The sequence below is a fragment of the Eretmochelys imbricata genome, chromosome 14 (assembly GCF_965152235.1).
Source record: "Eretmochelys imbricata isolate rEreImb1 chromosome 14, rEreImb1.hap1, whole genome shotgun sequence".
Taxonomy (NCBI): domain Eukaryota; kingdom Metazoa; phylum Chordata; order Testudines; family Cheloniidae; genus Eretmochelys; species Eretmochelys imbricata.
The window spans coordinates 50277192-50550064 of record NC_135585.1 but is presented as its reverse complement, the minus strand read 5'-3'; the positions used below and the strand labels follow the sequence as shown (position 1 = coordinate 50550064).

At 50.2% G+C, this 272873-nt stretch overlaps 13 protein-coding genes and 2 non-coding genes across 26 annotated transcripts; 10 read left to right on the top strand and 5 right to left on the bottom strand.

Annotated features, from left to right (window-relative positions):
• Positions 1-3791: 3791 nt before the first annotated feature.
• LOC144275277 (uncharacterized) lies at positions 3792-9230 on the top strand. Its single transcript, XM_077834473.1, has 4 exons — positions 3792-3825; positions 5014-5127; positions 5416-5507; positions 5847-9230. The coding sequence occupies exons 1-4, from the start codon at positions 3792-3794 to the stop codon at positions 7953-7955; spliced, it is 2349 nt and encodes a 782-aa protein (XP_077690599.1). The 3' UTR covers positions 7956-9230.
• A 5982-nt stretch (positions 9231-15212) lies between these two features.
• On the top strand, positions 15213-21567 carry LOC144274448 (uncharacterized). Its single transcript, XM_077833282.1, has 4 exons — positions 15213-15236; positions 15756-15882; positions 17071-17184; positions 17473-21567. The coding sequence occupies exons 1-4, from the start codon at positions 15213-15215 to the stop codon at positions 20010-20012; spliced, it is 2805 nt and encodes a 934-aa protein (XP_077689408.1). The 3' UTR covers positions 20013-21567.
• A 10113-nt stretch (positions 21568-31680) lies between these two features.
• Positions 31681-49813, top strand: LOC144275279 (uncharacterized). Its single transcript, XM_077834475.1, has 4 exons — positions 31681-31811; positions 32436-32549; positions 32838-34401; positions 45120-49813. The coding sequence occupies exons 1-4, from the start codon at positions 31685-31687 to the stop codon at positions 46252-46254; spliced, it is 2940 nt and encodes a 979-aa protein (XP_077690601.1). The 5' UTR covers positions 31681-31684; the 3' UTR covers positions 46255-49813.
• Positions 49814-54490: 4677 nt separating this feature from the next.
• LOC144274828 (uncharacterized) lies at positions 54491-62171 on the top strand. The gene is made up of 4 exons (XM_077833923.1): positions 54491-54622; positions 55143-55269; positions 55897-56010; positions 56300-62171. The coding sequence occupies exons 1-4, from the start codon at positions 54599-54601 to the stop codon at positions 58492-58494; spliced, it is 2460 nt and encodes an 819-aa protein (XP_077690049.1). The 5' UTR covers positions 54491-54598; the 3' UTR covers positions 58495-62171.
• Positions 62172-66555: 4384 nt separating this feature from the next.
• Positions 66556-92241, top strand: LOC144274654 (uncharacterized). Its single transcript, XM_077833645.1, has 8 exons — positions 66556-66737; positions 67590-67677; positions 68197-68323; positions 76180-76293; positions 76585-78182; positions 87162-87329; positions 87498-87895; positions 88064-92241. The coding sequence occupies exons 2-8, from the start codon at positions 67654-67656 to the stop codon at positions 88161-88163; spliced, it is 2529 nt and encodes an 842-aa protein (XP_077689771.1). The 5' UTR covers positions 66556-66737; positions 67590-67653; the 3' UTR covers positions 88164-92241.
• Positions 83929-252083, top strand: LOC144274658 (uncharacterized). Of its 6 annotated transcripts, XM_077833654.1 has the most exons (7): positions 239256-239468; positions 242012-242172; positions 242449-242628; positions 248557-248644; positions 249145-249271; positions 249878-249991; positions 250319-252083. In XM_077833654.1, the coding sequence occupies exons 3-7, from the start codon at positions 242621-242623 to the stop codon at positions 251368-251370; spliced, it is 1389 nt and encodes a 462-aa protein (XP_077689780.1). In that variant the 5' UTR covers positions 239256-239468; positions 242012-242172; positions 242449-242620; the 3' UTR covers positions 251371-252083. The 6 variants fall into 6 exon arrangements, with proteins under 6 accessions (XP_077689785.1, XP_077689780.1, XP_077689782.1 ...); XM_077833656.1 differs by lacking the exon at positions 242449-242628 and having other exon boundaries at positions 239257-239468; XM_077833655.1 differs by lacking the exon at positions 239256-239468 and having other exon boundaries at positions 241997-242172.
• On the top strand, positions 100096-113196 carry LOC144274656 (uncharacterized). The gene is given in 6 exon segments (XM_077833652.1): positions 100096-103569; positions 107908-107995; positions 108473-108599; positions 109206-109319; positions 109649-110926; positions 110929-113196. Coding segments are annotated over 6 exon segments (1677 nt in total). The 5' UTR covers positions 100096-103567; the 3' UTR covers positions 110997-113196.
• On the bottom strand, positions 115995-254432 carry LOC144274657 (uncharacterized). The gene is given in 6 exon segments (XM_077833653.1): positions 115995-116986; positions 116988-117999; positions 118313-118426; positions 119015-119141; positions 119639-119726; positions 254415-254432. Coding segments are annotated over 5 exon segments (1581 nt in total). The 5' UTR covers positions 119663-119726; positions 254415-254432; the 3' UTR covers positions 115995-116682.
• Positions 124448-124519, top strand: TRNAD-GUC (transfer RNA aspartic acid (anticodon GUC)). Its single transcript has one exon. It is a non-coding gene; the product is annotated as a tRNA-Asp (tRNA).
• On the bottom strand, positions 139508-146625 carry LOC144274661 (uncharacterized). The gene is made up of 4 exons (XM_077833664.1): positions 146587-146625; positions 145979-146105; positions 145285-145398; positions 139508-144915 (listed from the first exon to the last, which is right to left on the bottom strand). The coding sequence occupies exons 1-4, from the start codon at positions 146608-146610 to the stop codon at positions 142532-142534; spliced, it is 2649 nt and encodes an 882-aa protein (XP_077689790.1). The 5' UTR covers positions 146611-146625; the 3' UTR covers positions 139508-142531.
• LOC144274660 (uncharacterized) lies at positions 154277-207032 on the bottom strand. The gene is given in 7 exon segments (XM_077833663.1): positions 154277-157208; positions 171442-171777; positions 202189-203598; positions 203911-204024; positions 204630-204756; positions 205290-205436; positions 206872-207032. Coding segments are annotated over 6 exon segments (3093 nt in total). The 5' UTR covers positions 205422-205436; positions 206872-207032; the 3' UTR covers positions 154277-156234.
• On the bottom strand, positions 164339-181306 carry LOC144274659 (zinc finger protein 621-like). Of its 3 annotated transcripts, XR_013347909.1 has the most exons (8): positions 172427-172439; positions 167167-167270; positions 166621-166730; positions 166267-166361; positions 165905-166038; positions 165419-165564; positions 164890-165137; positions 164339-164373 (listed from the first exon to the last, which is right to left on the bottom strand). XR_013347909.1 is itself a non-coding variant. In XM_077833661.1 (5 exons), exons 2-5 carry the CDS (start codon positions 177258-177260, stop codon positions 171879-171881), a joined length of 618 nt encoding a protein of 205 aa, XP_077689787.1. In that variant the 5' UTR covers positions 177261-177324; positions 181137-181306; the 3' UTR covers positions 171744-171878. The 3 variants fall into 3 exon arrangements, 2 of the variants coding, with proteins under 2 accessions (XP_077689787.1, XP_077689788.1); XM_077833661.1 differs by lacking the exons at positions 164339-164373; positions 164890-165137; positions 165419-165564; ... (2 more) ...; positions 166621-166730; positions 167167-167270 and adding exons at positions 171744-172114; positions 173934-174060; positions 177120-177324; positions 181137-181306 and having other exon boundaries at positions 172427-172540; XM_077833662.1 differs by lacking the exons at positions 164339-164373; positions 164890-165137; positions 165419-165564; ... (2 more) ...; positions 166621-166730; positions 167167-167270 and adding exons at positions 171744-172111; positions 173934-174060; positions 177120-177324; positions 181137-181306 and having other exon boundaries at positions 172427-172540.
• Positions 213729-224891, top strand: LOC144274826 (zinc finger protein with KRAB and SCAN domains 2-like). Its single transcript, XM_077833920.1, has 2 exons — positions 213729-214776; positions 224338-224891. Exons 1-2 carry the CDS (start codon positions 214251-214253, stop codon positions 224394-224396), a joined length of 585 nt encoding a protein of 194 aa, XP_077690046.1. The 5' UTR covers positions 213729-214250; the 3' UTR covers positions 224397-224891.
• Positions 254433-254812: 380 nt separating the features above from the next.
• On the top strand, positions 254813-254884 carry TRNAD-GUC (transfer RNA aspartic acid (anticodon GUC)). Its single transcript has one exon. It is a non-coding gene; the product is annotated as a tRNA-Asp (tRNA).
• Positions 254885-263763: 8879 nt separating this feature from the next.
• On the bottom strand, positions 263764-270129 carry LOC144274655 (uncharacterized). 5 transcript variants are annotated; one of them, XM_077833649.1, is made up of 5 exons: positions 270090-270129; positions 268082-268169; positions 267598-267724; positions 266884-267033; positions 263764-266554 (listed from the first exon to the last, which is right to left on the bottom strand). In XM_077833649.1, exons 2-5 carry the CDS (start codon positions 268103-268105, stop codon positions 264843-264845), a joined length of 2013 nt encoding a protein of 670 aa, XP_077689775.1. In that variant the 5' UTR covers positions 268106-268169; positions 270090-270129; the 3' UTR covers positions 263764-264842. The 5 variants fall into 5 exon arrangements, with proteins under 5 accessions (XP_077689775.1, XP_077689772.1, XP_077689774.1 ...); XM_077833646.1 differs by lacking the exon at positions 270090-270129 and having other exon boundaries at positions 268082-268307; XM_077833648.1 differs by lacking the exon at positions 270090-270129 and having other exon boundaries at positions 266920-267033; positions 268082-268306.
• Positions 270130-272873: the final 2744 nt, after the last annotated feature.

Genomic DNA, 272873 nt, shown 5'->3' with positions numbered 1-272873 from the left:
AGTGTCTGGCTAGTCACACTCAGTACAGTGCAGCCAGGAGTGAGTTTGAATGCTAATGGCTGTGTGTGACCAGAGCGTGGTTCACAGAGCGATGCAGTAGGGTGGATTTGATTTAAATCATGATTTAAATCACTAGTCTGGAAGACTCGATTTAATCATGGTATTCTACAGAAAAGTGCATTTTTGGTTTTTATAATCTCAATAGATATTCTACACAACTCAGAGATAGATGTAGGTTGCATTTTTAGAAGGTACACACTATACATTTTAAAACAGATTTATTTTTAAAACTTTTCAGGTTAGTTTTACAGCTATATCAGACAATGAATGATTGTTTGATTATTTCAGTCATGCCACCCTGTGGAGGAGAACATCACCAGAAAGACATTTAAATTGTTTATTTCACTAAAACAACAACGTTAAGTATTCTGGATTTTTTTCTTCAACAGCAAAGATATATTTTAACAGAAAAGCATATATCCATCGTTTCTTACATTTATCTCCAGACTTCTTCTCCTTGTCCAGATCTATTCCACCTCCAACATTCTTCTATTCATTCAACTTTTTGAAACTTTGCACTTTTGGAGAGAGGGAAGGGATTGACTCTGTGTACACAAATTTGCAGAGGGACAGTAGAGGTGAGGTCTGTTATTTCTCACCTCTCTATATTATTTTAAAACATTTTGGTTGTTAACAAGCATGTTACCTCTGGAGACACAAAGCCACAGTTTGAGAACTGGGAAACTAAGCATCTCTGATGGGATCTTCTAGACTGAGCACTGAGTCCCATGGGGTAGATGGAAAGATTAACCTAAATAATCTATACAGAAGCCTGTGGAATCCCATAAAATTGGGTCCCTAATCCATCAACTATTGGAACTCATGTACAAAACTTTTCTTAAACATTCCATGAATATATTGTCTCATACTAGAGAATTAGAATTTACAATCCCTATTCCATGATGAGATATCTTTGAGCTACAATGTATCTTAATTAAACGTATCTTTAGATAAGGTTTTTCCTCAAAAAGCATTTTATCAAAAAAAAAAATCCAATTTAATTAAAAACACTGATTTTTGTTTAACTCATTGATTTTTATCCAGCCTGGGAAGCAGTGTAAAAGATGCCCTGGGATGGAGAATTAAGCAGTTCAACAGTCCAGATTGTACCCTGGGGTACGTCTCACACCCGCTGTCTCCTGGGCCCCAGCATGGCACTGTTGGGCTTTCATCATCCTGATCTTGAAAGACATGCTCAGCAGGGCAAACCAGAGAAGGGGAGCCAGCAGACATCCTCAACTCCACTGACTTTGATTTTGGCTAAATCCTGAACTCCCCCTGGTAGGTGAGCAGCTGCTGGGAGCTTCGGGCCCTTGAAATCAGGGCAGGAGCAGTAGCTGCAGCGGCAGCCGGGACCCCCGGGGCTCCAGCGGCGATTTAAAGGGCCCAGGGCTCCGCTGTGGTACCGGTGGCCGGAGCCCTCCACATCACCGGCCTGGGGAAGCTGCCCCCTGCCGGTGCAGTCAGCGGTGTCCCGGCTCTTGCCCAGTCCGCCAGACTGGATCAGACCGGCTTACTTTCACCTCTGCCAGTGGTCTAAACAATTATGCCACCCCCACTTCTGCTCTCTCTCCTTTTGCCTTCCCTCGCTCCCCCCTGCAAATCTGGCCCAGTCAGCTCAAACAACCAGAGGTTTTGGGCCAGTAGCCGGTGACCAGAGAGGCGGTGAGAGCAAGGCCTCTGCCAGCCCAATATGGAGAGAAGTTTGCCGCAGACGGGCTGATGAGCCAGCGGCCGGTGCCCGGTCAGTCCTGCAGGGAGGCTGCGAGCGAGACTGAATGGTGACAGGGGAAGTTTCTAGGCGGGATGACCCCTTACTGCTGGGAGAAGCTCCCCGAGCCCAGGGGCGGTTGGGCCCCCAGGGGGCAGGGGCTGGGCAGGGGGCTGGATTACTGTGGGTTGATCGCTAGGACCCAGGACCGGCTGCGGGGCGGCTCTGCGGGGAGCGATCGCGGGGCTCAGCCCGGCCTAGGAAGTGACTCGCAGCCGGTGCGGGGACTCTGGCTCCCGGCGAGATCCCCGAGCCCCGGCGGCTGGTGCTGGGAGCCCGGAGCCCGGGCTGCAGCCGGGAGAGGGGAACCTCCAGCCGGGCCCTTCCCACTGCTCCCCGGGAGCCTCTCCCAGGGCAGAGCCCCCAGCCCGGCCAGGGCCCCTTCCCGGCCCGGCCCCTGCCCCGGGGGGCCCCGCTCGGGGGGAAGGTAAGAGAGACCCTCCCATCCCCCCCTTGCAGCGCCCCCCCCCCCCGCGTCACATCTGGGCTGCAGGGGGAGGAGGATAAAGAGGGGCCGGAGGCGGGTGCAGGGGATGCCGGGGGCAGGCTGGGATGGGGGCAGGGGTGCACGGAAGGGAAGATGGGGCAATGGAGGAGGATCGGGGGACTGTGGGGCTGAGGGGAGCGAGGTCGGGAATGGGGGAAGACGTGAGTGGGGGGCACAGCGAGGGAAAGGGGGGATGTGGGGAGGCGGGCGGAGAGAAGCTCTTCTCAGCTTTGGGAGCGATCAGGGGACTAACCCCTCAGGGTTATGAAGCTACACGGAAAAAAACCCAACCCCCCCTCAACTCCCCCCCCACGACACACACACCCGGCTCTGAGTGTGTTATTGTCAGACACCCCTGTGGTGGTGGGGTCTCTGTGCCCTGAGTGTTGGGGGCTGCCCAGGGCCCTGGTCTAGTTTCCCTGTAGAGTTTAGATCTCAGCCACACCAGAGTCAGACCGGAGTCACTGCTGTCTCAGGCAGGGGGGTGCGTGGATGGGCCAATTGGGTTAAGCCTCTTCCTGCCTGCCCCTGGGGGCTGCCGGGGGAGTCCAGGGCAGCTCAATCTTCAGGTGATGCCACCAGAGGGCTCCAGCTATTGGTAAGGGAGAGGGGTTTACACTGCAGCGGGGGGAAATCTCCCAAAGTGGCCCTTTTGATTCTTCCCTTTTCTTTAGCATTTGGCTCAGAGATGCTGGGAGGGTCTGAAGAGTCTGGGGGCAATCGGGGTGTGACAGGACAGAGGTCCCTTCTGTAACCTCCCTGTCGCCCTGACAGGCAGAGGAATCAGGTCCACGTTTCACTAAAGATCAGCCAGTCTTCCAGGGGAGAGAGAAGGGAAATGGCTCTGTTGGAGCCAGCTCAGATAGGGGATTTTCAGGGAGCTGCTGGGCGGGGGAGGGAGGAGTCAAAGTTTGATAAACCTACTGATTTACTAAGTAGGCCCATTGTGGCAGGGAAATGGGGAGGGGACATTCCCCCATTTCTCAGGGAGGATATAACCACCTCGGCAGGGCTGGGAACATTTTTAGGCTCCCAGTGCTGGAGCCTGACCCCACTTGCCCGGGGCTGCTGTGAAATACGAAGGGAAGCTGTCGGGATTCCTGTTCCTGTCCCCGGCTCAGAGCTCTGCTTCCTGTCCCAGTCTGTGGCTGGCAGGCGTGTTGGAAATGAGAAGATCCTGGCGTGCTCCATGTGCTGGGGCGGACAGGGAGCTCTCACCTTCTCCACCCCCTGAAGCCTCCTGGCTGCTCTGAGCAGGGTGGGGGTGGGATTTTGCTACTCTGGCCCTCCCACAGCTTTACGTTTTTTTTTCCATTCCCCTGAGCAGTGGGATGGTGGCTGGGGCAGCAGGTGCTGAGTGGGGGACTCTTGGTGTTTCAGATGCCGGTGACCTTCGAGGAGGTGGCTATTTATTTCACCCAGGGGCAGGGGGCTCTGCTGGACCCCGCTCAGAGAGCCCTCTACAGGGACGTCATGCAGGAGAACTACGAGACGGTGACCTCGCTGGGTAAGGGATTCCTGTCCCCTCAGTTATTAGAAGCTGTGGGGTCTGCGTGTCTTAATGTGGTCAGGTTCTTCCCTGGTCCGTTGGAGCAGAGGCGAATGGGTTCCATAATGCACAGCTGCCATGTGAAAAATACATGCATTTCGGTGCCCTCTCCACTGGGACATGGGAGTCAAAACCCAATGGACAAGCTAAACCATCCCCACCCCTCCAGCTTTCAAACGGGCATAAACCTGCATTGTCTTCTCTGTAAAAAGAAAAGGAGTACTTGTGGCACCTTAGAGACTAACCAATTTATTTGAGCATGAGCTTTCGTGAGCTACAGCTCACTTCATCGGATGCATACCGTGGAAACTGCAGCAGACTTTATATACACACAGAGACCATGAAACAATACCTCCTCCCACCCCACTGTCCTGCTGGTAACAGCTGATCTAAAGTGATCATCAAGTTGGGCCATTTCCAGCACAAATCCAGGTTTTCTCACCCTCCACCCCCCCACACACAAACTCACTCTCCTGCTGGTAATAGCCCATCCAAAGTGACAACTCTCTACACAATGTGCATGATAATCAAGGTGGGCCGTTTCCTGCACAAATTTGGACAGTGGTGTGGGAGGAGGTATTGTTTTATGATCTCTGTGTGTATATAAAGTCTGCTGCAGTTTCCACGGTATGCATCCGATGAAGTGAGCTGTAGCTCACGAAAGCTCATGCTCAAATAAATTGGTTAGTCTCTAAGGTGCCACAAGTACTCCTTTTCTTTTTGCGAATACAGACTAACACGGCTGTTACTCTGAAACCTGTCTTCTCTGTGTTGTTTCTTGCCTACACATACAATCTCTGTTCATCTCCCTCCTTGGGAATAGCTCCAGGCATGGGGAGAGCTCTGGGCTCTGCAGGTTTAGAAAGAGGCAGGGTCTTAAGTGCAGACCTGCGTGTGAGTCAGCAAGGCCCCCAGAGCGCACAGATCCTGGGAACGCCTAGTGAGGGTGTAGTAATAATTCAATTCACCTCCCCAGACAACGTCCTCTGTGCAAGGGGGCTCAGTGACCCTGTTCCCATCCTCTTGGATTCCACGTTCCTCCAGCAGAGCACAGGGACAGGTTCCACTCACGGACTGTCCTTTGTGACACATCTTCCACCAATGCTCCATGCACCCTGATCCGGACTCATTTCACCTTCTGCACAGGATTTCCCATTCCCAAACCTGAGCTTATCGCCCGGCTGGAACGAGGGGAAGAGCTGTGGGTGTCCGATCTCCAGGATTTCAAGGACAGAAGGCTTCTGAGATGCACCAGCACAGGTGAGGACTGACAGAGAAACCATCTAGGGAATGAAGGAAAAACTTGAGAATCCCAAAATATGATGTGAGTAATGCCCTCAGTTCTTCTTCATCTCACCGAGAGCAGGGCTATGGTCAGCAGATATTGCTCACGCCATTCCACCCTTCCCGTCTCTCCTTCCTTGTAAGTGTTAGGGTGGGATGTGGAGGCAGAATCCAATTGCTCAGTCTTTGTGTTGGCTTTTCCCTCAGTACTATTCCTCTTTCTCCCCTGCACAATGACTCCTCTTTGGATTGTGTCTCTCCCAGCAGGTGCTGAGCAAGGGAGTGAGAAGGAGGAGGGGAATCATCATGAGGCAGTTCCTGGGGAAGTGGAACCACAGGGGACCTTTTTGGGAAGAGCTGAAGGGAATTTTTCCCCTTGCTGGAATCAGGGAGAAGCCTGGGGAAATTGGCACAGGTCAGAGAGGCTTCTGATAAACCAACCCAGGAAGAAAGTGGATGAATCTCTTAACGGTGGGGGAGGAGACGAGAATCCCAGAGAGCAGCAGACAAATCCCAAGGAAGAGACGCCCTGGCACTGCCTTGAGTGTGGGAAAGGATTCATTGTGAGATGACAACTTGTTACACATCAGACAGTCCATACAGGAGAGAAACCATTTCAATGGTTGGACATTGGGGAAAGCTTCAATAAGCGCAAAGATCTTAATAACCATGGGAGAAGCCACACTGTAGACAAGCCCATTCAATGCGTTGAATGTGGGAAATGTTTCAGTTCAAAGTCAGCACTAAATTCACATGAGAAAAGCCACACAGGAGAGAGACCCCACAAGTGCTTGGACTGTGGGAAAAGTTTCATACGAAGGTCAACCTTTGTTCAACATCAGGCAGTCCACACAGGAAAGAGACGCCATAAGTGCTTGGAGTGTGGGAAAAGTTTCACATGGAGAGCAGGCCTTTTTTATCATCAGAGAATCCACAGAGGAAAGAGACCCCATAAGTGCTTGGACTGTGGGAAAAATTTCATATGGAGGTCAGACCTTGTTATTCATGAGGCAATCCACACAGGAGAGAGACCCCATAAATGCTTGGATTGTGGGAAAAGTTTCATACACAGGTCACACCTTGTTAAACATCAGGCAATCCAAACAGGAGAGAGACCCCATAAATGCTTGGATTGTGGGAAAAGTTTCATACACAGGTCAGACCTTGTTAGACATCAGGCAATCCACACAGGAGAGAGACCCCACAAGTGCTTGGACTGTGGCAAAAGTTTCATGCAGAGGTCATACCTTCTTAAACATAAAACAATTCACAAAGGAGAAAGATCCCATAAGTGCTTGGACTGTGGGAAAAGTTTCATGCAGAGGTCACACCTTGTTCGTCATCAAGAAATCCACACAGGAGAGAGACCCCACAAGTGCTTGGATTGTGGGAAAAGTTTCATAAGAAAGTCACACCTTGTTCGTCATCAGGCAATCCACACAGGAGAGAGACCCCATAAATGCTTGGATTGTGGGAAAAGTTTCATACACAGGTCAGACCTTGTTAGACATCAGGCAATCCACACAGGAGCAAGACCCCACAAGTGCTTCCACTGTGGGAAAAGTTTCAAGCAGAAATCAGACCTTGTTAGTCATCTGGCAATCCACACAGGAGAGAGACCCCACAAGTGTTTGGACTGTGGCAAAAGTTTCATGCAGAGGTCATACCTTCTTAAACATAAAACAATTCACAAAGGACAAAGACCCCACAAGTGCTTGGACTGTGAGAAAAGTTTCACTTTGAGATCAACCCTTGGTTATCATCAGAAAAGCCACACAGGAGAGAGACCCCACAAGTGCTTGGACTGTGGGAAAAGTTTCACTTGGAGATCAGCCCTTGGTTATCATCAGAAAAGCCACACAGGAGAGAGACCCCACAAGTGCTTGGACTGTGGGAAAAGTTTCACTTGGAGATCAGCCCTTGGTTATCATCAGAAAAGCCACACAGGAGAGAGACCCCACAAGTGCTTGGACTGTGGGAAAAGATTCATACGAAGGTCACACCTCGTTCAACATCAGGCAATCGACACAGGAGAGAGACCCCACAAGTGCTTGGAATGTGGGAAAAGTTACATTTGCAAGTCAGATCTTGCTGATCATCAGGTAATCCACACAGGAGAGAGACCCCACAAGTGCTTTGACTGTGGGAAAAGTTTCAAGCGGAAATCAGTCCTTGTTCGTCATCAGGCAATCCACAAAGGAGAGAGACCCCACAAGTGCTTTGACTGTGGGAAAAGTTTCATGCAGAGGTCACACCTTGTTCAACATCAGGCAATCCACAAAGGAGAGAGACCCCACAAGTGCTTTGACTGTGGGAAAAGTTTCAAGCAGAGGTCACACCTTGTTCAACATCAGGCAATCCACAAAGGAGAGAGACCCCACAAGTGCTTTGACTGTGGGAAAAGTTTCATGCAGAGGTCACACCTTGTTCGTCATCAGGCAATCCACACAGGAGAGAGACCCCACAAGTGCTTGGATTGTGGGAAAAGTTTCCTAAGAAAGTCACACCTTGTTCGTCATCAGGCAATCCACAGAGGAGAGAGACCCCACAAGTGCTTGGATTGTGGGGAAAGTTTCATATGCAAGTCAGATCTTGCTGATCATCAGGCAAACCACACAGGAGAGAGACCCCACAAGTGCTTGGAGTGTGGGAAAAGTTTCACTTGGAAATCAGCCCTTGGTTATCATCAGAAAATCCATACAGGAGAGAGACCCCACAAGTGCTTGGACTGTGGGAAAAGTTTCATACGGACGTCAGACCTCGTTAAACATGGAAGAATCCACACAAGATGTAAACTTCTGTGACTCATGGCAAGAAAGGGTTAAGCAACTTGTATGTAATTGACTGAGATTCAACTTTTAGAGAGAGATTTTAAAAATGTTTCCACCTTCATGAAGCTAGAGTTTGAAATGTAAACATGTTAAAGACTTGGAAGAGGGGTAACTGTCGTGGTCTATGTTTAGCTATATCTTTTTAGAGGTTTACAATTTATGCAAAGGGTTCCTGTATTCTGTTAATTCAGAGATTATACCCATCGCCCATGTCACCTGCCCAATTCCAGCTCCCTCTCCTTGAAATCACTGAGGTTAGGGGCTGAAGGATGGAGGGAATGTTTATAGCTGAAATCACTGAAATGTATTTTGCAAGGTTAATATCAGTGAGATCTGTTCCTCTCTCTTGTTCGGACATTTTCTCTGGGGATCCCGCAGACAGAAAGGAGCAGGTGTTACCATCTTGGGTTCCGATCCCAACGGTGACTGTCTACACTAGTAATTCTGAAACTGTGGGGCACGTCCTCCCAATGGAGGCACAGGAATATGTCAAGCGTGACCTCCGGCTGGGACTCTTGTAGAAGGACCTGGCCGATCTGGGAGGTGGGCATGAATGCTCAGGCTCTCAAAAGCCAGGTGGAGCAGCAGGGCAGAAGTCAGGGTGGCAATGGGGTGATAAGTCTGCTGTGAACAGTGATATTGAAGAATATCGCTTTTCACTCGGTCACCCTTACTTCTGTGCTGCTGCTGGAGGCCTTCAGAGCTGGGCGCATCGCCAGCAGCGACTCTGCCTTTAGAGCTGGGTGGCCATATATGTGTTTGTGAGCGCGGGGGCGTAAATGACCACACACACAAAGAAGGGGGGGCCAATGAAACACTTTTGAGAACCACGGTTCTACGCTCTTATGTTCACTATGATTACAAAAGGATAAATCTTCTCCAAAGTATGTCTTGTGAAGTATCCTAGGAAAAGCCATCGTCTGCAGAATATTATTGTCCTGTTAAAATGTGTCTATCAGCGCTGTCCATGGAGCTCTGAGAGTTTGCTGTATGTTTGTTACATGCTGGAAAGCTGGAAAACGCCCACAAACTAGCTCTTTAGAGACAATGGTACCTGCAGACCAGCTAGGTGCTAAGTGGCCATTAATTGCTTAGCTGGCCATTCACCAGCTGTGGAGCTGTGAACAACAGAGTTACAATTCCCCCCTGGAACCCCGACCTGGGATTTTCTATCTACTACCCAAGATCCATAAACCTGGAAATCCTGGGCGCCCCATCATCTCAGGCATTGGCACCCTGACAGCAGGATTGTCTGGCTATGTAGACTCCCTCCTCAGGCCCTACGCTACCAGCACTCCCAGCTACCTTCGAGACACCTCTGACTTCCTGAGGAAACTTCAATCCATCGGTGATCTTCCTGATAACACCATCCTGGCCACTATGGATGTAGAAGCCCTCTACACCAACATTCCACACAAAGATGGACTACAAGCCGTCAGGAACACTATCCCCGATAATGTCACGGCTAACCTGGTGGCTGAACTTTGTGACTTTGTCCTTACCCATAACTATTTCACATTTGGGGACAATGTATACCTTCAGATCAGTGGCACTGCTATGGGTACCCGCATGGTCCCACAGTATGCCAACATTTTTATGGCTGATTTAGAACAACGCTTCCTCAGCTCTCGTCCCCTAAAGCCCCTACTCTACTTGTGCTATATTGATGACATCTTCATCATCTGGACCCATGGAAAAGAAGCCCTTGAGGAATTCCACCATGATTTCAACAATTTCCATCCCACCACCAACCTCAGCCTGGTCCAGTCCACACAAGAGATCCACTTCCTGGACACTACAGTGCTAATAAACAATGGTCACATAAACACCACCCTATACCGGAAACCTACTGACCGCTATTCCTACCTGCATGCCTCCAGCTTTCACCCTGACCACACCACACGATCCATCGTCTACAGCCAAGCTCTGCGATACAACCGCATTTGCTCCAACCCCTCAGACAGAGACAGACACCTACAAGATCTCTGTCAAGCTTTCTTACAACTACAATACCCACCTGCAGAAGTAAAGAAACAGATTGATAGAGCCAGAAGAGTTCCCAGAAGTTACCTACTACAGGACAGGCCTAACAAAGAAAATAACAGAACGCCACTAGCCGTCACCTTCAGCCCCCAACTAAAACCCCTCCAACGCATTATTAAGGATCTACAACCTATCCTAAAGGATGACCCAACACTCTCACAAATCTTGGGAGACAGGCCAGTCCTTGCCTACAGACAGCCCCGCAACCTGAAGCAAATACTCACCAACAACCACATACCACACAACAGAACCACTAACCCAGGAACTTATCTTTGCAACAAAGCCCGTTGCCAATTGTGCCCACATATCTATTCAGGGGACACCATCACAGGGCCTAATAACATCAGCCACACTATCAGAGGCTCGTTCACCTACACATCCACCAATGTGATATATGCCATCATGTGCCAGCAATGCCCCTCTGCCATGTACATTGGTCAAACTGGACAGTCTCTACGTAAAAGAATAAATGGACACAAATCAGACGTCAAGAATTATAACATTCATAAACCAGTCGGAGAACACTTCAATCTCTCTGGTGACGCAATCACAGACATGAAGGTCACTATCTTAAAACAAAAAAACTTCAAATCCAGACTCCAGCGAGAAACTGCTGAATTGGAATTCATTTGCAAATTGGATACTATTAATTTAGGCTTAGATAGAGACTGGGAGTGGCTAAGTCATTATGCAAGGTAGCCTATTTCCTCTTGTTTTTTCCTACCCCCCCCCCCCCAGATATTCTGGTTTAACTTGGATTTAAACTTGGAGAGTGGTCAGTTTGGATGAGCTATTACCAGCAGGAGAGTGAGTTTGTGTGTGTATGGGGGTGGGGGGGATGTGAGAAAACCTGGATTTGTGCTGGAAATGGCCCACCTTAATTATCATGCACATTGTAGGGAGAATGGTCACTTTGGATGAGCTATTACCAGCAGGATAGTGAGTTTGTGTGTGTGGTTTTTGGGAGGGGGGTGAGGGGGTGAGAGAACCTGGATTTGTGCAGGAAATGGCCCAACTTGATTATCATGCACATTGTGTAAAGAGTTGTCACTTTGGATGGGCTATCACCAGCAGGAGAGTGAATTTGTGGGGGGGGGTGGAGGGTGAGAAAACCTGGATTTGTGCTGGAAATGGCCCAACCTGATGATCACTTTAGATAAGCTATTACAAGCAGGACAGTGGGGTGGGAGGAGGTATTGTTTCATATTCTCTGTGTATATATAAAGTCTGCTGCAGTTTCCACGGTATGCATCCGATGAAGTGAGCTGTAGCTCACGAAAGCTCATGCTCAAATAAATTGGTTAGTCTCTAAGGTGCCACAAGTACTCCTTTTCTTTTTGCGAATTCCCCAGAAGGATGGCTGGACGCTCACTTGGGCCACAGACGGATTGTTGCCTGCCCCCTGGCTGGAACTTGAATCTCAAAGAAGAGAATGGTATAAAAGCAGAAGGGAGAATTGCCTCCATTTTCACCTCTCCTCTCCCATCTTTACAGAAGTGAAGAATATGCCTTGAAAGGCCACAGAGGCCTTGGACTGGGGAACACACCAAGGCGGGAAGGAAATCCATCCTGGTTACGAAGAACTGTGAACCGCTTGCAATAGCGGGCGGGGTGCGAAAACCTGCTTGCTTCGCATTTTCCTTAGATTGGTAAAATTTCGGATTTAAAATGCATGTTTTAATTGTATAGATTTAACTAGTTCTGCCCTTTCACATCTTTCTCCCTTGTGATCCCTGAAAACCTCCTTGTTCCAGTTAATAAACTGATTTTAGTGTTTTGTCTGGACCTGTGTGTTTTCCTTGAAGTGTTTGGGGGATTTGACTTGAGTGAAAAAGGCTATGACCTAATCCGACCCCTTTGTGGGGGGGGGGGTGACCCACTAATTATTGAGTTTGTCCAGCACAGTGAACAGACTGAGCAGTCCAAGATGCAGATTCCCAGGGTGCAAGGCTGGGAGCAGAAAAGTGGCTGATGTTGCTGAGTCCTTTAGTTACTTCATGAGTGTCTGGCTAGTCACACTCAGTACCGTGCAGCCAGGAGTGAGTTTGAATGCCAGTGGCTGTGTGTGACCAGAGCGTGGTTCACACAGCGATGCAGCAGGATGGATTTGATTTAAATCATGATTTAAATCACTAGTCTGGAAGACTCGATTTAATCATGGTATTCTACAGAAAAGTGCATTCTTGGTTTTTATGATCTTAATAGATATTCTACACAACTCAGAGATAGATGTAGGTTGCATTTTTAGAAGGTACACATTATACATTTTAAAACAGATTTATTTTTAAAACTTTTCAGGTTAGTTTTACAGCTATATCAGACAATGAATGATTGTTTGGTTATTTCATTTCATTTATTTGCATTTGGTTATTTTATTGTTTGGTTATTTCAGTCATGCCACCCTGTGGTGGAGAACATCACCAGATAGACGTTTAAATTGTTTTATTTCACTAAAACAACAACGTTAAGTATTCTGGATTTTTTTCTTCAACAGCAAAGATATAATATTTTAACAGAAAAGCATATATCCATCGTTTCTCACATTTATCTCCAGACTTCTTCTCCTTGTCCAGATCTATTCCACCTCCAACATTCTTCTATTCATTCAACTTTTTGAAACTTTGCACTTTTGGAGAGAGGGAAGGGATTGACTCTGTGTACACAAATTTGCAGAGGGACAATAGAGGTGAGGTCTGTTATTTCTCACCTCTCTATATTATTTTAAAACATTTTGGCTGTTAACAAGCATGTTACCTCTGGAGACACAAAGGCATAGTTTGAGAACTGGGAAACTAAGCATCTCTGATGGGGTCTTCTAGACTGAGCACTGAGTCCCACTGGGTAGATGGAAAGATTAACCTAAGTAATCTATACAGAAGCCTGTGGAACCCCATAAAAGGTCCCTAATCCATCAACTATTGGAACTCATGTACAAAACTTTTCTTAAACATTCCATGAATATATTGTCTCATACTATAGAATTAGAATTTACAATCCCTATTCCATGATGAGATACCTTTGAGCTACAATGTATCTTAATTAAACGTATCTTTAGATAAGGTTTTTCCTCAAAAAGCATTTTATCAAAAAAAAAATCCAATTTAAATAAAAACACTGATTTTTGTTTAACTCATTGATTTTTATCCAGCCTGGGAAGCAGTGTAAAAGATGCCCTGGGATGGAGAATTAAGCAGTTCAACAGTCCAGATTGTACCCTGGGGTACGTCTCACACCCGCTGTCTCCTGGGCCCCAGCATGGCACTGTTGGGCTTTCATCTTCCTGATCTTGAAAGACACGCTAAGCAGGGCAAACCAGAGAAGGGGAGCCAGCAGACATCCTCAACTCCACTGACTTTGATTTTGGCTAAATCCTGAACTCCCCCTGGTAGGTGAGCAGCTGCTGGGAGCTTCGGGCCCTTGAAATCAGGGCAGGAGCAGTAGCTGCAGCGGCAGCCGGGACCCCCGGGGCTCCAGCGGCGATTTAAAGGGCCCAGGGCTCCGCTGTGGTACCGGTGGCCGGAGCCCTCCACATCACCGGCCTGGGGAAGCTGCCCCCTGCCGGTGCAGTCAGCGGTGTCCCGGCTCTTGCCCAGTCCGCCAGACTGGATCAGACCGGCTTACTTTCACCTCTGCCAGTGGTCTAAACAATTATGCCACCCCCACTTCTGCTCTCTCTCCTTTTGCCTTCCCTCGCTCCCCCCTGCAAATCTGGCCCAGTCAGCTCAAACAACCAGAGGTTTTGGGCCAGTAGCCGGTGACCAGAGAGGCGGTGAGAGCAAGGCCTCTGCCAGCCCAATATGGAGAGAAGTTTGCCGCAGACGGGCTGATCAGCCAGCGGCCGGTGCCCGGTCAGTCCTGCAGGGAGGCTGCGAGCGAGACTGAATGGTGACAGGGGAAGTTTCTAGGCGGGATGACCCCTTACTGCTGGGAGAAGCTCCCCGAGCCCAGGGGCGGTTGGGCCCCCCGGGGGCAGGGGCTGGGCAGGGGGCTGGATTACTGTGGTTGATCGCTAGGACCCAGGAGCGGCTGGGGGGCGGCTCTGGGGGGAGGATCGCGGGGCTCAGCCCGGCCTAGGAAGTGACTCGCAGCCGCTGCGGGGACTCTGGCTCCCGGCGAGATCCCCGAGCCCCGGCGGCTGGTGCTGGGAGCCCGGAGCCCGGGCTGCAGCCGGGAGAGGGGAACCTCCAGCCGGGCCCTTCCCACTGCTCCCCGGGAGCCTCTCCCAGGGCAGAGCCCCCAGCCCGGCCAGGGCCCCTTCCCGGCCCGGCCCCTGCCCCGGGGGGCCCCGCTCGGGGGGAAGGTAGGAGAGACCCACCCCACCCCCCAGTCACCCCCGGGCTGCAGGGGGAGGAGGATAAAGAGGGGCCGGAGGCGGGAGCAGGGGATGCCGGGGGCAGGCTGGGATGGGGGCAGGGGTGCACGGAAGGGAAGATGGGGCAATGCAGGAGGATCGGGGACTGTGGGGCTGAGGGGAGCGAGGTCGGGAATGGGGGAAGACGTGAGTGGGGGGCACAGCGAGGGAAAGGGGGGATGTGGGGAGGCGGGCGGAGAGAAGCTCTTCTCAGCTTTGGGAGTGATCAGGGGACTAACCCCTCAGGGTGCAGAAGCTACACGGAAAAAAACCCAACCCCCCTCAAACCGCCCCCCCCCCCCCACGACACACACACCCGGCTCTGAGTGTGTTATTGTCAGACACCCCTGTGGTGGTGGGGTCTGTGTGCCCTGAGTGTTGGGGGCTGCCCAGGGCCCTGATCTGATTTCCCTGTAGGGTTCAGATCTCAGCCACACCAGAGTCAGACCGGAGTCACTGCTGGCTCAGGCAGGGGGGTGCGCAGATGGACCAATGGGATCAGCCTCTTCCTGCCTGCCCCTGGGGGCTGCCGGGGGAGTCCAGGGCAGCTCAATCTTCAGGTGATGCCACCAGAGGTCTCCAGGTATTGTTAAGGCAGAGGGGTTTACACTACAATGGGTGGAAATCTCCCAAAGTGGCCCTTTTGGTTCTTCCCTTTTCTTTAGCATTTGGCTCAGAGATGCTATTACTGGGAGGATCTGAAGAGTCTGGGGAGAATCGGGGAGTGACATGGACAGAAGCCCCTTTTGTAACCTCCCTCTCGCCCTGACAGGCTGAGGAATCAGGTCCACGTTTCACTAAAGATCGGCCAGTCTTCCAGGGGAGAGAGAAGGAAAATGGCTGTGTTGGAGCCAGCTCAGGTAGGGGATTTTCAGGGAGCTGCTGGGCAGGGGAGGGAGGAGTCAGGGTTTGATAAACCTACTGATTTACTAAGTAGGCCCATTGTAGCAGGGAAAGGGGAAGGGGACATTCCCCCATTTCTCAGGGAGGATATAACCACCTCGGCAGGGCTGGGAACATTTTTCAGGCTCCCAGTGCTGGAGCCTGACCCCACTTGCCCAGGGCTGCTGTGAAATACGAAGGGAAGCTGTCGGGATTCCTGTTCCTGTCCCCGGCTCAGAGCTCTGCTTCCTGTCCCAGTCTGTGGCTGGCAGGCGCGTGGGAAATGAGAAGATCCTGGCGTGCTCCATGTGCTGGGGCGGACAGGGAGCTCTCACCTTCTCCACCCCCTGAAGCCTCCTGGCTGCTCTGAGCAGGGTGGGGGTGGGATTTTGCTACTCTGGCCCTCCCACAGCTTCACGTTTTTTTTTCCATTCCCCTGAGCAGTGGGATGGTGGCTGGGGCAGCAGGTGCTGAGTGGGGGACTCTTGGTGTTTCAGATGCCGGTGACCTTCGAGGAGGTGGCTATTTATTTCACCCAGGGGCAGGGGGCTCTGCTGGACCCCGCTCAGAGAGCCCTCTACAGGGACGTCATGCAGGAGAACTACGAGACGGTGACCTCGCTGGGTAAGGGATTCCTGTCCCCTCAGTTATTAGAAGCTGTGGGGTCTGTGTGTCTTAATGTGGTCAGGTTTTTCCCTGGTCAGTTCGAGCAGAGGCGAATGGGTTCCATAATGCACAGCTGCCATGTGAGAAAGACATGCATTTCGGTGCCCTCTCCACTGGGACATGGGAGTCAAAACCCAATGGATAAGCTAAACCATCCCCACCCCTCCAGCTTTCAAACGGGCATAAACCTGCATTGTCTTCTCTGTAAAAAGAAAAGGAGTACTTGTGGCACCTTAGAGACTAACCAATTTATTTGAGCATGAGCTTTCGTGAGCTACAGCTCACTTCATCGGATGCATACCGTGGAAACTGCAGCAGACTTTATATACACACAGAGACCATGAAACAATACCTCCTCCCACCCCACTGTCCTGCTGGTAACAGCTGATCTAAAGTGATCATCAAGTTGGGCCATTTCCAGCACAAATCCAGGTTTTCTCACCCTCCACCCCCCCACACACAAACTCATTCTCCTGCTGGTAATAGCCCATCCAAAGTGGCAACTCTCTACACAATGTGCATGATAATCAAGGTGGGCCATTTCCTGCACAAATTTGGACAGTGGGGTGGGAGGAGGTATTGTTTCATGATCTCTGTGTGTATATAAAGTCTGCTGCAGTTTTCACGGTATGCATCCAATGAAGTGAGCTGTAGCTCACGAAAGCTCATGCTCAAATAAATTGGTTAGTCTCTAAGGTGCCACAAGTACTCCTTTTCTTTTTGCGAATACAGACTAACACGGCTGTTACTCTGAAACCTGTCTTCTCTGTGTTGTTTCTTGCCTACACATACAATCTCTGTTCATCTCCCTCCTTGGGAATAGCTCCAGGCATGGGGAGAGCTCTGGGCTCTGCAGGTTTAGAAAGAGGCAGGGTCTTAAGTGCAGACCTGTGTGTGAGTCAGCAAGGGCCTCAGAGCGCACAGATCCTGGGAACGCCTAGTGAGGGTGTAGTAATAATTCAACTCACCTCCCCAGACAACGTGCTCTGCGCAAGGGGGCTCAGTGACCCTGTTCCCATCCTCTTGGATTCCACCTCCCTCCAGCAGAGCACAGGGACAGGTTCCACTCACGGAACGTCCTTTGTGACAGATCCTCCACCAATGCTCCATGCACCCTGATCTGGTCCAATTCCACCCTCTGCACAGGATTTCCCGTTCCCAAACCTGAGCTTATCGCCCGGCTGGAACGAGGGGAAGAGCTGTGGGTGTCCGATCTCCAGGATTTCAAGGACAAAAGGCTTCTGAGATGCACCAGCACAGGTGAGGACTGACAGAGAAACCATCTAGGAAATGAAGGAAAAAGTTGAGAATCCCAAAATAGGCTGTGAGTAACGCCCTCAGTTCTTCTTCATCTCACCGAGAGCAGGGCTATGGTCAGCAGATATTGCTCACGCCATTCCACCCTTCCTGTCTCTCCTTCCTTGTAAGTGTTTGGGTGGGATGTGGAGGCAGAATCCAATTGCTCAGTCTTTGTGTTGGCTTTTCCCTCAGTACCATTCCTCTTTCTCCCCCGCACAATGACTCCTCTCTGGATTGTGTCTCTCCCAGCAGGTGCTGAGCGAGGGAGTGAGAAGAAGGAGGGGAATCATCATGAGGCAGTTCCTGGGGAAGTGGAACCACAGGGGACCTTTTTGGGAAGAGCTGAAGGGAATTTTTCCCATTGCTGGAATCAGGGAGAAGCCTGGGGAAATTGGCACAGGTCAGAGAGGCTTCTGATAAACCAACCCAGGAAGAAAGTGGATGAATCCCTTAACGGTGGGGGAGGAGACGAGAATCCCAGAGAGCAGCAGACATATCCCAAAGAAGAGACGCCCTGGCACTGCCTTGAGTGTGGGAAAGGATTCATTGTGAGATCACAACTTGTTACACATCAGACAGTCCATACGGGAGAGAAATCATTTCAATGCTTGGACAGTGGGGAAAGCTTCAATAAGCGCAGAGATCTTAATAACCATGGGAGAAGCCACACTGGAGAGAAGCCCATTCAATGCGTTGAATGTGGGAAATGTTTCAGTTCAAAGTCAGCACTAAATTCACATGAGAAAAGCCACACAGGAGAGAGACCCCACAAGTGCTTGGACTGTGGGAAAAGTTTCATACGAAGGTCAACCCTTGTTCAACATCAGGCAGTCCACACAGGAAAGAGACGCCATAAGTGCTTGGAGTGTGGGAAAAGTTTCACATGGAGAGCAGGCCTTCTTTATCATCAGAGAATCCACAGAGGAGAGAGACCCCATAAGTGCTTGGACTGTGGGAAAAGTTTCATATGGAGGTCAGACCTTGTTATTCATGAGGCAATCCACACAGGAGAGAGACCCCATAAATGCTTGGATTGTGGGAAAAGTTTCATACACAGGTCACACCTTGTTAAACATCAGGCAATCCACACAGGAGAGAGACCCCATAAATGCTTGGATTGTGGGAAAAGTTTCATACACAGGTCAGACCTTGTTAGACATCAGGCAATCCACACAGGAGCAAGACCCCACAAGTGCTTCCACTGTGGGAAAAGTTTCAAGCGGAAATCAGACCTTGTTAGTCATCTGGCAATCCACACAGGAGAGAGACCCCATAAGTGCTTGGACTGTGGGAAAAGTTTCATGCAGAGGTCATACCTTCTTAAACATAAAACAATTCACAAAGGAGAAAGATCCCATAAGTGCTTGGACTGTGGGAAAAGTTTCACAATGAGGTCAAACCTTGTTAATCATCAGAGAATCCACAGCGGAGAAAGACCCCACAAGTGCCTGGACTGTGGGAAAAGTTTCACTTCGAGATCAACCCTTGGTTATCATCAGAAAAGCCACACAGGAGAGAGACCCCACAAGTGCTTGGACTGTGGGAAAAGTTTCACTTGGAGATCAGCCCTTGGTTATCATCAGAAAAGCCACACAGGAGAGAGACCCCACAAGTGCTTGGACTGTGGGAAAAGTTTCATATGCAAGTCAGATCTTGCTAATCATCAGGCAATCCACACAGGAGAGAGACCCCACAAGTGCTTGGACTGTGGGAAAAGATTCATACGAAGGTCACGCCTCGTTCAACATCAGGCAATCCACACAGGAGAGAGACCCCACAAGTGCTTGGAATGTGGGAAAAGTTACATTTGCAAGTCAGATCTTGCTGATCATCAGGTAATCCACACAGGAGAGAGACCCCACAAGTGCTTTGACTGTGGGAAAAGTTTCAAGCGGAAATCAGTCCTTGTTCGTCATCAGGCAATCCACACAGGGGAGAGACCCCACAAGTGCTTAGATTGTGGGAAAAGTTTCATAAGAAAGTCACAGCTTGTTCAACATCAGGCAGTCCACACAGAAGAGAGACCCCACAAGTGCTTGGAATGTGGGAAAAGTTTCAAGCAGAGGTCATACCTTGTAAAACATCGGGCAGTCCACACAGAAGAGAGACCCCAGAAGTGGTTTGACTCTGGGAAAAGTTTCATGCAGATGTCACACTTTGTTAAACATCAGGCAATCCACAAAGGAGAGAGACCCCACAAGTGCTTTGACTGTGGGAAAAGTTTCATGCAGAGGTCACACCTTGTTCAACATCAGGCAATCCACAAAGGAGAGAGACCCCACAAGTGCTTTGACTGTGGGAAAAGTTTCATGCAGAGGTCACACCTTGTTCGTCATCAGGCAATCCACACAGGAGAGAGACCCCACAAGTGCTTGGATTGTGGGAAAAGTTTCATAAGAAAGTCACACCTTGTTCAACATCAGGCAATCCACAGAGGAGAGAGACCCCACAAGTGCTTGGACTGTGGGAAAAGTTTCATAAGAAAGTCACACCTTGTTCAACATCAGGCAATCCACAGAGGAGAGAGACCCCACAAGTGCTTGGATTGTGGGGAAAGTTTCATATGCAAGTCAGATCTTGCTGATCATCAGGCAAACCACACAGGAGAGAGACCCCACAAGTGCTTGGAGTGTGGGAAATGTTTCACTTGGAAATCAGCCCTTGGTTATCATCAGAAAATCCATACAGGAGAGAGACCCCACAAGTGCTTGGACTGTGGGAAAAGTTTCATACGGACGTCAGACCTCGTTAAACATGGAAGAATCCACACAAGATGTAAACTTCTGTGACTCATGGCAAGAAAGGGTTAAGCAACTTGTATGTAATTGACTGAGATTCAACTTTTAGAGAGAGATTTTAAAAATGTTTCCACCTTCATGAAGCTAGAGTTTGAAATGTAAACATGTTAAAGACTTGGAAGAGGGGTAACTGTCGTGGTCTATGTTTAGCTATATCTTTTTAGAGGTTTACAATTTTATGCAAAGGGTTCCTGTATTCTGTTAATTCAGAGATTATACCCATTGCCCATGTCACCTGCCCAATTCCAGCTCCCTCTCCTTGAAATCACTGAGGTTAGGGGCTGAAGGATGGAGGGAATGTTTATAGCTGAAATCACTGAAATGTATTTTGCAAGGTTAATATCAGTGAGATCTGTTCCTCTCTCTTGTTCGGACATTTTCTCTGGGGATCCCGCAGACAGAAAGGAGCAGGTGTTACCATCTTGGGTTCCGATCCCAACGGTGACTGTCTACACTAGTAATTCTGAAACTGTGGGGCACGTCCTCCCAATGGAGGCACAGGAATATGTCAAGCGTGACCTCCGGCTGGGACTCTTGAAGAAGGACCTGGCCGATCTGGGAGGTGGGCATGAATGCTCAGGCTCTCAAAAGCCAGGTGGAGCAGCAGGGCAGAAGTCAGGGTGGCAATGGGGTGATAAGTCTGCTGTGAACAGTGATATTGAGGAATATCGCTTTTCACTCGGTCACCCTTACTTCTGTGCTGCTGCTGGAGGCCTTCAGAGCTGGGCGCATCGCCAGCAGCGACTCTGCCTTTAGAGCTGGGTGGCCATATATGTGCTTGTGAGGGTGGGGGCGTAAATGACCACACACACAAAGAAGGGGGGGCCAATGAAACACTTTTGAGAACCACGGTTCTACACTCTTATGGTCACCATGATTACAAAAGGATAAATCTTCTCCAAAGTATGTCTTGTGAAGTATCCTAGGAAAAGTTATCATCTCCTGAATATTATTGTCCTGTTAAAATGTGTCTATGAGCGCTGTCCATGGAGCTCTGAGAGTTTGCTGTATGTTTGTTACATGCTGGAAAGCTGGAAAACGCCCACAAACCTGCTCTTTAGAGACAATGGTACCTGCAGACCAGCTAGGTGCTAAGTGGCCATTAATTGCTTAGCTGGCCATTCACCAGCTGTGGAGCTGTGAACAAGAGAGTTACAATTCCCCAGAAGGATGGCTGGACGCTCACTTTGGCCACAGACAGATTGTTGCCTGCCCCCTGGCTGGAGCTTGAATCTCAAAGAAGAGAATGGTATAATAGCAGAAGGGAGAATTGCCTCCATTTTCACCTCTCCTCTCCCATCTTTACAGAAGTGAAGAATATGCCTTGAAAGGCCACAGAGGCCTTGGACTGGGGAACACACCAAGGCGGGAAGGAAATCCGTCCTGGTTACGAAGAACTGTGAACCGCTTGCAATAGCGGGCGGGGTGCGAAAACCTGCTTGCTTCGCATTTTCCTTAGATTGGTAAAATTTACGATTTAAAATGCATGTTTTAATTGTATAGATTTAACTAGTTCTGCCCTTTCACATCTTTCTCCCTTGTGATCCCTGAAAACCTCCTTGTTCCAGTTAATAAACTGATTTTAGTGTTTTGTCTGGACCTGTGTGTTTTCCTTGAAGTGTTTGGGGGATTTGACTTGAGTGAACAAGGCTATGACCTAATCCGACCCCTTTGTGGGGTGGTGGGGGGGTGACCCACTAATTATTGAGTTTGTCCAGCACAGTGAACAGACTGAGCAGTCCAAGATGCAGATTCCCAGGGTGCAAGGCTGGGAGCAGAAAAGTGGCTGATGTTGCTGAGTCCTTTAGTAACTTCATGAGTGTCTGGCTAGTCACACTCAGTACAGTGCAGCCAGGAGTGAGTTTGAATGCCAGTGGCTGTGTGTGACCAGAGCGTGGTTCACACAGCGATGCAGCAGGATGGATTTGATTTAAATCATGATTTAAATCACTAGTCTGGAAGACTCGATTTAATCATGGTATTCTACAGAAAAGTGCATTCTTGGTTTTTATGATCTTAATAGATATTCTACACAACTCAGAGATAGATGTAGGTTGCATTTTTAGAAGGTACACATTATACATTTTAAAACAGATTTATTTTTAAAACTTTTCAGGTTAGTTTTACAGCTATATCAGACAATGAATGATTGTTTGGTTATTTCATTTCATTTATTTGCATTTGGTTATTTTATTGTTTGGTTATTTCAGTCATGCCACCCTGTGGAGGATAACATCACCAGACAGACGTTTAAATTGTTTTATTTCACTAAAACAACAACGTTAAGTATTCTGGATTTTTTTCTTCAACAGCAAAGATATAATATTTTAACAGAAAAGCATATATCCATCGTTTCTCACATTTATCTCCAGACTTCTTCTCCTTGTCCAGATCTATTCCACCTCCAACATTCTTCTATTCATTCAACTTTTTGAAACTTTGCACTTTTGGAGAGAGGGAAGGGATTGACTCTGTGTACAGAAATTTGCAGAGGGACGATAGAGGTGAGGTCTGTTATTTCTCACCTCTCTATATTATTTTAAAACATTTTGGCTGTTAACAAGCATGTTACCTCTGGAGACACAAAGCCACAGTTTGAGAACTGGGAAACTAAGCATCTCTGAGGGGGTCTTCTACACTGAGCACTGAGTCCCACTGGGTAGATGGAAAGATTAACCTAAGTAATCTATACAGAAGCCTGTGGAACCCCATAAAATTGGGTCCCTAATCCATCAACTATTGGAACTCATGTACAAAACTTTTCTTAAACATTCCATGAATATATTGTCTCATACTATAGAATTAGAATTTACAATCCCTATTCCATGATGAGATATCTTTGAGCTACAATGTATCTTAATTAAACATATCTTTAGATAAGGTTTTTCCTCAAAAAGCATTTTATCAAAAAAAAAATCCAATTTAAATAAAAACACTGATTTTTGTTTAACTCATTGATTTTTATCCAGCCTGGGAAGCAGTGTAAAAGATGCCCTGGGATGGAGAATTAAGCAGTTCAACAGTCCAGATTGTACTCTGGGGTACGTCTCACACCCGCTGTCTCCTGGGCCCCAGCATGGCACTGTTGGGCTTTCATCTTTCTGGTCTTGAAAGACAAGCTCAGCAGGGCAAACCAGAGAAGGGGAGCCAGCTGACATCCTCAACTCCACTGACTTTGATTTTGGCTAAATCCTGAACTCCCCCTGGTAGGTGAGCAGCTGCTGGGAGCTTCGGGCCCTTGAAATCAGGGCAGGAGCAGTAGCTGCAGCGGCAGCCGGGACCCCCGGGGCTCCAGCGGCGATTTAAAGGGCCCAGGGCTCCGCTGTGGTACCGGTGGCCAGAGCCCTTCACATCACCGGCCTGGGGAAGCTGCCCCCTGCCGGTGCAGTCAGCGGTGTCCCGGCTCTTGCCCGGTCCGCCAGACTGGATCAGACCGGCTTACTTTCACCTCTGCCAGTGGTCTAAACAATTATGCCACCCCCACTTCTGCTCTCTCTCCTTTTGCCTTCCCTCGCTCCCCCCTGCAAATCTGGCCCAGTCAGCTCAAACAACCAGAGGTTTTGGGCCAGTAGCCGGTGACCAGAGAGGCGGTGAGAGCAAGGCCTCTGCCAGCCCAATATGGAGAGAAGTTTGCCGCAGACGGGCTGATCAGCCAGCGGCCGGTGCCCGGTCAGTCCTGCAGGGAGGCTGCGAGCGAGACTGAATGGTGACAGGGGAAGTTTCTAGGCGGGATGACCCCTTACTGCTGGGAGAAGGTCCCCGAGCCCAGGGGCGGTTGGGCCCCCAGGGGGCAGGGGCTGGGCAGGGGGCTGGATTTTTGTGGGTTGATCGCTAGGACCCAGGAGCGGCTGGGGGGCGGCTCTGGGGGGAGGATCGCGGGGCTCAGCCCGGCCCAGGAAGTGACTCGCAGCCGCTGCGGGGACTCTGGCTCCCGGCGAGATCCCCGAGCCCCGGAGGCTGGTGCTGGGAGCCCGGAGCCCGGGCTGCAGCCGCGAGAGGGGAACCTCCAGCCGGGCCCTGCCCGCTGCTCCCCGGGAGCCTCTCCCAGGGCAGAGCCCCCAGCCCGGCCAGGGCCCCTTCCCGGCCCGGCCCCTGCCCCGGGGGGCCCCGCTCGGAGGGAAGGTAAGAGAGACCCTCCCATCCCCCCCTTGCAGCGCCCCCCCCCCCGCGTCACATCTGGGCTGCAGGGGGAGGAGGATAAAGAGGGGCCGGAGGCGCGTGCAGGGGATGCCGGGGGCGGGCTGGGATGGGGGCAGGGGTGCACGGAAGGGAAGATGGGGCAATGGAGGAGGATCGGGGAACTGTGGGGTGAGGGGAGCGAGGTCGGGAATGGGGGAAGATGTGAGTGGGGGCCACAGCGAGGGAAAGGGGGGATGTGGTCAGGTGGGCGGGGGGAGATGCCCAGACAGCTTCTCTGCCCCGTGGGACACGAGGTGGGACGGTCGGAGAGAAGCTCTTCTCAGCTTTGGGAGTGATCAGGGGACTAAACCCTCAGGGTGCAGAAGCTACACGGAAAAAACCCAGCGTCGACCTCCCCCCGCCCCACACACACACCCACCCAGCTCTCAGTGTGTTATTGTCAGACACCCCTGTGGTGATGGGGTCGGTGTGCCCTGAGTGTTGGGGGCTGCCCAGGGCCCTGGTCTGATTTCCCTGTAGGGTTCAGATCTCAGCCACACCAGAGTCAGACCAGAGTCACTGCTGGCTCAGGCAGGGGGGTGTGCGGATGGACCAATGGGATCAGCCTCTTCCTGCCTGTCCCTGGGGGCTGCCGGGGGAGTCCAGGGCAGCTCAATCTTCAGGTGATGCCACCAGAGGGCTCCAGCTATTGGTAAGGGAGAGGGGTTTACACTGCAATGGGGGGAAATCTCCCAAAGTGGCCCTTTTGGTTCTTCCCTTTTTTTAGCATTTGGCTCAGAGATGCTGTTACTGGGAGGGTCTTGTTGCCTGCACCCAGTGCCAGAGGCAAGCAACAGCGGTAGGGGAGGGGTTCGCTACCTGGTGTGCTTCACCCAATAATCACAACGGGGTGGAGAAGCAGAAAAGTTTATTTGAAGCTTTAAAAAGGTACAGGGAGAATAGAATCTCAAATCCTGTACACAGAGCAGGAAGTTACACAGGCTTTTATACATCCTTTCTTCAGCATACTTATCCAATAGCAAGCTGCCCTAAGTATCCATTTAGCCAGCCAATCCAGTTCCCAGCTAGTTTCCTTGTTTTTTGTATCATTTGTTAAACTATACATAAAGCTGCTTTATTCAGCATTGTTCATCCATATCTGCCCTGTTTGGCCTTGTTTAGTGTCAGGCAGTCTGACTCTGCAACATACTGTTGCAGATCCTCAGCATAACTGCTGCGAGTGCCTCCTGGCCGGGGTGGGGGGGCAAGGACACTTGGGCCCTGACACATGAGACTGCACAGCATAACACTGGTAATACAAGCAATACAGGAAAAAGAAGTTTCAATAGCAGGCTAAATAAACCACCAAGCCAAAACGACAAACCCCAGCCTGAAAACAAGGTTTGCAACCAATCGCTCTCGGGGGCAGTATAGGCAACCTATGCTCCGGCTCGGGCATGGGCCTCAGCCTGTACCACCTTTTCATAGATCTCTTAACTGCTATCATTTATATATACACACCATCGGGGCGCGACGAGGGCACAAACCTCTCCTTGGGATGCCAAGAGATAGTCCAAAGCCAGCCTGTTTAGGAGGGAAAACGTCCTGAGCTGCTGTACCTCTTTATTTAATGTTTTTACTGCTGACCCTAAATCACTAACCGAGTCCTTTAACTCTAAGTCAACTTTCTCAAGTACCATTTGCAGCCTTACAGTATAGCGGCCTGTGCATGCCATGGCTGGCCCGGTAAACAGTGGCGCTATTCCCAGTACAGAGCACCCTACGAGCTTCTCGGTTGTGAGGGAATTTTTTTATATTGCCCTCCAATGCCATAGTCAGTCGCCGCAGGGTCTTTTCTCGTGACTCAACAGAGGTGTCTCGGGCATTTCCAATCTTTCCTTTAGGCAGTGTGGCAGTTATGGAAAGATGAGGAACTCCACGAGCTATATAACAGCTACCTGTCCAGTTGGCCAGCAGCACCTTGTAAGCCTTTCGGCCACATACAAAATAGTGACCCTGTAGGGCCCAGTAAGGACTGTTTCTTAAGGGGGTTCCTGGGATATTTAAGGATGCTTTTGGCTGTTTTTCCAAACAGTTCATATGGGGGCATCCCATCCTCCTGATTGGGTACAAGTGAGGGCGTTTCGAATTGTGCCGTTCAAATTACGCTCGCCATAGGGACCACTACAAACCCACCATTGGCTTGCTACATTGGAGATATTAACTGGACGGCAAGTTATATTTTCAAACCCTTTTTTTGTGGTAAGATTATGTGTAAGAGTTTCCCTAAAAGGGGAGGAACCATTATACCCACACTGCTGGCCTCTCCTTTTGGTCTTTATCCAATACGCATCAGCCCACTGTGTAACAACACAGGAGCTTTTTCCCACAGGACGCCCATAGTGATCAGATTGGTTTCGGGTAAAACATAACACTCCCTCAGTGAGTACTGCAACTGAATACTCCTGGTCCTGATAGGTGGCTTGCTGTAAAGAGGTCTTATTCCAGAACGGCGAGTCCGTTCTTTCCTGCTCTTTGGTGGCGGCTAATTCTGCTAGAGTCAAGGGCAGCATGTCAAGGGGCATTCCCGTTTTGGGGGACAGTGGAGTTGGAGCACATACCCAGCAATCAGTCTGGTTTGTTAAAGTAGCAATGTGGCGCGCAAGCAAAACAAAGGAGTTATGCTCCCAATATGCACAGTTTGAAAATACCAATACAGAGAATAACAATGTTACCCAATTAATTATCACCAGAGTCTTTTCAACCCAGGGTCTTTAGTACCTGGGTGGGCCCATTTTAGCGTTAAGGTGCCCACTATTTGTGTCTTTTAAACAGTAGCTTTAGCCCGAGCTTGTTACTAGATGAGGAGTCAGCAGGTTGGACGGTCCACTGTTCTGCTGACGAGGGGGCGGGTACTGCCTTCAGACGAGAGTGATGGCTCCAGTTCTTGTGTCCCTCGATCTTTGCTGCTGTATGGGAGACCAGCAGGACGGTCCTTTCCACTTTTCCTGGAGAGTCTCGCCTTTCCAGGTACGAACAAGCACGGAGTCACCGGGCTGTAAGGAGTCCAAGGGGAGAGGCTGGGAATCCTTGGTATACCTGTGAAGAGACAAGAGAACAGCAGACAGGGAACACATATACTGAGACAAAAAACCATTACCCAACTCCCATTCCCCTGACAGAACCGGGGTGCCATTCATAGGCCATGCCCTTCCAAACATAATTCAAAGGGACTAAGCCCTAATCTACCCTTTGGGAGAACGCAGATATGGAGTAGGATGAGGGGCAAAGCATCAGGCCATCGCAGTGAGGCTTCTTGGCACACTTTTGAGAGATGCCGTTTAAGGGTCTGATTGGTACGGTCCACGACACCACTGGCTTGCGGTCTCCAGGGCGTATGGAGTTTCCAGGGGATCTGTAAGGCATTTGAGATGCTTTGGATGATTTTTGACGTGAACTGTGTCCCGTTGTCAGATTCCATCCACAGGGGGAGTCCAAAGCGAGGAATGATCTCCTTAACAAACTTAAGGGCCACTGTTCTGGCAGTGCAATTAAAGCATGGGAAGGCTTCTGGCCATCCGCTGAACCGATCCACTATGACAAGGAGATATTTGAACCTCTGGGTCCGGGGAAACTCAGTAAAGTCTATTTGCCACACTTGTCCGGGGCCCGGAGTGGGTTCTAGGGCAGCTGGTGGCACAGGATGTCCCGGTCGGGGGTTATTCTTTTGGCAGACTAAGCAGTCCGCTTGTACCTGGGCAGCCAGGGGTCGGAGTCCGGAGGTGATAAAGTATTTTCCCATTAGCTGGATAAGTGCTTCCCTGCCAGCATGAGTGATTTGATGTAGTTTCTGTAGCACCAGCCGGATCAGGCCCTTTGGTAAGAGGACCTTCCCTTCTGGGGAATGGAGCCATCCCTCCTTTTCCCGGAGACCGAGTTTGTCAGTTAGCTGTCTCTCCTCCCCAGAGTACTGAGGGGTTGGAAGCTCCCCTACTGATGGGATAAGGGCATGCATATGGGCATTCTCAGTCTGAGGGGATGGCAGGGTGGCAGCATGCTTAGCCTCTCTATCCGCCCGGGCGTTACCTCTGGCCACATCTTGATCTTCCCTTTGATGGGCTTTACAGTGTATCACCGCCACTTCCGAGGGAGTTGTACGGCTTCTAGGAGCCGGAGGATTTGGGGCCCGTACTTGACTGGGGAGCCTTGGGCTGTCAGCATTCCCCTTTGCTTCCATAGGCCAGCATGAGCGTGGAGCACACCAAAAGCATACTTTGAATCAGTAAAAATGTTGACCCGCTTTCCTTTTGACGGTTCAAGTGCACGGGTCAGGGCTATTAGTTCGACAAGCTGGGCAGAGGTCCCAGCAGGCAAACCTTCAGCTTCCACAGTGTCGTGGAGGGTCACAACAGCATAACCCGCCCTCCTTTGCCCATCTATTACGGTACTGCTACCATCAGTGTACCACTCATAATCTGCATTTGGGAGGGGTACATCCTTTAAATCCGGACGGCTGGAGTAGTGGGCATCTATGATCTCTAAATAGTCATGTTTCTGTTCCTCTGTTTCTGGCAAGAGGGTGGCTGGGTTAAGGGAGGGGCAAGGCCGTAAGGTGACTTCAGAGTTTTCTAACAACTTATCCTGATACTGAGCAATCCGAGCCTGGGTGAGCCAAAGCCCTCCCTTTGCATCCAATAAGGCTGGGACCATATGGGCAGTATAGATTTGCATAACCCCTCCCAATGTTAGCGTCTCAGCTTCCTCAAGCACTAGGGCAGTAGCTGCGACCGCCCGGAAACATGCCGGCCAACCCTTTGCAACCTGATCCAGTTGCTTAGAGAAATAAGACACGGGACGTCTCCGTGCTCCTAACAGCTCTGTGAGCAATTCTAGGGCTACCCCCTTTCGTTTATGTACATACAACTGAAACGGCTTAGAGAGATCCAGCAGGCCCAGAGGCGGGGCTTTTATTAACTTTTTGTTCAGGATTTCAAATGCCCTGTCAGCCTCTGGGGTCCAATAGAAGGGGTCATGATCTGCTCCTTTTACACAGTCGTATAGGGGTTTAGCCCATAGTCCAAACTCTGGGATCCATATCCTGCAAAAGCCTGCCATACCCAGAAATGCGCTGAGCCGTTTACGAGGGCCTGGGGTAGGGACTTGACAGATAACTTCCTTTCTTTCGCTTGAAAGCTGACACTCCCCTTGCCTTAGATGTAACCTGATCCCTCTCCACCTCAGACAACAGGGTTCTCAGGAGGATATTACAGTTGTCCCAATCCGGCTTGTGACGACTGAGGCATCCCTCAGAGACTGAAATAAACCGGCTTGGGTTCGTGGAGAATTCCCCAGCCCGTGTTTTAAAAGCTGCTAGGTCTATTGGATTGAATGGCACATGGGTGTAAACTTGCATGGTGGTAGCCTGACATCCATCTGCCCCTGGGCAAGTCACAACAGTCTCGGTAAGCAAAGGATAGAGTCTCACAAAGGGGGCAGTCTCTGTAACCTGAGGCATCCTACCCTTATAAGGTGGGGGTGTGGGGGCCGAAGGGGACACCGGCTCTGCCATTACAGTGGGGGTGGGGGTCTGGGGACTAACATTAGCTACTAACGAACCAGTCGGAGTCAAATTAGAGTGCTGTAAAATATCTGGTCGAGTACATAAAGCCAGAAACAAATGCGCATACATATGTTCATTCCACTTTCTTGTTCTCTGACAGAACAGGAGTAACTGGAGGATCGTGTTGTAATTAATTGACCCTCCTGGTGGCCACCACTCCTGGTCCTCTAGTTGATATTGAAGCCAGCCAACTGTACAGAATCGTTTTAATTGGCTCTTAGTCATCGGATCCGCACCAAATACCTTCCAGTTTGCTAGAATGTATTCTAGGGGCGTACACTGTGCCCTAACCCCCGAGCTCTGTCCCTGTCCCATACCTACAGGGTAACTCTGGGCATCCCCAGGTTCCAACAGAGCATACAATGCGGATTTCAAAAGATTCCTACCTTATCCAAGGGACCGGTTCCTCGCCATCCCCCGCAGCTGCTCCTCTCCTATGTCCAAGGGACCGGTTCCTCACCGTCGCCCACAGCGGCTTCTCCACTATATGAGTGCGTTGCACCATTGTACACTCCAGGGTTGATCAAATCGCGTCTCCCCTGAGGCCCCCGATAAACTCACCAGTGCACGCTGGGCGTCGGATCTCGCTGCAATCCTCGACCTCCAGGAGGGGTCCGGGCAAGGCTAAATAGCAGCCTCGTCGCCCACCCAAGGACGCCAAAAGCTGTTGCCGGCACCGAGTGCCAGAGGCGAGCAACAGCGGTGGGGGGATTCGCTACCCGATGTGCTTCACCCAATAATCACAACGGGGTGGAGAAGCAGAAAAGTTTATTTGAAGCTTCAAAAAGATACAGGGAGATGAGAATCTCAAATCCTGTACACAGAGCAGGAAGTTACACAGGCTTTTATACATCCTTTCTTCAGCATACTTATCCAATAGCAAGCTGCCCTAAGTATCCATATAACCAGCCAATCCAGTTCCCAGCTAGTTTCCTTGTTTTTTGTATCATTTGTTAAACTATACATAAAGCTGCTTTATTCAGCATTGTTCTTCCATATCTGTCCTGTTTGGCCTTGTTTAGTTTCAGGCAGTCTGACATGTTATCCTCAGCATAACAGCTGCAAGTGCCTCCTGGTGGTGGGGGGCTAAGGACACTTGGGCCTAGTGCGCATAGCTGCTGCGAGTGCCTGCAGGCGGGGGGGCCAAGGACAGTTGGGCCTAGTGTGAGGGCGCTTCATCCACACTCATGGTCTTCCATTCCCTTGAGTTACCTAGTGGCTATGCCCCAGTGTCCCCAACAGTCTGAAGAGTCTGGGGGGAATCGGGGTGAGACACGGACAGAAGCCCCTTCTGTAACCTCCCTCTCGCCCCAACAGGCTGAGGAATCAGGTCCACGTTTCACTAAAGATCGGCCAGTCTTCCAGGGGACAGAGAAGGGAAATGGCTGTGATGGAGCCAGCTCAGGTAGGGGATTTTCAGGGAGCTGCTGGGCGGGGGAGGGAGGAGACAGGGTTTGATAAACCTACCGATTTACTAAGTAGGCCCATTGTGGCAGGGAAAGGGGGAGGGGACATTCCCCCATTTCTCAGGCAGGATATAACCACCTCGGCAGGGCTGGGAACATTTTCCAGGCTCCCAGTGCTGGAGCCTGACCCCATTTCCCTGGGGCTGCTGTGAAATACGAAGGGAAGCTGTCGGGATTCCTGTCCCTGTCCCCGGCTCAGAGCTCTGCTTCCTGTACCAGTCTATGGCTGGCAGGCGTGTGGGAAATGAGAAGATCCTGGCGTGCTCCGTGTGCTGGGGCGGACAGGGAGCTCTCACCTTCTCCACCCCCTGAAGCCTCCTGGCTGCTGTGAGCAGGGTGTGGGTGGGATTCTGCTACTCTGGCCCTCCCGCAGCTTCACATTTTTTTTTCCTTTCCCATGAGTAGTGGGATTGTGGCTGGGGCAGCAGGTGCTGAGTGGGGGACTCTTGGTGTTTCAGATGCCGGTGACCTTCGAGGAGGTGGCTATTTATTTCACCCAGGGGCAGGGGGCTCTGCTGGACCCCGCTCAGAGAGCCCTCTACAGGGACATCATGCAGGAGAACTATGAGACGGTGACCTCGCTGGGTAAGAGATTCCCGTCCCCTCAGTTATTAAAAACTGTGGGGTCTGTGTGTCTTAATGTGGTCAGGTTTTTCCCTGGTCAGTTAGAGCAGAGGCGAATGGGTTCCATAATGCACAGCTGCCATGTGAGAAAGACATGCATTTCGGTGCCCTCTCCACTGGGACACGGGAGTCAAAACCCAATGGACAAGCTAAACCATCCCCACCCCTCCAGCTTTCAAAGGGGCATAAATCTGCATTGTCTTCTCTGTCTTGTTTCTTACGTGCACTTAGAATCCCTGTTCATCTCCCGCCTTGGGAATAGCTCCAGGCATGGGGAGAGCTCTGGGCTCTGCAGGTTTAGAAAGAGGCAGGGGCTTAAGTGCAGACCTGTGTGTGAGTCAGCAAGGCCCCCAGAGCGCACAGATCCTGGGAACGCCTAGTGAGGGTGTAGTAATAATTCAACTCACCTCCGTAGACAACGTCCTCTGCGCAAGGGGGCTCAGTGACCCTGTTCCCATCCTCTTGGATTCCACGTTCCTCCAGCAGAGCACAGGGACAGGTTCCACTCACGGAACGTCCTTTGTGACAAATCCTCCACCAATGCTCCATGCACCCTGATCCGGAATCATTTCACCCTCTGCACAGGATTTCAATTTCCCAAACCTGAGCTTATCACCCGGCTGGAACGAGGGGAAGAGCTGTGGGTGTCCGATCTCCAGGATTTGAAGGACAGAAGGCTTCTGAGGTGCACCAGCACAGGTGAGGCCTGACAGAGAAACCGTCTAGGGAATGAAGGAAAAAGTTGAGAATCCCAAAATATGATGTGAGTAACACCTTCAGTTCTTCTTCATCTCACCGAGAGTAGGGCTGTGGTCAGCAGATATTGCTCACGCCATTCCACCCTTCCCATCTCTCCTTCCTTGTGAATGTTTGGGTGGGATGTGGAGGCAGAATCCAATTGCTCAGTCTTTGTGTTGGCTTTTCCCTCAGTGCTATTCCTCTTTCTCCCCAGCACAATGACTCCTCCCTGGATTGTGTCTTTCCCAGCAGGTGCTGAGCGAGGGAGTGAGAAGAAGGAGGGCAATCATCATGAGGCAGTTCCTGGGGAAGTGGAACCACAGGGGACCTTTTTGGGAAGAGCTGAAGGGAATTTTTCCTCTTGCTGGAATCAGGGAGAAGCCTGGAGAAATTGGCACAGGTCAGAGAGGCTTCTGATGAACCAACCCAGGAAGAAAGTGGATGAATCTCTTAACGGTGGGGGAGGAGACGAGAATCCCAGAGAGCAGCAGACAGATCCCAAGGAAGAGACACCCTGGCACTGCCTTGAGTGTGGGAAAGGATTCATTGTGAGATCACAACTTGTTACACATCAGACAGTCCATACGGGAGAGAAACCATTTCAATGCTTGGACAGTGGGGAAAGCGTCAATAAGCGCAGAGATCTTAATGACCATGGCAGAAGCCACACTGTAGACAAGCCCTTTCAGTGCGTTGAATGCAGGAAATGTTTCAGTTCAAAGTCAGCACTAAATTCACATGAGAAAAGCCACACGGGAGAGAGACCCTATAAATGTTTAGACTGTGGGAAAATTTTCACATGGAGGTCGGCGCTTGTTAATCATCAGGCAATCCACACAGGAGAGAGACCCCATAAGTGCTTCGACTGTGGGAAAAGTTTCATATGCAAGTCATATCTTGCTAATCATCAGGCAATCCACACAGGAGAGAGACCCCACAAGTGCTTTGACTGTGGGAAAAGTTTCGTACGAAGGTCAAACCTTGTTCAACATCAGGCAATCCACACAGGAGAGAGACCCCACAAGTGTTTGGACTGTGGGAAAAATTTCATACAGCGGTCAACCCTTGTTAAACATCAGGCAATCCACACAGGAGAGAGACCCCACAAGTGCTTTGACTGTGGGAAAAGTTTCAAGCAGAAATCAGTCCTTGTTCGTCATCAGGCAATCCACAGAGGAGAGAGACCCCACAAGTGCTTGGACTGTGGGAAAAGTTTCATACGAAGGTCACGCCTTGTTCGTCATCAGGCAGTCCACACAGAAGAGAGACCCCACAAGTGCTTTGACTGTGGGAAAAGTTTCAAGCAGAGGTCAGACCTTGTAAAACATTGGGCAGTCCACACAGAAGAGAGACCCTACAAGTGCTTTGACTGTGGGAAAAGTTTCAAGCAGAGGTCATACCTTGTAAAACATTGGGCAGTCCACACAGAAGAGAGACCCCACAAGTGCTTTGACTGTGGGAAAAGTTTCAAGCAGAGTTCACACCTTCGTAAACATCAGGCAACCCACAAACGAGAGAGACCCCACAAGTGCTTTGACTGTGGGAAAAGTTTCATGCAGAGGTCACACCTTGTTGAACATCAGGCATACCACACAGGACAGAGACCCCACAAATGCTTGGACTGTGGGAAAAGTTTCATTCAGAGGTCACACCTTGTTAATCATCAGGCAATCCACACAGGAGAGAGACCCCACAAATGCTTGGATTGTGGGAAAAGTTTCATAACAAAGTCACACCTTGTTGAACATCAGGCAATCCACACAGGAGAGAGACCCCACAAATGCTTGGATTGTGGGAAAAGTTTCATAACGAAGTCATACCTTGTTCGTCATCAGGCAGTCCACACAGAAGAGAGACCCCACAAGTGCTTTGACTGTGGGAAAAGTTTCAAGCAGAGATCAGCGCTGGTTAAACATCAGAGAATCCACACAGGAGAGTGACTGTTTAAGTGCTTGGACTGTGGGAAAAGTTTCACATGGAGATCAGATCTTGTTCAACATGGAAGAATCTATACAAGAGAGAGACCCCCACAAGCGCTTAGACTGTGGGAAAAGTTTCAGACAGAGATCATACCTCATTAAATATGGGAGAATCCACACAGGATGGACGTGGTCCACTCCCAATGACTGATGAGGAGGGGTCAATACCAACAAAGGGAAAATTGCTTTTGTAGTGAGCCAGCCACTCCTAGTCCCTATTTAGGCCCAAATTGATGGTGTTAAGTTTGCAAATGAATTGTAGCTTTGGAGTTTCTCTCTGAAGTCTGTTTTTGAAGTTTTTTGGTTGAAGGATGACTACTTTTATATCTGTTATTGAATGTCCAGGGAGAGTGAAATGTTCTGCTACTGGCTTTTGTATGTTACCATTCCTGATGTCATATTTGTGTCCATTTATTCTTTTACATAGAGACTGTCCGGTTTGGCCAATGTACGTGGCAGAGGGGAATTGCTGGCCCATGATGGCATATATCACATTGGTAGATGTGCACGTGAATGTGCCCCTGATGACATGGCTGATATGGTTAGGTCCTATGATGGTGTCGCTAGAGTGGATATGGGGACAGATTTGGCAATGGAATTTGTTGCAGGGATTGGTTCCTGGGTTAGTGTTTCTGTGGTGTGGTGCTGGTGAGTATTTGCTTCAGATTGGGAGCTGTCTGTAAGCGAGGACTGGCCTGCCTCCCACGGTCTGTGAGAATGAGGAATCGTTTTCCAGGATAGGTTGTAGATCGTTGATGATGTGCTGGAGAGGTTTTAGCTGGAGGCTGTACATGATGGCCAGTGGTGTTCTGTTATTTCCCTTGTTGGTCCAGTCCTGTAGAAGGTGACTTCTGGGTCTCCATCTTCCTTTGTCAGTCTGTTTCCTCACTTCCCCAGGGGAGTATTGTAGTTTTAAGAATGCTTGATAAAGATCTTGTAAGTGTTTGTCTCTGCTTGAGGGATTGGAGCAAATGCGGTTGTATCTTGGGGCATGGCTGTAGACAATGGATCGTGTGATGTGTCCTGGATGGAAGCTGGAGGCATGTAGGTAAGTATAGAGGTCAATAGGTTTCCAGTATAGGGTGGTATTTATGTGACCATCACTTATTTGCACTATAGTTTCCAGGATCTCTTGTGTGGACTGGTCCAGGCTGAGGTTGATGCTGGGGTGGAAATTGTTGAAATCCAGGTGGAATTCTTCAAGGGCCTCCTTCCCATGGGTCCATAGGATGAAGATGTCATCAATGTAGCGCAAATAGAGGAGGGGGCGCTAGGGGGCGAGAGCTGAGGAAGCATTGTTCTAAGTCAGCCATAAAGATGTTGGCATGCTGTGGGGCCATGCGGGTACTCCTAGCAGTCCCGCTGACTTGAAAGTATAAATTGTCCCCAGATCTGAAATGGTGAGGACAAAGTCACAAAGCTCAGCCACCAGGTGTGCCGTGGCCTCATCAGGGATAATGTTCCTGACAGCTTGTAGCCCATCGTCATGTGGAATATTGGTGTAAAGAGCTTCTACATCCGTGGTGGCCAGGATGGTGTTTTCAGGAAGCTCACCAATACGTTGTAGTTTCCTCAGGAAGTCGGTGGTGTCTCGAAGATAGCTGGGAGTGCTGGTAGCATAGGGTGTGAGGAGAGAGTCCACATCGCCAGATAATCCTGCTGTAAGAGTGCCGTTGCCCGAGATGATGGGGCATCCAGGATTTCCAGGTTTATGGATCTTGGGTAGCAGATAGAATACCCCTGGTCGGGGCTCTAGGGGTGTGTCTGTGTAGATTTGTTCCCATAATGTATCAGGGAGTTTCCTGAGCAGTTGGTATAGTTTCTTTTGGTACTCCTCAGTGGGATCGGAGGACAGTGGCCTTTAGAATGTAGTAGAATCCTAGAATATGAGGGTTGGAAGGGACCTCAGGAGGTCATCTAGTCCAACCCCCTGCTCAAAGCAGGACCGATCCCCAATTAAATCGTCCCAGCCAGGGCTTTGTCAAGCCTGACCTTAAAAACTTCTAAGGAAGGAGATTCCACTACCTCCCTAGGTAACGCATTCCAGTGTTTCACCACACTTCTAGTGAAAAAGTTTTTCCTAATATCCAACCTAAACCTCCCCCTCTGCAACCTGAGACCATTACTCCTTGTCCTGTCATCCACTACCACTGAGAATAGTCTAGATCCATCCTCTTTGGAACCACCTTTCAGGCAGTTGAAAGCAGCTATCAACTCTCCCCTCATTCTTCTCTTCTGTAAACTAAATAATCCCAGATCCCTCAGCCTCTCTTCGTAAGTCATGTGTTCCAGTCCCCTAATCATTTTTGTTGCCCTCCGCTGGACACTCTCCAATATTTCCACATCCTTCTTGTAGTGTGGGGCCCAAAACTGGACACAGTACTCCAGATGAGGCCTCACCAATGTCGAATAGAGGGGAACGATCACATCCCTCGATCTGCTGCCAATGCCTCTACTTATTCATCCCAAAATGCCATTGGCCTTCTTGGCTATAAGGGCACACTGTTGACTCATATCCAGCTTCTCATTCACTGTAACCCCTAGGTCCTTTTCTGCAGAACTGCTGCCTAGCCATTTGGTCCCTAGTCTGTAGCGGTGCATTGCATTGTTCCGTCCTAAGTGCAGGACTCTGCACTTGTCCTTGTTGAACCTCATCAGATTTCTTTTGGCCCAATCCTCCAATTTGTCTAGGTCCCTCTGTATCCTATCTCTACCCTCCAGCGTATCTACCTCTCCTCCCAGTTTAGTGTCGTCTGCAAACTTGCTGAGGGTGCAATCCACACCATCCTGCAGGTCATTCATGAAGATATTGAAGAAAAGCGGCCCCAGGACCGACCCTTGGGGCACTACGCTTGATACCGTCTGCCAACTAGACATGGAGCCATTGATCACTACCCGTTGAGCCCGACAATCTTCCAATTTTCTACCCACCTTCTAGTGCATTCGTCCAGCCCATACTTCTTTAACTTGCTGACAAGAATACTGTGGGAGACAGTGTCAAAAGTTTTACTAAAGCCAAGGAACACCACGTCCACTGCTTTCCCTTCATCCACAGAACCAGTTATCTCGTCACAGAAAAGTTGTAGGAAAGGTGCCTGGCAGCCTCCTGTTCATAATTGTTAGGGGAAATTAACCTAGTTAGCATATGTGACTCCATTTTGGATTTCCTCTCGGCCATTAACTAGAAGTGAGCACACCACGAAGCAAGAAGGAAGGAAGGATCCTTCAGGGTGGACAGCTGGACAGTTTCAAGAGAAGGGAAACAAAGGAGACAGGAACCAGCCGACATGCCTGAAATAGCTGCTAATTTAGCGTTTTTGCAGGGGGAAGGTGGCTGCAGGGGATTGGTGATAGATAAGGAGAAGGCCTGTTTGTTGGGTTATGCGCCCCGAGGCACACAGGCAGGATGTTTTGCCAACAGTATATAATCTTTGTGTAACCTGTAATCGGGGTCCCGTTCAGCTTAAGAGAACGGTACCACGCTCGAGCATAATAAACCTACAAACTCTGAGACACTCTGCAGTCTGTCTTTATTTGGTTGCCTCAGCCTAGAAACGAAGTGTAAGTGTCCTAACTGGAATAATTCGTAACAGTTGCTGTAAAATATGAAGGGAAGCTGTTGGGATTCCTGACCCCATCCCCGGCTCAAAGCTGGACCTGGGCCAAGCCTGGGGAGGGGCTCCTCTCCCTGCCTGCCTCCACGGCCCTCCATAGCCTGCAGTTCAGCTGCGTAGCCTGACGGGAACACAGTTTCTGACCCCCGACCTTCCGTTAGCAGAGTGATTGCTAGTCCCTGAGTTCCCCCTTCGGGGCCAGGTTGTCTCATTCCCAAATAGTCTCGCATTGCTCCAGGCCATGCTGAAAAGCATTTAGTGTTTGTACATTTTATCCCTTATGGGCCAGAATTAACTAGATGCTAAAAAGGTGGGAGAAGGGACAATAAAATGTGGAGTTTTCGCTTCTGTGCTATTTCAGGGCAACGGGGTGAGTGCGAGAGATTCCCTCCTTCCCCTCTCACTGTCACGCTGCTCTCTCCACACAGCAGCCTCTGTCCCAGCTATGGAAAGTTTAACCTGCCTCCGTTCTATCCCTCCATCTCCCACGGTGTCACATACCACCCTGTCCCCGGATCTCCATGCTTAGGAGTCACAGCTTTGATGTCTATGATCTTAGTCAGACTCCTAAGGGAGGGACTCACCATCTACTAAGTAGCACTCGCTAGGCAAGGGTCATGGGGTTCCAAAACTCTGTGAATTGAGAGAGGCTGGGGATAAGTATTAATACTTGGTGGTATGGGCTCCTTTGTGAGGGCCTTACATGCTAATTGCACTTCCTCCTCGCTCCACTGTGGAATATCAGAGCTAATTTTGATTCCATTAGGAGTCTAGTTACAGGCTGCTGAGCTCACTTTGGGCTAATGGTGCACCAGCACTGAGGCTCCCCTACTACAAGCTGAATTCACCAAAGAGCTGAACTGACTAAGAGCTGAAATCACTGAGCGTTGTGTTAAGTAGTGGGGGAGCCTGAAGATATATTGTGGAGCAGTTTGCGGGACGGCTGGAGTGCCTTGTGGACAGGCTGGTGGAGCAGTTCATAGGACGGCGGGAGCTGCTGGTGGGATGCGGAGCAGTTCATAGGACGGCGGGAGCTGCTGGTGGGATGCGGAGCAGTTCGTGGGATGGTGTGAGCTGCTGGTGGGCCGCAGAGCGGAGCTGAGCGAAGCAGTTCGTGGGGCGGCGAGCGAGCGGAGCGGAGGCCTATGGAGCTGTGGGGTGCTCAGCTTCAGATCATGTAAGGTGCCTCTTACCCCCGCCCCCATCTCCACCCAGGTTGGGAGGTAAAGCTCTGCAGATAAACTTTCGAACTCTGGAGCTGCCCTGACCAGGGACAGAGACTTTTGGGTCATTGGACTTTTGGGACTTTGGGTGATTTGGGGTTGCTGGACTCAAGAACCAAAGGGAAAGGGCATGCCCCAATTTGCTTGGGGTGGGTTTTTTTGCTCATGGGTTGTGTTATGAATCCTGTTGGTGGTGTTTCTCCAACATAATGCCACATTGTTTCTCTCTGTTATTAAAAGGCTTTTTGCTACACTCAGACTATGTGCTTGCGAGAGGGGAAGTATTGCCTCTTGGAGGCGCCCAGCGGGGGTGGTATATATTTGTCCCAGGTCACTGGGTGGGGGCTCGAGCCGGTTTGCATTGTGTTATTGGAATGGATCCCCTAGATATTGAACCCGGCCCTTGTTGCTGCCAACTCTGACGGGCGAAGGGTTACATGAGTCTAACCCACCTGCCCTCTGGTTCCTTCCTCCACCATCGGAAAGCAGAACTTGTCCCTGACGCGTTCCCAGCACTTCTGGCACAGTGGGTGCTGTTAGGGTGGCCAGGTGCCCGGTTTTCAACCATGAAGTCCGGTGGAAAAGGGGACCTGACAGTGTCCGATCACATCTACTGACCAGACAGCCAAAGTCGAGTTACTGCGGGTGGGGAGGCACTGGGTTATCACTCCCATCAGAGCCGACTCAGCCGGGGCTGCCTCCTACCTGCACTGGGCAGCTGCAGCTCCCAGCCCCGGCTCCACAGACAAGCCCTTCCTGACCTAGGCAGGGAAGGGGGAAAGAGAAGTGGAGGGCGGGTAGACCCTTGGAGGAAGAGGTGGAGTCGGAGCAGGGCCTTGGAGGGAAGAGGTGGGGCAGGGATGGGACCTTGGGGGGAAGAGGCGGGGCAGGGGAGGTTGCAGCACTCCGACTTGAGTGTCCATTTTTAAAATATTCCCAAATTGGCAACCCGAGTCGCTAGCTGAGAGGTTGTGAAAATTTTTAGCAAACATAGAAATTGCATTTTTCACAGCAGCGGATTTACTAACTGCCAATAAAGAAATTATGATTTTCATGTTTATAGGAGTAAGGGGATTGTTGGCCCCTTACTGAAACTTAATGGGCTGGCCATTAGTTAGGCCGTCTCCTAACACCGAAAGAAAGGGGAAGGGCCAATGAGAAATGAAGATCCTGAGACTGACAAGGGGTGTGGGGGGGCAATGCTGTAGGTCAGCCTGATTGACAGGGCAGGCAGGCCAATGAGGGAGTCAGCAGCCGGGTCCTCTCCTCTGTGTCAGCTGGAGCTGGCTGGGCTAGAGCAGAGCAGGAGGGGCTAAGGAGAGAGGAGGGCTGGGCTGGGCTGGAGGCAGAGGGAAACTGGAGCAGCCGGGAGCAGTGAGCGAAGGGGACCCTGGGCAAAGGGCCCAGGGCAAGGAGAGGCCCTCAGCCAAGAGGCCTTGCAGGCCAGACTGGGTGGGGGATCATAACCCTGACAGGAAGCAGCTGACGCTAGGAAGAAGGGTCCTACTACCTAGAGCCTGAGGCCAACACCAGAGTTAGTGTCCAACCCTGGGCATGCCTGCAGCACAGTCAGGGTCTGGGCAGGAGGCCTGGGATGTGGGAGGGACAGACTGTGAAGTGCCCTGGCATTCCAGAGAGGGTTGTTTGGGGTTCTCCCCCACAGAGCGGGGTGACATGTTTTCCTTTCATCTTTCCCACTTTTCTCCTTATTTTTGTATTACTTGCTGTTTAATAAATTGTATTTGTTTTTAACTCTGTGCAATGATGAAGGAAGCTTCCAGAGTGGAGAGAACGCCCCACAATGGGGACAGCTGTCCTGAGTGATCACAAGATTGGGGGTCGAGCACCTCAGGAGCCCTGGGCCTAGCCTTGGGGTTAGGGGGGTCCAGAGTGGAAGCGGGTGGGGGGGAGGGGTCCTCGATGTCATGCAGGCCTCTGGGTAAAGGACTCAGATCCTTTTGCTCGCCATTTCCTCTGGGTCTTGGTAGAAGCCAGAAAAGTTCCCCACACTAGGAGGAGTGTTCCCTCCTCTTACCTCTGTGCATATTGATTGGTTTCTAGTAAAGTTAATTGGGATTATAGGGGCAAGTGTGAGAGCGGGCACCAGCGAGAGTTGCTGGCCACCCTCTGAGGCCACCAAATTTGGTGGTGAGAACCCCTGGGCAAGATGCTCATGATGGTCCCTTGTGACCTCGGAGCCTGTGAGTGTAACAGGAGCCGGGCACAGGGCTGCTGATCCTTTGGTGGGTTGATCGCTAGGACCCAGGAGCGGCTGGGGGGCGGCTCTGGGGGGAGGATCGCGGGGCTCAGGCCCGGCCCAGGAAGTGACTCGCAGCCGCTGCGGGGACTCTGGCTCCCAGGCTCCCGGCGAGATCCCCGAGCCCCGGCGGCTGGTGCTGGGAGCCCGGAGCCCGGGCTGCAGCCGGGAGAGGGGAACCTCCAGCCGGGCCCTGCCCGCTGCTCCCCGGGAGCCTCTCCCAGGGCAGAGCCCCCAGCCCGGCCAGGGCCCCCTTCCCGGCCCGGCCCCTGCCCCTGCCCCGGGGGGCCCCGCTCGGGGGGAAGGTAAGAGAGACCCACCCATCCCCCCTTGCAGCGGCCCCCCCCCGCGTCACATCTGGGCTGCAGGGGGAGGAGGATAAAGAGGGGCCGGAGGCGGGTGCAGGGGATGCCGGGGGCAGGCTGGGATGGGGGCAGGGGTGCACGGAAGGGAAGATGGGGCAATGGAGGAGGATCGGGGACTGTGGGGCTGAGGGGAGCGAGGTCGGGAATGGGGGAAGACGTGAGTGGGGGGCACAGCGAGGGAAAGGGGGGATGTGGGGAGGCGGGCGGAGAGAAGCTCTTCTCAGCTTTGGGAGCGATCAGGGGACTAACCCCTCAGGGTGCAGAAGCTACACGGAAAAAAACCCAAACCCCCCTCAACCCCCCACCCCCACGACAAACACACCCGGCTCTGAGTGTGTTATTGTCAGACACCCCTGTGGTGGTGGGGTCTGTGTGCCCTGAGTGTTGGGGGCTGCCCAGGGCTCTGATCTGATTTCCCTATAGGGTTCAGATCTCAGCCACACCAGAGTCAGACCGGAGTCACTGCTGGCTCAGGCAGGGGGGTGCGCGGATGGGCCAATGGGATCAGCCTCTTCCTGCCTGTCCCTGGGGGCTGTCGGGGGAGTCCAGGGCAGCTCAATCTTCAGGTGATGCCACCAGAGGGCTCCAGGTATTGCTGAGGGAGAGGAATTTACACTGCAATGGATGGAAATCTCCCAAAGTGGCCCTTTTGATTCTTCCCTTTTCTTTAGCATTTGGCTCAGACATGCTGTTACTGGGAGGGTCTGAAGAGTCTGGGGGGAATCGGGGTGTGACAAGGACAGAAGCCCCTTCTGTAACCTCCCTCTCGCCCCAACAGGCTGAGGAATCAGGTCCACGTTTCACTAAATATCTGCCAGTCTTCCAGAGGAGAGTGAAGGGAAATGGCTGTGTTGGAGCCAGCTCAGGTAGGGGAGTCTCAGGGCGCCGCTGAGCGGGGCAGGGAGGAGTTAGGGTTTGATAAATCTACTGATTTACTAAGTAGGCCCATTGTGGCAGGGAAATGGGGAGGGGACATTCCCCCATTTCTCAGGCAGGATATAACCACCTCGGCAGGGCTGGGAACATTTTCCAGGCTCCCAGTGCTGGAGCCTGACCCCATTTCCCTGGGGCTGCTGTGAAATACGAAGGGAAGCTGTCAGGATTCCTGCCCCTGTCCCCGGCTCAGAGCTCTGCTTCCTGTCCCAGTCTGTGGCTGGCAGGCGTGTGGGAAATGAGAAGATCCTGGCGTGCTCCGTGTGCTGGGGCGGACAGGGAGCTCTCACCTTCTCCACCCCCTGAAGCCTCCTGGCTGCTGTGAGCAGGGTGTGGGTGGGATTCTGCTACTCTGGCCCTCCCACAGCTTCACGTTTTTTTTTCCTTTCCCATGAGTAGTGGGATTGTGGCTGGGGCAGCAGGTGCTGAGTGGGGGACTCTTGGTGTTTCAGATGCCGGTGACCTTCGAGGAGGTGGCTATTTATTTCACCCAGGGGCAGGGGGCTCTGCTGGACCCCGCTCAGAGAGCCCTCTACAGGGACGTCATGCAGGAGAACTATGAGACGGTGACCTCGCTGGGTAAGGGATTCCCGTCCTCTCAGTTATTAGAAGCTGTGAGGTCTACGTGTCTTAATGTGGTCAGGTTTTTCCCTGGTCAGTTAGAGCAGAGGCGAATGGGTTCCATAATGCACAGCTGCCATGTGAGAAATACATGCATTTCGGTGCCCTCTCCACTGGGACACAGGAGTCAAAACCCAATGGACAAGCTAAACCATCCCACCCCTCCAGCTTTCAAAGGGGCATAAATCTGCATTGTCTTCTCTGTCTTGTTACTTACGTGCACATAGAATCCCTGTTCATCTCCCGCCTTGGGAATAGCTCCAGGCATGGGGAGAGCTCTGGGCTCTGCAGGTTTAGAAAGAGGCAGGGGCTTAAGTGCAGACCTGTGTGTGAGTCAGCAAGGCCCCCAGAGCGCACAGATCCTGGGAACGCCTAGTGAGGGTGTAGTAATAATTCAACTCACCTCCGTAGACAACGTCCTCTGCGCAAGGGGGCTCAGTGACCCTGTTCCCATCCTCTTGGATTCCACGTTCCTCCAGCAGAGCACAGGGACAGGTTCCACTCACGGAACGTCCTTTGTGACAAATCCTCCACCAATGCTCCATGCACCCTGATCCGGAATCATTTCACCCTCTGCACAGGATTTCAATTTCCCAAACCTGAGCTTATCACCCGGCTGGAACGAGGGGAAGAGCTGTGGGTGTCCGATCTCCAAGATTTGAAGGACAGAAGGCTTCTGAGGTGCACCAGCACAGGTGAGGCCTGACAGAGAAACCGTCTAGGGAATGAAGGAAAAAGTTGAGAATCCCAAAATATGATGTGAGTAACACCTTCAGTTCTTCTTCATCTCACCGAGAGTAGGGCTGTGGTCAGCAGATATTGCTCACGCCATTCCACCCTTCCCATCTCTCCTTCCTTGTGAATGTTTGGGTGGGATGTGGAGGCAGAATCCAATTGCTCAGTCTTTGTGTTGGCTTTTCCCTCAGTGCTATTCCTCTTTCTCCCCAGCACAATGACTCCTCCCTGGATTGTGTCTTTCCCAGCAGGTGCTGAGCGAGGGAGTGAGAAGAAGGAGGGCAATCATCATGAGGGAGTTCCTGGGGAAGTGGAACCACAGGGGACCTTTTTGGGAAGAGCTGAAGGGAATTTTTCCCCTTGCTGGAATCAGGGAGAAGCCTGGAGAAATTGGCACAGGTCAGAGAGGCTTCTGATGAACCAACCCAGGAAGAAAGTGGATGAATCTCTTAACGGTGGGGGAGGAGACGAGAATCCCAGAGAGCAGCAGACAAAACCCAAGGAAGAGACACCCTGGCACTGCCTTGAGTGTGGGAAAGGATTCACTGTGAGATCACAACTTGTTACACATCAGACAGTCCATACGGGAGAGAAACCATTTCAATGCTTGGACAGTGGGGAAAGCGTCAATAAGCGCAGAGATCTTAATGACCATGGCAGAAGTCACACTGTAGACAAGCCCATTCAGTGCGTTGAATGCAGGAAATGTTTCAGTTCAAAGTCAGCACTAAATTCACATGAGAAAAGCCACACAGGAGAGAGACCCTATAAATGTTTAGACTGTGGGAAAATTTTCACATGGAGGTCGGCGCTTGTTAATCATCAGGCAATCCACACAGGAGAGAGACCCCATAAGTGCTTCGACTGTGGGAAAAGTTTCATATGCAAGTCATATCTTGCTAATCATCAGGCAATCCACACAGGAGAGAGACCCCACAAGTGCTTTGACTGTGGGAAAAGTTTCGTACGAAGGTCAAACCTTGTTCAACATCAGGCAATCCACACAGGAGAGAGACCCCACAAGTGTTTGGACTGTGGGAAAAATTTCATACAGCGGTCAACCCTTGTTAAACATCAGGCAATCCACACAGGAGAGAGACCCCACAAGTGCTTTGACTGTGGGAAAAGTTTCAAGCAGAAATCAGTCCTTGTTCGTCATCAGGCAATCCACAGAGGAGAGAGACCCCACAAGTGCTTGGACTGTGGGAAAAGTTTCATACGAAGGTCACGCCTTGTTCGTCATCAGGCAGTCCACACAGAAGAGAGACCCCACAAGTGCTTTGACTGTGGGAAAAGTTTCAAGCAGAGGTCAGACCTTGTAAAACATTGGGCAGTCCACACAGAAGAGAGACCCTACAAGTGCTTTGACTGTGGGAAAAGTTTCAAGCAGAGGTCATACCTTGTAAAACATTGGGCAGTCCACACAGAAGAGAGACCCCACAAGTGCTTTGACTGTGGGAAAAGTTTCAAGCAGAGTTCACACCTTCTTAAACATCAGGCAACCCACAAACGAGAGAGACCCCACAAGTGCTTTGACTGTGGGAAAAGTTTCATGCAGAGGTCACACCTTGTTGAACATCAGGCATACCACACAGGACAGAGACCCCACAAATGCTTGGACTGTGGGAAAAGTTTCATTCAGAGGTCACACCTTGTTAATCATCAGGCAATCCACACAGGAGAGAGACCCCACAAATGCTTGGATTGTGGGAAAAGTTTCATAACAAAGTCACACCTTGTTGAACATCAGGCAATCCACACAGGAGAGAGACCCCACAAATGCTTGGATTGTGGGAAAAGTTTCATAACGAAGTCATACCTTGTTCGTCATCAGGCAGTCCACACAGAAGAGAGACCCCACAAGTGCTTTGACTGTGGGAAAAGTTTCAAGCAGAGATCAGCGCTGGTTAAACATCAGAGAATCCACACAGGAGAGTGACTGTATAAGTGCTTGGACTGTGGGAAAAGTTTCACATGGAGATCAGATCTTGTTCAACATGGAAGAATCTATACAAGAGAGAGACCCCCACAAGCGCTTAGACTGTGGGAAAAGTTTCAGACAGAGATCATACCTCATTAAATATGGGAGAATCCACACAGGATGGACGTGGTCCACTCCCAATGACTGATGAGGAGGGGTCAATACCAACAAAGGGAAAATTGCTTTTGTAGTGAGCCAGCCACTCCTAGTCCCTATTTAGGCCCAAATTGATGGTGTTAAGTTTGTAAATGAATTGTAGCTCTGGAGTTTCTCTCTGAAGTCTGTTTTTGAAGTTTTTTGGTTGAAGGATGACTACTTTTATATCTGTTATTGAATGTCCAGGGAGAGTGAAATGTTCTGCTACTGGCTTTTGTATGTTACCATTCCTGATGTCATATTTGTGTCCATTTATTCTTTTACATAGAGACTGTCCGGTTTGGCCAATGTACGTGGCAGAGGGGAATTGCTGGCCCATGATGGCATATATCACATTGGTAGATGTGCACGTGAATGTGCCCCTGATGACATGGCTGATATGGTTAGGTCCTATGATGGTGTCGCTAGAGTGGATATGGGGACAGATTTGGCAATGGAATTTTTTGCAGGGATTGGTTCCTGGGTTAGTGTTTCTGTGGTGTGGTGCTGGTGAGTATTTGCTTCAGATTGGGAGCTGTCTGTAAGCGAGGACTGGCCTGCCTCCCACAGTCTGTGAGAATGAGGAATCGTTTTCCAGGATAGGTTGTAGATCGTTGATGATGTGCTGGAGAGGTTTTAGCTGGAGGCTGTACATGATGGCCAGTGGTGTTCTGTTATTTCCCTTGTTGGTCCAGTCCTGTAGAAGGTGACTTCTGGGTCTCCATCTTCCTTTGTCAGTCTGTTTCCTCACTTCCCCAGGGGAGTATTGTAGTTTTAAGAATGCTTGATAAAGATCTTGTAAGTGTTTGTCTCTGCTTGAGGGATTGGAGCAAATGCGGTTGTATCTTGGGGCATGGCTGTAGACAATGGATCGTGTGATGTGTCCTGGATGGAAGCTGGAGGCATGTAGGTAAGTATAGAGGTCAATAGGTTTCCAGTATAGGGTGGTATTTATGTGACCATCACTTATTTGCACTGTAGTGTCCAGGATCTCTTGTATGGACTGGTCCAGGCTGAGGTCGATGCTGGGGTGGAAATTGTTGAAATCCAGGTGGAATTCTTCAAGGGCCTCCTTCCCATGGGTCCATAGGATGAAGATGTCATCAATGTAGCGCAAATAGAGGAGGGGGCGCTAGGGGACGAGAGCTGAGGAAGCGTTGTTCTAAGTCAGCCATAAAGATGTTGGCATGCTGTGGGGCCATGCGGGTACTCCTAGCAGTCCCGCTGACTTGAAAGTATAAATTGTCCCCAGATCTGAAATGGTTGAGGGAGAGGACAAAGTCACAAAGCTCAGCCACCAGGTGTGCCGTGGCCTCATCAGGGATAATGTTCCTGACAGCTTGTAGGCCATCCTCATGTGGAATATTGGTGTAAAGAGCTTCTACATCCGTGGTGGCCAGGATGGTGTTTTCAGGAAGCTCACCAATACGTTGTAGTTTCCTCAGGAAGTCGGTGGTGTCTCGAAGATAGCTGGGAGTGCTGGTAGCATAGGGTGTGAGGAGAGAGTCCACATCGCCAGATAATCCTGCTGTAAGAGTGCCGATGGCTGAGATGATGGGGCGTCCAGGATTTCCAGGTTTACGGATCTTGTGTAGCAGATAGAATACCCCTGGTCGGGGCTCTAGGGGTCTGTCTGTGTAGATTTGTTCCTGTGCTGTAGCAGAGAGTTTCTTGAGCAGTTGGTGTAGTTTCTTTTGATACTCCTTAGTGGGATGGAGGACAGTGGCCTTTAGAATGTGGTAGAATCCTAGAATATGAGGGTTGGAAGGGACCTCAGGAGGTCATCTAGTCCAACCCCCTGCTCAAAGCAGGACCGATCCCCAATTAAATAGTCCCACCCAGGGCTTTGTCAAGCCTGACCTTAAAAACTTCTAAGGAAGGAGATTCCACTACCTCCCTAGGTAACGCATTCCAGTGTTTCACCACACTCCTAGTGAAAAAGTTTTTCCTAATATCCAACCTAAACCTCCCCCTCTGCAACCTGAGATCATTACTCCTTGTCCTGTCATCCACTACCACTGAGAATAGTCTAGATCCATCCTCTTTGGAACCACCTTTCAGGCAGTTGAAAGCAGCTATCAAATCTCCCCTCATTCTTCTCTTCTGTAAACTAAATAATCCCAGATCCCTCAGCCTCTCTTCGTAAGTCATGTGTTCCAGTCCCCTAATCATTTTTGTTGCCCTCCGCTGGACACTCTCCAATATTTCCTCATCCTTCTTGTAGTGTGGGGCCCAAAACTGGACACAGTACTCCAGATGAGGCCGCACCAATGTCGAATAGAGGGGAACGATCATGTCCCTCGATCTGCTGCCAATGCCCCTACTTATTCATCCCAAAATGGCATTGGCCTTCTTGGCTACAAGGGCACACTGTTGACTCATATCCAGCTTCTCATCCACTGTAACCCCTAGGTCCTTTTCTGCAGAACTGCTGCCTAGCCATTTGGTCCCTAGTCTGTAGCGGTGCATTGCATTCTTCCGTCCTAAGTGCAGGACTCTGCACTTGTCCTTGTTGAACCTCATCAGATTTCTTTTGGCCCAATCCTCCAATTTGTCTAGGTCCCTCTGTATCCTATCGCTACCCTCCAGCGTATCTACCTCTCCTCCCAGTTTAGTGTCGTCTGCAAACTTGCTGAGGGTGCAATCCACACCATCCTGCAGATCATTAATGAAGATATTGAAGAAAAGCGGCCCGAGGACCGACCCTTGGGGCACTACGCTTGATACCGTCTGCCAACTAGACATGGAGCCATTGATCACTACCCGTTGAGCCCGACAATCTAGCCAATTTTCTACCCACCTTCTAGTGCATTCGTCCAGCCCATACTTCTTTAACTTGCTGACAAGAATACTGTGGGAGACAGTGTCAAAAGCTTTACTAAAGCCAAGGAACACCACGTCCACTGCTTTCCCTTCATCCACAGAACCAGTTATCTTGTCATAGGAAAGTTGTAGGAAAGGTGCCTGGCAGCCTCCTGTTCATAATTGTTAGGGGAAATTAACCTAGTTAGCATATGTGACTCCATTTTGGGTTTCCTCTCGGCCATTAACTAGAAGTGAGCACACCACGTAGCAAGAAGGAAGGAAGGATCCTTCAGGGTGGACAGCTGGACAGTTTCAAGAGAAGGTAAACAAAGGAGACAGGAACCAGCTGACATGCCTGAAATAGCTGCTAATTTAGCGTTTTTGCAGGGGCAAGGTGGCTGCAGGGGATTGGTGATAGATAAGGAGAAGGCCTGTTTGTTGGGTTATGCGCCCCGAGGCACACAGGCAGGATGTTTTGCCAACAGTATATAATCTTTGTGTAACCTGTAATCGGGGTCCCGTTCAGCTTAAGAGAACGGTACCACGCTCGAGCATAATAAACCTACAAACTCTGAGACACTCTGCAGTCTGTCTTTATTTGGTTGCCTCAGCCTAGAAACGAAGTGTAAGTGTCCTAACTGGAATAATTCGTAACAGTTGCTGTAAAATATGAAGGGAAGCTGTCGGGATTCCTGACCCCATCCCCGGCTCAAAGCTGGACCTGGGCCAAGCCTGGAGAGGGGCTCCTCTCCCTGCCTGCCTCCACGGCCCTCCATAGCCTGCAGTTCAGCTGCGTAGGCTGACGGGAACACAGTTTCTGACCCCCGACCTTCCGTTAGTAGAGTGATTGCTAGTCCCTGAGTTCCCCCTTCGGGGCCAGGTTGTCTCATTCCCAAATAGTCTCGCATTGCTCCAGGCCGTGCTGAAAAGCATTTAGTGTTTGTACATTTTATCCCTTATGGGCCAGAATTAACTAGATGCTAAAAAGGTGGGAGAAGGGACAATAAAATGTGGAGTTTTCGCTTCTGTGCTATTTCAGGGCAACGGGGTGAGTGCGAGAGATTCCCTCCTTCCCCTCTCACTGTCACGCTCCTCTCTCCACACAGCAGCCTCTGTCCCAGCCATGGAAAGTTTAACCTGCCTCCGTTCTATCCCTCCATCTCCCACGGTGTCACATACCACCCTGTCCCCGGATCTCCATGCTTAGGAGTCACAGCTTTGATGTCTATGATCTTAGTCAGACTCCTAAGGGAGGGACTCACCATCTACTAAGTAGCACTCGCTAGGCAAGGGTCATGGGGTTCCAAAACTCTGTGAATTGAGAGAGGCTGGGGATAAGTATTAATACTTGGTGGTATGGGCTCCTTTGTGAGGGCCTTACATGCTAATTGCACTTCCTCCTCGCTCCACTGTGGAATATCAGAGCTAATTTTGATTCCATTAGGAGTCTAGTTACAGGCTGCTGAGCTCACTTTGGGCTAATGGTGCACCAGCACTGAGGCTCCCCTACTACAAGCTGAATTCACCAAAGAGCTGAACTGACTAAGAGCTGAAATCACTGAGCGTTGTGTTAAGTAGTGGGGGAGCCTGAAGATATATTGTGGAGCAGTTTGCGGGACGGCTGGAGTGCCTTGTGGACAGGCTGGTGGAGCAGTTCATAGGACGGCGGGAGCTGCTGGTGGGATGCGGAGCAGTTCATAGGACGGCGGGAGCTGCTGGTGGGATGCGGAGCAGTTCGTGGGATGGCGGGAGCTGCTGGTGGGCCGCAGAGCGGAGCTGAGCGAAGCAGTTCGTGGGGCGGCGAGCGAGCGGAGCGGAGGCCTATGGAGCTGTGGGGTGCTCAGCTTCAGATCATGTAAGGTGCCTCTTACCCCCGCCCCCATCTCCACCCAGGTTGGGAGGTAAAGCTCTGCAGATAAACTTTCGAACTCTGGAGCTGCCCTGACCAGGGACAGAGACTTTTGGGTCATTGGACTTTTGGGACTTTGGGTGATTTGGGGTTGCTGGACTCAAGAACCAAAGGGAAAGGGCATGCCCCAATTTGCTTGGGGTGGGTTTTTTTGCTCATGGGTTGTGTTATGAATCCTGTTGGTGGTGTTTCTCCAACATAATGCCACATTGTTTCTCTCTGTTATTAAAAGGCTTTTTGCTACACTCAGACTATGTGCTTGCGAGAGGGGAAGTATTGCCTCTTGGAGGCGCCCAGCGGGGGTGGTATATATTTGTCCCAGGTCACTGGGTGGGGGCTCGAGCCGGTTTGCATTGTGTTATTGGAATGGATCCCCTAGATATTGAACCCGGCCCTTGTTGCTGCCAACTCTGACGGGCGAAGGGTTACATGAGTCTAACCCACCTGCCCTCTGGTTCCTTCCTCCACCATCGGAAAGCAGAACTTGTCCCTGACGCGTTCCCAGCACTTCTGGCACAGTGGGTGCTGTTAGGGTGGCCAGGTGCCCGGTTTTCAACCATGAAGTCCGGTGGAAAAGGGGACCTGACAGTGTCCGATCACATCTACTGACCAGACAGCCAAAGTCGAGTTACTGCGGGTGGGGAGGCACTGGGTCATCACTCGCATCACACCCGACTCAGCGGGGCTGCCTCCTACCTGCACTGGGCAGCTGCAGCTCCCAGCCCCGGCTCCACAGACAAGCCCTTCCTGACCTAGGCAGGGAAGGGGGAAAGAGAAGTGGAGGGCAGGTAGACCCTTGGAGGAAGAGGTGGAGTCGGAGCAGGGCCTTGGAGGGAAGAGGTGGGGCAGGGATGGGACCTTGGGGGGAAGAGGCGGGGCAGGGGAGGTTGCAGCACTCCGACTTGAGTGTCCATTTTAAAAATATTACCAAATTGGCAACCCGAGTCGCTAGCTGAGAGGTTGTGAAAATTTTTAGCAAACATAGAAATTGCATTTTTCACAGCAGCGGATTTACTAACTGCCAATAAAGAAATTATGATTTTCATGTTTATAGGAGTAAGGGGATTGTTGGCCCCTTACTGAAACTTAATGGGCTGGCCATTAGTTAGGCCGTCTCCTAACACCGAAAGAAAGGGGAAGGGCCAATGAGAAATGAAGATCCTGAGACTGACAAGGGGTGTGGGGGGGCAATGCTGTAGGTCAGCCTGATTGACAGGGCAGGCAGGCCAATGAGGGAGTCAGCAGCCAGGTATTCTCCTCTGTGTCAGCTGGAGCTGGCTGGGCTAGAGCAGAGCAGGAGGGGCTAAGGAGAGAGGAGGGCTGGGCTGGGCAGGAGGCAGAGGGAAACTGGAGCAGCCGGGAGCAGTGAGCGAAGGGGACCCTGGGCAAAGGGCCCAGGGCAAGGAGAGGCCCTCAGCCAAGAGGCCTTGCAGGCCAGACTGGGTGGGGGATCATAACCCTGACAGGAAGCAGCTGACGCTAGGAAGAAGGGTCCTACTACCTAGAGCCTGAGGCCAACACCAGAGTTAGTGTCCAACCCTGGGCATGCCTGCAGCACAGTCAGGGTCTGGGCAGGAAGCCTGGGACGTTGGAGGGACAGACTGTGAAGTGCCCTGGCATTCCAGAGAGGGTTGTTTGGGGTTCTCCCCCACAGAGCGGGGTGACATGTTTTCCTTTCATCTTTCCCACTTTTCTCCTTATTTTTGTATTACTTGCTGTTTAATAAATTGTATTTGTTTTTAACTCTGTGCAATGATGAAGGAAGCATCCAGAGTGGACAGAACACCCCACAGTGGGGACAGCTGTCCTGAGTGATCACAAGATTGGGGGTTGAGCACCTCAGGAGCCCTGTGCCTAGCCTTGGGGTTACGGGGGTTCAGAGTGGAAGCGGGCGGGGGGGAGGGGTCCTCGATGTCATGCAGGCCTCTGGGTAAAGGACTCAGATCCTTTTGCTTGCCAGTTCCTCTGGGGCTTGGTAGAAGCCAGAAAAGTTCCCCACACTAGGAGGAGTGTTCCCTCCTCTTACCTCTGTGCATATTGATTGGTTTGTAGTAAAGTTAATTCGGATTATAGGGGCAAGTGTCAGAGCGGGCACCAGCGAGAGTTGCTGGCCACACTCTGAGGCCACTAAATTTGGTGGTGAGAACCCCTGGGCAAGATGCTCATGATGGTCCCTTGTGACCTCGGAGCCTGTGAGTGTAACAGGAGCCGGGCACAGGGCTGCTGATCCTTTGGTGGGTTGATCGCTAGGACCCAGGAGCGGCTGGGGGGCGGCTCTGGGGGGAGCGATCGCGGGGCTCAGGCCCGGCCCAGGAAGTGACTCGCAGCCGCTGCGGGGACTCTGGCTCCCAGGCTCCCGGCGAGATCCCCGAGCCCCGGCGGCTGGTGCTGGGAGCCCGGAGCCCGGGCTGCAGCCGCGAGAGGGGAACCTCCAGCCGGGCCCTGCCCGCTGCTCCCCGGGAGCCTCTCCCAGGGCAGAGCCCCCAGCCCGGCCAGGGCCCCTTCCCGGCCCGGCCCCTGCCCCGGGGGCCCCCGCTCGGAGAGAAGGTAAGAGAGACCCACCCATCCCCCCCTTGCAGCGGCCCCCCCCCGCGTCACATCTGGGCTGCAGGGGGAGGAGGATAAAGAGGGGCCGGAGGCGGGTGCAGGGGATGCCGGGGGCAGGCTGGGATGGGGGCAGGGGTGCACGGAAGGGAAGATGGGGCAATGGAGGAGGATCGGGGACTGTGGGGCTGAGGGGAGCGAGGTCGGGAATGGGGGAAGACGTGAGTGGGGGGCACAGCGAGGGAAAGGGGGGATGTGGGGAGGCGGGCGGAGAGAAGCTCTTCTCAGCTTTGGGAGTGATCAGGGGACTAACCCCTCAGGGTGCAGAAGCTACATGGAAAAAAACCCAAACCGCCCTCAACCCCCCCCCCACCCCACGACACACACACCCGGCTCTGAGTGTGTTATTGTCAGACACCCCTGTGGTGGTGGGGTCTGTGTGCCCTGACTGTTGGGGGCTGCCCAGGGCCCTGATCTGATTTCCCTATAGGGTTCAGATCTCAGCCACACCAGAGTCAGACCGGAGTCACTGCTGGCTCAGGCAGGGGGGTGCGCGGATGGGCCAATGGGATCAGCCTCTTCCTGCCTGACCCTGGGGGCTGCCGGGGGAGTCCAGGGCAGCTCAATCTTCAGGTGATGCCACCAGAGGGCTCCAGGTATTGGTAAGGGAGAGGGGTTTACACTACAATGGATGGAAATCTCCCAAAGTGGCCCTTTTGATTCTTCCCTTTTCTTTAGCATTTGGCTCAGATATGCTGTTACTGGGAGGGTCTGAAGAGTCTGCGGGGAATCGGGGTGTGACAAGGACAGAAGCCCCTTCTGTAACCTCCCTCTCGCCCCAACAGGCTGAGGAATCAGGTCCACGTTTCACTAAATATCTGCCAGTCTTCCAGAGGAGAGAGAAGGGAAATGGCTGTGTTGGAGCCAGCTCAGGTAGGGGATTCTCAGGGCGCTGCTGAGCGGGGCAGGGAGGAGTTAGGGTTTGATAAATCTACTGATTTACTAAGTAGGCCCATTGTGGCAGGGAAATGGGGAGGGGACATTCCCCCATTTCTCAGGCAGGATATAACCACCTCGGCAGGGCTGGGAACATTTTCCAGGCTCCCAGTGCTGGAGCCTGACCCCATTTCCCTGGGGCTGCTGTGAAATACGAAGGGAAGCTGTCAGGATTCCTGCCCCTGTCCCCGACTCAGAGTTCTGCTTCCTGTCCCAGTCTGTGGCTGGCAGGCGTGTGGGAAATGAGAAGATCCTGGCGTGCTCCGTGTGCTGGGGCGGACAGGGAGCTCTCACCTTCTCCGCCCCCTGAAGCCTCCTGCCTGCTGTGAGCAGGGTGTGGGTGGGATTCTGCTACTCTGGCCCTCCCACCGCTTCACTTTTTTTTTTTCCTTTCCCATGAGTAGTGGGATTGTGTCTGGGGCAGCAGGTGCTGAGAGGGGGACTCTTGGTGTTTCAGATGCCGGTGACCTTCGAGGAGGTGGCTATTTATTTCACCCAGGGGCAGGGGGCTCTGCTGGACCCCGCTCAGAGAGCCCTCTACAGGGACGTCATGCAGGAGAACTATGAGACGGTGACCTCGCTGGGTAAGGGATTCCCGTCCTCTCAGTTATTAGAAGCTGTGAGGTCTACGTGTCTTAATGTGGTCAGGTTTTTCCCTGGTCAGTTAGAGCAGAGGCGAATGGGTTCCAAAATGCACAGCTGCCATGTGAGAAATACATGCATTTCGGTGCCCTCTCCACTGGGACACAGGAGTCAAAACCCAATGGACAAGCTAAACCATCCCCACCACTCCAGCTTTCAAAGGGGCATAAATCCGCATTGTCTTGTTTTGTCTGTGTTGTTTCTTGGCTACACATACAATCTCTGTTCATCTCCCTCCTTGGGAATAGCTCCAGGCATGGGGAGGGCTCTGGGCTCTGCAGGTTTAGAAAGAGGTACGCTGAAGTCGAGACCTGTGTGTGAGTCAGCAAGGCCCCCAGAGCGCACAGATCCTGGGAACGCCTAGTGAGGGTGTAGTAATAATTCAACTCACCTCCCCAGACAACGTCCTCTGCACAAGGGGGCTCAGTGACCCTGTTCCCATCCTCTTGGATTCCACGTTCCTCCAGCAGAGCACAGGGACAGGTTCCACTCACGGAACGTCCTTTGTGACAAATCCTCCACCAATAGTCCATGCACCCTGATCTGGACTCATTTCACCTTCTGCACAGGATTTCCCGTTCCCAAACCTGAGCTTATCGCCCGGCTGGAACGAGGGGAAGAGCTGTGGGTGTCTGATCTCCAGGATTTCAAGGACAGAAGGCTTCGGAGATGTACCAGCACAGGTGAGGCCTGACAGAGAAACCATCCAGGGAATGGAAGGAAAAAGTTGAGAATCCCAAAATACTATGTGAGTAACGCCCTCAGTTCTTCTTCATCTCACCGAGAGCAGGGCTATGGTCAGCAGATATTGCTCACGCCATTCCACCCTTCCCGTCTCTCCTTTCTTGTAAGTGTTAGGGTGGGATGTGGAGGCAGAATCCAATTGCTCAGTCTTTGTGTTGGCTTTTCCCTCAGTGCTATTCCTCTTTCTCCCCAGCACAATGACTCCTCTCTGGATTGTGTCTCTCCCAGCAGGTGCTGAGCGAGGGAGTGAGAAGAAGGAGGGGAATCATCATGAGGCAGTTCCTGGGGAAGTGGAACCACAGGGGACCTTTTTGGGAAGAGCTGAAGGGAATTTTTCCCATTGCTGGAATCAGGGAGAAGCCTGGGGAAATTGGCACAGGTCAGAGAGGCTTCTGATAAACCAACCCAGGAAGAAAGTGGATGAATCTCTTAACGGTGGGGGAGGAGACGAGAATCCCAGAGAGCAGCAGACAAATCGCAAGGAAGAGACACCCTGGCACTGCCTTGAGTGTGGGAAAGGATTCATTGTGAGATCACAACTTGTTACACATCAGACAGTCCATACAGGACAGAAACCATTTCAATGCTTGGACAGTGGGAAAAGCTTCAATAAGCGCAGAGATCTTAATGACCATGGGAGAAGTCACACTGTAGACAAGCCCATTCAATGCGTTGAATGTGGGAAATGTTTCAGTTCAAAGTCAGCACTAAATTCACATGAGAAAAGCCACACAGGAGAGAGACCCCACAGGTGCTTGGACTGTGGGAAAAGTTTCAAGCAGAAATCAGACCTTGTTCGTCATCAGGCAATCCACACGGGAGAGAGACCCCACAAGTGCTTGCACTGTGGGAAAAGTTTCATACGAAGGTCAGCCCTTCTTCAACATGAGGCAATCCACACAGGAGAGAGACCCCACAAGTGCTTGGACTGTGGGAGAAGTTTCATACAAAGGTCACGCCTTGTTCAGCATCAGGCAGTCCACACAGGAGAGAGACCCCACAAGTGCTTGGACTGTGGGGAAAGTTTCATTTGCAAGTCAGATCTTGCTGATCATCTGGCAATCCACACAGGAGAGAGACCCCACAAGTGCTTGGACTGTGGGAAAAGTTTCATACGAAGGTCACGCCTTGTTCGTCATCAGGCAATCCACACAGGAGAGAGACCCCACAAGTGCTTGGATTGTGGGAAAAGTTTCATAAGAAAGTCACACCTTGTTCAACATCAGGCAGTCCACACAGAAGAGAGACCCCACAAGTGCTTGGACTGTGGGAAAAGTTTCAAGCAGAGGTCATACCTTGTAAAACATCGGGCAGTCCACACAGGAGAGAGACCCCACAAGTGCTTGGACTGTGGAAAAAGTTTCAAGCAGAGGTCATACTTTGTAAAACATCGGGCAGTCCACACAGAAGAGAGACCCCACAAGTGCTTTGACTCTGGGAAAAGTTTCATGCAGAGGTCACACCTCGTTAAACATCAGGCAATCCACAAAGGAGAGAGACCCCACAAGTGCTTTGACTGTGGGAAAAGTTTCATGCAGAGGTCATACCTTGTTAAGCATCAGGCAATCCACAAAGGAGAGAGACCCCACAAGTGCTTTGACTGTGGGAAAAGTTTTATTCAGAGGTCACACCTTGTTAATCATCAGGCAATCCACACAGGAGAGAGACCCCACAAGTGCTTGGACTGTGGGAAAAGTTTCATACAAAGGTCATATCTTGTTTATCATCAAGCAATCCACACAGGAGAGAGACCCCACAAGTGCTTGGACTGTGGAAAAAGTTTCATACAGAGATCAGTGCTGGTGAAACATCAGAGAATCCACACACGAGTGAGACCCTATAAGTGCTTGGACTGTGGGAAAAGTTTCGTACGAAGGTCACGCCTTGTTCGTCATCAGGCAATCCACACAGGAGAGAGACCCCACAAGTGCTTTGATTGTGGGAAAAGTTTCATAAGAAAGTCACACCTTGTTCAACATCAAGTAGTCCACACAGAAGAGAGACCCCACAAGTGCTTGGACTGTGGGAAAAGTTTCAAGCAGAGGTCATACCTTGTAAAACATCGGGCAGTCCACACAGGAGAGAGACCCCACAAGTGCTTGGACTGTGGGAAAAGTTTCATACAAAGGTCAGGTCTTGTTTATCATCAAGCAATCCACACAGGAGAGAGACCCCACAAGTGCTTGGACTGTGGAAAAAGTTTCATACAGAGATCAGTGCTGGTGAAACATCAGAGAATCCACACAGGAGTGAGACCCTATAAGTGCTTGGACTGTGGGAAAAGTTTCAGATGGAGACCGGTGCTGGTTCAACATCAGGGAATCCACACAGGAGTGAGACCCTATAAGTGCTTGGACTGTGGGAAAAGTTTCACATGGAGACCGGCGCTGGTTAAACATCAGAAAATCCACACAGGAGAGTGACTCTATAAGTGCTTGGACTGTGGGAAAAGTTTCAGACAGAGATCATACCCCATTAAAAATGGGAGAATCCACACAGGATGAACGTGGTCCACTCCCAATGATTGATGAGGAGGGGTCAATACCAAGAGAGGGAAAATTGCTTGTGTAGTGAGCCAGCCACTCCCAGTCCCTCTTCAGGCCCAAATTGTTGGTTTTAAGTTTGCAAATGAATTGTAGCTCTGGAGTTTCTCTCTGAAGTCTGTGTTTGAAGTTTTTTGGTTGAAGGATGGCTACTTTTAAATCTGTTATTGAATGTCCAGGGAGATTGAAATGTTCTGCTACTGGCTTTTGTATGTTACCATTCCTGATGTCATATTTGTGTCCATTTATTCTTTTACATAGAGACTGTCTGGTTTGGCCAATGTACGTGGCAGAGGGGCATTGCTGGCCCATGATGGCATACATCACATTGGTAGATGTGCACGTGAATGTGCCCCTGTTGACATGGCTGATATGGTTAGGTCCTATGATGGTGTTGCTAGAGTAGATATGGGGACAGATTTGGCAATGGGATTTGTTGCAAGGATTGGTTCCTGGGTTAGTGTTTCTGTGGTGTGGTGTTGGTGAGTATTTGCTTCAGATTGGGAGCTGTCTGTAAGCATGGACTGGCCTGCCTCCCATGGTCTGTGAGAACGAGTAGTCCTTTTCCAGGATAGATTATAGATCGTTGATGATGCGCTGGAGAGGGTTTAGCTGGAGGCTGTACATGATGGCCAGTGGTGTTCTGTTATTTCCCTTGTTGGGCCTCTCTTGTAGAAGGTGACTTCTGGGTCTCCATCTTGCTTTGTCAGTCTGTTTCCTCACTTCCCCAGGTGAGTATTGTAGTTTTAAGAGTGCTTGACAAAGATCTTGTAGGTGTTTGTCTCTGCCTGAGGGATTGGAGCAAATGCGGTTGTATCTTGGGGCATGGCTGTAGAGAATGGATCGTGTGATGTATCCTGGATGGAAGCTGGAGGCATGTAGGTAAGTATAGAGGTCAGTAGGTTTCCAGTATAGGGTGGTATTTATGTGACCATCACTTATTTGCACTGTAGTGTCCAGGATCTCTTGTATGGACTGGTCGAGGCTGAGGTCGATGCTGGGGTGGAAATTGTTGAAATCCAGGTGGAATTCTTCAAGGGCCTCCTTCCCATGGGTCCATATGGTGAAGATGTCGTCAATGTAGTGCAAATAGAGGAGGGGGCGCTAGGGGACGAGAGCTGAGGAAGCATTGTTCTAAGTCAGCCATAAAGATGTTGGCATGCTGTGGGGCCATGCGGGTACTCCTAGCAGTCCCGCTGACTTGAAAGTATAAATTGTCCCCAGATCTGAAATGGTTGAGGGTGAGGACAAAGTCACAAAGCTCAGCCACCAGGTGTGCTGTGGCCTCATCAGGGATAATGTTCCTGACAGCTTGTAGGCCATCCTCATGTGGAACATTGGTGTAAAGAGCTTCTACATCCGTGGTGGCCAGGATGGTGTTTTCAGGAAGCTCACCAATACGTTGTAGTTTCCTCAGGAAGTCGGTGGTGTCTCGAAGATAGCTGGGAGTGCTGGTAGCATAGGGTGTGAGGAGAGAGTCCACATCGCCAGATAATCCTGCTGTAAGAGTGCCGATGCCTGAGATGATGGGGCGTCCAGGATTTCGAGGTTTATGGATCTTGTGTAGCAGATAGAATACCCCTGGTCGGGGCTCTAGGGGTGTGTCTGTGTAGATTTGTTCCTGTGCTGTAGCAGAGAGTTTCTTGAGCAGTTGGTGTAGTTTCTTTTGATACTCCTTAGTGGGATGGAGGACAGTGGCCTTTAGAATGTGGTAGAATCCTAGAATCCTAGAATATTAGGGTTGGAAGGGACCTCAGGAAGTCATCTAGTCCAACCCTCTGCTCAAAGCAGGACCGATCTCCTATTAAATTGTCCCATCCAGAGCTTTCTCAAGCCTGACATTAAAAACTTCTCAGGAAGGAGATTCCACCACATAGAATCATACAATATTAGGGTTGGAAGGGACCTCAGGAGGTCATCTAGTCCAACCCCCTGCTCAAAGCAGGACCAATCTCCCATTTTTGTCCCACATCTCTAAATGCCCCCCTTAAGGATTAAACTCACAACCCTGGGTTTAGCAGGCCAATGCTCAAACCACTGAGCTATCCTTCCCACCCCCAAAGGTACCACCTCCCTAGGTAACGCATTCCAGTGTTTCATCACCCTCGTAGTGAAAAAGTTTTTCCTAATATCCAACCTAAACCTCCCCCACTGCAACTTGAGAGCATTACTCCTTGTCCTGTCATCCGCTACCACTGAGAATAGTCTAAATCCATCCTCTTTGGAACCTCCTTTCAGGTAGTTGAAAGCAGCTATCAAATCTCCCCTCATTCTTCTCTTCTGTAGACTAAATAATCCCAGATCCCTCAGCCTCTCTTCGTAAGTCATGTGTTCCAGTCCCCTAATCATTTTTGTTGCCCTCCGCTGGACTCTCTCCAATATTTCCACATCCTTCTTGTAGTGTGGGGCCCAAAACTGGACACAGTACTCAGGATGAGGCCTCACCAATGTTGAATAGAGGGGAACGATCACGTCCCTCGATCTGCTGCCAATGCCCCTACTTATTCATCCCAAAATGCCATTGGCCTTCTTGGCTACAAGGACACACTGTTGACTCATATCCAGCTTCTCATCCACTGTCACCCCTAGGTCCTTTTCTGCAGAACTGCTGCCAAGCCTTTCGGTCCCTAGTCTGTAGCGATGCATTGCATTCTTCCGTCCTAAGTGCAGAACTCTGCACTTGTCCTTGTTGAACCTCATCAGATTTCTTTTGGCCCAATCCTCCAATTTGTCTAGGTCCCTCTGTATCCTATCGCTACCCTCCAGCGTATCTACTGCTCCTCCCAGTTTAGTGTCGTCTGCAAACTTGCTGAGGGTGCAGTCCATACCATCCTCCAGATCATTAATGAAGATATTGAAGAAAACCGGCCCCAGGACCGACCCTTGGGGCACTCCGCTTGATACTGGCTGCCAACTAGACATGGAGCCATTGATCACTACCCACTGAGCCCAACAATCTAGCCAATTTTCTACCCACCTTATAGTGCATTCGTCCAGCCCATACTTCTTTAACTTGCTGACAAGAAGACTGTGGGAGACAGTGTCAAAAGCTTTGCTAAAGTCAAGGAACACTACGTCCACTGCTTTCCCTTCATCCACAGAACCAGTTATCTTGTCATAGGAAAGTTGTAGGAAAGTTGCCTGGCAGTCTCCTGTTCATAATTGTTAGGGGAAATTAACCTAGTTAGCATATGTGACTCCATTTTGGGTTTCCTCTCGGCCGTTAACTAGAAGTGAGCACATCATGTACCAAGGAAGGAGGATCCTTCAGAGTGGACACCTGGACAGTTTCAAGATAAGGGAAACAAAGGAGACAGGAACTAGCGGACATGCCTGAAATAGCTGCTAATTCAGCGTTTTTGCAGGGGGAAGGTGGCTGCAGGGCATTGGTGATAGATAAGGAGAAGGCCTGTTTGTTGGGTTATGCGCCCCGAGGCTCACAGGCAGGATGTTTTGCCAACAGTATATAATCTTTGTGTAACCTGTAATCGGGGTCCCGCTCTGCTTAAGAGAACGGTACCACCCTCGAGCGTAATAAACCTACAAACGCTGAGACACTCTGCAGTCTGTCTTTATTTGGTTGCCTCAGCCTAGAAACGAACTGTACGTGTCCTAACTGGAATAATTCGTAACAGTTGCTGTGAAATATGAAGGGAAGCTGTCGGGATTCCTGTCCCCGTCCCCGGCTCAGAGCTCTGCTTCCCGACTCAGCCTGTGGCTGGCAGGCGTGTGGGAAATGAGAAGACCCTCCCCTTCTCCGTGTGCTAGGGGGACAAGGCGCTCTCACCGTCTCCCAGCCCCCGGAGCCTCCTGGCCGCTCTGAGCAGGTGCCTGTGGGATTCTGCTACTCTGGCCCTTCACTCTTTTCTTTCTATGCCATGATTAGTGGGACTGTGGCAGGGGCAGCAGGTGCTGAGCGGGGGACTCTTGCTGTTTCAGATGCCGGTGACCTTGGAGGAGGTGGCTGTGTATTTCACCCAGGGGCAGGGGGCTCTGCTGGACCCCGCTCAGCATCGGATGCGTTCTGACCAGTGTTCCCTCCGTTTTTACGTCCAAGTGCGGAATGAATTTGGTTCTACGCACCAGTATGTGACACATCATCTCCATATTGGCGCACAGAACAAAATTCACGGGGTGGGGGTGGGGCTGAGAGATTCGGAGTGTGGGAACTGGCTCAGGACTGGGACAGGGATGAGGTGAAGGGGGTGAGGGCTCTGGATTCAGGTGCGGGCTCTGGGGTGGGGCTGGGGATGTGGAGGTTGACGTGTGAGAGGGGGTTCAGGGCTGGGACGGGGGTTGGGGTGCGGAGGGGTGAGTGGTCTGGCTAGGCATGTGGGGGTTGGGACTGGGGATGAGGGGTTTGGGGTTCAGACTGCAGTGGAGAGAGGACTCCCCCAGCCCTCTCTCACCACAGCAGTTTGGAGCCAGGTCAGAGGCAGCTCTCCCCAGCCACGGCGGCTCCTGTGGTCCTGGGCCGGGCTGAGGGAGGGGTTCCTCTCCCCAGCAGCTCCAGTGGACCTGGGCCAAGCCTGGGGAGGGGCTCCTCTCCCTGCCTGCCTCCACAGCCCTCCATAGCCTGCAGTGCAGCTGCGTAGCCTGCCGGGAACACAGTTTCTGACGCCCGACCTCCCGTTAGCAGAGTGATTGCTAGTCCCTGAGTTCCACCTTCGGGGCCAGGTTGTCTCATTCCCCGATAGTCAAGCATTTACTGTTTCTACATTTTATCCCTTATGGGCCAGAATTAACCAGATGCTAAAAAGGTGGGAGAAGGGACACTAAAATGTGGAGTTTTCGCTTCTGTGCTATTTCAGGGCAACGGGGTGAGTACGAGAGTTTCCCCTTCCCCTCTCACTGTCATGCTCCTCTCTCCACACAGCAGCCTCTGTCCCAGCCATGGAAAGTTTAACCTGCCTCCGTTCTATCCCTCCATCTCCCACGGTGTCACGTACCACCCTGTCCCCGGCTCTCCATGCTTAGGAGATGTCTATGATCTTAGTCAGACTCCGGAGGGCTGGAGAAGGAAGTGTCACAGACCTGGAATTGGCAGGGAAATCTCAATGAACTTCAAAGCACAGTTGGACTTTCAGATCTTATAGTCCCGTTTCCATCTATTGGTAAAATTGCTTCCCGGCTTTTTCTAGGTTTAGTTCAGATCATTTGTAGATGGGAAGGTTGTTTTCTCTTTCGTTCTCTTTCTTTTATGACGATGCTAAAACTTTTGTAACTAATACAGCCGAATAATGAGGCGAGAAGTGAAGCCGGTTTAGCCACTGGAGAAGAAAATGGGTTAATTTTCCTCCCCCTGATTTTGAGTCTTAAAGGATTCTCTGAGATTTCCACCAACAGAAAGAAAGGGGTAAACAAAGAAACTTACAATTCATCTGTAGTACAGTGTGTAGGTCACTTATGCCACGGAGTTCCCTGACCCCATGACCCAGCAAAGACTTTTCAAGTATGTAGGATCCGAGTACAAGAAGCGGGGAAAGGGGTTCTGGCCCCATCTCTACTCAGGGCAGCAAGATCCCTTGAAAGACAACAGGAGCATCATTGAGCTGGGGGAGTGGTCCGAGCTGGAAGGCTTTCCAAAGAGCATGGACTGCTGAAAGCTTTTGGGTGAGAGAAATCCTTTTGTTTGTAAGGGTACGTCGACACTGCAAACTTAAGTTGACCTGTATTAGGTTGACTTATAACCACTCCAGCAATGACTGCGGTAGATGATGTCCACGCTATCCTCCTTGGGTCGGTGGGCTGTGTCCTCACCAGGAGCACTTCCACCGACCTAGGAGGGGATTGTGGGGAACTGAGAGCCCGCTCTGCCAACTCCAGCAGCATCTCTCCCAGCAACGTGGCTGCCCTACCAGCTCTGTGTGAATTGCTCCCCATCTAGGTCCCGTTCCCTGCTGGGCTGCCCCCCCCCCCCACTCCCTCTTCCCCATAAAGAGCGAGGGAGGCCACCTGGAGCTTCTTCCTCCTCCCCCCCCCCGGCAATGAATTCTTCCCTGCTGGTCAGAACTGAGTCTAACCCACCTGTCCCCTGGTTCCTTCCTCCACCATCGGAAAGCAGAACTTGTCCCTGACGCGTTCCCAGCACTTCTGGCACAGTGGGTGCTGTTAGGGTGGCCAGGTGCCCGGTTTTCAACCATGAAGTCCGGTGGAAAAGGGGACCTGACAGTGTCCGATCACATCTAGTGACCGGACACTCAAAGTCGAGTTACTGCGGGTGGGGAGGCACTGGGTCATCACTCGCATCAGACCCGACTCAGCGGGGCTGCCTCCTACCTGCACTGGGCAGCTGCAGCTCCCAGCCCCGGCTCCACAGACAAGCCCTTCCTGACCTAGGCAGGGAAGGGGGAAAGAGAAGTGGAGGGCGGGTAGACCCTTGGAGGAAGAGGTGGAGTCGGAGCAGGGCCTTGGAGGGAAGAGGTGGGGCAGGGATGGGACCTTGGGGGGAAGAGGCGGGGCAGGGGAGGTTGCAGCACTCTGACTTGAGTGTCCATTTTAAAAATATTCCCAAATTGGCAACCCGAGTCGCTAGCTGAGAGGTTGTGAAAATTTTTAGCAAACATAGAAATTGCATTTTTCACAGCAGCGGATTTACTAACTGCCAATAAAGAAATTATGATTTTCATGTTTATAGGAGTAAGGGGATTGTTGGCCCCTTACTGAAACTTAATGGGCTGGCCATTAGTTAGGCCGTCTCCTAACACCTAAAGAAAGGGGAAGGGCCAATGAGAAATGAAGATCCTGAGACTGACAAGGGGTGTGGGGGGGCAATGCTGTAGGTCAGCCTGATTGACAGGGCAGGCAGGCCAATGAGGGAATCAGCAGCCGGGTCCTCTCCTCTGTGTCAGCTGGAGCTGGCTGGGCTAGAGCAGAGCAGGAGGGGCTAAGGAGAGAGGAGGGCTGGGCTGGGCTGGAGGCAGAGGGAAACTGGAGCAGCCGGGAGCAGTGAGCGAAGGGGACCCTGGGCAAAGGGCCCAGGGCAAGGAGAGGCCCTCAGCCAAGAGGCCTTGCAGGCCAGACTGGGTGGGGGATCATAACCCTGACAGGAAGCAGCTGACGCTAGGAAGAAGGGTCCTACTACCTAGAGCCTGAGGCCAACACCAGAGTTAGTGTCCAACCCTGGGCATGCCTGCAGCACAGTCAGGGTCTGGGCAGGAGGCCTGGGATGTGGGAGGGACAGACTGTGAAGTGCCCTGGCATTCCAGAGAGGGTTGTTTGGGGTTCTCCCCCACAGAGCGGGGTGACATGTTTTCCTTTCATCTTTCCCACTTTTCTCCTTATTTTTGTATTACTTGCTGTTTAATAAATTGTATTTGTTTTTAACTCTGTGCAATGATGAAGGAAGCTTCCAGAGTGGAGAGAACACCCCAGAATGGGGACAGCTGTCCTGAGTGATCACAAGATTGGGGGTCGAACACCTCAGGATCCCTGGGCCTAGCCTTGGGGTTAGGGGGGTCCAGAGTGGAAGCGGGCGGGGGGGAGGGGTCCTTGAGGTCATGCAGGTCTCTGGGTAAAGGACTCAGATCCTTTTGTTTGCCAGTTCCTCTGGGGCTTGGTAGAAGCCAAAAAAGTTCCCCACACTAGGAGGAGTGTTCCCCCCTCTTACCTCTGTGCATATTGATTGGTTTCTAGTAAAGTTAATTGGGATTTTAGGGGCAAGTGTGAGAGCGGGCACCAGCGAGAGTTGTTGGCCACCCTCTGAGGCCACCAAATTTGGTGGTGAGAACCCCTGGGCAAGATGCTCATGATGGTCCCTTGTGACCTCGGAGCCTGTGAGTGTAACAGGAGCCGGGCACAGGGATGCTGATCCTTTGGTGGGTTGATCGCTAGGACCCAGGAGCGGCTGGGGGGCGGCTCTGGGGGGAGCGATCGCGGGGCTCAGGCCCGGCCGCAGGAAGTGACTCGCAGCCGCTGCGGGGAGTCTGGCTCCCGGCGAGATCCCCGAGCCCCGGCGGCTGGTGCTGGGAGCCCGGAGCCCGGGCTGCAGCCGGGAGAGGGGAACCTCCAGCCGGGCCCTGCCCGCTGCTCCCCGGGAGCCTCTCCCAGGGCAGAGCCCCCAGCCCGGCCAGGGCCCCTTCCCGGCCCGGCCCCTGCCCCGGGGGCCCCCGCTCGGGGGGAAGGTAAGAGAGACCCGCCCATCCCCCCCTTGCAGCGGGCCCCCCCCCGTCACATCTGGGCTGCAGGGGGAGGAGGATAAAGAGGGGCCGGAGGCGGGTGCAGGGGATGCCGGGGGCAGGCTGGGATGGGGGCAGGCTGGGATGGGGGCAGGGGTGCACGGAAGGGAAGATGGGGCAATGGAGGAGGATCGGGGACTGTGGGGCTGAGGGGAGCGAGGTCGGGAATGGGGGAAGACGTGAGTGGGGGGCACAGCGAGGGAAAGGGGGGATGTGGGGAGGCGGGCGGAGAGAAGCTCTTCTCAGCTTTGGGAGCGATCAGGGGACTAACCCCTCAGGGTGCAGCAGCTACACGGAAAAAAACCCAACCCCCCCTCAACTCCCCCCCCACGACACACACACCCGGCTCTGAGTGTGTTATTGTCAGACACCCCTGTGGTGGTGGGGTCTGTGTGCCTTGAGTGTTGGGGGCTGCCCAGGGCCCTGATCTGATTTCCCTGTAGGGTTCAGATCTCAGCCACACCAGAGTCAGACCGGAGTCACTGCTGGCTCAGGCAGGGGGGTGCGCGGATGGGCCAATGGGATCAGCCTCTTCCTGCCTGACCCTGGGGGCTGCCGGGGGAGTCCAGGGCAGCTCAATCTTCAGGTGATGCCACCAGAGGGCTCCAGGTATTGCTAAGGGAGAGGAATTTACACTGCAATGGATGGAAATCTCCCAAAGTGGCCCTTTTGATTCTTCCCTTTTCTTTAGCATTTGGCTCAGATATGCTGTTACTGGGAGGGTCTGAAGAGTCTGGCGGGAATTGGGGTGTGACAAGGACAGAAGCCCCTTCTGTAACCTCCCTCTCGCCCCGACAGGCTGAGGAATCAGGTCCACGTTTCACTAAATATCTGCCAGTCTTCCAGAGGAGAGAGAAGGGAAATGGCTGTGTTGGAGCCAGCTCAGGTAGGGGAGTCTCAGGGCGCTTCTGAGCGGGGCAGGTAGGAGTTAGGGTTTGATAAATCTACTGATTTACTAAGTAGGCCCATTGTGGCAGGGAAATGGGGAGGGGACATTCCCCCATTTCTCAGGCAGGATATAACCACCTCGGCAGGGCTGGGAACATTTTCCAGGCTCCCAGTGCTGGAGCCTGACCCCATTTCCCTGGATCTGCTGTGAAAAACGAAGGGAAGCTGTCAGGATTCCTGCCCCTGTCCCCGGCTCAGAGTTCTGCTTCCTGTCCCAGTCTGTGGCTGGCAGGCATGTGGGAAATGAGAAGATCCTGGCGTGCTCCGTGTGCTGGGGCGGACAGGGAGCTCTCACCTTCTCCGCCCCCTGAAGCCTCCTGGCTGCTCTGAGCAGGGTGGGGGTGGGATTCTGCTACTCTGGCCCTCCCAGAGCTTCACGTTTTTTTTTCCTTTCCCATGAGTAGTGGGATTGTGGCTGGGGCAGCAGGTGCTGAGTGGGGGACTCTTGGTGTTTCAGATGCCGGTGACCTTCGAGGAGGTGGCTATTTATTTCACCCAGGGGCAGGGGGCTCTGCTGGACCCCGCTCAGAGAGCCCTCTACAGGGACGTCATGCAGGAGAACTACGAGACGGTGACCTCGCTGGGTAAGGGATTCCCGTCCTCTCAGTTATTAGAAGCTGTGAGGTCTACGTGTCTTAATGTGGTCAGGTTTTTCCCTGGTCAGTTAGAGCAGAGGCGAATGGGTTCCAAAATGCACAGCTGCCATGTGAGAAATACATGCATTTCGGTGCCCTCTCCACTGGGACACAGGAGTCAAAACCCAATGGACAAGCTATACCATCCCCACCCCTCCAGCTTTCAAAGGGGCATAAATCCGCATTGTCTTGTCTTGTCTGTGTTGTTTCTTGGCTACACATATGTCAAGGTTCCTCCCCCACTCTGAACTCTAGGGTACAGATGTGGGGACCTGCATGAAAAACCTCCTAAGCTTATCTTTACCAGCTTAGGTCAAAACTTCCCCAAGGTACAAAATATTCCCCCCGTTGTCCTTGGACTGGCCGCTACCACCAGCAAACTAATACTGGTTACTGGGGAAGAGCTGTTTGGACGCGTCCTTCCCCCCAAAATACTTCCCAAAACCTTGCACCCCACTTCCTGGACAAGGTTTGGTAAAAAGCCTCACCAATTTGCCTAGGTGACTACAGACCCAGACCCTTGGATCTTAAGAACAATGAAAAATCCTCCCAACACTTGCACCCCCCCCTTTCCTGGGAAATGTTGGATAAAAAGCCTCACCAATTTGCATAGGTGACCACAAACCCAAACCCTTGGATCTGAGAACAATGAAAAAGCATTCAGTTTTTACAAGAAGACTTTTAATAAAAAATAGAAGTAAATAGAAATAAAGAAATCCCCCCTGTAAAATCAGGATGGTAGATATCTTACAGGGTAATTAGATTCAAAAACATAGAGAACTCCTCTAGGCAAAACCTTAAGTTACAAAAAAGATACACAGACAGAAATAGTTATTCTATTCAGCACAATTCTTTTCTCAGCCATTTAAAGAAATCATAATCTAACACGTACCTAGCTAGATTACTTACTAGAAGTTCTAAGACTCCATTCCTGGTCTATCCCTGGCAAAGACCAGCATACAGACACACACAGACCCTTTGTTTCTCTCCCTCCTCCCAGCTTTTGAAAGTATCTTGTCTCCTCATTGGTCATTCTGGTCAGGTGCCAGCGAGGTTACCTTTAGCTTCTTAACCCTTTACAGGTGAGAGGAGCTTTCCCCTGGCCAGGAGGGATTTCAAAGGGGTTTACCCTTCCCTTTATATTTATGACACGCCCCCCAAATCTCAGCTAGGGTGAAACACTGGCTGGGATTTCTTCCTGGAGCTCTAGGAAAAACAGAGTTAATAAGACACATGCATCTCTAAATATACTACCAAGTACATAAAGACTAACAATATTTTCCACATCTCAAGGACGATTTTAACCAGTTGATTCTGGGAAACTTTCATGGGAGAGTGCATCAGCCACTTTGTTAGAAGCTCCTGAGATGTGTTGGATGTCGAAATCAAAATCTTGGAGAGCTAAACTCCACCGAAGAAGTTTTTTGTTAGTTTCCTTGACGGTGTGAAGCCACTTCAGTGCAGCATGGTCGGTTTGCAGGTGGAAACGCCGTCCCCAAACATATGGGCGTAGCTTTTCCAGAGCATAGACAATGGCGTAACATTCTTTTTCAGTGACTGACCAGTTGCTTTCCCTCTCAGACAGTTTTTTGCTGAGAAACACTACAGGGTGGAATTCTTGATCAGGTCCTTTCTGCATTAAAACTGCTCCCACACCACGCTCGGATGCATCTGTGGTTACTAGGAACGGTTTGTCAAAGTCTGGGGCCCTTAATACAGGGTCAGACATGAGTGTCGCTTTAAGCTTGTTAAAGGCCTTCTGACACTTTCTGGTCCACTGAACAGCATTTGGCTGTTTCTTTTTGGTTAGGTCTGTCAGTGGGGCAGCGATTTGGCTGTAGTGCGGTACAAATCGTCTGTAATAACCGGCCAAGCCTAAGAAGGATTGAACCTGTTTCTTTGACTTTGGGACAGGCCACTTTTGGATAGCATCCACTTTGGCCTGTAGGGGGCTGATAGTTCCTTGACCCACCTGGTGTCCAAGGTAAGTAACTCTGTTTAGGCCTATTTGATACTTCTTAGCCTTAACAGTTAGTCCTGCCTCCCTTATGCGCTCAAGGACTTTTTGTAGATGTTCCAGGTGGTCTGCCCAGGAATCCGAAAATATGGCCACGTCGTCAAGGTAGGCGACTGCATATTCTCCTAATCCCGCTAGGAGACCATCTACAAGTCTTTGGAAAGTGGCGGGTGCATTTCGCAGCCCGAAAGGGAGTACATTAAATTCATACAGCCCGAGATGTGTGGTGAAGGCTGACCTTTCCTTGGCAGATTCATCTAGCGGTACCTGCCAGTACCCCTTGGTTAAGTCCAAGGTAGAGATGAACTGGGCCCGTCCCAGTTTCTCTAATAGTTCATCTGTGCGGGGCATTGGATAGTTGTCTGGACGAGTTACAGCATTTAGCTTACGGTAGTCCACGCAAAAACGTATTTCCCCATCTGGTTTGGGAACTAGAACCACTGGAGATGCCCATGCACTTTCAGAGGGGCGGATTACACCCATTTGTAACATATCCTGGATCGCCCGTTCTATAGCAGTTTTAGCTTGAGGAGACACCTGGTAAGGTTGGACCCTAATTGGGTGAGCATTACCTGTGTCAATGGAGTGGTATGCCTGTTCAGTCAGGCCTGGGGTGGCTGAGAACGTTGGCGCGTAGCTAGTGCACAGCTCCTGGATCTGCTGTCGCTGCATACGCCCAAGGGTCATGGAGAGGTTCACCTCTTCCACACCACCACCACATTTCCCTTCGTAGTAGACACCTTCGGGCCACTCAGCATCGTCTCCTCCGTGGGCTGTAAACTGACAAACCTTTAATTCTCTGGAATAAAAGGGCTTTAGAGAATTAATATGGTACACCTTAGGCTTTCGGTTGGAGGTGGGGAATGCTATGAGATAATTAACAGCTCCCAGGCGCTCCTGGACCATGAATGGCCCTTCCCACGATGCTTCCATTTTATGGGCCTGGAGCGCCTTTAAGACCATGACCTGGTCTCCTACTTTGAAGGAACGCTCTCTGGCATGTTTATCATACCAGGCTTTTTGCTCTTTTTGAGCATCCTGTAAGTTTTCTCTAGCAAGGGCTAGAGAGGTTCGGAGGGTGTTTTGTAGGTTGGTTACAAAGTCCAGAATGTTAGTTCCTGGAGAAGGTGTAAATCCCTCCCATTGCTGCTTCACCAACTGCAATGGCCCCTTAACCTCACGGCCATATACAAGTTCAAATGGGGAAAACCCTAAACTGGGATGTGGTACAGCTCTGTAGGCAAAGAGCAACTGCTGCAATACTAGGTCCCAATCATTGGAGTGCTCATTTACGAATTTACGTATCATGGCCCCCAAAGTTCCATTAAACTTCTCCACCATGCCATTTGTTTGATGGTGGTAAGGAGTGGCAACCAAGTGATTTACCCCATGAGCTTCCCAAAGGTTTTTCATAGTTCCTGTCAGGAAATTAGTCCCTGCATCTGTGAGGATGTCGGAGGGCCAACCTACCCTGGCAAAAATGTCTGCTAGTGCCTGGCACACACTTTTAGCCCTGGTGTTGCTTAGAGCTACTGCTTCCGGCCATCGGGTGGCAAAATCCATGAAAGTCAGTATGTACTGCTTTCCTCTGGGTGGTCTTTTTCGGAAAAGGACCCAGAATATCCACAGCTACTCGCTGAAATGGAACTTCAATGATGGGGAGTGGCTGGAGAGGGGCTTTGACCTGGTCTTGGGGTTTTCCCACTCTTTGGCACACCTCACAAGACTGGACATAGGTAGAAACATCCTTGCCCATTCCCTCCCAGTGGAATGATCCCCCCAAACGGTCTTTGGTCCTGTTCACCCCAGCATGGCCACTAGGGTGATCGTGGGCTAAGCTCAAGAGCTTGGCCCGGTATTTAGTTGGAACTACCAACTGTCTCTGAGGATGCCAGTCTTCCTGGTGTCCCCCAGAAAGAGTTTCCTTGTATAAAAGTCCTCTTTCTACAACAAACCTGGATCGATTAGAAGAGCTGAGAGGCGGTGGGTTGCTCCGTGCCGCCGTCCAAGCTCTCTGGAGGCTTTCATCTGCTTCCTGTTCGGTCTGGAACTGTTCCCTTGATGCTGGAGACATCAGTTCCTCATTGGATTGTGGACCTAGGCTTGGTCCCTCTGGAACCGATATAGGGGATGGAGCTGTTTCTGTTGACTGTGAACCGCTCTCCACTGGTGCACTATGTTGGGATTCAGGCTCCGGCTGAGCCTCTTGGGTCGGGTTATCGGCTGCTGCCAGTTCAGGTTCGGTGGGGCCCTCTGGTGTTGAGGTTGCAAGTACTGGATTCAGTGCTGACACGGGGTCTGGTGTTGGTTGTTCGGCTGGTTCTGGTTCTGGGACTGGTTCCGTCTGGGTCTCTGGGACTGGATCCACTACTGCTGTTGCAGACATTGGCCTGGGGTCTGGGTCCATCACCTCTGACCGGGCCCTGATAGAAGTTTCCGGAACAGAGCTAGGCCTCACGGCTTGTTTAGCCTGGCTGCGGGTGACCGTTCCCACCCTCTTGGCCTGCTTCACATGATTGGCCAAGTCTTACCCCAACAGCATGGGGATGGGATAATCATCATAGACTGCAAAAGTCCATGTTCCTGACCAGCCCTTGTACTGGACAGGCAACTTGGCTGTAGGCAAATTGAAAGAGTTGGACTTGAAGGGTTGAATCGTCACTTGGATCTCTGGGTTGATTAAATTGGGGTCCACTAAGGAAGCATGGATAGCTGACACTTGTGCTCCGGTGTCCCTCCACGCGGTGACCTTCTTCCTGCCCACACTCACAGTTTCCCTCCGCTCCAAGGGTATCTGGGAGGTATCTGGGCCTGTGGACCTCTGGTGTGATTCCGGTGCAATGAACTGTAATCTGTTGGGGTTCTTGGGGCAGTTGGCCTTTACATGCCCCAGCTCGTTACATTTAAAACATTGTCCAGCTGACGGGTCACTGGGGCGAGGAGGGTTGCTGGAGAACGGGGTGGCAGGACGATAAGGGGTCTGGAGGGTTCTTTGGGAGGTAGGTGGGGCCTTGGGCGGCCCCCGGTAATAGGGTGTGGTCTGGGGTGGTCCCTTCTGGTCTCCGCTCCAACTGCGACCAGTTTTCTTCTTCTCTGCCACCTCCACCCATCTGGCTCCAATCTCTCCTGCCTCGATTACAGTTTTGGGTTTCCCATCTAGGATGTATCTTTCTATTTCCTCAGGAACACCCTCTAAGAATTGTTCCATTTGCATTAGGAAGGGCAAATTTACTGGAGATTCAACACTTGCTCCTGATATCCAGGCATCCCAGTGTTTCACAATGTGGTAGGCATGTCGGGTAAATGACATGTCTGGTTTCCACCTTAGGGCTCTGAACCTCCGACGAGACTGCTCGGGTGTTATCCCCATTCTGACTCTCGCCTTGGATTTAAACAGTTCATACTTGTTCATGTGTTCTTTAGGCATTTCAGCTGCCACCTCAGCTAAGGGTCCACTGAGCTGCGGCCTCAGCTCTACCATGTATTGGTCAGTAGAGATGTTGTACCCAAGGCAGGCCCTTTCGAAGTTTTCTAGGAAGGCCTCAGTATCATCGCCTGCCTTGTAGGTGGGGAACTTTCTGGGATGGGAAGTGGTACTTGGAGAAGGATTACTAGGGTTTGTTGGGATATTCTGCTGAGCCTTTATCTTCTCCATCTCCTCCACATACTTCCTCTCTTTTTCCTTCTCCTCCAGTTCTTTGTCCCTCGCTTCCATAGCTCTCCTGTGAGCAGCCGCTTGGTGTTGTTCTGCTTCTCTCGCTGCCTCCCTTTCTTGTTCCTTCTTCAGCTGCATGAGTTCTATCTGTCTTTCATGTTCCCTTTGTCTTTCCTCAGCCTGAAATTTGGCTAATTCGAGCTGTAGTCGAGCCGCGGATTTTGCCATTCTAACCTCTCTGTTTTTAACTAACTTTACACCCGAGGTTTAGAAATAAACAAACAAAACTTGGCTGTAAAATTTTGCTGTGCTGGAATAGAATACCTATTCTCTGATAGTGATTGTCAGCCTACAGAAAAAGACAATTCCCTTGTCTCTGCTCTGGGCCCAAATTAAAGCAAAAAACCTCCAACTACTTGGAAACCTGCTTACCCAGCCCAAAGAAAAAAAAATTCCCTTTCAAACCTGTGCTCCTTGTAAAACAAAAAAATCAAAATCCTAAAAAAAAACACCCTGCCACTTTTGTCTCCAGGCAAATGGGTAGAGCACACCCCCCCTATTTACTTTTTGGAAGAAAAGAAAAAAAAAACTCTGGGTTGGAAGACTGTGAATTTCCCTGCAGGAGTTAAGTACCCTGCCTCCAGGCAAAGAAAACCTGCAATTCACAAAGATAATCCCCTTTTGTCTCTGCTTGGCCACAAAGCAGGGAAAACCCAAGCTGCTTTCAGTTTCAAAGCTGCTTCAAAGCCACAGGAAAAAAAAATTCCTTTTTAAAATCTGTATTTCTAGTTCAAAAAATCTCAACTGGATCTCAAAATGATTTCAGGTTAATCCCACCACTATGCCACCATGTCAAGGTTCCTCCCCCACTCTGAACTCTAGGGTACAGATGTGGGACCTGCATGAAAAACCTTCTAAGCTTATCTTTACCAGCTTAGGTCAAAACTTCCCCAAGGTACAAAATATTCCCCCCGTTGTCCTTGGACTGGCTGCTACCACCAGCAAACTAATACTGGTTACTGGGGAAGAGCTGTTTGGACGCGTCCTTCCCCCCAAAATACTTCCCAAAACCTTGCACCCCACTTCCTGGACAAGGTTTGGTAAAAAGCCTCACCAATTTGCCTAGGTGACTACAGACCCAGACCCTTGGATCTTAAGAACAATGAACAATCCTCCCAACACTTGCACCCCCCCCTTTCCTGGGAAATGTTGGATAAAAAGCCTCACCAATTTGCATAGGTGACCACAAACCCAAACCCTTGGATCTGAGAACAATGAAAAAGCATTCAGTTTTTACAAGAAGACTTTTAATAAAAAATAGAAGTAAATAGAAATAAAGAAATCCCCCCTGTAAAATCAGGATGGTAGATATCTTACAGGGTAATTAGATTCAAAAACATAGAGAACTCCTCTAGGCAAAACCTTAAGTTACAAAAAAGATACACAGACAGAAATAGTTATTCTATTCAGCACAATTCTTTTCTCAGCCATTTAAAGAAATCATAATCTAACACGTACCTAGCTAGATTACTTACTAGAAGTTCTAAGACTCCATTCCTGGTCTATCCCTGGCAAAGACCAGCATACAGACACACACAGACCCTTTGTTTCTCTCCCTCCTCCCAGCTTTTGAAAGTATCTTGTCTCCTCATTGGTCATTCTGGTCAGGTGCCAGCGAGGTTACCTTTAGCTTCTTAACCCTTTACAGGTGAGAGGAGCTTTCCCCTGGCCAGGAGGGATTTCAAAGGGGTTTACCCTTCCCTTTATATTTATGACAACATACAATCTCTGTTCATCTCCCTCCTTGGGAATAGCTCCAGGCATGGGGAGGGCTCTGGGCTCTGCAGGTTTAGAAAGAGATACGCTGAAGTCGAGACCTGTGTGAGTCAGCAAGGCCCCCAGAGCGCACAGATCCTGGGAACACCTAGTGAGGGTGTAGTAATAATTCAACTCACCTCCCCAGACAACGTCCTCTGCACAAGGGGGCTCAGTGACCCTGTTCCCATCCTCTTGGATTCCACGTTCCTCCAGCAGAGCACAGGGACAGGTTCCACTCACGGGACGTCCTTTGTGACAAATCCTCCACCAATGGTCCATGCACCCTGATCTGGACTCATTTCACCTTCTGCACAGGATTTCCCATTCCCAAACCTGAGCTTATCGCCCGGCTGGAACGAGGGGAAGAGCTGTGGGTGTCCGATCTCCAGGATTTGAAGGACAGAAGGCTTCGGAGTTGCACCAGCACAGGTGAGGCCTGACAGAGAAACCATCCAGGGAATGAAGGAAAAAGTTGAGAATCCCAAAATACGATGTGAGTAACGCCCTCAGTTCTTCTTCATCTCACCGAGAGCAGGGCTATGGTCAGCAGATATTGCTCACGCCATTCCACCCTTCCCGTCTCTCCTTTCTTGTAAGTGTCAGGGTGGGATGTGGAGGCAGAATCCAATTGCTCAGTCTTTGTGTTGGCTTTTCCCTCAGTGCTATTCCTCTTTCTCCCCAGCACAATGACTCCTCTCTGGATTGTGTCTCTCCCAGCAGGTGCTGAGCGAGGGAGTGAGAAGAAGGAGGGGAATCATCATGAGGCAGTTCCTGGGGAAGTGGAACCACAGGGGACCTTTTTGGGAAGAGCTGAAGGGAATTTTTCCCATTGCTGGAATCAGGGAGAAGCCTGGGGAAATTGGCACAGGTCAGAGAGGCTTCTGATAAACCAACCCAGGAAGAAAGTGGAAGAATCTCTTAACGGTGGGGGAGGAGACGAAAATCCCAGAGAGCAGCAGACAAATCGCAAGGAAGAGACACCCTGGCACTGTCTTGAGTGTGGGAAAGGATTCATTGTGAGATCACAACTTGTTACACATCAAACAGTCCATACGGGAGAGAAACCATTTCAATGCTTGGACAGTGGGGAAAGCTTCAATAAGCGCAGAGATCTTAATGACCATGGGAGAAGTCACACTGTAGACAAGCCCATTCAATGCGTTGAATGCGGGAAATGTTTCAGTTCAAAGTCAGCACTAAATTCACATGAGAAAAGCCACACAGGAGAGAGACCCCACAGGTGCTTGGACTGTGGGAAAAGTTTCAAGCAGAAATCAGACCTTGTTCGTCATCAGGCAATCCACACGGGAGAGAGACCCCACAAGTGCTTGCACTGTGGGAAAAGTTTCATACGAAGGTCAGCCCTTCTTCAACATGAGGCAATCCACACAGGAGAGAGACCCCACAAGTGCTTGGACTGTGGGAAAAGTTTCATACAAAGGTCACGCCTTGTTCAGCATCAGGCAGTCCACACAGGAGAGAGACCCCACAAGTGCTTGGACTGTGGAGAAAGTTTCATTTGCAAGTCAGATCTTGCTGATCATCAGGCAATCCACACAGGAGAGAGACCCCACAAGTGCTTGGACTGTGGGAAAAGTTTCATACGAAGGTCACGCCTTGTTCGTCATCAGGCAATCCACACAGGAGAGAGACCCCACAAGTGCTTGGATTGTGGGAAAAGTTTCATAAGAAAGTCACACCTTGTTCAACATCAGGCAGTCCACACAGAAGAGAGACCCCACAAGTGCTTGGACTGTGGGAAAAGTTTCAAGCAGAGGTCATACCTTGTAAAACATCGGGCAGTCCACACAGGAGAGAGACCCCACAAGTGCTTGGACTGTGGAAAAAGTTTCAAGCAGAGGTCATACTTTGTAAAACATCGGGCAGTCCACACAGAAGAGAGACCCCACAAGTGCTTTGACTCTGGGAAAAGTTTCATGCAGAGGTCACACCTTGTTCAACATCAGGCAATCCACAAAGGAGAGAGACCCCACAAGTGCTTTGACTGTGGGAAAAGTTTCATGCAGAGGTCACACCTTGTTCATCATCAGGCAATCCACACAGGAGAGAGACCCCACAAATGCTTGGATTGTGGGAAAAGTTTCATAAGAAAGTCACACCTTGTTCATCATCAGGCAATCCACACAGGAGAGAGACCCCACAAGTGCTTGGACTGTGGGAAAAGTTTCATACAAAGGTCAGATCTTGTTTATCATCAAGCAATCCACACAGGAGAGAGACCCCACAAGTGCTTGGACTGTGGAAAAAGTTTCATACAGAGATCAGCGCTGGTGAAACATCAGAGAATCCACACAGGAGTGAGACCCTATAAGTGCTTGGACTGTGGGAAAAGTTTCAGATGGAGACCGGTGCTGGTTCAACATCAGGGAATCCACACAGGAGTGAGACCCTATAAGTGCTTGGACTGTGGGAAAAGTTTCACATGGAGACCGGCGCTGGTTAAACATCAGAAAATCCACATAGGAGAGTGACTCTATAAGTGCTTGGACTGTGGGAAAAGTTTCAGACAGAGATCATACCCCATTAAAAATGGGAGAATCCACACAGGATGAACGTGGTCCACTCCCAATGACTGATGAGGAGGGGTCAATACCAAGAGAGGGAAAATTGCTTTTGTAGTGAGCCAGCCACTCCCAGTCCCTCTTCAGGCCCAAATTGTTGGTTTTAAGTTTGCAAATGAATTGTAGCTCTGGAGTTTCTCTCTGAAGTCTGTGTTTGAAGTTTTTTGGTTGAAGGATGGCTACTTTTAAATCTGTTATTGAATGTCCAGGGAGATTGAAATGTTCTGCTACTGGCTTTTGTATGTTACCATTCCTGATGTCATATTTGTGTCCATTTATTCTTTTACATAGAGACTGTCCGGTTTGGCCAATGTACGTGGCAGAGAGGCATTGCTGGCACATGATGGCATATATCACATTGGTCGATGTGCACGTGAATGTGCCCCTGATGACATGGCTGATATGGTTAGGTCCGATGATGGTGTTGCTAGAGTAGATATGGGGACAGATTTGGCAATGGGATTTGTTGCAGGGATTGGTTCCTGGGTTAGTGTTTCTGTGGTGTGGTGTTGGTGAGTATTTGCTTCAGATTGGGAGCTGTCTGTAAGCGAGGACTGGCCTGCCTCCCATGGTCTGTGAGAACGAGTAGTCCTTTTCCAGGATAGGTTATAGATCGTTGATGATGCGCTGGAGAGGTTTTAGCTGGAGGCTGTACATGATGGCCAGTGGTGTTCTGTTATTTCCCTTCTTGGGCCTGTCCTGTAGAAGGTGACTTCTGGGTCTCCATCTTGCTTTGTCAGTCTGTTTCCTCACTTCCCCAGGTGAGTATTGTAGTTTTAAGAGTGCTTGACAAAGATCTTGTAGGTGTTTGTCTCTGCCTGAGGGATTGGAGCAAATGCGGTTGTATCTTGGGGCATGGCTGTAGACAATGGATCGTGTGATGTATCCTGGATGGAAGCTGGAGGCATGTAGGTAAGTATAGAGGTCAGTAGGTTTCCAGTATAGGGTGGTATTTATGTGACCATCACTTATTTGCACTGTAGTGTCCAGGATCTCTTGTATGGACTGGTCCAGGCTGAGGTCAATGCTGGGGTGGAAATTGTTGAAATCCAGGTGGAATTCTTCAAGGGCCTCCTTCCCATGGGTCCATATGGTGAAGATATCATCAATGTAGCGTAAATAGAGGAGGGGGTGCTAGGGGACGAGAGCTGAGGAAGCGTTGTTCTAAGTTAGCCATAAAGATGTTGGCATGCTGTGGGGCCATGCGGGTACCCATAGCAGTCCCGCTGACTTGAAAGTATAAATTGTCCCCAGATCTGAAATGGTTGAGGGTGAGGACAAAGTCACAAAGCTCAGCCACCAGGTGTGCTGTGGCCTCATCAGGATTAATGTTCCTGACAGCTTGTAGGCCATCCTCATGTGGAACATTGGTGTAAAGAGCTTCTACATCCGTGGTGGCCAGGATGGTGTTTTCAGGAAGCTCACCAATACGTTGTAGTTTCCTCAGGAAGTCGGTGGTGTCTCGAAGATAGCGGGGAGTGCTGGTAGCATAGGGTGTGAGGAGAGAGTCCACATCGCCAGATAATCCTGCTGTAAGAGTGCCGATGCCTGAGATGATGGGGCGTCCAGGATTTCCAGGTTTATGGATCTTGTGTAGCAGATAGAATACCCCTGGTCGGGGCTCTAGTGGTGTGTCTGTGTAGATTTGTTCCTGTGCTGTAGCAGAGAGTTTCTTGAGCAGTTGGTGTAGTTTCTTTTGATACTCCTTAGTGGGATGGAGGACAGTGGCCTTTAGAATGTGGTAGAATCCTAGGATCCTAGAATATGAGGGTTGGAAGGGACCTCAGGAAGTCATCTAGTCCAACCCCCTGCTCAAAGCAGGACCGATCCCCAATTAAATCGTCCCATCCAGGGCTTTCTCAAGCCTGACATTAAAAACTTCTCAGGAAGGAGATTCCACCACATAGAATCATACAATATTAGGGTTGGAAGGGACCTCAGGAGGTCATCTAGTCCAACCCCCTGCTCAAAGCAGGACCAATCTCCCATTTTTGTCCCACATCCCTAAATGCCCCCCTCAAGGATTGAACTCACAACCCTGGGTTTAGCAGGCCAATGCTCAAACCACTGAGCTATCCTTCCCCCCCCCCAAAGGTACCACCTCCCTAGGTAACGCATTCCAGTGTTTCATCACCCTCGTAGTGAAAAAGTTTTTCCTAATATCCAACCTAAACCTCCCCCACTGCAACTTGAGAGCATTACTCCTTGTCCTGTCATCCGCTACCACTGAGAATAGTCTAAATCCATCCTCTTTGGAACCTCCTTTCAGGTAGTTGAAAGCAGCTATCAAATCTCCCCTCATTCTTCTCTTCTGTAGACTAAATAATCCCAGATCCCTCAGCCTCTCTTCGTAAGTCATGTGTTCCAGTCCCCTAATCATTTTTGTTGCCCTCCGCTGGACTCTCTCCAATATTTCCACATCCTTCTTGTAGTGTGGGGCCCAAAACTGGACACAGTACTCAGGATGAGGCCTCACCAATGTCGAATAGAGGGGAACGATCACGTCCCTCGATCTGCTGCCAGTGCCCCTACTTATTCATCCCAAAATGCCATTGGCCTTCTTGGCTACAAGGGCACACTGTTGACTCATATCCAGCTTCTCATCCACTGTCACCCCTAGGTCCTTTTCTGCATAACTGCTGCCAAGCCTTTCGGTCCCTAGTCTGTAGCGGTGCATTGCATTCTTCCGTCCTAAGTGCAGAACTCTGCACTTGTCCTTGTTGAACCTCATCAGATTTCTTTTGGCCCAATCCTCCAATTTGTCTAGGTCCCTCTGTATCCTATCGCTACCCTCCAGCGTATCTACCGCTCCTCCCAGTTTAGTGTCGTCTGTAAACTTGCTGAGGGTGCAGTCCACACCATCCTGCAGGTCATTAATGAAGATATTGAAGAAAACCGGCCCCAGGACCGACCCTTGGGGCACTCCGCTTGATACTGGCTGCCAACTAGACATGGAGCAATTGATCACTACCCATTGAGCCCAACAATCTAGCCAACTTTCTACCCACCTTATAGTGCATTCGTCCAGCCCATACTTCTTTAACTTGCTGACAAGAAGACTGTGGGAGACAGTGTCAAAAGCTTTGCTAAAGTCAAGGAACACCACGTCCACTGCTTTCCCTTCATCCACAGAACCAGTTATCTCATCATAGAAGGCAATTAGATTAGTCAGGCATGACTTGCCCTTGGTGAATCCATGCTGACTGTTCCTGATCACTTTGCTCTCCTCTAAGTGCTTCAGAATTGATTCCTTGAGGACCTGCTCCATGATATTCTACACAACTCAGAGATAGATGTAGGTTTCATTTTTAGAAGGTACACACTATACATTTTAAAACAGTGATTTATTTTGAAAACTTTTCAGGTTAGTTTTACAGCTATATCAGACAATGAATGATTGTTTGGTTATTTCATTTCATTTATTTGCATTTGGTTATTTCATTGTTTGGTTATTTCATTCATGCCACGCGGTGGAGGAGAACATCACCAGACAGATGTTTAAATTGTTTTATTTCACTAAAACAACTACGTTAAGTATTCTGGATTTTTTCTTCAACAGCAAAGATATAATATTTTAACAGAAAAGCATATGTCCATGGTTTCTCACATTTATCTCCAGACTTCTTCTCCTTGTCCAGATCTATTCTGCCTCCAACAGTCTTCTATTCATTCAACTTTTTGAAACTTTGCACTTTTGGAGAGAGGGAAGGGATTGACTCTGTGTACACAAATTTGCAGAGGGACAATAGAGGTGAGGTCTGTTATTTCTCACCTCTCTATATTAATTGATTTAAAAACATTTTGGCTGTTAACAAGCATGTTACCTCTGGAGACACAAAGCCACAGTTTGAGAACTGGGAAACTAAGCATCTCTGATGGGATCTTCTAGACTGAGCACTGAGTCCCATTGGGTAGATGGAAAGATTAGCCTAAATAATCTATACAGAAGCCTGTGGAACCCCATAAAATTGGGTCCCTAATTCATCAGCTATTGGAACTCATGTACAAAACTTTTCTTAAACATTCCATGAATATATTGTCTCATACTATAGAATTAGAATTTACAATCCCTATTCCATGATGAGATATCTTTGAGCTATAATGTATCTTAATTAAACGTATCTTTAGATAAGTTTTTTCCTCAAAAAGCATTTTATCAAAAAAAAATCCAATTTAAATAAAAACACTGATTTTTGTTTAACTCATTGGTTTGTATCCACCCTGGGAAGCAGTGTAAAACATGCCCTGGGATGGAGAATTAAGCAGTTCAACAGTCCAGATTGTACCCTGGGGTACGTCTCACACCCGCTGTCTCCTGGGCCCCAGCATGGCACTGTTGGGCTTTCATCATCCTGATCTTGAAAGACACGCTAAGCAGGGCAAACCAGAGAAGGGGAGCCAGCAGACATCCTCAACTCCACTGAGTTTGATTTTGGCTCAATCCTGAACTCCCCCTGGTACGTGAGCAGCTGCTGGGAGCTTCGGGCCCTTAAAATCAGGGCAGGAGCAGTAGCTGCAGCGGCAGCCGGGACCCCCGGGGCTCCAGCGGCGATTTAAAGGGCCCAGGGCTCCGCTGTGGTTCCGGTGGCCAGAGCCCTTCACATCACCGGCCTGGGGAAGCTGCCCCCTGCCGGTGCAGTCAGCGGTGTCCCGGCTCTTGCTGGGTCCGCCAGACTGGATCAGACCGGCTTACTTTCACCTCTGCCAGTGGTCTAAACAATTATGCCACCCCCACTTCTGCTCTCTCTCCTTTTGCCTTCCCTCGCTCCCCCCTGCAAATCTGGCCCAGTCAGCTCAAACAACCAGAGGTTTTTAGTAGCCGGTGACCAGAGAGGCGGTGAGAGCAAGGCCTCTGCCAGCCCAATATGGAGAGAAGTTTGCCGCAGACGGGCTGATCAGCCAGCGGCCCGTGCCCGGTCAGTCCTGCAGGGAGGCTGCAAGCGAGACTGTGGAGGGTGAGAAAATCTGGATTTGTGCTGGAAATGGCCCAACTTGATGATCACTTTAGATAAGCTATTACCAGCAGGACAGTAGGGTGAGAGGTGGTATTGTTTTATGATCTCTGTGTGTATATAAAGTCTGCTGCAGTTTCCACGGTATGCATCCGATGAAGTGAGCTGTAGCTCAGGAAAGCTCATGCTCAAATAAATTGGTTAGTCTCTAAGGTGCCATAAGTACTCCTTTTCTTTTTGCGAATACAGACTAACACGGCTGTTACTCTGAAACGTGAATGCTGACAGAAGAAGTTTCTAGGCGGGATGACCCCTTACTGCTGGGAGAAGCTCCCCGAGCCCAGGGGCGGTTGGGCCCCCAGGGGGCAGGGGCTGGGCAGGGGGCTGGATTACTGTGGGTTGATCGCTAGGACCCAGGAGCGGCTGGGGGGCGGCTCTGGGGGGAGGATCGCGGGGCTCAGGGCCGGCCCAGGAAGTGACTCGCAGCCGCTGCGGGGACTCTGGCTCCCGGCGAGATCCCCGAGCCCCGGCGGCTGGTGCTGGGAGCCCGGAGCCCGGGCTGCAGCCGGGAGAGGGGAACCTCCAGCCGGGCCCTGCCCGCTGCTCCCCGGGAGCCTCTCCCAGGGCAGAGCCCCCAGCCCGGCCAGGGCCCCTTCCCGGCCCGGCCCCTGCCCCGGGGGGCCCCGCTCGGGGGGAAGGTAAGAGAGACCCGCCCATCCCCCCCTTGCAGCGGGCCCCCCGGTCACATCTGGGCTGCAGGGGGAGGAGGATAAAGAGGGGCCGGAGGCGGGTGCAGGGGATGCCGGGGGCGGGCTGGGATGGGGGCAGGGGTGCACGGAAGGGAAGATGGGACAATGGAGGAGGATCGGGGGACTGTGGGGCTGAGGGGAGCGAGGTCGGGAATGGGGGAAGACGTGAGTGGGGGGCACTGCGAGGGAAAGGGGGGATGTGGGGAGGCGGGCGGAGAGAAGCTCTTCTCAGCTTTGGGAGTGATCAGGGGACTAACCACTCAGAGTGCAGAAGCTACACGGAAAAAACCCAGCCCCCTCCCCCCCCCCGACCCGGCTCTGAGTGTGTTATTGTCAGACACCCCTGTGGTGGTGGGGTCTGTGTGCCCTGAGTGTTGGGGGCTGCCCAGGGCCGTGGTCTGATTTCCCTGTAGGGTTCAGATCTCAGCCACACCAGAGTCAGACCGGAGTCACTGCTGGCTCAGGCAGGGGGGTGCGCGGATGGACCAATGGGATCAGCCTCTTCCTGCCTGTCCCTGGGGGCTGCCGGGGGATTCCAGGGCAGCTCATTCTTCAGGTGATGCCACCAGAGGGCTCCAGCTATTGGTAAGGGAGAGGGGTTTACACTGCAATGGGGGGAAATCTCCCAAAGTGGCCCTTTTGGTTCTTTCCTTTTTTTAGCATTTGGCTCAGAGATGCTGTTACTGGGAGGGTCTGAAGAGTCTGGGGGGAATCGGGGAGTGACATGGACAGAAGCCCCTTCTGTAACCTTCCTCTCGCCCCGACAGGCTGAGGAATCAGGTCCACGTTTCATTAAATATCTGCCAGTCTTCCAGAGGAGAGAGAAGGGAAATGGCTGTGTTGGAGCCAGCTCAGGTAGGGGATTTTCAGGGAGCTGCTGGGCGGGGGAGGGAGGAGTCAGGGTTTGATAAACCTACTGATTTACTAAGTAGGCCCTTTGTGGCAGGGAAAGGGGGAGGGGACATTCCCCCATTTCTCAGGCAGGATATAACCACCTCGGCAGGGCTGGGAACATTTTCCAGGCTCCCAGTGCTGGAGCCTGACCCCATTTCCCTGGGGCTGCTGTGAAATACGAAGGGAAGCTGTCGGGATTCCTGTCCCTGTCCCCGGCTCAGAGCTCTGCTTCCTGTACCAGTCTATGGCTGGCAGGCGTGTGGGAAATGAGAAGATCCTGGCGTGCTCCGTGTGCTGGGGCGGACAGGGAGCTCTCACCTTCTCCGCCCCCTGAAGCCTCCTGGCTGCTCTGAGCAGGGTGGGGGTGGGATTTTGCTACTCTGGCCCTCCCACAGCTTCACGTTTTTTTTTTCCTTTCCCCTGAGCAGTGGGATTGTGGCTGGGGCAGCAGGTGCTGAGTGGGGGACTCTTGGTGTTTCAGATGCCGGTGACCTTCGAGGAGGTGGCTATTTATTTCACCCAGGGGCAGGGGGCTCTGCTGGACCCCGCTCAGAGAGCCCTCTACAGGGACGTCATGCAGGAGAACTACGAGACGGTGACCTCGCTGGGTAAAGGATTCCCGTCCCCTCAGTTATTAGAAGCTGTGGGGTGTGCGTGTCTTAATGTGGTCAGATTCTTCCCTGGTCAGTTCGAGCAGAGGCGAATGGGTTCCATAATGCACAGCTGCCATATGAGAAATTTCGGTGCCCTCTCCACTGGGACAGGGGAGTCAAAACCCAATGGACAAGCTAAACCATCCCCACCCCTCCAGCTTTCAAAGGGGCATAAATCCACATTGTCTTGTCTGTATTGTTTCTTGGCTGCACATACAATCTCTGTTCATCTCCCTCCTTGGGAATAGCTCCAGGCATGGGGAGAGCTCTGGGCTCTGCAGGTTTAGAAAGAGGCAGGGTCTTAAGTGCAGACCTGTGTGTGAGTCAGCAAGGCCCCCAGAGTGCACAGATCCTGGGAACGCCTAGTGAGGGTGTAGTAATAATTCAACTCACCTCCCCAGACAACGTCCTCTGCACAAGGGGGCTCAGTGACCCTGTTCCCATCCTCTTGGATTCCACGTTCCTCCAGCAGAGCACAGGGACAGGTTCCACTCACGGAACGTCCTTTGTGACAAATCCTCCACCAATGCTCCATGCACCCTGATCTGGACTCATTTCACCTTCTGCACAGGATTTCCCGTTCCCAAACCTGAGCTTATCGCCCGGCTGGAACGAGGGGAAGAGCTGTGGGTGTCCGATCTCCAGGATTTCAAGGACAGAAGGCTTCTGAGATACAGAAGCACAGGTGAGGCCTGACAGAGAAACCATCCAGGGAATGAAGGAAAAAGTTGAGAATCCCAAAATATGATGTGAGTAACTCCCTCAGTTCTTCTTCATCTCACCAAGAGCAGGGCTATGGTCAGCAGATATTGCTCACGCCATTCCACCCTTCCCGTCTCTCCTTCCTTGTAAGTGTTAGGGTGGGATGTGGAGGCAGAATGCAATTGCTCAGTCTTTGTGTTGGCTTTTCCCTCAGTGCTATTCCTCTTTCTCCCCAGCACAATGACTCCTCTCTGGATTGTGTCTCTCCCAGCAGGTGCTGAACGAGGGTGTGAGAACAAGGAGGGGAATCATCATGAGGAAGTTCCTGGGGAAGTGGAACCACAGGGGACCTTTTTGGGAAGAGCTGAAGGGAATTTTTCCCATTGCTGGAATCAGGGAGAAGCCTGGGGAAATTGGCACAGGTCAGAGAGGCTTCTGATAAACCAACCCAGGAAGAAAGTGGATGAATCTATTCATGGTGGGGGAGGAGACGAGAATCCCAGAGAGCAGCAGACAAATCCTAAGGAAGAGACACCCTGGCACTGCCATGAGTGTGGGAAAGGATTTATTGTGAGATCAAAACTTGTTACACATCAGACAGTTCATACAGGAGAGAAACCATTTCAATGCTTGGACAGTGGGGAAAGCTTCAATAAGCGCACAGATCTTAATAACCGTGGGAGAAGCCACACTGTAGACAAGCCCATTCAATGCATTGAATGCGGGAAATGTTTCCGTTCAAAGTCAGCACTAAATTCACATAAGAAAAGCCACACAGGAGAGAGACCCCATAAATGTTTGGACTGTGGAAAAAGTTTCACATGGAGGTCGGCGCTTGTTAATCATCAGGCAATCCACACAGGAGAGAGACCCCACAAGTGCTTGGACTGCGGGAAAAGTTTCACATGGAGGTCGGTGCTTGTTAAACATCAGGTAATCCACACAGGAGAAAGACTCCACAAGTGCTTGGACTGTGGGAAAAGTTTCACTTGGAGATCAGCTCTTGTTTATCATCAGGCACTCCACACAGGAGAGAGACCCCACAAGTGCTTGGACTGTGGGAAAAGTTTCATATTCAAGTCAGATCTTGCTGATCATCAGGCAATCCACACAGGAGAGAGACCCCACAAGTGCTTGGACTGTGGGAAAAGTTTCATACGAAGGTCACGCCTTGTTGAACATCAGGCAATCCACACAGGAGAGAGACCCCACAAGTGCTTGGACTGTGGGAAAAGTTTCATAAGAAAGTCACACCTTGTTCAACATCAGGCATTCCACACAGGAGAGAGACCCCACAATTGCTTGGACTGTGGGAAAAGTTTCATACGAAGGTCAGAGCTTGTTTATCATCAGGCACTCCACACAGGAGAGAGACCCCACAAGTGCTTGGACTGTGGGAAAAGTTTCATATGCAAGTCGGATCTTTCTGATCATCAGGCAATCCACACAGGAGAGGGACCCCACAAGTGCTTGGACTGTGGGAAAAGTTTCATACGAAGGTCACGCCTTGTTCAACATCAGGCAGTCCACACAGGAGAGAGACCCCACAAGTGCTTTGACTGTGGGAAAAGTTTCATACAGAGATCAGCGCTGGTTAAACATCAGAGAATCCACACCGGAGCGTGACTCTATAAGTGCTTGGACTGTGGGAAAAGTTTCACATGGAGATCAGATCTCGTTCAACATGGAAGAATCTGTAGAAGAGAGAGACCCCCACAAGTGCTTAGACTGTGGGAAAAGTTTCAGACAGAGATCATACCTCATTAAAAATGGGAGAATCCACACAGGATGAACATGGTCCACTCCCAATGACTGATGAGGAGGGGTCAATACCAACAAAGGGAAAATTGCTTTTGTAGTGAGCCAGCCACTCCCAGTTCCTATTCAGGCCCAAATTGATGGTGTTAAGTTTGTGAATGAATTGTAACTCTGGAGTTTCTCTCTGAAGTCTGTTTTTGAAGTTTTTTGGTTGAAGGATGGCTACCTTTAAATCTGTTATTGAATGTCCAGGGAGACTGAAATGTTCTGCTACTGGCTTTTGTATGTTACCATTCCTGATGTCATATTTGTGTCCATTTATTCTTTTACATAGAGACTGTCCGGTTTGGCCAATGTACGTGGCAGAGGGGCATTGCTGGCACATGATGGCATATATCACATTGATCGATGTGCACGTGAATGTGCCCCTGATGACATGGCTGATATGGTTAGGTCCTATGATGGTGTTGCTAGAGTAGATATGGGGACAGATTTGGCAATGGAATTTTTTGCAGGGATTGGTTCCTGGGTTAGTGTTTCTGTGGTGTGGTGCTGGTGAGTATTTGCTTCAGATTGGGAGCTGTCTGTAAGCGAGGACTGGCCTGCCTCCCACGGTCTGTGAGAATGAGGAATCGTTTTCCAGGATAGGTTGTACATCGTTGATGATGCGCTGGAGAGGTTTTAGCTGGGGGCTGTACATGATGGCCAGTGGTATTCTGTTATTTCCCTTGTTGGGCCTGTTCTGTAGAAGGTGACTTCTGGGTCTCCATCTTGCTTTGTCAGTCTGTTTCCTCACTTCCCCAGGTGAGTATTGTAGTTTTAAGAATACTTGATAAAGATCTTGTAGATGTTTGTCTCTGCCTGAGGGATTGGAGCAAATGCGGTTGTATCTTGGGGCATGGCTGTAGACAATGGATCGTGTGATGTATCCTGGATGGAAGCTGGAGGCATGTAGGTAAGTATAGAGGTCAGTAGGTTTCCAGTATAGGGTGGTATTTATGTGACCATCACGAATTTGTACTATAGTGTCCAGGATCTCTTGTGTGGACTGGTGCAGGCTGAGGTCGATGCTGGGGTGGAAATTGTTGAAATCCTGGCAGAATTCTTCAAGGGCCTCCTTCCCATGGGTCCATATGGTGAAGATGTCATCAATGTAGCGTAAATAGAGGAGGGGGTGCTAGGGGACGAGAGCTGAGGAAGCGTTGTTCTAAGTCAGCCATAAAGATGTTGGCATGCTGTGGGGCCATGCGGGTACTCCTAGCAGTCCCGCTGACTTGAAAGTATAAATTGTTCCCAGATCTGAAATGGTTGTGGGTGAGGACAAAGTCAGAAAGCTCAGCCACCAGGTGTGCCGTGGCCTCATCAGGGATAATGTTCCTGACAGCTTGTAGCCCATCATTGTGTGGAATATTGGTGTAAGATCACCAATAGGTTGTAGTTTCCTCAGGAAGTTGGTGGTGTCTCGAAGATAGCTGTGAGTGCTGTTAGCATAGGGTGTGAGGAGAGAGTCCACATCGCCAGATAATCCTGCTGTAAGAATGCCGATGGCTGAGACGATGGGGCGTCCAGGATTTCCAGGTTTATGCATCTTGGGTAGCAGATAGAATACCCCTGGTCGGGACTCTAGGGGCGTGTCTGTGTAGATTTGTTCCCGTGCTGTAGCAGGGAGTTTCTTGAGCAGTGTAATTTCTTTTGATACTCCTCAGTGGGATTGGAGGACAGTGGCCTGTAGAATGTGGTGTTGGAAGGTTTCCTGGCAGCCTCCTGTTCATAATCCAACCTGTTCATGATGACTACAGCACCTCCTTTGTCAGCTCCTTTGATTAGAATGTCAGGGGTGTTTCTGAGTCTGTGGATGGCGTTGTGTTCTGTATGGCTGAGGTTATGGGGTATGCGGACAATTTCTCAGGCCTAAACTTGATCTATAGAGAGGAAAGCTTATTATATGGAAATGCTGTAACGCAAGAAACCTACAGGCCTGTGTCCTGTATGACTTAGGCCAGCATAGTAAAGTGCAGTCGGCCTGTGTCTGTTGACACAGATAATCAGTTAAGCCACTTTGGGTATGTGGGAAGGGGCTGGAAGGGGGACTGAGGGGGACCAAGCAGTGTCCGAAAGATCCCCAACTGTATGTTATTGCACCAGCCAGCTCTGTAAAAACCCCCAGCTGCAATATTGTGCTAGGTAACTGCAGATTTTGTTCACGCTGATGAACAACTTTGCTGTACTAATATGGAGTTGTTTTCCTATATTCCTTATAAGGCATTATTAATGAGGCTTGAGTGTTTTTGTTGTTTATTGATTTTATGTACAATATGGGGAGTGGGTTAATTTTTTATGTTTTTGTTTTTAAAGACTGTTGGTGTGCAAATTGTAATACCAATTTTTTTAATTGAAAGATTTGGCCAATGAAATTTTTTTTTGTTTTACTTAAGCAAATGTATTAGACTTTAGTATATTATATTTTTTTGATATTAAACACTTTGTATTTTAAGTTGAATAAAACAAACATTTGCCTTTTGATTTAACTTTTTTATTTGATTTTGAACTAGACTGTTTTATGAAAATATTACACATAACAATTTTGGCCCAGCCAATGAGAGGAGGGCTTGCAGAGAGAGCCAATGGAAAGAAGACTTGATGGAGCAGCCAAGAAGGGCCAGTGAGAGCCATATAAAAAGGACTGTTCAGGAGAGCAGGGAGCAGTCTCTTTCTCCAGCCTGAGGGAAAAGGACTAGCTGTCTATAAAGGAGGGGAAGAGCAGTGTGGGGTGGGGTCAGGAGAGCAAGTGGAGCTCCAGCCTGACTGCCCGCCAGACTGAAGCCCGGATAGGGGGCAGCGAAGGTGCTGGGGCTATGGGAAAGTGGCCCAGGAATAAAGAGGTAAGCACGAGAACTTGGAGGAGAGGCAGTAAGTGCTGGCCCTAGAGGGTCCTGGGGGTGGAGCCCAGAAAAGCAAGTGGGTCTGTCCCACTTGCTGCAAAAGAGTGGCCCATCCAAGAACTGCAGTTTGCCCCTGAGGGAAGGGCTAGACTAGGGGCTGCAATCTGTCACCACAGCAAGAAGCTGGGAGCAAGGACAAAGGGCTGCTGTGTCCCCTGTATGACGTGATCTGATTAAAATATGAACATATAGATCATTTTTGCAACCACTGTTCTATGTTTGCAACAAACCTGTGCAAAAGTGGTCTCGTGAGGTGCCTAGGGAAACGATATCAATACCTGGGTATTATTATGCTATTGGTATGCATGTGTTATTTTTGTATTTGAAATCATGAGTATTGGCTACATGTATTTCTATGAGTTTAATTCTGAATAGGACCAGTGAAGCAGTTGGCCAGCATATTGTGAAGGGACTATTCAAATTGAGTGGCCCATCAAGAAGTACATGGCTGACAGTGGGCCTTTGGAGACCCAAATTCACATCTGATGAGCCTTAGAATCATAGAATCCCAGGATTGGAAGGGACCTCAGGAGGTCAACCCTGCTCAAAGTAGGGCCAATCCCCAATTTTTGCCCCAGATCCCAAATGGCCCCTCAAGCATTGAACTCACAACCCTGGGTTTAGCAGGCCAATGCACAAACCACTGAGCTGTCCCTTCCCAGCCTTCCTGGGAACATTTAAACTCACCTGTGGGCAATGGCTTCTACCTGTAAAGAACTGAGTCATGCATGGAGGGGTGATTTGCCCATGTGCTGGCTCATGTGACTGGACACCATCTTGTTACTGTTCTTTTCCACAGTAAGAACAATGGGATTCCCTCCACATGGCAAAAGAAGATATAAAAGGCCCTGGAAACATCTCCATCTTGCCTCTTTCCTCCTCCAGCTTCTCTGCTGCTCAAACCTCTGGACTATGCACTTATCCCAAGGGGAGTGTTCCAACCAGGGAACAGAGGTCCTTCTAATGATTTGGAAGTAACCAGAAACTTGACTTAAGCCAGCAGTTTATTCCATCACTGCTATAAGCCTGAATCAAGAGTTTTGTGATTATTGTATGTATTTGAGTCCTTGGACCAATTTTAACTCTTACCTTTCTTTTTATTAATAAACCTTTAAATTTTAGATACTAAAGGATTAGCAACCGCATGATTTCTGAGTAAGATCTGATTTGTCTATTGACCTGGGTGTGTAGCTGATCATAGAATCATAGAATCATAGAATATCAGGGTTGGAAGGGACCCCTGAAGGTCATCTAGTCCAACCCCCTGCTCGAAGCAGGACCAATTCCCAGTTAAATCATCCCAGCCAGGGCTTTGTCAAGCCTGACCTTAAAAACTTCCAAGGAAGGAGATTCCACCACCTCCCTAGGCAACGCATTCCAGTGTTTCACCACCCTCTTAGTGAAAAAGTTTTTCCTAATATCCAATCTAAACCTCCCCCACTGCAACTTGAAGCCATTACTCCTCGTTCTGTCATCTGCTACCATTGAGAACAGTCTAGAGCCATCCTCTTTGGAACCCCCTTTCAGGTAGTTGAAAGCAGCTATCAAATCCCCCCTCATTCTTCTCTTCTGCAGGCTAAACAATCCCAGCTCCCTCAGCCTCTCCTCATAAGTCATGTGTTCTAGACCCCTAATCATTTTTGTTGCCCTTCGCTGGACTCTCTCCAATTTATCCACATCCTTCTTGTAGTGTGGGGCCCAAAACTGGACACAGTACTCCAGATGAGGCCTCACCAATGTCGAATAGAGGGGGACGATCACGTCCCTCGATCTGCTCGCTATGCCCCTACGTATACATCCCAAAATGCCATTGGCCTTCTTGGCAACAAGGGCACACTGCTGACTCATATCCAGCTTCTCGTCCACTGTCACCCCTAGGTCCTTTTCCGCAGAACTGCTGCCTAGCCATTCGGTCCCTAGTCTGTAGCGGTGCATAGGATTCTTCCGTCCTAAGTGCAGGACCCTGCACTTATCCTTATTGAACCTCATCAGATTTCTTTTGGCCCAATCCTCCAATTTGTCTAGGTCCTTCTGTATCCTATCCCTCCCCTCCAGCGTATCTACCACTCCTCCCAGTTTAGTATCGTCCGCAAATTTGCTGAGAGTGCAATCCACACCATCCTCCAGATCATTTATGAAGATATTGAACAAAACCGGCCCCAGGACCGACCCCTGGGGCACTCCACTTGACACCGGCTGCTAACTAGACATGGAGCCATTGATCACTACCCGTTGAGCCCGACAATCTAGCCAGCTTTCTACCCACCCTATAGTGCATTCATCCAGCCCATACTTCCTTAACTTGCTGACAAGAATACTGTGGGAGACCGTGTCAAAAGCTTTGCTAAAGTCAAGAAACAATACATCCACTGCTTTCCCTTCATCCACAGAACCAGTAATCTCATGATAAAAGGCGATTAGATTAGTCAGGCATGACCTTCCCTTGGTGAATCCATGCTGGCTGTTCCTGATCACTTTCCTTTGGGATCAGGAGAATCTTTAATTGGGGACACATGTTTAAATAACCACTCATCCCGCTGCCCCAGGAAGCAGTGTCCCCCCACACACACATGCACCTGGGCTGTAGGGGGAGGAGGATAAAGAGGTGCGGGGAGAGTGGAGTGGGGGCAGGAGGCGGGTGCTGGGGATGCAGGGGACAGGCTGGGATGGGGGCAGGGGTGCATTGAAGGGAAGATAGGGGCATCCGGGGGATTGTGAGGCTGAGGGGAGCGAGGCTGGAATGGGGGAAGATGTGAGTGGGTGGCACTGCAAGGGAAAGGGGGGATGTGGGGAGGCAGGAGAGGGGAGTTGCCAAGGCAGCTTCTCCACCCCATCCGACACAAGGCTGGGGAGGAACGGAGAGAAGCTCTTTTCCTCCTGGAACTGGTCAAACCACGTTTGGGAGTGATCGGGGGACTAACCCCACAGGGTGCAGAGGCTAAGAGGCAAAAACCCAACCTATCCCCCCTCCCGCCCACACACACACACACACGGCTCTCAGTGTGTTATTGTCAGACACACCCATGCTGGTGAGGTCTGTGTCTGATAAGTTGTGGAGTCTGCCCACGGCCCTGCTCTGATTTCCCTGCAGGACTCGGATCTCAGCCACACCAGAGTCAGACCGGAGTCACTGCTGGCTCTGGCAGGGGGGACCACGGATGGGCCAGTGGGATCAGCCTCTGCCTGCCTGTCCCTGGGGGATGCTGGGGGAGTCCAGGGCAGCTCATTCTCACGTGATGCCACCAGAGGGCTCCTGCTGCTGCTAAGGGAAAAGGGTTTACACTGCAGTGGGGGGCAATCCCCACAAATGGCCCCTTTGGTTCTTCTCTTTTTCTAGCATTTGGCTCTGAGTTCCTGTTACTGGGAGGGTCTAAAGAGCCTGGAGGGAATCTGGGGGTGACATGGACTGAAGCCCCTTCTGTAACCTCGCCCATCGCCCCTGTCACCCCGACAGGCTGAGGAATCATGTCCATGTTTTGCTCCAGATCATCCTGCCTTCCAGGAGACAGGGAAGGGAAGTGGCTGTAATGGAGCCAGCTCAGGTAGGGGATTTTCAGGGAGCTGCTGGGCGGGGGGAGGGAGAGGCAGGGAGGAGACAGGGTGTGAGAAACCTGCTGAGTTTCTGAGTAGGCCCATTGGTGGCAGGGGAGGGGAGAGGGGAAATTCCCCCATTTCTCAAACAGGATATAAACCCCCTCGGCAGGGCTGGGAACATTTTCAAGACTCCCAGTGCTGGAGCCTGACCTTACTGGCCAGAGGCTGCTGTGAAATACGAAGGGAAGCTGTCAGGATTCCTGTCCCGTCCCCAGCTCAAAGCTCTGCTTCCCGTCTCCGCCTGTGGCTGGCAAGCGTGTGGGAAATGAGAAGACCCTGCTCTGCTCCCTGTGCTGGGGCGGACAAGGAGCTCTCACCTTCTCCACCCCCTGAAGCCTCCTGGCTGCTCTGAGCAGGGTGAGGGTGGGATTCTGCTACTCTGGCCCTCCCACAGCTTTACAGTTTTTTTCCTTTCCCGTGACTAGTGGGATTGTATATGGGGCAGCAAGTGCTGAGTGAGGGACTCTTGGCGTTTCAGATGCCGGTGAACTTCGAGGAGGTGGCTATTTATTTCACCCAAGGGCAGGGGACTCTGCTGGACCCCGCATAGGGAGCCCTTTACAGGAACATCATGCAGGAGAACTACGAGACGGTGACCTCGCTGGGTAAGGGATTCCTGTCCCCTCAGTTATTAGAAGCCGTGGGACCTGCGTATCTGAATGTGGTCCGGTTCGTTCCCGGTCAGTTAGATCAGAGCCAAATGGGTTCCATAATGCACAGCTGCTATGTGAGAAATACTTGCATCTCCTTGCCCTCTCCAGTGAGACAAGGTTGTCAAAACCCAATGGACACGCTAAACCATCCCCACCCCTCCAGCTTTTAAGGGGCATAAATCCAGCATTGTCCTGTCTTGTTTCTTGGCTGCACATACAATCACTGTTCACTTCCCTTCTTGAGACTAGCTCCATGCATGGGGAGGGCTCTGGGCTCTGCAGGTTTAGGAAGAGGCAGGGTCTTAAGTGCAGACCTGTGTGTGAGTCAGCAAGGCCCCCAGAGCGCACAGATCCTGGGAACGCCTAGTGAGGGTGTAATAATAATTCAACTCACCTCCCCAGACAACTTCATCTGTGGAACGGGGCTCAGTGATAATTTCCCAATCCTCTTGGATTCCACGTTCCTCCAGCAGATCACAGGGACAGGTTCCACTCACGGAATGTCCTTAGTAACAAATCCTCCACCAATGCTCCATGCACCCTGATCTGGTCTGATTTCGCCTTCTGCACAGGATGTCCCATTCCCAAACCTGAGCTGATCGCCCAGCTGGAATGAGAGGAAGAGCCGTGGGTGCCTGATCTCCAGGCCTGGAAGGAAGGAAGGCTTCTGAGATGCACCCACACAGGTGAGGACTGACACAGAAACCATGTGGAGAAATAAGAAAAAAGTTGAGAATCCCAAAATGAGGTGTGAGTAATGCCCCCAGTTCTTTCTCATGTCAGCCAGGACAGGGCTGTAGTCAGGAGTTATCGCTCAGGGCATTCCACCCAGCCTCTTAGCTGCAGGAGTTTGCTTCCCAGCTTTCCTTCCTTGTCAGTGTTTGGGTGGGATGTGGAAGCAGAATCCAATTGCTCAGTCTTTGTGTTAGGTTGTCCCTCGGTGCTATTCCTGTTTCTCCCCAGCACAATGACTCCTGTCTGAATTGTGTCTCTCCCAGCAGGTGCTGAGAACAAGGACCGGAATCATCATCAGGAAGTTCCTGGAGAAGTGCAACCACAGGGGCCCTTGGTGGGAGGAGCTGAAGGGAATTTTTCCCATTCCTGGGAGCAGGGAGAAGCCTGGGGAAATTGGCACAGGTCAGAGAGGCTTCTGGGAAACCACCCCAGGAACAAAGTGGATGAATCTACTAATGGTGGGGGAGGAGATGAAGATCCCAGAGCGCAGCAGACAAATCCCAAGGAAGAGACACCCTGGCACTGTCTGCAGTGTGGGAAAGGATTCATTGTGAGATCACAGCTTGTGACACGTCGGACAATCCATACTGGAGAGACACCCCTTCAATGCTTGGACCATGGCAAAAGCTTCAATAAGCTCTCAGATCTTAATAACCATGGGAGAAACCACTATGGAGAGAAACCCTCTCAATGCCTCAAATGCGGGAAATGTTTCATTTGGAAGTCACAACTAATTAGACATCAGTTAAGCCACAGAGGAGAAAGACCCCGTAAGTCAGGGGTCTCAAACACATGGGGTTATTTTCTATGGCCTGCCAGCTCCCCGTGGACCCCCCCCCTCCCGCTTATCTGCCCTGCCCCCGCACCGCTCCAGGAAGTTGCCGGGACCTGAGGGAGGGAGAGCACAGGGATCCAGTTACCTCCCCCGAAGCTCCCATTGGCCGCGGTTAGTGTTTTGTCTGGACCTGTGTGTTTTCATTGAAGTGTTTGGGGGATAAGAGTTGAGAGAACAAGACTGTGGCCTAATCCGACCCCTTTGTGGGGGGGATGACCCACTAATTATTGAGTTTGTCCAGCAAAGTGAACAGACTGAGCAGTCCAAGATGCAGATTCCCGGGGTGCAAGGCTGGGAGTAGAAAACTGGCTGATGTTGCTGTGTCCTTTAGTATCTTCATAAGTGTCTGGCTAGTCACACTCAGTACAGTGCAGTCAGGAGTGAGTTTGGATGCTAGTGGCTGTGTGTGAGCAGAGCACGGAGGGGTTTGTTGTTCACACAGGGAAGCAGCAGGGTTGATTTGATTTCATCATGGTGTTCTACATAAAAGTGCATTCTTGTCGGTTGTAATAACCTTAATACATATTCTTCACAACTCAGAGATAAATGTAGGTTTCATTTTTAGAAGGTACACACAATACATTTTTAAACAGTGATTTATTTTGAAAACTTTTCAGATGAGTTTTACAGTTATATCAGACAATGAATGTTTGGTTATTTCATTTCATTTATTTTCATTTGGTTATATCATTGTTTGGTTATTTCATTCGTGTCATGCTGTATTAGGAGGAGAACATCACCAGACAGACATTTAAATTGTTTTATTTAAATAAAAAAACAACAACGTTAAGTATTCTGGATTTTTTTCTTTAACAGCAAAGATATAATATTTTAACAGAAAAGCATATGTCCATCACATCTCACATTTATCTCCAGACATCTTCTCCTTGTCCAGATCTATTCCGCCTCCAACAGTCTTCTATTCATTCAAGTTTTTGAAACTTTGCACTTTTGGAGAGAGGTAAGGGATTGACTCTGTGTACACAAATTTGCAGAGGGACAATAGAGGTGAGGTCTGTTATTTCTCACCTCTATATATTAATTTATTTTAAAACATTTTTGCTGTTAACAAGCATGTTACCTCTGGAAACACAAAGCCACAGTCTGAAAACTGGAAAACTAAGCATCTCTGACTGGATCTTCGAGACTAAGCACTGGGTAGATGGATAGATTAGCCTAAATAATCTACACAGAAGCCTATGGAACCCTGTAAAATTGGGTCCTTAATGAATGAACTATAGGAGCTCATTGACAAAACTTTTCTTAAACATTACATGAATATATTGTCTCATACTATAGAATTAGAATCTATAATCCCTATTCCCTGATGAGATACATTATAGCTCAAAGATATCTTAATTAAAACTATCTTTAGATAAGTGTTTTCCTCAAAAAGCATTTTATCAAAAAAAAAATCCAATTTAAATTAAAAAACTGATATATTTTTTTAAATAATTGATTTTTATTCACCCTGGGAAGCAGAATGAAAGATGCCCTGGGATGGAGAATTAAGCAGTTCAACAATCCAGATTGTACCCTGGGGTATACCTCACACCCCCTGACTTCTGGGACCCAGCATGGCACCATTGAGCTTTCATCATCCTGATCTTGAAAGACAAGCTAAGCAGGGCAAACCAGAGAAGGGGAGCCAGCCGACATCCTCAATTCCACCGACTTTGATTTTGGCTAAATCCTGAACTTCCCCAGGCATGTGAAACATGAGGTTCTGCTGCCAGCCTTCCCCACATGCGTCTGTTTCCTTCCCAATGGTCAGGGGTGAAAGTAACTTAAAGGACTTAGCGGTATGCCAGAATCCTGAGCAGGGGGCGGGGCCTCAACCGGAATTGGTGGGGTCTTTAAATCCCTGGGCCCTTTAAATTGAGATTTAAAGGGCCCAGGACTCCGGCTGCTGCAGTAGCAGGGACTGGGAGCCCCAGGCTCTTTAAATCATGGCAGGAGCAGTAGCTGCAGCAGTGGCCTGGAGCCCTGGGGCTCCGGCATCAATGTAAAGGGCCCAGGGCTCCGCTGCAGTAGCGGTGGCCAGAGCCCCTGGCCCTTTAAATCAATGCCCGAGCCCCACTGCCAGAGCCCTGGATTTCAGGCAGTGATTTAAAGGGCCCAGAGCTCCAGCCACTGCCAGGAGCCTCAAGCCCTTTAAACCGCTGGCCCAGGGAAGCTGCCCCGTGCCGGTGCGGCCGGCAGTGTACCAGCTCTTGCCAGTATGCCAGACCAGCCCGGCTTATTTTCACCTCTGCCAGTGGGCTAAACTATTATGCCATCCCCAACTTCTGCTCTCTCTCCTTTTGCCTTCTCTCTCTCTCCCCTACAAATCTGGCCCAGTCAGCTGAGACACCCAGATGTTTTTCACCAGTGCCAGTAGCCTGTGACCAGAGGGGCGGGTTAGAGCAAGGCCTTAGCCAGCCCAGTGCAGAGAGAAGTTTGCCACAGACGGGCTGATCAGGTTTTATCCTACAGGGAGGCTGCAAGCAAGGCTGAACGGTGACAGGAGAAGTTTCTACAGAGGACTGGGAGAAGCTGCAGGAGCCCGGGGAGATGGGTCCCCAGGGGGCAGGGTCTGGGGCAGGGGGCTGCAGCGCGGTGGGTTGATCGCTAGGACCCAGGAGGAGCTGGGGGGCGGCTCTGGGGGGAGGATCGCGGGGCTCAGGCCCGGCCGCAGGAAGTGACTCGCAGCCGCTGCGGGGACTCTGGCTCCCGGCGAGATCCCCGCGCCCCGGCGGCTGGTGCTGGGAGCCCGGAGCCCGGGCTGCAGCCGGGAGAGGGGAACCTCCAGCCGGGCCCTTCCCGCTGCTCCCCGGGAGCCTCTCCCAGGGCAGAGCCCCCAGCCCGGCCAGGGCCCCTTCCCGGCCCGGCCCCTGCCCCGGGGGCCCCGCTCGGAGGGAAGGTAAGAGAGACCCGCCCCCTCCCGTCACCCCCGGGCTGCAGGGGGCGGGTTTGGCCCCGGGCTGCTCCCCGCGGAGCCGGCTGCGATTCCCTGCCCCGGGCCCGGGAAAGCTGCCGCAGCTCCCGGTGTGTGCGGGGCAGGGGGAGCCAGCCCAGCTCACGTTGGGGGTTGGGACAGCGACATCTAGGGGGGTTGAGGGGGAAGAACCGGGGCACAGGCCCCGCCAGGCAGGCTGGAGGGGGAAACCCAGGAATAATGAGGGGCAGAGGGGATAAAAGTTCCCCCAGATGGGCTGAGCCAGCTGCAGTGGTTGCAAAAATGTGTGTGTGTGTGTGGGGGGGGCACTGGGGCTTTTCCTCTACCCTTTCCTAGGATTTTAGTGCCCATTTCCCAGGGCCGTGTCCTTAAAGGCCTTGTACATTGTGGTGCCCGGACAAGGCTGCTCTCCCCCTGCATAAGATGTTACTGAGGTGCTAGAGGGGACTTGATCCAGTGAAATATTTACAGACACCCCCACACAGATCTCACTGTCACACCTGCTTTGAGTGTTTAAAAGAATCCCAGTCTCAGTTCCTGTGTCTGCGTAAAGCCGCCCAGCGCTTCATCCGTGTGTCCTAGCCCCTGTCCCTGTTCCCCTGAGTTGGACTCCCCTTGGAATCCAGTCTGGACAGTTTCACTCCTTTACACTAGTTCCTTCTGAAAATATTCATTTTATTACTCTGAGCTCTTCATCCTACACTTCATTAGCATTGTGCGGAGGGACATCATTCTGCCATGGAATTCCTATTTTAATGGCATATAATCATGGGAAATATTAATAGTTCTCACATCTCACTGTGATACTGTAACAGTTCCTGTTTCTATTGCAATGTTCGCAAAAAGAAAAGGAGGACTTGTGGCACCTTAGAGACTAACCAATTTATTTGAGCATAAGCTTTCGCTGACTGATTTCATGGGCTGGTCTGAAAACTCTTTCACTTGCCTTTGCTTTAGCCAATTGTTATTTTTTCTCTCTATCCAGCACCCTAGTGCTTTATCCCATGTCCCATTTATGTACAGAATTTGGTTCCCAAATATTCACTAACGGCCAGAAGTTTCAAGGTTCAAGGCTCCTAGATACTTTGTAATATTCCACTAGTGGCCAAAATCCTTTCAAAAATATGCCCCTAAGGGCCTTAGAGTGTCTCGTGTACAGGGCTTCTCAAAAGGAACTTTCTGTGTTTGTTTTTTTTTTTTTACTAAGCATAGATATGCAACCCCAAGATAGATTGACAACCCCAAGAATTCAAACCCTGTGAGTTATGAACCCAACAGTCTAGAACTGAAAGAAAGAAAGAAAGAAAGAAAGAAAGAAAGAAAGAAAGAAAGAAAGAGGCTTTTCTTTTATTACCTTTCTGTGTTTGAGCCTTTGGGGTGTACTAGCTACATAGGTTTACTGCTTCCAAAGGGTCCATACATCTAGAATGGTTGTCCAACCCTGTAACATTCAGTGCCATTTTACACTTCTGGGAATGTGATTCCCCTCCCCCACTTGCAATTGAAAATTGATTTTAAAACCTTATTTCTGTAAGTAACCCTCCATCCTGCACACTCTGAAGTGCCCACTTTACTTTCCTGAGTTAATTTATTGCGTGCATTCATGTGGATTTTTCAACCACATTGTTTATACTTCTAATGGCCTACGTTTTACCATTTTTGTTGTGATCCATTTCAGGGATGTTCTTCGTTTTGACACGTGTACTGATTTGTACGGCCAAAGTTGAAGAATTTTTAAAATGAATTATTCTATGTGTCCTTTGCATTGGTCAGGCCGGGGGACACAGTGTGCTGACCTGACCCTTTCCTTTATGTTTTCGCAGTGGGCTAGCTAATGCAGGGTAGGTACCCCATGGGAATAACACCCATTTTCTTATAGACACAGACTATGCTGCTGACTCTGATGTTAAATGACCTGTTATTGTTCATGGGCTGAAAACTCTGATGCTGATTGTGTGTCTCCTGCTCCTGTGCCAGGTGCTGCCTCTGAATGTCTGCGTCCATTTGTGGGGGTGTCATGGAAAACAAATTAAATCTTTTAAAAGTAAAAGAATTAGCAGAGTCTCCCCCAGCCCCTTTCACCAATTTCTCTTATTTCCTTCCCTTTACTTCTTCAGGGCTTGTCTGCATGGTCTGATGTTAAAGGTGTGAAGTTAATGCACGTGAATCCCAGGACTTTAAACCCCTATGTGGACGCTCTCATTCAGAAGTCAGGTGGCCTTAATTTTGACTTTGGCAGTCAGGACAGCCACAGACCAGTGCCGGAGACCTTCCCCCCCAACACTATAAATGATGAGGTCTTTGATCACTTCTTGAACATTTTTTAAGTACTCTATAGTCCAGGTGTGACCCACATGCGATTTTGCAAGTCCAAAGAGAAGCAGTTGGGCGCTCATCTCATCTTCCCTGAACGTTCCCTTGTGTAGAAACGCCATTAGGATATTTCCCAAGTATCAGCTTTGGTCTGACAGAATTTCAGTACATGGGTTGAGGTGGAAATGTAAGGTGATCTCGCTCCTCTTCTCTCTTCTGCAAAGGACAGGACACCCTTCATGAGCAGTAGGGCGAAGGCCGGATAGTGTCACGGTAGGTCCTGCTGTGCGCACAGAGGGTGTTGGCCTGGCTGCTCGGTGATCCCCTTTGTAAGGAACACAGACCAAATGGCGGCACTCTTGTTCCATGCGAGTGAACTATAAAGACTCCTTTGATCTCTTGCCCTGGTGAGAGTGTGCCCTGAGGGAGACACACTGCACCGGAGTCTTGCCTGGCTTCATTCAGAGCCGTTCCAGAGCATGGAGACTGTGACTGTCCTAAATACCTATCTCCCCTCCAAGCTCTGATTGCCTCAGCTCTCAGGTGAGTAAAGAGGGAGCGGCCGTGCCAGGTGCCATGTCCCCAATGAAAACATCCGATGCAGCTTTGGAAACAAATACAGAGCATGTCTGGTAAGCCCCTCCCTACTTCTGGATGCTTTGGAGCAAGATCAGCCCTACGCTCTGCACCTGTGCTGAGACAAGACATGACAATTTGTAAAGTGAGCTTAATATATTTTTGTTACACCTGCCAGACTGTGCCTCACACCTTTGTGAGCATCACACTCACAGACACAGATATGACCATCCTCACAGGGGCGGCTCATCCATATAGGTGAAATAGGTGGTCGCCTAGGGTGCCAAGTTAAATGGGGCACCAAATTCGAGGAAAAAAATAAAATTAAAAAAAAAAATGAAACCCCCCCCAAAAAGATGGAAAAAAATACAAATAAAATAATGAAGATGTCATTAGTTCAATTCCCGTTCGTGTACGGATGGAATATGACTTATAATTCATTTCTCTAAATTTTTGAGAATATATTAATATGTCAAATATTTTATTTACTGCAAAAATAAAGAATATTTTAGTTAATTTTTTTCCAATTTGCGATATAGGGTCAGGATGACCCACTCCGCAATCTTGATAAGCAATAACTCAGCCACAATGAAACACTTCCGCCAGCCGCAAGAGCTGCAATGCTAGTGACAGCTAACTGGAATATACATGAAGGTCACATAGCCAGAAATTCATGTAGAGCGGTGATATCGCAAGTTGATACATGTCAAACGGTCATTTTAACACGTTGCAGGTAGATGGCTAAGAATTGAGCAAATACTGTGGAAATTTGTGTTTCTTGGTGCCAAAGAATAAAGAATAACGTCTTTCAGCATTATAAATCCAAAATGTGAGTATCTTTAAGCATTATTAAACGTTAGAACTTTTCTTTGTTATAACTGGTTCACATGTAATAAGGTCTACAAAAGAAAAGTAACCACGGTAATGCTTAATAGACTACGAAAGTGATGACATCACACTCCAAGCGGGTAACCGTGAGGAAGGGGATTACTTTCCAAACAATCAGTATCGGGTTATAACATCGAAAAAGGTCATTTTGTTTCCATGTAAACGCTGTAACTAGCTGTTTTAATAGGTGAGTGAGTGTATGTTACTAATCACTGAACCTTTAAGCAGTGAAAAGACACATTGGGATGGCTGCAATGTGGTTTAAATCACCAGCCATATGGTGGATGTGTCAGCCATCCTTAGCGCTATCATGCTTGCAGTGGGGAGCACAGTACATAACAATATTCAAATGCCCCATGGAAGAAAGAGGAAAAAGAAAACCCTCAGGAGTTGAGTATTGGAAACGAAAGGCTGAGAAGGAAAAGGACCAAGCGAAATAGCAGGGATCCTTCCAGAAATATCTTCTCTTTAATCCAAATAAAGATGGAAGTAGTTCACAGCATCCAGCTGAAGGTCTTTTACTTGGAGAGGAGGTTAGTTCACATCCATGAAAAGCATGAAAGCAGTTTGGAACATCAAGATGAAGGTATATTACTTCGAGATGAGGGTAGCTCACAGCATCAGACTGATACAGAAGTGGAGAAAATTTATTCACCTTCAGAGAGACATGTAGAAATTGAAGTAAATGAAGTAGAAGAAAGAAAGGATGAGGAAGTTACAAACAAGTTACAATTTGGGGAGCCAGTTTCATTGCCCACATGTGATGACAGGGTGTGGCAAATTCTCGTGGAACATGGACCGGAACAAGTTCATGAATTTCCCTTCCCTAAGGATGGAAATAAAAAAAAAAATTCTCTGCTCAGCATTACAAGAGGAAACTCATTCATGGGGAAGAAATTCATCGAAAGTGGTTACAATATTTAGTGTCGAAGGACTCTGTGTTTTTCTTTTGCTGCAAGTTGTTTAGAAATCAAGCAATTGGTATACCACTTACTGAAAATGGTTCGAAGGACTGGGAAAACATATCTTCAATTCTCTCTTCACATGAAAGAAGTACAGAACATTTGGAATGTTTTCAAAATTGGAAAGAACTTGAATTACGATTGAAAAAAGGAAAAACTGTCGATGAAGAAAATTTATGTGTGATCAAGGAAAAAGAAGAATATTGGCAACAAATATTAGAGCGTCTCATTGCTTTAGTGAGATTTCTCAGTGGGCAAAATTTAGCATTCTGCGGCCACGGTAGAAATGAAAAATTATAACTCCAGGTAATGGAAACTTTTTAAAATGTGTTGAATACCTAGCTTTGTTTGATCCAGTCACGAAGGAGCATCTACGTAAAATAACTGATCATGAAACACAGGTTCATTACTTAGGAAAAAATATGCAGAATGAACTGATTCAAATCCTAGCAAATGCCATTAAAAAGAAAATTATAGAAGCTGCCCATTCTGCAAAATACTTTGCAATAATACTGGACTGTACACCCGATGTGAGTCATATTGAACAAATGACGATAATCATTCGTTTTGTGGATACGGAAAAGTCTGCAGATGAAGATAATGTTGAAGTGCTCATCAAGGAACATTTTTGCGGTTTCGTACCACTGAAGGAGATGACTGGAGCATTTATGACTGAAACGATTCTTGAAACAATGTCATTATCTGTTGAAAACTTACGTGGCCAAGGCTATGGTAATGGGAGTAATGTGAAGGGTAAAGACAATGGTGTACAAAGGAGAATGATGGAAATCAGTCCTAGGGCCTTTTTCATTCCTTGCAATGCGCATTCTCTGAATTTGGTTGTCAATGATTCTGCTAGATGCTATTTGGAGGCAAGGAGTTTCTTGGACCTGGTGCAACGTGTTTATGTGTTTTTTCTCAGGCTCAACATGCCGTTGGGAGATTCTGATTTGCCATGTGAATTCTCTAACTGTGAAACCACTTAGTCAGATCAGATGGGAGAGTTGCATTGATGCTTTGAAGACTCTTCGCTATGAACTTGGAAACATTTACAATGCCCTAATTGAAATTTCTGATGATACTACCTTTACTGGATCATCTGCAAAACGTTCAGATGCAGAAGCTCTTGCAAATGGCCTTTCCAAGTTCAAATTTATGACTTCATTTATTTTGTTGTATAATATCCTTTTCGAGATTAACCTCAGTAGTAAGCAGCTTCAGGAAAAGAACCTGAACATACATTCTGCTATCAAAAACTGCAGAAAACTAAAAATATTCTGGAGGAATTCAGAAGTGATGAAGGATTCGAAAGAACACTGGTAGATTCTCTCGAGCTTGCTGAAGAAATAGACTTTCCGACAGAATTTGAGGCAGAGCCCGTTCGTATTCGGCAAAAGAAACAGCAGTTTTCATATGAAGGACGAGACACACCCATTCAGAACCCAAAGCAAAGGTTCAAAGTGAATTTCTACTTCACAGTCCTTGATACTGCTATTCACTCGGTTGACGAAAGATTTCAACAGATGCAGCAGCTAGAGTCAGTATTTGGCTTTCTGTATGATATCCACAGCTTGCAAAAGAAAACAGAAAAACAGATAAGAGAATTTTCCATAAAACTGGAGTTGGCATTGACTCATGAAAATTCAAAAGACATTGATGCTACAGATTTGTGTAGTCAGCTTCAGGCTTTTCAAGACAACTTAAGAAACATTACACTCCTTTAGAAGTACTGAACTTTGTTTGTGAAAATAAACTCTCAGGCAGTTTTCCAAACACTTTAATAGCTCTATGCATTATTTTAAGTTTGCCAGTTTCCATAGCTAGTGGGGAACCTAGCTTCTCAAAGTTAAAATTGATCAAAACATATCTGCTTTCAACAATGCAAGAGAGACTTGTTGGACTTTCAACAATGTCTACAGAGCGTGAAATAGCTAGAAAACTGGATCTAAGGGTATGTCTACCCACCAGATTGGCGGGTAGTGATCTATCGGGGGTCGATTTATCACGTCTAGTCTTGATGCGATAAATTGATCCCCGATTGCTCTTGGAAGTGGAGTCGACGGGGGAGCAGTGGCCGTCGACCCAACGCCATGAAGATGCCGTGGTAAGTCGATCGAGGTATTCACATAGCTGAAGTTGCGTACCTTACATCGCCCCCCCCCAGTTTAGACCAAGGCTAAAAGAACTAGTGTCTGAATTTTCAAAACTTAAAAGCAAGAAAAGTCATGTTTTAAGAGCACAGAGTGTTTCTTATTCAGAGTGTTTGTAAATACTGGTTAAAGTTCATTGAAGAGTTTTCTTACTTCTTTCTATATTGGATGTGGTGGTAATGGCAGTTAAAGCAGGATAGTGTAATGGATGATCTCGGATTTCTAATAATAAATAATTATAATTAACATTTTTAATACATTTTTATTTGAAATCAGACTGAAATATCATCTAGCTGTCATGTACAAATCTATTCTGAAAATGTTGAGTCTCTATTTTATCTGATCTCAGAAATATTGGTTGGATAGAAGGACAGACGGACAAACCGAATAATTAAGCCTCTGTTTAAAAGAAAACGCTTAAAAAACGTTAAAAGGAAAAAAGGGGCAAAATGTTTCCCAGTTTTACCAAAAACCTCAGCCTAGATCTGCCGTGGGCATTTGCGGGTGGGGGTGCTGATTGCATGGTTTGCCTAGGGCATCAGTTGCTGGCAGCTAGTCTAGGGCCGCCCCTATATCCTCATGTACAACAGGGGTAAAAGACAATGATGTCTGTCTAAGTTACATTTCCCTGGCAGAGCCTAGTTACAAGGGAAATATCCATGGGCAACCCCCTCCCTTCCCGCACACACACTGCTCCCAGCTTCCGTTGGATTTTTTTTAAAAAGGGACAAACTCATGATCTGTGGGGCTCTGATTCTTGAGTGTTCAGGGCTATGCTAGGCCTTGGCCTGATTTCCAGGCAGGTTTTAGATCTCAGCCACACTGGAATCAGACCAGAGTCACTGCTGGCTCTGGCAGGGGGTGAGTGCGGATGGGCCAATGGGATCAGCCTCTGCCTGGTTGTCCCCAGGGGCTGCCGGGGGAGTCCAGGGCAGCTCATTCTTCAGGTGTTGCCACCAGAGGGCTCTGGCTATTGCTAAGGGAGAGGGGTTTACACTGCAATGAGGGCCAATCCCTCAAAATGGCCCCTTTGATTCTGCTCTTTTTCTAGTATTTGGCTCAGAGGTGCTGTTACTGGGAGGGTCTGAAGAGCCTGGGGGAAATCGGGGTGTGACACGGACTGAAGCCCCTTGTGTAACCTCCCCATCGCCCTTCTTACCCCAACAGGCTTAGGAATCACATCCACATTTCGCTCCAGATCGTCCCGTCTTCCAGGGGACAGGGAAGGGAAATGGCTGTGATGGAGCCAGCTCAGGTAGGGGATTTTCAGGGAGCTGCTGGGCGGGGGAAGGGAGAGGCGGGAAGGAGACAGGGTATGAGAAACCTGCTGATTTTCTGAGTAGGCCCATTGTTGGTGGGGAGGGAGGGACCTTCGCCCATTTCAAAAACGGGACACAACCCCCCTGCACAGGGCTGGAGCCTGAACCAGCTAGCCAGAGGCTGCTGTGAAATACGAAGGGAAGCTCTTGGGATTCCTGTCCCCGGCTCAGAGCTCTGCTTCCCATATCAGACTGTGTCTGTCAGGGATGCCCTACTCCATGTGCTGGGGGGGACAGGGAGCTCTAACCTTCTCCCACCCCCTGAAGCCTCCTGGCTGCTTTGAGCAGGGTGGGGGTGGGATTCTGCTACTCTGGCCCTCCCAGAGCTTCACTTTTTTTTTCTTCGTTTCCCATGACTAGCGGGATTGTGGCTGGGGCAGCAGGTGCTGAGTGGGGGACTCTTGTTGTTTCAGATGCCGGTGACCTTCGAGGACGTGGCCATTTATTTCACCCAGGGGCAGGGGGCTCTGCTGGACCCCGCTCAGAGAGCCCTCTACAGTGATATCATGCAGGAGAACTACGAGATAGTGACCTCGCTGGGTAAGGGATTCCCATCCCCTTGGTTATTAGAAGCCATTGAGTTTGTATGTATGAATCTCGTCAGTTTTTTCCCTCATCAGTTAGATCAGAGGGGAATGTTTTGCATAATGAACAGTTGCTCTGTGCGAGAGACTTGCATCTCCTTGCCCTCTCCAGTGAGACGGGGTGTCAAAACTTAATGGACATGCTAGCTCATCCCCACCCCTCTAGCTTTCAAAGGGGCTGAATTCATTCGTTGTCCTTTCTGTATTGATCCCATTCACACACACAATCCTTGTTTACCTCCCTTCTTGGGAATAGCTCCAGCTGTTGGGAAGGCTTAGAAGTAGGCAGGGGTTTAACACCAGAGCTGTGTGTGTGTCAGCAAGACCCCTAGACTGCGCAGATCCTGGGAACACCTAGTGAGAGTATAAAAATTCCCCTCACCTCCCCAGACATCTGCCTCTCCCAAGGGGGCTTAGCGACCATGTTTCTGTCCTCTTGGGTTCCATGTTCCCCAGCAGAGCACAGGGACAGGTTCCGCTCACAGAATGTCCTTCGTGACAGACGCGCTCTCAATCCTCCACGCACCCTGATATGGTCTGATTTTCCTTCCTTCCTGCACAGGATTCTCCCTTCCCAAACCTGAGCTCATCTCCCGCCTGGAACGAGGGGAAGAGCCGTGGGTCCCGGATCTCCAGGCCTGCGAGGAAAGAGAGAGCCTGAGAGGGGCCCGCACAGGTGAGGACTGACACTGAAATCATCTGGGGAATGAAGAAAAAGTTGAGAATCCTAAAAATGTGGTGTGAGTAAGCACCCTCAGTTCTTCCTCATCTCGCCCAGGGCAGCGCTGTAGTCAGCAGATATCGCTCACGGCTTTCCACCTGTCCTGTTAGCTGCAGGAGTTTCCATTCTGTCTCTCCTTCCCTGTGAGTGTTTGTGTGGGATGTGGAGGCAAAATCCAATTGCTCAGTATTCGCAACTGTAGTGTGTCGCGTTTTCCCTCGGTGCTATTCTTCTTTCTCCCCAGCACAATGACTCCTGTCTGAATTGTCTCTCTTTCCTGGCAGGTGATGAGAGAGTGGGTGAAAACAAGGAGGAGAATGATCATGAGGAAGTTCCCGGGGAAGTGGAACCACAGGGGACCTCTGTGCGAAGAGCTGAAGGGAATTTTTCCCAGTGCTGGGAACAGGGAGAAGCCTGGGGAAATTGGCACAGGTCAGAGATGCTTCAGGGAAACCACCCAAGGAAGAAAGTGGATGAATCTATTAAATGTGGGGAAGGAGACAATAATCCCACAACCCAGCAGACAAATTCCAAGGAAGACAAACCCTATGAATGCCTCGGTTATGGGAAAGGATTCATTCTGAGATCACATCAGACAATCCATACTGGAGAGAAACCACTTCAATGCGTGGACTGTGGGGAAAGCTTCAATACTCGCTCAGCCCTGAATAACCATGGGAGAAGCCACAGAAGAGAGAAACCCTCTCAATGCCTCGAGTGCGGGAAATGTTTCATTTGGAAGTCAGAACTAATTAGACATCAGCTAAGCCACACAGGAGAGAGACCCCATAAGTGTTTGGACTGTGGGAAAAGTTTCAAACAGAGGTCAGACCTTTTTAATCATCAGGCAATCCACACAGGAGAGAGACCCCATAAGTGCTTCGACTGTGGGAAAAGTTTCAGTCGGAGGTCAGTCCTTGTTAATCATCAGAGAATCCACACAGGGGAGAGACCCCATAAGTGTGTGAACTGTGGGAAAAATTTCATACAGAGGTCAGACCTTATTCAACATCAGAGAATCCACACAGGAGAGAGACCTCACAAGTGCTTGGACTGTGGGAAAAGTTTCAGTCGGAGGTCAGCTCTTTTGAAACATCATGCATTCCACACAGGAGAGAGACCGCATAAGTGTTTAGTCTGTGGAAAAAGTTTCATATGGAGGTCAGACCTTGTTAAACATCAGGCATTCCACACAGGAGAGAGACGCCATAAATGTTTAGACTGTGGGAAAAAATTCATACGGAGGTCAGACCTTGTTAAACATCAGAGAATCCACACAGGAGAGAGACCCCATAAGTGCGAGGACTGTGGAAAATGTTTCATACAGAGGTCAGACCTTCTTAAACATCAGAGAATCCACACAGGAGAGAGACCCCACAAGTGTTTTGTCTGTGGGAAAGGTTTCATATGGAGGTCACACTTTGTTAAACATCAGAGAATCCACACAGGGGAGAGACCTCACAAGTGCTTAGACTGTGGGAAATGTTTCATACAGAGCTCAAACCTTGTTAGACATCAGGCAATCCACACTGGAGAGAGACCCCACAAGTGCTTGGACTGTGGGGAAATTTCACACATAGATCACACCTCATTAAACATGAGAGTATCCACACAGGATCTAAAGTTCTCTGACACAGGGACAGAAAGTGTTAAGGAAATTGCACGTCATTGACCTAGATTCAACCTTTAGAGACATATTAGAAAAGTGTGTCCTCGTTAGATAAACTAGAGCTTCGAAAGGTAAACGTGTATTGTTAAAGACATGGAAGAAAATGGTAACTGTAGTAGTTGTTGTTTAGCTATATCTTGTTAGAGGTTAACAAAGGAAATACGGTTCCTGTCTAGGGCTATATTCTGTTAATTCAGAGATCAAAAGGAATTATAAAGGTTTAGTTGGTTGGTTGTAATAATGTCATTGTTTGTCTATGAACTGCTTTATGGAGCATCACCTTATGTTAAGCCATGTAATTAATTACCAGTGATGTTTAGGAAATAGAAGGTTACTTCAAAAGCCTCTTGTTCAGCCAAGGACTGTGTGCTGTCGAGACACTGCAAAAATGATCCTTTCTTACCTGATCTGCCTAAGCTTTATTTTGGGGGGGAGTGTGAATCATAAGACTGAGATCTCCAGTCCCCTCTGGACTGCCCTGACATTGAAATTTGGACATTGGACTAGGACTGGATTAAATGATTCTGTAAAGGACTTTTTGCAATTCTAAAGCATCAGTTGTACAGTGAAACTGACCTAAGGACTCTATGCGTGTCTGTGGATATGTCTACACTACGAAATTAGGTCGATTTTATAGAAATCGATTTTTAGAAACCGATTTTATACAATCGATTTTGTATGTTCACACGAAGCGCATTAAGTCGGTGGAGTGTTTCCTAACTACCGTGGCTAGCATCGACTTACAGAGCGGTGCACTGTGGGTAGCTATCCCACAGTTCCCGCAGTCTCTGCTGCTCATTGGAATTCTGGGTTAAGCTCCCAGTGCCTGATGGGGCAAAAACATTGTCACGGGTTTTGGGTACGTGTCGTCAGGCCCCCCTCCCTCCCTCAAAGCAACAGCAGAGAATCGTTTTGCGCCTTTTTTCCTGGGTTACCCGTGCAGACGCCATACCACAGCAAGCATGGAGCCCGCTCAGCTCACCGTATGTCGCCACACAGCAGCAGCTCCTTGCCTTCGTGGCAGATGGTGTAGTAGGACTGATAGCTGTCGTAGGTCTCCTGGGTGCTCCTGGCAGACCTCGGTGAGGTAGATCAGGGACGCCTGGACAGACATGACTATTCTCCTCTTAGAGCACCGAATGGGAGCCAGAGACTCCAGGTCATTCTCTTCTTTAAGTTTTGTCTCATGGAGATTCAGTCCTGCCTGGAATATCATGCGAGCTGGAGGCTTCTGCCTCAGGCTGCTCTCCCAGCCTGCAGCACTGTGCGGTCGCACTTACCCCTTGCTCCCATGGCTCATGAAGCCTGGACAGTAGTAAGGAGCAGGCCAACTACAGGCTGAGCAAGTGGTGGAATGTGCCTTTGGACGTTTAAAAGCTCGCTGGTGCTCTTTGCTGACTAGGTCAAACTTCAGTGCAACCAACAGTCCCATTATTATTGCTGCTTGCTGTGTGCGTCATAATATCTGTGAGAGTAAGGAGGAGACGTTTATGGTGGGGTGGGAGGTTGAGGCAAATTGCCTGGTGTCTGATTTTGAGCAGCCAGACACCAGGGCGATTAGAAGAGCGCAGCAAGGCGCGCTGTGCATCAGAGAGGCTTTGAAAACCAGTTTCATGACTGGGCAGGCTATGGTGTGACAGTTGTGTGTGGTTCTCCTTGATGCAAACCCGCCCACTTTGTTGATTTTAATTCACTGTAAGCCAACCACCCTCCCCCCCGTGAAATAAAGTAACTATTGTTTTGAAACCAGGCATTCTTTCTTTATTAATTAATAAAAAATGAGATAACGGACAAGGTAGCCCGGGTGGGGTTGGGGAGGAGGGAAGGCCACAGTGCTTACTGCAGCCACACTAAAAATCAAACTGTTTGAATGACAGCCTTCTGTTGCTTGAGCCATCCTCTGGAGTGGAGTGGCTGGGTGCCTGGAGCCTCCCCCACCGCATTCTTGGGCATCTGGGTGAGGACGCTATGGAACATGGGGAGGAGGATAGGCGATTATACAGTGGATGCAGCGGGGGTCTGTGCTCTTGTTGACTTTCCTGCAGCTCCAACAGACGCTTCACCATCTCCGTCTGCTCCCCCATTAGCCTCAGCATCGCATCCTGCCTCCGCTCTTCACGCTCACTTAATTCTTTCCTGGCCTGTGCCACTCAATGCCTCCATGCATTAAGCTGTGCCCTATCCATGCGGGAGGACTGCATGAGCTCAGAAAACGTGTAATCACGAGCGCGTTTTTTTCGCCTTTTAATCTGTGATAACCCCAGGGACGGAGACGATAGGGGGAGCCGAGAAACATGCTTGCTTTACGATTCTGGGGGGACTGCATGGTCACCTGTGCTGCTGAGTTGGCCATGCTGACCAAACAAGACATGAAATTCCAAAGTTCCCAGGGCTTTTCCTGTGTACCTGGCTAGTGCATCGGAGTGCAAAGTGCTCTCCAGATCAGTCACAATGGAGCACTCTGGGATAGCTCCCGGAGGCCAATACCATAGATTTGCGTCCGCACTACCCCAAATTCGACCCAGCAAGGTCGATTTTAGCGCTACTCCCCTCGTCGGGGAGGAGTATATAAATTGATTTTAAGAGCCCTTTAGGTCCACGGAATGGGGTTGGCTGTGTGGATGCAGTCATTTTTAAATCGACCTAACGTGGCTAAATTTGACCTAACCCCATAGCGTAGACGAGGTTGGTCTTTTAACCAACATGCTCTCTCTTTTCTTCTTTTAATAAATCTTAGTTGAGTTAATAAGACTTGGCTGTAAGCTTGTATTTGGGTAAGAACTGAAGTATTTCTTAACTTGGTGCATAATGTATTGGCTCCTTTGGGATTGGTGGAACTTTTTAATATTATTAATAAGATTTTCAGTAATCCACATCATATTTCACTGGGCTGTCTGGGAGGGAGCCAAAGGCTGGGCTGCTTCAAGGGACCTGTGCTTTGGCCTCTGTGTAGCCCAGTAAGGTTTTGTAGAAGCTGTTTTGTTGCTGGCTTGGGGAATCAAAGTATTGGAATAGCCACCAGTTTTGAGGAGTGTCGGCCCCATTCTTTACAGTTTGCCCTAATGGAGCAATCTTGTTCAGTAAGTTCACACTTACTTCTTGTTCAGGCAGTCACTTAGAGAAACAAGTTTGTTTACATTTATGGAAGATAATGCTGCCCTCTTCTTATTTACAATGTCACATGAAAGTGAGAACAGATGTTTACAACATGGTGAGCTGCAGGAGATCCCCCACCTCCAGAGGACTGGGGAGCTCTTGGGGATTTCTTCCCCTAGGCTGGGGAGCTGTGGGGGTTACCCTGCTGCCTGCAAGGGCTAGGGAGCACCAGGGTCCCCCACATCCTGGGGGACTGGAGAGCTCTGGGGCTCCCCCAAACTGGCAGCGACTGGGGAGCTGTGGGGGATGCCCCATCTGCTGGGGCTGGGGATCTGTGGGAATTCCTCCCAGGCTGGGGAGCTGCTGGGATTACCCTGACACCTGTGGTGGCTAGCGAGCTCCGTGGGTCCCTCTCATCCATGGGCCCTGGGGAGCTCTGGGAGATCCCGTGAAGATGGGGGAGCTGCAGAATGCCCCTGTCTGCGACGGCTGGGGAGCCACAGGGCATTCCCCCATGCCCAGAGGTCCAGGGGTCCCCTACACTTGCAGCTGAGGGGATTCCCCCCCACAAGCTGGGAGCTGCAGGGGTTTCCCAGGTGCCTGCAGTGGCTAGGGAGCTCCCAGGGTCCCCCTAAATCATGGGGACTGCAGATCAGTGGGGTATCCCCCGAACTTGCGGGATCATGGGGGATACCCCATGGGGAGCGCAGAGCCACAGGGGCATCCCCAATGGCCACGGAGACTGGATTCCCCCACACAAGTGAGGAATAGGGAGCTTCAAAGGATTTCCACCTTGCACTGGGGGCGGATTCCCAAGGGCAATTCCCAACTCCCCGGCCTCTGGGGAGGCTTAGGGGGTATTCACCCCCATTCACAGGGCCTGGGGAAGGGGAGCCATTTCCTCCCTGCCCCCAGGGAAATTCCCCAACGCCCCCAACCCCTGGGGAGCTACTCGGGATTCCTCCCGCATCTGCGGGTCCTTGGGAACTCCAGAGGTCCCAGGCACGCATGGCGACTGGGGAACTGAGGGGTATTCCACAATGCCCACGGGTTGTGGGGAACCGCAGGGCATTCCCCAATGCCTGGGAAGAGTGGGAAGCCATGGGCCCACGAGGACTGGTGGTGGCTTGCGAGCTGCGGGGGTGTTTCCCCACCAGCTGAAGCGGTTGCGGAGCTGCAGGGGATTTTTCCCTGACACCATGGGCTGGAGAGCACCGGGGCATGACCCCATGGAGGCTGGGGAAATGCAGGGCATTCCCCGCCGCCATCAGCAGTGGCTGGAGTCAGAGCGATGGGGGAATCCCCTCACCCCCGAGGACTGGGGAGCCCTGAGTCACTCTCTTCCCAGGCTGGGGTGCCGCTGCAGATTCCTGCCTCGCCCACACAGGCTGGGCAGCTGGGGATTATTCACCCGTGCCTGGGGCAACTGAAGGTCCCACAGGGGAGGGTAGCCACAATGCATTCCCCCTGTCCACGCGGGCTAAGGAGCCACGATGGTTGAATGAAACTTTTCCCACAGGCAAGGCATTTCTGAAGTTGTGACCAGGGTCCCAGGGGGCCACAATGAGATTGCTCAATTAGGGCAAACTGCAAAGAATGGGGCCGACAATCCTCAAAACTGGTGGATATTCCAGTACTTAGATTCACCAAGCCAGAAACAAAACAGCTTCTACAATACCTTATTGACTGCACAGCTCCCTTAAAGCCTTAGACTCCCTCCCAGACAGCTCACTTCAACATGATGGGGATTACTGAAAATCTTCTTCATCATATTAAAAAGTTTCACCAATCCCAAAGGATTCAATACATTACCCACCAAGTTAAGGAATACTTCAGATCTCACCAAAATACACGCTTACAGCCAATTCTTATTAACTCAACTAAGATTTATTAAAAGAAGAAAAGAGAGAATGTTGGTGAAAAGATCATTGTACATACAGCCATGCATAGAGTCCTTAGGTCAGTTTCACTGTAGGGATGATGCTTTAGAATTGCAAAGAGTCCTTTTCAGAATCATTTCATCAAGTTATATTCCAATATCCAAATTTCAATGTCAGGGCGGTCCAGATGGGACTGGAGATCTCCGTCTTCCGACTCACACTGCCCACCAAATAAAGCTTAGGTAGATCAGAGAAGAAAGGATCATTTTTGCAGCATCTTGACAGCACACAGTCCTTGGCTAAACAAGAGGCTTTTGAAGTAACCTTCTATTTCCTAATCATCACTGGTAATTACATAGATTAACATCAGGTAATTCTCAATAAAGCAGTTCATAGACAGTTTATCACAAACTTTCAGAAGACAAACAATGACATTATAACAATCAAGTTTTACCTAAATGTTAATATTCCCTTTTGATCTTTGAATTCACAGAATACAGCCCTAGACAGGAATCGTTTATTACCATTGTTAACCTCTAATAAGATATAGCTAAACAACGACTACTACAGTTACCATCTTCTTCCATGTCTTTAACAATACACGTTTACCTTTCGAAGCTCTAGTTTATCTAACGAGGACTTTTCTAACATGTCTCTAAAGGTTGAATCTAGGTCAATGATGTGCAATTTCCTTAACACTTTCTGTCGCTGTGTCAGAGAACTTTAGATCCTGTGTGGATTCTCTCATGATTAATGAGGTGTGATCTCTGTGTGAAATTTCCACACAGTCCAAGCACTGGTGGGGTCTTTCTCCTGTGTGGATTCTCTGACGTTTAACAAGGCGTGACCTCCATATGAAACCTTTTCCACAGACTAAACACTTGTGGGGTCTCTCTCCTGTGTGTGTTATTTGAGGTTTAAGAAGGTCTGACCTCTGTATGAAACTTTTTCCACAGTCTAAACATTTATGGTGTCTCTCCTATGTGGAATACCTGATGTTTAACAAGGTCTGACCTCCATACAAAACTTTTTCCACAGACTAAACACTTATGGGATCCCTCTCCTGTGTGTAATGCCTGATGTTTAAAAAGAGCTGACCTCCGTCTGAAACTTTTCCCACAGTCCAGGCACTTGTGAGGTCTCTCTCCTGTGTGGATTTTCTGATGTTGAATAAGGTCTGACCTCCGTATAAAACTTTTCCCACAGTCCAAGCACTTGTGAGGTCTCTCTCCTGTGTGGATTCTCTGATGATGAGTAAGGTTTGACCTCCGTATGAAACTTTTCCCACAGTCCAAGCACTTATGGGGTCTCTCTCCTGTGTGGATTGCCTGATGATTAAAAAGGTCTGACCTCTGTATGAAACTTTTCCCACAGTCGAAGCACTTATGGGGTCTCTCTCCTGTGTGGATTGCCTGATGTTTAAGAAGGTCTGACCTCTGTATGAAACTTTTCAGACAGTCAAAGCACTTATAGGGTCTCTCTCCTGTGTGACTTAACTGATGTCTAAGTAGTTCTGACTTCCAAATGAAACATTTTCCACACTTGAGACATTGAGAGGCTCTCTCTACTGTGTGGCTTCTCCCATGGTTAGTCAGGTTTGAGCGATTCTTGAAGCTTTCCCCACAGTCCAAGCATTGAAGGGGTTTCCCTCCATTATGGATTGTCTGATGTGTAAGAAGCTGTGATCTCGGAATGAATCCTTTCCCACACTGCAGGCAGTGACAGGATGTCTCTTCCTTGGGATTTGTCTGCTGGGTTGTGGGATCCTTGTCTCCTCCCCCACATTTAATAGATTCATCCAGTTTTTTCCTTGGATGGTGTCCCTGAAGGTTCTCTGACCTGTGCCAATTTCCCCAGGCTTCTCCTTGTTCCCTGCACTGGGAAAAATTCCCTTCAGCTCTTCCCACAAAGGTCCCCTGTGGTTCCACTTCCCCAAGCACTTCCTGATGAGGATTCCCCTCCTCCTCCTCACTCACTCGCTCAGCACCTGCTGGGAGAGAGACAATCCAGACAGAAGTCATTGTGCTGGGGAGAAAGAGGAATAGCACCGAGGGAAAACCCGAAACAAACACTGAGTGATTGGATTCTGCCTCCACATCCCACCCAAACACTCACAGGGAAGGAGAGATGGGAAGGAAACTCCTGCAGATAACAGGACAGATGGAAAGCCGTGAGCAATTTCTGCTGACTACTGCGCTATCCTGGGTGAGATAAGGAAGAACTGAGGGCGTTACTATCACCATATTTTTCAGATTTTCAACTTTTTCCTTCATTCCCCAGATGGTTTCTGTGTCAGTCCTCACCTGTGCGGGTGCCTCTCAGGCTCTCTCTTTCCTCGGAGACCTGGAGATCCGGGACCCATGGCTCTTCCCCTCTTTCCAGGTGGGAGATCAGCTCAGGTTTGGGAAGGGGGAATCCTGTGCAGGGGGCGGAAATCAGACCAGATCAGAGTGCATGGAGGATTGAGAGCACGTCTTGTCACAAAGAACATTATATCCCTGTGCCCTGCTGGGGAATGTGGAACCCAAGAGGACGGGAACATGGTTGCTGAACCCCCTTGGGAGAAGCAGACATCTGGAGAGGTGAGGGGAATTTTTACACCCTCACTAGGAGTTTCCAGGATCTGTGCTGTCTAGGTGCCTTGCTAATGCACACAGCTCTGGCATTAAACCCCTGCCTATTTCTAAGCCTTCTCAAGAGCTGGAGTTATTCCCAAGAAGGGAGGTAAATAAGGATTGTGTGTGAATGGGAATCAATACAGAAAGGACAATGGATGATTTCTGCCCCTTTGAAAGCTGGAGGGATGGGGATGAGCTAACATGTCCATTAAGTTTTGACACCATGTCTCACTGGAGAGGGCACTGGGATGGAAGTCTCTCTCACACAGCAGCTGTACATTACGCAAAACATTCCCCTCTGATCTAACTGACGAGGGAAGAACCTGACCAGAATCATACATACAGACTCCACGGCTTCTAATAACCAAGGGGACGGGAATCCCTTACCCAGCGAGGTCACCATCTTGTAGTTCTCCTGCATGACATCCCTGTAGAGGGCTCTCTGAGCGGGGTCCAGCAGAGCCCCCTGCCCCTGGGTGAAATACACAGCCACCTCCTCGAAGGTCACCGGTCCCTGAAACAACAAGAGTCCCCCACTCAGCATCTGCTGCCTTAGCACAATGTCACTAGTCACAGGAAAGGGGGAAAAACTCGAAGCTCCGGGAGGCCAGAGTAGCAGAATCTGACTCCTATTGTTCAGAGCAGTCAGGAGGCTTCAGGGCATGGGAAGAAAGTGAGAGCTCCTTGTCCCCCAAGCACACGGAGCAGGCCAGGGTTTTCTCATTTCCCACATGCCTGCCAGCCACAGGCTGAGACGGGAAGCAGAGCTCTGAGCTGGGGACAGGGACAGGAATCCCGACAGCTTCCCTTCGTATTTCACAGCAGCCTCTGGCCAGTGGGTTCAGGCTCCAGCACTGTGCAGGGGGGTTGTGTCCTGTTTTCAGATATGGGGAATGCCCCTCTCCCCTTTGCTGCCAAGGGTCCTACTCAGAAAATCAGCAGGTTACTCACACCCTGTCTCCTCCCTGCCTCTCCCTCCCCCCATGCAGCAGCTCCCTGAAAATCCCCTACCTGAGCTGGCTCCATTACAGACATTTCCCTTCCCTGTCTCCTAGAAGACAGGCCGATCTGGAGAGAAATATGGACGTGATTCCTCAGCCTGTTGGGATGAGAGGGGCGATGGGGGAGGTTACAGAAGGGGCTGGAGTCCATGTCGCACCCCGATTCCCCCCAGGCTCTTTAGACCCTCCCAGTAACAGTATCTCTGAGCCAAACGTTAAAAAAAGCAGAATCAAAGAGGCCACTCTTGGGGATTACCCCCCATTGCAGTGTAAACCTCTCTCCCTTAGCAATAGCCGGAGCCCTCTGTTGACAACACCTGAAGAATGAGCTGCCCTGGACTCCCCCGGCAGCCCCTGGGGACAACCAGGCAGAGGCTGATCCCATTGGCCCATCCGTACTCACCCCTGCCAGAGCCAGCAGTGACTCTGGTCTGATACCGGTGTGGCTGAGATCTAAAACCTGCCTGGAAATCAGACCAAGACCTAGGGCAGCCCTGAACACTCAAGAATCAGAACCCCAAAGTTCATGAGTTTGTCTCTTTTAAAAAAAATCCAATGTAAGCTGGGAGCAGTGTAGGGTGTGCGGGAAGGGAGGGGGTTGCCCATGGATATTTCCCTTGTAACTAGGCTCTGCCAGGGAAATGTAACTTGGACAGACAGCATTGTCTGTTACCCCGTCATACATGGGGATGGTCATGTTGGTGTCTGTGAGTGTGATGCTCACAAAGGTGTGAGGCACAGTCTGGCAGGTGTAACAAAAATATACTAAGCTCACTTCACACATTGTCATGCTGTGTCTCAGCACAGGGCTGATCTTGCTCCAAAGCATCCAGAAGTAGGGAGGGGCGGTTACCAGACATGCTCTGTATTTGTTTCCAAAGCTGCATCGGATGTTTTCACTGGGCACATGACACCTGGCCCGGCCGCTCCCTCTTTATTCACCTGAGAGCTGAGGCAATCAGAGCGTGGACAGGAGACAGGTGTTTAGGGCAGTCACCGTCTCCATGCTCTGGAATGGCTCTGAATGAAGCCAGGCAGGACTCTGGTGTAGTGTGTCTCCCTCAGGGCACATTCTCACCAGGGCAAGAGACCAAAGGAGTCTTTACAGTTCACGCCCATGGGACAAGAGTGAGGCCATTTGGGCTATGTTCCTTACAAACGGGATCACTGAGCAGCCAGGCCAACACTGTCCGTACTCATAGCAGGATCTGCCATGACACTATCTGACCTTCACCCTCCTGCTCACGAAGCATGTCCTGTCCTTTGCAGGAGACAGCAGAGGAGCGAGATCACCTTACATTTCCACCTCAACCTATCTACTGAAATTCTGTCAGGCCAAAGCTGTGAAATATCGTAATGGCGTTTCTACACAAGGCAACACTCAGAAGATGAGATGAGCGCCCCACTGTTTCGCTCCTTCTCTTTGGACTTGAAACATCGCATGTGCATTACACCTGGACTGTACAAAACTTAAAAATGTTCAAGAAGTGATCAAAGACCTGATGATTTGTAGTGTTTGGGGGAAAGTCTCTGTCTGGCTGTCCTGACTGCCAATGTCAAAATTAAGGCCACCTTACTTCTGACTGAGGGCATCCACACAGGGATTTAAACCTCTGAAATTCATGTGGATTAACTTCACACCTTTAACAGCAGACCACGCAGACAAGCCCTGAAGAAGTAAATGGAAGGACATAAGAGAAAGTGGTGAGAGGGGCTGGAGGATATAGATATTCAGGCCTGTCTGTAAAGGCCTATACTATAAGAATTTAGGTGTATTCTTATCACTTGGCGAGTTATAGAGGTATAAAAGAAAGAATCAAAATCACTGTCTGCCGGTGTAAGGGCCTTCTCTCACTGTGACAGTCTGAGGCCCTGTGCTTAGGCTAAGGCCTTTGGCTAAGCAGCAAAGGCAGCCATAAGCTGGGACGCAAATGGTCACATCCTCACACTCCAACCTAGTCACATTGAAATCAGGTGCTATTGGTGCAGAATACAATCCCGTCCTGATAATGGCCATCGCCTCCAGAGAAAGGGAAGTGCCTAGAAGATGCAAAAGGAAATTTAGTTTGACAGCATCCTGTCTGGCAAGAACTCCCTTATCAATAGCTGGGATGTGAAATCCTCATTTCTTTGTTGTTCTATCACTGTAGTCCCCATTTCCCTATTGTTTGTCTGCATAATCTCTGTCTGGTTCTGTGATTGTTCCTGTCTGCTGAATAATTAATTTTGCTGGGTGTAAACTAATTAAGGTGGTGGGATATAATTGGTTACATAATCATGTTACAATATGTTAGGATTGGTTTGTTAAATTTCAGTAAAATGATTGGTTAAGGTATAGCTAAGCAGAACTCAAGTTTTACTATATAGTCTGCAGTCAATCAGGAAGTGGGGTGTGTGTGTGGGGGGAATGGGAACAGGGAATGGGGGTGGGGAAATAGGAATCATGTTTTGCTAAGGGGGGAGAAATGGGAACAGGGACACAGGTAAGGCTCTGTGATGTCAGAGCTGGGAAGGGGGACACTAAGGAAGGAAACTGGAATCATGCTTGCTGGAAGTTCACCCCACTAAACATCGAATTGTTTGCACCTTTGGACTTTGGGTATTGTTGCTCTCTGTTCATGTGAGAAGGACCAGGGAAGTCGCAAAAACAGAGCAGAGGCAAAGTACCTTCGTTTCCCCAAAAGGTAAACAAGGTGAGGTCAGCACGGTGTCCCCTGACCTGACCAATGCAAAGGAGAAACAGAGCAATTCATTTTAAAAATTCTTTGACTTTGGCCGTACAAATCAGTACACGTGTCACAACGAAGAACATCCCTGAAATGGAACACAACAAAAAATGGAAAACATAGGGAATGAGAAGCATAAACAATGTGGTAGAAAAATCCACATCAATGCATACAATCAATGAAGTCATAGGAAAGTCAAGTGGGCACTTCAGAGTGTGCAGGATGGGGGGTTACTTACAGAAACAAGATTTCCAAATGAATTTTCAATTTTAAGTGGTGGTGGGGAATCACATGTTCCTGGGAGTGCAAAATGGCATTGAATGTTACAGGACTGTACAACCATTCTAGATATATGGATCCTTTGGAAGGGGTAGCAGTAAAACTATGAAGCTAGTACACCCCAAAGGCTCAGACACAAAAAGGTAATAAAAGAAAGACAAAATCTATTTATTTCTTTAAATTGTAGACTTTTGGGTGCATAACTCACGGGGTTTGAATTTTTGGGGTTTCAGTCTATCTTGGGGATGTATATCTAACCTTAGTAAAAAAAACAAAACAAAAAAAAACCTCACCGAAATTTATTTTTGAGAAGCATTTTTATACAAGACACTCTAAGGCCCTTAGGAACGGATTTTTGAAATGATTTAGGCCACTAGTCGCATATTTCAAAATATCTAGCTGCCTTCAACCTTGAAACTTTTGTCTGTTAGCTAATATTTGGGAACTAAGTTCTAGACGCAAATGGGACATGAGAAAAAACACTAGGGTGCTGGATAGAGAGGCAAAATAACAATTGGCGAAAGCAAAGGAAATTGAAGGAGTTTTCAGACCAGCCCATGGAATCAGTCAGCAGTGAACTCAAATTACAACATTGCAACAGACCCTGAGATGTGATTGCTGAAGCTCCTCGCAACTATTAATATTCCCCATGATTATTTGCCATTAAAAATATGAATTCCATGGCACAAAGATGTCCACCCGCACAACACTAATGAAGTTTAGGATGAAGCGCTCAGAGTAATACAAAGAATATTTTCAGAAGGAACTAATGTAAAGGAGTGAAACTGCCCAGACTGGATTCCAAGAGGAGTCAAACTCAGAGGGACAGGGACAGGGGCTAGGACACATGGATGAAGCGCTGGGCGGCTTTACGCAGACACAGGAACTGAGACGTGGATTCTTTAAACACTGGAAGCAGGTGTGACAGATCTGGGGGGGGGGGGTGTCTGTAAATATTTCAATGGACCAAGTCTCCTTTAGCAGCTCAGTAACATACAGGGGGGAGAGCGGCCCTGTCCAGGCTCTGCGAGGCACTGAGCCTTTAAGGACACGGCCCTGGGAGGGAAGATCCTTGGAAAGGGGGGAGAAAAAGCCCCCTCGGGGGGGGGAACTTTTATCCCCTCTGTCCCCGATCCCTGTCCACCGCACGTGTCGCTGTCCCAGCCTCCTGCATGGCCCGGGCTGGCTCCCCCGCCCCTCTGCAGCTGGCTCAGCCCATCTGGGGGAATTTTTATCCCCCCACCCCCCACATTCCTGGGTTTCCCCCCGCCCCGCACACGCCGGGAGCTGGCGGCAGCTTTCCCGGGCCCGGGGCAGGGAATCGCAGCCGGCTCCGCGGGGAGCAGCCCGGGGCCAAACCCGCCCCCTGCAGCCCGGGGGTGACAGGGGGGCGGGTCTCTCTTACCTTCCCTCCGAGCGGGGCCCCCCGGGGCAGGGGCCGGGCCGGGAAGGGGCCCTGGCCGGGCTGGGGGCTCTGCCCTGGGAGAGGCTCCCGGGGAGCAGCGGGCAGGGCCCGGCTGGAGGTTCCCCTCTCCCGGCTGCAGCCCGGGCTCCGGGCTCCCAGCACCAGCCGCCGGGGCTCGGGGATCTCGCCGGGAGCCAGAGTCCCCGCAGCGGCTGCGAGTCACTTCCTGCGGCCGGGCCTGAGCCCCGCGATCCTCCCCCCAGAGCCGCCCCCCAGCCGCTCCCGGGTCCTAGCGATCAACCCACCGCTCTAGGCCTCGCCTCTCTCTGTCCGGCTTGTTACGCGCGCAGGCTTTGGGGTCCTATTGGGATCCTCATGGGTGTAGAACGCAGGACGCCTTTAAACCACTTCCTCGTTAGTATAGTGGTGAGTATCCCCGCCTGTCACGCGGGAGACCGGGGTTCGATTCCCCGACGGGGAGGGGAAAGTCCTTTTGATGGAACAAAGAAGCAATGGTCTCAAGTTGCAGTGGGGGCGGTTTAGGTTGGATATTAGCAAACACTATTTCACTGGGAGGGCGGTGAAGCGCTGGAAGGGGTTCCCTAGGGAATCTCCTTCCTTAGAGGTTTTTAAAGCCTGGCTTGGCAAAACCAATAAATATGCACTTAGCTAAGGGGTGGGGAGGAACTATTGTGGGGAGCTTTCCTGGCTTATACACCCACCCCCCCCCCGTTGGACTGTAATAGCAGAAGGATCTGAGTCCTCGCTCCCACTCCCTTCTCCCAGATGCCCGCCTGACCTCAAGGACTAGTCCCCAAAACTCTGACGATGCTGGACCCAGGATTCCTGAGGGGACTTCACCCCCAATCTTGTTGCGATCACTGAGGACGGAGACTAGGGCGTCCCCACTCCGGGGTGCTCTCCTCGCTTTGGATGCTTCCCTGACCACTGCATTGAGTTCAGAACAAATACAATTTATTAAACAGCAAGTAATAAAAAAAAATAAGGAAAAAATGGGAAAGGCGAAAGGAAAACACGTCACCCCGCTCTGTGAGCAGGGCCGGATTAACCCTCCTGTGGGCCGGGTCTATTAGATTTTATGGGGCCCTCTTGGCTGGGGGTATCTCCCTGCTCTAGGGTCTAGGCTCTCTGCACCCAGCTCCAGACTGCTCCAGTTTCCCTCTGGCTCAGCACTGCTGCTCTAGGCGCCGACTTCCGCTCTGGCCGGTGGATGCTCAACCTCCCTCCTCCCCCACCCCTTGCCCCAAGCCCCCGCTCGCCTCTCCCATTTCTCCCGCAGGCAGCTGCAGCTCACACCAAGGGTGGCACCCCAGGCCCCGACTCCCTCATTGGCTGCCTGCCCTGTCAATGGGGCTGACCTAGAGCCTTGGCCTCTCCCCATTGGCACTGGTGACTAGTCTCAGGTTCTTCATTTCTCATTGGCCCTTCCCCTATTTTTTGGTACTGGGAGAGGGCCACTCAAACCCCCCCCCCCCGCCCACTAAGTTTCAGTGGGGGGCCAACAGTCCCCTTACCCATAGACACATCAAAATCATTGTAATTTATTTATTGCTAGCTAGTAAGTCTGCTGCTGGGAAAAGTGATATTTGTATGTTTGTTAATATTTTTCACAGCCTCTCAGCTAGAGACTTGCGTTGCCAACCAGGTAATATTTAAAACCAGACACTACAGTAGGAGTGCTGGAACTTCTGCCCCAACATTTCCCCACGAGCCCCTGCCCTGAGCCCCCGCCGCACCCTGCACCCCCGTGCACCCCAACCCCCTGCCCTGAGCCTCTGCCTGCACCTCGCACCCTTACTGCACCCCAACCCACTGCCCTGAGCCCCTTGCTGCACCCCACACCCCTCCTGTACCCCAACCCCCTGTCCTGAGCTCCCTCCTGCAGTCTGCACCCCTCCTGCATCCCTGCCCTGAGCCTCCTCCTGCACATTGCACCCCTTCCCACACCCCGCACTCCCTCCCGCACCCCCAACCCCCTGCGCTGGCCCTGCATACAATTTCCCCACCCTGATGTGACCCTCGGACCAAAAGGTTTGCCCACTCCTGAACTAGACTTTGGGTGTCCGGTCAGTAGATCTGATCAGACACTGTCAGGTTCCCTTTTTAACTGGACTTTCCAGTCGAAAACTGGGCACCTGGCCACCGTAACAGCACCCAATGTGCAATAAATGTTGGGAATGCATCAGGGACAACTTTGGCTTTCCAAAGTTGAGGGAAGTAACCAGGGGGCAGCCGGGTTAGACTCGGCTCTGACCAGCAGGGACGAATTCATTGGTCTAGATGAAATTACTATAAGGTGGGTGCACAACTGGTTGAAAGACTGTACTCCAAGACAGAGTAGTTATCAGTGGTCTGGTGTCAAACTGGGAGGGGACCGGTGGAGGAGGGGAGAAGCTCCAGGTGGCTTCCCCTGCTCTTTACTGGGAACAGGGAGCATAGGCGCCAACTTCCCTGCTTTCCCCTGGGTGCTTGAACCCCTGTCTGCACCTGGCCCTGCCCCCACTCCACCCCTTCCATGAGGCCCCACCCCTACGCCTCAACCCCTTCCCCAAAGTCACCACTCTGGCCCTGCCTCTTCCCCGCCTCCTCCCCTGAGCGCACCAAGTTCCCGCTCCTCCCCACCCTCCCAGGGCATGCTAATGCCACCAAACAGCTGTTTGGCAGTGGTTGGGTGGGAAGCGCTGGAGGTAGGTGGAGGAGCAGGGACGCGGTGTGCTCAGGGCGGGAGGAGGAGGAGGAGGAGGTGGGGCAGGGGAGAGGGAAGCTTGGCTGCCAGTGGGTGCAGAGCACCCACTAATTTTTCCCTGGGGGTGCTCCAGCACCCAAGGAGTCGGCACCTATGAGAGGGAGTGTGTGTCGTGGGGGACAGAGAACATGGAGTGGGAGAGGGGCAGCCCACCCAGAGCTTGTGGGGAAGCCAGGCTCCTGGAAGGGAGCAACCACTGGGGCTGAGAGATCAGGCTCTCCGCTCCGCACATGGTGCCTTTTAGGTCGGTGGAAGTGCTCCTGGTGAGGTCAGGCCCCCCACCCCAAGGAGGGTAGTGTGGACATCGCTTACTGCAGTAATTCCTGTGGTGGCTCGAAGTCAACCTAATAGAGCTCGACTTAGGTTTGGTATATAGATGTCCCCTTACAAGCAAAAGGATTTCTCTCACCCAAGAGCTTTCAGGAGTCCATGCTCACTGGAAAGCCTTCCAGCTAGGACCACTCCTCAACGATGCTCCTATTGTCTTTCAAGCGATCCTGCTTCACAAGTCACTTCCTGCTGCCCAGGCTGAGTCCAGCCAATGATCGCTCCCACAGCCACTCCTGGGTCATAGCGATAAACCCATCGCATTGCAACCCTCTGTCCCAGACCCTGCCCCCTGGAGACCCACCACCCCTGGGCTCGGGGAGCTTCTCCCAGCATTAAGGGGACATCCCGCATAGAAACTTCTCCTGTCAGAATTCAGTCTTGTTTGCAGCCTCCCTGCAGGACAAACCCGGACTCCTGGCTGATCAGCTCCTCTGTGGCAAACTTCTCTCCCCATCGGGCTGGCTAAGGCCTTGCTCTAACCTGCCTCCCTGATCACAGGCTATCGGCACTGGTGCAAAACATCTGGGTGTTTCAGCTGGCTGGGCCAAATTTGTAGGGGGGAGAGAGAGAAGGTAAAAGGAGAGAGAGTAGAAGGGGGAGGGAGGGAGGGCAGCATAATAGTTTAGACCAGTGGGAAGGAAACAGATGCGTGAGGGGAAGGCTGGCAGCAGAACCTCAAGTCTCACATCCCAGGGGGAGTTCAAGATTTAGCCTAAGACGAAGGAGTTGAGGATGTCGGCTTGTTCCCCTTCACTGGTTTTCCCTGCTTAGCTTGCCTTTCAGGATCAGGATGATGAAAGCCCAACGATGCCATGCTGGTGGGTCCCAGGAGACAGCGGGTGTGAGACATACCCCAGGGTACAATCAGGACTGTTGAACTGCTGAATTCTGCATCTCAGGGCATGGTTTACACTGCTGCCCTGTGCAAACAACAAACCCCTCCACGCTCTGCTCACACACAGCCACCAGCCTTCAAAGTCACTCCTGGCTGCACTGTACTGAGTGCGACTAGCCAGACACTCATGAAGTTACTAAACAACATAAAAAGAAAAGGAGTACTTGTGGCACCTTAGAGATTAACCAATTTATCTGAGCATAAGCTTTCATGAGCTACAGCTCACTTCATCGGATGCTGTCATAAATATAAGGGGAAGGGTAAACCCCTTTGAAATTCCTCCTGGCCAGGGGAAAGCTCCTCTCACCTGTAAAGGGTTAAGAAGCTAAAGGTAACCTCGCTGGCACCTGACCAAAATGACCAATGAGGAGACAAGATACTTTCAAAAGCTGGGAGGAGGGAGAGAAACAAAGGGTCTGTGTCTGTCTGTGTGCTGCTTTTGCCAGGGACAGAACAGGAGTGGAGTCTTAGAACTTTTAGTAAGTAATCTAGCTAGGTATGTGTTAGGTTATGATTTCTTTAAATGGCTGAGAAAAGAATTGTGCTGAATAGAATAACTATTTCTGTCTGTGTATCTTTTTTGTAACTTAAGGTTTTGCCTAGAGGGGTTCTCTATGTTTTCTAATCTAATTACCCTGTAAGATATCTACCATCCTGATTTTACAGGGGGGATTTCTTCATTTCTATTTACTTCTATTTTCTATTAAAAGTCTTCTTGTAAAAGACTGAATGCTTTTTCATTGTTCTCAGATCCAAGGGTTTGGGTCTGTGGTCACCTATGCAAATTGGTGAGGCTTTTTACCAAACCTTGTCCAGGAAGTGGGGTGCAGGGTTTTGGGAAGTATTTGGGGGGAAAGACGCGTCCAAACAGCTCTTCCCCAGTAACCAGTATTAGTTTGGTGGTGGTAGCGGCCATTCCAAGGACAACGGGTGAAATACTTTGTACCTTGGGGAAGTTTTGACCTAAGCTGGTAAAGATAAGCTTAGGAGGTTTTTCATGCAGGTCCCCACATCTGTACCCTAGAGTTCAGAGTGGGGGAGGAACCTTGACATGGTGGCATAGTGGTGGGATTAACCTGAAATCATTTTGAGATCCAGTTGAGATTTTTTGAACTAGAAATACAGATTTTAAAAAGGAATTTTTTTTTCCTGTGGCTTTGAAGCAGCTTTGAAACTGAAAGCATCTTGGGTTTTCCCTGCTTTGTGGCCAAGCAGAGACAAAAGGGGATTATCTTGTGAATTGCAGGTTTTCTTTGCCTGGAGGCAGGGTACTTAACTCCTGCAGGGAAATTCACAGTCTTCCAACCCAGAGGTTTTTTTTTTTTCTTTTCTTCCTAAAAGTAAATAGGGGGTGTGTGTTCTACCCATTTGCTTTTTCTTTGGGCTGGGTAAGCAGGTTTCCAAGTAGTTTGGAGGTTTTTTGCTTTAAGTTGGGCCCAGAACAGAGACAAGGGAATTGTCTTTTTCTGTAGGCTGACAATCACTATCAGAGAATAGGTATTCTATTCCAGCACAGCAAAATTTTACAGCCAAGTTTTGTTTGTTTATTTCTAAACCTCGGGTGTAAAGTTAGTTAAAAACAGAGAGGTTAGAATGACCAAATCCTCAGCTCGACTACAGCTGGAATTAGCCAAATTTCAGGCTGAGGAAAGACAAAGGGAACATGAAAGACAGATAGAACTCATGCGGCTGAAGAAGGAACAAGAAAGGGAGGCAGAACAACACCAAGCGGCTGCTCACAGGAGAGCTATGGAAGCGAGGGACAAAGAACTGGAGGAGAAGGAAAAAGAGAGGAAGTATGTGGAGGAGATGGAGAAGATAAAGGCTCAGCAGAATATCCCAACAAACCCTAGTAATCCTTCTCCAAGTACCACTTCCCATCCCAGAAAGTTCCCCACCTACAAGGCAGGCGATGATACTGAGGCCTTCCTAGAAAACTTCGAAAGGGCCTGCCTTGGATACAACCTCTCTACTGACCAGTACATGGTAGAGCTGAGGCCGCAGCTCAGTGGACCCTTAGCTGAGGTGGCAGCTGAAATGCCTAAAGAACACATGAACAAGTATGAACTGTTTAAATCCAAGGCGAGAGTCAGAATGGGGATAACACCCGAGCAGTCTCGTCGGAGGTTCAGAGCCCTAAGGTGGAAACCAGACATGTCATTTACCCGACATGCCTACCACATTGTGAAACATTGGGATGCCTGGATATCAGGAGCAAGTGTTGAATCTCCAGTAAATTTGCCCTTCCTAATGCAAATGGAACAGTTCTTAGAGGGTGTTCCTGAGGAAATAGAAAGATACATCCTAGATGGGAAACCCAAAACTGTAATCGAGGCAGGAGAGATTGGAGCCAGATGGGTGGAGGTGGCAGAGAAGAAGAAAACTGGTCGCAGTTGGAGCGGAGAGCAGAAGGGACCACCCCAGACCACACCCTATTACCGGGGGCAGCCCAAGGCCCCACCTACCTCCCAAAGAACCCTCCAGACCCCTTATCGTCCTGCCACCCCGTTCTCCAGCAACCCTCCTCGCCCCAGTGACCCGTCAGCTGGACGATGTTTTAAATGTAACGAGCTGGGGCATGTAAAGGCCAACTGCCCCAAGAACCCCAACAGATTACAGTTCATTGCACCGGAATCACACCAGAGGTCCACAGGCCCAGATACCTCCCAGATACCCTTGGAGCGGAGGGAAACTGTGAGTGTGGGCGGGAAGAAGGTCACCGCGTGGAGGGACACCGGAGCACAAGTGTCAGCTATCCATGCTTCCTTAGTGGACCCCAATTTAATCAACCCAGAGATCCAAGTGACAATTCAACCCTTCAAGTCCAACTCTTTCAATTTGCCTACAGCCAAGTTGCCTGTCCAGTACAAGGGCTGGTCAGGAATGTGGACTTTTGCAGTCTATGATGATTATCCCATCCCCATGCTGTTGGGGGAAGACTTGGCCAATCATGTGAAGCAGGCCAAGAGGGTGGGAATGGTCACCCGCAGCCAGGCTAAACAAGCCGTGAGGCCTAGCTCTGTTCCGGAAACTTCTATCAGGACCCAGTCAGAGGTGATGGACCCGGACCCCAGGCCAATGTCTGCAACAGCAGTAGTGGATCCAGTCCCAGAGACCCAGACGGAACCAGTCCCAGAACCAGAACCAGCCGAACAACCAACACCAGACCCCGTGCCAGCACTGAATCCAGTACTTGCAACCTCAACACCAGAGGGCCCCACCGAACCTGAACTGGCAGCAGCCGATAACCCTACACAAGAGGCTCAGCCGGAGCCTGAATCCCAACCTAGTGCACCAGCGGAGAGCGGTTCACAGTCAACAGAAACAGCTCCATCCCCTATATCGCTTCCAGAGGGACCAAGCCTAGGTCCACAATCCAATGAGGAACTGATGTCCCCAGCATCAAGGGAACAGTTCCAGACCGAACAGGAAGCAGATGAAAGCCTCCAGAGAGCTTGGATGGCGGCACGGAGCAACCCACCGCCTCTCAGCTCTTCTAATCGATCCAGGTTTGTTGTAGAAAGAGGACTTTTATACAAGGAAACTCTTTCTGGTGGACACCAGGAAGACTGGCATCCTCAGAGACAGTTGGTAGTTCCAACTAAATACCGGGCCAAGCTCTTGAGCTTAGCCCACGATCACCCTAGTGGCCATGCTGGGGTGAACAGGACCAAAGACCGTTTGGGGGGGTCATTCCACTGGGAGGGAATGGGCAAGGATGTTTCTACCTATGTCCAGTCTTGTGAGGTGTGCCAAAGAGTGGGAAAACCCCAAGACCAGGTCAAAGCCCCTCTACAACCACTCCCCATCATTGAAGTTCCATTTCAGCGAGTAGCTGTGGATATTCTGGGTCCTTTTCCGAAAAAGACAGCCAGAGGAAAGCAGTACATACTGACTTTCATGGATTTTGCCACCCGATGGCCGGAAGCAGTAGCTCTAAGCAACACCAGGGCTAAAAGTGTATGCCAGGCACTAGCAGACATTTTTGCCAGGGTAGGTTGGCCCTCCGACATCCTCACAGATGCAGGGACTAATTTCCTGGCAGGAACTATGAAAAACCTTTGGGAAGCTCATGGGGTAAATCACTTGGTTGCCACTCCTTACCACCATCAAACAAATGGCATGGTGGAGAAGTTTAATGGAACTTTGGGGGCCATGATACGTAAATTCGTAAATGAGTACTCCAATGATTGGGACCTAGTGTTGCAGCAGTTGCTCTTTGCCTACAGAGCTGTACCACATCCCAGTTTAGGGTTTTCCCCATTTGAACTTGTATATGGCCGTGAGGTTAAGGGGCCATTGCAGTTGGTGAAGCAGCAATGGGAGGGATTTACACCTTCTCCAGGAACTAACATTCTGGACTTTGTAACCAACCTACAAAACACCCTCCGAACCTCTTTAGCCCTTGCTAAAGAAAACTTACAGGATGCTCAAAAAGAGCAAAAAGCCTGGTATGATAAACATGCCAGAGAGCGTTCCTTCAAAGTAGGAGACCAGGTCATGGTCTTAAGGGCGCTCCAGGCCCATAAAATGGAAGCATCGTGGGAAGGGCCATTCATGGTCCAGGAGCGCCTGGGAGCTGTTAATTATCTCATAGCATTCCCCACCTCCAACCGAAAGCCTAAGGTGTACCATATTAATTCTCTAAAGCCCTTTTATTCCAGAGAATTAAAGGTTTGTCAGTTTACAGCCCAGGGAGAAGATGATGCTGAGTGGCCTGAAGGTGTCTACTATGAAGGGAAATGTGCTGGTGGTGTGGAAGAGGTGAACCTCTCCATGACCCTTGGGCGTATGCAGCGACAGCAGATCCAGGAGCTGTGCACTAGCTACGCGCCAACGTTCTCAGCCACCCCAGGACTGACTGAACGGGCATACCACTCCATTGACACAGGTAATGCTCACCCAATTAGGGTCCAACCTTACCGGGTGTCTCCTCAAGCTAAAACTGCTATAGAACGGGAGATCCAGGATATGTTACAGATGGGTGTAATCCGCCCCTCTGAAAGTGCATGGGCATCTCCAGTGGTTCTAGTTCCCAAACCAGATGGGGAAATACGTTTTTGCGTGGACTACCGTAAGCTGAATGCTGTAACTCGCCCAGACAACTATCCAATGCCACGCACAGATGAACTGTTAGAGAAACTGGGACGGGCCCAGTTCATCTCTACCTTGGACTTAACAAAGGGGTACTGGCAGGTACCGCTAGATGAATCTGCCAAGGAAAGGTCAGCCTTCATCACACATCTCGGGCTGTATGAATTTAATGTACTCCCTTTCGGGCTGCGAAATGCACCCGCCACTTTCCAAAGACTTGTAGATGGTCTCCTAGCGGGATTAGGAGAATATGCAGTCGCCTACCTTGATGATGTGGCCATATTTTCGGATTCCTGGGCAGACCACCTGGAACATCTACAAAAAGTCCTTGAGCGCATAAGGGAGGCAGGACTAACTGTTAAGGCTAAGAAGTGTCAAATAGGCCTAAACAGAGTGACTTACCTTGGACACCAGGTGGGTCAAGGAACTATCAGCCCCCTACAGGCCAAAGTGGATGCTATCCAAAAGTGGCCTGTCCCAAAGTCAAAGAAACAGGTTCAATCCTTCTTAGGCTTGGCTGGTTATTACAGACGATTTGTACCGCACTACAGCCAAATCGCTGCCCCACTGACAGACCTAACCAAAAAGAAACAGCCAAATGCTGTTCAGTGGACCGGAAAGTGTCAGAAGGCCTTTAACAAGCTTAAAGCGACACTCATGTCTGACCCTGTACTAAGGGCCCCAGACTTTGACAAACCGTTCCTAGTAACCACAGATGCATCCGAGCGTGGTGTGGGAGCAGTTTTAATGCAGAAAGGACCTGATCAAGAATTCCACCCTGTAGTGTTTCTCAGCAAAAAACTGTCTGAGAGGGAAAGCAACTGGTCAGTCACTGAAAAAGAATGTTATGCCATTGTCTACGCTCTGGAAAAGCTACGCCCATATGTTTGGGGACGGCGTTTCCACCTGCAAACCGACCATGCTGCACTGAAGTGGCTTCACACCGTCAAAGAAACTAACAAAAAACTTCTTCGGTGGAGTTTAGCTCTCCAAGATTTTGATTTCGACATCCAACACATCTCAGGAGCTTCTAACAAAGTGGCTGATGCACTCTCCCGTGAAAGTTTCCCAGAATCAACTGGTTAAAATCGTCCTTAAGATGTGGAAAATATTGTTAGTCTTTATGTACTTGGTAGTATATTTAGAGATGCATGTGTCTTATTAACTCTGTTTTTCCTAGAGCTCCAGGAAGAAATCCCAGCCAGTGTTTCACCCTAGCTGAGATTTGGGGGGCGTGTCATAAATATAAGGGGAAGGGTAAACCCCTTTGAAATTCCTCCTGGCCAGGGGAAAGCTCCTCTCACCTGTAAAGGGTTAAGAAGCTAACGGTAACCTCGCTGGCACCTGACCAAAATGACCAATGAGGAGACAAGATACTTTCAAAAGCTGGGAGGAGGGAGAGAAACAAAGGGTCTGTGTCTGTCTGTGTGCTGCTTTTGCCAGGGACAGAACAGGAATGGAGTCTTAGAACTTTTAGTAAGTAATCTAGCTAGGTATGTGTTAGGTTATGATTTCTTTAAATGGCTGAGAAAAGAATTGTGCTGAATAGAATAACTATTTCTGTCTGTGTATCTTTTTTGTAACTTAAGGTTTTGCCTAGAGGGGTTCTCTATGTTTTCTAATCTAATTACCCTGTAAGATATCTACCATCCTGATTTTACAGGGGGGATTTCTTCATTTCTATTTACTTCTATTTTCTATTAAAAGTCTTCTTGTAAAAGACTGAATGCTTTTTCATTGTTCTCAGATCCAAGGGTTTGGGTCTGTGGTCACCTATGCAAATTGGTGAGGCTTTTTACCAAACCTTGTCCAGGAAGTGGGGTGCAGGGTTTTGGGAAGTATTTGGGGGGAAAGACGCGTCCAAACAGCTCTTCCCCAGTAACCAGTATTAGTTTGGTGGTGGTAGCGGCCATTCCAAGGACAACGGGTGAAATACTTTGTACCTTGGGGAAGTTTTGACCTAAGCTGGTAAAGATAAGCTTAGGAGGTTTTTCATGCAGGTCCCCACATCTGTACCCTAGAGTTCAGAGTGGGGGAGGAACCTTGACAGATGCATACTGTGGAAAGTACATAAGATCTTTTTATACACACAAAGCATGAAAAAATACCTCCCCTCACCCCACTCTCCTGCCGGTAATAGCTTATCTAAAGTGATCACTCTCCTTACAATGTGTATGATAATCAAGGTGGGCCATTTCCAGCACAAATCCAGGGTTTAACAAGAATGATATTACAACAGAAAAACTTCAAATCCAGACTCCAGGGAGAGACTGCTGAATTGGAATTCATTTGCAAATTGGATACAATTAACTTAGGCTTGAATAGAGACTGGGAGTGGCTAAGTCATTATGCAAGGTAACCTATTTCCTCTTGTTTCACCTCCCCCCCCCCCCCAACGTTCTTGTTAAACCCTGGATTTGTGCTGGAAATGGCCCACCTTGATTATCATACACATTGTAAGGAGAGTGGTCACTTTAGATAAGCTATTACCAACAGGAGAGTGGGTTTAGGGGGTGGGGAGGAGAGAAAACCTGGATTTGTGCTGGAAATGGCCCAACTTGATTATCATACACATTGTAAGGAGAGTGATCACTTTAGATAAGCTATTACCAGCAGGAGAGTGGGGTGGGGGGAGGTATATTTTCATGATTTGTGTGTATAAAAAGATCTTCTACACTTTCCACAGTATGCATCCGATGAAGTGAGCTGTAGCTCACGAAAGCTTATGCTCAGATAAATTGGTTAGTCTCTAAGGTGCCACAAGTACTCCTTTTCTTTTTGCGAATACAGACTAACATCGCTGTTACTCTGAAACCTAAACAACATAGCAACATCAGCCAGTTTTCTACTCCCAGCCTTGCACCCCCGCAATGTGCATCTTGGATTGCTCAGTCTGTTCACTGTGCTGGACAAACTCAATAATTTGTGGGTCATCCCCACAAAGGGGCCTGATTATCCACAGCCTTGTTCTCTCAAGTCAAATCCCCCAAACACTTCAATGAAAACACACAGCTCCAGACAAAACACTAAAAGCAGTTTATTAACTTGAGCAAGGGGGATTTTCAGGGATTACAAGGGAGAAAGATGTAAAAGATCACAACTAGTTAAAAAAATAACATTTAAAAATGCATTTTAAATCCTAAATTTTACCAAGCTAAGGAAACAGGTTTTCCCACCTCACCCGCTGTTGCAGGCAGTTCACAGTTCTTAGTACCCAGGTTGGATTTCCTTCCAGTCTTGATCCACCCTCCCCAGTCCAATGCCCCTGTTGCCTTTCAAGCCTCTTGTTTCCTTCTGTCAAAATGGGAGAGGAGGGGTAAAAATGGAGGCAATTCTCCCTTGTTCTTTTGTACCACTCTCCTTTTTGAGGTTTACCCACCCGCAGCTGAGAGGCAGGAGACAGTCAGTCTGAGGCCTAAGTGAACTACCAGCCTTTGCAACTCTCTTGTTCACAACTCACCTGCTGGTGAATGGCCAGCTAAGCAATTAAGGGCCACTTAGCACCTAGCTGGTCTGCAGGTACCATTGTCTCTAAAGAGCTAGTCTGTGGGCGTTTTCCAGCTTTCCAGCATGTAACAAACATACAGCAAACTCTCAGAGCTCCATGGACAGCGCTGATAGACACATTTTAACAGGACAATAATATTCTGCAGACGATGGCTTTTCCTAGGATACTTCACAAGACATACTTTGGAAAAGATTTATCATTTTGTAAACGTGGTGCCCATAAGAGTGTAGATCAGTGGTTCTCAAATGTTTCATTGGGCCCCCCCTTCTTTGTGTGTGTGGTCATTTAGGCCCCCACCCTCACAAGCACATATATGGCCACCCAGCTCTAAAGGCAGAGTTGTTGCTGGGGAGGCGCCCAGCTCTGAAGGCCTCCAATAGGAGCACAGAAGGAAGGGTGACGGAGTGAAAAGTGATATTCGTCAATATCGCTGTTCACAGCAGACTTATCACCCCATTGCCATCCTGACTTCTGCCCTGCTGCTCCACCTGGGTTTTGAGAGCCTGAGCATTTATCCCCACCTCCCACATAGGCCTGTTCCTTCTTCATCAGCCCCAGCCACCTGGGACCCACAGCCAGTGCTCTTTAAAGAAAACCCAAACAACCCACAGAGGTCACGCCTCTCTTGACACATTCCTCTGCCTCCCTTCGGGGGCCTGCCCCATAGTTTGAGAATTGCTAGTGTAGACAGTCACCATTGGGATTGGTAGCCAAGATGGTAACACCTGCTCTTTTCTGTGTCTGGGATCCCCAGAGAAAATGTCCAAGCATGAGAGCGGAATAGATCCCATTAACATTAACCTTACAAAACATTTTGGGGATTTCAGCTATACACATTCCCTCCATCCTTCAGCCCCTACCCGCAGCAATTTCAATGAGACTGGGCTAGAATTGGGCAGGTGGCATGGGCGACGGGTATAATGTCTGAATTATTGATATCTGAATTAACAGAATACAGGAACCCTTTGGATAAATTGTTAACCTCTAACAAGATATAGCTAAACATAGACCACTACAGTTACCCCTCTTCTTCCAAGTGTTTAACAATACACGTTTACATTTCAAACTCTAGCTTATCTAAGGTGGACACACTTTTAAAATATCTCTCTAAAGGTTAAATCTGAATCAATTACATGCGAGTTGTTTAACACTTTCTTGCAATGTGTGACAGAAGTTTAGATCCTGTGTGGATTCTCCCATGTTTAATGAGGTATGATCTCTGTGTGAAACTTTTCCCACAGTCCAAGCACTTAGAATATCAGGGTTGGAAGGGACCTCAGGAGGTCATCTAGTCCAACTCCCTGCTCAAAGCAGGACCAATCTCCAATTTTTGCCCCAGATCCCTAAATAGCCCCCTCAAGGATTGAACTCACAACCCTGGGTTTAGCAGGCCAATAGCACTGAGCTATCCCCCCACTCACCCAAAATGAATCTGGCAGTGGTGGGATTCGAAGCCACGCCGCCAAAGAGACTGGAGCCTTAATCCAGTGCCTTAGACCGCTCGGCCACGCTACCTTCTGGGGGGGTCTCTCTCCTGTATAGATTGCCTGATGTTTAACAAGGTCTGACCTCTGTATGAAACTTGTCCCTCAGTCCAAGCACTTGTGGGGTCTCTCTCCTGTGTGGATTGCCCGATGTTTAACAAGGTGTAGGAGGGGAACTGTGTGTGTGTGGTGGGGGAAAGGCCCAGCTGGCATTCCCGGCAGGAATGGGGAGGGGAGAAGCTCCAGGTGGCTTCCCCAGCTCTTTCCATGGAATGGAGTATAGAGGGGGGCAGCTCACCCAGAGCCTGTGGGGCAGCGAGGCTCCTGGGAGGGACCTGCTGCTGGCGCTAAGAGACCAGGCTCTCAGCTCTTCCCATGGCCCCTCTTAGGTCAGTGGAAGCGCTCCTCATGAGGATGCACCCCACCGACCCAAGGAGGATAGTGTGGGCATTGGCTACCGCAGTCATTACGGTTGTGGCTGTAAATCAACCTAACATGAGTTAAGTTAGGTTTGGCGCACAAGCAAAAGGATTTCTCTCACAAAAAAGCATTCAGCAGCCTGAACTCACTGGAAAACCCTCCAGCCAGGATCACTCCCCCCAGGTTCAATGATGCACTTTCAAGGTATCTTGCTGCCATGAATTGAAATAGGGGAGGGGAGATGACCAGAGGCCTTTTTTCCTCCTTCTCATACTCCGATCCTTTTTACTGGAAAAGTCTTTGCTGGGTCATGGGGTCAGGCAACTCCATGGCGTACAAGAGCTCCACTCTGTGAGACAGCTGAATTGTAAATTTCTTTGTTTACCCCCCTTCTTCCTATTGGTGGACGGCCAGATAATAGATTTCTAACACCAATGGTCAATCCTTAGTCATCGCTGAGGAGTTAGTCTGTGGGCGTTCCCCAGAACGACGATATATTTCAGTAACAAGTAGGGTTACTATATGTCCGGGTTTTCCCAGAGAGAGCCTCACGAGCGGGGTTTTCCCATGACACCAAATAACTGGGGGGGTTTACAGAGCAGATGCACTGCAGCTCAGAACCGGCCCTAATTGGTCAGCTTCCCAACGGGTCCATGCCCCTGCATCCACAACTCATTGTTCCGTTCCCCAGCATCCGCAGCTGATTGATTGCTGCCGGATCCCACCCACGGAGGCCCTAATTCCCAGCCTAGGGGAGGAGTCCCACAGGTAGGCGCTGCGTTCTGGGCTTGTGCCAGCCCCCTGCCACTGTGACTGTGACCAACGCTGCCCTCACCTTGTGAGTACCCGCACCGCACCCCCTCCAAAACCCCTCACTCTACCCCCCCCAGATCTCCATCCCCCCCAGTTCCCACCCCTCATCAGTGTCCCCTTTTTGGGCACCTGGAATATGCTCACCCTAGTAACAAACATAGAGTGAAAACTCCGCATTCTACATGCACTGGTCTTACACACATTTCAATGGCACAATATTCAACAGATCACGAGTTTTCCAATGATCCCTCACCGGGCATACATTGTTCACAATACAGTATAACTGTGTATAAGTGGTGAACATGGGGCACCAGGGGTTTAGTCACAAGAGGGATGAGTGTGGGATGAATGGGGCAAAGAGAGTCTCTGTCATCCCAACTCAGGATACGGTGGTACACGGGGAGGGGGTGACCAGCTGGGCTGTCAGGTTCCTCTGGCCTCATCGATGGGGGTTGGCCTGGCTTCAAGGCTGCCTCAGTCTATTGACATCCTCGGCTCCCTTCTTCCCTGTGCCCAAACTCAGCATCTCAGCAATAGAGAGATGCTGACTCCTTCCCCTATTTTTGGGGTGTCATTCATGGTCCTTTAGGTTTCAGGGGCAGCTTCACATGAAACTGACAAGCCAAGTGTAGTCACTCTGTGACTGTGATGCAGTGAGTTCACAGCCTTAGCCATTTGGCTCTCAGGAGCAAATCCAGCAGTTTCCCAGCTCTGTTATTCCTGTCTTCTTCCTCTCCTAGCAGTATCTCACATCACTGCAGGGATCAGGCAGTAACTTTATTCTCCATTTCAGTCTCTGCCTCTTGCACTCTGAATCTAACTTGCACCATCCATGTCTGTGCTGAGATATTGATCACTCTCATTCTTTAAACAACACAAAAATATCTCCTGACAAAGTGTTAGATAAAAATTAAAATTAAATCTAATAAAGGACTATTCCAACAAACGATCATTTGTTTCCTGAAGTCCTCAATAAATCTGAGCTACATCCTGTCCAACTAAACTAATATCAAAGTATGTGACCTCATGGCCTTCACGAAGAGAGAAAAAACCACAGTCCAGGGTGGGCTATAAAACACTTTCACAGTCATAAAGTGAAATCTCAAAGAATCCTTTAAGGCTCAAAATCAGGAAAATAAATGCACCCATTTTCTTCTGTAGTGGCTAAACCGGCTTAATTTCTCATCTCATTATTCGGTTGTATTAGTTGCATCATTATAATAAAAGAAAGAGAAAGAAAGAAAAATCTTCCCATCTACAAATGATCTGGACTAAGCCTAGAAAAAGTCAGGAAGCAATTTTACCAATAGATGGAAACAGGGCTATAAGATCTGAAAGGTCAAACTGTGCTTTGAGGTTCATTGGGATTTCCCCACCCACTCTCAGGTCTGGGACACTTTCTTCCCAAGCCCTCAGGAGTCTGACTTAGGATCACAGACATCAAAACTGTGATTCCAAAGCATGGAGAGCCATGGACACGGTGCTAAGTGACACTGGGATGCGGAGGGGTAGAATTGGGTCAGGATAAAACTCTGCATTGCTGAGACAGAGGCTGATGTGTTGAGAGTGGAGTGCGACAGTGATGGGGGAAGGAGGGAAACCCTTGGACTCATCCCATCGCCCTGAAATAGCACAGAAGGTAAAACACCATATTTCACTGTCCCTGCTCCCATTCTTTCAGCATCTAGTTAATTCTGCTCCATAAGGGAGAAAATGAACAAAAACTAAATGCTTTTCAGCATGGCCCGGAGTAATGTGAGACTATCTGGGAATGAGACAATCTGGCCCCAAAGAGGAAACTCAGGGACTAGTGATCACTCTCCTAATGGGAGAGAGTTAGAACACATAAGTAAGCAGTCAAGGGACACCAGACCCAAGCAGCGATATGTGCTGGAGCCTTCTCCCTCCCCATTTTGTCACTGATATTTTTAATAAAACTCATGGAGAGATCATGGGATTCTGTGAATTTTTATTACCTGTGATCTATCCATGAGTTTTACTAAAAATATCCATGACAAACTCTTAGCCTTACACATAAGATGCTCGGGGTGAATTTACACTAGGAAATCTGGTGGAGGGTCACAGAGATGCGCTGGCTAATCCTGACCATGATTCCTACCATAGACAGATGCTCAGGAGCTGATGCTGCGGAGGTAGATGTGGGATCTCCAGGCTTCCCGCAAAAGGCCCTGTAGGAATCAGCCCCTCTCAGTGGCACTTTCTGAATGCAGAAGGGGCAGGGGCAGAGGGGGTGAGTGAGGAGAAGCAGCACCTCTCTATCCCTGTGCTCTCCCTCACCTCCTATCTCATGATCCCCAAACACTCGATAGCCCCAACACCCAGCTCCCCCTGCTTCCCAGCTCCACCAGCCCCAGCCATTCAATCCCCAGTGTCCTCCCCAGAACCCATCGCCCTGATGCCTTAATGTTGGATCCCCCAGAACCCAGCGCCCTGGGGGATTCAGTGAGGGGAGCAGTTACCAGTCCCCAGGGACACTCCCCCTGCAAGGAACAGCGCCATGTAAGTGTGGGAGCCCATCTCAGGGGCTGGGGACAGGGGTATAGAGCGAAGGTGGGGCCTTGCCCAAGTGTCTTTCTCCTCATCTCCATGTCAGGGGGATCCCGGCTGGGAAGGGAGAGGGGGGAACTTCAGCCAGGCAGAGGAAGCGGCTGAAGGAGTTTGTCTCTCTCCCTTCCCCCATCTGTGACCCATCAGCTCAGCAGCCAGGGCGGCAGCAAGGAAGAGGGCTTCTCCTCCTCTAGGCTGATCTGGGCTTCTCCTCCTCTGCTTGGGGTTTGCTTAGACCAGGCAGAGCCAGAAGGTCACTGACCAGCTGATGTTCAGCTGATGCTGGATCCTCACCCCAGTGATGGGCAGCTGGTTCTTTGGGAGCCAAACACCCCTGATATGTGTGGGAATGAGGAAATGGGTGTCACCATGGCCCTAGTCAGGGCCCTGAGAGAATTTCCCAGCTGTGTGGAGGAGTCTCTAATGTCCACTGTGTTTTAGCTCCACTTGGAGCATTTTCCACACTGAGAACATCGGAGAGGTTTTTTCCCTGTGCGGATTTTCAGATGCCTGATACTCCGGGAGCACCAAATGAAGCTTCTCCCACATTCAAGCTCTCTGTTTTGTGGATCACTGAAGTGTGAAGTCAAATTGAATCTTTTCCAGCAGTCAGGCTATTTCTGGGGTCTCTCACCCTTGTGGATCTTCTGATGTTTGGTGAGCTCTGAGCTCTTACTGAAGCTTTTCCCACACTCAAGGCATTTATAAGGTCTCTCCCTCATGTGGATTCTCCCATGTCGAGTAAGGTATGAGCGCTGACTGAATTTTTTCCCACAGTCCAAGCATTTATGGGGTTTTTCTCCCGTGTGGGTTTTCTGATGATTACTAAGTTTTGTTCTGTAAACAAAACTTTTCCCACAGTCAAGGCATTTGTAGGGTTTGTCGCCTGTGTGGATTCTCTGATGAGTAATAAGGTGTGTGTGCTGCCTGAAAGTTTTCCCACAGTCAAGGCATTTAAAGGGTCTCTCTCCTGTATGCACTCTCTGGTGTCTAATAAGTTGTGACTTCTGAATGAAGTTTTTCCCACAGTCCAAGCATTTATGGGGTCTGTCTCCTGTATGGGTTGCCTGATGTGTAATAAGTTTTGTTCTGTCAAGAAAACTTTTCCCACAATCAAGGCATTTACAGGATTTCTCACCGGTGTGGATTCTCTGATGCTTAATAAGGTTTGAACGGCAAATGAAACTTTTCCCACACTCAGGGCATTTATAGGGTCGTAATCCTGTGTGGATTCTCTGATGTGCAATAAGGTGTGAGCTCTGACTAAAACTTTTCCCACACTCAGAGCACTTGTAAGGTGTTTCTCCTGTGTGGATTCTCCTATGTTTAGTAAGGGATGAACCTTCCTTAAAATCTTTCCCACAGTCAAGACATTTATACGGTCTCTCTCCTGTGTGGATTCTCCCATGTTTAGTAAGCTGTGAGCTCTGACTGAAAGTTTTCCCACAGTCAAGGCATTTATGGGTTTTCTCGCCTGTGTGGGTTTTCTGATGTGTATTGAGGGTTGATTTCAAACTGAAACTTTTCCCACACTCAAGGCATTTATAGGGTCTCTCTCCTGTGTGGGTCCTCTGATGTGCAATAAGGTTTGAAGTTTGACTAAAACTTTTCCCACACTCAAGGCATTTATAGGGTTTTTCTCCTGTGTGCAGTCTCTGGTGCCTAATAAAGTTTGACTTCTTACTGAAGCTTTTCCCACAGTCTAAACATTTATGGGGTCTCTCTCCTGTGTGGATTGCCTGATGTCTAGTAAGTTTTGTTCTGTCAACAAAACTTTTCCCACAGTCGAGGCATTTATAGGGTTTGGCACGTGTGTGGATTCTCTGATGCTTAATAAGGTGTGAGCGGCTAATGAAATTTTTCCCACACCCAAAGCATTTGTATGGTCTCTCTCCTGTATGGATTCTCCTATGTTTAGTAAGCTGTGAGTGCTGACCGAAAGTTTTCCCACAGTCCAAGCATTTATGGGGTTTCTCTCCCGTGTGGGTTTTCTGATGTGTTTTAAGGGTTGATTTCAAATTGAAACTTTTCCCACACTCAAGGCATGTATAGGGTCTCTCTCCTGTGTGCAGTCTCTGGTGTGTAATAAGATGTATCTTCTGAATGAAGCTTTTCCCACAGTCCAAGCATTTATGAGGTCTCTCTCCTGTGTGGATTGCCTGATGTCTAATAAGTTTTGTATTGTCAATGAAACTTTTCCCACAGTCGAGGCATTTATAGGGTTTGGCACCTGTGTGGATTCTCCTATGTTTAGTAAGGTGTGAACGACAAATGAAATTTTTCCCACACTCAAGGCATTTATACGGTCTCTCTCCTGTGTGGATTCTCCTATGTTCAATAAGGTATGAGTTCTGACGGAAAGCTTTCCCACAGTGCAAACATTTATGGGTTTTCTCTCCCTTGTGGGTTTTCTGATGCGTGTTAAGAGTTGATTTCAAACTGAAACTTTTCCCACACTCAAAGCATTTATAGGGTCTTTCTCCTGTGTGGATTCTTGCATTTTTAATAAGGGATGAACTTTTGGTAAAACTTTTTCCATTGTCAAGGCATGTATTGGGTCTCTTTCCTGTGTGCAGTCTCTGGTGTATAATAAGACTTGGCTTCTTACTGAAGCTTTTCCCACAGTCCAGGCATTTATAGGGCTTCCCTCCTGTGTGGGTTCTCTGATGTGTACTAAGTTTTGCACTGAAACGGAATCTTTTCCCACAGTCAAGGCATTTGTAGGGTTTCTCTTCATTGTGACTTGTCTGCTGGACTGTGGTTTCCTTGGGATCCTTGCATCCTCTGCCATGTTGAATGGATTCATCAAGTTGCATCCCGGGATAGTTTCCCAGCTGCATCTCTGATCTGTGTCGATCTCCCCAGGCTTCACCCTGTTCCAAGCACTGGGAAAAATTCCCTTCAGCTCTTCTCAAAAATGTCTCCTGCAGTTCCAACTTCCCAGGACCTTCCTGCTGCTGATTCTCCTCCTTGTTCTCACTCACTGTCCTATCACCTGCTGGGAGAGAGAGAATCCAGACAGGAGTCACTTCCTGAGCCGGGGAGAAAGAACAGAAAGGGGAATAGAAAACAGGGAAAACACCACACAGTGACTGTTGGGGAGATAGAGACATTGAATTCTGCCTCCACATCCCTCCCCAACACTCCCAGGGAAGTAAAGTCAGGGAGGAAATTCCCGACAGCTAACAGGATGGGTGGGAAGCCAGGACTGATATTTGACTTGATGCTATGACACCTGTTGACTGCAGCCCTGACCTGGGTGAGAAGGGGCAGAACTGGGGGCTCCCGCTCACTGCACATTTTGGGAGTCCCAGCTTTTTCCTTCACTCGCCAGATGGTTTCTCTGTCAGTTTCCCTGACTCCTCACCTGTGCTGGTGCCTCTCGGGCTCTCCCTTTCCTTGGAGTCCTGGAGATCCTGGACCCATGGCTCTTCCCCTCGTTCCAGCCGGGCGATCAGGTCCGGTTTGGGAATGGGGACTCCTGCGCAGGGGGTGAAATCAGGCAAGGTCAGGGCGCAGGGAGCACTGGTAGACTATTTGCCATTAGGAACATTCCTTGAGTTTAACCTGACTCTACATGGGACTGTGGTAACCCAGACCCTTTGGGAGAAGCAGAAATCTGGGGGCACAGGGTTGTTGTTATACCCACACTCGGAGGTCTCAGGATAGATGTGCTGAGGGGACTCGTTGACACACACACAATTTGGGTGCTAAGCTTCTGCCTATTTCCAAGCCTGCAGAACTGAGAGCCCTCCCCACGGCTGCAGCTAGTCCCAAGAGGGCAGGTGAAAGGTGTGTGAAGGAGAAATAATAAAGGCAGGACAATACCCTTCTTCTGGCCCCTTGAAAGCTGGAGAGATGGGGATAAATTAGCCTGTCCATTAGGTTTCTGATTCCCCTGTTCCCTTGAATGGGGTATGGAGATGCAAGTCTCTCTCTCACTGCAGCTGTGGTCTACGCGACCCTCCCCCCCCAATCCAACTGACCAGGGAAGAACCTGACCAGATTCAGACAGGCAGACCCCACGGCTTCTAATAACCAAGGGGACAGGAATCCCTTACCCAGCGAGGTCACTGTCTCATAGTTCTCCTGCATGACGTCCCTGTAGAGGGCTCTCTGAGCGGGGTCCAGCAGAGCCCCCTGCCCCTGGGTGAAATACACAGCCACCTCCTCGAAGGTCACCGGCCCCTGAAAAAAGAGTCCCCCACTGACTACGTGCTGCCCCTGCCAGAATCCCACTAGTCACAGTGGGGAAAAAACAAAACATTGAAGCTCTGGGAGGGCTGGAGAAGCAGAAACCCACCCCTACCCTGCTCAGAGGAGCCATGTGGCTTCAGCGGGGTGGGAGAAGGTGAGAGCTCCTTGTGCCCCCCAGCACACGGAGCAGGGCAGGGTCTTCTCATTTCCCACACGCCTGCCAGCCACAGGCAGATACGGGAAGCAGAGCTCTGAGCCGGGGACAGGGACAGGAATCCTGACAGTTTCCCTTTGTATTTCACGGCAGCCTCTGGCCAGTGGGGTCAGGCTCCAGCACTGGGAGTCTGGTCAGTTTTCCCAGCCCTGCCCAGAGGGCTTGGGTCTTGTTTTAGAAATGGGGGAATGTTTATAACACCCTTCTCCTCCCTGCCTCTCCCTCACGTCATCCAGCTGCTCCCTGAAAATCCCCTACCTGAGCTGGCTCCATCACAGCCATTTCCCTTCCCTGTCCCCTGGAAGACGGGACGATCTGGAGCGAAACGTGGATGCGATTCCTCAGCCTGTCAGAGGAGCAGGGAGATTGGGCAGGTTTCATGAGAGGCTGGAGTCCATGTCACTCCCCGATTCCCACCAGGCTCTCTCCCTGCAGACAGACGCTCTGATTCTATGATTCTGCCATGCTGGGAACAAACCCAGTTAGTTCATTACCACCCCAGCCAGACCCCCACCCCCCATGAGAACTTAACCCTCCGGGGACCCTTTTAATCCTCCTCATAACAGCATCTCTGCATGAAATGCTGGAAAAAGAGCAGAATCAAAGGAGTCACTTCAGGGTACTGCCCCACAGTGTACTGTGACCCCCTCTAGCTCTCCGCCGTCTCCCTAAGTAGTGCAGTGCTCAGCAGAGCAAGCAACTGGCTTTTCCTCTCTCAGCTCCTGCCCTTGTTCCCAGGAGAGCTGACTGCCCCGGGGGGGGGGGGGGCGGGGAAACAGGGAATCATCTGGGCAGAGCTGGGAACCTCCCTCCCCACTTGTTGTTCCTGCTGCCCTTCAAGTCTCTCCGCTCTCCCTTTTTATCATCTTCCCTCACCCTCGGAGAACGGGTGACTGCCCCATTGACATGGACCTTTGTCTCATTAGGCAGCTCAGCCACTGACACTGGTAACGGGGGGTTGAACCTGGCTGTGTCACTGAGGGCAGCAGCTCTGGGACTTGCAGACCCAGGGAGCTCCCTCTCCTTGTAGGCCAAACTCACCAGCGAGTCCCTGAAAGGCGCCCTTTGTGCAGAGTCATTTCCCTGCCTGGCTCCAGCCCTTTCCCCAGGTCTCTCCATCACCTGCAGGCTCAGGTTCAGGTACCCTAGAGGCTGGTTCCAGCCACTGGTTCCAGCGGGGTATGAGGAAGCAGGAATGCTCTTAATGTTTTTTTCTGAATACTGTGTGTGCCTCACTTTCCCCATGTGTTACTCAAGTATTAGGGGTGGGATACGGGTGGGATACAGGTGACTGTGGACATCCCTAGAGGGCAGGTGTGACTGGAGACTGGCTGCCTGGGCACAGAGAATGGCTGACACTCTGTATCCTGACAAGCAATAGCTGGAGTCCGTCCTTTGCAAGAAGCCAGCTGAAGGTGGTGGAGAACAATCAGAGAGGGGGAGGCCAGGTGACTTGTTTTCCTGGGAAGGAGAGAAAGCATGGAGGAGGGCAGCTGGGCATCACTGAGGATGGGGGGCTGAAATCGGGTCAGTCTCCTGTTTTAGGACTCTGTGGGGAGAGCCCAGGGCTCGGGACTCTGGATTCCCCCCAAGCCAGACTTTGCTGAATGCTCCTGATTTCTGTGCTAACAAGCTCTGTTCTACGCTGTCTTCTCAGCGACCAACAAACCCTTCTGTTTTTGAAGCCAGCTGAGAGTCACCATGGTGGGGTGCATGGCCCCTGTGAGGGGTGTGTCAGGCTTCCCCAGGTATCCCATCCAGGTGGACTCCCTGCAGGGAGCTCGCAGTGTGAACAGGGGTGCTGAATACTACGAGGTCAGACCCAGGAAGCTTCTTGTCCTGGTGAGAGTGTGCTCCGAGGGGTGACACACTGCACCAGAGCCCTGCCTGGCTTCATTCAGAGCCATTCCAGAGCTCCGAGACTGTGACTCTGTGATGCAGGGCTGTCGTGAACACCTACCTCCCCTCCAAGCTCTGATTGCCTCAGCTCTCAGGTGAGTAAAGAAGGAGTGGCCATGCGAGGTGGCTGGCCTGCAATGAAAACATCTGATGGAGCTCTGGAAACAATTTAATACTGTACACAGCAATGATGATTGTGAAGCTTGGTTGAGGTGGTGAAGTCAGAGGGTGGGATATTTCCCAGGGAATGCCTTACTGCTAAATGATGAAGTAGCACTCGGCTGAGCCCTCAAGATTTAACAACACTGTTGCTAATGTAGCCTCACATTCTACAAGGCAGCACGAATGAAGGGAGGAGAGACAGCGTGGAAGACAGAGACACACACCGTGTGTGTGAGAGAGAGATGTGCATTGCCCCTTTAAAGTAGGCTGACCGCATTCTAAGTACATTGCCTTTTTAAGTAGATCAGCAAGTTGATATAGCAGCTGCTGCCAGCAAGCTCCCTCCATCCTGAGCCCTGTCGTGTCCCCCACACTGCTCCGTGGAGGTGGGGGGCAGAAGCAGGGGAGGGGGACACCCTGACATCAGCACCCCTCTTCCGCCCCCTGCACAGCAAGTAGGAGGTTCACGGGAGCAGCTCCAAGGCCACACAGGGAACTCAGGGGAGCTGATGGGGGGCTGCTGGTCCACCCTGGTTCCAAGCTCCCAACACTAGCTCCAATGGGCTGCTCTTTCTGCAAGCAGTGGACAAAGCAGGTGGCTGCCAAACGTTATAAGGGAGCCTTGCGGAACTTTAAATGAGCATGTTCTCTAATTCAGAGGTTCTCAAATTGTGGTCCATGGACCATCAATGGTCCACGAGCTCCATTCAGGTGATTCGGGGATAGTTCCCTCTAAGGGGCATGCCTAGGCAGCCGTACATGAGAAAATGAAGGGCCAGCCACCTAATTAGTGGAGCTGCGCAGACGTGGCTCCACTAATTAGGTGCTTGGACCCTGGAGAAGATGCACATGTAAGCTCAGGTGGCGGCCTTGGGGAGAATAAGAGGTGTGTGGGAGGGGGCAGTGGTGAGAGAAGAGGGGGTGGGGGAATTTGGGACATACAGGGCTGCAGCGGCTCCAGGGCTCCAGCTGCCGGGGAGAGAGCCTCCTTCTTCCCAGTCCCAGGTTGGGGGCTGCTGCGGTGGGGGAGAGAGGGAGAGATCCGCCCTCCTTCCCAGCCCCAGCTCGGGGGCTGCCACGGCAGGGGAGAGAGGGCACATCCATCGCATTAGAAAGGTTAAAGACTACTGATATTAAAATATGGGTTGTGTGCTTTTATGTGTAGAACAAAAAAGCATTAATTATTATTAAGGGTTTTTTATATATATAGCACTTTTATCCAAAGCGCTTTACAATAGTTAGCTAATGGGACAAACAACATTTGGAAAGATCATTACGTGGTCCACCGAGACCCTCAGCAATTTTCAAGTGGTCTGCGAAAAAGAAAGTTTGAAAACCACTGCTCTATTGATTAGCAATGTAACAACAAAACAATGTTAACCAGGACGACTTTAAGTGAGGAGTTACTGTATATTGGCTTACAAGGCAGGTGTGTGGAGGGAGGGTGCGGGGGGGGGGGGGCAGAACTTGGATCTGTTCTGGGAACAACCAAAAAAATATACAAACCCCTGAATGCTGTCTGTCTAAGTTACATTTTCGTGGCAATGCCTAATTCGGAAGAGATACAGTTTAGCTACCCTGTGGTTAGCGAGCAGGGAGATGCTGAGCTCAGAGAGTCTTTACGGTTTAAAGCACCAAAACTGTGGATCAATCGGCTCATTCTCCTGGGACAAGAGTGCCCCCACTTGGTCTGGGCAAGTTGCTTATAAAGGGGATCCCTGCACAGTACAGCACAGCAGGATCTGCCATGACACTATCCGGCCTTTGCTCTCCTGCTCATGAAGGATGTCCTGTCCTTTGCAGGAGAGAGAGAGGAGGAGCAACATCACCTTAAATTTCAACCTCAACCCCTTTCATGAAATGCTGACAGGCCAAAGCTGTGAAATATCATCATGCCGTTTCTACACAAGGCAACACTCAGGGAAGATGAGATGAGCACGCTGCTGCTTCGCGCCTTCTCTTTGGACTTGAAACATCGAATGTGGGTTGCACCTGGACTATCCAAGCTTTAAACATGTTCAAGAAGAGATCAAAGGTCTGATGATTTACAGTGTTGGGGGGAAGGTCTCCTGCACTTGTCTGTGGTTGCCCTGACCGCCACTGTCAAAATTAAAGCCACCTTACTTCTGAATAAGAGCGTCCACACAGGGGTTTGAAGCCCTGGGATTTATTGGCATTAACTTTACACTGTTAGCATACAGACAAGCCGTGGGGAAGGAAAGGAAAGGGAACATGGGAGGTGGTGGGAGAGTGCTAACTTTTTAGGTTTTGGTGCTAACTCTTTAGTTTTAAATGTTTTCATTTCTTTTCCAGGATGCCCCCACAAACAGGCGCAGACGTTCAGAGGCAGCGCTTGGCAAAGGAACAGGAGTAGTAGCCACCTAATCTGGATCAGAGTTTTGAGGCCATGAACAATAATGGGTCATTTACCATCGGAATCAGCGGCAGAGTCTGTGTCCATAAGAAAATGGGCGTATTTACCATGGGGCAATTAACCTGTATTAGCGTAGCAGCCGTGTTAGTCTGTATCCGCAAAAAGAAAAAGAGGACTTGTAAATTTGTTAATCTCTAAGGTGCCACAAGTCCTCCTTTTCTTCTAACCTGCACTAGCTATCCCGTTGCAAAACCATAAAAGAAAGGGTGAGGTGAGCACTGTGTGTGTCCTGACCAATGCAAAGGAGAAACAGAGCGATTCCTTTTTTAAAATGATTTGACTTGGGCCGTACAAATCGGTACATGTGCCAGAAGGAAGAACATCCCTGAAGCGGATCACAACAAAGAATGTAGCATCCATAAAAGGCTGGGAACTTAAATAGGCCATTAGAAGTACAAACAATGTGGTAGAAAAATCCACATCAATGATGCATGCAATAAATGAAGTCAGAGAAAAGTGAAGCGGGCACTTCCGAGTGTGCAGGATGGGGGGTTACTTACAGAAATAAGGTTTTAAAATCAATTTTCAATTGCAAGGGGGTGCTGGGAAATCACGTTCCCAGAAGGAGGGATAGCTCAGTGGTTTGAGCATTGGCCTGCTAAACCCAGGGTAGTGAGCTCAATCCTTGAGGGGGCCATTTGGGGGATTGGTCCTGCTTTGAGCAGGGGGTTGGACTAGATGACCTCCTGAGGTCCCTTCCAAGCCTGGTATTCTATGATTCTAAGGGTAAAATGGCATCATATGTTACAGGATTATACAACCATCCTAGATATATGGACCTTTTGGAAGGGGTAGCAGTAAACCTATGAAGCTAGTACACCCCAAAGGCTCAGACACAAAAAGATAATAAGACAAAAACAAAATGTATTCATTTCTTTATTTAAATTCTAGACTGTTGGGTGCATAACTCACGGGGTTTGAATTCTTGGGGTTGTCAATTTGTCTTGGGGTTGCATATCTATGCTTAGTAAAACAAAAAAACACAGAAAGTTCCTTTTGAGAAGCCCTGTATAGGAGAGGTTTCAGAGTAGCAGCCGTGTTAGTCTGTATTCGCAAAAAGAAAAGGAGGACTTGTGGCACCTTAGAGACTAACCAATTTACTTGAGCATAAGCTTTCCTGAGCTACAGGTCACTTCATTGGACGCATACTCTAAGGCCCGTAGGGACAGATTTTCAAAAGGATTTAGGCCTCTAGTGGCATATTACAAAGTATCTAGGTGCCTTGAAACTTCTGGCCTTTAGTGAACATTTGGGAACCAAGTTCTGTAGACAAATGGGACATGGGATAAAGCACTAGGGTGCTGGACAGAGAGACAAAGAAATTGGCTAAAGCAAGACCCACTGGTGGAGCAAAGGAGACTGAAGGAGGTTTGAGCCAGCACTGAACTCGAATTACAACACTGCAATAGAAACAGGAAGCGTTACACTAGACACACGGGGAGATGTGGTAGCTGATCGGGATGTAAAAGCGTAGCCGCTAAACATTAGGCTTACCGGTTAACCGGCCTTAACCATTAACTCCGGCAGCCCCATGCTAGCCGGAGGGACCCCAGCGCCCGTCTCGGCCACGTGGCCGCGGCAGACCCTCAGACGGATCCCAGCCCCCTTCCAGCGCCTGTGCTCCCATCCCCGCACCCCGCAGGCCCTGATTGTGCCCCTGGGCCCCTCCCCTTCCCCTGCCCCCAGCTGGGGCACCCCACAGTCCATCCAGTTGGGCCTCTGCCCACCTTCTGCCCCTCCCTATTTGCCCCCCTCGGATCTCCCTGAGCTGCAGCCTCTGTCCACAGCAGGGCGGCCAGGGAAACAAAGCAGCGGGGGGGGGGGGGGGGCGGTAACGTGATCCTGCCCCCCCCCCCCCGCACACACCGGGAGCTGGCGGCAGCTTTCCTCGGCCCGGGGCAGGGAATCGCAGCCAGCTCCGCGGGGAGCAGCCTGGGGTCAAACCCTCCCCTTGCAGCCCGGGGGTGCCGGGGGGGGGCGGGTCTCTCTTACCTTCCCTCCGAGCGGGGCCCCCCGGGGCAGGGGCCGGGTCGGGAAGGGGCCCTGGCCGGGCTGGGGGCTCTGCCCTGGGAGAGGCTCCCGGGGAGCAGCGGGCAGGGCCCGGCTGGAGGTTCCCCTCTTGCGGCTGCAGCCCGGACTCCGGGCTCCCAGCACCAGCCGCCGGGGCGCGGGGATCTCGCCGGGAGCCTGGGAGCCAGAGTCCCCGCAGCGGCTGCGAGTCACTTCCTGCGGCCGGGCCTGAGCCCCGCGATCGCTCCCCCCAGAGCCGCCCCCCAGCCGCTCCCGGGTCCTAGCGATCAACCCACCGCGCTGCAGCATCCCTGTGCCCGGCTCCTGTTACACTCACAGGCTCTAAGGTCAGAAGGGACCATCATGAGCATCTAACCCAGGGGTTCTCACCACCAAATTTTTCGTGGTCTCAGAGTGTGGCCAGCAACTCTCGCTGGTGAGGGCTCTGACACTTTTTCTTAAAATACTTAATTAACTTTAGGACAAACCAACAAATACGCCCTCGGGTAAGCGGGGGGGGGGACACAGTCCTGCTATTGTGGGGAACACAGCCCCGGTGGAATTGGCGAGCGAAAGGATCTGAGTCCTCGCTCCCACTCCCTTCACCCAGAACTTCTCTCGCATCGGGCTCGCTAAGGCCTTGCTTTAACCTGCCCCCCTGGTCACAGGCTACTGGCACTAATTCAAAATGTCTGGTTGTCTCAGCTGGCTGGGCCAGATTTGTAGGGGAGAGAGAGAGAAGGTAAAAGGAGAGAGAGTAGAAGGGGGAGGGAAGGAGGGTGGCATAGTAGTTTAGACCAGTAGGAAGGAAACAGATGCATGAGGGGAAGGCTGGCAGCAGAACCTCAAGTCTCACATCCCAGGGGGAGTTCAAGATTTAGCCTAAGACGAAGGAGTTGAGGATGTCGGCTGGTTCCCCTTCAGTGGTTTGCCCTGCTTAGCTTGCCTTTCAGGATCAGGATGATGAAAGCCCAACGGTGCCATGCTGGTGGGTCCCAAGAGACAGCGGGTGTGAGACATACCCCAGGGTACAAATCTGGACTGTTGAACTGCTGAATTCTGCATCCCAGGGCATGTTTTACACTGTTGCCCTGTGCGAACAACAAACCCCTCCACGCTCTGCTCACACACAGCCACCAGCCTTCAAAGTCACTCCTGGCTGCACTGTACTGAGTGTGACTAGCCAGACACTCAAGAAGTTACTAAACGGCACAGCAACATCAGCCAGTTTTCTACTCCCAGCCTTGCACCCCGGGAATCTGCATCTTGGACTGCTCAGTCTGTTCACTGTGCTGGACAAACTCAATAATTAGTGGGTCATCCCCCCCCCACAAAGGGCTCGGATTAGGTCACAGCCTTGTTCTCTCAAGTCAAATCCCCCAAACACTTCAAGGAAAACACACAGGTCCAGACAAAACACTAAAATGCATTTATTAACTGGAACAAGGAGGTTTTCAGGGCTTACCAGGGAGAAAGATGTAAAAGGTCAGAACTGGTTAAAAAATAAAATTAAAACATGCATTTTAAATCCTAAATTCTACCAATCTAAGGAAGATGCGAAGCAAGCAGGTTTTCCCACCCCACCTGCTGTTGCAGGCAGCTCACAGGACCCAGGCTGGATTTCCTTCCCGCCTTGGTCCGCCCTCCCCTGTGGCCTTTCAAGCCATCTTGTTGCCTTCTGTAAAGATGGGAGAGGAGGGGTAAAAATGGAGGCAATTCTCCCTTGTGCTTTTATACCACTCTCCTCTTTGAGGTTCACCCCGCAGCCGGGGGGCAGGTGACAGTCAGTCTGTGGCCTAAGTAAGCATCCAGCCGTCTTTCACATCTGGGGTTTTCAACCTTTTTCTTGCTGACCCCCCCTTCTGCATCCTATAAAAACGCCAGGGTGCATGTGGGGGGGAGGGGGGGAGGAGTGTGGGGCTCCAGGGAGGAGGCAGCACCTCCACCCCCTTACTCACTCAGGAGGCCACCCACCTGTCTGGGTAGTGGGGGGATGCAACCAAAAAACATAACTCAGTGGAGGGGACTCAGCTCAAAAAGTTAGAAAACTGCTTAGGGTTCAAGCAGGAGGTAGCTAGGGGCTGTGTGGAGGCAGGGGGTAGCTATGGGTGCAGGAAGGAGGCAGCTAGAGGCTGGGTACTGGCAGGGGGGGGGTTCCCAGTACAACTCACAGCTTCAGGGGGTGTTGGGGGTCCCAGCTTCAGCCTCCCCACTGCTCCGAGATTTGGAGATGCTGGGGGCCACACCGGCTTCTGCCTCCCCCCTGCTCCCGGCTTCGGGGATGGGGGGCCTGCCAGCTTCAGCTCCACACTGCTCCCGGCCGGGGTGAGGGGGGGCCCCTGGCTTCAACTCTGCGACGCTCCTGGCCGGGGCGGGGGAGCCCAGGAATGTTGACAGACACATTTTAACCAGACAATAATATTCAGCAGATGACGACTTTTCCTACGATACCTCACAAGACATACTTTGTAGATTTCTCATTTTGTAAATGTGGTGACCATAAGAGTGTAGACCAGTGGTTCTCAAATGTGTTTCAGTGCCCCCCTCTTCTTTGTGTCTGTGGTCATTTACGCCCCCACCCTCACAGGCACATACATCGCCATTGAGCTCGAAAGGCAGAGTCGTTGCTGGCAAGGCCCCCAGCTCTGAAGGCCTCCAGCAGCAGCACAGAAGGAAGGGTGGCCACGTGAAAAGTGATATTCCTCAATATCGCTGTTCACCGCAGACTTATCACCCCATTGCCACCCTGACTTCTCTGCTGCTGCTCCACCCGGGTTTTGAGAGCCTGAGCATTTATCCCCACCTCCCACATAGGCCTGTTCCTTCTTCATGAGCCCTAGCCACGTGGGGCTGACAGCCAGTGCTCTTTGAAAAAAAAAAAAAAAAAAAAAACCCTCACAGATCATGCCTCCCTTGGGAGGCCTACCCCATAGTTTGAGAATTGCTAGTGTAGATCGTCACCGTTGGAACTGGCAGCCAAGATGGTAACACCTGCTCCTTTCTGTCTCTGGGATCCCCAGAGAAAATACCCGAACAGGAGAGCGGAGCAAATCCCATTAACATTAACCTTGCAAAACACATTTTGGAGATTTCAACTATTAACATTCCCTCCATCCTTTAGCCCCTACCCCTAGTGATTTCAATGTGACTGAGCTAGAATTGGGCAGGTCACAGGGACGATGGGTATAATCTCTGAATTATTGATCCCTGAATTAACAGAATACAGGACCCCTTTGGATAAATTGTTAACCTCTAACAAGATATAGCTAAACATAGACCACTACAGTTACCCCTCTTCTTCCAAGTCTTTAGTAATACACGTTTACATTTCAAACTCTAGCTTATCTAAGGTGGACACACTTTTAAAATCTCTCTCTAAAGGTTGAATCTGAGGGTAAATCTCAGTCAATTACATGCAAGTTGCTTAACGCTTTCTTGCCATGGATTCTCCCATGTTTAATGAGGTCTGACCTCCGTATGAAACTTCTCCCACAGTCCAAGCACTTGTGCGGTCTCTCTCCTGTGTGGATTGCCTGATGATTAACAAGGTCTGACTTCCTCTTGAAACTTTTCCCACACTCAAAACACTTGTGGGGTCTCTCTCCTGTGTGGATTGCCTGATGTTTAACAAGGGTTGACCTCTGTATGAAACTTTTCCCACAGTCCAAGCACTTGTGTCTCTCTCCTATGTGGGTTGCCTTATGTTTCACAAGGGTTGACCTCTGTCTGAAACTTTTCCCACAGTCCAAGCACTTGTGGGGTCTCTCTCCTCTGTGGGTTGCCTGATGTTGAACAAGGTTTGATCTTTGTATGAAACTTTTCCCACAATCCAAGCACTTGTGGGGTCTTTCTCCTTTGTGGATTGCCTGATGTTGAACAAGGTTTGACCTTCGTAGAAAACTTTTCTCACAGTCAAAGCACTTGTGGGGTCTCTCTCCTGTGTGGGTTTCCTGATGATTAGCAAGATCTGACTTTCGTTTGAAACTTTTCCCACAGTCCAAGCACTTATGGGGTCTCTCTCCTGTGTGGATTGCCTGATGATTAACAAGCACCGACCTCCATTTGAAACTTTTCCCACAGTCTAAGCACTTATGGGGTCTCTCTCCTGTGTGGATTGCCTGATGATTAACAAGCACCGACCTCCATTTGAAACTTTTCCCACAGTCTAAGCACTTAAGGGGTCTCTCTCCTGTGTGGCTTTTCTCATGTGAATTTAGTGCTGACTTTGAACTGAAACATTTCCCACATTCAACACATTGAATGGGTTTCTCTCCAGTGTGGCTTCTCCTACGGTTATTAAGATCTGAGCGCTTACTGAAGCTTTCCCCACTGTCCAAGCATTGAAGAGGTTCCTCTCCAGTATGGATTGTCTGATGTGTCGCAAGCTGTGATCTCACAATGAATCCTTTCCCATACTGCAGGCAGTGCCAGGATGTCTCTTCTTTGGGATTTGTCTGCTGCGCTCTGGGATCCTCGTCTCCTTCTCCACCATTAATAGATTCATCCACTTTCTTCCTTGGGTAGTTTCCCAGAAGCCTCTCTGACCTGTGCCAATTTCCCAAGGCTTCTCCTTGCTCCCAGCAATGGGAAAAATTCCCTTCAGCTCTTCCTAGAATGGTTCCCTGCGGTTCCACTTCCCCAGGAACTTCCTCATGATGATTCTCCTCCTTGTTCTCACTCCCTTGCTCAGCACCTGCTGGGAGAGAGACAATCCAGACAGGAGTCATTGTACTGGGGAGAAAGAGGAATAGCACTGAGGGAAAACCCAACACAAAGACTGAGCAATTGGATTCTGCCTCCACATCCCACCCAAACACTCACAGGGAAGGAGAGTCGGGAAGGAAATTCCTGCAGCTAAGAGGCTGGGTGGAAAGGCGTGAGCTATATCTACTAACCACAACCCTGCTCTGGGTAAGATGAGGAAGAACTGGGGGCGTTACTCACACCATATTTTGGGATTCTCAACTTTTTCCTTCATTCCCCAGATGGTTTCTGTGTCAGTCCTCACCTGTGCGGGTGCATCTACGAAGCCTTCTTTCCTCACAGGCCTGGAGATCAGGCACCCACGGCTCTTCCCCTCGTTCCAGCAGAGCGATCAGCTGAGGTTTGGGAACGGGAAATCCTGTGCAGAAGGTGAAATGAGTCCAGATCAGGGTGCATGGAGCATTGGTGGAGGATTTGTCACTAAGGACATTCCGTGAGTGGAACCTGTCCCTGTGCTCTGCTGGAGGAACGGGGAATCCAAGAGGAAGGGAACAGGGTCGCTGAGCCCCGTTGCACAGAGGACATTGTCTGGGGAGGTGAGTTGAATTATTACTACACCCTCACTAGGCGTTCCCAGGATCTGTGCGCTCTGGGGGCCTTGCTGGCTCACACACACCTCTGGACTTAAACCCCTTCCTCTTTCTAAACCTGCAGAGCCCAGAGCCCTCCTCATGCCTGGAGCTATTCCCAAGGAGGGAGGTGAACAGGGACTGTGTGTGCAGCCAAGAAACAACAGGATAATGATGTATTTATGCCCCTTTGAAAGCTGGAGGGGTGGGGAAGGTTTAGCTTGTCCATTGGGTTTTGACACCCTTGTCCCACTGGAGAGGGTACGGAGATGCAAGTCTCTCTCACGGCAGCTGTGCATTATGGAACCCATTCGCCTCTGATCTAACTGACAAGGGAAGAACCTGACCAGATTAAGACACGTAGACCCCACGGCTTCTAATAACCGAGGGGACGGGAATCCCTTACCCAGCGAGGTCACCGTCTCATAGTTCTCCTGCATGACATCTGTGTAGAGGGCTCTCTGAGCGGGGTCCAGCAGAGCCCCCTGCCCCTGGGTGAAATACACAGCCACCTCCTCGAAGGTCACCGGCATCTGAAAAAACAAGGGTCCCCCACTCAGCACCTGCTGCCCCAGGCACTATTCACAGGGAAGGAGGACCATAAAAGCTGAATTCCCCCACCTCCCTCAGTCCCTGCTCAGAACAGCCAGGAGGCTTCAGGGGGTGGGGAGAAGGTGAGAGCTCCTTGTCCCCACCAGCACATGGAGCAGGGCAGGGTCTTCTCATTTCCCACATGCCTGCCAGCCACAGGCTGATATGGGAAGCAGAGCTCTGAGCTGGGGACAGGGACAGGAATCCTAACAGCTTCCCTTCGTATTTCACAGCAGCCTTTGCCCATTGGGTTCAGGCATCGGCAGTGGGAGTCTGGTTTGTTTTCCCAGCCCCGCCCTGAAAATCCCCTACCTGATCTGGCTCCATGACAGCCATTTCCCTTCCCGGTCTCCTGGAAGACGGGCCGATCTGGAGCGAAACGTGGACGTGATTCCTCAGCCTGGTGGGGCAATGGGGGGAGGTTCCAGAAGGGGCTCATGTCCATGACACACCGCGATTCCCCCCAGGCTCTCTCCCTACAGACAGACACTCTGGGCTCTGCCAGGCTGGGAAAACCCTCAATCACTTTATCACAACACAGACCCGGATCCTCCCCCCAGCACTGAGCCCCTGAGACATTTTCAACCCTCCCAGGGACAGTCTCTAAGACAAATGCTAGAAAAGAGCCGAATCGAAGAAGCCACTTTGGGGATCCCCCCTGACATTGACCCCAAGGGCAGCATGTCCCCCCAGCAGCGCGGGGGGTCGGCCAGGGCAGGAACTGACTTCTCCTCCATCTGACTCTCCTGGGCACAAGGGGAGGAGCTGTCTGCCCTGGGGTGATGCAGGGAAGGGATCCAGGCAGGGCTGGGAGCTGGGAACCTCCCTCCCCACTTCCTGCTCCCCCTTTCAGGTTTCCCCTCTGCCCTTTCTGTCTCCTTCCCTCCCGCCTCTGCCTGGGAGAACTGGGGACTGTCCCGTTCCCATGGGCGTTTGCTCTCCAGGGTGAGCCAGGCTGGGTCACTGAGGGCAGCAACTCGGGGACCCCGCAGACCCATGGGGAGCCCCTCCCCCTCCGGTACAAACTCACCAGCAGGTCCCTGAAAGGGGCCCTTTGTGCAGAGTCACTGTCCTGCCGGGCCCCAGCCCTGTCCCCCCGGGACTCCCCATCCCCTGCAGGCTGCGGCTCAGGGGCTGGTGTGGGCAGAGGCTGCGGCTGCCACGGGGGCTGGTTCCAGGCTCAGTGAAAGTCCCCACCCGGGCTGGGCCCAGAGGAGGGGGGGGGTTAATGAAGGTCTGTCCCTGGCCCAGCCCACCGGGGGAGCAGCAGTTTCATACTCTGGGCTCTCAGGTAGGCAGCAGTGTCTGAGCCAGGGAGCTCAATTCAAGGGCTCTGACATCAGGAGCAGAGACAGGTACCAACCTCCTCCTCTCCCTCAGCCAGACCCGGAGCCCTCTGGTGGCAGCAGCTCATGCCTGAGCCTCCCTGTCCTGCCCCTGCAGCCCCCAGGGACAGGCAGGCGGAGGCGGATCCCACTGGCCCAGGCGCGCTCAGTCCCTGCCAGAGCCAGCAGTGACTCCGGTCTGACTCCGGTGTGGCTGAGATCTGGATCCTGCCTGGAAATCAGACCAGGGCCCTGGGCAGCCCCCAACACTCAGGAGACACGGACCCCACCAGAGTGGGTGTGTCGGACAATAATACACTGGGAGCCGGGTGCGTGGGGGAGGGGGGGGGGTGTAAGGGGGGCCTGGATATTTGCCTTGTAGCTTCTGACCCCGTCTGGTTGCTGGGTGGGGCAGCCCCTCCCCCTCTCCTGCCCTATGGGGTGGGGAAGCTGCCTTGTCTCTCTCCCCATCCCTTCTTCCCGACCCCTACCCTCTATCCCTCCGGTCCCCAGCTTCCCCTTTCCACATCCCCCCATTTCCCTCGCAGTGACCCCCCCTCAGAGTTTCCCTCTATTGCAGCCCTGTTCCCATCCGCCCCATAAGTCTCCCCGATTCCCCTCCATCGCCCCATCCTCCCTTCAGCCACCCCTGGCCCCATCCCATCGTACCCCTCACACACCCCTGCTCCTCTTCCCGCTCCCACCCCTTCAGCCCCCCAGGAGCGGCTCCCCCCGCCCCGCACACACCGGCAGCTGGCGGCAGCTTTCCTGAGCCCCGGGCAGGGAATCGCAGCCAGCTCCACTGGGAGCAGCCTGTGGGGCGGCTGGTCTCTCTTACCTTCCCTCCGAGCGGGGCCCCCCCGGGGTAGGGGCCGGGCGGGGAAGGGGCCCTGGCCGGGCTGGGGGCTCTGCCCTGGGAGAGGCTCCCGGGGAGCAGCGGGCAGGGCCCGGCTGGAGGTTCCCCTCTCCCGGCTGCAGCCCGGGCTCCGGGCTCCCAGCACCAGCCGCCGGGGCTCGGGGATCTCGCCGGGAGCCAGAGCCACCGCAGCGGCTGCGAGTCACTTCCTTGGCCGGGCTGAGCCCCGCGATCGCTCCCCCCAGAGCCGCCCCCCAGCCTCTCCTGGGTCCTAGCGATCAACCCACCAAAGGATCAGCAGCCCTGTGCCCGGCTCCTGTTACACTCACAGCCTTTCAGGACAGAAGGGCCCCTCATGAGCATCTAGCCCAGGGGTTCTCACCACCAAATTTTTCGTGGTCGCAGAGTGTGGCCAGCAACTCTTGCTGGTGGCGGTTCTGACACTTTTTCTTAAAATACTTAATTACCTTTAGGACAAACCAATAAATATGCACTGGGTTAAGCAGGGGAAGGTTCCTGCTATTGTGAGGAACATTCCTGGCTTATACACAGCCCCGGAGGAATAGGCTAGCAAAAGGATCTGAGTCTCCTCTCCCACTCCTTTCACGCAGAGGCCTGCCTGACTTCGTGGACTCCCCTTCCACTTGGGTCCCTGTAACCCCAAGGCTGGAGCCCTGGGGGGCTTGGTCCCCAATCTTGTTGTGATCACTCAGGCCAGCTGTCCCCACTAAGGGGTGCTTCCCTGGATGCTTCCTTGACCATTGCACAGAGTTCAGAACCAATACAATTTATGAAACAGCAAGTAATAACAAAGATGAGAAAAGTAGGAAAGATTAAAGGAAAACACTTCACACCGGTCTGTGTGGGGGGGGACAACCCACAAACAGCATCTCTGGAATGTCTGTTTTAGTCTGCATTTGCAAAAAGAAAAGGAGTACTTGTGGCACCTTAGAAGCTAACCAATTTATTATAGCATAAGTGTTCATAAGCTACAGCTCACTTCATCAGATGCATTTAGTGGAAAATACAGTGGTGAGCTGTATATACATAGAGAACATGAAACAATGGGTGTTACCATACACACTGTAAGGAGAGCTATTACCAGCAGGAGAGGGGGGGGGGGTGGGAAGAGAGAAGGAACCTTCTGTAGTGATAATCAAGGTGGACCATTTCCAGTGGGGGAGGGGAGGAGGGGAGAAAATAAACATGGGGAAATAGTTTTACTTTGTGCAATGACCCATCCACTCCCAGTCTTTATTCAAGCCTCAGTTAATTGTATCCAGTTTGCAAAATTAATTCCAATTCAGCAGTCTCTCGTTGGAGTCTGTTTTTAAGTTGAAGAATTGCAACTTTTAGGTCTGTAATTGAGTGACCAAAAAGATTGAAGTGTTCTCCGACTGGTTTTTGAATGTTATAATACTTGACGTCTGATTTGTGTCCATTTATTTTTTTATGTAGAGACTGTCTGGTTTGACCAATGTCCATGGCAGAGGGGCATTGCTGGCACATGATAGCATATATCACATTGGTAGATGTGCAGGTGAACAAGCCTCTGATAGTGTGGCTGATGTGATTAGGCCCTGTGATGGTATCCCCTGAATAGATATGTGGGCACAGTTGGCAACGGGCTTTGTTGCAAGGATGGGTTCCTGGGTTAGTAGTTCTGTTGTGTGGTGTGTGGTTGCTGGTGAGTATTTGCTTCAGGTTGGGGGGCTGTCTGTAGGCAAGGGCTGGCCTGTCTCCCAAGATTTGTGAGAGTGATAGGTTGTCCTTCAGGATAGGTTGTAGATCCTTGATAATGCGTTGGAGGGGTTTTAGTTGGGGGCTGAAGGTGACGGCTAGTCGTGTTCTGTTATTTTCTTTGTTGGGCCTGTCCTGTAGTAGGTGACTTCTGGGTACTCTTCTGGCTCTGTCAATCTGTTTCTTCACTTCAGCAGGTGGGTAGTGTAGTTGTAAGAATGCTTGATAGAAATCTTGTAGGTGTTTGTCTTTGCCCATTGTAAGTTTCACTTTCAATAATCCAACTGCTGCTTAAATCACTGAAATTTACACTGCTTCAGCATTGTAACTTCTGCTCACTGTTTGAGTCACAATATAGACAAGTGTAAGGAATGACAAACTCCATTTTAAAATGCTCACTCCATTTTGTAAAAGCTTGTTGCAACCTTCATTTTTGCAAAACTCTGCTGTAATCTGATTAGTTTAAATGTGTGAATGAGGTATGTATGGATGATGGAATCAACCTCCAGCCCCAGTCCGTCCTGATAAAATAAAGGGTAAACATGCAAGGGCTGAAGATGCAGACAACAGCCCTGACAAAGGAAGAGGAGTCCACCCTCAGAAAAGAACAAAAGTACAATTGAAGAAACATCAAAGCCAGGTCCTAGGCTGAAAGTCATGCCTGCAATTGACGGGTGATCAATCACACAGAACCCAGAGGCAGCATGAAAGCAAGACCTATAGACTCTGGATTCAAACTGAAGCCTACAAAAAAGATGGATGAGATGGAAGACTTTGGAGGGTAATATTCTGCTGCCAACATGGAAGGGCATCGGTGCATGCCCAACAGAGACCCAGCCCTTCCTTGTGCCCACTGGCCAGTTAGCCTCCACAAGCATCGAACCCAAGCCACGAACTCAACCTACATTCAGGACTGGTAACTATACAGCAGCTGCAGAACATTGTGTGTACCCACACACACACACAGGTATTAGATATTAGTTATTGGTCATAAATCAAATTGTATTCTAGTAAATGTGACATCTTGTCTTGTCTCCTGAAATGACCCTGTGTGGTTTTGTCTGAATAACGCTAGGGGGAGCCTATAGGGTCAGACTACACGGCAGCGTCAATTACCATGATGGAGGGGAGGATCTCATGCACGTTCATGGAGGAGCTGTGGTTGGGGCCCTGAGGGCTCTTGCCAGCCCCCGCACTCCCCCATCAGGTTGGCCAGTACTGGGGGAGCCGGGGCCTCCAAGCTGCCATCAGGAGACTGCGAGGTGGCGGCTGGGTCGAGTCCTTCCTGGTAGGCGGCCTCGACCATGGTGCATTCCTGAGAGAGGGGACAGAGGAGACACTGGAGTCAGGACAGGCTGAGGGCGAGGAGGATGCCCCAGCCTTTGGGGCTGGGGTCAAGGCTAGGCGCTCGGGTTCCTGGGCCTTTGCCCTTCTCTAGCCCATCTCTGACAGAGACAGAGCGGGGGAGGGCCCCCAGTGAGCTGGGAAATTAACCCCCTGCTCTAACCCCTAGACCCCTTCCACAGCAAGGAGCGAACCCAGGAGTCCTGACTACCAATCCCCCTGCTCTAACCCAACAGGCCCTCTCCTTCTTTACCCCAAAGCAGGGTAGAGAACCCACGGCTCTGGGCTAAACGTACCTCGTTGAGCAGGATGAGTTTGGGCGGGTCAGGTTCATGGGGACTGTCTGGAAGGCTATGGAAAGGAGAGATGCCCATCAGATCTCAGTTCCAAGAGATGTGGTCATAGCCCCTGCATTATGGGACTCAGCACAGCCTGATTGCCCCCCCCCCCCACTCTGCCCCTTAGCTCCCAGCACAACCTCACAGGCCAGGTCTACACACCCACCCTGCATCCACGGGAAGCAAAGATAGCAGGGTCAGAGAGGGATCCTGGTGCCCAGGAACCTAGATAGGCCCCTGGTGGGGTCATCTCCTGGGACCTCTGGAGCTGAAATCAGGGTCTGTGCTCCCTGAGTCTAACCACCAGGTCAACAGGCTCAGAGGCAGCAGCCGGCTCATATGCTGCTAGAGAGGGACAGAGCCATGCTGGATTCAGGTGGGTGGCCTTAAATTTGATACACTGGCCGTTGCATGGTGCAGCCATTAGAGGGGGACAAAGAGCCTACATTGCGCAACTGGGAAATGGTGCCCCGGCTTTGCCCCCAGTATCCTTCCAACCCCTCGCACTGCCCCCCAGGGCCACGCCCACCTCTCCTTGGACAGGAAGATCTCCTGCAGGACGCCCTTCTCCCTCTCAGCCTGGATGAACTGCTCACGGCTGCCGCTGCCCAGCTGCACTGGGGGGGCTAGGCAGGTCGTTGAGCTTGGGGTAAACCCAGGGCACCACCTCTTCCATGGCGTCGTGGCTGAGCCGGCGTGCCGTCTCAAAGGCCTCCCGATCCTTCAGCATCTCCCGCTTGGCTGCCTCGCCAAAGTCCTTGGTCTGGTTCACGTTGACTGCCGGGGGGAGGAGAAGAAACAGGGAGGGGTTTAGTCAGGGGACAGACAGGCCACTGCTGTACAGCCGATGGGAAGGGTGACACCCCCCTCCTCCACCACTCCATAATCGGAGTTCAAAGGCCTCGTATCCCCTTTTCCCACCTGCAGAAGCCAGGTAGTCTCCTGGTGCCGGAGCAAAGCTGGCAGCCCCTAGAGAAAAAGGCCCCATGACCCAGTCTCCTGGTGATAGATGGGAGCTGGTGCCCCCTAGAGGGAAAGGCCCCTTCCCCAGTACTCACCCTGCTCAGTCTCGTCCAGCTCGAAGTAGAAGTACTCCTGCAGCTTGCTCTCTTCAGGCCAGCTCACTGTCTTCTTCTTCTTGCCCGTCTTTGTGAGCTACGTGGAGCCAGCGGCACTCTTGGGTGGCTTGGTGTCCGAGTTCTGTCTGGATGGGACGCAGAGCGGCTCAGCAATCAGACAAACACGCCCACGGAGCCTGGATCTACCAGCGGGCGCCAATGCCTCCTGAGCCCAACCCAGGACCCCCAGTGAAGACAGCCCTGCCAGCCCCACAGTTGAGCTGACAGGGGCTGCCCCCTCCACCAAGGCAGCTGTACCCCAGCCGGCATGGCACGCCCGGCCACATGCATTATGGGCTTTTACGGCCTCCTGGGTGGCAACACCAGGTCTGATCCAACACAGCCAGGGTGTTGGGCTGACACCTACTACCCGCCCAGGGTTAGCACAACAGAACCCGTTGGCTTCAACGCCTTCCTCATCCTTACCGGTCTCCATCAGCTCTGGGACCTCTACTGCCGGGCCGATCCACCTCCATGGGCTTGGATGCAGTAGTGGGTTCTGGTGAGGATGGTTTAGCAGCGCTCGCTTCTGGGGCTGGCTTCCCTTCAAACAGGCTCGCCTGGGACACGGAAAGAAATGTGGGATCAGCGTAATGGGAAGTGAACCAGTGACTCCCAGCCCCTGCACCAGATTCCCCTCCCCTCTCATTGCTGATGTCAGAACCCAGGGGTGCTGCCTCCCAGCCCCCTGCTCTAACCTACCAGACCCCCCCACCCCCTGTGCTGGGGACAGAACCCAGGAGTCCTGCCTCTCAGCCTCCCTCCCCCACACCCAGAGATGTTTGTACCTTGGTTGCCGTAGGAAACAAGACTTTCTTTTTGATCTTGATCCCTGGGATGGGGGCAGAGTTAAGGGCATCCAGGAAACCCAAGCTCCCCATTGCTGTGGCAGGGGATGGGGGGAGGGAAGAAAGAGGTTTCACAAACTGAATGCTCCAAGCACCTGCAACTTCATGTGTTATCCCGCCCCTCCCCCATGCTACACCCCACTCGCCTCCCAGAACGAGGGGTAGAAACCAGGAATCCTGACTCTCAGTCCCACTCCTGCAGCTCTGCTACGTTCACCAACTAGACCCCACTCACCGCCCAATGATGAGGGCCAAACCCAGGCATCCTGACTACCAGGGACTCCATGTACTCACGTTGCACGGCGATGATCTTGAATTTGATTTCCTTGGTGCTGTTGGGGGTGGTGTTCAGAGACTTGTATTTTTTCTCTACTGGTGGGTTGTCTCCAGAGGGGGCGGACATGCTGTGAGAGGGAAAAGCAGACATGGTACTGAGGCCATGGCCCAGGAAAGGGATCAGGCAAGCCCAGCTCACGTGGCGATCTGGTGTGAAGAGCATAGGAAGCACAGCACAACCCTGGAGCTGCTTTGCAGGGGGCTGAAAGGGTAAGCAGGGGTGGCTTAGGGGAACGTTACCAATGTTGGGCCCATACTACACACAGGGCCTCAGGCAAATCCCCTCAGCACTCAGTCCTGCCTCCCACCTCCCCCCACTCTAACCCACTAGATCCAACTCCCCTCCCAGATCCAGGGATAGAACCCAGGAGTCCTGCCTCCCAATTCTACACAGAGTGCTTCTGAGGACTGAGGAACAGAGTGGAAAGGTGAGGCAGACAGAGGAAGCCACAGGCCCAAGGTCTGGACACTTTCCCCAGAGCAGGGCGGGACGCTCAGACCAACCTCTGTCTCTTTATCAGCATCGGCTTCAAGTTGTATTTTTCAGACACCACTACAGCGTTGGGTGTTCTTTAAAGGAACCAGTGAGGGAGTCTCCACTTCCAACCCTATGGAAAAGCAAAACTCAGGTTAGCAGAATACAGCAAGCTGATGAGGTACTATGGAAATGTGTGGGGCTTATCTGCAAGGATCCTGAAGGATTTTTATGTTGGGATTGGTCACCCAGAGGAGAAATGCAGCGACCAATTGGCCATGTGTTCCGTCCAGGTGGCAAGCCTCATGGGAAATAACTCGGGTAATCCTCGTAAGTGAAAAGAAAAGGAGGACTTGTGGCACCTTAGAGACTAACCAATTTATTTGAGCATGAGCTTTCATGAGCTACAGCTCACTTCATCGGATGCATACCGTGGAAACTGCAGCAGACATTATATACACACACACAGATCATAAAACAATACCTCCTCCCACTCCACTGTCCTGCTGGTAATAGCTTATCTAAAGTGATCATCAAGTTGGGCCATTTCCAGCACAAATCCAGGTTCTCTCACCGTCCACCCCCCCCGACACAAACTCACTCTTCTACATACAGCATCCGATGAAGTGAGCTGTAGCTCACGAAAGCTTATGCTCAAATAAATTGGTTAGTCTCTAAGGTGCCACAAGTACTCCTTTTCTTTTTGTGAATACAGACTAACACGGCTGTTACTCTGGAGCCTCTGATAGAGTGGCTGATGTTATTAGGGCCCGTGATGGTGTCCCCTGAAGAGATATGTGGGCACAGTTGGCAACGGGCTTTGTTGCAAGGATAGGTTCCTGGGTTAGTGGTTCTGTTGTGTGGTATGTGGTTGTTGGTGAGTATTTGCTTCAGGTTGCGGGGCTGTCTGTAGGCAAGGACTGGCCTGTCTCCCAAGATTTGTGAGAGTGTTGGGTCATCCTTCAGGGTAGGTTGTAGATCCTTAATAATGCGTTGGAGGGGTTTTAGTTGGGGGCTGAAGGTGACGGCTAGGGGCGTTCTGTTATTTTCTTTGTTAGGCCTGTAGTAGGTGACTTCTGGGAACTCTTCTGGCTCTATCAATCTTTTTCTTCACTTCTGCAGGTGGGTATTGTAGTTGTAAGAATGCTTGAGAGAGATCTTGTAGGTGTTTGTCTCTGTCTGAGGGGTTGGAGCAAATGCGGTTGTATCGCAGAGCTTGGCTGTAGACGATGGATCGTGTGGTGTGGTCAGGGTGAAAGCTGGAGGCATGTAGGTAGGAATAGCGGTCAGTAGGTTTCCGGTATAGGGTGGTGTTTATGTGACCATTGTTTATTAGCACTGTAGTGTCCAGGAAGTGGATCTCTTGTGTGGACTGGAACCGCCCCAAATGTATAAAAGGGAATGTAATCTATGTACAGTTATCTAAAAATAAAGCAATATAAAAAAGTTAAAAAAGAAAAAGATTTGCAATGTATATTATAAAAAATGTAAACATACAATCCTATTAGGCACCAAGGGGCTACAATAAATGGTGTTTTCCTTTTCAAATCGCTGTGTGTTTTAAAAGCAAAAATTAAAAATAAAAAGGAATCAAAACTCTGATAAAAGTGAATGCTGGCCCTTTTAAGTAAGTCTAAGTTGCTCATGGCTTTAAATCCAAAGCAAGCCAAAAGGCATCTGGCTTAATTCATATTACCTAACTAATAAAGGTAGAAGCCACTAAAACCTGGCCTGCCTATAAAACAAATACAAAAAATATGGGGGTAATTCCTCTGTTTTGCCTGCAATCAACAAGGGTATTTATATAAAAAAAAGTTTAAGCAATAACTTGTCACCCCCCCAAAAAATAAAAATGTTTGTCTTTCAAAAAACCCCCAAAATCTAACGCTCACTAAAAAGCAACCCCAAAAATACCATAAATCTACTGGCACAATAAAAATTGTGTTTTGCATTCCACATCCTGTCTTGTGGTGTTTGTATTGTAACTAAAACGGTTGGGTTTAATTTTTCTCCATAACAGCCTAATTTAAAACCAAATAAAAAAATTAAACCAAAATGCAAATACTTGCTTTATCCAACTTGGAACACAAAATGTTTTAAATACTAAAATTTTAATACACTGGCTAAAGCAAAAAAATATCACTAATACTTATCAGTACAAATAAATGCAGTCCATTTTTAATACAATAAAACCAAACTTTTTAATTAAAAAATTGTTGTTAAAAGCGCACACCAAAAGCAAAACCATAAAAAGTTAGCCCCATATTGCACATAAAATCCTTCTGGCTACCCCGAATCTCAAGCCAGTGGACTAAAACAAAAGAACAAACACTATTAAACACCCAAGGTTGTACCAAGTAAGCTACTCAAAAGTGGTATTCTTGTCCTTAACTGTTGCTCCAAAGATCTGTAATAAAAAGACTTCACTAAAATAATGTATATAAAATAAATTAAAAAATAAAACCAACTGATTTCTTACAACAAGAAAAGAGTGTATGGGTTAAAAGATCATGCAGAGATGACTAGAGTCCTTAGGTCAGTTTCACTGCAGAGATGGTCCACTAGAATTGCAAAGGTTTCAGAGTAACAGCCGTGTTAGTCTGTATTCGCAAAAAGAAAAGGAGTACTTGTGGCACCTTAGAGACTAACGAATTTATTTGAGCATGAGCTTTCGTGAGCTACAGCTCACTTCATCAGATGCATACCGTGGAAACTGCAGCAGACTTTATATATACACAGAGAATATGAAACAATACCTCCTCCCACCCCACTGTCCTGCTGGTATTAGCTTATCTAAAAGCCATTTCCAGCACAAATCCAGGTTTTCTCACCCTCCACCCCCCCACACAAATTCACTCTCCTGCTGGTGATAGCCCATCCAAAGTGACAACTCTTTACACAATGTGCATGATAATGAAGTTAGGCCATTTCCTGCACAAATCCAGGTTCTCTCACTCCCTCACCCCCCTCCAAAACCCACCCCCATACACACAAAAACTCACTCTCCTGCTGGTAATAGCTCATCCAAACTGGCCACTCTCCAAGTTTAAATCCAAGTTAAACCAGAACATCGGGGGGGGGGGGTAGGAAAAAACAAGAGGAAATAGACTACCTTGCATAATGACTTAGCCACTCCCAGTCTCTATTTAAGCCTAAATTAATAGTATCCAATTTGCAAATGAATTCCAATTCAGCAGTTTCTCGCTGGAGTCTGGATTTGAAGTTTTTTTGTTTTAAGATAGCGACCTTCATGTCTGTGATTGCGTGACCAGAGAGATTGAAGTGTTCTCCGACTGGTTTATGAATGTTATAATTCTTGACATCTGATTTGTGTCCATTTATTCTTTTACGTAGAGACTGTCCAGTTTGACCAATGTACATGGCAGAGGGGCATTGCTGGCACATGATGGCATAAATCACATTGGTGGATGTGCAGGTGAACGAGCCTCTGATAGTGTGGCTGATGTTATTAGGCCCTATGATGGTGTCCCCTGAATAGATATGTGGGCACAATTGGCAACGGGCTTTGTTGCAAGGATAAGTTCCTGGGTTAGTGGTTCTGTTGCGTGGTATGTGGTTGTTGGTGAGTATTTGCTTCAGGTTGCAGGGCTGTCTGTAGGCAAGGACTGGCCTGTCTCCCAAGATTTGTGAGAGTGTTGGGTCATCCTTTAGGATAGGTTGTAGATCCTTAATAATGCGTTGGAGGGGTTTTAGTTGGGGGCTGAAGGTGACGGCTAGTGGCGTTCTGTTATTTTCTTTGTTAGGCCTGTCCTGTAGTAGGTAACTTCTGGGAAGAGTCTTTCAGATTCACTTCATCAGGTGAACAATAGGCTTTTCAAGTAACCTTCGATTTCCTAATCACCACTGGTAATTCCTTACATGGATTAAAATAAGGTAACGATCCATAAAGCAGTTAATACACAGTTTACCACAAACTTTACAGAGAGACATGTAGGCAACAACAGTATTACACTCAAGTTTTATCTATATGTTAATATGTTCTTTCCATCTCAGATTTAACATACAACCCTAGACAGGAACACTTTCGTTACATCTTGTTAGAGGTTCACAGTGTAAGTAAACATAGAATGGTACAATTAATGTCTTCTTCCAGTTCTTTAACCATAAAAGTTTACATTTCAAAGCTCTAGCTTTTCTAATGTGGAATGGCCCCAATTTCCATTTACACACATTTCTAACATGAGTCTAAAGGGTGAATCTGGGTCAGTTAGCCTGCAAGCTGCTTAATTAACCCTTTCTGGCCATGTGTCACAGAAATTGAGATCTTGTGTGGATTCTCCCATGTTTAGTGAGGTGTGATCTCCATGTGTAACTTCTCCAACATTCCAAACGCTTGTGGGTTCTCTCTCCTGTGTGTATTGCCTGATGTTTAAAAAGATCTGACCTCTGTATGAAACTTTTCCCACAGTCCAAGCACTGATGGGGTCTCTCTCCTGTGTGGAATCTCTGATGTTTAACAAGGCCTGACCTCCACATGAAACATTTCCCGCACTTGAGGCACTGAGAGGGTTTCTCTTCTGTGTGGCATCTCCCATGGTTATTAAGGTCTAAGCGGTTATTGAAGCTTTCCCCACGGTCCAAGCATTGAGAGGGTTTCTCTCCTGTATGGATTGTCTGATGTGTTCCAAGCTGTGAGCTCAGAATGAATCTTTTCCCACACTGCAGCCAGTGCCAGGGTGTCTCTTCCTTGGGATTTGTCTGCTGCACTCTGGGATCCTAGTTACCTCTTCCAGTTAATAGATTCATCCACTTTCTTCCCTGGGTGGTTTTCCAGCAGCCTCTGGGTGGTTTCCCAGCAGCCTCTCGGACCTGTGACAATTTTTCCAGGGTTCTCCCTGTTCCAAGCAGTGGGAAAAATTCCATGCAGCACTTCCCAGAAAGGTCTCCTGTGGTTCCACTTTACCAGGAACTTCTGCACCATGATTCTCCTCTTCATTCTCACTCGCTCATCACCTGCTGGGAGAGAGACAATCCAGACAGGAGACATTGTGCTGGAGAGAAAGAGGAATAGCACCAATGGAAAACCCAACAAAGACTGAGCAATTGGATTCTGCCTCCACTTCTCACCCAAACACTCACAGGGAAGGAAACCTGGAAAGGAAACTGCTGCAGCTAACAGGGTGGGTGGAAAGGCATGAGCGATATCTGCTGACTACAGCCCTGTCCTGGGTGAGAGGAGGAAGAACTGAGGGTGCTTACTCACATCACATTTTTGGGATTCTCAACTTTTTCCTTCATTCACCAGATGGTTTCTGTGTCAGTCCTCACCTGTGTGGGTGCCTCTTGGGATCTCTTTTTCCTCGCAGGCCTGGAGATCGGACACCCACGGCTCTTTCCCTTGTTCCAGCCGGACCATCAGCTCAGGTTTGGGAATGGGAAATCCTGCGCAGGAGTGAAATCAGACCAGATCAGGGTGTGCCATATGCTGAAAATATGCTTATCAATATGAATATGACATAACTGGAACATACCTTAAAGGGGACCTTTTGCATAAAGTATCATTGGAAAAGTTGTAACTTACTGAATATGGGTTTCCTATTTGGATGTATGTATCATTCTTATATTTAAAGTTAGGTGAGGAGACCCCTGCTTATCACCCAAGATGTCCGCTGGAACTAAGAGATACTGAACAGGGGAAGGGATTGGGCCCAGATTAGAAATAAGTCTAGTCTGTGAAAGAAATTTACTAGAAATAACTAGCTTCTTAGTGCATGAAGCTTAGCCTTGCATGTTTGCTTTATTTTGCTTTGTTCTGTCTATTACTTAAAACCACGACTTTTTATACTTAATACATTTTGCTTATTAATAAACCCAGTGTAAGTAATTATTACTGATTGGGAGAGGGCAAACAAGTTGTGCATATCTATCTTTTAGTGATAAAGAGGGCGAACACTTAGGAAGTTACCCTATATAACCTTTATACAAAGCACAATGGATTTATATGGGATTTAGATCCGACTGGGGCTGGGTAACTGGAGATAGGGATCTTGCTGTGTTGTTTTCAGTTAAGATTTGCAGCTTGGGGGCATGGCCTGGACCCTGAATCTGTGCTGAAGCAGGTTAGCATGTCTGGTTCAACTAGAGAGGGTACTTTTCCCAAGCTAGCAGGGAAAACAGGCTCAGTGGTCATTTCAGCACATCAGGTACAGTTCCCAAGGGGGTCTCTGTGACCGAACTCTTCGCACAGGGTTCATGGAGCATTAGGGGAGTGTCTGTCACAAAGGGCGCTATGTGAATTTAACCTGTCCCTGTGCTGTGTGGGTGGGAATATGGAACCTAAGAGGACAGGAACATGGTCACTGAGCCGTCCTGGGGGAGGCAGGTGTCTGGGGAGGCGACAGGAATTTTTACACCCTCACTAGGAGTTCCCAGGATCTGTGCTCTCTAGGGGACTGGCTGACGCACACCCAGCTCTGGCGTTAAACCTCTGCCTATTTCTAAACCTGCAGAGCCCAGAGCCCTCCCCATGGCTGGAGCTATTTCGAAGAAGGGAGGTGAACAGGGATTCTGTGTCTGACTGGGAATCAATACAGACAGGACAATGAATGAATTCTGTTCCTTTGAAACCTGGAGGGATGAGGATGAGCTCGCATGTCCATTAACTTTTGACACCAGTATCCCATTGGAGAGGGCAGGGAGATGCAAGTCTCTCTCACGGCAGCTGTGCATTATGGAACCTGTTCACCTCTGATCTAACTGACCAGGGAAGAACCTGACCAGAGTCTGACACGCAGACCCACAGCTTCTAATAACCGAGGGGACGGGAATCCCTTACCCAGCGAGGTCACCATCTCGTAGTTCTCCTGCATGACGTCCCTGTAGAGGGCTCTCTGAGCGGGGTCCAGTAGAGCCCCCTGCCCCTGGGTGAAATAAATAGCTATGTCCTCGAAGGTCACCGGCTCCTGAAACAAGAGTCCCCCACTCAGCATCTGCTGCCCCAGCTACAAACCCGCTATTCACAGGGAAAGGAAATAAAAACTCAAAGCTCTGGGAGGGCCAGAGTAGCAAAATCAGACCCCTACTGTTCAGAGCAGCTAGGAGGCTTCGGGGGCGGAGAAGGTAAGAGCTCCTTGTCCCCCCAGCACACGGAGCAGGGCAGGGTCTTCTAATTTCCCACATGCCTGCCAGCCACAGGCTGAGACGGGAAGCAGGGCTCTGAGCTGGGGACGGGGACAGGAATCCCAACAGCTTCCCTTCGTATTTCACAGCAGCGTCTGGCCAGTGGGTTCAGGCTCCAGCCCTGTGCAGGGGGGGTTTGTCCTGTTTACAAAATGGGCTGCCACAGGGTCCACACAGGTTTCCACCCTCTGATGCCTGCACCCTGTGTTCAGGCTGGTGTAATAAAGAGTCCTCCCCACCTTCTTTTGCTGGTTCACCCAAGTGTCTTTATTTACAGTGCTCATGCAGTTCCCAGATCCCCCGACAGATAGTGACCCGCAGACCCTCCCCCAGGGTCTCCTGGCCTTTGAGGCTTCCTTACTTGGTAAGGAGACAGCAAAACTGCCCTCCTGTCTCCTCTCCGGCTAGCCTCCGGGCTGAGGTTTGCCCAGGGCTTTTATAGCCCTCCTGGTGCCTCAGCCCAGCTGTCAGCACTTAGCTCAGCATGTTCCTCTGAGCCAGCCCTTGTTAGGGCTTGCAGCCGGGCTCCCTGCTGGATATCTGAGACTGCCCCTGGTCTCCTGGCCAGAAAGCAGGCCACAGCCAGCATTTTGGCAGGGCTCTGAAGGGGTTTACCCCTGCCCTGCCACACACCTCCTCTCTTTAAGGAGCAGCCAGGCTCACCCTGCCCCTCCTCGGGGGGGACGAATCCGGCCCTCGGTGGGAGTGCTTGTACCCTGGCTGGGGGTCCTGTGGGCCCTCCTGGGGACATCCAGGCCCTCCTCCGCATCCCCGATAGGGGCAGGCCTCTCCTGTATGCCCCTTGGCGTGGCAGAGACCACAGACCTGGTCTGGCGGCGCCTGCTGGCCCGGGTAGCCCCCCTCTGGGTTCTGTTCCCCAGTTCCCTGGTCTTTATCTCCCTAGGGCCCCCCGGAGCCACACTCCTGCCCGGAGGGTCCTTTGGTGCCACATAGCCAGCACTCCTTGAGGTGCTCAGCTTGTTGTCTAGGAGTTTTGTTTCCCTTCTCCCCCCAGTACCGCATGGGGGGGGAGGTCCTTGCACTTATTGGGGTTCAACCATCTCTTCACCCGCCTCTGCTCCCTCTATTGGGTGCCCCCTGCCTCCAGCTCCCCATGCCGGCTCTGGGCTTCAGCCGATGGGGGTCCCCAATCGCCCCCCAGTAGGACAGGGTAGGGCAAGTTCTTTACTAATCCTACCCATTGCCACCAGAAGCACCCCTGAGCCTCCCTAGGCACCTGGGCCATCTGATACCTCCGGGTGTCCCCACAGATGCACAGCAGGGCCACTTTTGCCCCTGGAATCACCCAGTGAGGCTTAACTAATCCCTTCCGCACCAGTGAGCTGGTGTCTACCAGCCCCCTCCGGGGCTCCCCACTAACACTGGTATCGTAGTTAAGGGCTGTCTCCCTGATCTCCTCCATCCCCCAGTCCACCCACAAAAGTCCGCCAGCCCACACTCCATTTGTGGACAGTCCTGTTTCTTATGGCCTGGGCCAACAAGTCAGTTCTCGACTGCGGGCGGGCCCCAGGTCAGACCCCCTCTTGGGAGCAGCATCTGGTGGACTTCTTCTGGGTCCTGCCCCCTTACTGGGCTTCAATACCCACCTGGGCCCCTGTGCTTCCACATATTCTTCTGTTAGCAGGATGGCATCTGCCACCTGGGACAGCTGATGTCTTTGGACCTGCACTGGGTTCGGGAACCCCAGGAGGAATTGTTCCAAGATTATTTGATCCATTACCTCCTCCATGGTTTGGGCTGTGGGCCTCAGCCAGCAGGTGGCCCAATTGGTCAATCTCTAGGCAAATGCCCTGGGCCACAGTGGACTCACTGACAGGATCTCTCGGTTGAGAGTCCTACCCAGTCCAGCATTGCAGCCTTTACCGCATTGTAGTCTCCCCACCAGGTACAGGGCTAGCCGCAAGGCCCAAGTTGCCTGCTCCCAACCGGCCACCTGTTTGAATGTCCCCAGGAACGCATCGGGGTTGTCCGTGGAGCCCATCTTGCAAAGCCCCCACCCTGGCAGCCTGGTTCCATCCCCGGGTGCCGGACTCACCGCCCTCTGTAGCATCTGCTGCTGACTGCTCCCTGATGAACTCCTGAAGGGCCCGTTGCTGGTCCTCCTGCCACATCATCAGGGCCTGTCTGTCTGCCAGCTAGATCTCCTACACAGTGCTCACCAGCCACTTCAAGGTCTCCCACACGGCAGCCACAAATAGCAGTGACTAGGGAGATCCCAGACAAGCCCCCAGTGTCACAGTGTCCATGGAAGTTTCCACCCTCTGGTGCCTGCACCCTGTGTTTGGTCTGGAGTAATAAAGAGCCCTCCACACCTTCTTTTGCTGGTTCACCCAAGTGTCTTTATTTGCAGTGCTCATGCAGTTCCCAGATCCCCTGACAGATAGTGACCCACCCCAGCGTCTCCTAGCTTTCAAGGCTTCCTTACTTGGCAAGGAGACAGCAAAACAGCCCTCTTGTCTCCTCTCAGGCTAGCCTCTGAGCTGAGATTTGCCCAGGGCTTTTATAGCCCTCCTGGTGCCTCAGCCCAGCTGTCAGCACTTAGCTCAGCATGTTCCTCTGAGCCAGCCCCCGGTTAGGGCTTGCAGCTGGGCTCCCTGCTGGATACCTGAGACTGCCCCTGGTCTCCTGGCCAGAAAGCAGGCCACAGCCAGCATTTTGGCAGGGCTCTAAAGGGATTTACCCCTGCCCTGCCACATGGGTGAATGTCCCTCTCCCCCACTGTCGCCAATGGGCCTACTCAGAAAATCAGCAGGTTTCTCACACCCTGTCTCCTCCCTGCTTCTCCCTCCTCCTGACAAGCAGCTCCCTGAAAATCCCCTACCTGAGCTGGCTCCATCACAGCCATTTCCCTTCCCCATCTCCTGGAAGACGGGACGATCTGGAGAGAAATGTGGACATGATTCCTTAGCCTGTTGGCGCGAGAGGGGTGATGGGGGAGGTTACAGAAGGGGCTGGAGTTCATGTCACCCCCCGATTCCTCCCAGGCTTTTCAGACCCTTCCAGTAACAGCATCTCTCAGCCAAATGCTAGAAAAAGAGCAGAATCAAAGGAGCCACTTTGGGGGATTTTCCCCCATTTCAGTGTAAACCCCTCCCCCTTAGCAACATCAGGAGCCCTCTGGTGGCATCACCTGAAGAATGAGCTGCTCTGGACTCCCTCAGCAGCCCCTAGGGACAGGCAGGTGGAGGCTGATCCCATTTGCCCATCTGCACTCACCCCCTCCTTCCAGAGCCAGCAGTGCTGTGGCTGAGATCTGAATGCTGCCTGGAAATCAAAGCAAGACCCAGGGCAACCCTGGGAACCCTTTCACACTCAGGAATCAGAGCCACAAATACGGTGAGTTTGTCTCTTTGTTTAGTGTGGCTTTGTGGCCTTTCTGGGCTAGAGTTTGTAGTAAAACAAGGGAATCGGTTATAGAAGCCTCAAGCGAAAGTGATGCCAGAAGCAGGTCATCTATATACTGGACCAGAATGGACCCCATTGGGAATTTGATGTCATTAAGATCCCTTTTGAGGATCTGGGAGAACAAGGTGGGTGACTCGGTGTAACCTTGGGGTACTCTGGTCAAAGTATATTGAAGGCCTTGGTAGGTGAAGGCAAACAGATACTGGCTGTCCCTATGAATAGGGATGGAGAAGAAAGCCGAGCAGAGGTCTACAACTGTGAAGTAGGTAGCAGAAGGGAAAATGCAGGAAAGGATAGTAGCAGGGTTAGGGACAACAGGGAAAGTGGGGAGAACAGCAGCATTGACGGCACGGAGATCCTGGACAAAACGCCAAGCCTGTTTGCCAGGTTTTTTTTACAGGTAAAATGGGGGTGTTACACTCACTGACCGGAGGAACAATGACCCCTTGCTGGATTAAGGAAGTGATTACTGGCCTGATTCCTTCCTCGGCCTGCTTTGAGAGAGGGGATTGTTGCACTCTGGGAAGGGGTTTTGCTGGGTTTAGGTGAATTCTGACCAGTTGGGCAGTTCCAATGCATCCAACCTCATTGGCATGATTAGACCACAAGCAGGGAGGGACCTTGGCCAGCAACAAGGAAGGGCTAGGGTCTGGTTCCTCCCTCGGAGCATCCATCTGTACGACTGCTAGGACCTCATTGTGACTGTGACCAGGGATGTCCAAATACATGCTGTCTGGGGTGCAATAGATTGTACATTTCAATTTACACAGCAAGTCTCTTCCCAAAAGGTTAACAGGTGAACAAGGACTGAGGAGGAAAGCATGTTGGCCAAACAGAGGACTGATGGAGATGGTCAGAGGTGAAGAGACGGGGTGGGGAAGAGGAATATTGCCCACCCCGGCTGCATTTACTATCTCAGCAGTCACAGGAAGGGAAGGGAAGTCACTGGTGCGGAGAGTAGATCGCGAAGCGCCTACTAGTATCTAGCAAGCAAGAGGAAGGAGTGCCATTCATCATGCAGATTACATATGGTCCAGTTTGGTCCAAAGGAATAAGCGAAGCGAAGATGTTACCAGTCTCCTGGCTACCCTAACAGCTTTGAGGGAGCAAGGGAGCAGGGGTGGAAAGGCAGGGTAAGTGGGTTGGCCAGGATGGTAGAGACATTCACTTTTCCAGTGGCCTACTTGCTTGCAATAGTGACAAGCCCCATTACTTTGTTCCTGGGAAGGTGGATGTTGGGGCTCTCGGTTTGGCCTTCCCCCTTTTCCCCGTGATGGGTGGTTGTTGCGGGGTCCCTGTGTGTTCTCAACCTGGAGGGCCATTCACTTAGTTTCAGGGGCATCCTTTTTCTTTTCCAACTGGCGGTGGTAACGTTGGGCAGCTGCTAAAATCTCAGCTAGGTTTTTTCCTTCCCAGTCTACCATGCCAATTTTAATTGGTCTCCCAGCCATGGATTGAGTCCCTGGACAAAAGCAGCTCCCACGGCTTGTTTGGCACCTTGCTCTGCATTGTCTATGCCTGAGTGTCTTTCAAAAACTTGCTTAAGGTGCTGCATGTAATCAGCAGGGTTTTGGCCTTTGTTTTGTTCACAAGCACTAACTTTGACCCAGTCTGTTTTTTGGGGGCAGACTGTGAGAACCACTTCCAACAGTTTCTCTCTAAGCCTCTTTAATTGTGCCTGCTTGTGGCCTGGCTCATCCGCGGGCCACTGGACTTCCTGATAAATGCAGTCCAACTCCTCTTAGGAGTTGGTTTAGGTCTGCCGAGGTGGGGTTGTAATAGTTTATGACTGTTCTTAATTCTTCTTGGAATTTAACAGAGTCTTCTCTTATTTTGGGAATTTTTTCAGTCAAATTATACAAATCTGTGGGAGACCAGGGTGCGTGTACAGACATTAGGGTTCCCCCACCCGAGGCACTTATGCCCGGGAGTTGGCATAAGGGAAACATCCCGTGAGGGGTGGACATGAAGGGCCTCTGGTGCCTAGTATTCCTCGCCAGCCCAGTTAAATTCATAGCCTCTTTAATTCTTCCAGTCGGCTCATCTGTCACAGGATCGAATCCTCTACGGGTCTGACTGGACTTCCGATAGGTGCGAAAACAGAAGCCTATGGTGGCGTTTCTGCCCAGGCTAGGGAACCCGGGATGGTGGAGTCGGCTTCCTGGTTATATGGCGGAGGTGGTGATTGTTCGGTGGCCACTCGAACAGCCCTGCCTGGGCTGAACCGGGCTGGGACTTGGTGCCTCTGGCCTGAGGTCTGCCTGTGGAGGTGGTGCAGGGGCAGCCAGTTGTCTGCAGTCCGTATATAAGTCTATAAGATCTTTGGATGGAGCCGATGAGATACCCTGAAAAGGTCTTGAAGGGTAGAGAGATGTCTGCTGGCCGGCAGAGGTTTGGGGAATAGCCAATTTCTCTTTTCCTCTCTTAATTGTATTTTAAGTTTCTCTTGGGAGTCCTTAAGACTCCTCATTGGAGATTCATGGCGCCGTTTTTCCATTTCTCCATACCAATCGAAATATGCATTAAACTGGCCTTGCCTGACCTTATTGGCTAGAAGTGCGCCTCTGAGGTGCACAATCTTGTCAAGGTCAAAACTTTCTGAGGGAAACTGTAATTTTGGGTCATCTCTGGTATACCAGATTCCATTTCTCCAGAACCTTGCAAGTGAAAGGACAGTAATGTGTGTATAAGGTATGCGGGTGTGCCTTTTGGCGGGATGGGGATCATTTTGGACCCACCACCTCCCATTTTCACTCGGGTCACTCACACAGGAAAGGCTTATTGAGGACGTCCACGACCCTCCTACACCCCCCCATCAGCAAAGAGCGTCGGCTAGTCTCAGAGAGAACGGCGCAGCTTACTCGGATGCTTCAGGCAAGATGGTCAGACCAGTCAGGGGCTCATAGACAGCCTTCAGGCGGGGAGGGGAAAGGGAGGAAAGAGGTTACGGAAAAGGACGTCTCCCCCGATCTTGGTTCTGGAGCGGATAATGCTCCTTACTCTAGTCCAAAGGATTGAACAGAGCTCATGGACTGTCCGAGGATGGGGAAAAGGATAGGGTCACACAATCCCAGGCCCAGCCAGGCCCCTCACTGGTCAGGCCATGCAGAGCCAGCCTGCCTCGGGGAGGGCCCTTTTTTGGCCCTACTAGTTGCAGTCACAGGGCTTGCTTTAGAGACATCTCAGGTCATGAGCTTGTGGGCTTCGCAGAGAGCTCTGGGTGTCTTCCTGTGACCCTCACTCACACTGGCACACACAAACAAACAAAGTCCTACCTAGCCGCACCTGTGGCTCTTCCTGGGGCAATACAGGAGGGCGTCAGGCGTGTCTGGCAGCAAAAGGGTCTGGATCCAGCACGCAACTCACCCAAACCCAGAGCCTATGGGCAGTCCTCCACCAGAAACCCAAAATAGAGATTTAAAAGGTCTCTCACCTTTCAGATGGTGCCTGGGTCCTGTGGGGAATGGTCCGCAGCCCTCCAGTTCGGTGGCACCAGATATTGTCATGGAAATTAACCGCGCGTTGTGTTTAGATCAGAACGGTCTGAGACTCCTTTACTATAATACAAGCATGCAGGGAGAGACAGGTGAGAAGCAACGCTTCAAGCTGTTCCACAAAGAAAAAAAGAACACAGAAGCTTAGCTAGATCTATAGCAACATCCAGATGAGCACACTTCCTCATTAATGTTTCCTTGTTAAAAGAACAGGAGGACGTGTGGCACCTTAGAGACTAACCAATTTATTAGAGCATAAGCTTTCGTGAGCTACAGCTCACTTCACTGGATGCGTAGAATGTTCCATTCTATGTTCCATTCTATGCATCTGATGAAGTGGGTTTTAGCCCATGAAAGCTTATGCTCTAATAAAGTTGTTAGTCTCTAAGGTGCCACAAGTACTCCTGTTCTTTTTGTGGATACAGACTAACACGGCTGCTACTCTGAAACTTCCTTGTTAGTAACACAGCAAAAACAAGTTTTTTCCAGTCTAAACAGGTGGGGTTTTTGTTGTTATTGCGGGTAACGGCTTTCTTATGGTTAGCTGTTGCAATTGCATTTCTTGGAACTTCCTCATCACCCCTCCCGTCCTTTTATTATGTACACAGTTATCTTGATCAGAATTTAGGCCCGCTTGACTTTGCTTTTACAAGCAGTTTTAGTCTTTATCAGCAAAAACAACCAGGAGTCCTCGTGGCACCTTAGAGACTAACCAATTTATTTCATGGGCTAGAACCACGAAAGCTTATCCCCAAATAAATTTGTTAGTCTCTAAGGTGCCACAAGGACTCCTGGTTGTTTTTGCTCTCTTTTTAATAAATCCAGTGGAAGCTGGGAGCAGTGTGTGCACAGGAAGGGCGGGGCTTGTGTGTGGATATTTGCTGTGTAACTAGGCACTGCCAGGTAAATGGAACTTGGACAACCAGCATTGTCTGTTACCCCTGTCGTACATGGGGATGGTCATATTGGTGAGTCTGTGACTGCCATGCTCACAAAAGTGGGAGGACGCAGTCTGGCAGGTGTAACAAACACATATTAAGCTCACTTCATTCGTGTGATGAGTTTTGAGAACAGCATATGAAATCAGTCAGCATTGCCCTCACATTACAACATTGACATAGAAACAGGAACAGTTACGGTGTCACCGTGAGATGTGACTGCTGAAGCTACTCGCAACTATTCATATTTTCCATGATGATTTGCCATTAAAAATATGAATTCCATGGCAGAATGATGTCCCTCTGCACAATGCTAATGAAGTGTAGGATGAAGAGCTCAGAGTAATAAAAAGAATATTTTCAGAAGGAACTAATGTAAAGGAGTGAAACTGCCCAGACTGGATTGCAAGAGGAGTCAAACTCAGAGGGACAGGGACAGGGGCTAGGACACATGGATGAAGCGCTGGGCGGCTTTACACAGACACAGGAACTGAGACGTGGATTCTTTAAACACTCGAAGCAGGTGTGACAGTGAGATCTGTGTGGGGGTGTCTGCAGGGCCGGTGCAAGGATATTTTGAGCCCTAGGTGAAACTTCCACCTTGCGCACCCCCTCCGATGTCCAGCCCCCACCTTCCTATGGCCAAGCTCCCCCCAGGGGCCCAGATGTTCGCAAAGTGCAGGGGTACGGGGGGGGGGCTGCAAAGAGGGGGATCATATGGGGGCTCTTCCAGGGGGTGAAGGTGGCAGAGAGGGGTGTGCATGGGATTGTTGCAGGGGGGTGAAGGTGGCCAAGAGGTGGAAGGGGCGGGGGTGTAGTGGCAGGGAAGAGATTGCACAGAGGCAAAAGGGGCTCATTGCAGGGGGTGCAGTGGCAGGGAGGGAGTGGCACAAGGGAGAAGTGGGCAGGAGGGGGTTGTTGCAAGGGGCTGGCAGGCGGGGGGGGTTTTGTCTGTGCCCCGGGTTGTTGCAGAGGGGTGAAGGTGGCAGGGAGGGGTTTGCACAAGGGAGGAGTGGGCAGGAGGGAGATGGCAGGTGGCGGGGGGGGGAGTCCGAGGTTGATGCAGGGGTGAAGGTGACGGGGGGGGGGGTTGGCGGGTGGAGGTTGCCCAGAGGCAAAAGTGGCAGGACGGGGTGGGCTGTTGGGGCCGGGGGTGCACAGGGGAGAAGGTAACTGGGTGTTGGAGGGGGTGGCGCTGGCTGGGGAAGGGGTGCCCGAGTTGCCCCCCAGGCCAGGGACTGGACCTGCCCACCCCCGGCGCTCAGCGGGCCCGTGGGGCTCCCTGCAGCCCGGCTAAGTACCTGGCAGGCGGAGAAGACGGCCAGCTCCTTGGCCCGAAGAGCAGAGCGCAGATGTGCCACCTTCCCCGTGCCGCGGGCCGAGCCGGGCTCCCCACCACCCCCGGGGCTCTCAGCGGCAGCAGTGCGGGCCGGTCCGCAGCCAGCCAGCCAGCCCCCCCCCCGCACCCCTAACCCCTGCACTCTGAGTCTCCCCTCACCCTAACCCCGCATCCCCCTCCTGCCCCCACGTGGGGAAACTGCCCTGGATGCGTAAGGCAGCGGGCATCGCTGCTCGCTGACCTGCTGCTCCTCCACCCTGTGAGGCCGGGGAGTCAGGAGCCCCGTCAGGGCTCCCTGCCTCCAGGTCACTTGCCCCAGAGGGCAGGAGAGCAACAGCTGCTGTTGCCTCATAGCACAGCCCAGGTGGGAAGTAACCTGGAGGCAGGGAGCCCCAGGGTGGGGGGTGGGGGGTGGGGGAGCATGTGTCTGCCTGAGCGAGTGTAGGAGTGCACTGTCTCTTTAAGAAACCAGTCTGAGTTAGGAACCTGAAGGCCCCTTCAGACACGAGCAGCTGCCAGCAGCTCCAGACCCAGGGAGGCTGCAGCACCCACAGATCCCCCTGTGCCGTCACCCCAGCGCATTGGAGACCAGTACCCAGGTGGGGGGTGACACCCTGACTTCAAACACACAGCAGACAGGAGGGGCTCCCAGCCCAGAGTGGCCAGGGGCTCCAGGGAGGAAGAGGGCAAAGGCAGGAGCAGCTGAGCAGGGAAGGGGCGGAGTGGGGTACCCCTGCTTCCAGATGAATCACCTGGCTCAGCTCCTCATCCAACAGCCCCCTGCAACTGGGGTCTCTCCCCGCTCTCCAGACACTGCTGCTCACCTGTTGCCCCCAACCTCAGCCCAGCCGGCTCTCAGCAGGACAGGTGGGAACCAGGCAAACCCAGCACAGGGTGTCCTTTTTGGTGGGCCGCCTGCCCATACCGTCCCCCGCAAAGGGCGCCTTGAACCCTGCCCCAGATCCTGCCCCTTGGAGCTCCACCTCCCCTGGGTTTGGGCAGTGTGATGTGATTAAAATATGACCATGTAGATCACTGTTGCAACTGGTTATATATTTGCCACAAACCTTGTACAATGTGTGGCATGTGAGATGTCTACGGAAAGGTTATCATTTGCTGAATACGATGATGCTATTTGTATGCATGTTTCATTTCTCTATCTGAAGATATAAATGTTAGCTGTGCACCTGTATTTCAAATGTTGGTCCCTGTGGTATTTAGCCAGCACATTATGAAGGGACTATTCAAGTGGAATGACCCATCTAGGTACACTTAGCTCACAAGGGACCATGGAAGACACCCCACTGCACCTAATGGACTTTCCTGTGAAGGTTCAAACTAGAGTGTGGGTAATAGCTTCTGCTGTGATTAAGCAAAGTTATGCACGGACGTGTGACTCCATACTCCACTTTTAGCTGTCACATTCCACATAAGAACTATGGGATTCCCTCCACATGGCAGAAGCTATAAAAGGCCAGAGAATTTTGTGAATCACCTCCATCTGGCCTCTTTCCTGCTCCAGCCTCTTTCCTGAGCCAACCTCTGGACTATGCACTTATACGAAGGGGAGCGTTCTAACCGGGGAATGGAGGACCTTCCAAAGATTTGGAAGCAACCAGAGACTTGACTTAAACCAGACCTGAACCACGAACTTTGCAATTATTGTATGTATTTGACTCCTTTAACCAATTTTAATTCTCATCTTTCGTTCGTTCGTTCGTTCGTTCATTCCAGGGCCATCCCTAGGGGGATATGGGGCCTGGGACAACCTTCCTCTCACCTCCATCCCAGGCCCTGCCCCTACCCTGCCTCTTCCCACCTCTGCTCTGCCCCCTCCCAAACCTTCCCCGAAACCCCCTCCACAGAGCGACATGGCTGGGAGCCGGGGGAGCAGAGCGGGCTGGGACTGGTTCGTTCTATTTCCCACCGCCACCAGCATCACCTCAAAGGGGAACCAAGGTAACTCTATATGTATAGTGGTGTAGGTATCAAAAGCTAAGACAAGCCCCTTTTACGCAGAAGAGCAGACCACCCTCTGCCGTATCTGTCGCTGGTGGACTGGTGCACAGATGGATCTCCCTCCCGCTTCCCTATGTTGTAGAGGAAAAATCTAGTAGGCCTAAACTAATAGGCCTAAAACTTTGGTCAAGCTAACTGTGTATATAAAGCATAAGAAGAGAGTGAGGAAAATTCCATTGAGGGGCAACTGCAACAGCACAGCTTAAGAAATGTAACCATAACCGCTAGAAGTTAGAAAAGACTGTTAACCGCAAAGGAAACACCTGTCAATAACAGGTAACACTTGTTTTGCTATATTCCAAGTAAGGCAAAGCTACTGTTAAAGCTTGCACTATATGCCCAATAAGGAAAAATACTGTTAAAGGAAGTGTGCTTAACAAATTGTGGTTTTCAGCTATATAAACTCCTGTATTTTCTGTTTACACCAGAGCAGCTCCGGCTGACTCTCCCTGTATGCGCATGCTTGAATAAAGCTGGCCTCAGGCTTGTTCTGAACCAAACAGAACGCGGGGTTAATTTTCCACCACAATGTGTAGTGTGAGAAATAAAGACTGATTATAAGTAAAGTGTAGTGAGGGAATCAGTACAACAAGGGGAAGGGGATAAGCATGAAATAAACAGTAGCTACAGAAACTAACACAAACCAGTGAAACAGCAGCTTAGAACAGGAGCATGAAGCTCAGGCCCAAAATACAAAATCACCCTGGCAATAACCATATAAAACCCCGATGAAAGAACCCTAATTATCTCACTACCAGCACATCTGTGGCAGCGGTGAAGTCCAGGACCTGCCCTCGTTGGGTAGCTGGTACCCGAAGAGGAGGAGCACTGGAGAGTCCCTCGACAACGACCAGGATGGAAGAAGTGGATCGGGAACCCTCCGGTGATGTTGTCCCCAGGAACAGGAGTAGGAAAGGTGGTATCCTTCGATGACACACGGATGCTGCGAAGGCCTGAACTGCGCACGGACAGTCACTAGGATGGACTGCACCACTTGCCTGTGGTCACGGTTCTTTTATGCAGTCTCTGGCGGGAAAACATGGTACGGTCCCAGCAAAGGCAGGAAATAATCTGAGGTTAAATTGTTCTTGAGATCGCCCAGTGGCAGGAAAAAACAGTTTGAACAAGTTACAACTAGGTCAGGCTGACAGGGCACAAAGGGGGTCACAAGATGGAGTTTACAAAACGGTGGTTCAGACTCCATTTTGAATTGCTGCTATGTCCTTACAAATAACATATTGAGATTAACATACACATATTTTAATAAACTATAACAGTATAACACATCACACCCAACACCCGTGAGTGCGGGAGTGGGCCCGACCTCTGCTGCCAGCACCAGGCCCCCCGCTAATCCCCCAGCCTGCCCTTTCTTTCTTTCTTTCTTTCTTTCTTTCTTTCTTTCTTTCTTTCTATAAATAAACCTTTAGATTTTATATACCAAAGGATTGGCAACGGTGTGATTTTGGGGTAAGATCTGAGTGTGCGGTGGGTCCTTTGGGATCAGAAGAACCTCTTATTTGAGGAGACTGGTTTTAAAGAACCACTCATCTTTCAATCCAGTGCTTTGGGGGGTGATACAAAGACTGGAATGCCGCAGAAAGCTGCTTTCATCACTTCTTGTTAGCAAGTGGGGCAAGATAGAAGTTTACTGTTGTGGTGGTTTGGTATATCTTTTGGGAGAAAAACCACCAGCATTTTGGGGTGTATTTACCCTGTTTCTCAGCAGTGTGACCTGAATGTGGTATTCTCAGAATGTGGTATTCTCACAAAGGCATGGTTACAGGTGGGCAGCTTTTCTCAGAATTAAGGGTGCATGATGCATACAAGCTTCTGCTACCAGAGCTGAGTCTCACTTGCAGCCTCCCTGCAGGAGAATCCCGGGCATGGCCCACCGGCTGATCAGCCCCTCTGAGACTGAAAAACTTCTCTCCGTGTTGGGCTGCTTAAGGCTTTGCTTTGAGCTGCCTCTCCAGTCACAGGCCCCTGCACTGGTGAAAAACATGGCATTGTCTCCACTGGCTGAGCCAGACTTATAGGAGACAGAAGGCAACAGGAGAGACACAAGCAAGCTGAGGAAGGAGAATGATGCCTGAGGGGAAGGGTGACTGCAGAGCCCCAATCTCCTATCCCGGGGGTGTTTAGCATTTAGCCAAAGCCAGTGCAGTTGAGGATGTTGGCTGGTTCCCTCTCTCCGATTAGCCCTGTTCTCATGCTGAAAGATGAGCTGAATGACGAAAGATCAGTGGGGCCATGCTGGGTCCCAGGAGACGGTGGGTGAGACATACCCCAGGGTACAGTGCGGACTGTTGAACTGCTTAATTCTCTGTCCCAGGACACGTTTTACACTGCTTAGCTGTGTGAACATCAAACCCCTTCATGCTCTGCTCACACCCAGCCAGCCACCAGATTCAGTCACACCCAGCTATGCAGCACTGAGTGCGACTAGCCAGCCAGTGATGAATTAAAGCCCATACCAACACCAGCCAGTTCTCTACTCCCAGACTTGCACCCCAGCTGTGCGTCTTCTACTCTCCAGTCCGTACGCTGTGGGGTGCAAGCTCATTAGTTCCTCATCCCAACGAAGGATGGTGATTAGGAAACAGCCTCAAGTGAAATCCCCTGAACACTTCAATGGAAACACACCGGTTGGAATAAAAACAAGTCCATTAACTAGAGCCAGGTAGGTTTTAAGGGATCACAAGTGAGAAAGGCGTAAAAGGTCTGAATTGGTTACAATAAAAATAAAAGGTAAACACACATTTTAAAACCCAAACTTTACCAAGCTAAGGAAGATTGGAAGCAAACAGCTTTTCTCACCCCACCTGCTGTTGCAGGCAGTTCACAGTTCTTAGGACCCAGGCTGGATTTCCTTTCCTCCTTGGTCCTCCCCAGTCCAAGGCCCCTGTTGCCTCTCAAGCCATCTTGTTGCCTTCTGTAAAGATGGGAGAGGAGATGTAAAAATGGAGGCAATTCTCCCTTGTGCTTTTATACCATTCTCCCCTTTGAGGTTCACCCCCCAGCCGGGGGCAGGCGACAATCAGTCTGTGGCCTGAGTGAGTGTTCAGCCGTCCTTCTGGTGAATTGTAACTCTCTTGTTCACAGCTCCACAGCTGGTGAATGGCTGGCTCAGCAATAAATGGCCACTTAGCACCTACCGGGTGTGCAGGTACCATTGTCTCTGGGGAGCTAGTCTGTGGGCGTTTTCCAGCATGTAGCAAGCATACAACAAACTACTGCAGCAAAGTAATGCACATTGGAAAAAATAACCCCAACTATATATACAATATGATGGGGGCTAATTTAGCTACAACTAATCAGGAGAAAGATCTTGGAACCATCGTGGATAGTTTTCTGAAGACGTCCTTGCAGTGTGCAGCAGCAGTCAAAAAAGCAAACGGGATGTTAGGAATCATTAAAAAACAGATAGAGAATAAGTTGGAGAATATCTTATTGCCCTTATATAAATCCATGGTACGCTCACGTCTCGAATACTGCGTACGGATGTGGTCTCCTCATCTCAAAAGAGATATACTGGCATTAGAAAAGGTTCAGAGAAGGGCAACTAAAATGATTAGGGGTTTGGAACGGGTCCCATATGAGGAGAGATTAAAGAGGCTAGGACTTTTCAGCTTGGAAAAGAGGAGACTAAGGGGGGATATGATAGAGGTATATAAAATCATGAGTGGTGTGGAGAAAGTGAATAAGGAAAAGTTATTTACTTGTTCCCATAATATAAGAACTAGGGGCCACCAAATAAAATTAATGGGCAGCAGGTTTTAAAACAAACACAAGAAAGTATTTTTTCACACAGCACACAGTCCACCTGTGGAACTCCTTGCCTGAGGAGGTTGTGAAGGCTAGGACTATAACAGGGTTTAAAAGAAAACTGGATACATTCATGGAGGTTAAGTCCATTAAGGGCTATTAGCCAGGATGGGTAAGGGATGGTGTCCCTGGCCTCTGTTTGTCAGAGGGTGGAGGTGGATGGCAGGAGAGAGATCACTTGATCATTATCTGTTAGGTTCACTCCCTCTGGGGCACCTGGCATTGGCCACTGTCGGTAGACAGGATACTGGCTGGCTGGACTTTTGGTCTGCCTCAGTATGGTCATTCTTATGTTCTTAAACTCTCAGAGCTCCATGGACAGTGCTGATAGACACATTTTAATGGGCCAATAGTATTCAGCAGGCGATGAATTTTCCTAGGATACCTCACAAGACATACTTTGGAGAAGATTTATCCTTCTGTAAACGTGGTGACCATAAGAGTGTAGACCAGTGATTCTCAAAAGCGTTTCATTGGCCCCCCCCCTTCTTTGTGTGTGTGGTCATTTACGCCCCCGCCCTCACAAGCACATATATGGCCACCCAGCTCTAAAGGCAGAGTCGTTGCTGGGGAGGCGCCCAGCTCTGAAGGTCTCCAATAGCAGAACAGAAGTTAGGGTGGCCGAGTGAAAAGTGATATTCCTCAATATCGCTGTTCCCAGCAGACTTATCACCCCATTGCCACCCTGACTTCTGCCCTGCTGCTCCACCTGGGTTTTGAGAGCCTGAGCATTTATCCCCAACTCCTAGCGAAGCCTGTCCCTTCTTCATGAGCCCCAGCCAACTGGGGCCGACAGCCAGTGCTTTTTAAAAAAAACCCAAACAACCCACACTGATCACTCCACTCTTGACACATTCCTGTGCCTCCCTTTGGAGGCCTGCCCCACAGTTTGAGAATTGCTAGTGTAGATAGTCACTATTGGGATTGGTAGCCAAGATGGTAACGCCTGCTCCTTTCTGTCTCCGGGATCCTCAGAGAAAATGTCCGAGCAGAAGAGCGGAACAGATCTGATTAACACTAACCTTGCAAAACAAATTTTGGTGATTTCAGCTATTAACATTCCCTCCATCCTTCAGCCCCTACCCATAGCGATTTCAATGTGACTGAGCTAGAATTGGGTAGGTAGCATGGGCGAGGGTATAATCTCTGAATTATTGATCCCTGAATTAACAGAATACATGCTTGTTACATGCCGGAAAAAGCCCACAGACTAGCTCCTCAGAGACAATGGTACCCGCACACCAGTTAGGTGCTAAGTGGCCATTAATTGTTTAGCCGGCCATTCACCAGCTGTGGAGCTGTGAACCAGAGAGTTACAATTTTACAATTCACCAGAAGGACGGCTGGACGCTCACTTAGGCCACAGACTGATTATCACCTGCCCCCCAGCTGGAGGATGAACTTCAAAGTGGAGAATGGTATAAAAGCACAAGGAAGAATTGTCTCCATTTTCACCTCTCCTCTCCCATCTTTACAGAAGGCAACAATATGCCTTGAAAGGCCACAGGGGCCTTGAACTGGGGAGGACGGTCCAAGGCAGGAAGAGAATCCAATCTGGGTACTTAGAACGGTAAACTGCCTACAACAGCGGGTGGGGTGCGAAAACCTGCTTGCTTCGCATTTTACTTAGATTGGTAAAATTTACGATTTAAACTGCATGTTTTAATTTTATAGTTTTAACCAGTTCTGACCTTTTACATATTTCTCCCTTGTAATCCCTGAAAACCTCCTTGTTCCAGTTAATAAACTGATGTTAGTGTTTTGTCTGGACCTGTGTGTTTTCACTGAAGTGTTTGGGGGATTTGACTTGAGAAAACAAGGCTGTGGTCTAGTCAGATGGGGGATGACCCACTAATTATTGAGTTTGTCCAGCACAGTGAACTGACTGAGCAGTCCAAGATGCAGATTCCCGGGGTGCAAGGCTGGGAGTAGAAAACTGGCTGATGTTGCTGTGTCGTTTAGTAACTTCAAGAGTGTCTGGCTAGTTGCACTCAGTACAGTGCAGCCCGGAGTGAGTTTGAATGCTAGTGGCTGTGTGTGAGCAGAGCATGGAGGGGTTTGTTGTTCACACAGGGATGCAGCAGGACGGATTTGATTTAAATCACAAGTCAGGAAGACTCAATTTAATCATGGTATTCTACATAAAAGTGCATTCTTGTTGGCTGTTATAACCTTAATACATATTCTTCACAACTCATAGATCGATGTAGGTTTCATTTTTAGAAGGTACACACTATACATTTTAAAACAGTGATTTATTTTGAAAACTTTTCAGATGAGTTTTACAGCTATATCAGACAATGAATGATTGTTTGGTTATTTCATTTACCAAAGGTAATTGAAGCAGATATTTATGAAGTCATTGGGAGGTGAACTATCTCCAATTCAACAGGTTAATCACTAATACTTGGATGATTTTCTTGCCATACTGTATTAGGAGGAGAACACCACCAGACAGACATTTAAACTGTTTTATTTAACTAAAACAACAACGTTAAGTATTCTGGATTTTTTTCTTCAACAGCAAAGATATAATATTTTAACAGAAAAGCATATGTCCATCGCTTCTCACATTTATCTCCAGACATCTTCTCCTTGTCCAGATATATTCCGCCTCCAACAGTCTTCTATTCATTCAACTTTTTGAAACTTTGCACTTTTGGAGAGAGGTAAGGGATTGACTCTGTGTACACAAATTTGCAGAGGGACAATAGAGGTGACGTCTGTTATTTCTCAGCTCTATATATTAACAGCATGTTTTCAAATAAATTAACAAGCATGTTACCTCTGGAGACACAAAGCCACAGTTTGAGAACTGAAAAACTAAATATCTCTGATGGGATCTTCTAGACCAGTGGTCTCCAAACTGGGGTGATGATCCCAGGGGGTGCGTGGCAGCAGGAGCGCCACCGGAGGGCACTCCACTGTTTTTTTTCTTTGGCGGCAGCTCTGCATGTCCACAGCTGGTGTTCCCCTCCAGCAGCCCACCTGCGGTAAGTCTTCTGTTCTTTTTCCGTCGGCGGTGCGTCTGCAGTAGGTCTTCTGGTCTTCTTCCATCGGCGGTGCACCTGCGGCTGGTCTTCTTCTGTTGGCGGCGCATCTGCAGCAGATCTTCTGCTCTTCACCTTGGGGGTGCGCGAGCCAAAAAGTTTGGAGACCACTGTTCTAGAATGAGCACTGAGCCCCATTGGGTAGAACTTTTGGAACTGATGTACAAAACTTTTCTTAAACATTACACAAATACAGTGTCTCATACTATAGAATTAGAAATTAAAATCCCTATACCATGATGAGATATCTTTGAGCTATAATGTATCTTAATTAAAACGATCTTTAGATAACTTTTTCCGCAAAAAACATTTTATCAAGAAAATCAGATTTTTTTTATTTAAATTGGATTTTTTAATTAAAAAAAAAACAAAACAAAAACATTGATTTCTATCCACCCTGGGTTGGAGAATTAAGCAGTTCAAAAGTCCAGATTGTAACCTGGGTTATGTTTCACATCCGCTGACTTCTGGGACCCAGCATAGCACCATTGGGCTTTCATCATCCTGCTCCTGAAAGGCAAGCCAGGCAGGGCAAACCAGAGAAGGGGAACCAGCTGACATCATCAACTCCATTGACTTCAGCTAAATTTTGAACTCCCACAGGGATGTGAGATTTGAAATTCTGCTGCCAGCCTTCCCTTCATGCGTCTGTTTCTCTCCAGTGTGGTTTCTCCCATGGTTATTAAGATCTGAGCGCTTACTGAAGCTTTCCCCATGGTCCAAGCATTGAAGGGGTTTCTCTCCAGTATGGATTGTCTGATGTGTCACAAGCCGTGATCTCAGAATGAATCCTTTCCCACACTGAAGGCAGGGTGTCTCTTCCTTGGGATTTGTCTGCTGTGCTCTGGGATCCTTGTCTCCTCCCCCACCATTAATAGATTCATCCACTTTCTTCCCTGGGTGGATTCCCAGAAGCCTCTCTGACCTGTGCCCATTTCCCCAGGCTTCTCCCTACTCCCAGGAATGGGAAAAATTCCCTTCAGGTCCTCCCACAAAGGTCCCCTGTGGTTCCACTTTTCCAGGAACTTCCTCATGATGATTCCCCTCCTTGTTCTCACTCCCTCGCTCAGCACCTGCTGGGAGAGAGACAATCCAGACAGGAGTCATTGTGCTGTGGAGAAACAGGAATAGCAGTGAGAGGAAACCCGACACAAAGACTGAGCAATGGATTCTGCCTCCACATCCCACCCAAATACTTACAAGGAAGGAGAGACGGGAAGGAAACTCCTGCAGCTAAGAGTCTGGGTGGAATAGTGTGAGCGATATCTGCTGACTAGAGCCTTGCTCTGGGTGAGATGAGGAAGAACTGAGTGCGCTTACTCATACCATATTTTGGGATTCTCAACTTTTTCCTTCATTCCCTAGGTGGTTTCTGTGTCAGTCCTCACCTGTATGGGTGCATCTCGGAAGCCTTCTTTTGTTGCCGGCCTGGAGATCGGGAACCCACAGCTCATCCTCTCGTTTCAGCTCAGGTTTGGGAATGGGAAATTCTGTGCAGATGGTGGAATCAGACGAGATCGGGGTGCGTGGAGCATTGGTGGAGTATTTGTCAGAAAGAACATTCCATGAGTGGAACCTGTCCCTGTGCTCTGTTGGAGCAACGTGGAATTCAAGAGGATGAGAAAATGGTCACTGAGCCCCGTTCCACAGATGAAGTTGTCTGGGGAGGTGAGTTGAATTATTACTACACCCTCCTGTGATCTTCTAACCGCCGTGTTGTCTGGCTGTGCGAAACTGGCCACCAGGCGAGTTGCCTCAACCTCCCACCCTGCCATAAACATCTGCCCCTTACTCTCACAGATATTGTGGAGCACACAACAAGCAGCAATTACAATTGGAATATTGGATCTGAGGTCTAACTGAGTCGGTAAACTGCGCCAGCGCGCGTTCAAACATCCAAAAGCACATTCTACCACTATTCTGCACTTGCTCAGCCTGTAGTTGAACTGCTCCTTACTACTGCCCAGGGTTCCTGTGTACGGCTTCATAAGCCATGGCATTAAGGGGTAGGCTGGGTCCCCGAGGATAACTATAGGCATTTCAACATCCCCAACAGTAATTTTCTGCTCTGGGAAGTAAGTCCCTTCCTGCAGCTGTTCAAACAGACCAGAGTTCCTGAAGACGCGAGCGTCATGCACCTTTCCTGGCCATCCCATGCTGATGTCAGTGAAACATCCCTTGTGATCCACCACTGCTTGCAGCACCATGGAAAAGTACCCCTTGTGGTTTACGTATTGGCCGCCCCGGTGTTCCAGGGCCAAGACAGGGATATGGGTTCCGTCTATTGCCCTGCCGCAGTTAGGGAACCCCAGTGCATTAAAGCCAACTACAATGGTCTGCACATTTCCCAAAGTCACAACCCTTGATAGCAGCTGGTCAATGATTGTGTTGGCTACTTGCAGCACAGCAGCCCCCACAGTAGATTTCCCCACTCCAAACTGATTCCCGACTGACTGGTAGCTGTCGGGTGTTGCAAGCTTCCACAGGACTATGGACACTCGCTTCTCAACTGTGAGGGCTGCTCTCATCTTGGTGTGTTTGCGCTTCAGGGCAGGGGACAGCAAGTCACAAAGTTCCATGAAACTATGCATATGAAAGTTTCGCAGCCACTGGGAATCGTCCAATATCGGTCCCACCAGTCTGTGCTTGTTTCCCAGGCCCAGAATCGGCGTTCCACGACATGAACCTGGCCCAACGCCACCATGATCTCCCAATCGCCACATGCCGTGCTTCTAGGAACATCTGTGTCCATGTCCTCATCACTATCGTAATCGCTCTGTCGTCGCTCCCTCGCCTGGTTTTGCAGGTATACACATACTGCTGGATAATGCGCGAGGTATTTAAAATGGTCAAAACCGCAGGGGAGATCTGAGCGGGCTCCATGCTTGCTGCGCTATGGCGCTTGCAAGGGTAATCCTGGAAAAAGGGAGCGAAACGTAGGAGAGCAGAGTGGCAGCGGAAGAGGTGCTGTTCGGTTCACGATAGCCGAAAAAAGGCGGGAAATGGTTGTCTTCTGTAGCTTTCACGGAGGCAGGAGCCCAGGACAGACAACATGGAGAAGCTCGGTAGAGCGGTGAGAGCGGGAGAGCAGAGTTGGTAGCGGAAGCAGTCAATGAGGAAGAGAAAGAGTAGATGCTAATAGAGATGACATAGAAAGACGAGAGGAAATGCGAGGTGGATTCATAGTAGCAGGAGAGAAGCAGTGCACCATCTGCTGAAAGCAGTACGGCCTCTGCACACCAAAAAGGCGTGAAACGATTGCCTGCCGCAGCTTTCACGGCGGGAGGAGCAACGGACGACACACACCCAGAAACACTCGCGAGAATGTTTTTGCTCCACCATGCACTGGGAGCTTAACCCAGAATTCCAACGAGCGGCGGGGACTGCGGGAACTGTGGGATAGCGACCCACAGTGCACTGCTCCGACATTCAATGCTAGCCTCGGTATTGTGGACGCACTCCGCCGAATTCACGCACTTTAGTGGGGACACATAAGACCGACTGTATAAAATCACTTCCGAAAATTCAAATAGAATAATTTCGAAATAATTTTGTACTGTAGATGTAGCCTCAGTCAGCACTCCATTCTTATCTTAAAGCAAGGTTAGAAAACAGCTTCCCATGTAGTTTTCCCATCTGCGTTGCACAATCCCCGCGCCTACAAATCTTCCGATCTTAGGGTTAAGGTTAGCCTGTCTTCTGCTCTGTCTCTTAACAACAGTAAGATGGCTGCTGCAAATCCCCTTTTCCCTTTTCTCACTTCCACATTCCCCCTAGGCTCTTCAGACCCTCCCAGTAACAGCAACTCTGAGCCAAATGCTAGAAATAGAGAAGAACCAAAGGGGCCACTTTCGGGAATTGCCCCCCATTGCAGTGTAAACCCCTCTCCCTTAGCAATAGCTGGAGCCCTCTGGTGGCATCACCTGAAGAATGAGCTGCTCTGGACTCCCCCAGCGGCCCCAAGGGACAGGCAGGCAGAGGCTGATCCCACTGGCCCATCCGCACTTCCCCCATGCCAGAACCAGCAGTGACTCTGGTTTGACTCCTGCGTGGCTGAGATCTGAATCCTGCAGGGAAATCAGACCAGGGCCCCGGGCAGCCCCCAACACTCATGAGACACTGACCCCACCAGCGCGGGTGTGTCTGACAATAACAGACTGGGAGCCAGGTGTGTGGGGGGTGGGGGTGGGGGTTGGGTTTTTGCCTTGTAGCCTCTGTGCTCTGAGGGGTTAGTCCCCTGATCACTCCCAAAGCTGGTTTGACCAGTTCCAGGAGAAGAGCTTCTCTCTACCCCTCCCCGCTTCTGTCCCATGGGGCAGAGAAGCTGCCTTGGCATCTCCCCTTCCTTCTGCCAGCCTCCCCACATCCCCCCTTTCCCTCGCAGTGCCCCCCACTCACATCTTCCCCCATTCCAGCCTCACTCCCCTCAGTCCCACAATCCCCCCGAATCCCCTGCTTTGTCCCATCTTCCCTTCAGTGCACCCCTGCCTCATCCCAGCCTGCCCCCTGCATCCCCAGCACCCACCTTCTGCCCCCCACCCCTGCAGCCCAGTGTGACAGGGGGCACCGCTCCCTGGGGGGGATCTCTCTTACCTTCCCTCCGAGTGGGGCCCCCCTGGGGCAGGGGCCAGGCCCGGAAGGGGGCCCTCACCAGGCTGGGGGCTCTGCCCTGGGAGAGGCTCCCAGGGAGCAGCGGGAAGGGCCCGGCTGGAGGTTCCCCTCTCCCGGCTGCAGCCAGGGCTCCGGGCTCCCAGCACCAGCCGCTGGGGCTCGGGGATCTCGCCAGGAGCCTGGGAGCCAGAGTCATCGCAGCGGCTGCGAGTCACTTCCTGCCGCCTAGACTGACCCCAGCGATCGCTCCCAGCCGCATCCCAGCCCCTCCTGGGTCCTAGCGATAAACCCATCACTCTGCAGCATCTCTGTGTCTGACTTCTGTTACACCCACAGGCTCCCTTCTTGCCTGAGCCAAGTTTGGCATCTAAAGAACAGGGAGTCGCTGCCTATCATTGTTTGGGGTATCGTTCATGGACCTTTAGAGTTCTGGGGCAGCTTCACACGACACTCACAGTCAAAGTCTAGTCGTTCTGGCACCCATGCAGCGAGTTCACAGTTCTCAGCCTCAGCTGCCAGGCTCTGAGGAGTAAACCCAGCAGTTTCCCAGCTCTGTTCCCACAATTTCTCCCCCTCCCAACAGTATCTTACATCTCTGCAGAGATCAGGCGGTGTCGTGGAAATTAACGTTGTGTTTGGATCAGACAATCTGAGGCTCGTTTATTGTACTACAAGCATGCAGGGAGAGACAGCTGCACCAAGCAGCTCTGCAAAGATGAAAAAACAAAAGCTTACATAGATTTGTAACAATATTCAGATAAGCACACTTCCTCATTAATATTTCCTCATTAGGAACACAGCAAAAACAAGTTGTCTGGTTTTAACAAGTTGTTCTTTTACGGTTAACGGCTTTCTTAAGATTAGCTGTTGCAATTATGTTTCTCGGAGCTCCCTCATTCCCCCCGCCCCTCAGCTCTTTATCATGTACACAGTTAACTTGACCAAAGTTTGCGCCCACTTAATTTTGCTTTTACAGGCAGTAACTTCATTTCCATTTCAGTCTCTGCTTCTCACATTCTGAATCTAGTTCTCACCATCAGTGTTCCTGCTGTGAGATACTGATCACGGTCATTGTTCAAACCACACACAAAAATCTCACAACAAAGGGTTAGATAAACATTAAAATAAAATAAAATCTAAAAAAGGACAATTCTGGCAAATGACCATTTGTCTCTTGAAATCTGCAATAAATCTGAACTACATCCTGTCAAACTAAACTAATATCAAAGTACGTGACCTCACGGCCTTCACAAAGAGAGAAAAATCCACAGTCCAGGGTGGGCTATAAAATGATTTCACATTCATAAAGTGAAATCTCAAACAATCCTTTAAGACTTAAAATCAGGGGAAGAAATTTACCCATTTTCTTCTGAAGTGGCTAAACCAGCTTCATTTCTCACCCCATTATTCGGCTGTATGAGTTACAAAAGTTTAGCATCATCATAACAAAAGAAAGAGAAAGAAAAACAAAAAAACCTTCCCATCTATAAATGATCTGGACCAAACCTAGAAAAAGCCAGAAAGCAATTTTACCAATAGATGGAAACAGGGCTATAAAATCTGAAGGTCCAACTGTGCTTTGAAGCTCATTGAGATTTCCCTGCCCACTCCAGGTCTGTGACACTTCCTTCTCCAGCCCTCCAGAGTCTGACTAAGATCATAGACATCAAAGCTGTGACTCCTAAGCATGGAGAGCCAGGCACAGGGTGGTACGTGACACCTTGGGAGGCGGAGGGATAGAACGGAGGCAGGTTAAACTTTCCATGGCTGGGACAGAGGCTGCTGTGTGGAGAGTGGAGCGTGACAGTGACAGGGGAAGGAGGTTTCAGAATGGTAGCTGTATTAGTCTGTATCCACAAAAAGAACGAGGAGTACTTGTGGCACCTTAGAGAGTAACAAATTTATATGGGCATAAGCTTTCGTGGGCTATGACCCACTTCATCAGATGCATAGAGTGGAGCATACAGTAGGAAGACGTTCTCTGTATATATCTCGGGAGTCTGTCCTATCTGGGGGACTCTCTTTCCCCCCTGCCATGATACAGATCTGGAAGCCTACTTTCATCGTCTCCGACTCAAGGGATATTTTCAACACACCACTGATCAGAGTACTGGCCCACAGGAACCCTCCTACCAACACTACAAGGAAAAGAATGCCACGTGGGCTCCTCCTGAGGGTAGAAATGACAGACTGGACTTCTACACAGAGTGCTTCTGCAGACGTGCACAGGCTGAGATTGTGAACAAACAGCGTCACTGGCCCCTGTTGTGGAAAAAACCACCACGCGTTGTTTTTTGGATCAGAACAGCCTGGGGCTCCTTTATTAGGATACAAGCATGCAGGGAGAGAAACAGCAGGCCACACGCAGGTGCCAAGCTGCTCTCTGGCTCTCCTCCAATAACACACAAACTTATATAGGTTCGTAATTGCTTTCAAACAAATATACTTCCCCATCAATATTTTTCCAACACTCAAGCCTCATTAATAATGCCTTATAAGGAATATAGCAAAACAACTCCATATTAGTACAGCAAAAACTTGTTTATCAGCGGTAATAAAATCTGCGGTTAATTGGTGCAATATTGCGGCTGGGGGTTTTTACAGAGCTGGCTGGTGCAATAACGTGCAGTTGGGGACTTTTCGGATGCTGCTTGGTCCCGCTCAGCCCCCCTTCCAGCCCCTAGTCACGTACCCACAGTGGTTTAACTGATTATCTGTGTCAACAGACACAGGCCTACTGCACTTTATTATGCTGGCCTAAGTCACACAGGACACAGGACTGTAGGTTTTTTGCGTTACAGCATTTCCATAAATAAGCTTTCCTCTCTATAGATCAAGTTTAGGCCTGAGAAATTGCCCGCACACCCCATAACCTCAGCCACACAGAACACAACGCCATCCACGGCCTCAGAAACAACCCTGACATTCTAATCAAAGGGGCTGACAAAGAAGGTGCTGTAGTCATCATGAACAGTCGGATTATGAACAGGAGGCTGCCAGGAAACCTTCCAACACCACATTCTACAGGCCACTGTCCTCCGATCCCACTGAGGGGATCAACTGCTCAAAAAACTCCCTGCTATAGCATGGGAACAAATCTACACAGACACACCTCTAGAGCCCCGACCTGGGGTATTCGATCTGCTACCCAAGATCCATAAACCTGGAAATCCTGGACGCCCCATCGTCTCAGGCATCGGCACTCTTACAGCAGGATTATCTGGCGATGTGGACTCTCTCCTCAGACCCAACTCTACCAGCACTCCCAGCTATTTTCGAGACACCACTGACTTCCTGAGGAAACTACAACGTATTGGTGATCTTCCTGAAAACACCATCCTGGCCACCACGGATGTAGAAGCTCTTTACACCAATATTCCACACGAGGATGGGCTACAAGCTGTCAGGAACATTATCCCTGATGAGGCCATGGCACATCTGGTGGCTGAGCTTTGTGACTTTGTCCTCACCCACAACCATTTCAGATTTGGGGACAATTTATACCATCAAGTCAGCGGGACTGCTAGGAGTACCCGCATGGCCCCACAGCATGCCAACATCTTTATGGCTGACTTAGAACAACGCTTCCTCAGCTCTCGTCCCCTAGCGCCCCCTCCTCTATTTGCGCTACATTGAGGACATCTTCATCCTATGGACCCATGGGAAGGAGGCCCTTGAAGAATTCCACCTGGATTTCAACAATTTCCACCCCAGCATCGACCTCAGCCTGGACCAGTCCATACAAGAGATCCTGGACACTACAGTGCAAATAAGTGATGGTCACATAAATACCACCCTATACTGAAAACCTACTGACCTCTATACTTACCTACATGCCTCCAGCTTCCATCCGGGACACATCACACGATCCATTGTCTACAGCCATGCCCCAAGATACAACCGCATTTGCTCCAATCCCTCAGGCAGAGACAAACACCTACAAGATCTATATCAAGCATTCTTAAAACTACAATACTCCCCTGGGGAAGTGAGGAAACAGACTGACAAAGGAAGATGGAGACCCAGAAGTCACCTACTACAGGACAGGCCCAACAAGGGAAATAACAGAACACCACTGGCCATCATGTACAGCCCCCAGCTAAAACCTCTCCAGTGCATCATCAACGATCTACAACCTATCCTGGAAAATGATTCCTCATTCTCACAGACCGTGGGAGGCAGGCCAGTCCTCGCTTACAGACAGCTCCCAATCTGAAGCAAATACTCACCAGCACCACACCACAGAAACACTAACCCAGGAACCAATTCCTGCAGCAAATCCCGTTACCAACCTCTGTCCCCATATCCACTCTAGCGACACCGTCATAGGACCCAACCATATCAGCCATGTCATCAGGGGCACGTTCACGTGCACACCGACCAATGTGATGTATGCCATCATGGGCCAGCAATGCCCCTCTGCCATGTACATTGGCCAAACCGGACAGTCTCTATGTAAAAGAATAAATGGACACAAATCAGACATCAGGAATGGTAACATACAAGAGCCAGTAGGAGAACATTTCAATCTCCCTGGACATTCAGTAACAGATTTAAAAGTAGCCTTCAACCAAAAAACTTGAAAAACAGACTTCAGAGAGAAACTGCAGAGCTACAATTCATTTGCAAACTTAACACCATCAATTTGGGCCTGAATAGGGACTGGGAGTGGCTGGCTCACTACAAAAGCAATTTTCCCTCTCTTGGTATTGACCCCTCCTCATCAGTCACTGGGAGTGGTCCACATCCACCCTGATTGAATTGGCCTTGTCGGCATTGGTTCTCCACTCGTAAGGTAACTCCCTTCTCCTCATGGGCCAGTATATTTCTGCCTGTATCTGTAATTTTCACTCCATGCATCTGAAGTGGGTTTTTTTACCCACGAACGCTTATGCCCAAATAAATCTGTTAGTCTTTAAGATGCCACCAGACTCCTCCTTTTGTTATGAAGGGCTGATTTCCAATGGAAACCATTCCTGCAGTCCAGGCATTTATAGTGTCTCTCTTCTGTGTGCATTCTTCAATGATTATTAAGGTTTCTGCTGTTACTGAAGCTTTTCCCACATGCCAAGCATTTATAAACTCTCTGTCCTGTGTGGCTTGCCTGATGTGTAACAAGGCCTGATCTGAGTCAATTACATGCAAGCTGCTTAACCCTTTCTTGTCATGTGTCACAGAAGTTTAGATCCTGTGTGGATTCTCCCATGTTTAATGAGGAATGATCTCCATGTGAAACTTTTCCCACAGTCCAAGCACTTATAGAGTCACTCTCCTGTGTGGATTCTCTGATGTTTCACCAGGGTTGATCTCCGAGTGAAACTTTTCCCACAGTCCAAGCACCTGTGGGGTCTCTCTCCTGTGTGGATTGCCTGATGTTTAACAAGGTCTGACTTTCGTATGAAACTTTTCCCACAGTCCAAGCACTTGTGGGGTCTCTCTCTTGTGTGGATTACCTGATGTTGAACAAGCTGTGACCTCTTTATGAAACCTTTCCCACAGACCAAGCACTTGTTGGGTCCCTCTCCTGTGTGGATTGCCTGATGATAAACAAGCTCTGACCTTCGTATGAAACTTTTCCCACAGTCCAAGCACTTGTGGGGTCTCTCTCCTGTGTGGATTGCCTGATGTTGAACAAGGTGTGACCTTCTTAGGAAACTTTTCCCACAATCCAAGCACTTGTGGGGTCTCTCTCCTGTGTGGAATGCCTGATGACAAACGAGGTCTGGCCTTCGTATGAAGCTTTTCCCACAGTCCAAGCACTTGTGGGGTCTCTCTCCTCTGTGGAGTGCCTGATGTTCAACAAGGTTTGACCTTCTTATGAAACTTTTCCCGCAGTCCAAGCACTTGTGGGGTCTCTCTCCTGTGTGGATTGCCTGATGTTTAACAAGATGTGACCTCTGCATGAAACTTTTCCCACAGTCCAAGCACTTGTGGGGTCTTTCTCCTGTGTGGCTTGCCTGATGATTAACAAGCGCCGACCTCCATGTGAAACTTTTCCCACATTGTAAGCACTTATGGGATCTCTCTTCTGTGTGGATTGCCTGATGTTGAACAAGGTCTGACCTTTGCATGAAACTTTTCCCACAGTCCAAGCACTTGTGGGGTTCCTCTCCTGTGTGGCTTTTCTTATGTGACTTTTGTGCCGACTTTGAACTGAAACCTTTCCCGCACTCAAGGAACTGAATGGGCTTCTCTCCAGTGTGGCTTCTCCCATGGTTATTAAGATCTGTGCGCTTATTGAAGCTTTTCCCACGGTCCAAGCATTGAAGGGGTTTCTCTCCAATATGGATTGTCTGATGTGTCACAAGCCGTGATCTCACAGTGAATCCTTTCCCACAGTGAAGGCAGTGCCAGGGTGTCTCTTCCTTGGGATTTGTCTGCTGCACTCTGGGATATTTGTCTTGTCCTCCACCGTTAAGAGATTCATCCACTTTGTTTCTGGGGTGGTTTCCTGGAAGCCTCTCTGACCTGTGCCAATTTCCGCAGGATTCTCCCTCAGAGCACTGGGAAAAATTCCCTTCAGGTCCTCCCACAAAGGTCCCCTGTGGTTGCACTTTTCCAGGAACTTCCTGATGATGATTCCCCTCCTGGTTCTCACTCCCTCGCTCAGCGCCTGCTGGGAGAGAGACAATCCAGACAGAAGTCATTGTGCTGGGGAGAAAGAGGAATAGCACTGAGGGAAAACCCAAAAGAAAGACTGAGCAATTGGATTCTGCCTCCACATCCCACCCAAACACTAACAGGGAAGGAAAGCTGGGAAGCAAACTCCTGCAGCTAAGAGGCTGGGTGGAATGCCGTGAGCGATAACTGCTGACTACAGTCCTCTCCTGGCTGAGATGAGGAAGAACTGAGGGCATTACTCACACCTTATTTTGGGATTCTCAACTTTTCCCTTCATTCCCTTGATGGTTTCGGTGTCAGTCCTCACCTGTGCGGGTGCATCTCAGAAGCCTTCCTTCCTCGCAGGCCTGGAGATCGGGCACCCACGGCTCTTCCCCTTGCTCCAGCCAGGCGATCAGCTCGGGTTTGGGAATGGGAAATCCTGTGCAGAGGGTGAAATCAGACCGGATCAGGGTGCATGGAGCGTTGGTGGAGTATTTGTCACTAAGGACATTCCCTGTGCTCTGCTGTAGGAACGTGGAATCCAAGGGGATGGGGAAATTATCACTGAGCCCTGTTCCACAGAGGAAATTCTCTGTGGAGGTGAGTTGAATTATTACTACACCCTCACTAGGCGAACGCAGGATCTGTGCGCTCTGGGGACCTTGCTGACTCACACACAGCTCTGCACTTAAACCCCTTCCTCTTTCTAAACCTGCAGAACCCAGAGCCCTCCCTATGCCTGGAGCTATTCCCAAGGAGGGAGGTGAACAGGGATTGTATGTGCAGCCAAGAAACACAGACAGGACAATGCTAGATTTATGCCCCTTTGAAAGCTGGAGGGGTGGGGATGGTTTAGCTTGTCCACTGGGTTTTGACACCCTTCTCCCACTGGAGAGGGCACGGAGATGCAAGTCTTTCTTACATGGCAGCTGTGCATTATGGAACCCATTTGCCTCTGATCTAACTGACCAGGGAAGAACCTGACCACATTCAGATATGCAGGTCCCACGACTTCTAATAACCGAGTGGACGGGAATCCCTTACCCAGCGAGGTCACCATCTCGTAGTTCTCCTGCATGACGTCCCTGTAAAGGGCTCTCTGAGCGGGGTCCAGCAGAGCCCCCTGGCCCTTGGTGAAATAAATAGCTACATCCTCAAAGGTCACTGGCATCTGAAACAGCAAGAGTCCCTCACTCAGCACGGGCTGCCCCAGATACAATCCCACTAGTCATGGGAAAGGAAAAAAAACGTGAAGCTGTGGGAAGGCCAGAGTAGCAGAATCCCACCCCCACCCTGCTCAGAGCAGCCAGGAGGCTTCAGGGGGTGGTGAGAAGGTGAGAACTTCTTGTCCCCACCAGCACATGGAGCAGGGCAGGGTTTTCTCATTTCCCACACACCTGCCAGCCAGAGGCTGATACGGGAAGCAGAGCTCTGAGCTGGGGACAGGGACAGGAATCCCGACAGCTTCCCTTCGTATTTCACAGCAGCCTCTGGCCAGTGGGTTCAGGCTCCAGCACTGGGAGTCTGGAAAATGTTCCCAGCCCTGCTGAGGGGGGTTATATCCTGTTTCAGAAATGGGGGAATGTCCCCTCTCCCCTCCCCTGACACCAGTGGGCCCACTCAGAAAATCAGCAGGTTTCTCACACCCTTTCTCCTACCTGCCTCTCCCTCCTCCAGCTCAGCAGCTCCCTGAAAATCCCCTACCTGCGTTGGCTCCATCACAGCCATTTCCCTTCCCTGTGCCCTGGAAGATGGGACGATCTGGAGCGACACGTGGACGTGATTCCTCAGCCTGTCGGGTCGAGAGGGGTGGTTACAGAAGGGGCTTCTGTCCATGTCGCCCCCAGATTCCTGTGGAAGAAACAGACTCTTCACTCTTGTGTTTGTTAGCAGCAAGTCAGAGGCAGTGTATTTCAAGCAATTGCAGGGGAAGCCTAGGGACACGGGGGTTCCCTTCTTTTGGCAGGTCTCCAAAGTACAACAGTGTAAGGCATGTATTTATAGGTTCCCGTCACCAGGGCCGGCTCTAGGCACCAGCCAAGGAAGCAGGTGCCTGGGGCGGCCAGTCTGAAGGGGTGGCTTTCCGGCCGTTCTGCAGGGGGGCACTCGGGCCACTTTTTGTTCCTTCTTTTGGCGGCACGGCTGTGGCAGGTTTCTTTTTTTTTGCTTCGCCACTTGCAGTTGCAAAAAGCTCGAGCTGGCCCTGCCCATCACATATGTCAACGGATACAGCTGTTCCGTTTATACATTTTCCTTTCCATTATCTCAGTCAGCACTCCATTCTTATCTTAAAGCAAGCTTAGAAAACAGCTTCCCATGTGGTTTTCCCATCCGCCTCGCACAATCCCCGCGTCTACAAAACTCGCAATGTTAGGATTAAGATTAGCCTGTCTTCTGCTCTGTCTCTTAATAACAGTAAGATGGCTGCTGCAAATCCCCTTTTCACACTTCCACATTCCCCCCGTGATCTTCAGACCCTCCCAGTAACAGAAACTCTGAACCAAATGCTAGAAATAGAGAAGAACCAAAGGGGCCACTTTCGGGAATTGCCCCCCATTGCAGTGTAAACCCCTCTCCCTTAGCAATAGCCGGAGCCCTCTGGTGGCATCACCTGAAGAATGAGCTGCTCTGGACTCCCCCAGCGGCCCCCAGGGACAGGCAGGGAGAGGCTGATCCCATTGGCCCATCCGCACTTCCCCCATGCCAGAACCAGCAGTGACTCTGGTCTGACTCCGGTGTGGCTGAGATCTGAATCCTGCAGGGAAATCAGACCAGGGCCCCGGGCAGCCCCCAACACTCATGAGACACTGACCCCACCAGCGCGGGTGTGTCTGACAATAACAGACTGGGAGCCGGGGACGGGGGCTGGGTTGGGTTTTTGCCTTGTAGCCTCTGGGCCCTGACAGGTTAGTCCCCTGATCACTCCCAAAGCTGGTTTGACCAGTTCCGGGAGGAGAAGAGCTTCTCTCCGCCCCTCCCAACTCTTGTCCCATGGGGCGGAGAAGCTGCCTTGGCATCTCCCCCCGCTCCCCACATCCCCCCCTTCCCTCGCAGTGCCCCCCACTCACATCTTCCCCCATTCCCGACCTCGCTCCCCTCAGCCCCACAGTCCCCGATCCTCCTCCATTGCACCATCTTCCCTTCCGTGCACCCCTGCCCCCATCCCAGCCTGCCCCCGGCATCCCCTGCACCCGCCTCCGGCCCCTCTTTATCCTCCTCCCCCTGCAGCCCAGATGTGACGGGGATGGGCCCCGCTGCAAGGGGGGGATGGGCGGGTCTCTCTTACCTTCCCCCCGAGCGGGGCCCCCCGGGGCAGGGGCCGGGCCGGGAAGGGGCCCTGGCCCGGCTGGGGGCTCTGCCCTGGGAGAGGCTCCCGGGGAGCAGCGGGCAGGGCCCGGCTGGAGGTTCCCCTCTCCCGGCTGCAGCCCGGGCTCCGGGCTCCCAGCACCAGCCTCCGGGGCTCGGGGATCTCGCCGGGAGCCTGGGAGCCAGAGTCCCCGCAGCGGCTGCGAGTCACTTCCTAGGCCGGGCTGAGCCCCGCGATCGCTCCCCCCAGAGCCGCCCCCCAGCCGCTCCTGGGTCCTAGCGATCAACGCTTCACCTTGCTCTTCGCCTCTCTGTGCTTGGCTGTTAACTCACAGACTTTAAGGTTAGAAGGGACCATCATGAGCATCGAGCCCAGGGATTCTCACAACCAAATTTTTGGTGGCCTCAGAGGGTGGCCAGCAACTCTCGCTGATGCCCGCTCTGACACTTGCCCCTATAATCCCAATTAACTTTACTAGAAACCAATCAATATGCACAGAGGTAAGAGGGGGGAACACTCCTCCTAGTGTGGGGAACTTTTCTGGCTTCTACGGAGCCCCAGTGGAATTGGCTAGCGAAAGGGTCTGAATCCTTTACCCAGAGGCCTGCATGACCTCAAGGACCCCTCCCCCCGGCCCGCTTCCACTCTGAACCAGTAACCCCAAGGCTGGGCCCAGGGCTCCTGAGGCGCTCCACCCCCAATCTTGTGATCACTCAGGACAGCTGTCCCCATTGTGGGGTGTTCTCTCCACTTTGGATGCTTCCTTCATCATTGCACAGAGCTAAGAACAAATACAATTTATTAAACAGGAAGTAATACAAAAAATAAGGAGAAAAGTGGGAAAGATGAAAGGAAAACATGTCACCCCGCTCTGTGGGAGGGAACCCCAAACAACCCTCTCTGGAATGCTAGGGCACTTCACAGTCTGTCCCTCCCACGTCCCAGGCCCTGGCTGTGCTGCAGGCATGCCCAGGGTTGGACACTAACTCTGGTGTTGGCCACACGCCCTCAGGCTCTAGGTGGTAGGATCCTTCTTCCTAGCGTCAGCCTCTTCCTGTCAGGGTTATGATCCCCCCCACAGTCTGGCCTGCAAGGCTTCTTGGCTGAGGGCCTCTCCTTGCCCTGGGCCCTTTGCCCAGGGTCCCCTTTGCTCACTGCTCCCGACTGCTCCAGTTTCCCTCTGCCTCCAGCCCAGCCCAGCCCTCCTCTCTCCTTAGCCCCTCCTGCTCTGCTCTCCCCAGCCAGCTCCAGCTGACACAAAGGAGAGGACCCCACTGCTGACTCCGTCATTGGCCTGCCTGCCCTGTCAATCAGACTGACCTACAGCATTGACTCCTCTCTCTTGTCAGTCTCAGGATCTTCATTTCTCATTGGCCCTTCCCTTTTCTTTTGGTATTAGGAGACGGCCAACTGATTAAGACGGCCAACTAATGGCCAGCCCATTAAGTTTCAGTCAGGGGCCAACAATCCCCTTACTCCTATAAACATGAAAATCAAAATTTATTTATTGCTAGCTAGTAAATCTGCTGCTGTGAAAAATGGTATTTCTATATTTGCTAAAATTTTTCCACAACCTCTCAGCTAGCGACTCGGGTTGCTAACTTGGTAATATTTAAAAAAATGGACACCCAAGCAGGAGTGCTGCAACCTCCCCTGCCCCGCCTCTTCCCCCCCCACCCGAGGTCCCATCCCCACCCCACCTCTTCCCAGCAAGGCCCTGTTCCGACTCCACCTCTTCCTCCAAGGGTCTACCCACCCCCCATTTCTTCCCCCCCCCCCCCCCCCGCCCAGGTCAGGAGGAACTTGTCTGTGGAGCCGGGGCTGGGAGCTGCAGCTGCCAGTGCAGGTAGGAGGCAGCCTCGGCTGAGTAGGGTCTGGTGCGAGTGATGACCCAGTGCCTCCCCACCCGCAGTAACTCGACTTTGGGTGTCCGGTCAATAGATGTGATCGGAGACTGTCAGGTCCCCTTTTCAACTGGACTTCATGGTTGAAAACCGGGCACCTGGCCACCCTAACAGCACCCAATGTGCAAGAAGTGCTGGGAACGCGTCAGGGACAACTGTAACCAGGGGGCAGGTGGGTTAGACTCAGTTCTGACCAGCAGAGAAGAATTCATTGCTCTAGCTGAAATTACTGTAAAGTAGGCTTCAGAGTAGCAGCCGTGTAAGTCTGTATTTGCAAAAAAAAATAAAAGGGGGTACTTGTGGCACCTTAGAGACTAACAAATTTGTTAGTCTCTAAGGTGCCACAAGTACCCCCTTTTATTTTTTTTGCAAAGTGGGTGCACAACTAAAGACTGCACTCAGAGTAGTTATTTATGGTCTGGTGTCAAACTGGGAGGGGAACGGTGCGGGGGAGGGAGAAGCCCCAGGTGGCCTCCCTCACCTCACTCTTTATGGCGAAGAGGGAGTGGAGGGGGGCAGCCCAGCAGGGAACGGGGCCTAGATGGGGGGCAGTTCACATAGAGCTTGTAGGGCAGCCCCATTCCTGGGAGAGAGCTGCTGCTGGAGTTGAGAGCCTGGGCTCTTAGCTCCCCACGCTGCCCCCAGTGGAAGTGCTCCTGGTGAGGACACACCCCACCGACCCAAGGAGGGTAGTGTGGACACAGTCTACCGCAGTCATTACCGTGGTAGCTATAAGTGAACCTAATACAGGTCAACTTAGGTTTGGAGTGTAGATGTACCCTTACAAGCAAAAGGATTTCTCACCCCCAAAAGCTTTCAGCAGTCCATGCTCATTGGAAAGCCTTCCAGCTCGGACCACTCCGCCAGCTCAATGATGCTGTTATCTTTGAAGCAATTTTGCTGCTGTGAGTAGAGAGAGGGGAGGGGAGGTGGACAGAGCCCTTCCCCTTCTTATACTCAAAAAGAAAAAGGAGGACTTGTGGCACCTTAGAGCCTAACTAATTTATTTGAGCATAAGCTTTTGTGAGTTACAGCTCACTTCGGATGTATAAAAGTGGAAAATGCAGTGAGGATGTTTTTATATATACAGACCATGAAAAAATGGGTGTTTATCACTTCAAAAGGTTCTCTCCCCACCCCACTCTCCTGCTGGTAATAGCTTCTCTAAAGTGATCACTCCCCTTACAATGTGTATGATAATCAAGGTGGGCCATTTCCAGCACAAATCCAGGGTTTAACAAGAATGTTGGGGACAGGGGGGTAGGAGAAAACAAGGCGAAATAACCATTCCCGCTCTCTACAAGCCTATGGCATACATCAGTAACAATCATGGTTACCCCACGTCTGGGTTTTCCCAGAGAGCGCCTCTTTTTTGAGTCTGCTGAGTACAGATTTCCACTAACAGCAAATGTCCCCATAATTTGCAGAGCAGACACACTGCAGCTCAAAAAGAAGCCCTGATTGGTCCACTTCCCAACTGGTCCATTCCTTGCATCCAGCCAATTGGTGCATTCCCCTGCACCTGATTGATTGCTGCCAGGTCCTGCCCACCCAGGCCTCAGCTCCCAGTCCTGGGGAGGGGGTCCCGGAGGTAGGTGTTGATTGACAGCTGTTGCTGCGTTCTGGGCTTGTGCCAGCCCCCTGCCACTGTGACAGGGACTGACACTGCCCTCATGTCACCGGGTGCAGACTCACCACTGCGGCACCTCCTGCTGGTTGTCCAGGGAATTCTCAGTCCATCAGCAGGGCATTTTCCTCTGGTAGGGTCTCACGCTCTGTCATTGCTTCGCTGTCTCCATCTCTTCGGTATCTGGATCTGCATCGCTCCTGGACCACAGTGTCCTCTTCAGGGTATGGCCCTCCAGCTGTGCCCCAAACTCCGTTCTCCCCCTTCTGGGGTGTAAATGTTTGCTGTAGTGGGATACTACTGTGAGTATCCAATTCAGGATGAACTGTTGAGAGAAAGGGCAGGCACAGCCCAAGACTGGTAGTCATTCACTCACAAGGTACACGAAACCAGCCAAAAAAGAGAACTTCTGACTTCATTAGCCAGAATGATGACACAGGGAAGCAATTCCCTCAAAGTACTACAGTCCCATTGTATCACCACTAGAAGCATTGCTTATAGGGATGAGTGGTTATTAAAACCAATGTCCCCAGTTAAAGGTTCTCCTGATCCCAAAGGATCAGCTACACACCCAGGTCAATATAAAGATCAGATCTTACCCAGAAATCATGCTGTTGCCAATCCTTTAATATCAAAAATTTAAAAGTTTATTAATTAAAAGAAAGGTGAGAGTTCAAATTGGTCCAAGGAATCAAATACATACAATAATCACACAGTTCTTGATTCAGGCTTATAGCAGTGATGGAATAAACTGCTGGCTTAAGTCGAGCGTCTGGTTCCTCCCAATGATTTGGGAGGACCTCTGTTCCCTGGGTAGAACGCTACCCTTGGGATAAGTGCATAGTCCAGAAGTTTGAGCAGCAGAGAAGCTGGAGCAGGAAAGAGGCAAGATGGAGATGTTTCCAGGGCCTTTTATATCTTCTTTTGTCATGTGGAGGGAATCCCATTGTTCTTACTGTGGAAAAGAACAGTAAGAAGTGGTGGTTCATGTGACTGGACACTATCATGGGCAAATCACCTGCCCAGGCATGACTCAGTTCTTTACAGGTAGAAGCCATAGCCCACAGGCTAATTTGAATGTTCCTAGGAAGCATCATCAGATGTGGATTGGCGTCTCCAAGGCCCATTGTCAGTCATGTACTTCTTGATGGGCCACTCAATTTGAATAGTTCCTTCACAATATGCTGGCCAACTGCTTCACTGGTGCTACTCAGAATCAAACTCATGGAAATACAAGTACGTAGCCAATACTCTTAATTTCAAATACAAAAACACATGCATACAAATAGCATAATCATAACCAGCTATTGATATCCTTTCTATAGGCACCTATCTTGACCACCTTTGCACAAGACTTGTTTCAAACACAGAACAGCAGTTGCAACAATGTTCATATTTTAATCAGATTACATCATACAAGGGAACCAGCAGCCCTTAGTCCTTGCTCCCATCCTCTTGCCGTGGTGACAAATTGCAGCCCCTAGTGTAGCCCTTCCCGCAGGGGCAAACTGCGGTTCTTGGATGGACCACTCTCTTTGGACAGGGACAGGCCCACTTACTACTCTGGGCCCCACTGCCAGGACCCTCTAGCAGAAGCACTTACTGCCCCTCCTCCAAGTTCTGCTACTTCCCTCTTTATCCCTGGGCCACTTCCCTATGGCCCCAGCACTTTCCCTGCCCCCTATCAGGGCTTCAGTCTGGCAGCCAGTCAGGCTAGAGCACAGCTTGCTCTCCTGACCGGACCCGACCCGACCCCACCCCACCCCACACTGCTCTTCCCCTGACACTTCCCTTTATAGACAGCTAGTCCTTTTCCCTCAGGCTCCGGAAAGACTACTCTCTGCTCTGCTGAACAGTCCTTTTTATATGGCCCTCACTAGCCCTTATTGGCTGCTCCATCAAGCCTTCTTTCCATTGGCACTTCTGCAAGCCCTCCTCTCATTGGCTGGGCTTTGCACAGCCTCTCCAAGGGCTGCTTTAACCCCTCTTCTCCCAGAGTGGGCAATTGCACCACTAAACCTCACCTTGTGAATGCCCCTACCGCATCCTCCCCAGCTCCAACCCTCCTCCGTGTCCCCTTTTTGGACACCTGTGATATGGTCTCCCTAGCAACAAACAAAGTATAATCTCACCATTCTGCATACACTGCTGTTTCATGATCTACCATTGAAATGCGTGTTTTCCAATGATCCCTCACCAAACCTACATTGTATATGGTATATCAGAACCATACATGAGTGGTGAACATGGGGCCTGGGGAGAGGGGGGCAAAGAGAGACTCTGCCATCCCAACACAGGACACTGAGGTAGATGGGGAGGGGATGACCAGGTGGGCTGTCAGGTTCCTCATCTCCCTCTGGTCTCAGTGATGGGGAGTCAGCCTGGCTTCAAGGCTGCCCTGGTCTGTTGACATCCCCGCGCCCTTCTTGCCTGAGCCCAAGTTTGGCATCTGAAGAATAGAGAGAAGCTGCTGCCTCCCCATCATTGTTTGGAGTGTTGTTCATAGTCCTTTAGAGTTCAGGGGCAGCTTCACACGACACTAACAGTCCAAGTCTAGTCGTTGTCTGGCACCCGTGCAGCGAGTTCACAGTTCTCAGCCTCAGCTGTCGGGCTCTGAGGAGCAAACCTAGCAGTTTCCCAGCTCTGCTCCCCCAACTTCTCCCCCTCCCAACGGTAGCTCACATCTCTGCAGGGATCAGGCAGTAACTTCATTTCCGTTTCAGTCTCTGCCTCGCAATCTGAATCTAGCTCTCACCATCAGTGTTCCTGCTGAGAGATACTGATCACTGTCATTGTTCAAACCACACAAAAATCTCACAACAAAGGGTTAGATAAACATTAAAATAAAATCTAAAAAAGGACAATTCTGGCAAATGACCATTTATCTCTTGAAATCTGCAATAAATCTGAGCTACATCCTGTTGTGGAGGAAAAATTCAGTGGACCAAGTAGGCATAAAACTTTGGTCAAGCTAACTGTGTATATAAAGTATAAGAAGGGAGTGTGGAACATTCCATTAAGAGGTGATTGCAAACAACACAGCTTAAGAAATGTAACCACAACTGCTAGAAGTTTAAAAAAAAAAAATGAAGCATTAACTGCAAAGAAAACACCTGTCAATAACAGGAAAAGCTTGATTTTGCTAAACTCCAAATAAGGGAAAGCTACTGTTGAAACTTGCACTATATGCCAAATAAGGAAAAGTGCTGTTAAAAAAAGTGGGTTTAAGAAATTGTGGTTTTCAGCAAGAGAAGCTCCTGTATTTTCTGTTTATGCCACAGCAGCTTTGGCTACCTCTCCCTGTATGCACATGCTTGAATAAAGGGACGTCAGGCTTTGTTCTGATCCAAACACAATGCGTGGTAAATTTTTCCACGATGCTATCAAACTAATATCAAAGTATGTGACCTCACAGCCTTCACAAAGAGAGAAAAATCCACAGTCCAGGGTGGGCTATCAAATGATTTCACATTCATAAAGTGAAATCTCAGAGAATCATTTCAGACTCAAAATCAGGAAAAGAAACATACTCATTTTCTTCTGAAGTGGCAAAACCGGCTTTACTTCTCGCCTCATTTTTCGGCTGTATGAGTTACAAAAGTTTTAGAATCATCATAATGAAAGAAAGAGAATGAAAGACAAAACAACCTTCCCATCTACAAATCATCTGGACCAAACCTAGAAAAAGCCGGGAAGCAATTTTACCAAAAGATGGAAACGGGGCTATAAGACGTGGAGCCAAAAGGTGAAGTGCCCCAGGGAACTAGGCACTGAGTTGTTTGCTCAGCCAGGCGTGGAGTGCTCTCAGCGCATCTTTCCAGGTGACCATGCCTCCACGCGCCAGGCAAGCCCCAATATGGAGCAATGGCGAGGTGCTGGACCTCATCAGCGTTTGTGGGGAGGAAGCTGTCCAGTCCCAGCTGTGCTCCAGCCGTAGGAATTATGATATCTATGGGCAGAGATCAAGGGCCATGATGGAAAGGGGCCATGACCGGGACACAGTGCAGTGCCGGGTTAAAGTAAAGGAGCTGCAGAATGCCTACCGCAAAGCCTGTGAGGCAAACGGCCGCTCTGGTGCTGTCCCCGCAACCTGCAGATTCTACAAAGAGCTGGACGCCATACTTGGGGGCGACACCACATCCACTCCGAGGACCACCATGGACACTTCACAGCCCAGTGCAACAAGGAGGGAGGAGGAAGAGGAGGAAAGCAGGAGCGAGGGTGCTGAGGTGGGAGGAGACACCCCGGAATCTCTGGAGGCATGCAGCCAGGAGCTCTTCTCGAGCCAGGAGGAAGGGAGCCAGTCGCAGATGCCAATGCTTGGTGAAGGTCAAACACAAGAGCAGGTTCCCAGTAAGTGGCTTTTTTTTTGGGAAGGAATTTTTTCGGTGCGGGCTCTTGGGGCAAGGAGGGTTTGGACTGCATGCATGCCTAGATGTGGAATAGGGCACAGTGTTTTTCCCAGCAATTGAAATTAGGGGGGGTGCTGGAATATTCGAGAGGGGGTGAGGGCCGATGAGGGCTGAGACCGTGAGGCCAAAGGTGGGCTATATGGCACCATAGTAGAAACTGAAGAATGTTTCATGACCATTTTATTAGATTTAACTCATGTTTTAAAATCATCACAAAAATTAAAGTTGGCTACTCAAGCCTACGATGAAGCACTACATCTACACCTGTCTTGGTTTCTTGTTGTAATTAGGTACTCTTTGGTGTCTTCTTGTGTGTCCGTTACTTCCAGTCCTTCATGATATGCTCATGATCAGGCAGAAGGCGACTCCCTTCAGAACACAAAATTCTATTCAATGAGGAAAAAATATGCTCAACTGTAGCTATTGTGACTGGGAGTAGCAAGAGATGAATCCCTACTTTCATTCCAGGAAACACAGCACAAAGATTGGGTCCAACCACTAGTAATGATAAAGAAGTTGAAGTTAAATCTTCATTCGTTCGTCGTATGATATTCCACTCTGTGTTCAAAATTTTCTATTCTGTCCTGATCACATGGCAGCCCCATTGCTGGGAGTGCCTCACTCCACTCAACTGCGAGTGTTTTATAAGACAGGCATCTGTAAAAGCTACGTGGAGGTTGAATAGAATCCAGAAATCTCTATTGTAGATTTGTAAGAATCAAGTCTGTGTACTTTTTCAGCTGGCTTAACAAACACTTCTTGTCCTTTTCACTTATGGAATCAATATAAGTACCTTCATTAGTCAACTTCTGGACTGAAGTCTTTGCTTCTTGGAGTACATTTTCAATGGATATCTCTGATTGATCCAAGGATAGCTTCTATTGCCGAACAAAGACCTACTACTGTTGTAGTAGATGCCTGGATGACATTGTTTAATGACTCAAATGGTTGCAACAGTAGACTTACAGGAGAGAGAATGGCGAGATCTTCTCTGAACTTAGTAACAAAAGTAGTCCACCAGCCTCACGACTTAGATCTGTCCTATCTTGGTGGATACTTTCCAAAGCCAGTGATAACGGTTGCAGTAATTGTAAGACAACTACCAAGAATCACTCATGAGAAAGCCAGCAGGTTTTCCCAGGTTGGACTCATTTGAACTTCAGTCCCAGTGTATCTTCTATTTGTTTCCAAAATGTTCTGTTCTTTTGGACTCTTGCTGAAAAAAGAGTATAAATAAGGCATTAAATTTGTGGCTTTTTAATGTCTTTTGAAGATTCTGCAGCTTGTACTAGTGCTAGCTGGAGTAGATGGCCTCTACAGTGCGTATAGGAAAGATTAGGGTTACACTTTTCTCTGAGCAAAGCTTGTACTCCACTATGTCTTCCAGAGAAGTTTGTAGCTCCATCAAGTGCACAAGCAGCCATCTGTTTGGGGTTCAATTTACAAGCATTTATCTCTTCTAAGATGTCACAGATGCAGCTGATGTGTCTTCTATAATCTGAACATCTAGAATGCATCTACTGGCCTACCACAGACATCAAGATAACATACGTAATGACTTAATACTTGATTCCTATTTGCATTGGTGCATTCGCCGGCCATGTATGGACATATTTTGAATATAGGAGAGAATTCTTCACTTTTTCCACTCCTGAGTCTTTCACTGTTGGATCACATGTTCCAAGAGAGTCAGCTGAGCTTTTTGCAGAAAGAGAGTGAGCATTTGCCAGTCTTGTTCGGAACCAGTGTCCAAATGCAGGATTAACAAGTGACAATGCACTTAGATAGGCCTCTAGTTTGTAGTGTGTGGTATCTCATGCTTAAATAGAAAATATGATGCCACAGCCATGTTGGTTCACATAAACTGAGTTGTGTCTCCAGCATTCTTAACAGCCTCATTAAGTTCTTCTAAAATTGGCTTTGACAGTGACTGGCTTATGAGGCTTTCTGCATGTTGATGAAGTCCAGAGACATGGTGTTTTGCAGTCTTTTCATATAGATTGTCAGTATTGGCTTAGCTGATCAGTCTGGCAAACCAAGCTCCTCCACTTTTACTATATAAATCCATCACATGCCCACATCTTAAATACTGCATGTAGTTCTGGTCACCCCATCTCAAAAAAGATATATTGGAACTGGAAAAGGTACAGAGAAGGGCAACAAAAATGATTATGGGTATGGAACCAGATTCCATATGAGGAGAGAAAACTAGGCCTTTTCAGCTTGGAAAAGAGACCACTAAGAGTGGATAAGATAGAGTCTTATAAAATCTTGATTGGTGCGGAGAAAAGAATAAAGAAATGTTATTTATCCCTTCACTTAACACAAGAACCAGGGGGCTCCCAATGAAATTAATAGTCAGTAAGTTTAAAAGAAACAAAAGGAAGTATTTCTTCACACAACGCACAGTCACCTGTGGAAATTTTTGCCAGGGATCTTGTGAAGGCCAAAATGATAACAGGGTTCAAAAAAGAACTAGATAAGTTCGGGGAGGATAGCTCCATCAGTGGCTATTAGCCAGGATGGGCAGGGATGCAACATCATGATCTGAATGTCCCTAGCCTCTGTTTGCCAGAAGCTGGGAGTGGATGACAGGGAATGGATCAATCGATGATTCTCTGTTCTGTTCATTCCCTCTGAAGCACCCGGAACAGTCACTGCTGGAAGACAGGATATCTAACCCAATATAGCCGTTCTTACATAAATAATAATAATAATAACAATAATTAATAATAAAGTTTAGTACAGGAACTCCCCAAGATAATGACCTCTTGAGATAGCGATGATGTGAGATAATAACTTTGGCAAATAACGCATTTTAAAATTTTTGGCCTACTAGGAAACATATATTTATATAAGTTTCCTAGTCACAAATCTAGCTTCTGGAGAAAAGTCACTAAAACATAGTCCAATGCTCTGGCCGCTGTTTGTCATGCCAGTGTTCACTCTGTTGCTCTGCCCCAAAGGCCCTGCGCTGTCACCTTCCGCTGCCACCTGCCACTGTGACCTCTGAGAGTCGATCTCTCACGGTTCCACCCGACTCTCAGTGATTTCAGCTCTCGGTGGGGGGAACCTGGGCCGTCTCTTCCACAGAAACACTGTCCCACAGCGGGTCTAAGCACTTAGACCGGATTATCAGAGATTTCCGCTCTAGTGGTCCCTTAACAAACCAAAAGACTCTCTATGAAGCCTAATCAGTTCCGTCTTTAAACAGGGGAGAGGGGCAGGTCAAATAGTACTGGTGACTCAGGCAGACCATCAAGCAAAACACCTGTCCCCACCCTCTCCCTTGATGCCCTCAATGAAAACAGGCTAAGGACAGTTCTACTGCTCTTTACTGATACAATAAAAATAACAACATTTCATTACCCCCCACCCCCGCATTCAAGTGATTTGTAACCCAACCCCAGCCAAAGCTATCACTTGGGCAACACAGCTCTGTTTGCTGGATACCGAGGTAGATTAGGTGTGAACGTAAAGACAATCTGGTCCTGAAGCCTTCCCCCCCAGTCCCCAGCTCATCACTGGCTGTCAGGGAGAGCTCATTTAGACTTTGCTTACAAATCATAATTTGAAATTACTGGGTTGGCCAAGATCACCGAAATGAATGCACTGATGTCATAAAAAACAAAAGCTGTATAAGGAAGCTAGTCTGTGTTCATATTTTTCAAATCTATGATACTTTTTCACATACACGTATTTTATCATACACTTTATATGCTTTTAAAGTGTGTATTAATGTTTCAATTTCAATTCAAATTTCCAAACAATCACTAAATTGGTAACACTGCATGTAACTAGTTCACAAAACGGGGGCGGGGAGGGGGGGTTGGGAAAATTCAGGGAGGGTATACACCCTCCCTGGGGGGGGGGAATCCCTCAGCCTCTCCAGCTACCCACCCTGCCACAGCGACACTGGTATTTTTATCTCACAAACTCAGTCAAAGCTTACAGGGTACGTCCACCCCAGCTGGAAATTCCACCTTTAGCTGCAACGTAGACATCCCCAAAGAGAGAGAGCTGGGGCTGTGTGTGTGGGATTCAGTGTGAGGGCAGAAGCAGAGCAGCTGAGCAAGGCAGTAGCAGGAGAGAGAGACAGCTGGTAGTGAAGGAAACTCACATGGTCACCCGGCTTCCTCCGGAAAGCAGTGGGAAAGCTCCATGGCATGCGAGCAGGCAGGAGGAAGCAGATGCTAACTGTCAGCCGGGGCCTTAGGCAACAGTGGCATGATTCTCCCCTGCCCTGCCCCTCCTGCTGCCATTTACACCTGGGCAGGGTGGGGGGTAAACCCTGCCAGCCAGAGTTCTCCTCTCACTTACACCAACAGTGGCATTTAAACTAAATTGGCCCTCACTTTGCACAGGTGTGAACGCCGACGCAAGGGGACAGGCAGGGGAGAATCAGGCCTGATGTGCACTCGGACAATGCTTCTCGAGCTATCTGATGTGGGGGACCAGCAAATTTTTTTCCCAGTGTGCGCAGACCGGCAGCCGATGGCTCGCGGACCGGTGCCGGTCTGCGGACCACCACTTTGAGTAGCACTGCACTGGAGGGAATATGGCGGTGGCCAGGGACTCTAAAAGGGCCACCACCCCTTCCTCCTGCCCCAGCTTTCAACCACTGCCAGAGACTGCTGCCCTTAGCTCCACTTTGTTCTAGTCACTAACGTTTTGGCCACTTACTCACTTAATTTCTGTCTTTCCTCCTGGTTTCTGCTCTCCGCAGGATACCTTGAGGGCTGTTGTCATCAGTCTGGGATCACAGAATCATAGAAATACAGGGTTGGAAGGGGCCACAAAACCTCATCAATCCAGAACCTGATCTGTGGCAGGACCAAGTAAACTGAAACCACCCCTGCCAGGTGTTTGTCCAACCTGTTCTTAAAACCCTCCGGTGATGGGGATTCCACAGCCTCCCTTGGAAGCCTATTTACAGTCCTCTTTGGAGCAGCCCGTAGCAGATTGGAAGGCTGTTCTGAGATCCCCTCTCAGCTTCCTTTTCTCAGGACTAAACATGCCTAGTTGTTTTTTAACCTTTCAGGTCAGGTTTTCTGAACCTTTGATCATTTTTTGTTGCTCACCTCTGGACTCGTCTTTCCTAAAGAGGGGCACCCAGGATTGCACTCACTACTCCAGCTGAGGCTTCAGTGCGGGACAATTACATCCCATGTCTTACACAGAACACTCCTGTTAATACGTCCCACACTGATATTAGCCTTTTTCACAGTTTCGTTACATTGTTGACTCCTAGTACTATTTGTGATCTACTATGACCCCCAGATCCTTTGCAGCCGTACTACCTCCTAGCCAGTTATTCCCCATTCTGTAGCTGTGCATTTGACTTGTCCTTCCTCAATGAAATACTTTGCACTTGAGTTAATTGAATTTCATTTTGTTGAATTCGGACCAATTCTCAGCCTTGGTGTCTTGTAAGCGGAAGCTGCAGAGGAAGCAAAGGCCGGCTGTAGTTCAGAGCGTGAGCCGCAGAGCTATAAATTCTCTTTTAGCCCTGTCACATCCTGTGCAAGGGCTTCGGAAACAAACGAAACAATTCTACAGTTAAAAACAGCCACCACCCAAAATCCCGCTGCAACTGTGCACTTATGGTGCAAAGTCACTTTAACTGGCTGAGAGTGACCTGAAAGAGCTGGAGATCAGTGACACAGACAGTCACTGCAGCCAAGTGCAATGAGACCTTCAGCCTTGGTACTCTCAGGGAGAACCCAGGCCTCCCTTAAGTCAGCGGCAGAATTCCCCTTTGCCCTCAGTACTTTGCTGTGATAGGCGGCTGGAGGAGAGACAATGGCTCATCCCAGTGGTGTCCCCAGTGCATCTCTGGAAGGACCTAGCCACAAGCATCCCACTCTCTGTTTGTCCTGGTTTTGTACAGCACCTAGCACAATGGGGCCCTGGTCTCTGCGTGGGGTCCCTAGGCACTACTGTAAAACTATTACTCCTCCTCTTCCCCTCCTCACAGTCTATGCACCTCAGCTTCACTCCACACCTCCCCTCCTCCCTTCTGCCTCTGCACCTTATCTCTGGGCAATCTCATTAAAAGCCATGGCTTTCATTATCATCTTTATGCTGACAACTCCTAGATCAGCCTATCCTCTCTGGGCCTTTTTCTGTCAGTCCAAACTAAAACCTCCAGTCTGTCTCCCTGTCTCTGTCCTTACTGGTATCCCACCATCAGTTTAAACTCAACACGGTTGAAACAAAGCTCCTAATGTCCCCACATCCACCCTCCCACTCACCCTCCTTTCTCAGTCACCATGGGCAGCCCCATAGGGGTGGTCACTCAGGCCATGAACTAGGCGTTGCCTTTGATTCAGCCCTCTCTGTAGCCCCACACTTCCCACTCATGTCTGAATCTTACCACTTCTTCCTTTACAAAATGTCTTCAAGATCTGGCCTTTCCAAATTGGTAATACAATTGACAGAGTTCAGCAGAAAAAGAGCAGTCTGAACTCGCCCCTTGCCTAACCATTGCCAGATGGTAATGGCTGGATGGCACCTTGGTGCAGGTAGATTAAGTATGCAGGGGAGTGTCAGACTTTAGGGTTTCTGCAGCCAGACACCATGTCCGCTTTAGAAACACTACAGCAGCACAATAGGAAATCCACCTCCCGAGGTCGACAGAAGCAATCTACCATGGACCTAGCGCTGTCTTCGCCGGGGGCTAGGTTGGCTTAGCGCCATCTCTCAGGGGTGTGGATTTTTCACACCCCTGAGCAACGTAGCTGGGTCGACCTAATTTTCAAGTGCAGACCTGGCCTGTGGCTGTGGGCCTGTTGGAGCTCCCGCCAACCTGGAAACTCCATGAGCAAACGCTCATTTATAGAGTCCTCCCCCATAAACTTGCACAGGACATACAGATGGTCCATTGGGGTGGGGGTGAGAGGTTGGTGCTGGCACAGGACAGAACCTGGGTTGTTTGGTGACCTAACTGTGCATTGGCAGACTGTCCAATATTGGGATTTGTTTAGAAAGTGTCGCCTTAACTTAGAATCTCCAGGCTTCTGAACCTTGGTGGGTTTTGAGAAAACTACAGAATTCCCTTAGTACGGGGAGTTTTCCCTTCCAGTGACACTTCTCTCCCCTGCAACCTTTAGCTCCAATTTAACAAAAGCTCTCCCCTCCCCCCAGTCTAGAAGTTTCCTCAGGTCTTTGAGAATGGTGTGGCGGGGGAGGGCCTTTTCAAGGTTTGTTCTGTAGCAGGAATTTTTGCAGGGTTTTACTGTCCAGATCAGGCCCAGATGGGGCTGAAAATGTCTCCACTGGACTCTGCCCTTGTCCCTTCCCTTCAGGTCCTGCTGAAAAAGCAGCTCAGCCTGGCCCAAGACTCTGGCCCTTTGTGCTCCAGAGTGAGAGGTGGGTGAGCTAGTATCTGCAGCAGCTGAAGGGTTAAAGGAAACCATCTCTAGTGTGTGGGGAGCTGCAGCCCTGGCACTTCTGCAGGGAGGGTGTTTGTGAGAAGAGGGGAAGTGTCCCAGCAGCAGAGAACAGCACAGCAAGAGCTAGGACTGGCAGAGTCTCTTTCCCTATAGAATAAACGTATGGGCTCATAGTTTCAGAACTGGAAGACGGAGCTTCATGTGCTGAAAATGGGAGCTCAGCTCTGTACCTGCTTCTGCCCTGGAGACTGCAGAATGTGCCTCCGAAGGGCCTTGCTGCACGGGCTCATTGTGGGCATAGACCCCCCCTGGGCCCCATCCTGCAGCCCTGGGTCACGAGAGAATGAGAGCTGCCCTGCCGGTGGAGAACACGTGGCGATTGCACTGTGGAAGCTGGCTACTCCAGACTGCTACCGATTGGTCATTAACCCGTTCGGAGCAGGAAAGTCAACTGTTGGACTCTGAAAGTCTGCGACTCTGGGCAACGTGGCGTGACGTTGTGGATGGCTTTGCACAAATGGGCTTCCCTAACTGCCACTTCGCTCTGCCTCTTCCTCCTCCTCCTCCTCAGACCACACACAACAGCACCCTCTGCCTCACCGCCGCAGCCCTAATCCCAGCCAAGTGCCGAGGGCAGGCCAGAGCTGGAGAGTGAGCCCAGCCCACACTCATCCTGCAGTGCTGTGTCCTGTCCCATGGGGCTGTGCCTGGCTCCCCATTGCGGGCTGAGTGAGGGGCAGGCTCACTCTACAGCCCCTCCCCTGTTTGCACCAGGCTGGGTTTAGGGTCACAGTGCAGAGGTGGAAGGTGTTGCTGCAAGTGGTCAGAGCCCCCAGGTCATAACACCCACAGCAGGGAGCCAGGCCCAGCCCTGTGGGTCAGAAGACACCACTGCAGGGTTTTGGGGGTGTCAGTGCGCCCATGAACCCCTGATAAAACCACCCTGCTGTGAACTTCTCCTCATATCTGTGCTCCTCCCATGTCTCATTCTTTATAACCCATTAGATGGGCTCTCTGGCCTGTCAGCCAGACATCAGCAACGCTTGCTGTTTGCAGTCGGGATGCTCTTAGCAGGTATCTGAAGAGACGAGCAGCTTTCCGAGTCAGGGCAGACACCATAAATTCCTCCAACCGAGCTGAAGAGCTCTGGGATCTGTGTGCCCCCAGGAGTGGGTCATGGGGCTCCCAGAGGGGAACGTGCCCTAGACGTTGCCCCCCCGGAGGTGTGCAGCTCCGAGCATGCTGAGATCCATGGCTACAGCTGCACAAACCAGAAGGGGCAGGAGTCAGAGATAAAACCTGACTCCAACTACAGCCTGACAATGTGTCCCCAGACTGTGCCATCAAAACAGAGACGCTCGGGCTGTACCTTCAAAATGAGATCAACTCCAGCTTGTCAGGGTAAGTTGAAAAGTCTGGACACTGATGGCTTCTGGGAAAACAATGCAGCAAAAACCAAGGTGCAGCACCTGGACCTTTCTAGCAGTTGGCCCCAAGCCCTTTAATTCTATTGCCTATATAGGGCTTGATCCTGCTTCTATTGAAGTCAATGTCAACACTCCCACGGAGCCCACAGAGCAATAAAGCTACTGTGACTGCACTAAAAATCCTGCCTCTGATGCTCCAACCTGAGCTGTCGCCTCTTGAGGCTGGTGATCTGGCTGTTCAGGCACCTTAATTCTGGCACTTCACAGTGTTTGCACCCTTGACTTCGCCACCGGAAGTTTTTTTTAATGTCGTTCTCTGTATGGAATTGAATATCAGCTGTGCCATCACGCAGTGCCAGTCTGTACTGTACGGCCTGCCTGCAGATTGCCCTCACTGCGGGCAAGGCAGAGTTCAGGGACGGTAGCTTAGTCTACACTTGCAATTGAACAACAAAACTTTTGTTTCAGAGTAACAGCCGTGTTAGTCTGTATTCGCAAAAAGAAAAGGAGGACTTAGGCACCTTAGAGACTAACCAATTTATTTGATCATAAGCTTTCGTGAGCTACAGCTCGCTTCATCGGATGCATACTGTGGAAAATACAGATGTTTTTATACACACAGACCATGAAAAAATGGGTGTTTATCACTACAAATTGTAATGGATTTTTTGTTGTTCACAGGTGCTCCCCTCCCCCAACACAAAAGTTTTGCCAAGGCAGATGGCTGCTTGTGCACTTGATGGAGCTACAAACTTCTCTGGAAGACATAGTGGAATACAAGCTTTGCTCAGGGAAAAGTGTAACCCTAACCTTTCCTATACACACTGTAGAGGCCATCTACTCCAGCTAGCACTAGTACAAGCTGCAGAATCTTCAAAAGACATTAAAAAGCCACAAATTTAATGCCTTATTTATACTCTTTTTTCAGCAAGAGTCCCGACGGACCGAACATTTTGGAAACAAATAGAAGATACAGTGGGATTGAAGTTCAAATTAGTCCAGCCTGGGGAAATCTGCTGGCATTATCATGAATGATTCTTGGCAGTTTTCTTACAATTACTGCAACCGTTATTACTGGCTTTGGAATGTATCCACCTAGATAGGACAGATCTAAGTCGTGAGGCTGGTGGACTACTTTTGTTACTAAGTTCAGAGAAGACTCTCGCCATTCTCTCTCCTGTAAGTCTACTGTTGAAATCACTTGAATCATTAAACAATGTCATCCAGGCATCTACTACAACAGTAGTAGATCTCTGTCCAGCAATAGAAGCGATCCTTGGATCAATCAGAGATATCCATTGAAAATGTACTGGAAGAAACAAAGACTTCAGTCCAGAAGTTGACTAATGAAGGTACTTATATTGATTCCATAAGTGAAGAGGACAAGAAGTGTTTGTTAAGCCAGCTGAAAAAGTACACAGACTTGATTCTTACAAATCTACAATAGAGATTTCTGGATTCTATTCAACCTCCACGTAGCTTTTACAGATGCCTGTCTTATAAAACACTCGCAGTTGAGTGGAGTGAGGCACTCCCAGCAATGGGGCTGCTATGTGATCAGGTCAGAATAGACAATTTTGAACACAGAGTGGAATATCATATGACGAACGAATGAAGATTTAACTTCAACTTCTTTATCATTACTAGTGGTTGGACCCAATCTTTGTGCTGTGTTTCCTGGGATGAAAGTAGGGATTCATCTCTTGCTACTCTCAGTCACAATAGCTGCAGTTGAGCATATTTTTTCCTCATTGAATAGAATTTTGTGTTCTGAAGGGAGTCGCCTTCTGCCTGATCATGAGCATATCATGAAGGACTGGAAGTAACGGACACACAAGACACCAAAGAGTGCCAAATTACAACAAGAAACCAAGACGGGTGTAGATGTAGTGCTTCATTGTAGGCTTGAGTAGCCAACTTTAATTTTTGTGATGGTTTTAAAACATGAGTTAAATCTAATAAAATGGTAGTGAAACATTCTTCAGTTTCTACTATGGTGCTATACAGCCCACCTTTGCCCTCACGGTCTCAGCCCTCATCGGCCCTCACCCCGCCTAGAATATTCCAACACCCTCCCTAATTTCAATTCCTGGGGGAAACACTGCTGGTCTCTCTGCTGGGTGTTGTTGCATGATTTAGGGTCACCTGTCCCACTAGGGCCCAGACTGAGATCCCAGCATATTCCAGACCAGCTCCTGAGGCGCCATGAGATGGACTCTCGCCCTGTGTCCATGTGGTGGAGGGGGAGGAATTGGGTTATTGCACTCACAAGGGGAGCTGCTGTGGGAGTTTTACCTGCTCAAAGACAATTTTAAAGGTTATAAAGCTTCAGCTTTTTGAATCTCATTGTCCAGTGTCATTAAATAGTTCTGGTCTGACCAAAATATTGTCTGATCCTCCCATAATTTCCAACAGCTGTGAAAATTGTAATTGATAACAATTGGAATGAAATGCTGAAACCCAGATTTTTGTGCAACTGTGCACGTTTAAATCAATAAATATAAAAATTGTTTAAAATAAACATTATCTGTCAAAATTGTATATTATATAAAAAGAAAAATTCCACCAAGTCTGACTATCACTTCCTGGACACACAGATGCTGCTCCTCCAGGCTCATCCTCACAGGGGGATGCCTCAGTGAACCGCCCCGTCAGCACAGGGGCTGATTTCAGGACCAGAGCCCTCGTGGTACATTTTTCACCACAACCTCCATGGTGGGCCCCTTCCCCCTGAACAAACAGCCTGAGTCAATTCCAGAAGGGAAACAACCCCTTGCTGCTGCAAGCGGGGCATAGTGTGAACTCAGGAAATTGAAACAAAGCCTGTCCCACTGCCCGGAGGGAGCCATGGCTGCAGAGAGCCCCGTGGAAAGTCTCCAGGAGGAAGCGACATGTCCCGTCTGTCTGGACTATTTCACAGACCCTGTCACTCTGGAGTGTGGGCACAATCTCTGCCGAGCCTGCATCGCCCAGTGCTGGGAGGGACCCGACACAGCCGCCTCCTGCTCTCAGTTCAGAGAAACTGTGCAACAGAGAAACCTCAGGCCCAACGTGCAGCTGGGAAACATGGTAGAAATCGCCAAGCGGCTGAGTTTCCAGGCAGCAAAGGGAGCAGGAGGGGGCGGGGTGTGTGGGGAACACCAGGAGGCTCTGAAACTGTTCTGTGAAGAGGATCAAATGCGCACATGGTGGTTCCCATACAGGAAGCTGCTCAAGAGTACAAGGTACCGAGTTGTTTTCCAGTCTAATGGGAATAACTTTGGATTTTAATTACAAGGAAATGGCATCACAAGTTGCCCAAGACAGGTGTAACTGTGTCATTCAGCTGTGTGTAGCCTTCATTCCATGAAAGATGCCGTACAAATTAATGAGACTCCAGCCTGGCAGGAAAGGCAAGAGATGAAGATTTTAAAATTGTCTGATGTGGGAAAGTTTTCGCTGAGCAGCTGAATCCTTTTCAAACCCAGCTCCCACCAGTAAAGTAAAGGAACTCTCTGCAGACCGGAAGCTATTAAATGACAAATGAGGTTTGACTCACAGGAGCAGCAGGCCAGTCTACGTGAGAGTGCTGCCTGCAGGCTGGAGAAGGGGGAGCTACAAGCTGTGGCTGTTATTACTGATTGTATCACAGTGTTTATTATGGTTATTTGCGTCCCAGCAGCCCCTACAAACCCCAGATGAGATCTGACTTCGAGTGTAGGGTGCCCTGCACAAAACCCAGTGAGGGACAATCCCTGCCCTGAGCCATTTACAGTGTAACTGGACAAGAGAGACAAAAGGTGGGAGGAACACTAAGGCACAAAGAGGGGAAGTGATTTATCCAAGGTCACTCAGTAGGTCAGTGTCAGAGCTGGGTATAACCCCCCATTTTTCCAAGACCAAGTCCAGTGCCCTAACCACTAGGATATGCTGCCTCCTCATGCCCCAGCAGTACTGAGCAGTGATGAAGTGCGGCCAGTAGAAGGAAAACATTCCTTGATAAAAGCCCCAGGCCCAGCAGGGAAAGCAGGTTTCCCACTGGGATTTTGAACTCCTGTGTTCCTCCAGGAAGGGTTAAACTCAGCTGCTGCCGGCCTGCACTAGAGGAGATCACCGGGCTAAACACTGTGTGGGACCCTGAGCACCTTCAGTCCACACACAAAATGGCTCCACACAGCTCAGGTCCATGCCAAGTCCCACTGGGATTAGACTGGCTTGTAGCCAAACTAACCCCGGGCTGGAGCTGACTGGTGCCAGTCTGACCTGTTCTGTTGTGTATGTGGGCAAGGATCAGCCAAAGTGGTTCCATAAGTCCCACCAGGCAGCCTTTTGAAATCTCCCAGAATCCACTGCTTCCGGGATCTTTACCAGACAATAGGACCATGGGGACCTCCCCAGGGGGCATTGCCACAAAAAGGGTTTAGGGGAGCACTGGGGCAAACCCCAACCGTTCTTTATACAAATCTGCCTGTCTAAGTAGGGGGGCCACTGAGGCATCCCCAGAACACAGGACATCCCCACGCCTGCCTGCATGGGCCCTCCCACACCTGAATCGGTCAGCCTGCATGGGCCCACCACCACCTTTGTCAGCGCACCCCAACCGGCATCATTCTGCATGGAAGCGCCGCCCAGACCCCTACCCCCGCCCCCACTGGTGTCTCCCTGCATCCTCGGTCTCCTCCTCTCTCTTTTTCACTGGACAAAGCCACGTCCAGTGCTGGGTCCCTGCCGGACAGGGATAGGACTCCACCAAACTGGGACCGCGCAGCTTCAAACCAGACGAGTGGCCTCCTGATGTCTCATGGGCTTTGCCCTGGTGCTTGGACCAGCTCTGCCCAACCAGTGCCATCCCCAGGGCTTCAGAGCTCCTAGGATTTGTATCACTTTGTTCGTTAAACCTTCTCAAAAACAGATATATTGATTCACCCCCATGTGACTCCATTGCCCTGTTATGTGCTATACCACTAATCAATCCACAAATACCAGTAAAGCTTGGTTATAATTGAGATCTCTCTCTAATTACTGAAAAGACTGAACCTGAGTTGGTAACAAGTCTGAGTATGACATGCTCCCAGTCTGCATGGAGAAGGTTTCATCTCCTTGGTGGCCCTGATGTCACAAAGTGATTAGGACCAACAGTCATCTTGGGTTTTGGATGGAAAAACAAAAAGCTCCACACCCCTCTCAACCATTCAAATAAAAGCTCCCAAATAATTTCTGTTTCTTTAGGAAAAAATCCAGGCCCATTTGAAGACTCTGAGGGAAGAGAGAGAAAAGCTCCTGGGATTGAAAGCGACTGGAGAGGGGAATAGCCGGGAGTATCTGGTAAGGTGCCTGTTGTTATTAACCGGCAGGGACTGGCCGTGGGAGGTCTGTTTGGAGGCAGACTCCTGTGTGGCCTTGGGGAACATGGGCTTGTGTGTGTTTCTCCCTGATCATGGATTGCTGGGTTAGACTCAACAGCATAAGCTTTCGTGAGCTAAGATGCCACAAGTACTCTTTTCTTTTTCCTCTCTCTCTCCCCCTCTCCCTGCCCCTTTCCTTCCCTCTCCCTTCTAGGATGTCAGAAGCACCTTGAGCAGGTACATGGCTCTCTCTCCCTCCCCCTCACACTTCACAACACTGGGAAAGAGCTTGATGGTGATATTAGCACCATATCTCCCCAGGGCTCCACAGCAAAATGTTTGGGGAAGGTCACATTCTCCTTACAAATCTCTCTGATCAGCTTCATCCTGAGATATTTTCCACCGAATGCATCTGATGAAGTGAGCTGTAGCTCACGAAAGCTTATGCTCAGATACATTTGTTAGTCTCTAAGGTGCCACAAATCCTCCTTTTCTTTTTGCGAATACAGACTAACACGGCTGCTACTCTGAATCCTGAGGTTCTCACCCTTGTGTAGAAGACTCTGGAATTCTACATTCAGTGGGAAGGACTGACCTCAAGTATTTTCCAGAGATGTCACCTCCCCGAGGGACTGGCTGCCTCAGGATAGTGGGGATGGAATATGGGTCTTTCACTGCTGGGGGCCCTGGTTACCATTCAGCCCTGGGCAGCAGCAAACAAGAGGCTTTCCCACCTGAGGGTTGTTTGGAGACCTGTGTGGAATGAGCTGGGGAGAGGGGAGTTGGTGTCTCCATCTAGTTCCTAGGGGACAGATTTCTACAGTTGGGAGAATTTGAGGAATTCAGATTCCAGGCCCGTTAGAGCAGTGACTCAGTAGTAAGCACCTATCATGGGTCACTAAATGAAATATAATCTCGGGAAATTGTTTCTCTCCGGGTGGGAGAAGGGGAAGTTCCAGCAGCCAGAGGAGGTTTCTCCTCAACTGGAAGAGCGAGTCAGCGATTTCTCCCTGAAAACTATTGCACTATTGGAGGCTCTGAGGAAGTTCAAAGGTACCTAGAAGGGATCTAGGAATGGAAATTGGGATGAGCCGCTGAGACTGTGGGCGGAGAGGGGCTCTGGCCCATTGATTCACAATTAGATGATGCTTCTATTTAACTGTTGGACACAGGCGTGCGTACAGGGTGTGCTGGGTGTGCCCGGGGGGCACACCCTAATGCAGGAGTCAGCAACCTGCACCAGGCACCCCGATTTTTAATGGCACGCTGCTGCCTGCCGGGGACCCGCTCCTGCCCGGCCCGCTCTTCTCCGCCCTGCCCCGTTCCCGTGGGGGCAGAGGCTTGGCCCTGCCGGGCAGGCTCCACCAACAGCCAAGCTCCCCCCTCCCCTGCCTCTCCCCCCCAGCGTGCTGCATTTCTGCCCCGCCTCCTCTCCCTCCCTGCCCCCGATCAGCTGATGGCCCGGGGGAGGGGGAGAGGGAAAAGCGGAGCTGCTCCGGGGAGAAGGCAGAGAAGAGGCAGGGACGGGACCTTGGGGAAGGGGGGTGGAATCAGGGCATATCTCCTCCAGCCCCCTGTTATGAGCCGCTCAGGGCAGGGGGCTGGGAGCACCCCCACGAGCCGAGCCCACACCCCCCGCCCCCTGCCCTGACCCCTGCACCCCCCCACGACCCCAGCCCTGACTACAGCACCCCCCACACATACCCAACCCCCCACACCCCCAGCCCTCTGCCCTGACCCCTGCACCCCCCCCACAGCCCTCTACCCTGAGCCCTGCACACACACCCCCACACACCCAGCCCTAACTCTGCCACCCCCCACCCCCCATACCCTGACTCCTGCACCCCCCACGTTCCTACCCCAACCATGAGCACCAAACGGGAGCTCCTGCACCCCCCCCCCCACATTCCCACCTGCACTCCTCGCACCAAATGGGAGCTGCCCAGGTAAGCGCTCCACACCCAAACCTCTTGCCCCAACCCTGACCCCCCTCCCTCATTCTAGCTCCTGGCCAGACCCTGCACCCCGGCCCCCAGCCTGCTTCACCCCCAGCCCTGTGCTCAGTGCACCCCCACCCTCAGCTCAATGCACAGAGAGATGAAGAGAATGGCTAGAACCAGGGAGAAAGTAGGTACCCACTGTATGTGGGCAGGGCCGGGACCCCAGACTGGCAGTGGGGCTGAGCGGAACCGGCAGCTGGGACCCCGGCTGGCAGGAGCCGGCGGATGGAACCCCAAACCAGCAGCGGGCTGAGCTGCTCAGCCCGCTGCTGGTTTGGGGTCCTGGCCACTGGCCCTGCTCAGCCCGCTGCTGGTCTGGGGTTCTGGCTGCCTGCCCCTTGCCAGCCGGGGTCCCGGCTGCAGGCCCCGCTCAGCCCGCTGCCGGCCTAGGTGAACGGAACCCCAGGCCGGCAACGGGCTGAGTGGGCCGGCGGCATAAGCTCAGCATTTTAATTTAATTTTAAATGAAGCTTCTTAAACATTTTGAAAACCTTGTTTACTGTACAATACAACAATAGTTTAGTTATATAATATATAGACTTAGAGAGAGAGACCTTCTCAAAAACATTAAAATGCATTATTGGCACGTGAAACCTTAAATTAAACTGAATAAACGAAGATTCGGCACACCACTTCTGAAAGGTTGCCGACCCTTGGTTTAGGTGTTAAGTTAAAAAAAATTAAGTTTAGTTAAGTTTTAGTTTCTTTAGTTTGTTTGATGAATAAAATACTGTCCTTTATGATTGAGTATTCAATAAATGTTCGCCTTTAAAAAAAAAAGACAGACATTCCCTGGGTGCACATTCTAATGAAGTGTGATGCACACGCCTATGCTCTTGGGTGAGAATGCCACACCCTTAGGATCCAAGACCCTCAGACTGATTAATTCAACCCCTTATTTGTTCCAAAAGCATGCCTTGCTATTACAACCACTACTCAAGTAAGAAATGACGGACATACTGAAAGAAATGCTGCCCGCCTACCTTCTTCTGGGGCATAGGCAGGTCATGATGTATTTCTCCCATGATGCTCCAACTACCCTTTACAATGTCTGACGTGTTATATGCATCCAGATTATATATTTAATTGTTCTTTTCCAGTCATCTTTGTGTGTTATGCATTGGAAGTATCTTTAGGACTTTGCTGTCCAAGCTATTTTCAAGTTATCTTCGTTTCTGATTCATTCCTTGGCAGTCGTTACACACTGATGTGCACGGGTCACTTTGACCCTTTTCACCACATGGGATTTTTTGGACTTTGCTCACTGCTCCTGGGCGGTACATTTTGGGTGCCTGCTGTCTTGAAGCACATTGTGTGGTCAAAACATCTCTTTGTCCTACATAGCAACTTATGAACACATCACTTAATAACAAGGTCACTTAAGGCAACATTTCCTTTATGTCAGGTATGATGATTTCTGAAAATCTTATTTCATCCTATAAAAGAAAAGGTTCTAGCAATCCCAAAGGATCGGACACGTCCTCTCCCAGGTTAACGGATGTTTCAGATCTTACCCAAATACACACTACAGCCATTTCTTATGAACTAAACTAAACTTTAACAAAAGAGAGAGAGAGTATGGTTAAAAGATGAATACACATACAGACATGAGTTTGGTTCATCGAGGTTCAGATCCATAGCAGAGATGGCGAGCTTTCTAGCTGTAAAGAGTTCTTTCAGAAATAGTTCACAGTCCAATGTCCAATATCACCTTCAGGGCGTACCAGCATAACTGGGACCTCAGCCTTGCGACTCAAACTTCCCCTGATGAAGCCTAAGCAGATCTGAGATGACAGAATCAGGACCCAAGGATCTTTTACACAATTTCATGTCTTTTGACAAGTTGGGAGTTCAAAAGGACGTTGGTTCCGTTGCTGGGAGATGCCTGAATGAGAGAGGAGAGAGGTTTCAGACCTTTTTACATTAAATACCTGAGTATGTCTCTGTCTGTTTCTGTGCCATGATGAAAACACAGTTCTAGGAATTCAGAGTGGGGACGCTGTTATAAATATGAAGCCTGAAATCTCATCTCTCTTATCGCCTTCCTCTGTAGCATGGGGCACGGGTCACTTGCTGGAGGATTCTCTGCTCCTTGAGGTCTTTAAACTACTTGAGGACTTTAAACTACTACTTGAGGTCTTTAAACTACTTGAGGTCTTTAAACTATTGAGGACTTCAATAGCACAGATATAGGTGTGAGGTTTTTTTTTTTGTAGGAGTGGTGGGTGAAATTCTGTGGCCTGCGTTGTGCAGGAGGTCAGACTAGATGATCATAATGGTCCCTTCTGACCTAAATATCTATGAATCTATGAATCTCTCTTATCCTTTCCCCCTCCAGACACTCTGCCGTCTGCACTGGAGAGAAAAAGAGGACAACCAATAGGAGCACACAGACAGGGTGAGACTGAATCCTCTTCCCAGTGTTGGCCCATCTCTGTGGCCCCAACCCTTCTCCACTTCCCCTGAGGCCCTGCCCCCTGGCCAGGCCAGAAGCCAGAGCCGGGCTCCCATCCAGGGAACCTGAGCGACACTGGGGAGCCCTGAACCCTCCACCTGCCCTGGAGTGGTGCACTCCGGGGAGTTGGGACATGGGGCAGTTCCTGCTCTCAGGCCCCCCAGATACCCACCCAGGGCAGGTGGTCAAGGGTTCTCCCCAGCAGACAAGGCTCCTAGGGTGGGGTCAGGGGCTTGGCGGGAAGAGGAGTAATGGGGCAGGGCCACGGAGTGGGCGGGGCCATAGGTGGAGGGACCTTGTGCCCCACCCCCAACTTCTACCAAGGGTCCAGAACACCTGGGGAGATCCAAAGCTGACATCACACAAACAATCCTGACACCAACCTGAGTGCTGAGTTCATGCCCATGCTGATAAACAGAAACACTCCCTGAGCAGCACCCGAACACAGCTCTCTGCCCTGAGGGCTGACACATCCCTCTGCTTCACCCCGGTGCAGGGGATCTCCCCATTGTTCTTCTCCAACATCCTGCCTTTCCTTTGGGCAGGGCTGGGCTCTCCCATTGGAGCAGCTCCCTGTTTCCTGGACTAGGGAGATGCTCTGCCTCTGATGCTGCCAGCTCCTCCTTTCTCTCTAGGCTGGGGATGGGGCTACCCCACCCAATGCCACCTCCTACTCTCTGGTTTTAAGCAGCTCTTCCCCAGTGCTGCACCTTCATCTCTGTTCCCCGGCCTGGGAGTGGAGGCTGCCTTTAGGGAAGGGAGCTTCCCTCTGGGATACAGAGCTGGTACCTGCCTCCTCTGTTCCCTCCTCAATAAAAGCTTCTGACACCTTCCTGGCTGTGTCTCTGCCACTGGGAATGGAGCAGCCCCAGCAGAGGGAGCTGGCAGCTGAAGCTTCTGGAAGCAGATGAGAAATACACTGAGGAATTACAGTGATATCTCTGCTCAGTCTCAGGTACCCAGGACAGAGGCAGCTCCCTGCGATCCAGGACTATCCCAGCCAGGACAGGGCTGCTGGGGTGTGTGAGAAATGGTCCCAGCCTCCCCCAGGGCCGAGCTCTGCCCCTAATGCTCTGATTTTCTCCCCCCAGCGAATGTGACTCTGGATCCAGACACGGCTCATCCCCGGCTCGTCCTGTCTAAGGATGAGAAAAGTGTGAGATGGGAACACACACTGCAGCAACTGCCCAGCAACCCTGAGAGATTTGACTCTGAGCTCTGTGTGCTGGGCTGTGAGGGATTCACCTCAGGGAGACATTGCTGGGAGGTGGAGGTGGGTGGCCGACGCTGGGCTGTGGGGGTGGCCAGAGAGTCTGTGGGGAGGAAGGGAGAGATCATCCGTAACCCTGAGCGAGGGATCTGGGCTGTGGGGTGGTGGGAGGGTCAGTTCTGGGCTCTCACCTCCCCTGTGACCCCCTCTGCCCCTGAGCCGGGCCCCCAGCAGGATCCGTGTTTGTCTGGACTGTGACCAGGGGCAGGTGACATTTATCGGTGCTGGTGACGAGGCCCCGATCTTCACTTTCCCGCCGGGCTCCGTTCTTGGGGAGAGAATCCAACCCTGGCTCCAGGTGGGGCAGGTAGCCCGGCTCAGACTGTGTCACTGCGACACGCAGGGGAGGGGCGGGGGAATAGCTCACTGGGAGCCATGAGAGCTCCCTCTCTAGCCTCACACACCCATAGCCGCCTCCATGACCCTGGAGTTTGCTTCCAGTCTCAACTCTGCACTGTCTGGACTGCCAAACCATGGAGAGCATTGAGTGAGTGAGGTAGAGAAGCCGATCTCATCACTGCCCCAGGGACTGTGCAGCCTGTTTGCCACTTTCCCCTATGAGCCAGGAGGACTCTCGGGATCCTGGGTCAGACAGTGCCACTGAGACATGGGGGGGGGAACAGCCCACTGGGCATGGAAAAATGGGTTCTCTAGCCAAGTTATCCTAGCCCCTAAGACCTGGAGGACTCCTGTCTACCCACCCTCTGGCCTCCTAGCTCAGTGACCCCTGGAAGCTCCTCCCCACTCCCTCCCTGCAGCACCAGGAATGGGAGGGGAGGGTGAAAAACTTCTGGGGGTGCAGGAGGGGAAAAGGGGCCCTGAGGGGCAGATGTGGGGGCTGTGGGGTCACAATTGGTGGGGGGGTTGGGGGCAGAAGTGATGTGGGGTTGGGGGGGCAGAATTAATGTGGGGCTGGAGACAGGTGGATGTGGGGTGGCAGGGACACCGAATTAGTTAATTGGGATTTGGCATTTTGGGAAGAAGCTGGAAGCTCCGCACGAGCCGGGAGCCTGGGAGAGGGAGACCCAGGGACTCGGGAGTGCACATCCATCCCAATAGTCAGTAGAAATGAGTGACTAGCATAGACACTTCCTACATCGGTAGAAGGGTTTTACAATCAGTGCAGTAAATCCAGCTCTAGGAGAGGCACTAGCTAGGGCAACAAAGAATTCTTCCCTTGACCTATCTGCGTCTGCCTCAGGGGTTAGATCGACCTAATTACATCACACAGGGTGTGAAAGTTTTCAGTGCAATGCAGCTAGGCTGACCTATGTTGTCGGTGTAGACCAGGTCTCAGGAAGAATAATGGTATGTCTACACTACAGCTGTGTTGCTGAAGTGCCCTAGTGTAGATAGAATATCAGGGTTGGAAGGGACCTCAGGAGGTCATCTAGTCCAACCCCCTGCTCAAAGCAGGGCCAATCCCCAATTTTTGCTGCAGATCCCTAAATGGCCCCCTCAAGGATTGAACTCACAACCCTGGATTTAGCAGGTCAATGCTCAAATCACTGAACTACCCCTCCCCCCCTCAAATGTATCCTGCATTAATGGAAGTGTTTTTTCCATCATTCTAGTTAATCCCCCTTTCTGAGAGGCTGTAGCCAGCTCACCAGCAGAATTCCATTGTCTGCACCGGGGAAAGCCTTGCATAACTCAAATTTTGCGTAAGTCGGAAACGTATATCTGTACGTTATGCAAAAATTACCGGAACTCAAAAATCCTATTTCTAGCTTACGGAACTTTTTCCATAAGTGCGAATTTGCGTAAGTGGAGTCTTGCATAACACGGGAAGCGTCTGTATATGGATTCAGGTTTTGGGGTACAGGGACTGTTACACTGGATTTGGAAAAAGAACCATTGGGAAACAGCTGAGGGTGGAAATTTGGTCCAAAAGGAAAACTGGAAATTTATCTATGATTGGTTGAAAGAACACCTGGGAAAATTAAAGGTAAGACATATTAAAAGTCATCAAAAGGAAGAAGGGGATGAAAAATATCAGAATGTTAAAGTGGATGCTTTAGCTAAATTAGCAAAAAAGGAACCTTTGGGGGTTATGTTAATTACTAGAGCTCACAACATAAAACAGGAGGCCGAACCTAAAGATGGGGAACCTGGAGTATGAAAGGGGGTTTATGTAAGAAAACAGGAGAGGTAAAATGGCAAACTTCAAAGAGAAGAGATCATTAACCTGTGTTAATCTATGGCCCACCAAGGAATAGAAAATACTCTCTTTTAAGGTAAAAATAGATTGGAATACAGCCGAAGGTGCGAGAGGACGTAGAAAATTTGGTTAAAAACTGCATAAGATGTGCAGCAGATGGGAACAGACCACCAAATTTGGGACCCTTGTGGCACCAAAGAATTGTAGGGCCATGGAGTAGAATACAGGTTGATTATATTAAAACCCAAAGAGGGAATCAGTATTTATTAGTGGTAATAGATTCCTTTTCTGGCTGGATGGAGGCAATTCCCACAGGAATCATACTGCAGAGACCACCGCCAAGAAGTTGTGGAAAGTACTGTTTAGTAGATATGGGACTCCAGAAGTAATTGGTTCAGATGATGGAGCACATTTTATAGGAAAAGTAATTAAAAAATATTAAAAGCTTTAGGAGTAAAGCAACAACTACATATCTCCTACCATCCTCAATCGTCAGGGACAGTAGAAAGGATGGATCAGATTATCAAGCAAGCCCTACGCCAAGTGGTGCAAGAAACTGGCACAGGTTGGGACAATAAATTACCAAGGGTAATTGGCAGCCATCCAGAGCAGTGATCGATTGGATACTGGCTACCCGCCTTATCAAATTCTCTTTGGAAGGTCTATGAGATTGTGGAACCCTTTATTATGAGGAGGAGGGAGAGTCTCTGTTGTCCTGGGCCTTCATCTGCAACTCCAAGGAGACAGTCCTGGGCAGGCCGCCATGATCCAAGCGGTGCCATTTCCTCCAATTCTTAGACATTTTTAAAGCAGTCCCACTGGTGTTATTTCCTTTTTTGCCGATTCTTCATTTTTTCCCAAGGACATAACAAAATTGCTTTTTGATAAACAGTTCTTTTTGACCAATTCACCTTTCAGTTCTCGCTTCGGTTGCCAAAATGCAAATCATGCACTCATGTCGAAACACACTCCAGCCAACACAGCAAAAGCCACTCGTGGGGCTGGAAGTATTTTGTCGGCAAAATTGCCGAAAAGTGCTGCATTGACACAGCCTTGTCACTAAAAGTCGGAGTGGTGTAGACAAGCCCAGTGTAGATCAGGGCAGAAAAAAAGGACTGGTGCCTAAAGAGAATTCCTTTTCTTATTCCACTGTGCATCCCAAGCACCGCTGTGCTTTTCAGGCTTGGAGGGAAATGTTCCATTCTCGAGAGAATGAAAGGCCATTTGGGAAGTGATGGCCCAGAACCCTGGCAGACAAGAGCCTGGATGAGGGCTGGACTCAGCCATTGGTATCAGCTGTTTCTTTTTAGTCATTCACAGGGATTTTGGATCCTGGCTGACCTGCCAGCCATCTCGTAAAACGCTTCCCTATGGCCTTTTGACACACACAGAGGTATCTCACTGCCAAGTCCCTCTCCTAGGAGGGAAGGGGGAAGGCTGCAGGGCAATCTCCCACCTCCATGCAGCCAGGGGCCAATGCTTGCCACTGCCATTCTGGAGCCTCCACATGTATGTATTGACAAATAAAATTGGCAGAATTTTAAAATATTGTGCACAGAATTTTTAATTTTTTTGGTGCTGAAAGCCCTCGGGAATATGGCATGCTGGACAGTTGTGGGGGGCTGTGAGGGGGTGCTGGGCAGTGCGGGGAGTCTGTGGGTGGGAGGCCACTGGGCATAGGGATCGGGGGTGGAGATCTCTGGGTGAGGGGCCACTGGGCATGGGGTTGCTGGGCATAAGGGGGTGGGGGGACCTGGGCAGGGCAGCGGTGTGGCAGGTACATGGGCAGTGCAGGGCTGGGGTTGGGGGCCCAGTGGGAAGGGAAGTGCAGGGGTTAGGGTGAAGGTGACACTGTGGAGAGGTTGGGGTGAAGATGGCAAAATGTAGGGGTTAGGGTGCAGGAGGGGTCAAGGGTGAGTGGCAAAGGGGGTTCAGGAGGAGGAGCCCACGGGAGCCAAGGGAAAAGGCCCTTAGGCCGGCCCTGCACCCTGGTGGATATGAGAGTGGGTTTCTGCTGTCACCCTTCCCCTCTGGCATCATTTTCCTTCCCCCCTTACTCCTGCTCTTTCTCCTTTTGCTTCTCTTTCCCGCAAGTCTGGCTCAGCCCGCCCAGACAGCTCCAACTTTTGCACCAGTGCAGGTCGGGTGACCAGATGTCCCAATTGTATAGGGACAGTCCCGCTATTTGGGGCTTTCTCTTATATAGGTGCCTATTACCCCCTCCCCTGTCCTGATTTTTCACACTGGCTGTCTGGTCACCCTAGTGCTGGTAACATGAGACCAGAGATGCTGCAGGGAGCCAGGTTTATCGCTAGGACCCAGGAGCGGCTGGGGGGCGGCTCTGGGGGGAGGATCGCGGGGCTCAGGCCCGGCCTAGGAAGTGACTCGCAGCCGCTGCGGGGACTCTGGCTCCCGGCGAGATCCCCGCGCCCCGGCGGCTGGTGCTGGGAGCCCGGAGCCCGGGCTGCAGCCGGGAGAGGGGAACCTCCAGCCGGGCCCTGCCCGCTGCTCCCCGGGAGCCTCTCCCAGGGCAGAGCCCACAGCCCGGCCAGGGCCCCTTCCCGGCCCGGCCCCTGCCCCGGGGGCCCCGCTCGGAGGGAAGGTAAGAGAGACCCGCCCCCCCCCGTCACCCCCGGGCTGCAGGGGGCGGGTTTGGCCCCGGGCTGCTCCCCGCGGAGCCGGCTGCGATTCCCTGCCCCGGGCCCGGGAAAGCTGCCGCCAGCTCCCGGTATGTGCGGGGTGGGGGGAGCCCGGCCGGGCCCTGCTGGGAAAGTGACGTGGGGGGGACTGAGGGGGAAGAACCGGGGTACAGGCCACGCCGGGTAGACCGGAGGGGGAAACCCAGGAAAGGGGCTGCAGAGGGGATAAAAGTTCCCCCAGATGGGCTGAGCCAGCTGCAGTGGTTGCAAAAACGTGGGGCATTGGGGCTTTTCCTCCCCCCTTTCCTAGGATTTTAGCACCCATTTCCCAGGGCCGTGTCCTTAGTCCCAGTGCATCGTAGTGCGGGGACAGGGGCGCTCTCCCCGCCATAAGATGTTACTGAGCTGTTAGAGGACACATGATCCAGTGAAACATTTACAGAACCCCCCCGCACAGATCTCACTGTCACACCTGCTCTGAGTGTTTAAAAGAATCCGGGTCTCAGTTTCTGTGTCTGTGTAAAGCCGCCCAGCGCTTCATCCATGTGTCCTAGCCCCTGTCCCTGTCCCTCTGAGTTTGACTCCTCTTGGAATCCAGTCTGGGCAGTTTCACTCCTTTACATTAGTTCCTTCTGAAAATATTCTTTGTATTACTCTGAGCTCTTCATCCTAAACTTCATTAGCATTGTGCGGAGGGACATCATTCTGCCATGGAATTCCTATTTTAATGGCATATAATCTTGGGAAATATTAATAGTTGTTCTCACATCTCACTGTGATACTGTAACAGTTCCTGTTTCTATTGCAATGTTGTAAATTGAGTTCCGTGCTGACTGATTACATGAGCTGGTCTGAAAACTCCTTCAATTTCCTTTTCCTTTTGCCAATTCTTACTTTGTCTCTCTATCCAGCACCCTAGTGCTTTATCCCATGTCCCATTTATGTACAGAATTTGGTTCCCAAATATTCACTAATGGCCAGAAGTTTCAAGGTTAAAGGCACCTAGATACTTTGTAATATTCCACTATTGGCCGAAATCCTTTTAAAAATCTGTCCCTAAGGGCCTTAGAGTGTCTCCTATACAGGGCTTCTCAAAAGGAACTTTCTGTGGTATTTTTTTTTTATTAAGCATAGATATGAAACCCCAAGACAGATTGACAACCCCAAGAATTCAAACCCCATGGGTTATGAACCGAACAGTCTAGAATTGAAAGAAAGAAGGAAAGAAAGAAAGAAAGAAAGAGGTTTTTCTTTTATTACCTTTTCGTGTCTGAGCCTTTGGGGTGTACTAGCTACATAGGTTTACTGCTACCCCTTCCAAAGGGTCCATACCTCTAAAATGGCTGTACAATCCTGTAACATTTGATGCCATTTTACACTTCCAGGAACATGTGATTCCCCTCCCCCACTTGCAATTGAAAATTGATTTTAAAACCTTATTTCTGTAAGTAACCCTCCATCCTGCACTCTTGGAAGTACCCACTTGACTTTTCTCTGACTTCATTTATTGCATCATCGATGTGGATTTTTCTACCACATTGTTTGTACTTCTAATGGCCTATTTAAGTTCCCAGCCCTTTATGGATACATTTCAGGGATGTTCTTTCTTCTGGCACATGTACCGATTTGTACGGCCAAAGTCAAATCATTTTTAAAAGGAATTGCTCTGTTTCTCCTTTGCATTGGTCAGCCCGGGGGCCACCGTGCTGACCTCACCCTTTCCTTTATGTTTTCGCAGTGGACTAGCAAATGCGGGTTAATTGCCCCATGGTAAATACGCCCATTTTCTTATAGATGCAGACTCTACAGCTGATTCCGATGGTAAATGACCCATTATTGTTCATGGCCTGAAAACTCTGATCCTGATTGGGTGACTACTACTCCTGTTCCTTTGCCAAGCGCGGCCTCTGAATGTCTGTGCCTGTTTGTGGAGGCATCATGGAAAAGAAATGAAAACATTTAAAACTAAAGAATTAGCACTCTGCCACCACCACCACCAATTTCCCACATTCCCTTTCCTTTATTTCCTCACAGCTTGTCTGCATGGTCTGATGCTAACAGTGTAAAGTTAATGCAAATAAATCCCAGGGCTTCAAACCGCTGTGTAGACGCTCTCATTCAGAAGTAAGGTGGCCTTAATTTCGACAGTGGCAGTCAGGGCAACCACAGACAAGTGCAGGAGACCTTCCTCCCAACACTGTAAATAGTCAGGCCTTAGATGTGGATTTTTCTACCACATTGTTTATACTTCTAATGGCCTATGTTTTACCAAAAAGAAAAGGAGTACTTGTGGCACCTTAGAGACTAACCAATTTATTTGAGCATGAGCTTTCGTGAGCTACAGCTCACTTAATGAAGTGAGCTGTAGCTCACGAAAGCTCATGCTCAAATAAATTGGTTAGTCTCTAAGGTGCCACAAGTACTCCTTTTCTTTTTGCGAATACAGACTAACACGGCTGTTACTCTGAAACCTATGTTTTACCATTTTTGTTGTGATTCATTTCAGGGATGTTCTTCGTTTTGACACGTGTACTGGTTTGTACGGCCAAAGTCGAAGAATTTTTAAAATGAATTGTTCTATGTGTCCGTTGCCTTGGTCAGGCCGGGGGACGCAGTGTGCTGGCCTCACCCTTTCCTTTGTTTTCACAGAGGGCTAGCTAATGCAGGGTAGGTACCCCATGGGAATAACACCCATTTTCTTATAGACACAGACTATGCTGCTGACTCTGATGTTAAATGACCCGTTATTGTTCATGGGCTGAAAACTCTGATGCTGATTGTGTGTCTCCTGCTCCTGTGCCAGGTGCTGCCTCTGAATGTCTGCGTCCATTTGTGGGGGTGTCATGGAAAACAAATTAAATCTTTTAAAAGTAAAAGAATTAGCAGAGTCTCCCTTAGCCCCCCTAACCAATTTCTCTTATTCCCTTCCCTTTACTTCTTCAGGGCTTGTCTGTGTGGTCTGATGTTAAAGGTGTGAAGTTAATCCACATGAATTCCAGAGCTTTAAACCCCTGTGTGGACGCTCTCATTCAGAAGTCAGGTGGCCTTAATTTTGACTTTGGCAGTCAGGACAGCCCCAGACCAGTGCCGGAGACCTTCCCCCCCAACACTATAAATGATCAGGTCTTTGTTCACTTTTTGAATATTTTTCAAGTATTGTATAGTCCAAGTGTAACCCACATGCGATTTTGCAAGTCCAAAGAGAAGCAGAGGGGCGATGATCTCATCTTCCCTGAATGTTCCCTTGTGTAGAAACGCCATTAGGATATTTCCCAGGTATCAGCTTTGGTCTGACAGAATTTCAGTACATGGGTTGAGGTGGAAATGTAAGGTGATCTCGCTCCTCTTCTCTCTCCTGCAAAGGACAGGACACCCTTCATGAGGAGGAGGGCGAAGGCCGGATAGTGTCACGGTAGGTCCTGCTGTGCGCACAGAGGGTGTTGGCCTGGCTGCTCAGTGTTCCCCTTTGTAAGGAACACAGACCAAATGGCGGCACTCTTGTCCCATGGGGGAGAACTATAAAGACTCCTTTGATCTCTTGCCCTGGTGAGAGTGCGCCCTGAGGGAGACACACTGCACCAGAGTCCTCCCTGGCTTCATTCAGAGCCGTTCCAGAGCATGGAGACTGTGAATGTCCTAAACACCTATCTCCCCTCCAAGCTCTGATTGCCTCAGCTCTCAGGTGAGTAAAGAAGGAGCGGCCGTGACAGGTGCCATGTGCCCAATGAAAACATCCGATGCAGCTCTGGAAACAAATACAGAGCATGTCTGGTAACTGCCCCACCCTACTTCTGGATGCTTTGGAGCAAGATCAGCCCTGTGCTGAGACACAGCATGACAATGTGTGAAGTGAGCTTAGTATATTTTTGTTACACCTGCCAGACTGTGCCTCACACCTTTGTGAGCATCACACTCACAGACTCACCGACATGACCATCCTCACAGGGGCGGCCCATCCATATAGGCGAACTAGGCGGTCGCCTAGGGTGCCAAGTTAAATGGGGCACCAAATTTGAAGGAAAAAATAAAATAAAAAAAAAATTAAAAAACCCCGAAAAAGATGAAAAAAATACAAATAAAATAACAAAGATGTCATTATTTCAATTCCTGTTCGTGTACGGAGGAAATATGAATTATAATTCATTTCTCTACATTTCTGAGAATTTATTAATGTCAAATATTTTATTTACTGCAAAAATAATTAATATTTCAGCAATTTTTTTTTCCAATTTGCGATATAGGGTCAAGATGACCCACTCCGCAATTTTGATAAGCAATAACTCAGCCACAATGAAACACTTCCGCCAGCCACAAGAGCTGCAATGCTAGTGACACCTAACTGGAATATACATCAAGGTCGCATAGCTAGAAATTCATGTAGAGCGGAGTTATCGCGAGTTGATACATGTCAAACGGTCATTTTAACACGTCACAGGTAGATGGTTAAGAATTGAGCGAATACTGTGGAAAATTGTGTTTCTTGGTGCCAAAGAATAAAGAATAACGTCTTTCAGCATTATAAATTCAAAATGTGAGTATCTTTAAGCGTTGTTAAACCTTAGCGTTATTATCGAGCTGTATAATTATGAACTTTTCTTTGTTATAACTGGTTCACATGTAATAAATAAGGTCCATAAAAGAAAAGTAACAGTGTTAATGCTTAATAAACTACGAAAGTCATAACATCACCCTCCAAGCGGGTAACCGTGAGGAAGGGGATTACTTTCCAAACAACGAGTGTTGGGTTATAACGTCAAAAAGGTCATTTGTTTCCATGTACATGTAAATGCTGTAACTAACTGTTTTAATAGGTAAGTGAGTGTATGTTACTAATCACTGAACCTTTAAGCAGTGAAAAGACGTGTTGGGATGGCTGCAGTGTGGTTTAAATCGCTAACCATGTGGTGGGTGTGTCAGCCATCCTTAACGCTATCATGCTTGCAGTCAGGAGCACAGTACATAACAATATTCAAATGTCCCATGGCGGAAAGAGGAAAAAGAAAACTCTCAGGAGCTGAGTATTGGAAACGAAAGGCTGAGATGAAAAAGGACCAAGCAAAACAGCAGGGATCCTTCCAGAAATATCTTCTCTTTAATCCAAATAAAGATGGAAGCAGTTCACAGCATCCAGGTAAAGGACTTTTACTTGGAGAGGAGGTTAGTTCACATCCGCATGAAAGCAGTTTGGAACATAAAGATGACGGAAACTTACTTCTAGATGAAGGCAGCTCACAGCATCAGACTGATATGGAAGTGGAGAAAATTTATTCACCTTCAGAGAGACATGCAGAAATTGAAATAAATGAAGTAGAAGGAAGAAAGGATGAGGAAATTACAAAGAATTTACAGTATGGGGAGCCAGTTTCATTGCCCACATGTGATGACTGGGTGCGGCAAATTCTCGTGGAACATGGACCCGAACAAGTTCATGAATTTCCCTTCCGTAAGGATGGAAATAAAAGAAAATTCTCTGCTCAGCATTACAAGAGGAAACTCATTAAGGGGGAAGAAATTCATCAAAACTCGTTACAATATTCAGTGCCGAAAGACTCTGTGTTTTGCTTTTGCTGCAAGTTGTTTAGAAATCAAGTAATTGGTACAGCACTTACTAAAAAAAGAAAAGGAGTACTTGTGGCACCTTAGAGACTAACAAATTTATTTAGTTTCTAAGGTGCCACAAGTACTCCTTTTTGCGAATACAGACTAACACGGCTGCTACTCTGAAACCTGTCAGTTACTGAGAATGGTTCGAAGGACTGGAAAAACATATCTTCAATTCTCTCTTCACATGAAAGAAGTACAGAACATTTGCAATGTTTTCACAATTGGAAAGAACTTGAATTATGATTGAAAAAAGGAAAAACTATCAATGAAGAGAATTTATGTGTGATCAAGGAAAAAGAAGAATATTGGCAACAAATATTAGAGCGTCTCATTGCTTTAGTGAGATTTCTCAGTGGGCAAAATTTAGCATTCTGCAGCCACGGTAGAAATGAAAAATTATAACTCCAGGTAATGGAAACTTTTTAAAATGTGTTGAATACCTAGCTTTGTTTGATCCAGTCATGAAGGAGCATATATGTAAAATAACTGATCATGAAACACAGGTTCATTACTTAGGAAAAAATATGCAGAATGAACTGATTCAAATCCTAGCAAATGCCATTAAAAAGAAAATTGTAGAAGCTGCCCATTCTGCAAAATACTTTGCAATAATACTGGACTGTACACCAGATGTGAGTCATGTTGAACAAATGACGATGATCATTTGTTTTGTGGACGTGGAAAAGTCTGCAGATGAAGATAATGTTGAAGTGCTCATAAAGGAACATTTTTTGGGTTTCGTACCATTGAAGGCAACGACTGGAGCATTTATGACTGAAACGATTCTACAAGAGCTTGAAACAATGTCATTATCTGTTGAAAACTTACGTGGCCAAGGCTATGAAAATGGGAGTAATATGATGGGTAAAGACAATGATGTGCAAAGGAGAATGATGGAAATCAGTCCTAGGGCCTTTTTCGTTCCTTGCAGCACGCATTCTCTGAAATTGGTTGTCAATGTTGCTGCTAGATGCTGTTTGGAGGCAAGCAGTTTCTTGGACCTGGTGCAATGTGTTTATGTGTTTTTTCTCAGGCTCAACATGTTGTTGGTATATTCTGACTCGCCATGTGAATTCTCTAACTGTGAAACCACTTAGTCAGACAAGATGGGAGAGTCGCATTGATGTTTTGAAGCCTCTTCGCTATGAATTTGGAAACATTTATGATGCCCTAATTGAAATTTGTGATGATACTACCTTTACTGGATCATCTGGCAATACGGCACATTCAGATGCAGATTCTCTTGCAAATGGCCTTTCCAAGTTCAAATTTGTGACTTCACTTATTTTGTTGTATAATATCCTTTTCGAGATTAACCTCAGTGGTAAACAGCTTCAGGAAAAGAACCTGAACATACACTCTGCTATCAAAAACTGCAGAAAACTAAAAATATTCTGGAGGAATTCAGAAATGATGAAGGGTTCAAAAGAACACTGGTAAATTCTCTCAAGCTTGCTGAAGAAATAGACTTTCTGATAGAATTTGAACCAGAGCCAGTTTGCATTTGGCAAAAGAAACAGCAGTTTTCGTCTGAAGGATGAGACACACCCATTCAGAACCCAAAACAAAGGTTCAAAGTGAATTTCTACTTCACAGTCCTTGATACTGTTATTCACTCGGTTGACGAAATATTTCAACAGATGCAGCAGCTAGAGTCAGTATTTGGCTTTCTATAGGATATCCACAGCTTGCAAAAGAAAACAGCAAAACAGATAAGAGAATTTTGTATAAAACTGGAGTCGGCATTGACTCATGAAAATTCAAAAGACATTGATGCTACAGATTTGTGTAGTGAGCTTCAGGATTTTTCAAGAGGACTTAGGAAACATTCTACTCCTGAATAAGTACTGAACTTTGTTTTTGAAAATAAACTCTGACAGTTTTCCAAACATCTTTATAGCTCTACGCATTCTTTTAATTTTGCCAGTTTCCGTAGCTAGTGGGGAATGTAGCTTCTCAAAGTTAAAATTGATAAAAAAAATCTGCATTAAATATGGTGCAAGAGAGACTTGCTGGACTTTCAACAATGTCTATAGAGCATGAAATAGCTGGAAAACTGTTTCTAAGGGTATGTCTATGGGTAGTGATCGCTCTATCGGGGGTCGATTTATCGTGTCTAGTCTAGTCGTGATAAATCAATCCCCGATCGCTCTGCCGTCGACTCCGGTGCTCCACCGCCACGAGAGGTGGAAGCGGAGTCGACGGGGGAGCGACAGCAGTTGCCATGAAGATGCCGCGGTAAGTCAATCGAGGTATTCACGTAGCTGAAGTTGCGTACCTTACATCGAGTCCCCACTCCCCCTCCAGTTTAGACCAAGGCTAAAAGAACTAGTGTCTGAATTTTCAAAACTTAAAGCAAGAAAAGTCATGTTTTAAGAGCACAGAGTGTTTCTTATTCAGAGTGTTTTGTAAATACAGGTTAAAGTTCATTGAAGAGTTTTCTTACTTCTTTCTGTATTGGATGTGGTGGTAATGGCAGTTAAAGCAGGACTGCGTAATGGATGATTTTGGAGTTGTAATAATAAAAATTATAATTAACATTTTTAATACATTTTTATTTGAAATCAGAATGAAATATCTAGCTGTCATGTACAAATCTATTCTGAAAATTTCGTGTCTCTGTTTTATCTGATCTCAGAAACATTAGTTGGACAGAAGGACAAACCGAATAATTAAGCCTCTGTTTAAAAGAAAACGCTTAAAAAATGTTAAAAGGAAAAAAGGGGCAAAATGTTTCCCAGTTTACCAAAAACCTCAGCCTAGATCTGCCGTGGGCGTTTGGGGGTGGGGGCGCCGATTGCATGGTTCGCCCAGGGCACCAGTTGCTGGCAGCTAGTCTAGGGCCGCCCCTACATCCTCATGTACAACAGGGGTAACAGACAATGCTGTCTGTCTAAGTTACATTTCCCTGGCAGAGCCTAGTTACAAGGGAAATATCCACGGGCAACCCCCTCCCTTCCCGCATACACACTGCTCCCAGCTTCCATTGGATTTTTTTAAAAAGAGACAAACTCATGATCTTTGGGGCTCTGATTCCTGAGTGTTCAGGGCTGCCCTTGGTCTTGGTCTGATTTCCAGGCAGGTTTTAGACCTCAGCCACACCGGAGTCAGACCGGAGTCACTGCTGACTCTGGCAGGGGGTGAGTGCAGATGGGCCAATGGGATCAGCCTCCACCTGCCTGTCCCTGGAGGCTGCCAGGGGAGTCCAGGGCAGCTCATTCTTCAGGTGTTGCCACCATAGGGCTCTGGCTATTGCTAAGGGAGAGGGGTTTACACTGCAATGGGGGACAATCCCTCAAAATGGCCCCTTTGATTATGCTCTTTTTCTAGCATTTGGCTTAGAGATGCTGTTACTGGGAGGGTCTAAAGAGCCTGGGGGTAATCAGGGTGTGACATGGACTGAAGCCCCTTCTGTAACCTCCCCCATCGCCCCTCTCACCCCGACAGACTGAGGAATCACATCCACGTTTTGCTCCAGATCGTCCCATCTTCCAGGAGACAGGGAAGGGAAATGGCTGTGATGGAGCCAGCTCAGGTAGGGGATTTTCAGGGAGTTGCTGGGCAGGGGGAGGGAGAGGCAGGGAGAAGACAGGGTGTGAGAAACCTGCTGATTTTCTGAGTAGGACCATTGGTGATGGGGAGGGAGGGACATTCGCCCATTGTGAAAACAGGACACAACCCCCCTGCACAGGGCTGGAGCCTGAACCCACTAGCCAGAGGCTGCTGGGAAATAAAAAGGCAAGCTCTTAGGATTCCTGTCCCTGTCCCCGGCTCAGAGCTCTGCTTCCCGTCTCAGCCTGTGACTGGCAGGCGTGTGGGAAATTAGAAGACCCTGCCCTGCTCCGTATGCTGGGGGGACAGGGAGCTCTCACCTACTCCCCACCCCCTGAAGCCTCCTGGCTGCTCTGAGCAGGGTGGGGGTGGGATTCTTCTACTCTGGCCCTCCCAGAGCGTCACTTTTTTTTTCCTTTCCTGTGAATAGCAGGATTGTGGCTGGGGCAGCAGGTGTTGATTGGGGGACTCTTGTTGTTTCAGATGCTGGTGACCTTCGAGGAGGTGGCTGTGTATTTCACCCAGGGGCAGGGGGCTCTGCTGGACCCCACTCAGAGAGCCCTCTACAAGGATGTCATGCAGGAGAACTACAAGACTGTGACCTTGCTGGGTAAGGGATTCCCGTCCCCTTGGTTATTAGAAGCCATTGAGTTTGTATGTATGAATCTCGTCAGGTTCTTCCCTCGTCAGTTAGATCAAAGGGGAATGTTTTGCATAATGAACAGTTGCCCTGTGCGAGAGACTTGCATCTCCATGCCCTCTCCAGTGAGACATGCTGTCAGAACTTAATGGACATGCTAGCTCATCCCCACCTCTCCATCTTTCAAAGGGGCAGAATTCATTCGTTGTCCTTTCTGTATTGATCCCATTCACACACACAATCCTTGTTTACCTCCCTTCTTGGGAATAGCTCCAGCTATTGGGAAGGCTTAGAAGTAGGCAGGGATTTATCACCAGAGCTGCGTGTGTGTCAGCAAGACCCCTAGACTGCGCAGATCCTGGGAACACCTAGTGAGAGTGTAAAAATTCCCCTCACCTCTGCAGACATCTGCCTCTCCCAAAGGGGCTTAGCGACCATGTTTCTGTCCTCTTGGGTTCCATGTTCCCCAGCAGAGCACAGGGACAGGTTCCGCTCACAGAATGTCCTTCGTGACAGACGCGCTCTCAATCCTCCATGCACCCTGATCTGGTCTGATTTTCCTTCCCCCCCGCATAGGATTCTCCCTTCCCAAACCTGAGCTCATCTCCCGCCTGGAACGAGGGGAAGAGCCGTGGGTCCCGGATCTCCAGGCCTGCGAGGAAAGAGAGAGCCTGAGAGAGGCCCGCACAGGTAAGGACTGACACTGAAATCATCTGGGGAATGAAGAAAAAGTTGAGAATCCTTAAAATGTGTTGTGAGTAAGCACCCTCAGTTCTTCCTCATGTCACCCAAGGCAGCACTGTAGTCAGCAGATATTGCTCACGGCTTTCCACCTGTCCTGTTAGCTGCAGGAGTTTCTTTCCTGTCTCTCCTTCCCTGTGAGTGTTTGTGTGGGATGTGGAGGCAAAATCCAATTGCTCAGTATTCGCAACTGTAGTGTGTCACGTTTTCCCTCGGTGCTATTCTTCTTTCTCCCCAGGACAATGACTCCTGTCTGAATTGTCTCTTTCCTGGCAGGTGATGAGCGAGTGAGTGAAAACAAGGAGGAGAATGATCATGAGGAAGTTCCCGGGGAAGTGGAACCACAGGGGACCTCTGTGCAAAGAGCTGAAGGGAATTTTTCCCAATGCTGGCAACAGGGAGAAGCCTGGGGAAATTGGCACAGGTCAGAGAGGCTGCAGGGAAACCACCCAAGGAAGAAAGTGGATGAATTTATTAAATGTGGGGGACGAGACAAGGATCCCATAACCCAGCAGACAATTTCCAAGGAAGACAAACGCTATGAATGCCTCAGTTATGGGGAAGGATTCATTCTGAGATCACATCAGACAATCCATATTGGAGAGAAACCACTTCAATGCTTGGACTGTGGGGAAAGCTTCAATAATCGCTCAGCCCTGAATAACCATGGGAGAAGCCACAGAAGAGAGAAACCCTCTCAATGCCTTGAGTGCGGGAAATGTTTCATTTGGAAGTCAGAACTAATTAGACATCAGCTAAGCCACACAGGAGAGAGACCCCATAAGTGCTTAGACTGTGGGAAAAGTTTCAACTGGAAATCAGTTCTTGTTAATCATCAGGCAATCCACACAGGAGAGAGACCCCATAAGTGCTTGGATTGTGGGAAAAGTTTCAGTCGGAGGTCAGTCCTTGTTAATCATCAGAGAATCCACACAGGGGAGAGACTCCACAAGTGCGTGGACTGTGGGATAAGTTTCACATGGAGGTCAGATCTTATTAATCATGAGAGAATCCACACAGGAGAGAGACTCCACAAGTGTTTAGACTGTGGAAAAAGTTTCACACGGAAGTCAGTCCTTGTAAAACATCAGGCAACCCACACAGGAGAGAAACCCCATAAGTGTTTAGACTGTGGGAAAAGTTTCACACGCATGTCAGACCTTGTTAGACATCAGTCAGTCCACACAGGAGAGAGATCCCACAAGTGCTTGGACCATGGGGAAATTTCACACAGAGATCACACCTCATTAAACATGAGAGAATCCACACAGGATCTAAACTTCTCTGACACAGGGACAGAAGGTGTTAAGGAAATTGCATGTAATTGACCTAGAGTCAACCTTTAGAGACATGTTAGAAACGTGTGTCCTCATTAGATAAACTAGAGCTTCAAAGGGTAAACGTGTATTGTTAAAGACATGGAAGAAGATGGTAACTGTAATAGTTGTTGTTTAGCAATATCTTGTTAGAGGTTAACAGTGGAAATAAACGGTTCCTGTCTAGGGCTGTATTCTGTGAATTCAGAGATCAAAAGGGAATATTAACATTTAGATAAAACTTGGTTATAATAATGTCACTGTTTGTCTCCTGAAAATTTGTCATAAACTGTCTATGAACTGCTTTATGGAGAATCACCTGATGTTAATCCATGTAATTAATTACCAGTGATCTTTAGAAAATAGAAGGTTACTTCAAAAGCCTATTGTTCAGCCAAGAACTGTGTGCTGTCGTGACGCTGCAAAGATGATCCTTTCTTCTGTGATCTGCCTAACCTCTATACGGGGGGGGGAGTGTGAATCGGAAGACGGAGATCTCCAGTCCCATCTGGACCGCCCTGACATTGAAATTGGACATTGGACTAGAACTTGATGAAATGATTCTGTAAAGGACTCTTTGCAATTCTAAAGCATCAGCTGTACAATGAAACTGAGCTAAGGACTCTATGCATGTCTCTGTGTATAATGATCTTTTCACCAGCACACAGATTTCGTGAGCTGTAGCTCACTAAATCTTATGCGCAAATAAATTGGTTAGTCTCTAAGGTGCCACAAATCCTCCTTTTCTTTCTTCTTTTAGTAAATCTTAGTTGAGTCAATAAGAATTGGCTGTAAGCGTGTATTAGGGTAAGAACTGAAGTATTCCTTAACTTGGTGGATAATGTATAGGATCCTTTGGGATTGGTGGAACTTTTTAATGTGATGAATAAGATTTTCAGCAGTCCCCACCATGTTGCAGTGGGCTGTCTGGGAGGGAGCCCGAGGCGGGGTTGCTTTAAGGGAGCTGTGCTTTGGCCTCTGTGTAGCAGTACGGTATTGTAGAAGTTGCTTTGTTGCTGGCTTGGTGAATCTAAGTACTGGAATAGCCACCAGTTTTGAGGATTGTTGGCCCCATTCTTTGCAGTTTGCCCTAACTGAGCGATCTCATTGTGGCCACCCGGGATCCAGGTCACAACTTCATAAATGCCTTGCCTGTGGGGAAAGTTTCATTCAGCCATCATGGCTCCCAACCCCCTGTGGATGGGGGGGATGCCCTGCATTTCCCCAGCCCACGGTGTCGGGGGGCGGGGGGAAATCCCCTGCTGCTCCGCAGCCACTTCGGGTGGTGGGGAAACACCCCCGCAGCTCACAAGCCACCACTGGGCACATGCCACCTGGCCTGGCTGCTCCCTCTTTACTCACCTGAGAGCTGAGGCAATCAGAGCTTGGACAGGAGACAGGTGTTTAGGACAGTCACCGTCTCCATGCTCTGGAATGGCTCTGAATGAAGCCAGGCAGGACTCTGGTGCAGTGTGTCTCCCTCAGGGCACATTCTCACCAGGGCAAGAGACCAAAGGAGTCTTTATAGTTCACTCCCATGGGACAAGAGTGTGGCCACTTGGTCTATGTTCCTGATAAAGGGGATCACCAAGTAGCCAGGCCAATGCTCTTCGTGTGCACAGCAGGATCTACCATGACACTATCCAGCCTTCGCCCTCCTGCTCATGAAGGATGTCCTGTCCTTTGCAGGAGAGAGAAGAGGAGCATGTGGGTTACACCTGGACTATAGAATACTTTAAAAATGTTCAAGAAGTGATCAAAGATCTGATGATTTATAGTGCTGGGGGGGAAGGTCTCCTGCACTGGTCTGTGGCTGTTCTGACTGCCAGTGTCAAAATTAAGGCTACCTGACTTCTGAATGAGATCATCCACACAGGGGTTTAAAGCTCTGGAATTCATGCTGATTAACTTAACACCTTTAAGATCAGACCACAAAGACAAACCCTGTAGAAGTAAAGGGAAGGGAATAAGAGAAATTGGTTAGGGGGGCTGGGGGAGGCCACTAGTTGCATATTAAAAAATATCTAGGTGCCTTGAACCTTGAAATTTCTGGCCATTAGTGAATATTTGGGAACCAAGTTCTATACACAAATGGGATATGAGAAAAAACACTAGGTGCTGGACAGAGAGAGAAAATAACAATTGGCGAAAGCAAAGAAAATTGAAGGAGTTTTCAGACCAGCCCATGTAATTAGTCAGCACTGAACTCAAATTACAACATTGCAACAGAAACAGGAACTGGTACAGTGTCACCCTGAGATGTGATCAGAACTATTAATATTTCCCATGATTATTTGCCATTAAAAATAGGAATTCGAGGGCACAGTGACATCCCTCCCCCAACGCTAATGAAGTTTAGGATTTAGAGCTTGGAATAATAAAAACGAGTATTTTTATAAGGAACGAGTCAAGGAGTGAAACTGCCCAGACTGGATTCCAAGGGGAGTCAAGCTCAGGGGAACAGGGGCTAGGACACATGGATGAAGCGCTGGGCGACTTTACGCAGACACAGAAACCCGGATTCTTTTAAACACTCAAAGCAGGTGTGACAGTGAGATCTCTGTGTGTGTGTGTGTGTGTGTATGGGGGGGGGCTCCTGTAAATATTTCACTCCATCAAGTCCCCTCTAGCATTTCAGTTACATCTTACACAGGGGGGAGAGCAGCCCTGTCCAGGCACCGTGATGCACTGGGCCTAAGGACACGGCCCTGGGAAAAGGGAGCTGAGATCCTGGGAAAGGGGGGAGGAGAAACCCCAGTCCCTATTTTTGCAACTCCTGCAGCTGGCTCAACCCATCTGGGGGCAAACTTTATTCCCTCTGCCACCCCTCAATCCTGAGTTTCCACCTCCGCCCAGCCTGGCAGGGCCTGTGCCCCTGCTCTCACCCCCCTCTGCTCCCCACGTGTCTCTGTCCTGGGCGCCCCGCACACGCCGGGAGCTGCGGCAGCTTTCCCGGGCCCGGGGCAGGGAATCGCAGCCGGCTCCGCGGGGAGCAGCCCGGGGCCAAACCCGCCCCCTGCAGCCCGGGGGTGACGGGGGGGGCGGGTCTCTCTTACCTTCCCTCCGAGCGGGGCCCCCGGGGCAGGGGCAGGGGCCCTGGCCGGGCTGGGGGCTCTGCCCTGGGAGAGGCTCCCGGGGAGCAGCGGGCAGGGCCCGGCTGGAGGTTCCCCTCTCCCGGCTGCAGCCCGGGCTCCGGGCTCCCAGCACCAGCCGCCGGGGCGCGGGGATCTCGCCGGGAGCCAGAGTCCCCGCAGCGGCTGCGAGTCACTTCCTGCGGCCGGGCCTGAGCCCCGCGCTCGCTCCCCCCAGAGCCGCCCCCCAGCCGCTCCTGGGTCCTAGCGATCAACCCACCAAAGGCTCAGCATCCCTGTGCCCGGCTCCTGTTACACTCACAGGCTCCGAGGTCACAAGGGCCCGTCTTGAGCATCTACCTCCGGAAACGCAAACAACCACCTCCTCGTTAGTATAGTGGTGAGTATCCCCGCCTGTCACGCGGGAGACCGGGGTTCGATTCCCCGACGGGGAGTGTAGTTCATTTTTGACGGAATAAGGAGCAATGGTCTCAAGGTGCAATGGGGACATCTGATATTTGGAAACACTGTTTCACTAGGAGGGTGGTGAAGCACTGGAATGGGTTACCTAGGGAGGTGGTGGAATCTCCAGCCTTAGAGGTTTTTAAGGTCCGGCTTGACAAAGCCCTGGCTGGGATGATTTAGTTGGGGTTGGTCCTGCTTTGAGCAGGGGATGGGACTAGATGACCTCCTGAGGGCTCTTCCAACCTTAATCTTCTATAAGGTGACCAGATGTCTTGATAAAATCAGGACTGTCCTGATATTTAGTTGTTCATCCTGCATCCTGTCCGATGTACGGTCGGGACACCATTTATACCGATATTTTGCTTCGGTGGCACTCTGGCTTTTTTTTTTTTTTTGCTTGGGGCGGCAAAAAACTTAGAGCAGGCCCTGGTGGCGGGGGGGTGGGGGGGAGCGGGGGGCGGTGAGCCTGTGGCTGCCCCCGCATGTGTCCTGATATTTTGTTCTTGTCGTCTGGTCACCCTAATCTTCTATGATTCCATCACCAAATTTTTCGTTGCCTCAGGCCTGGTCTACACTACAAGTGTATGTCAGATTTAGCAGCGTTAAATCTGAATTAACCCTGCACCCGTCCACACAACAAAACCATTTTTTCGACATAAAGGGCTCTTAAAACCGATTTCTGTACTCCTCCCCAACGAGGGGATTAGCACTGAAATCGACATCGCTGTTTCGAATTAGGGTTAGTGTGGATGCAATACGAAGGTATTGGCCTCTGGGAGCTATCCCACAGTGCACTATTGTGACCGCTCTGGACAGCACTCTGAACTCGGATGCACTGGCCAGGTGTACAGGAAAAGCCCCAGGAACTTTTGAAACTCATTTCCTGTTTGGCCAGGCGAGCTCATCAGCACAGGTGACCATGCAGTCCCAGAATCAAAAAACAGCTCCAGCATGGACCAAACAGGACGTACTCGATCTGATCGCTGTATGGGGAGAGGAATCCGTGCTATCAGAACTACGTTCCAAAAGACGAAATGCCAAAACATTTCAAAAAATCTCAGAGGCCATGAGGGACAGAGGCTACATCAGGGACGCAACACAGTGCCGCTTGAAACTTAAGGAGCTCAGACAAATGTACCAGAAAACCAAAGAATCAAACGGACGCTCTGGGACAGAGCCCCAGACATGCCGCTTCTACGCTGAGCTGCATGCCATTCTAGGGGGGGCCGCCACCACTACCCCACCCCTGTCCGTGGACTCCGAGGATGGGATACTCTCCTCCATGCCTGAGGATTTTGCAGATGGGGAAGATGAGGAGGAGGAGGACGAGCTTGGGGAGAGCACACAGCACACTGTTCTCCCCGACAGCCAGGATCTTTTTATCACCCTGACTGAAATACCCTCCCAACCCAACGAAGCCGGAGAAGGGACCTCTGGTGAGTGTACCTTTTTAAATATAATACATGTTATAAAAGCAAGCATTTTTTAATGATTAAGTAGCCCTGAGGACTTGGGATGCATTCGTGGCCAGTATTGCTCCTGGAAAAGTCTGTTAACGTGTCTGGGGTTGGAGTGGAAATCCTCCAGAGACGTCTCCATGAAGCTCTCCTGGGGGTACTGTAAAAGCCTTTGCAGAAGGTTTCTGGGGAGGGCAGCCTTATTCCATCCTCCATGGTAGGACACTTTACCACGCCATGCTAGTAGCAAGTAATCTGGTATCATTGCATGACAAAGCCTGGCAGCATATGGTCCTGGTGTTTGCTGGCATTCAAGCAACATCCATTCTTTATCTCTCTGTGTTATCCTCAGGAGAGTGATATCGTTCATGGTAACCTGGTTGAAATAGGGGAATTTGATTAAGGCGACATTCAGAGTGGCCATTCCGACTGAGCTGTTTGCCTCTGGCTGAAAAGAAATCCTCCCTGCGGTTAACCACGTGGTGGGAGGGGGGGCCATTGGCACTGAGCTGTTCGCATTTGGCTAGCAGGGATCTTCCCTGATACCAGCCAGGCGGTGGGGGTAGGGGAAAAGCGATCATCCCAGAGAATTGGATGGGGAGAGGGGGTTAGTTTGGTTTCTGCTGCTGCACGTTGACAGGAAAACCGCAGCAGTAAATGGCCAACTCAACGGGCTTTGCTTGGTATGGGAGAGGAGGGCGCTGCTGTTATGAAGGTTGCAGAAGCCGAAAAACTATGGCTTACCGTGGCCGCCTGCAAGCCGAATTCTGCTGCCCGGCGCGGCGTGTGTGATCTCTCACCCCAAAGCCGCAGGCACTCAATAGAAGATGCAAAATGCGACCTCGTACCAAAATCACACGTGCTCTGTAATGTGAATCGTTCAGTTCACCGTGGAAGAGTATAGCCATTGTTCTGTAAAATGTATCTTTTTAAATACTTCACTCCCTTTTTTTCCCTCCAGCAGCTGCCAATGTTTCAAGCCTCCCTCCTCCGTCCCAAAGGCTATCTCAGATAAGGCGGCGAAAAAAACGCACGCGCAATGAAATGTTCTCTGAGCTCATGCAGTCGTCCGGCACTGACAGAGCTGTGTGGAGGGACACAATAGCAGAGTACAGGATGGTGGCCAATGAACGTGAGGATAGGTGACGGCAGGAAGATCAGAGGAGGCATGAGGAAATGCTGGGGATACTGCGGGATCAAACGGACATGCTCCGATGTCTGGTGGAGGTTCAGGAACGGCAGCAGGATCACAGACTGCTGCTGCAGACCCTGCTTAATCTCCTCCCTCCTCCCCAAGTTCCATAGCCTCCTCACCCAGATGCCCAAGAATGCGTCGGGGGAGGCTCCGGGCACCCAACCATTCCACCCCAGTGGACAGCCCAAGCAACAGAAGGCTGGCATTCAACAAGTATTAAAGTGGCCTTTTCCTTCCCTCCTACCCTCCTCCCACACCCCACCGGGCTACCTTGCGAGTTATCTCCCTATTTTTATAATCAATTAATAAAGAATACATGTTTTTTAAATGATAGTGACTTTATTTCCTTTGCAAGCAAGCTATGATCGAAGGCGGGAGGGTGGGTGGCTTACAGGGAATTAGAGTCAACCAAGGGGCGGGTTTTCATCAAGGAGAAACAAACAGAAGTGTCACACAGTACCCTGGCCAGTCATGAAACTGGATTTCAAAGCTTCTCTGATGCGCACCACTTCCTGCTGTGCTCTTCTAACTGCCCTGGTATCTGGCTGCGTGTATTCAGCGGCCAGGTGATATGCATCAACCTCCCACCCCGCCATAAACATCTCCCCCTTACTCTCACAGATATTGTGGAGCACACAATAAGCAGCAATAACAATGGGAATATTGGTTTCACTGAGGTCTGAGCAAGTCAGTAAACTGCGCCAGCAACCCTTTAAAAGTCCAAATGCACACTCTACCACCTTTCTGCACTTGCTCAGCCTATAGTTGAACAGCTCCTGACTACTGTCCAGGATGCCTGTGTATGGCTTCATGAGCCATGGCATTAAGGGGTAGGCTGGGTCCCCAAGGATAACTATAGGGATTTCAGCATCCCCAATGGTTATTTTCTGGTCTGGAAGTAAATCCCTTCCTGCAGCCATTTAAACAGACCAGAGTTCCTGAAGACGCGAGCGTTATGAACCTTTCCCGGCCATCCTACATTGATGTTGGTGAAACGTCCCTTGTGATCCACCAGTGCTTGCAGCACCATTGAAAAGTACCTCTTGCGGTTTATGTACTGGCTGCCCTGGTGGTCCGGTCCCAAGATAGGGATATGCGTTCCGTCTATAGCCCCTCCACAGTTAGGGAATCCCATGCAGCAAAGCCATATAGTATGACCTGCACCTTTCCCAGAGTCACTACCTTTGATAGCAGCAGCTCAGTGATTGCATTGGCAACTTGCATCACAGCAACCCCCACAGTAGATTTGCTCACTCCAAATTGATTACCGACTGACCGGTAGCTGTCTGGCGTTGCAAGCTTCCACAGAATTATTGCCACTTGCTTCTCAACTGTGAGGGCTGCTCTCATCTTGGTATTCTTGCGCTTCAGGGCAGGGGAAAGCAAGTCACAAAGTTCCATGAAAGTGCCCTTATGCATGCGAAAGTTTCGGAGCCACTGGGAATCATCCCAGACCTGCAACACTATGCGGTCCCACCAGACTGTGCTTGTTTCCCGGGCCCAGAATCGGCGTTCCACGGCATGAGCCTGCCCCATTAACACCATGATCTCAAAATTGCGGGGAATGCGGTTTTAGAGAAAAGTGTGTTCATGTCCTCATCACCGTGCTGCCGTCGCCTGCTCACCTGGTTTTTCAGGTGCTGGCTCTGCATACACGGCACGATAATGCGCGAGGTGTTTACAATGGTCATAACTGCTGTGGTGAGCTGAAGGGGCTCCATGTTTGCTGTGCTATGGCGTCTGCTCCTGCTCGGGCAATCCAGGAAAAAATGATTGTTTGCCGTTGCTCTGGCGGAAGGAGTGGCGACTGACAACATGGCTTACAGGCCTGGCTTCCAGGGAATTAAAATCAACAAAGGGGGTGGCTTTGTGAGAAACAGAATGGCCCCCTCAAGGATAGAACTCAAAACTGGGTTTAGCAGGCCATTGATTTCACGGAGGGAGGGAGGAGAAAATTAATACAAACCAAATCTGGTCTATTTCTTGTTTTGATCCACTTCATCTATCTTTGTACATCTTGCTGGCAGCAGACTGTGCAGTACGACCGCTAGCCATCATCATCTCCTGGGTGCAGATTAAAAGACAGTGCACTGCCGGTAGGTGCTGCCTCGCCTCCCTCACCCCCTCTGCCTCTTCTCCCTTCCCCCCTGCATTCAGCCACCTCCTCGAAGGTCACCAGCATCTGAAACACGAGTCCCACACTGACTAAGTGCTTCCCCTGCCAGAATCCACTGGTCACAGGGGGGAAAAACAAAACATTGAAGCTCTGGGACGGCTGGAGAAGCAGAATCCCACCCCCACCCTGCTCAGAGCAGCCAGGAGGTTTCAGGGGATGGGAGAAGGTGAGAACTCCTTGTGCCCCCCAGCACATGGAGCAGGGCAGCGTCTTCTCATTTCCCACATGCCTGCCAGCCACAGGCTGCCACGGGTAGCAGAGCTCTGAGCCGGGGACGGGGACAGGAATCCCAACAGCTTCCCTTCATATTTCATATTTCACAGCAGTCTCTGCCCAGTGGGGTCAGGCTCCAGCACTGGGAGTCTGGTCAGTTTTCCCAGCCCTGCCCAGAAGGATTGGGTCCTGTTTTAGAAATTGGGGAATGTTTATAACACCCTTCTCCCTGCCTCTCCCTCACGTCATCCAGCTGCTCCCTGAAAATCCCCTACCTGAGCTGGCTCCATCACAGCCATTTCCCTTCCCTGTCCCCTGGAAGACGGGATGATCTGGAGTGAAATCTAGATGTGTTTCTTCAGCCTGTCACGGTGAGAGGGGCGATGCGGGAGGTTACAGAAGGGGCTTGAGTCCAAGTCACACCCTGATTCCCCCCAGGCTCTCTCCCTGCAGATAGACGCTCTGGGCTCTGCCATGCTGGGAACAAACCCAGTTAGTTTATTACCACACAGGCCAGGCCCCTCCCAGCAGAACTAAACTCTCCAGAGACCCTTTTAAACCTCCCTGTATCAGCATCTCTGAGTGAAATGCTGGAAAAAGAGCAAAATCAAAGGAGTCACTTCAGGGTACTGCCCCACAGTGTACTGTGACCCCCTCTAGCTCTCCCTCTTCTCCCTAAGTAGTGCAGTCCTCAGCAGAGCGAGCAACCGGCTTTTCCTCTCTCAGCTCCTGCCCTTGTTCCCAGGAGAGTCAGTCTGCTCAGGTGGATGCAGGGAATAGATCTGGGCAGAGCTGGGAACCTCCTCCCCACTTGTTGCTCCTGCTGCCCCTTACAGTCTCTCCACTGTCCCTTTTTATCTTCTTCCCTCTCCCTGGGAGAATGGGTGACTGCCCCATTGACATGGACCTTTGTCTCATTAAGCAGATCAGTCACTGACACTGGTAATAGGGGTTTGAACCTGGCTGTGTCACTGAGGGCAGCAGCTCTGGGACTCACAGACACACGGGGAACCCTCTCCCCTTGTAGGCCAAACTCACCAGCGGTCCCTGAAAGTGGCCCTTTGTGCAGAGTCATTTCCCTGCCCGGCTCCAGCCCTTTCCCCAGGTCTCTCCATCCCCTGCAGGCTCAGGCTCAGGTACTCTAGGGGCTGGCTCCAGCCACTGGTTCCAGCCCCTGGGCTGGTCTCAGAGGGGTATGAGGAAGCAGGAATGTTCTTAATGTTTTTTTTCTGAATATTGTGTGTGCCTCCCTTTTCCCATGTGTTACTCAAGTATCGGGGGTGGGATACAGATGTGTGATGATTGTGGACATCCCTAGAGGGCAGGTGTGACATGCAGACTGGCTGCCTGGGCACAGAGAATGGCTGACACTCTGTATCCTGGCAAGTGATGGCTGGAGTCCGTCTTCTGCAAGGAGCCAGCCGAAGGTGTTGGAGAACAAAGAGAGAGGGGGAGGCCAGGTGACCTGTTTTCCTAGGAAGGAGAGAAAGCACGGCGGAGGAGCAGCTGGGCATCACTCAGGATGAGGGGCTGGAAGCGCATCAGTCTTCTGATTTGGGACTCAGCGGGGAGAGCCCAGGGCTCTGGACTCTGGATTCCCTTCGAGCCAGACTTTGCTGAATGCTCCTGATTTCTGTGCTAACAAGCTCTGTTCTACGCTGTGTTCCCAACGACTAACAAACCCTTCTGTTTTCCAAGCCCGCTGAGAGTCATGGCTGACTGTGGAGGTGGGGTGCATGGCCCCTGTGAGGGGTGAGTCAGGCTTCCCCAGGTGTCTCGCCCAGGTGGACTCCCTGCGAGGAGCTCGCGGTGTGAACAAGGGTTCTGAAAATGCCAGTGTTAGACCCAGGAAGCTTCTTGCCCTGGTGAGAGTGTGCTCCGAGGGGTGACACACTGCACCAGAGTCCTGCCTGGCTTCATTCAGAGCTGACCCAGGGTACAGAGGCTGTGACTGTGTGACACAGGGCTGTCGTAAACACCTACCTCCCCTCCAAGCTCTGGTTGCCTCAGCTCTCAGATGAGTAAAGAAGGAGCAGCCGAGCCCAGTGGCTGGCCTGCAACGAAAACATCTGAATTAGCTTTGGAAACAAATACAGAGCATGTCTGGTAACTGCCCCTCCCTACTTCTGGATGCTTTGGAGCAAGATCAGCCCCGCGCTCTGCACCTGTGCTGAGACACAACATGACAATGTGTGAAGTGAGTTTAATATGTGTTTGTTACACCTGCCAGACTGTGCCTCACACCTTTGTGGGCATGGCAGTCAGAGTCGCCGACATGACCATCCCCTTGTACGACAGGGTAACAGACAATGCTGTCTGTCCAAGTTACATTTTTGTGGCAATGCCTAATTCGGAAGAGATACAGTTTAGCTACCCTGTGGTTAGCGAGCAGGGAGATGCTGAGCTCAGAGAGTCTTTACAGTTTAAAGCACCAAAACTGTGGATCAATCGGCTCATTCTCCTGGGACAAGAGTGCCCCCACCCCTTGGTCTGTGTTGCTTATAAAGGGGATCCCTGCACAGCACGGCACAGCAGAGTCTGCCATGACACTATCCGGCCTTCATTCTCCTGCTCATGAAGGATGTCCTGTCCTTTGTAGGAGAGACAGAGCGGAGGAGTGAGATCACCTTAAAATTCAACCTCAAGCCCTTTCATGAAATTTTGTCAGGCCAAAGCTGTGAAATATCATCATGCCGTTTCTACACAAGGCAACACTCAGGGAAAGTGAGATGAGCACCCCGCGGCTTCGCGCCTTCTCTTTGGACTTGAAATATCGAATGTGGGTTGCACCTGGACTATCCAAGCTTTAAACATGTTCAAGAAGAGATCAAAGGTCTGACGATTTACAGTGTTGGGGGGAAGGTCTCCTGCACTTGTCTGTGGTTGCCCTGACCGCCACTGTCGAAATTAAGGCCACCTTACTTCTGAATAAGAGCGTCCACAGAGGGGTTTGGAGCCCTGGGATTTATTTGCATTAACTTTGCACTGTTAGCATTAGACCATAGAGACAAGCCATGAGGAAGGAAAGGAAAGGGAACATGGGAGGTGGTGGGAGAGTGCTAACTTTTTAGGTTTGGGTGCTAACTCTTTAGTTTTAAATGTTTTCATTTCTTTTCCATGACGCCCCCACAAACAGGGGCAGACATTCAGAGGCAGCACTTGGCAAAGGAACAGGAGTAGTAGCCACCCAATCCGGATCAGAGTTTTCAGGCCATGAACAATAATGGGTCATTTACCATCGGAATCAGCGGTAGAGTCTGCGTCCATAAGAAAATGGGCGTATTTACCATGGGGCAATTAACCTGCATTACTAGCCCACTGCGAAAACATAAAGGAAAGGGTGAGGTCAGCACGGTGTCCCCAGAGCTGACCAATGCAAAGGAGAAACAGAGCAATTCCTTTTAAAAATGATTTGACTTTGGCCATACAAATCGGTACACGTGCCAGAAGGAAGAACATCCCTGAAATGGATCAAAACAAAGAATGTAGCATCCATAAAAGGCTGAGAACTTAAATAGGCCATTAGAAATACAAACAATGTGGTAGAAAAATCCGCATCGATAATGCAATAAATGAAGTCAGAGAAAAGTCAAGTGGGCACTTCCGAGTGTGCAGGATGGGGGGTTACTTACGGAAATAAGGTTTTAAAATCAATTTTCAATTGCAAGTGGGGGAGGGGAATCACATGTTCCTGGAAGTGTAAAATGGCATCAAATGATACAGGATTATACAACCATCCTAGATATAGGGACTTTGGAAGGGGTAGCAGTAAAACTATGAAGCTAGTACACTCCAAAGGCTCAGACACAAAAAGAAAAGACAAAAACAAAACGTATTCATTTCTTTATTTAAATTCTAGACTGTTGGGTGCATAACTCACGGAGTTTGAATTCGTGGGGTTGTCAATCTGTCTTGGGGTTGCATATCTATGCTTAGTAAAAAAAATACCACTTTTGAGAAGCCCTGTATAGGAGACACTCTAAGGCCCTTAGGGACAGATTTTCAAAAGGATTTAGGCCACTAGTGGCATATTACAAAGTATCTGGGTGCCTTGAAACTTTTGGCCTTTAGTGAATATTTGGGAATCAAGTTCTGTAGACAAATGGGACATGGGATAAAGCACTAGGGTGCTGGACAGAGAGACAAAGTAATTGGCTAAAGCAAGACCCACTGGTGGATCAAAGGAAATTGAAGGAGGTTTGAGACAGCACTGAACTCAAATTACAACATTTCAATAGAAACAGGAACTGTTACACTAGACACATGGGGAGATGTGGTAGCTGATAGGGATGTAAAAGCTTAACAGGGGTCTAGAGTGAAGGTGGGGCCTGGCCCAAGTGTCCTTCTCCTCATCTCCATGGAAGGGGGATCCCGCCTGGGAGGGGAATGGAGAGGGGGGAACTTCAGCCAGGCAGAGGGAGCGTCCATAGGAGTTTCTCTCTCTCCCTTCCCCCACCTCTGGCCCACCAGCTCAGCAGCAAGGGCTGCAACAGGGAGGAGGGGCTGATGGGGGCTTCTCCTCCTCTGCCTGGGGTTTGCTTACACCAGGCAGAGCCAGAGGGTCACTGACCAGCTGATGCTCGGCTGCTGCTGGATCCTCACCCCAGCAAGAGCCAAAAGCCCCTGATGTGTGTGGGAATTAGGAAATGGGTTTGTTTCTGTGGCTTAGTCAGGACCCTGAGAGAATTTCCCTGCTGTGTGGGGGAGTCTCTGATGTCCCACATGGCGTTAGCTCCACTTGGAGCATTTTCCACACTGAGAACATCTCAGAGGTTTCTTCCCTGTGCAGATTTGCAGATGCCTGATACTCCGGGAGCACCAAATGAAGATTCCCCCACATTCAAGGTCTCTCTGTTGTGTCAGTCACTGATATGTGAAGTCAAATTGAATCTTTTCCAGCAGTCAGGCTATTTCTGGGGTCTCTCACCCTTGTGGATTTTCTGATGTTTGGTGAGCTCCGAGCTCTTACTGAAGCTTTTCCCACACTCAAGGCATTTATAAGGTCTCTCCCTCATGTGGATTCTCCCATGTCGAGTAAGGTGTGAGCGCCGACTGAAAGTTTTCCCACAGTCCAAGCATTTATGGGGTTTCTCTCCCGTGTGGGTTTTCTGATGTGTATTAAAGGTTGTTTTGTGGTGGAAACTTTTCCCACACTCAAGGCATTTATAGGGTCTTTCTCCTGTGTGTATTCTCCCATGTTTAGTAAGAGATGAACTTGCCATAAAACTTTTCCCGCACTCAAGGCATTTATAGGGTCTTTCTCCAGTGTGGATTCTCCCATGTATAGTAAGGGATGAATTTAGCAGAAAACTTTTCCCACACTCAAGGCATTTATAGGGTCTTTCTCCAGTGTGGATTCTCCCATGCACAGTGAGCGATGAATTTTGTACAAAACTTTTCCCACACTCAAGGCATTTATATGGTCTCTCTCCTGTGTGGATTCTGCTATGTTCAAGAAGGTATGAGCTCTGACCAAAACTTTTCCCACAATCCAAACATTTATATGGTCTTTCTCTTGTGTGGATTTTCCTATGATTAATAAGTCTTGAGCGCTGACTGAAAGTTTTCCCACAGTCCAAGCATTTATGGGCTTTCTCTCCTGTGTGGGTTTTCTGATGTGTAGTAAGATTTGATCTCTGAATGAAACTTTTCCCACACTCAAGGCATTTATAGGGTTTTTCTCCAGTGTGGATTCTCCTATGTATAGTAAGGGATGTGTTTTGTACAAAACTTTTTCCACACTCAAGGCATTTATAAGGTCTTTCTCCTGTGTGGATTCTCCCATGTTTAGTAAAGGATGAACTTGTCATAAAACTTTTCCCACACTTAAGACATTTAAAGGGTCTTTCTCCAGTGTGGATTCTCCCATGTATAGTAAGGGATGAACTTGCCATAAAACTTTTCCCACACTCAAGGCATTTATACGGTCTCTCTCCTGTGTGGATTCTGCTATGTTCAATAAGTCTTGAGCACTGACTGAAAGTTTTCCCACAGTCCAAGCATTTATGGGCTTTCTCTCCCTTGTGGGTTTTCTGATGTGTATTAAAGGTTGATTTGTGGTGGAAGCTTTTCCCACACTCAAGGCATTTATAGGGTCTTTCTCCCATGTGGATTTGCCCATGATTATTGAGGAATGAACTTTTTCTAAAACATTTTCCACACTCAAGACATCTATAGGGTCTCTCTCCTGTGTGCATTCTCTGGTGTATAATACGACAGGACTTCTTATTGAAGCTTTTCCTACAGTCTAAGCATTTATAGGACTTCTCTCCTGTCTGGGTTCTCCAAAGTGTAAGAAGGGTTGCAGTGAAACGGAATCTTTTCCCACAGTCAAGGCATTTGTAGAGTTTCTCTTCATTGTGACTTGTCTGCTGGACTGTGGCTTCCTTGGCATCCTTGCATCCTCCGCCACATTGAGTGGATTCATCCAGTTTCTTCCCGGGATAGTTTCCCAGCTGCATCTCTGATCTGTGTTGATCTCCACAGGCATTGCCCTGTTCCCAGCCCTGGGAAAAATTCCCTTCAGCTCTTCTAAAAAATGTCTCCTGCAGTTCCACTTTCTCAGGACCTTCCTGCTGCTGATTCTCCTCCTTGTTCTCACTCACTGTCCTGTCACCTGCTGGGAGAGAGAGAACCCAGACAGGAGTCACTGCCTGTGCCCGGGGAGAAAGGACAGAAAGGGGAATATCAAACAGGGAAAACACAACACAGTGACTGTTGGGGAGATGGAGACACTGGATTCTGCCTCCACATCCCACCCAAACACTCCCAGGGAAGTCAAGTCAGGGAGGAAATTCCCAACAGCTAACAGGATGGGTGGGAAGCTGTGACTGATCTGTGCCTTTACGACACCTGCTGACTGCGGCCCTGACCTGGGTGAGAAGGGGCAGAACTGAGGGCTCTCGCTCATGGCACATTTTGGGAGTCCCAGCTTTTTCCTTCACTCACCTGATGGTTTCTCTGCCAGTTTTCCTGACGCCTCACCTGTGCGGGTGCCTCTCGGGTTCTCCCTTTCCTTGGAGTCCTGGAGATCTGGGACCCACGGCTCTTCCCCTCGTTCCAGCCGGGCGATCAGGTCAGGTTTGGGAATGGGGACTCCTGCACAGGTGGTGAAATCAGGAAAGGTCAGGGTGAATGGAGCATTGATAGTTTGTCACAAGAAACATTCCTGGAGTTTAACCTGACCCTACATGGGATTGTGGTAACTCAGACCCCTTGGGAACAGCAGACATCTAGGGGCGGGTGTGTGTTGTTACATCCTCAGGATAGTTGTGCTCTGCGGGACTTGCTGAGACACACACATCTCATGTGTTTAACTCCTGCCTATTTCCAAGCCTGCAGAACTTAGAGCCCTCCGCACAGCTGGAGCTAGTCCCAGGAAAGAAGGTGAACGGTGTGTGAAGGAGAAATAACACAGGCAGGACAATACCTTGCTTCTGGTTCCTTGAAAGCTGGAGAGATGGGGATGAGTTAACATGTCTATTATGTTTCTGACTCTCCTGTTCCCTTGAAGAGGGTATGGAGATCAAAGTGTCTCCCATAGAGGAACTGTGGACAATGTGACCCTGGCCCCCTAAACCAACTGGCCAGGGAAGAACCTGATCGGATTCAGACACTCAGGCCCCACGGCTTCTAATAACCGAGGGGACGGGACTCCCTTACCCAGCGAGGTCACCGTCTCGTAGTTCTCCTGCATGATGTCCCTGTAGAGGGCTCTCTGAGTGGGGTCCAGCAGAGCCCCCTGCCCCTGGGTGAAATACACAGCCACCTCCTCGAAGGTCACCGGCATCTGAAACACCAAGAGTCCCCCACTCAGCACCTGCTGCCTCAGCCACAATCCCACTAGTCACAGGGGAGGAGGCCCATAAAAGCTGAATTCTCCCTGCACCCTGCTCAAGAGGCTTCAGGGGGTGAGAGAAAGTGAGAGCTCCTTGTCGTCACCCCCAGCACACAGAGAAGGGGAGGGTCTTCCCATTTCCCACTCGCCTGCCAGCCACAGGCTGAGATGGGAAGCAGAGCTCTGAGCCGGGGACAGGAATCCCAACAGCTTCCCTTTGTATTTCACAGCAGCCTCTGCCCAGTGGGGTCAGGTACCAGCAGTGGGAGTCTGGTCTGTTTTCCGAGCCCCACCCTGAAAATCCCCTACCTGAGCTAGCTCCATCACAGACATTTCCCTTTCCTGTCCCTTGGAAGATGGGACGATCTGGAGTGAAACGTGGACGTGATTCCTCAGCCTGTCGGGGCAATAGGGGCGATGGGGGAGGTTACAGAAGGGGCTTGAGTCCATGTCACACCCCGATTCCCACCAGGCTCTCTCCCTGCAGACAGACGCTCTGGGCTCTGCTATGCTGGGAAAACCCTCAGTCACTTTATCACAACACAAACCCGGACCCTCACCCCAGCACTGAACCCCTGAGACACTTTTAACCCTCCTACCTCCCCCCCACCCCCCAGGGACAGAGTCTGTAAGACAAATGCTAGAAAAGAGCAGAATCAAAGGAGCCACTTTCGGGGATCCCCCCTGACATTGACCCTGAGGGCAGCATGTCCCCCCAGCAGTGCAGGGACTTGGCCAGGGCAGGAATTGACTTCTCCTCCCTCAGCTCCTCCCCTTGTGCCCAGGAGAGTCAGTCTGCCCCGGGGGGATGCAGGGAAGGGATCCAGGCAGGGCTGGGAGCTGGGAACCTCCCTCCCCACTTCCTGCTCCTGCTGCCCCTTTCAGTCTCCCCTCTGCCCTTTCTGTCTCCTTCCCTCCCCCCTCTGCCTGGGAGAACTGGGGACTGTCCCGTTCCCATGGGCGTTTGCTCTCCAGGGTGAGCCGGGCTGGGTCACTGAGGGCAGCAGCTTGGGGACCCCGCAGACCCATGGGGAGCCCCTCCCCCTCCGGTACAAACTCACCAGCAGGTCCCTGAAAGGGGCCCTTTGTGCAGAGTCACTGTCCTGCCGGGCCCCAGCCCTGTCCCCCCGGGACTCCCCATCCCCTGCAGGCTGCGGCTCAGGGGCTGGTGTGGGCAGAGCCTGCGGCTGCCATGGGGGCTGGTTCCAGGCTCAGTGAAAGTCCCCACCCGGGCTGAGCCTGGGGGGCTGGGGGGTGGGGGTTAATGAAGATCTGTCCCTGGCCCAGCCCCACCGGGGGAGCAGCAGTTTCATACTCTGGGCTCTCAGGTAGGCAGCAGTGTCTGAGCCAGGGAGCTCAATTCAAGGGCTCTGACATCAGGAGCAGAGACAGGTACCAACCTCCTCCTCTCCCTCAGCCAGACCCGGAGCCCTCTGGTGGCAGCAGCTCATGCCTGAGCCTCCCTGTCCTGCCCCTGCAGCCCCCAGGGACAGGCAGGCGGAGGCGGATCCCACTGGCCCAGGTGCGCTCAGTCCCTGCCAGAGCCAGCAGTGACTCCGGTCTGACTCCGGTGTGGCTGAGATCGGAATCCTGCCCGGAAATCAGACCAGGGCCCTGGGCAGCCCCCAACACTCAGGAGACACAGACCCCACCAGCACGTGTGTGTCTGACAATAATACACGGGAAACAGGGAGTGTGTGTGTGTGTGTGTGGGGGGGGAATCTGGATATTTGCTTTGTAGCTTCTGACCCCGTCTGGCTGCTGGGTGGGGCAGCCCCTCCCCCTCACCTGTCCAATGGGGTGGGGGAGTTACCTTGTCTCTCTCCCCATTTCTTCTCCCCGACCCCTACCCTCTATCCCTCTGGTCCCCAGCCAGTCTGGCTGTCCCCAGCCTCCCCTTTCCACATCCCCCCATTTCCCCCGCAGTGACCCCCCCCCACTCAGAGTTTCCCTCTATTGCAGCCCTGTTCCACCCGCCCCATAAGTCTCCCCGATTCCCCTACATCGCCCCATCCCCCCTTCAGCCACCCCCTTCCTGGCCGCCGCATCCCCCTCCTGCCCCCGGCCTCACGCATCCCTGTTCTCCCCTCAGTCCCCCTTTGGCCACTCCCCGCCCCTCTTCAGCCCCCTTCCGGCTGCCCCCACGGGTTGCTGTCCCAGCCCCAGCAGGGCCCGACCGGGCTCCCCCCGCCCCGCACACGCCGGGAGCTGCGGCAGCTTTCCCGGGCCCGGGGCAGGGAATCGCAGCCGGCTCCGCGGGGAGCAGCCCGGGGCCAAACCCGCCCCCTGCAGCCCGGGGGGGGCGGGTCTCTCTTACCTTCCCCCCGAGCGGGGGCCCCCGGGGCAGGGGCGGGGCCGGGAAGGGGCCCTGGCCGGGCTGGGGGCTCTGCCCTGGGAGAGGCTCCCGGGGAGCAGCGGGCAGGGCCCGGCTGGAGGTTCCCCTCTCCCGGCTGCAGCCCGGGCTCCGGGCTCCCAGCACCAGCCGCCGGGGCTCGGGGATCTCGCCGGGAGCCTGGGAGCCAGAGTCCCCGCAGCGGCTGCGAGTCACTTCCTGGGCCGGGCTGAGCCCCGCGATCGCTCCCCACAGAGCCGCCCCCCAGCCGCTCCCGGGTCCTAGCGATCAACTCACCAAAAGGATCAGCAGCCCTGTGCCCGGCTCCTGTTACACTCACAGGCTCCGAGGTCACAAGGGACCATCATGAGCATCTTGCCCAGGGGTTCTCACCACCAAATTTGGTGGCCTCAGAGTGTGGCCAGCAACTCTCGCTGGTGCCCGCTCTGACACTTGCCCCTATAATCCCAATTAACTTTACTAGAAACCAATCAATATGCACAGAGGTAAGAGGAGGGAACACTCCCCCTAGTGTGGGGAACTTTTCTGGCTTCTACCGAGCCCCAGAGGAACTGGCAAGCAAAAGGATCTCAGTCCTTTACCCAGAGGCCTGCATGACCTCGAGGACCCCTGTCCCCCCCGCCCGCTTCCACTCTGGACCCGTAACCCAAGGCTGGGCCCAGGGCTCCTGAGGTGCTCGACCCCCAATCTTGTGATCACTCAGGACAGGTGTCCCCATTGTGGGGTGTTCTCTCCACTCTGGATGCTTCCTTGATCATTGCACAGAGTTAAGAACAAATACAATGTATTAAACAGCAAGTAATAAAAAGAATAAGAAGAAAAGTGGGAAAGATGAAAGGAAAACATGTCACCCCGCTCTGTGGGGGGGAACCCCAAACAACCCTCTCTGGACTGCCAGGGCAGTTCACAGTCTGTCCCTCCCACCTCCCAGGCCTCCTGCCCAGGCCCGGGCTGTGCTGCCGGGGTGCTCCGGGTCGGACACTTACTCCAGTGGTGGCTACACGCCCTCAGGCTCTAGGTCAGGGGCGGGCAAACTTTTTGGTCTGAGGGCCACATCAGGTTTCCAAAATTGTATGGAGGGCCGGTTAGGGGAGGCTGTGCCTCCTCAAACAGCCAGGCGTGACCCAGCCCAGCCCCCTATACAACCCCCCTTGTTTCCTGCCCCCTGATGGTCCCCCCGGGACCCTTGCCCCATCCAACCCCCCCTCTCCTTCCTGACTGCCCACCTGGGACCCCTGCCCCCATTCAATGCCCCTGCTCACCGCCCTCTGACTGCCCTAACCCCTTTCCACACCCCTGCCCCCTGACCACCACCCCAAACTCCTCTACCCTCTATCCAACCCCCCACACCGCTCCCTGCCCCCTTACCGCACTGCCTGGAGCACCAGGAGAGGTAGCCAGAGCACCAGGACAGGTAGCCGTGCTGCCCAGGCTGAGCCAGCCATGCCACCGCGCAGCACAGAGCACCCGGTCAGGCCACGGCTCTGCAGCTGTGCAGTGAGCTGAGGCTGTGGAGGAGGGGTAACAGTGGGGGAGGGGCAGGGGCGAGCCTCCCAGGCCAGGAGCTCAGGGGCCAGGCAGGAGGGTCCCATGGGCCAGATGTGGCCCGCAGGCCGTAGTTTGCCCACTCCTCACTAGGTGGCAGGACCCTTCTTCCTAGCGTCAGCCTCTTCCTGTCAGGGTTATGATCCCCCACCCAGTCTGGCCTGCAAGGCCTCTTGGCTGAGGGCCTCTCCTTGCCTTGGGCCCTTTGCCCAGGGTCCCCTTCACTCACTGCTCCCGGCTCCCGGCTGCTCCAGTTTCCCTCTGCCTCCAGCCAAGTCCAACCCTCCTCTCTCCTTAGCCCCTCCTGGTCTGCTCTGGCCCAGCCAGCTCCAGCTGACACAGAGGAGGGACCCCCGGCTGCTGACTCCCCCATTGGCCTGCCTGCCCTGTCAATCAGGCTGACCTAGAGCATTGACTCCTCCCTCTCGTCAGTCTCAGGATCTTCATTTCTCCTTGGCCCTTCCCTTTTCTTTTGGTATTAGGAGACGGCCAACTGATTAAGACGGCCAACTAATGGCCAGCCCATTAAGTTTCAGTAAGGGGCCAACAATCCCCTTACTCCTATAAACATGAAAATCAAAATTTATTTATTGCAGGCTAGTAAATCTGCTGCTGTGAAAAATGGTATTTCTATATTTATTAATATTTTTCACAACCTCCCAGCTAGCGACTTGGGTTGCCAACTTGATAATATCTGCACATCCACCAATGTGATATATGCCATCATGTTCCAGCAATGCCCCTCTGCCATGTACATTGGTCAAACTGGACAATCTCTACGTAAAAGAATAAATGGACACAAATCAGATGTCAAGAATTATAACATTCATAAACCAGTCGGAGAACACTTCAATCTCTCTGGTCACGCAATCACAGACATGAAGGTCGCTATCTTACAACAAAAAAACTTAAAATCCAGACTCCAGCGAGAAACTGCTGAATTGGAATTCATTTGCAAATTGGATACTATTAATTTAGGCTTAAATAGAGACTGGGAGTGGCTAAGTCATTATGCTAGGTAGCCTATTTCCCCTTGTTTTTTTCTACCCCTCCCCCCCCCCCGATGTTCTGGTTAAACTTGGATTTATGCTGGAAATGATCCACCTTGATTATCATGCCACATTGTAGGGAGAGTGGTCAGTTTGGATGAGCTATTACCAGCAGGAGAGTGAGTTTGTGTGTGTATGGGGGTGGGGGGGTGAG

Coding starts and splice junctions, on each gene's coding strand:
- LOC144275277 (XM_077834473.1), top strand. CDS start 3,792: ATGCAGGAGAACTACGAGACGGTGACCTCGCTGG. Junction 5,128..5,415: donor TCTGAGATGCACCAGCACAG/GTGAGGACTGAC, acceptor TGTCTCTCCCAG/CAGGTGCTGAGCAAGGGAGT. Junction 5,508..5,846: donor AGGGGACCTTTTTGGGAAGA/GCTGAAGGGAAT, acceptor ACTGTAGACAAG/CCCATTCAATGCGTTGAATG.
- LOC144274448 (XM_077833282.1), top strand. CDS start 15,213: ATGGCTGTGTTGGAGCCAGCTCAG. Junction 15,883..17,070: donor CGAGACGGTGACCTCGCTGG/GTAAGGGATTCC, acceptor CCCTCTGCACAG/GATTTCCCGTTCCCAAACCT. Junction 17,185..17,472: donor TCTGAGATGCACCAGCACAG/GTGAGGACTGAC, acceptor TGTCTCTCCCAG/CAGGTGCTGAGCGAGGGAGT.
- LOC144275279 (XM_077834475.1), top strand. CDS start 31,685: ATGCCGGTGACCTTCGAGGAGGTGGCTATTTATTTCACCCAGGGGCAG. Junction 31,812..32,435: donor TGAGACGGTGACCTCGCTGG/GTAAGAGATTCC, acceptor CCCTCTGCACAG/GATTTCAATTTCCCAAACCT. Junction 34,402..45,119: donor GGGAAAAGTTTCATAACGAA/GTCATACCTTGT, acceptor TTTCACATGGAG/GTCGGCGCTTGTTAATCATC.
- LOC144274828 (XM_077833923.1), top strand. CDS start 54,599: ATGGCTGTGTTGGAGCCAGCTCAG. Junction 55,270..55,896: donor TGAGACGGTGACCTCGCTGG/GTAAGGGATTCC, acceptor CCTTCTGCACAG/GATTTCCCGTTCCCAAACCT. Junction 56,011..56,299: donor TCGGAGATGTACCAGCACAG/GTGAGGCCTGAC, acceptor TGTCTCTCCCAG/CAGGTGCTGAGCGAGGGAGT.
- LOC144274654 (XM_077833645.1), top strand. CDS start 67,654: ATGGCTGTGTTGGAGCCAGCTCAG. Junction 67,678..68,196: donor CTGTGTTGGAGCCAGCTCAG/GTAGGGGAGTCT, acceptor TTGGTGTTTCAG/ATGCCGGTGACCTTCGAGGA. Junction 78,183..87,161: donor ATCAGAGAATCCACACAGGA/GTGAGACCCTAT, acceptor AATTCACATAAG/AAAAGCCACACAGGAGAGAG.
- LOC144274661 (XM_077833664.1), bottom strand. CDS start 146,610: ATGGCTGTGATGGAGCCAGCTCAG. Junction 145,399..145,978: donor TGAGACAGTGACCTCGCTGG/GTAAGGGATTCC, acceptor CCCCCTGCGCAG/GAGTCCCCATTCCCAAACCG. Junction 144,916..145,284: donor CCCGAGAGGCACCAGCACAG/GTGAGGAGTCAG, acceptor TCTCTCTCCCAG/CAGGTGATAGGACAGTGAGT.
- LOC144274659 (XM_077833661.1), bottom strand. CDS start 177,260: ATGAACTCCAGCCCCTTCTGTAACCTCCCCCATCACCCCTCTCGCGCC. Junction 172,541..173,933: donor CGAGATGGTGACCTCGCTGG/GTAAGGGATTCC, acceptor ACTCCTGCGCAG/GATTTCCCATTCCCAAACCT. Junction 172,115..172,426: donor CCCAAGAGGCACCCACACAG/GTGAGGACTGAC, acceptor TCTCTCTCCCAG/CAGGTGATGAGCGAGTGAGA.
- LOC144274826 (XM_077833920.1), top strand. CDS start 214,251: ATGCCTCCACGCGCCAGGCAAGCCCCAATATGGAGCAATGGCGAGGTG. Junction 214,777..224,337: donor AACACAAGAGCAGGTTCCCA/GTAAGTGGCTTT, acceptor TGTTGTTCACAG/GTGCTCCCCTCCCCCAACAC.
- LOC144274658 (XM_077833654.1), top strand. Junction 249,272..249,877: donor CAAGACTGTGACCTTGCTGG/GTAAGGGATTCC, acceptor CCCCCCGCATAG/GATTCTCCCTTCCCAAACCT. Junction 249,992..250,318: donor CCTGAGAGAGGCCCGCACAG/GTAAGGACTGAC, acceptor CTTTCCTGGCAG/GTGATGAGCGAGTGAGTGAA.
- LOC144274655 (XM_077833646.1), bottom strand. CDS start 268,222: ATGGACTCAAGCCCCTTCTGTAACCTCCCCCATCGCCCCTATTGCCCC. Junction 267,034..267,597: donor CGAGACGGTGACCTCGCTGG/GTAAGGGAGTCC, acceptor CCACCTGTGCAG/GAGTCCCCATTCCCAAACCT. Junction 266,555..266,883: donor ACTGGCAGAGAAACCATCAG/GTGAGTGAAGGA, acceptor TCTCTCTCCCAG/CAGGTGACAGGACAGTGAGT.